This window comes from Arvicola amphibius, chromosome 4 (genome assembly GCF_903992535.2).
Source record: "Arvicola amphibius chromosome 4, mArvAmp1.2, whole genome shotgun sequence".
Classification (NCBI taxonomy): Eukaryota; Metazoa; Chordata; class Mammalia; order Rodentia; family Cricetidae; genus Arvicola; species Arvicola amphibius.
Window position 1 is genome coordinate 102687116 of NC_052050.1, and position 279547 is coordinate 102966662.

A 279547-nucleotide genomic window follows, 5' to 3' on the forward strand; every position below is an offset into this window, starting at 1 on the left:
ATGGTACAAGCATGTGTGAGACAGTCCTAGGGGTCACAGGGTAAGAGAGGAAGACACTGGCGAGAGCCCCAGCTCAGTCTTGAACCCACTCCCCAAGACTTAGCACTAACCAGTTCCTACCAGGGTCGTTTTGCCCCATCACTGTCTTCAGAGGCTCACTCACTTTTAACTTCTTTAGACTAGGGGATTAAGTTTCTAGAGCATGAACTTTCGGGAAACAAGCCATATCCAGACCATAATAATGTCTGTATCCTGACTCTGACTGGCTACTGACTTCCTTTCTCCCTACCCTCACACCCTCTCAGGCTTGCACTTCTCAATTTGTTTCTACTGTACCTTTAAAAAATTAATTGGGTTCATTTATTTAATGTGTTAATATTTTGCCTGCATGCATGTATTTGCACCACCTGTATGTTTGGTGTCTGTGGAAGTCAGAAGAAGCTGAAGTGACAGATGGTTGCAAGCCAGTGTGTGAGCACTAGGAACTGAACCCAGGTCCCTTGCAAGAGCATCATGTGCTCTTAACAACTGAGACATCTCTCTAGTCCCCAAAAAACATTTTAGTTGAAATAGAAGTAAATCATTTTCCCCATCGTTTCCTTCCTCCAGCTCCTCCCATACCTTCCCTCAAACCCTTTCCATATCGCTCTCATGTGGGGTCTCTGTGACCACCAATGCCAGAAGGGTAACAGTCAGAGATGAGACGCCAGTCCAGTTCCGCATGACTCAGTAGTACGTGTTGGTTCAGACTTCAAGAGTCTGACCCCACGTCATTCATAGCACATTATGATTTGGTGAAACTTCCAGGTGATAATTAGCTCAAACCCATGTACACAGTAAAGCTGAAGACATGATCATCAAACTCTCTGTAAAGTGCATGTGGCGCCTTCCTAAACGACTTGGGGTCAGACTCCTGAAGAACTCATAGATTTAGAAAACTGAGTTCATATAAAGGGTCTGAGGAGGATCTGGTGTGTTCTCAGCCACACAGGTAGTGCAAACATCATCAGGCTGTAAGTCACCTCCACTCCCAGCCTTCTCTCCCTTTGTATTTAACATTTCTGGTTCCTCTAGTGCTTGCCTGTGAGCACAAGGACCTCATGCCCCATATACTCCTACATCTGCTGGTGCAGCCGCTCTAATGAGACTTGCAGGAGGCGGCTGGAGACAGCTGAGGGCTTCAGAGGGGGACCCTCTGTGCTTTGGCGGGGGCAGGCTCCTGATCTTGTGGGTAGTGGCCCAGTTCACCAGTTTTGCAAAAGCATGTGGGAGGGGGCAGGACATCTGCCATTCTGCAGCGAGATTACTTTCCTCCATCCCTTTGCCATGCCCAACCCAAGCCCACCAAATTATTTAATTTGGGATTTGTGTGATACAAATCAATTTTTAAAAATAACATGACTCTCTACCAAATGTTTCACTTACATATTATACAAGACAGAACTGGGCCTGGCTACCCTCCTCACAGTCTCAGCACTTGAGAGATAGAGGCAGGAGGGTCAGGAGTTCAAGGCCAGCCTCAGCTACAAAAGGAGTTGGAGGCCAGCCTAGGCTACATGACCACACCCCCTTCCAAAAAAAATTGGGGAAAGTATTTTATTACCTATGTCAAAAGTATTTTTCACACAGTGAAGAGGTTATGAGTGATAATAGAAAATGTGGAATGGGACTGAAGTATCTTCAAACCCTGCCAAGAAAACCCACCTCCCAGGCTTATTCCTGGGGCATTGATTTATTTACTCACTTAGTTACTTATTTATCTTGATTTTAGAGACAGGGTCCATCTATGTAGTCCTTGCTGTCTTGGAACTCACTATGTAGACCAGACTAGCCTCAAATTCTCAGAGATATGCCTGGGTGGGTATATGACCACACCTGACCTGATTCTGGGCCTTCTAAAAGGCTCATGACCACAAAAATGGAACAAAGATGGGGGAAGCTATCTGGGTGACATCTGCACACAGTGTTACGTGGCAACCATCCCAGCTTATCTTCTCTAGAATTGTGCCAGCTGTGTGATCTTGGTTGAGAGAGTGAGAATGAGAATGTGCGCCCTTTTAGGCAGTAAGCATTGCACTTGGCAGTGCTGGGACCAGAGACAGGCTGGCAGGACATTGTCAGCTATGTGTTAGCTTTTGTTGGTGTCACTGTGAGAGACGGGTGAATTTTGGGAGTAGGGATAGAGGGTGTGGAAGGGAAGACAGCATTGGCATTAAGTCTTGGCAGGTGATGGGCCATGGGAGGCTGGGGGAGGCATTGACAGAATGCAAAGCTGCATTACCCAAACTACCACTGTTTAATTGGGTTTATCTCAAAAGACTTAGCACCTTTGATAGATGTCATTGCCCTCCTGGTGTCTCGCTCATAGGATTTGAGATTTTCTACTTGCATTGGAAGCTCTAAGCCTTGTTTGATGGAATCTAGATATGTGTGTCCTATGTCCACCTGCTAGCTTGCTTGCTTTCTTAAAAGATCACATATTGACTGAGATGTGCCATGCAGGAAACAGAAGTCAAGTCCCTTTAAGGAGGGCACATTCTGTTTGGGGAACACAAAAGCTGGGATACCATGAAAGGAAGGGAACTGAACCAGCCTAGGAGCATAGGGAAGGTTCCAGAAGGATGCACTGGACTGTTTTGAAGGCTACACAGGAATTAGTTTGAGAGGCAAAGGTGCTCTGACTTAGGGAAGGTTTGGTCACAGACTGGGAAGATGTGGTCCCACAGCTCACAGGCTTGAACCCAAGCACTCTGGCTAAAGGTGAGACAGAAAAGGACAGGGAATGGAGGAGGTTCTTCTGAGGCAACTGTGGTTATATTTGTCTCCAAAGAAAGGAGTGGCCCATGCAATTAAAAATGTATAACCTTTCAAAGTTATCTAGAAAGAAGCTGGGTGGGTCAGGTAGCCCAATGGGAAAACATTTATCTAGTTTGACCAAGGCCCTGGATTCCATCTCTAATACTATACATGTGTACACACACTATTTATTATTATTATTATTATTATTAGTAGTAGTAGTAGTAGTAGTAGTAGTAATACTACAAATTTAAAAATTAAATAACAAGAACTTATTGTAAAAATGAAAATAAAAAACTACAGAGAAGGGGCTGGGAATGGCTTAGTCAGCAGATTGCTTGCCATGTAACCATGAAATCCTGAGTTCAGTCACCAAGCCACTGTGTGAAAAAGCCAGGTGTAGCATTGCAGGCCTGTAATTCCAGTGCAGGGAAGGTGCAGACGGGGGACTTGGGGGCTTACGGACCAGCCAGTCTAGCCCAATCAGTGAGTTCCGGGTTCAGTGAGAGACCCTTTCTCAAAAACTAACATAGTCCCTCTTCTCCCAGGTCAGGGAACACCTCAGCCTTCAAAAGTGTCATGCTCTCCTGACTGAATCACCTCTCTCGTAAGACAAACACATTTCAATGACTGTTAAATCTTAACACAAGTTGTGGAGGGCACATTTGAAGCTTAGAACTGCTAATAAAGGATTGTCAGTTGGGGAGGGGGAGGGGGGCTCCGTGATTAAGAGCACTGACTGCTCTTCCGGAGAACCCGGTGACACCCACATGGCGGCTCACAACTGTCTGTTACTCCAGTACCAAGGAATCCAATGTCCTCTTTTGGCCTCCATGTGCACCAGGCACACATATGGTAAATATACATACAAGCAGGCACGATGTGAACATTCATACATGTAAAATAAAAGGTAAATTAAATTTAAAGTTCATATGTACCACATACACACAAAAGAATCAAAACTCAGTCTAGAATATTCTTGAACAAAAAAGTAAGTTGTTCTCAAGGGGTTCCAAAATTCCTTTTGGGAATAAGTGTCTCATCCAGGAAAGATCTGGTTACAACCCAGCAGACATCAATGGAGATTGAGATAGAGGTCATTTAAAAACTGATAGCCAGGCCTTCCAGGATGTTCCAGAGGCTTCTCTTTGCTCTCTGTACCTTGCTCCCCAGCATGATGATGGGAACCAGGGCTCTCTGGAGACTTGTGGCACATCCGCACTCCAGGGATAGCACTGATGCTTACACTCTGATGTGCTGGCTAGTTTTTATATCAACTTGACACAAGTTAGAGTTATCTACAAAAGGAACCTCAACTGAGGAAATGTCTCCATCTGACTGACCTATGGGCAAGTCTGTGGGGGCACCTTCCTGTTTGATGATTGATGTGGGAGGGCCCAGATTGCTTCTACATGTCCTGGTTATTGAACCCAGGTTATCAGGTTTGGCTGAAGGTATGCTCAGAGGTTTGTCTCCTAGGTAATTCTAGATCCAGTCAAGTTGACAGTATTAACTATCACAGACCCTAAATGACATTCTATTATCTGAGCACGTGTCTCACATTCTCAGGCTATTGCATTTCTTCAAGCCAAATAGCTGTGATGTATGAATGTGGGCATTTGTTTAGTCTTGCTAGATGTTTAGTTAGGATTTCTATTGCTGTGATAAACCCTGTGGTCAGAAGCAGCTTGGCGGGGAAAGGGTTTGTTTCACCTCACAGTTTTTTTACATTTTTTCAGGTGGTGCTATCTACATGATGAGTTTATGGCCTGAAAGATACTTCCATCATGGAGTCAGCTGTGCTAAGGTCTAGGGAACTACTAAGGTCTGCGGCCCTATTACAAACCAACAGGCAGTAGGCAGTCTGTGTCCTTCTGGCAAGCCCTGGCTCTTTCAAGGTAGCCTGCTAGGATGTTCTAAGCCAAGTCTTGAAAAATTCCTGGCCTGCCTCTGGCATCAAGAGATGTAGACTAAAGCCTAGAATCCCTACCCTGGTCCTGGAATCTTGGATGCTAGGAGTGGGGTGAAAAACACGGACATTTGTGGTCAGTCACTGGTGGGTATAATCGTTACACGTGTTAAAGACCTTGGCAGGAAGAAGCCCAGAGGCCTCACGGTAGTGAGAGATAAATATACCATTCAAAAAAAAGGGGCTGGGATGACGCTTCCGACCAAACTGGTGGTACTGTTGTGGAACGTTCTATGATTTTGAGGATGTGGGGTCTGGCTAGCTGTGAGGGCATGCCAGGTTCCTACCCAAGTGCTTTGTTTCCTGGCCTGGACTGTATAAAAGGAGCTTCCAGACTCACGTGGCTACAGAGCCATCTGGTCCCCTGCCTTCCTTCCAATGGTAGACTGTAGTCCCCAGAACTATTGTCCTAAATAACTATCCCCTCCCCCTAAGTTAATTCTTGGGAGGTACTTTGTCACAGCAAGGAAAAAAGCGATGACTACCCAGACTTATCCAGAAACAGGCTGGTCACCGATCACCCAGGCCTCCTTCAACCAAGTTAAGCAGTCGGCATAGCCCTTGGAAGGGGCACCACTCTCACCAGCCTCCTGGGTTCAAACCAGGATGATGCCAAGGTGTGTTTTGCTGAAGTAACTTATCCTGTGGTGCCCACAGGATGGATGACATTCAGCTCTGCAAGGACATCATGGACCTGAAGCAGGAGTTGCAGAACTTGGTCGCCATCCCAGGTAATGTGAGTGACTGCACCCTTTCATAGCCACTGCCCAGGGCTCCTCACCTGCCCTCTGTATTCATGGGATTGGGAGGAGTAAGGTTGTTGTCTCTTTTCCTAGTAGCGGCTCCATGATTTAAACACAAGTCTATGTAGGGTATGGTAGCACACACTCATAATCTATGCACTTGGGAGGCAGGAGGCAGGAAGATGGACCACTCATTCAAAATCAGCCTGGGCTACTGATTTTGAGACCACACTCAAACAAACAAGGTAAGCATTAGTTTATGTCAGAAAGGGCCACCTTTGGCCTCAGGCAAGCCACTTTTTTCCCCCAAGACTCAATTTTTCTTTCTCTGAATGTGGAAGAGTCATATACCTAACATCAATCTCCTGAGGGACTAAGAGGAACAGTTCAATGGCAGAACAATTTCCTGGTATGTGCAGGGACCAGGTTCTGAACCTCAGCACTTCAAAAATACGATAAAGCTGCTCAAGTCGAATTATCCCCGATGTAAATGTACACTTTGGGGGCTGGAGAGATGGCTCAGTGGTTAAGAGCATTGCCTGCTCTTCCAAAGGTCCTGAGTTCAATTCCCAGCAACCGCATGGTGGCTCATAACCATCTGTAATGAGATCTGGTGCCCTCCTCTGGCCTGCAGGCATACACAGAGACAGAATATTGTATTCATAATAAATAAATATTAAAACAAATAAATAAATAAATGTACACTTTGGCTCAGACTCATCACTGCCATGTTTATAATGTGTGGATACAGGGAGAGTGGAGCGGTCATAGGCTTCACAATGGGGTCAAATCTACATCAGTCTTCAACAGTGTTGATTATCTGATCCCTTGTCCTCCTAAATGACTTACCTCCCCAAAACACTCTGGGTTAGGTGCCCCACGGGCCTTCTACTTCTCAAAGGAATAACCAGTCAAATGCCTGTTATATTAGTCAGGATTCTCTAGAGGAGCAGAACCCATAGGCTGAATATATATTTAAAGGGGACTTTTACATTGGGTTGGCTTATATGATATTCTCTGGTCTCTGCACACTGGAGAGGCTGAGAGGCCAGTTGCTGCTCAGTCTTGCCTCAGTGCTCCCAATATGTCCCTGAGGGTCTGGCAGATTACTGTAGAGTCAGTGATTGTCAAAGAATCTGGTTCTGAGATCTGCAAAGGAATGTAACAGCCAAAGCAGCAGGCAACAGGTAGATGACTTCACAAACACTGATAAATAATAGGCAAAAACCAAAGTTTTCTTTCTCGCAACCTTTATCTGTGCTGCAACGAGGTGCCAACCACATTTGATGTCAGTCTTCCCACTTCCAATAACCTGATTAAGAGAACCCCTCATGGTTGTTTAGACAGCTCTCCTTTCAGTTGATTCTAAGACCAACCACACCTGTTGAATGGATCATGCATCTTTCTCAGTTCATGTCGCTGATAGCATGTGTAGGAGTTTGGCAGCGCTAAGGGAGGATTATTAATAGACACAGCTTCAGTTTCAAGAACTTGACCTTGGCAAGTGTTTTTCTTGATTTATTCTCCTAAAACTTGGAACTGGTTGGCATGGCTGGTGCATATAACAACTGTTTACTGACTGTCTGAACATGTCCCATATTACAGGCAGTCTGGAAGTGATTTAATACATACAAGAGGATATTCAGGGTCATATATAAATAATAATAATGTCAGGACTTAGAAAAGTATCATGAGTATGAGTTCTGCCTATTTCAAACTAACCAAACAAGCAACTTACTCTATGACAATCTATGCCAAAACACTGGATGTTCAAAGTAGTCAAGGAATACACCTAGAGTCACACCTGGGCAGAGAGGGCAAGTAGACCATCCCAGCACAGACAGTAAAGTTCACAGGTGAGACAGAAGCTATGGGCCAGGAAAACCAGTTTAGGGAGGATAGATGGTGGTCCTAGCTGAGGAAATAAAAAGTAGAACAAGTATGTAGGAGCACTAAGGACCAGGGTGTGTGGTACAATAGATGAGGTGGACTTCTTATTGCAAAGTGAATGAAAATAAAGACATAACCATTCCAAGGTATAATTGAGAGAAGGTTTTTGTTGTAGATATGAGAGAAAGAACAGCCAGAGGCATCTGGAAGAGTCCAGGATGAACATGGTCAGCAGAATAGACCAGGCCATGAGAGGAGGGAGATGGGGGAAGAGCAAGAGAGGAAGAGAAAAGAGAGGAGAGAGGGGTCAAGAGGACAGAGAGCCCACAGTAACTAAAGGAGCCAAGAGAGCAGACAAAGCCAAAATGGCAGAGTTATATAGAAAAGGAAAAACTGGGGGAAGAGAAGCAAAACCCATGGGCTAGAGAGGTTTAGGGTAGGGGTGGGGGTGAGAAGTGCTGGGAGGAGCCAGGACTCCGTAACTTGTGATGCTGGGAGAACCCGGCAGCCATCATCTGTTTTAATGCTAACAGACACCTCAGTCAGCCATTTGTCCTGAGTGTCTTGGAGACCTAACATTCCAGCCTTTTGTTGATGATAAGAGGTGACAATCTCTTCTGTAACTACTTTCTGCTGAAATTAAGGCATTGTTGTAGGTCCAGGAAGGCTGGAATGTGTCAAAGGATGGGAAGGGAGAGAGGAGTGTAGGCTGGGGGATATCTGTTTTGCCTGTTGCTCAGGTTCTGTGAGATCACTGGGGGCTAGTGAAGTGCAGGCTGCTTTGGACCCATCTGGGATATAGGTGCCAAGGAACACTGGTGCTGACCCATTACAGGCAGCTTTGGAGCAGTTCATTGGAAATCTGTTGGGATAGATGTAGACTAGGAACTGAAGGTAAAGTTAAGGAGTTTAGGGGAATTTTTTCCAAGACAGGGTTTCTCTATGGGTTCACTTCCCAGACCAGGCTGTCTGCCTCCCAAGTGCTAGAATTAAATATGTGTGCCACCACTGCCCAGCAAGGGAAATTTTTATCTTAGGTGTACATTTAAAATTTCCAGATCTGTATTCTTGGTAATTGGAGCTGGGGGGAGTCCCAAGATATAGAGACAGAGATACAGAGAGAGACAGACAGACAGACACAGAGAGAGAGAGACACACACACAAAGGGGGGGACAGAGAGAGAGAGAGAGAGAGAGAGAGAGAGAGAGAGAGAGAGAGAGAGAGAGAGAGAGAGAGAGAGATCCCATCCTCAGGAATAGGCAAGTGGGGAAACCTGAGCTGTTGATTGACAGAATACTTATCTGGAGTCTGTTTGACCTATGACAGGTAGATCCAAGTCTTATGACTTCCTGAAACTTACAAGAATTTTTTAATTTTACAAAAAGAGGTAACAGTTTTTAGCTATGTTAGCATTACCACTGTTAGTAATCTGTTCTGAAATTCACATGGTAGAAAAAGCAGTTGACTCACACTTTTGAGTCATAGGAAAAGCTTGAGAACCCAAAAAATAATTCTGGATTAAAAGCATGAACACTCTTTCCTCTGTCCAGATGGCTGAATACAGAGATTAGACAGAGATGTTTTCAACACAATGAGAACTTTAGTCAGTGCTTTATCAGAGATCCATTGGTTAGTGTTAAAACTCTGAACTTTTGAAGTCTTAATATAACAATAGCATAATGAGAGAAAAAATCTGAAACATTTCTCATTTTTTACATATCTTAAATCACTTCCTTTACAACTCACATTTACACACCTTCAGAGAACTTTCTTCAAGCCAAATGGTGGTGGTGCAAGCTTTAGTTCCAGCATTTGGGAGGCAGAAGCAGATGGATCTATGTGAGTTCAAGGCAAACCTGATCTACAAAGCAAGTTCCGAAATAGCCATAGCTACACAGAGAAACCCTGTCTTGAAAAACCAACCAACCAAACAAACAAAATTACTTTATTAGACCCCCCCCACACACACACACCACTTAAATAAACATCAAAACTTTTCTTTTCCATTTAGTCAATTACCAGGAGACACAAATGGTTGATTACTCAGAGTAGTCATTGCAAAGCAAGTTACTTTAAATAAAAGAATAGTAAAGATGATGTTGAAACCTGTTTTGTGAATTTATCTCTTTCAGAGTAAAGTCAGTCACCAAGGGAAACTGTTTCTGTGTCTGTCTTTCTTAGCAGGAAACCTCATGGCTCTAGAAAAGTGAGGCCAGATTTTACAAAGGAAACAAACTGACCAGGCAGATGCAGCCATGTAGAGGAGCTGGTACTTGCCGCTGCCAAACTGACAAAGCTCTAGTTAGCCATCAACACCATCAGAGATCTGAAAAGAATAAATTATGGCAGGAGGAAGTATAATCCAAATGGTCTGTGTAGTAATTAAAATGACAGAGACTTACTCACTACCTAGACAATTATTCTGGTCTCCAGTGATCTTGATGACTTCATTAGGAGGCAGAGGTTTTGGTTTTTGGCTGTCACACAGGGCCACATCACATCTTCTTCAGCTGCTGCACAGGGCTGTCAGGACCGCATCACATCCTCAGCTGCTGCACAGGCAGCTTCAGCCTTCCTGTAGACGAGGAACTTGGAAAAGGTGACTTACCTTGATGAGGCAGAGTAGGGCAGTCAATCCAAAAGTGTCTACAGTTTGGGCAGGGCTCTGACAGAAGGTAAGGCATGTGGCTGTTCTTTGCCCAGTGGTTAGCATTACCACAGTCAGGTGGAGTCATCTGTGACCCATATTCTTTGCAAACCTTGCTGATAGGAGCTGCCATTTTTTTCTACCATGGGAAGCTTTTTCCATTAAACACTAAACACCAAATTTAGCAGATCTGAGAAAAGTTTGAGGACTAAGTATACCCGAGTTAAACAAACCTTTACTTGTTTTTAGTTACTTGCTTTAGGCTTGATCTTGAAATATATATACAGGAAGCTAAATAAAACTTGTCACTGTAAATGAATTACATTTGTACTTAGCATGACTATAAGCATAGTTCTGGGCACATAAAGAACTTGACCATTTAAAAAGTGACTGACCATTAACATGCATGTCTGGCCTCTACAGATACTTCAGGCATATGGTGCACACACATATACTGAGGAACACACACATACACATTAAAAAAATCACAAACAAAACCAGGCATGGTGGCACATGCCTTTAATCCCAGCACTTGGGAGGCAGAGGCAGGTGGATCTCTGTGAGTTTGAGGCCATCTTGATCTACTAGTAAGTTCCAGAACAACCAGGACCTTGTCTCTAAAACCAACAGCACCCCTGTAGGCAGAGACTGTGCATTCATTTCTCGGCTGCCCAGACCTGAATAATAACACAGAAACCATATTAATTGTATCATTACTTGGCCTATTAGCTCTGGCTTCTTATTGGCTAGCTCTTACATCTTAACTTAATCCATTCCTATTATTTTGCGTTTTACCACAAGGCTCATGATTTACTGGTAAGGTTCCAGGGCAGACACCTTTCTCCTTCAGTAGCTACATGGCATCTCTCTGACTCTGCTTTCTTTTCTCCTCTATCTTTGCTTGGAATTCCCACCTTGCTCTATTCTGCACTGCCATAGGCCCTGAACAACTTCTTTATTAACCCATGGTAATAAAACATTCACAGCATACAAAGGGGAATCCCACATCACAGCCCCTTGCCCCAAAAGCAAACAAACCAAAAATATTAGAGAGAACCTGAGGAACAACACCTGTCCTGTTAGGATTACTGCTGCTGTGATGAAACACCATGAGCAAAGATGCTTGTGGGGGAAAGAGTTTATACTTTATATCATTGTTCATCAAAAAGAAGTCAGAACAGGAACTCAAACAGGGCAAGAACCTAGAGGCAGGAGCTGATGCTGAGGCCATGGAGGAATTCTGCTTATGGGCTGGATCCTCATGGCTTGCTCAGCCTGCCTTGTTAGAGAACCCAGACCATCAGCCCAGGGCTCGCACCACCCACCATGGGCTTGACCCTTTCCCATCAATTACTAATTAAGAAAATGCCCTCCAGGGTTGCCTACAGCCCAATCTTAGGGAGGAATTTTCTTAACTGAGGTTCTCTCCTCGGTCAAGTTGACATGAAACTATCCAGCACAAACACCCATTGTTGGCCACTAGCTTCCTCCTGCATGTACACATGAGTAAGCACACACTACACATAGACAAACACACGAGCGGTCATACTGCCTCTTCAAGTTCACCAGTGACAAAGCCTCAGAGCCCCAGGTCCAATCCCATCCCCTCGGACTCAGGGCTTCCACTGCTTCCACTCACTGCCTGTTTGTTGTGTCTTGAGACAGGGTCTTACATGTTGTCCCAGGCCAACTTCAAACTCAGCACTCTCCTGCTTCAGCCTCAAGTGTTGGGATTGCAGACAAGCACCATCATAGCTGCCCCACTGTTTTCTTCCTCCCAGAAAAAGAAAAAACCAAGCTGCAGAAGCAGAGAGAGGATGAGCTAATCCAGAAGATTCACAGACTGGTGCAGAAGAGAGACTTCCTGGTGGATGATGCTGAGGTGGAACGGTTAAGGTGGGTCCTAGGCCATCAGATCCCAAGCCTCTGCTCCCTGCACCACCCAGCAAACCCATTGTCTGCTCCTGGGACTTATGGCCTTACCTAACAGGCTTGGCCTCTGCCGTTACTCCCCAGACACCAAACCTTTCTGACCTCAGAACCTAGTTCATATTCAAGAGAAACACCATTTCATCCCTCAAAGTCTAGGCAGGTGGGCAGGGAGAAATTCCATCATGTGTTAGAGGACAAAGTGCGCTACACATCATCTGGCTACATCTAAATTTCTGTCAATGTGGACAAACACCTGCCCCCAGGACAGCTTCTCCCATGTTCCCAGCTTTGTTCTTTGCTTTCCCTCACCCCCATGCTGCTTCCTGTCAATTTGTACCTGCCAGTCTTGGCTTGGAGCCCCCCCTGGCTCTGGAGTTGTACAACTAACTAGAGGTCTGGGTGCAGCTGTGTATTTTTGTCCCAGAACAAAGTGTTTGGAGTCCCTCTCCATGTAGGGGGCCACTTCATCATCTGTGTCCTCTGAGAACTTTCCCAGAGTCAGCCAGGCTACACAAAACCCATTTTATTCTTGGCAGCCTTGAAGGCGAAGGTGACTTTCTCTCGAGATGGGCCTAGAACCTTGTGGGAGTCAGAGTATCTGGGGTAGCCTGAAGGCACAGGGATGCTTCCTAGTTCACTAAACCCCAGCAAGGAACATGTTCTTCATTCTGTCTTGAGGACTCACTCTAGCTCTGGGTCAGCATCTATACAGTAGTGTGTGTCTTCATTAGAGATAGGTTCACCTAACACAGAGTCACACGCCATATGTACATGTTACACAATAATGTTACACGTCACTCACCAAACTCATGCTTGGCCTCTTTCTGGCCATCATTGGCATTTTCCATGCTGACTCTATTTTCCTCTTCTCTTTTCCATGTCCATCTTCCCAGGGAACAGGAAGAAGACAAGGAAATGGCTGATTTCCTGAGGATCAAGTTAAAACCTCTAGACAAAGTAACCAAATCTTCAGCTAGTGAGTGCCTGCATGGTCCCCCTTTCCTATGACAGAGAAGATTTTAAACAAGTGAGGGTAGGGGCATAAGAAACACTTTATAAGATCCACAGCTTAAGCAAGGGATGGAAGCAGGTAGGGCCAGGCTAGTGGGCCTGCAGCTGGTGCAGTTTCCCAGGTCCGTGCCCTGACGCGCTCCATGCTTGGTTTAACGATTTGCTACAATTGTCTTTTTAGTTTTGGTCCCAGAAGCCTTATGCTGTCATTGTCCCCAAGTGTAAGCAGCTGGTCCTGCAATGGCTGTCCTTCCATAGTTCCAATCTGATGTGTTTCATTAAGAATAAGATGGCAACTATGGCCTTCAGGAGCTCCAGCTGCTATTAAGGCTGGAATCTGGAAGAGCCAGAGACACAATTCTCAGAATAATTATTAGCTTTATGAGATACCCAAAGCAGAAAGAGTTTTTAATGAGACTACTTTGGAAATACCTCCTGTCCACCAGATGTTAAGGTGATCATGGCTCCTGGTGTCAATGTCTTTTCTTTTTTGATGTAATGTTTGGCAGATATTTCTAACTGCTACATTAATGAGGTCTCTTTCAGTTGTAAGAAGTGGATATTCTGCCAGGAGATGGTGGTACATGCCTTTAATCCCAGCACTTGGGAGGCAGAGGCAGGTGGATTTCTGTGAGTTTGAGGCCATCTTGATCTACAGAACTAGTTTCCAGGACAGCCAGAGGTGTTATACAGTGAAACCCTGTCTTAAAAAGCCAAAAAGCAAAAATAAAAACACAAAGAAGTGGATATCCTTGGATATTGGTGATGCACATCTTTAATCCCAGCACTCAGAAAGCAAGGACAAGGGGATCCATGTTAGTTCAAGGCCAGCCTGGTCTACATACATTAAGAGTTCCAGACCAGCTAGGGCTACATATTGAGACCCTAGCTCAAAAAAAAGTACATACCTTATTAAATTTAGACTTTGCAGAAACCAGGAAGGAGTTGTTGGAGAAAGAAGAACTCAGCTTCGGGGACACAGACCTGTTAGACCCGTCTCTCTTCCCACAGCTTGTATATGTGAACATGAGCACATTGCCTCTGTGTACTGGACCTGTAAGAACAACTTGAAGGAGTAAAGGTTTATTTGAACTCCTGGTTTCAGAAGTGTCAGCCACCATGATGGAGAAGAACAGCTGACATGTCTAGGAATCAGAGAGAAAAGACCATAGGAAGGGGCCAGAACCAAGTGTACCCCCAAAGGCACATCCCAGTAACCCAGCTCCTCTCGCCTCTACCTTCTTCCACCTTAGTAATCTTATCACATTAAGAAGCCTTTGAGGAAAGGACACCACTGATTGGGCCAGAGCCTCAATTCTAATCTTCTATGGAATACCACCACAGACACACCCAGACTTAAGCTTTACTAAATATATTTTTTCAATCCAATCAATTTGAAAATTCATACTCTAATAAACAGGCCTTCCCCATGGGCTAGACCCTGAGAAACACAGCTTGACAAGTCCAAGGTAATGCCAGACTCTTCCTTTCATTAGGCAGGGTTCTCTAGAGGAACAGAATTTATGGAATATCTCTCTCTCTCTCTCTCTCTCTCTCTCTCTCTCTCTCTCTCTCTCTCTCTCTCTCTCTCTCTCTCTCTCCTAGCCATGTTCCTGTGCATGTATCTGCCCTCTCACCATGCTATTAGGTGGGGTCTTTATATTTCATGTTTGATAAAATATCATATAGACAGGCCTGTGAGGAAAATTACTTTAGTCAAGGCCGTGTGCCTTGTGGTTTTAGTGACCAATGCAAGGGAGCCTTTCTGTATTCCCCACAGTTGACAATTATGTTTTCACAGGTCATTAATGGGTGACACAAAAAAAACTGAACTTGTAGAACTTCCCACAGAGGATGCACACATCTCTCACACAGTCTTCCATAGGTAACAATCTCCAGGAATATTACCTGACCGTAAATTTTTAAAACCCATGAAAAATTGAATCACCATGATAGGAAAAAGCAGTTGTAAAAAAGAAAATGACTTCCCAAGAACCTGATAGAAGAAGACATCAAGATGGCTCAATAGATTAAGGTTGTTACAGAAGCCTGATAGCCTGAGTTTGACCTTCAGCACCTGTGTAAATGTGAAAGGAGAGAACTTCACACAGTTGTCCTCTGTCCTCGACACACATGTACTCCTGCATCACCTGTGTGCACGCCATAAATAATTATAGTTTTTTTAAAAAAAAGATTTTAAAAAATGGTCTTGAAGAAACAGTGCACTAAGTACATTAAAGTTATTAAAGAGACAAGAAACAAAACCCAAGATAAAATAGAACAATACTATGAAAAAAAATGTGAATAGACTTGCAGAAACATTAGCCTCATTAATAAAACTGCCGTGGGAGAAAAACCTTAAAAGGATTGAATAAGAAGACACAGTTGGGGCTGGAGAGATGGCTCAGAGGTTAAGAGCACTGCCTGCTCTTCCAAAGGTCCTGAGTTCAGTTCCCAGCAACCACATGGTGGCTCACAACCATCTGTAATGAGGTCTGGTGCCCTCTTCTGGCCTGCAGGCATACATGCAAACAGAATACCGAGAATACTGTATACATAATAAATAAATAGATTTAAAAAAAAAGACACAGTTGAAAGCATGCTTCACAATAGGAAGGCAGTCCTGAGGAAATTACTCAGGATACAGAATAAAGAGGAAAGCACAACAGCTCCTACAAAGAGAGAGGACAGAATGACAAAATCAATTTACATCTAATAGGCATTCTGAGGGGATAAAATGGAGGATGACCAGGAGAGCATTCTGAAAAGATAAGATGAGCATTTTTTTCTAAACTGAAAGATGTGAACCCTTGAGTTAAAGTGCGTTGAACAAAATTTCCCACTTACCCTGCACTAGACCTGGAAGCTAACATGATGAGAAGAACTGACTAGGAGGTAGGCTCAAGCTGCACTTGGAACCTGAGGAATGAGTGACAAGAAAGTCCACGAATGTTGAACATAGAATGCATAGCCATTCTCCATACTAAGGCCTGGTCATGGATTGGGTTTGGGTTGGACTGCCAGTGGTCAGGGATTTCTTCTCCTTACCTTTCTCTCTTTCCCTCTGCTTTTCCATTCCTGCAGGCTCCCGGGCAGAGAAGAAGGCAGACCCCCCACCTAGCAAGCCAACAGTGGCCAAGACAGGCCTGGCACTCATCAAGGATTGCTGTGGGGCCACCCAGTGTAGCATCATGTAACCCCTACGTGGGGTGCCCCAGAACCACGGGGACCGTCCCTTCCACCTTCTTGTCCTCATAGCCCCCATTTTACAGGGGTCTAAGAGATTTCCAAGGCAGAAGGGGTTGAAGGCAAGCCCATGACTGCTATCACGGGCCATGGGTATGGCAGATGGGCCCAGCCGCTGCTGTGCAGAGTGTAGCAATAGAGAGCCCCTCACTGTCGCATGGCCCTCCCAGAGCATGCCCAACCCAGGAGTCTGTCTCGTCAGTTATCCAACCACCCTTAAAACAGTAAACCCTCATTAACTTACCATGTGAACGAACTGGGAAAGGGGCGTGGCCCCGGTGTGGATAGCTATGAACTTCAATAATCTAGCACCATGTTGGATCCATTACTTATCCACCCTCCCAGCTTTGCTGTCAGATAGAAGTCCCGTTCCCTGTTTGTCCTCTCCCAGTGACTGTAGCCTGGAGGGGTCCACATAGTTCACCCATCTCTTAGGCTCCATTATAATCATTTTCCTAGAGACACTGGCCTGTCTGTGAAGGCTGCACTTGTGTATGGTGTTGGGTTTATGCCTCCTGCTCCCTCCTAATCTGTATCTGGGCATAGTTCATATCAGGTGTGTATCTGCCAGGCTCCAGGCTCTTTCTCAATTTGCCATGTCCAACCCACAGTGGAATGGGGTGAGGAGAAGTGAGTGATCAAGAGCAGATCCGGTACCTGGACCAGTTTGCAAAGAGCTGCAGGTGCCACTGTCATGTGGACAAGAAAGGGATCCAGAACAGATGCCAACCAGCATCCTCTTCATCCACTGAGTGCTGCTGCAGGGAGGAGCAGTGAGAGGTCGCCCGCTAGCCCAACGTCTCAGTAAAGAACAACTGACAGGCAGCAGGAGAGAAAGTGTGACCCAACTGTGTCCCAGCCATCTGGTGGCGTGTTTGAGCCAGTCCCACAATTCCTCCTGTGTAACTTGATGTACATTTGCCATGGCCAGCCTGGCACAGCCTGTGTGACCTCTCTGTGCGTATGTGTGTGTTGTGATTGGCCTAAGTAGTTAGCACCAGTCAAAATTTGCTGATGTGCAAACTATCCATCAGAGAAAATAAAAATGAAAAACACACAGAGCATTTTTAAAGTTCTTCCCTCTTTCTTGATTATGGGCATAACTTGTGTGCATAGGAAGTTATTTTAAAAGTACAGGAAGTATTTTAAATTAACCACGCACAACTTTCCCAGTGACCTCTGATATTTTGGCATATTTCCTTAAAGTCTTCTCATACATTTCTTTCAATTCAATATGATTGACATCATATTGAAACATTTTATGCCCAGCTTTCTTTTCAGTTAATATTATACCACATAGGCTCCTCCTACATCATTAAAAGCTCTTTGTTAACATTAAACACTTTTCATAAATATTTATAATGGCTGCTTAGTACTCTATCCCATGGACATGCTATCACCTGCCTCACCACGGCCTCACTACTCGACATCTAGCCTGCCCACCTTTTCCCACATTATAATAAGGTCATGGTCAACACCCTGAGGAGATAAACCTTCATCTAATTTCTGTCTTTTTTGTTCCTAAGATAAACTAGAAGAAACATTATTGGTCCATTAGTGAGAAGCATTTTCAAAATACTTGTAAATTTGGCTTGGGATGTAGCTTAGGTAAGTGCTTGCCTCACAAGTACAACGCCCCTGGGTTCTCTCCCAACTTGGTTGTAAACTGGGTGCAGTAGGGCACATCTGACTCCTAGCACTGGGGAAAGGGAGGAAGTGGAGGTGAGAGGTTCACAAGTTCAAGGCCATCCTTGGCTACAATGTTGTATTTACAGCTAAATAAGACCTCTATCTCAAGAACAATGTAAATTTGGAGTGGATCTGTAGTGCCCTCACAATGGCTTTGGTTTGACTTCAGCTCCAGCTGGGGGATCTGTGGGGTAGACAGTGAGTGGCACACCCTTCACTCTGTCTCCATGAGTTTCTGCTTCAGCTCACATGCCACATCCTGACATCCTAACAGTGGGGAAGTTCACTAGGGCATTTGTCAGAATACTGGCCTCAGGGAACACCATGTCCTCCTTCAGTACCTTAGTCCACATGTGAAGCCAGGCTGTATGTGTGTCGTAGAACAACCACAAAAAGTCAGCACAAACTGGGAACTCAGCACCACAAAAACCCAGTGTGAAGTCAAGGGGTCCCTAGGACTTTCCCTGCCAAGGCTATATATGGGCAGAGTACCTCTGCTTTGTTCAGTTCCCTGGGCTTTGGTTGGTTCTGATGCTCCCATCCCTATCTTTGAGGCATTCTCCTCCCTCATCATGGAAGACACCAGTGATGAGTGTTGGGCCTCAACTCAGTCTGACTCCATGATCTTAGATCTGGCTGTGTGGCTCAGATTTCATTGCTGTGATGGGATGCCTGATGCATACAGCTTAAGGAGGAAGTCTCTGGGTTCATGGTTTCTGAGGGATCTTATCCATGGTTGTTTAGCTCCACATACTTCAGCAGAACAGAATGGCAGTGTAGCATGTTGGAGGAGCCCCGGACCTCACAGCAGGTAGCAATGCCTACCCTACCTGTCTTCCCTCTTCTATTCCGTTAGGATGCCAAGCCTGTAAGATGGGGTTCTGCCATTCTCTCTGGAAACACCTTCATAGACACACTTACAGGTTCCTTGTTGATTCCCCAGGTGCCTCTTAATCCAATCAGGTTGAAAAGATGAACCATCACAGATAGACATGAAATTGGGGCAGATGTTATTCAATTTATTATAGACTCTTTACCCTCTGACACAAAACACTAAGACAACATGAAGGGTTCTCTGCTGTCCCTTCCTCATGGAAAACATAGCAAGTCAAGGGGCCAAGAAGAGCCAATCCCTCACAAATATCTGCCTCCAGCACTCACCCACTAAGATCCCAGAATCCAGTACCGCACTAGTTCCCAGTATTCAGTAACCCACTAAACTCCCAGCATCCAGTATCCCACTAAGCTCCCAACATCCAGTACCCCACTAAGCTCATAGAAGATCTGTATTATTTCCTGCTATTCCATTATTGGTTTTGAAAATATATATCTAGGACCAGTAAGATGGTTTAGTGGGAAAAAATACTTGTCACACAAACTTGATAACTTAAGTTTCATCCCCAGAACCCACTGTCTTACTTTCCTATTGCTGTGATAAAACACCATAGTCAAGGCAACTTATTTTTAAAAAAGCCTTTAGTTGGCTTATGGTTCTGGAAGGTTAGAGTCCATGATGAAGGATGAAGGACGACATGATGGCAGAAGCAGTTGAGAGTGAACATCTTGATTCACAAGCAGAGAATTAAAGAGTACACTGGGAATGGCAGGGGTCTTTTCTTCCAGCAAGGTCACACATCCCAATCCCTCCCACCCAAACAGCCACCAAATGGGGAATGCACAAGACTTATGGGGCATCTTATTCTAAATAAAAACCAGATGCACTGGCAAGCCTCTGCAAACCCAGCATTCTGGCATGAGACAAGAGGAACAAGACACTCACTCATCCAAAGCTCTTGTATCAGCCTGAGATACACAGCATGGAGAAACAAGAAACCCTTCCTCAAGGGAGAGAGCTGCCCCCTTGAAACTGTCTTTTGACCTCCAGCAGACACCTTTGCACAACACATCCACACTCACAGCATATTTCACACACACAATTATAAAAGTTGTAAAACAAACATTTATTTGTGGTTTAGCAGGACAGGACCAGATGAAATTGAGAGATGATGCTCTCAGACTACCAGGGCTACCACAAAGCTGGGGAACCTTGAAGACCATGGAACCCCCCATACCCAGACTCAATCCCTGTGGATAGCATCGGGGCACCGGTGGCAATAGAAATCCCATTCATTGCACTGAGTAACACACACAAATCCACTTGTTTGTGTGCCATATTGGTCAGTGGGGCAGGTCCTGTTACTACTTCCACTGTGCAGCTGAGGAAATGGCAGTTAGTGGGGATCACCTTTCATTGCTCATGCTCCTATATCCCTGACAGCCCATTCTCTTCTTACTACACTTAGACACATCTCCCATTTAAGCAAAGAACTCTCCCCTGTCATTGCTGTCTTTCTCAGCATCTTCACAGCCGTACATTTTTGAGGTGGCCATAGCCTTGCCATCTTCATTTTACTAGCCTCCTAGGTCTACTTGTTTGTCTTGGGGCTGAGACTTGTATGTGTTAGTGCTCTACCATGGAGCTACTGCCAAACCTCTTGAGTAGATTTAATCTGTTTGTTTTACACGCTCCTCTCACCAGGAATACAGTCATGAGGTTATATCTGGCTGGAGCACACCAGCCAGCCTAAGCTCTATGCCTGTGTGTAGACATATGTTTCCCTCACCGGTGTGGTGCTCAATCTCCAGGGGCTTCCTACCTCCCAGGAGGACCTCTCTCCGGTCCCTTTTATTTTACTTGTTTTTGAACTTTTTATTTATAGGTATGTATGTGTGTATATGTATGTGCATATGTGCATTGCCACGTATGCATGTGCCACATGTGTGCAGGTACCTGTGGAGGCTAGAAGAGGGTGTCAGAGGCCATGGAGCTGGAGTTACATGAGGGTGTGAACTGGGAATTGAACTGTAGTCCTCTACAAAACGATCAACACTCTAAACTGCTGAGCCATCTTTCTGGTCTCTTATTACATGGCGTCATGCTTTGTAGCTCTGGTTAGGTGAACTCAATACCTAGACCAGCTTGGCCACAGGCTGTCTCAGACTTGCAAGCATCCTGTTCATGCCTTTCAAATGCCAAGAGTATTGTCCAATCTCCTAGACTCCTCTAAAACTTCCTGGTTCTCAGGGACCCTCAGCAGTCTGTTCTTTTCTTTCTTCCACTTCTCAAGCATTTTGAATAGTCAACTACACTCAGGAAGCATCTGTCTCCTAAGCTCAGATTCTTCCTGAATCTGCACTGGACTACAACATGTACTCTAACCTAAGACACCCTAAAACAAGGACTGGCAAGCTGCTGCTGAAGGCTGACCTGCCTTGTGTCTTTGTAAATAAAGCTCTAAAAACCTTTATCTTGGCCAGGCGGTGGTGGTGTGTGCCTTTAATCCCAGATCTGGCAGGCAGAGGCAGCCAGATCTCTGTGAGTTCAAGGCCAGCCTGGTTGACAAGAGCTAGTTCCAGGACAGGCTCCAAAGCTACAGAGAAACCCTGTCTCGAAACAAAGATCAAACAAAGAAACAAAAAGACCCACCTTTATCTTGATTTTGTGTTTATGGGTGTTTGGCCTGCATGTATGTTTGTACACCACTGCATGAAGTGCCTACAGAGACCAGAAGAGAGTGTTAGATTTCCTGGGACTCAGGTTGTCACAGCCACGTGTGTGCAGGGAATTGAGTGAGCCCAAGTCCTCTGAAAGAGCAGCCAGTCTCTTAACCATTGAACCACATCTCTTGCCCCTATTTAAAAAAAGTTTATTATAAAAATGTCACTCTCACCTATTCACGGATCATCTTTGGGTGCTTCCGTGCTAAGTGGAGAGCTGCGTGGTAAAGAACACGAGCCACATATTTCCTCTCTGAGCCTTAAGATGAAATTGGTCAACTTCAGGCTGACAGGATGGCTCAGCAGGTAAGGTGCTTGCCACACAAGCCTGATGAGGTAGGTCCTGTGTGGAAGGAGAGAACTGACTCTTAAAAATTCTCCTTAGACCGCCACACGCATATTATCAGTGTGTGGGGCACAGGAGTCTCCCAGCCCCCATCTGTGCCCTACACACTAATAATATATCTTGGAAAAAGCAGTTGAGTTGGTCTAACTTAGTAGTAAGTTTCTTCTAAGTATCTCCATGTTGGGAAGGGTACCTCTGTTCCCATCTGCCTGAGATTATCCCAGGACTTGCTCTCTTGCCTTTGACTTCTCTATTAGGCATTTCTATTCAATTGCTACGTCTTCAGCATCTACTCCATAAGTACTTCTAGAATATGGCCTCTCCTATGGTAGCCACTGTCGTTACTTCATCAATTTTTGTCAACTACAACTACTCATTAACCCTTCATTAACTCTCATTCCACAGCAACCTGCTGATTTTTCCTAAGGCATTTTTATGGTGAAAGAACAAAATGGTGCACTTCCATGCTTACCACCCTTCCTGTACCCCAAGTCTTACCTCCTGGTGCACTTCCTTGCCCTTCCTGTATCCTGTACCCCAAGCCTTACCTCCTGATGCTGAGACCACAGACCACAGAAGTTCCTTGGCTCTTCTTACCACTCTCTCTGTTGGCTTGTCTCCTAGATCTTCACATACTGTCCCCTCTGCCAAGGACATCTCGGGTTCCTCGCCAGTCCCTCTTCCTGCAGCTCTGCCTCCAGATGGGTCACACTGAGCTCTACAGCTAAAGTGATCTGTGCAAAGCATAGCTATAACCAGAGCTGCTGCTTGAGGCCTCCTGGACCTTCCCATAGGCCTTAGAGGGAGGGTCCTGGGCCAGCTTCCTCAGGCCCACACAATCTAATCCTTCTCTCTACCCTCTTCCCAGTCTCTCCAGATCAGTGCCTTGGTACATACTGATTTAAGGGAATGGAAATGGATTGAAAATGAACTGCCGGGAAGAAGGAAGACTGCAGAGTGTGTCCAGGAGGAGGAGGGGATGCTGTACAGCACACAGGAAAGTTCTGGGGTAGAAATCGATGCATCAAACAGGGAAGCCCCTCTCACTGCACCACTGCAGGGCAGTGGGGCCACCATCCCCAGTTGGTAGACAGGGAAAGTGAGGTTCAGAGTGGGGAAGTGTGTACCGGCGGTCGGAGGGGTTTGGAAATAACCAAAGATAGTCCTTGATAATAAATCAGTTTTAATAAAAGGAGAAATAAGGGAACTTACAGAGCCAAGGGTCCAGCGAAGCTGAGGGTAAAGCGGGGGGCAAAAAACAGGGGGGTCCTTCCGGGACCCGGTCCTTTTTAAAGGACCTTACTCCCCTGGGCAGCCACGCCCCTGAACGCAGGGATTGGGCCAGCTGCCCCAACAGAAGTGATAAACTCAACGTCACATAGCTTCTAAGTGAGTGATAGAGTTGGGTTCAGGGACCAGAAGTCTTGAGCTATCTAGGTGGGAGTCTATCAGACCTGGTGTACATTGTATACATGTGATTCCAGCAGCAGCAGCAGCAGCAATGCCCTGGCTGAGATGGACCAAAGGGAATTAACTCACGGTCATGTCAGTAGTCAAGGCTCCATATCCCTGGCCCTCAGGGTATGACTCGGCTCACGCAAAACATTGGAAGCTGTAGCTCCACTTAGTACAGGGTACACCACCAGTCAGGACTCAAGACACCTGTTGTTACTCATAAGACAGCAAGTGAGTATCACAGCTGGGCCCAAAGTGCTGAGGTCAGATGACTTAAAGAACAGACATCAGGCATGTTTCAATTTGTGGATGTGTGAGGTAATTCTATTGGTCAATGTAGTCCTTGACAGGTGTGTGTACCTTGTGCCCTGGTGAGAAAGACAAAGCCAACGGGGAGCTTGGAATTGGTACTAAATCTCCATGAATAGTGGGGCTAGCCAAAGAGACTGAGGCTTCACATGGAGTTATACTGCTTAGAATAAACCCAGTGGCGCTCCCCCAGGGCACTATCTTCACTTCTCTACACTTCCAGCTTGTAATATACAGGAAGGCACAAGAGGACCAGAGGAGCTTAGGCATGTGATAAAGGAAGCTGCCACCAGGAAGCCTGCAGACAGGAAGCTAGAAGTGGGAAGGCTACTGAGCTTTGCTGTGGTTCTCACGAGGAGAGCAGGAGAGATGCTACAAGGGACCACAAATGATACAGCTCTGATGCCAGCCAAGGTCCCATGCCATGCACTTTCCCAAAATTCCTGCACAGCCCCAAGGCAGGTTCCATGATGTTGGGAGCTGCAGACCCCAGGCCCCTTGACTTTCTTTGCCTCAGACGCTTTGCCTGTTGGCGTGAACTGAACAAAACACCTGTGCCTGCAGCTGCTCTGGGCACAAGACCTTGATGGCAGTGGAGTGGGTTCTGATGAGGCCTGCAGCTGAAAAAAATCCCAAGAGCTGGGCATGGCTAAGGATCCCTATATAAAGTTTCCCTGAAGCACAATAAACTTGGCATTCTTGTATCAAGGATGACCCGTGTCTGTGTGTCTCTCTGTCTGTCCCTGTGTTTTTAAGTCTCCAGGCCCAGTTTCCGGCTCGCATACCAACCTGTAGTGGCACGGGCACTACAGACGTAGTATCATAGGGTGGACGTTGTGCTTTACACCATGACAATCTCTGAACCTCAGCATCTGCTGGCGAAGATTTGTCACATATCTAGGTTCCTGTCCCTAGCGTGATCTAACACAGGGTTCACAAAGCAAATCAAATCTTCCAGAATGTATATGAAAGTAGAAGGATTTCTACCATGGCCACCTGTAGTGATGTATCGTATTTTAATAAAAAATTTGCCTGAAGATCAGAATGCAGAACAGCCATACCAGTCAGCCATACAGGCCATTTAATGGTGGCACACACCTTTAATCCCAGAAGCCATACTAGTTAGCCACAGAGGCCAGGTGGTGGTGGTAGTGGTGGTGCACACCTTAAATCCCAGCACTAGAGAGGAATATAAGGCGGGATGAGACAGGAACTTGCCCTCTTTCAGTCTGAAGATTTCATGGAGGCAAGAGCTCTCTAGTGGCTTGGCTGCTTTGCTTTTCTGATCTTCAGGTTGAACCCCAATTTCTGTCTCTGGGTTTTTATTATTCATGCTACATCCTCCTACATGGGAGGAGATTGACCATGAATTAGATTTCCTATCTCCAACAGTTCTGCCACCCTCCATGTCCTCATCAATTTCCTTCCTGCTTAATTCGAACACTCTAGGGCAGTGGTTCTCAACCTTCCCAATGCTGTGACTCTTAATATCCTTCCTCATGCTGTGCTGACCGTCAAGCATGAAATTATTTCCCTGCTACTTCATAACTGTAATCTGACTACTATTATGAATCATAATGTAAATATCTGTGGCCCCCAAAGAGTTGAGACCTACAGGTTGAGAACACCACTCTAGGTCCTCTCCACTCTGACAAACAACTCAAGGCTCCCCCTCATGTTGAGAATTCTCAGGGACAGCCAATCAGTTCCAGTTCCTTCCAGTTCTCACCCAGCAGGTTCTTCAGGGAAGGAGGGTGCAAAGATTTCTCTCTTCCTTCCTCCTTATGGACCATATAGCTGTGCACTGTTTGAAGTATCATGAGTTGTTTTCCTGATCCTGCTGTGGAACTAGAAGGTGCAGAGGTTGCAGGAACGTGGAAGGAGACCTCACAATCTAGAGTTCAGATTTTCTGAAAAAACAATCACAGGAATGAAAAGCTGGGAGTGGGCATTTTGTGTTCTCTCTCTCTCTCTCTCTCTCTCTCTCTCTCTCTCTCTCTCACACACACACACACACACATGCACACGCACACACAGGCCAGAGGCCAAAATTGGGTGTCTAACCACTCTCAACCTTGGGTTTTGAGAGTGTCTCAGTGAGACCTAGGGCTCTGCCTGTGTCAGTACATCAGTGCTGGGATCACAGACAGCTCTGTCTGCCATGCCTAGCGTTCCAGGTGTGTGCCAGGACTGAAATCAGGTTCCCATGCTGTGCAGTCAGCATCAGATTCACCAAGTCATCTCTCCAACTCCCTCAACTTCTGCAAACTTTGCTATGGTGAAAGATGTTTTGAAAGCTCTGCCCAGGATCTTTTGGAGCTTGTAACACTGACTTTCCCAACCACTACACCTACTGAGAAGCAATTTGTCTCTTTCTTCCCAAAGGGGTAGAAGTGGGGATGGGGTAGGGACTCCACAGTTGAACCTGCAAAGGAAGTCCTTCCTTCCCAGACTTATTGGGAAAGCAAACTTCAGGAAGCACAAACCAAACATACAAGAAGTACATATGTCTCCAAGGAAGAACCTAGAATCCATCCTGGCTCTGAGAGGATCTCCTCCATACCAGGAACAGGACGCAGGGCTGGAAAATGCAGATTGTATTCACAAGGGGCCAACAGCTCAGCCACCTGCCTCAGCTGTAGTGTGGAGCAGCAGGCTGTGTTCCTGCCACCCAACTCCCGGCCTCCTGGCTAGCTTATGTCCCAAAATAACAACACACAAACTGTATTCATTTAAACACTGCTTGGTCCATTAGCTCTAGCCTCTTACTGGCTAACTCTCATATTTCGATTAACCCATATTTAGTAATCTGTGTAGCACCACAAGGGGTGGCTTACCGGGAAGATTCCAGCCTGCATCCCTCTCGGAAAGGAGAGTCATGGCGACTGCCTGAGGCATCTGCCTTACTTCCTTCTTCCTGTTCTGTCTTACTCCACCCACCTAAATCCTGCCCTATCAAAAAGCCAAGGCAGTTTATTAACCAATGAGAGTCCTCCATCACTCAGCCTCCAGCATCCCTCACCCCACACACTCCAGACTGGACTACAGTTTGCTCTGCAGCTGACAGACTTTCCTATCCTCTTGCCTCCACCTCCAGAGTGCTAAAATGACAAATGATTTATATGGTGCTAGGAATTTAACCCAGAATTTCATAAACGCTAAGGAAGCATTCTACCAACGGGGACAGCCACATCTCTAGCTTAAACACTTAACATTTCAGGAGGGGTGAAAAGCTAAGGCCACCCAAAATGAGTGGTGACTGGTATAAGCCCCTCAAACCACGTAAGTGTCCAGGCCCCTCCTCTGAGGACCTTCAACTGCTAGGTTCCACCCACAGGACACTTTAAGTGCTGGTCCCAGCCCTCACCCTACAGATTAAAAGCCCAGTATCTGGATGTGATATCTTACCAATCACCCTCTGAGAAAGCTCTACCCTGAAAAGTCCCACCCATCACCCTTCCTGAGAAAGGCTATGTAAGCCCTGTATCCTGTTCAGTATGCTGCTGTTTCTCACCTGAGCAGAGGCAATCACCCTCCTGTTTCTTTTCTCCTCCCAATAAATTTCTTGTGTGAGGTTTGTTGTGTGGTATGACTTTGTGGTACTCCGTGATTCCCAACTGCCAGTATACCTTCCCATCCAAACCATAATGCTTACAACAGGACTGTTTTTCAATTCAGTGCCCCAAAACAAAAGCACTCATTACAGATGCTTGCTCATAAAGTTTATTGACAACTGTTTGGTCCCAACACACAAACAGCACTTGAACCACGGGGGGTGGGGGGTTTCAAACAAAGTAGACGGTGAGGAAAGTATCTTGCCCCCGAAGTCTGATCAAAAGCAAACTGTGCAGGGTGAGAAAGGGGATTTGGGTGATAACTTTTTTCTTCTTAACAGATAAATCTATTCTGGTCCATCTTTCCACCCAGAGTGTCTCGTCATCTCCATACATCACAGCAGCGGCATCTAAGCCTCTGGATAAAGAGATTGTGACTCGACTGGCCACTGTGGGTTGGCACATCAGACTCAATGCTCTTCCATTGAGTTTTCACATCTTTAAGCAGCAGTGGTTCGTTACACTCATCCCAGACGCATGGGCAACTCCAGCAAACGGCAAAGAAACACCCATTTACTGTGCACAATTATTCTCTGTTGCCAACAGAACAAACTGAGATAGCTCCAAGTGACTTTAGTGACACCTGGTGTTTTCAAAGTCCCTAATCCCTTCTACACTTGCAAACCTGAAATTTGAGCAGGCAAGCTTATCCGTAGGATGTCTGTGATTAAGGCAGCCCATGTTCTCGACACTAACTTTATTACATTGCTTAAAAGCCTTAAAGAAATTGCACATGTGCCATTGTACTTCCATGTGCTAGATTGCAGAGGAAGTGCTGCCAGGCCAGGCCTGCACGGGAAGTACCTGAGGCTTTGCACAGAGTGTGGCAAGCCTATAGAGGGCATTTCTAGTGCAGCTCCATCCTGTGCTGAGAACTGAGAATCACTGGCTTCATTTAAAAGATTTTTGGCAACAAAAATCCAATTGGAAAAAAAAAAAAAAAAAAAAAAAAATCTATCTAGAGCTTTTAATTTTGTGACATTTTATCAAACTGCTTATTATGAATCAGAATCCATTTTCTGGCTTTCTAGAAAAAAAAAACAAAATATGAACATTTCCAACCAAAGAAACGATCTAACTAGAGGAAGACTGTGTGCCAACAGGTTCTTTCTGTTCTATGAAAGGATCCGCCTTTTTTGCCCAACAAATACAATCCATTGTAAATGTCAGGTCTCTCCAGCAGGGGTGAGAGGCCACTCATGAGTGGATACCTCAGGCACCCAGAGAGAAGGTCATTCCGCAGGGCGGTGCCCACAAAGGCTGGCTTTTCCCAAATGCCAACATCAGACACCACAAAAAAAAAACAAAAAACAAAAAACAAAACAAAAAAAAAACCCAAACATGCTTCCAATAGCGAGGAGTAACAGTAAACGCAGACACTATTAAAAGACAAGACGAACTAACATGGACACACATCTTCACATGAGAGCTTCCCAGCTTTACAGCTGACTTTAAAATCACAAAAACAAGGTTAGGCTGATCAACCTTGGCCTTCACATTACAGATAGAACTCCAGTCTCTTTCTAGAGGAGATAGTATCAACCCCACTCCTTTTGAAGCACCTCACTACTTGGCTGATTTACAATTTATGCATCTGATGCATAGTTTAAAAAATCAGACTCTTTCCAACACCACCTCTCAACACATAGTAATGTGTGCCGTCATTCAAATGCTGACTTTAAGTGCATGACACCAAGACCATCTCCTTTCCTAAACCTGATCCTTAGCAAACTGGGACAGAAAAGGGAAGCGTGAAACAACTTTCTAGAAAGCTCCTAAATGGAATTCTCAAATGGAAACATTAAAAAAAATTGGGATGAAGCCACACTGGTCAACCACAGACATAGATAAATAAAAACAAGGCACACCAAGAAGTCACCTGGAAACCAGGAATCTTCCTATGTCAGCCTGAAAATGGCTCTCCTACCACTCATTCGTCCCCCAGTGTGCGACCCACAGGCTCATGGACATGCTTGGTTTCTCCAACAACCACAAAGCCAGAAGACAGAGGCTGCTCAGTGGGAGTGGGAGTTAATCCACTTCCTGCTGAGTAATTGCTGCTTACTCCCTCCCTCCCACCACTTTTCACAACAGTTTAGAAACATTTGGTAAATATATTATGGATTCCTTAAATGAAGGCCAGAGTTCTTTCAAATAACTTGGAGAAATAAAGAAAGAAAAAGTGCATCTGAAAGTTCAAAAGGAACATCACCCTACGGACTGTCAATACAAATGGCTTCTGGGGTCAAGACAGAAAATGAGGTTTTTAAGCCCATTTTTGTGTGTAGAGTCAGACAGTTTTTCCCATCCTAACGTAATTCTGTTGTTAATGGGAGTTAAATGGGAGTTAAAGTTTGGTTATACGTGCAAAAGAAAAGTTGGCTGCCAATTTGACTCTATTTTTGGGCTGCTTTTTGGCTGGGCTTTCCACTGTGTCCTTGCTGAACAGTGGCTCATGGGCTTCCAAAGAGGGACTTGGAGGAGTGGGGACAGATGCTGGGCTGCAAGTCAGGCAGGAGTTGCAGGGCGGTAGCCCCCCCTTCTTCACTGGTGCTGGAATCTCAGCTTTTTCTTCTTGGCTTAAAACTACAGTTTCTAAAAAGACAGAAAAGTAAACAGATTTAGTGCTAGGGCTCAGAAGATGTACTGGTTTTCAGTTCCTCTGTATTTAAAACAAAACAAACAAGCTTATAAAACCCTACCAGAACCAGGTGTGGTAGGAAGCTTGTTATTCCAGCCCTCAAGAAGCTGAGGCAGGATTACCACAGGGCTGGCCAGCCTTGGCAACATATCAAGACACTGTCTTAAGCCGGGCGGTGGTGGCGCACGCCTTTAATCCCAGCACTCGGGAGGCAGAGGCAGGCGGATCTCTGTGAGTTCGAGACCAGCCTGGTCTACAAGAGCTAGTTCCAGGACAGGCTCCAAAGCCACAGAGAAACCCTGTCTCGAAAAACCAAAAAAAAAAAAAAAAAAAAAAAACCAAAACAAGGTAGTCATGATGGAGCACACCTTTGATCCCAGCACTCTGGAGGCAGAGGCAGGCAGATCTCTGAGTTTGAGGTCAGCCTGTTCTACAAATCAAGTTCCAGGACAGTCAGGGATACAGAGAAACCCTGTCTCGAGAAAACAAAAAACCAACCAAACAAAACCATCCATCAAAATGTCATACTTATGCTAATTTAGATATGAGCTACACAGTCAATAATATGTCACAAAAGTCTATTACTATAAATGACAGATCACCTCTCTTTGGATTACAAATTTTAGACAGATCATGTTTAGCTCCCTATCAAAGGCTAATTTTTCTTCCTTAGCCTCGTTACTCCTCTGTCTGGTGACCAAAGACTCAGGCCTCATGTGAACTTTCTGAGGCAACAGGGACCTTAGTATGAGTGAGTGCCTGCCTATTCTTACAAAGGCCACATGCTCACCTCACCATAGTGTTGACACCAGGGACAAGGAGAGAGTCACATGGAACCACGGCCACTTTAGAAGGTCACTTGTCTTAGAGCACATGTAACCCACAGATAGTCAAACACTGCCTTAAAAAGACTAGAGCCTAGAGCAGAGAAGAAAGTATGGGCAGAAAAAGGCAGAGTCAGATTAAAGTGACAAAAAGGGAAAGCAAAAGGTCTCTGAAGAGCATCTGGGTCCTCAAAGAAGGCAGAGCTGCAGACTGACAGTCAAGAGGCCTTGGTCACTTAACCTGTGGACTCCACTGCTTGCACAGCCAGAGTTCCACTGGCCAGCACCCCAGCACCCGAGAAAGGTAAGAAAACTGAATGGACCTCACACCAGGTTGGCACTAAGAGGTCAGCTTTCAGCCAGGCAGTGGTGGCACATACCTTTAATCCCAGCACTCAGGAGGCAGAGGCAGGTGGATCTCTGTTGAGTTCAAAGTCAGCCTTGCCTACAAAACAAGTTCCAGGACAGGCAGAGTTACAGCAAGACTCTGTTTTGAAAAAAAAAAAAAAAAATCCAAACAACAACAACAACAATTTTTTGTTCAGTTTTCTTGGCTTTCAGGTCACGGGATATAGAGTTCAGGGCCTCAAACCATAGGTGCTTTGCTCACACCAGCTTCCTAAAGCCCTAGTATCCACTGGACCCAAAGCAAAGGTTGTGCAGCAGGTGACAGGTGTTGCCTAAGGAACAGCTGAGCTTCAGACATGGTGGGAAGGTCAGAAGTACCAGAGGACCTGAGACATGACTCATTACTCAAAGGCTCTTCCACAGCCCAGTGACACTGGCCCTTAACTTCAGATTAGACCTGATCTATAAATCCTACTAGTCAAAACCCAAACAAGGAAAGGAAGAGCCTAAATAATCAGCACACGTATTTTATAACAGTGCCATTTTCCCTTTGTCTACCAGACACCCTCTTCATTGGCATACAAGTGCCCAACATATACAGCGTAACCTACCCAGAGGCTCTTGAGGACGATCCTCAAACTGAATGAGATCAGCAGGCTGCAGGATGACAGGATCTGGTCTTAGCTGAGGGGACGGCAGGCAGGAAGGGACAGGAGCACAGAGGAGGTCAACAGGGGAGCTGTTGGCCAAGTGCAGAAGCTCCTGCTCCATCTGGCTGGGCCCTGCAGAGAAGGCAAGCAACTGCATTCAGCAAGGCACAAATGTCTGCTCCTGAGGCTTTGCTCAGCTCCAGACGTCATCATGTAGGACTCAAGCACTGTGTGTGTGTGTAAAATAAACAGTAACAAAGTCCCTATTGGAAAACAATATACCAAAGGCAACAGTCTGCTGAAGACTTGTGTTCTTAAGAACATTGGTCTCTCAAGAGGCCCAAAAAGGAAAAGGGCCTTTGGAGGAGAAACAAAACTGCTGAAGATTGGGGGCAGTGAAGGTGCCTGGGCAAGGAGCTTTAGCAATGTCAGATGCTGGAAATATCTTTTCTCTAAGCACAAGGCACAGTAATCCTTCTATCTACTCATGATGTATGAGGATCTCTCTCACATTTAATGGTGGAGTTCAAGTCTACAGGATTCTGGAGCGGTGTCTGACAATACAGAGCTAGCTCTACATAAAGCCTGTGACTCAGTTACCTGGAGAGGCACTTTTGTCCACTATGTCACACCCCATGGTGTGCCCTACCCTGAGCCCTTTTCCTCATGAAGCATGTGTGCTGTGTCCTTTCCAAGTTTAGTCTAGAGAGAACCCTGTGACCCACCTCAGCATAGCCCACTTACCTTGGGCTACTCACCCTGACCAGGAGTTAGCAGAATTCTATTAGGCTATCAGTACAAACTCACCTACCCTTCCACCCACCTCTGTGTACCCTTCCTGGAACTGTCCCAGGTCTTCCGGGCTCGGCTCTCTTTCCCTCTACACAACAGTTTTAAACAGTCACTTTAGTAAACATCAAAAAAAAAAAAAAAAAAAAAAAAACCAACACCTGAATTGGGATATTCTTTAAAGATTGTACTTTAGCCAATATTCAATGCTACCTGTAGACCTGTTGTTAACTACACACCAAACTGCATTAGAAAAAAAAAGTGAATATTTAGGCCTGGAGAGATTGTTCATCAGTTAAGAGCACTTGTTGCTCTTGCAAAGGACCTTAATTTAGTTTCTAGCACCCACAAAGTGGCTCACAGCCATCCATAATTCCTGTTCTTCTGACCTCCTCAGTTACCAGGCAGGTGCACACATGGTACAGATGCATGCAGGCAAAATGCTGATACACATAAAAGTGAAATACATCTAATTTTTTAATGAATTCTTAACCTTGATGAAATTGCCCACCATATTCTTTCCTCCAGGTGTTCTTTCCTCCAGGTGTCTCACCCCAATCCTCCTCCTGGAACTTTAAGGCTTTGCCTACTTTGTTGCTTTTCTTCCAGTACCTAGTACCTGTTCTGAGCTGGAGTTCTGATGCTGCACAGGATTCTGGCACCTCCAGGATCTGCATGCTGACTGCAGGCTGATCTTCATGACTGGCAGGGAACAGGCCAACGGAGCTTAGCCGGTCTACAAGAAAAGAGCACTAATCAGAGAGAAATGTCAGTGAGAGAATCTCAATGGAGTCAAGGGAGGGTAATGGGGGCTTACTTACTTTTCATGTCATTTTTTAATACTACAATTCTCTTATGACCATGTCCTTTAATCCAGACCACCTATGCAAAAACATACAGCTGGTTAAGTAGTGGAAATGAAGAGAAAAATACCCTAACATTCAGGAGAGTGGGCTCCTTTGCTGCTTCTCCCACACCAGACTCAGAACTCAGTGAATGCCAACAGGTTTTCTATGTGCTTTCTTTAGCTTCACAAATAGTAGGGTAGAACTCCTGCACTCCCACCAAAGCTGAGCAATCAGAACTCACAAGACAGTATTAAAAGTACTTATAACTTCAATATTGTCTACTGTAGCTTTAGGACTTAAATCTAGAAACTTCCCACTTACTCCCAGGCATTTTGTACCATTTTATCAGAGGCTGAGCACCCTCTGTCTCAAATGCTTTCAATCAGAGGGATTTGGATTTGGGAGTTTTTGCATATACCTAATGAGATAATTTGGGGTCTGGGTGCACTTACTAGAAATTCATCTTATCACATAAGCATTGTATACACATAGCCTGAAGGCATGTTAGATGCATTTTCAAGTGTTTTGACGTAATTCATCAAGGTAGTCAACTGTGGTGTCATGTTGCTTCCAGAAGTTTTGAAATACTGTGGGTTAGAATTTGACTACAAGTGCTCACATGTATTTTTAACTCAGCTCAACTCCTTCACTGACACCTTCTGCGGTCTGGGCAACAGTCAGGGCCCCCCTGCATAAGCTCCCTCCTCCACTTCAATTTCCCTTAGCTCTTCTGGAGACAGCAGGGATGTTTTCCAAAGGTAAAGCTAGGCTTCCCTGCCTTCTCCACAGCAAAGGGAAGCTCTTACCCGGAAGAGCAAGGCCCTCAGAACAGTTCCTACCCTAGCAGAGGCTCTACCATGCTTGCATTTCTTCATTTTTCTTCTTTTGCAGCACTGAGAATCAACTCAAAGCCTTGCCATGCAGCCAGACAAGCGCTCTCAGAGCAAATTCACCTCCTCTCACATTGCATGCCCCTACCGACCAAGGTGGATTATGCGTGCTCCTTGCCACATGGTAACTCATCTGTGATGCTGTCCCTCCAGGATCCCCATGTTCATCAAATGGGCCCTGCCTGGGCCACTGTGCATACTCCATGAGCAGAGAGGAGGGCATGGCTATGCTGCTGTAGCCACACTCTACATAGGACATCTGCTTTAGTGTCCTATCTGGTTAGGAGGCCACTGAGCACATTTCTGGGGGGAAGGCCTGCAATTTACTTACCTGGCACACAGGAATAAAGGTTTAGAAAAGCCACTGAGTAACATTAGCACCATTCATCTTATCTGGCAGCACCTGACGTCTCTGACCATGGGTCAGCGATGGTTCTTCAGGAAGACACCTACCTGTGGGATGGCTCCCAATAGCTCCTCCACACTATTGTAGCCATATGTTTTGGGCTGCAGTGTTTCTCCAACATACTTGGTATAAGCCATGGAAAATTCATGAAGGAAAATCTGCTGGTAGTGATAGGTGTGAAGCAAAGACCGTACATTCTTTGCAAACAAGTATAGGCTTGTGAGCTTCACATACTCTTCTGCCTTATCATTTATAAACACCTGGCCCCAGAAGAAAGAAAGAGAAGGATTAGAAATTTCCTGAGTGATCAGTCCTATCCCCTCGGGCTAAGGGCGTTCTGCCAAGAACACTCTGAAGGCCCCAAATCAACTTGGCTTCTCAAGGAACTTTAGGAGGGGTTCACAAAAGAGTCTCCCAGAGCCCTAGGAGGGGTTCATGCAAGGTCTTCCAGGGAGGTTAAACAACTCAGGGCAACTTGGTCTCTCTGCAGTGTAATCCTGACAGGTTTAAAGAAACTGTGTGAACAAGGAAAGTAAGCAGGGAACCTGCAGTCTCAAAGCAAACACACAGGAAAGGTGGGGCAACCCCGACAGACACACACATTGGCTATGGCCACTAGATCTCATCTCCCAGAAATAATGTGAGGCAGACAGTGGCTATTCCTGCAAACACCCATGTCTTCTAGCACCCAGCTTTTGAAATTGTGTGTGGAGACTATAAAAATCTGGAAGTATAAAAATGTTTCTGAATCCCAACAATCAAAACTTAGTTAGAAAGCCAAACTCCTAATGAACCCAAGGCATTTCTCAACACTATCTCACCTCAGCATTACACGTGTTGTCATGCCATGCTATACCAACAAATGCTGCCTGAATGGCCTCAGATTTGCATCTGCAATATTCTATTAATGCAGCATTTTTACTACTCACACCAATCTGCTGTTATTTGGCTCTGAAAAACATTGAAAATGCTCCAGGTCCTATAGTTTCAATATTCAGCCAAGATTCTTTTACATGAAAACAAAAGTACATCTACCTCATTATGCAAATCTTTGTTCTTCTTTTGTAAATGGTAAAATTGCATCATACCAATTAATCTTTTAAAAACAATTTTTCTTATTGTTTATCATCAGACAAATACTTGCTTTGTACACCTATTGGATATAGTGATATACCCAGGGTTGCATAAGAAGTTACTGGGCAAAAGGAGGATTGAGTTGGGGTTAAACAGTGCTGTTCTACTCCATCAGATGTGCCAGCATCACAAAGAGAAGGGGCATCTCCAGCGTCACCGAGCATGACAAGCTGTTTATCTTGAAGGTCTGACAGCACTACTTAGATTGTAATTAACAGTAAAAACAGTAAAATGCCAGACTCAGGGCTGGGCTGTTAGCTTAGCAGAACACTTATTTAGTGTGAGTGAGGTCCTGAGTTAAGTTCCTAGGACCATAGAAACAAGAACTTGAATTCTTTTCATTATTTGTCCAGCACATGGTCACATGATGATAATTTATCTTTCATTCCCTCCACGGCTGGATTTTATCCATTGACATCTTCTATAGAATCACTTTCTTTTAAAAGGCTACATTAAACCAGGTGTGGTGGCACATGCCTTTAATCCCAGCACTTAGGAAGCAGAGGCAGGTGGGTTAATCGCCGAGTCCAAGGCCAGGCTGGTCTATAAAGCGATTTCCAGGACAGCCAGGGCTACAAAGTGAATCCCTGTCTCGGTAAAATGAGAGGGGAGGGGAGAAGGAGGAGGAGGGAGAGGGAGAGGGAGAGGGAAGGAGGGAGAGGGAGGGAGGGAGGGAGAGAGGGAGGGAGAGAGAGAGAGAGAGAGAGAGAGAGAGAGAGAGAGAGAGAGAGAGAGAGAGAGAGAGAGAGAGGGAGAGGGAGAGAGAGAACACACATTAAGATTAAAATAAAAATAAATGATGTGCTAGGTGCTAGGGTCATACCTCAGTGAGTGGCAAGATGCCTGCTTGGCATGCATGAGGCCTGGGGTATGATTCCCAACACAACAAACCAGCAAAAGCAATTTTAAAAAAAGTAAATTATACCCCTTACCCTTATGCCCTAGAATGTTCTGTTTTTTAAAGCTTAAGTTGGGGGCTGGAGAGATGGTTCAGCGGTTAAGAGCATTGCCTGCTCTTCCAAAGGTCCTGAGTTCAATTCCCAGCAACCACATGGTGGCTCACAACCATCTGAAATGAGGTCTGATGCCCTCTTCTGGCCTGCAGGCAGACACATAGACAGAATATTGTATACATAATAAATAAATATTTTTTTTAAAAAAAGCTTAAGTTGGAGCTGGAAAGATGGTTCAGCAGTAACAGTAACTACTGCTCTTCCAGAAGACCTGGATTTGGATCCCAGCACCTATATGGCAGTTCACAATCATCTGTAACTCCAGTTCCAGAGGACTCAACACCCTCTTCTAGCCTCCAGGGGCAACCAGACGTGCATACAGTGTGCATACATATAAAACACTCAAGATACATAACATTTTTAAAAAATCTTTTTTAAAAAGCGTTAGACAGGAACCAGAAATCTCTGTAGGTCAGAGCATCAGTCTGGGACCTCTGAGGGAGTAGGCCTGAGCCAGGTCTCTGCAGGTCTGGGTGCAGGTGCACCTGAGTTTGGGACTTCCAAGGGAGTAGATCAAAGCCAGAGACCTTTGCAGGACCAACCCCAAGCCATGGCCTGCAGGAGCAGATTCAGACCAGGAACGTTTACAGAAACAGGTCAGAGCTGACAACCTAGACCAGAGCAGGCCTGAGAAAGGAAACTCCATGGGAGTGGAATAAAGCCCGGGAGTGCTGAGCAACCTCCAGGAACACAGAGTGACCAACAGGGTAACTAGAACGATGGCACTGACTGCACCACGAGGAACAACCACCTGAGCATTGGATCCACTGGCACCTAGAAGATTAATCACCAGAGTCACAGACAGCCCCAACCACACCAATTAGAGGTAATCTGAGTAGACAAGGTAAGAACACAAGCGACACCAAAAAGAGCAACATGATACCTGTAAAATCTAAAGATCCTACAACAGCAAGACTTGAACAAACAAATATAGTTGAAGCAGAAGAAAATGACATAAAAAAATAACTTCAGGTGAATGTTTGAAACTCTTAAAGAGGAAATGAAAAATTCCCTCAAAGAAATGGAGGAAAAGACAAAAAAAATTGGAAGACATCAACAAATCCCTTAAAGAAAATCAAGAAAAGCAGTCAAACTTATGAAAGAAACTATTCAAGACTTGAAAACTGAAATAGAGACAATAAAGAAAACACAAGCTGAGGGAATTATAGAAACAGAAATTGTGAGAAAAATGATCAGGAACTATAAGTGCAAGCAGAAACAGCAGAATACAAGAAAGGAAAGAGAGAGAGAACCTCAAGCACTGAGGATACAATAGACGAAATAGACTCATCAGTCAAAGAAAACAATAACTCTCACAAAAGCTTAACAAAATATCCAGGAAATAGGTACAGAAGGAGAAAAAGTTTAACTAAAAAGCACAGAAAATATACTTAAGAAAATCATAGAAGAAAACTTTCCCAACCTAAAGAAAGATAATCATGAAGATACAAGAAGCGTACAGAACACCAAACAGACTGAAAAAAAAAAGTCCCCCTGCCACATAATAACTAACACTAAACATACAGAATAAAGAAAGAATATCAAGAGCAACAAAGAAAAAAGACCTATAATAGCAGACCTATTAGAATTACACCTGACTTCTGATGAGACAATGAAAGCCAGAGGTTGTGGTCAAGCCTTATGCAGACATTAGGAGACCGCAGATGCCAGCACAGAACATTATACCAAGCAAAACTTTTGATCACCATAGACGGACAAAACAAGATATTCCATGACAAAACCAGATTTAACCAATACCTAGCCACCTACCCAGCCCTACACAAAACACTAGAAGGAAAACTCCAACACAAGGAAGTTGCCTGCATCAACAAAAAACACAGACATTTGATGATCTCACAGCAGCAAATCTCAAAGAAGGGCAAAACACACAAATTAGCATCACCAACAATGAAAACTAAATTAACAGGAGATAGCAATCACGGGTTATTAATATCCCTTAATATAAATGGACTCAACTCACATATAAAAAGACACAGGCTAACAGATTGGATATGAAAACAGAATCCATACAAGAAACATACCTCAGCCTCAAAGACAGACATCGTCTCAGAGTAAAGGGTTGGGAAAAATTTTCCAATCAAATGGACCTAAGAAACAAGCTGGTGTAGCTATCTAATATCTAAAAAATAGACTTCAAACTATAATCAATCAAAAGAGACAAAAAAGGACATTTCCTATTAGTCACAGGAAAAATCCATCAGGAGGAAATCTCAATACTGAACATCTTTGCCCCCAAAACAAGGGTACCCTCATATGTAAAAGAAACACTTCTAAAGCTTAAATCATACATTAAACCCCACACATTAGTAGTGGGAGACTTCAACACCCCACTCTCACCACTGGACAGGTCAGTCAAAAAAAAATTAACAGAGAAATAAGGGAACTAACAGATGTTATGACTCAAATGGACTTAACAGACAACTACAGAATATTCCATCCAAACAGAAAAGAATATACATTCTTCTCAGTACCTTATGGAACCTTCTCAAACATTAACCACATAGTTGGTAACAAAACAAACCCCAACAAATACAAAAAAAAAAATTGGGATAGCCCCATGTATCTTATCAGATCACCATGGCTTAAATTAGAATTCAATAGCAATACTAATTCCAGAAAGCCCATAAACACATGGAAATTAAACAATGCTCACTCGTCATCAATGGGTCAAGGAAGAAATAACGGGATAAATTAAAGACTTCCTAAAATTCAATGAAAATGACCACACAACATACCCAAATTTATGGGACACAATGAAAGCAGTGTTAAAAGAAAAGTTCATAGCACTAAATGCCTACATAAATAAGCTGGAAAAATCCCTCACAGTGGATTAACATCTGAAAACTTTAGACCAAAAAGAAGACAACTCACCCAAGAGAACTAGACATCAGGAAATAATCACAAAATAGAAACAAAGAAAACAATAAAAGACTCAATGAGACAAAAAGTTGGTTCTTCGAGAAAAACAACAAAATGGACAAACCTTTATCTAAACTAACCAAAAGGCAGAGAGAGAATATCCAAATTAACAAAATCAGAAATGAAAAGGGGGACATAACAATAGATACGGAGGAAATACAGAGAATCATCAGGTCATATTTCAAAAACCTGTACTCCACAAAATTGGAAAACTTAAAGGAAATGGACAACTTTCTGGATAAATATCACTTACCAAAATTAAATCAAGACCAGATAAATAAATTGAACAGACCTATAACTGCTGAAGAAATAGAAACAGTTATCAAAAGTCTCCCAACCAAAATAAAAAACCCTGAATCAGATGGTTTTAGCTCAGAATTATACAAGACTTTCAAAGAACTCATACCAATACTCCTCAAATTGTTCCACACCATAGAAACAAAAGGAACATTGCCAAACTCTTTATGAGGCTACAACTACCCTAATATCCAAACCACATAAAGACATTACTAAGAAAAAGAATTACAGACCAATCTCACTCATGAACATTGATGCAAAAATACTCAATAAAATACTAGCAAACTGAATCCAAGAATAAATCGGAAAAATTATCCACCATGATCAAGTTGGCTTCATCCCACAGATTCAGGGATGGTTCAGCATATGAAAATCTGTCAACATAATCCACCATATAAACAAACTGAAAAATAAAAACCAAATGATCATCCCATTGGATACCGAAAAAGCTTTCAAGAAAATACAACATCCTGTCATGATTAAAGGCCTTGGAGAGAGCAGGGATACAAGAAAAATACCTAAATATAATAAAGGCAATATAGCAAGCCAACAGCCAACATCAAACTTAAATGGAGAGCAATTCCTAGCAATCCCACTGAAATCAGGAACAAGACAAGGTTGTCCACTCTCTCCATATCTATTCAATATAGTTCTTGAGGTCCTAGCTAGAGCAATAAGACAACAAAAGGAGATTAAGGAGATACAAATAGGAAAAGAAGTCAAACTCTCACTATTTGCTGATGATATGATATTTTACATAAGAGACCAAAAATTCTACCAAGAAACTTCTACAACTCAAACACTTTCAGTAATATAGCAGGATACAAGATTACTCAAAAAAAAAAAAAAAATCAGTAGCCCTCCTTTACACAGATGATAAGTGAGCTGAGAAAGAAACCAGAGAAACATCACCCTTCACAATAGCCACAAATAGCATAAAATATTTCAGAGTAACTCTAACCAAACAAGTGGAAGACTTGTATGACAAGAACTTTAAATCTTTGAAGAAAGAAAATTGAAAAAGACACCAGAAAGTGGAAAGATCTCCCATCCTCTTGGGTAGGTAGAATTAACATAGTAAAAATGGCAATCTTGCCAAAAGCAATCTACAGATTCAATGCAATACCCATCAAAATCCCAGTAAAATTCTTCAATAACCTTGAAAGAACGGTCTCAAATTCATATGGAAAAGCAAAATACCCAGAATAGCCAAAACAATCCTATACAAATAAATAACTTCTAAAGGCATCACAATTCCTGACTTCAAACTCTACTACAGAGCTACAGTACTGAAAACAGCCTGGTATTGGCATAAAAACAGAAAGGAGTACCAATGGAAATGAATAGAAGACCTGGATATTAATCCTCACACTTTCGAACACCGGATGTTTGACAAAGAATCAAAAAATATAAAATGCAAAAGAGAAAGCATATTAACAAATGGTGCTGGCATAACTGGATATCAACATGAAGAAGAATGAAAATAGATCCCTATCTATCGCCATGCATAAAACTCAACTCCAAATGGATCAAAAACCTCAACATAAAGCCAGCCACACTGAACCTCACAGAAGAAAAAGTGGGAAGTACACTTGTTTTTTTTTTTTTTTTTTTTTTTTTTTTTTTTTTTTTTTCGAGACAGGGTTTCTCTGTAGCTTTGAAGCCTATCCTGGAACTAGCTCTTGTAGACCAGGCTGGTCTCGAACTCACAGAGATCAGCCTGCCTCTGTCTCCCGAGTGCTGGGATTAAAGGCGTGCGCCACCACCGCCCGGCTTGGGAAGTACACTTGAATGCATTGGCACAGAGAACCACTTCCTAAATATAACCCCAGTAGCACAGACACTGAGAGAAACAATTAATAAATGGGACCTCCTGAAACTGAGAAGCTTCTGTAAAGTAAAGAACACAGTCAACAAGACCAAATGACAGCCTACAGAATGGGAAAAGATCTTCATTAACCCCACATCAGACAGAGGTCTGATCTCCAAAATATACAAAGAACTCAAGAAATTGGTCATCAAAAGAACACATAATCCAATTTAAAAAAAAAAAAAAAAAAGGAGTACAGACCTAAACAGAGAACTCTCAACAGAGGAATCTAAAATAGCTGAAAGACACTTAAGGAAATGCTCAACATCCTTAGTCATCAGAGAAATGCAAATCAAAACAACTCTGAGATTCTATCTTACACCTATAAAAATGACCAAGATCAAAAACACTGATGACAACTTATGCTGGAGAGGTTGTGGGGAAAAGGGAACACTTCTGCATTGCTGGTGGGAATGCAAGCTGGTATAGACTCTTTGGATGTCAAAATGTCACATTTTGAGAAATGTGGCGATTTCTCAAAAAATTAGAAAACGACCTTTCTCAAGATCTAGCAATACCATTTTTGGGTATATATCCAAAGGATGCTCAATCGTGCCACAAGGACATGTTCATAGCAGCTTTGTTTGTCATAGCCAGAACCTAAAAACAACCTAAATGCCTCTCGACTGAAGAACGGATGAGGAAAATGTGGAACTCTTACACAATGTAGTACTACACAGCAGAAGAAAGTAACATCTTGAATTTTTGCAGGAGAATGGAGCTAGAAAACATTATTTTGAGTGAGGTAACCCAGACCCAGAAAGACAATTATCACATGTACTCACTCATGTAGGTGGTTTTTAAACATAATGCAAAGAAAGCCAGCCTACAAACCACAATCCCAGAGAATAGACAACAATGAGGACACTAAGAGAGACTTACATAGATCTAATCTACATGGGAAGTAGAAAGTACAAAAAGACAAGATCTCCTGAGTAAATTGGGAGCATGGGGACCTTGGGGAGGGTTGAAGGGGGAAGGGGAGAGGCAGGGAGGGGAGCAGAGAAAAATGTAGAGCTCAGTAAATATCAATTAAAAAAAATAAAAAAAGCCTGAGTTATCTGGGTTTTCTGCCCCCAGGGTTAATCGAAAGATTTAACTTTTTTTTTTTAGTTTTTTTACATTGTGTGTGTGTGTGTGTGTGTGTGTGTGTTTGTATATGTACATACAAATGCCTCAGCAAGCATATAACAACAGAGGACAACCATCAGGGGTCGGTCTCTTCTACTGGCAGATCTGAGGGATGGAACTCACATTAATTAGGATTGCTAGAAGGTGCCTTTACCCACTGAGTTATCTGAAGACTGATTGTTAGCCAATTAGGTCTTGACACCTGTTATCAGTAGTGAAGTGTAAACAAGCTTATGGTCTTTTTGTGGTAACTGCTCTAGACTGACTTTCTTTCTTTTTCTTTCTTCAAGACATGGTCTCTCTGTGTAGCCCTGGCTAGCTTCAAACTCACAGAGATCCACCTCCTTTTGCCTCCAGAATGCTGGGATTAAAGGTATGCACCACCACTGCCTACTTTCTTTCTTTTGTTTCTATGTAGCCCTGGCTGTCCTGGAACTCAGAGATACCATCTGCAACTCCCAGTCCTAGAACTAAAGGCATGGCCCCCACGGGCAGCTCCTCTGTTAACTGACTTTTTCTTGGATAAGAGGTCTATCACTTGTCCTGGGTTTTTCTATGTGCTGCAAAGTGGCAGAGTCTTCTCATTTTTTTTTCCAGCAATAAGAGCCATTTCTGAAAACGTGCCTAGAGCTAACCTTCCTTTTTAACTTCCACTGCTGTCACCTGAAACTGTCACATAGGCCAGTGGAGGCATCAGCATTAGACTCGCTTCCTGACTTTCCCACTCATTTTCAGCAGGGTTTCCTCACTTTCTGGGCCTCAGTACCTGAAAATGGCTATCTATCTGAAAAATGGCTATCCAACCACAGATAAAGTATACCTCTCATGCATCATCAAAGAAGCTTCTTTTGCAACAGATGGCAACCATTATAGAAGACCACACCTGATCCAAACGCAGAGAGAAATTGATAATGCAGTGCCTAGCTCCAACAGATCCAACTCCTACACCTAAGACTCAGGGAACATCACAAAAGAGGGGACAGAAAAATTCCAAGAACCACAGGAACTAGAAGTCTGCTGAGATGTGTCTTCTAGAAATGACAGGCAAGGCACACTGTAGTGGGAGTGGCAGGCTGCGTTCCTGCTGCCTGGCTCCCAGCCGCCTGGCTAGCTTATGCCCTGAAATAACAACACACAAATTGTATTCATTTAAACACTGCTTGGCCCATTAGCTCTAGCCTCTTACTGGCTAACTCTCACATCTTGATTAACCCATATTTAGTAATCTGTGTAGCACCACGAGGTGGTAGCTTTCCGGGAAGATTCTAGCCTGCATCCATCTCGGAGAGGAGAGTCATGGCGACTGCCTGAAGTGTCTGCCTCACTGCCTTCTTCCCAGCATTCTGTTCTGTCTACTCCACCCACCTATGTTCTGATCTATCAGGCCAAGCAGTTTCTTTATTAATTAACCAATGAAACAACAGATAGATATAAGACACTCCTACATCAGCACACCCACAAAATTCCATCAACAAGGCTACCTAAACAAGGACAACAAGGGATAAATTTCACAAGGCCCCCAACCCTAAGCAAAGAAGTACAGGCAATTAAGGAAAACTGAAGAGCAGAAGACACAGCCTTTTCCAGGAATCAACCCTGATATCATACACACACAGGTAACATACAGACTGTGCAGGCCGTGTTTAGTTTTAGGAACTCAGACACACCAAACAACACTCACACACACACCCCAAACAAAGAAAAAGTGGCATGGAGAGACATAACACACACACCCCAAACAACACCCCCCACCCCCGAACAACACACACACACACACACACACACACACCCAACAAAGAAAAAATGGCATGGAGAGACACTGCACACACACCAAACAACACCCCCTCAACAATACACACACACACACACACACACACACACGAACAAAGAAAAAGTAGCACGGAGAGACATAGTTCAGCAGTGAAGAACACTTGCTGCTCTTGCAGAAGACCTGGGTTAAATTCCTAGCACCTAAATGATAGGTCACCAACATCTGTAACTCCAGTTCCATGAACTCCAAAGTCTTTTTCTGACTTCTGTTGGCACCAGGCATGCATTTGATGCACATACATAAATGCAAGCAAAACATTCATACACATAAAATAAATTGATCTAACAGTAAATAAGTAAACACAATTTTTTTAAAAAGAAAAGAGGCCATGAATTTGAGAGAGAGCAAAGAGGGGGTGTATGATAGGGAATGGGAGAGGAAATGGAAGGGGGAAATGATATTGATTATATTTAAATTTCAAAAGATAAAAAATTACTAAAAGAAAGAAAGAAAAATAGCCAACCAAGTTCAGGACCTCTGGCGTTCCTGCAGACTACCAGGACTCCAGAAGTGCTAGAGCCTCTCACACATGTACCTCCACTAAGTAAGGCAGGCTCTTCAGGAGCTCAGTCAAGGTCATGAATCCATATTCACAGGGGTTGAGAGGAGTACTGTGGGTGGTTTCGTAATGTCTCCTGAGCTCATCAACAGAAAGATAGGCATCTCCTTCCCAAGACATCAACAACACCAGCAACTGGGCAGTGAGAGACCGCAGAGACTTCCTGTTGATCAGCTGGATCTGTTTGCCAGACTCCAGGTCAGCAACCTAAGGAGAGGAGAATGCAAACCCACTTCAGATCATCTCATTCTGGCTAACGAGACCAACAGAGGCACTTACACACAAACAGAGCGAGTTAGTCTCTTTGTGACAGCAGACCAACACTTGGAACGAGACTGGAGCAGAAACTGTTTTTGCCCTCCCTACAGTTCAGCCCATAAGCCCAAACTCCACCCACTCATCTTTCATGCAGTAAACTGAAGACACTTGTGGTTCTCTCTTTTGTGTTCTTTCTTCCTTGCTGCTTTCCTCAAAGACAGACAGCAGGTGAGCTGACATGCCTTGGCCAAGCTACTGACGAGGTTGCTGATCACAGGGAGAACTACACTTTTCTGAGGCCCTACAACTAATTTTAACCCAATATTTTCATCTGCTATGCATCTAATCGATCATTTCAGATTCTCAAGGAAATAAAGAACTTAAGGAAAGGAACCTATGAAAGCTATATGGCATTGTCTGGACACCAAATACCAAGGCAGAGACAAGAGTTTGCTGATTGAGATCATTCGCCTTGTTCAGGCGCAAGGACATGCCATAAATCTTAACTGCAGGTGGCAGAGCTCTGGGCACTCATACGATCAGCCAGTGGATCCAGTCCTCTTCCTTAGGCTTCTTTCCTGCTGGCTTTGCTTTCTCTGCAAGGACCAAAGGGCTCATTGCCTACAGTTAAGACCTGAGGAATCACATGCTTATCCTCTTTAGGACTCTGGACTCAGCCTAGCATCAGCACATTCTGGACTGAGCTAGGAACACTGGCAGACTCCCACTCCCATTGTGGCAGCAGAGCTCGGGGTCTCGGGAGCTGGAGAAATAGCTCAGCAGTTAAGAGGACTTGGTCCTCTTGCAAAGGATCTGGGTTCAGTTCCCAGCACCCATATAGGGAGGTACAACCACCTATAATTCCAGTTTTAGGTGATCCAATGTCATCATCTGGCCTCCACAGGTACCACACTGACATTAATGTTATACACACACAGAATACAAGCAGGCAAGCACACATACACATAAATAAACATAAATCTGTAAGAAAGAAACAAAAGAGAGAAAGGTGGCACTCAATTAGCCAGGAGACATAAGCCCAGAGGGTTTGAGTCTGTCTTAGAATCCCAGACCATTGGGCCGGGCGGTGGTGGTGCACATCTTTAATTCCAGCACTGGGGAGGTAGATCTCTGTGAGTTCGAGGCCAACCTGATCTACAAGAGCTAGTTCCAGGACAAGCTCCAAAGCTACAGAGAACCCTATCTCAAAAAAAAAAAAAAAAACAAAAAAAAACAAATAAACAAAAAGAATCCCAGACCATTACTACTTTTTAAGAAAATCAAACAAAACTTTGTTTCTTTGATACTGCTGAAACCTCTCTTGATCTCTATCATCTAGGACGTGGTTCAGAAGTAGTAAAGCTTGGAGCACACCCAAGGTTCTTGCAGATAGCTTAGGAAGCCTAGTATTTCCCTCAAGCTCCTTATGAGGATTGCACTGGGTCTCTCACCTTTTCCTGACTTTGCTATTTGAATCAAACCTCCTATTAATCAATCTTTGGCTCTGGCTCAGAGCAATGAGTTTTTGTTATTTTGAGACAGAGTCTCATACAGCCCAGACGGACCTCTGCAGGCAGCCAAGAGCAACCTTGAATTCATGATTCTTCTTGCTTCTACCCACTTCTACATGGAATGGAAGACAAAAGCAATTCCACTGCTTAGCCCTTCTCATCCTTTGTTAAGGAATGGAATCCTCCATCTCTAGGTTAAGAAAAGGGCTGGAGAGATGGTTCCTTAGTTAAGAGCACTGGCTGCTCTTCCAGAGGACCAGGTTTCAGTTCCAGCGTGACAGATCACAGCCATTTGCAACTCCAGTCCCAGGGGACCCACTGCCCTCTTCTGGGCTCCACGGGCACTGCACACATGTGGTGCACAGACATACAAGTAAGCAAAACACCCATATACATAAAAAATAACAAAGAAATGCTCTTTAAAAATAGTTAATTCAGTTGGGCAAGAAAAAGATCTGGCTAAATGATGCATGGGTTCATCATAAGACAATGTACTTTTCCTTCCCAGCATTTCCAACCCCAACCCACAAGCCACCATGAGGCTTGGCTGGGACTGCCCACCTTTCGGAATCTTGACTTGGAAAGCCTAACTATTTCTTCTTCTCTTCTATCTTTCCTTTCAGATACAACCAGAGATTCGGCACATGTTCCCTTGTACGCTGGGCTTCCTTACACTTCTGACCTCTGTGCCAGCTCTTCAAATAGCATGACTTTGCCTCCTCTCTTCTTTACTCTTCTCCTCTAGCTACAGCAAGATTTACAGCCTGCCTGCCTGGGTTTTTTTTTTTCTTTAAAACTCTAGTAAACTGACTTCAAGCTCCATTTTGAGTCTGTTTTTAGATTTTTCACCAATGAGACTAAAAATCCCAAGAAGAAACTCAAATTTCCTATTTTTTGGGTATCAGCACTAGCTCTGCTGGACTCTTCAGGGGTTTCTGGCAATACTCCTTGCCTGCCTTTTAATGACACAACAAAGGAGAAGCTGGACTTCCCCACACTTCTAGACAACATTACTCTCTCCAATTCCCTGTTCTCTCTAAAGTCTGAGTCCTTTTCTCACTTGGTTCTGTTTTCCCCGTCCCCCGTACTGAGGACTGAACTCAGGACTCTGCAAGCTGGACAAGCCCTCTACACTGAGCTGTAACTCCAGTCTTTCTACTTTTCTAAATGTGGAGATGGGGTCTTGCTAAATTTCCCAGGCTGAACCTGAATTTCAAGTCTTCCTGCTTTAGCCTCCTGAGGTCCTGCAACTGCAGGCCAGGTTTCTGCTCCTCATGTTACTGTCCTCTTAGCAACACTGGCATTTGTGTCCATTTCAGTTTTTTACCCCTAAATCATTTCTGCTGTGGTCATCTGGCCAGCTCTTACCATGAGCCCAGCCATCAGCCTCTACCATTCCTGAACATGAGCTCCCCACGTGCACCATGCTGTTCCTCACCCTTGAGGCCACACATCAGACCTTCTCTGAGCTCTTCTACCTTAAGCCCTGACCCCTTCTCTTTAAACAGCTATTGTAACCTAGCATTATTGTCATGGTGACAAATACCAGAATTAACTTTACTAGGGCCAACCCAACAGCCCTCATTGTTGTGTTAAGGCAGTCTGTCCTTCTGGTCCACCTCTTCATTCTACCCCAGAAGCCTTTCTTGTGTTCATTTCCCAGAAGCCCTTCTTGCCTTTGTCTACTCATTTCTCAAGTGATCCTTCTTTGGCACTCCCAGACAAACTCAACTGCAGCACCTGCATATCAGGCCCATTAGTTCTCTTCATCCTGTGTCCAGCTGTGGCCCTCACACACTTCCTCTCACAATCAAGCTAGCCAAAAGCTGTGGCATATCCTTCTACCACTCTCCCTTGACATCCTGACATCACTGAGCCTACTCTAAGTGCTGTTCTCAGGAGCACACCAGTCGCCACCACCCACTGAAGTCTCAGAATGCAACTGGTCACTCCCTTCTTGTTTCTTCTAACCTATCAGTAAACAGTACATAACCAGATTCCCTCTGTGTGATTGATGGTGCCACCACTTCTTGCTTCCCTTTCCATTTCTTCCTCCTGGCAACTGTTCCCTAGTCCTGTGCTACAGATGTTCTAGAAACTCTCCGGCTGCTCTATGTTCCCTAGTCCTGTGCTATAGATGCCCTAGAAACTGTCTAGCTGCTCTATGTTCTAGAAACTGTCCAGCAGCTCTATGTTCCCTAGTCCTGTGCTATAGATGTTCTAGAAACTATCGGGCTGCTCTATCTGTAAGTGGGAGGGTCAGCTCAACATAAGAGGGTAGGGAAGAGGAAGGAATGTGCCTTCTAAAAGGGTTTTTGCAGTCACAAGGGCAATTCTAAGCTAGTGTTTATTCTTAGGATGACTCCTAAATAAGTCAGGATCCATAGAAAATACATGATACCATCCATATCCCAAGAACCTTGGAAACTCTCTAGAAGGATTCAACTTTACCTGAGCACTCATACCCTAGGATAAAAAGTGACCTTATCAGTTCAGAAAGGTCATAAATAAAAATATAAAAGGAAGACCTTGAGTCTAAAGTATCAAATCAAGTCACCTCCTATTACCTAGTAAGATTTCACTGACACACAGCTTTAAAGCAACAGCAATATACACAGGGAACAGAAATGCTGCAATACACACAACACCCACATGGGCCATGCCACAGCTTACTCAGTAGAAGGACATCGGCTTACCTTTACAACATGGCAGAGTTTTTGTGTCAAAGCAGAGACCGAACTGACATCATAGTCTTGCAGACGAAATGTATAACCAAAAGTTTTAGCATATTCTGTGAGCAGATCTGTCATCATAAGGCAGTTATCCTTTTGGGACCGCAGAAGCTTAACAAACTGGGCAGCTAGAGCTTTAAATCGCTCCACTTCGGTCAAAGTCAGGATTTTCTCTTCTCCACATTCCAATACCTTAACAAACACATAGGGAGGAATACACATGATTGTATGTAGAGTTAAATGGCATGAAAACCTACACACTGGTCACTTAAGATGGGAGTGTGGTTATGGAGGCACAGTTCTGCAAGGTCGGAGAGCTCTTCCCTGGGCACGCAAACACATATGTAGGATGTTCCTTTTCCTGGCAGTAAATTCTAGTATGTATATTTCACAACAATAAAAAATTTTAACAACACATCTGGAATCAAAGATCATGTTAATAAAATAATAGAAATCCAACTCCACTTGGAAAAGCTTGGCATGAACTCTTTCACCCCACCTCTAACCAAAGGGATTTGGGAAGCTGGTGCCGCTCAAAAAATAGCCAATTTAACATTTAAACCATCTCACCCTATTTTTAATGATGACCGTAACACAAGTTGAAGATATTTTTGAGGTGGAATCTTGCTGTTTAATCCAGGCTGGCTTTAATCTTAGAATTCCCCAGCCTCTATCTCATAAATTCTGGGATTACGAATAAATCCTCCATTACCTAAAATTACTAACAGGTCAAAATACAGTTTTGCTGATGAGAATATTTCAGACTCATAACTAAAAACAGTAACAACACCTCTCTATACACTGCTCAGAAAAACACTTAAAGAATAAGGTAATCGCTGCACTTACTTGTAAAATCTCAGGAATGGCTTCCAAAAGTTCAAGCAGCTTGGTGAATCCATAGTATGCAAGCTTGCACTGTCGGCCAAAGTGGTGGTGGTAAGAGGGGATGAACTTGTTAAATGGCATCCGGAAGTGGGGCTGGTGGCGCAGCAAGTCCACAACATCCTTGGAGAACTGCTTTGTCCTTTCTATCTCATCCTGAGTTCGTTCTTTAAAAGACAAAGAATATTACACATCAGGCTCCCATTCACTGTGTTTAGTTCCAACCTGCAGGGCGCTGCTGGAGTCACAGAGGTCAGCTCCGTGAGGCTAGACTGTGGGAGGTGAGAGACACATGTGTCATCACCTACAAGACAGGAACAATTTCTATAAATCCTGTCCACTATACCTATGTGAACAAGATAGACAGAGGTCTGGTGCTTCAAGCAATACAGTGTTAGTGCTACAAAATCACACTACAGAACATTCACACTTTTATTTATTTGATCTTCAGTTCAAAATTGCCAGCAGAAAAAGAGTATCAAAATTTCAACTAAATTAAAGAGAAAAGGTACTTAAATACGGATCTTCATTTCTATTAATTTTAAATTGATCGGAAGAGAACTGGGAAAAGACAGACACCACAAATTTTAACTCTGGAAGCCTGTGACCTCAGGGACACAGAGACACTCTCACTGGTAAGGGGAATATGATAATTAACAGGTCTCTCTCCCAGAGTTGACGGTACTGAACTACTAGGACGGGAAAGACAAATGCCACATTTCTATGAGCTTGTTTTCTTCCAATGTATGCATTGTGTAATAGTTCTCAGAGCTGAGACAGAGTCTCCATCAAGTGACAAGGTCATTAGAAATTGCTGCACACAGCTGTGCTACAGTTTCTTCTCATCTTTGAGTATGTTCTTAAAGACCAGTGTGCTTTCTTGCAGATACATGGTTTCCCTTCCTCCAAACAACACAAACAACACAGGTTCTGTGTACCAGGCAATTTTACAAACCATATTTCCAAGGGAACCATTAAGAACCATGGAAAAGGAAGGAAAAGGGCAACCCCCCCAAAACAAACAAACAAACTAAAAACCTATTTCATTTAAAAGTAATCGATATAATAATAATAATAATAATAATAATAGTAATAATAACAATAAAGAAAAAATAAAATAAAAGTAATCGAAAACTAGAATCATGCCCGCAATCCCAAACCAGCCTGGGCTACACAGTGAAGTTGGGCCTCAGAAGTACAAAACAAAACAAAACAAAACAAAACAAAACAAAACAAAACAAAACAAAACACCAAAGGCACTACTGAGGTAGACAACACCCCTCCACATACCTCTTTTACGGATATAAATGACCATGTCATCATCTTGTTGGGACAAGCAGATGGTTGTGTCTGGGATCTCTGATATGATATCAGTCAACTCACATACACCATATTCTGTGATATCCCAGTCCCGTGAGAAACACCTGTTTCAAAATGGGAAAAGGATGAAAAATGAGTAAGACTCATTGCCACAGTAACAAGCTTTACAAAACTCTGCCTAATGGAAATGTGAGAGGACTGTTTGAAACTTGTAGGAAAAAAGAATGTTAATTTTTTTTTTAAAGCTTCCCATCAACTTACCAATGATAAGCCTGTGAGAACTCTCTCACAATGACCTGCTTGCTGGCCTGGGACTTGAGAAGTTTTAGTAAATCCTGAGTAAAGCGCTTCACCTGGGCCCTATGAGTGAGGGTCAGCAGACGTTTGGAGCCCATTCCAAGAATCTGAAAATGAAACGTTCTCATTATTTATACTGAAGAGCTCAAAAGATATGTTGTGTCAACCTCATCTCTATCTTTCTTGCTCTTGTTACTCTCAGACTATCTCCCTCTATGTACAATGTCTGCAATCTGAAATGGACAAAATTCAACATATACCGTTGAAAAGAACAATGGTCCAGCTGTCTGGGGCCAGGTTCATTTGTTTTCAAAGTGCTGTTGTCTCAAATGATCATGAGCACAAAGAGGAAGAGCGTGTGCTCAGTCTGGATGGCTAATTTCAGCTCTAAAAGACAGCTAAAGTAGTCACTGGGTGGTGGTAGCACACGCTTTTAATCCCAGCATTTGGGAGGCAGAGATAGGTGGATCTTTGTGAGTCTGAAACCAGCCCGGTCTACAGGGCGAGTTCCAGGACAGGCTTCAAAGCTACAGAGAAACCCTGTCTTGAAAAGATAGCTGAAGTTTTTCAAGCCTCTTTAACGAGTGGGAAATTATGAAACACTGTCTTCTGGGGAAGTTACAGGCAGCCTAGATAATAATCCAATGCCAAACTCTAGTTCAGTGACTAATGTCCAAATCATGAAGGGTAGAGCCCTCGACTCCCCGGTAGGTATCAACATGTAAGAAAATGATGCTCACAGCAGCCCCCTGTAATGAGCATCCTGGAGAACACTGCAAGAAAGGTGTCAGCCCACAGACACTAGAAGGAAAATGCTCACAGGCCTCTAGGGAATTGTTCCAGGTTGGAAATTTATAGTTCCCTCAACACTTGAGAGGGCAGCTGCATTTTGAAACGAGTTCTAACAGGATGTTTAGCTCAGTATGGCTTTCTGAGAAATAAGGTTCCATTTGTCAGTGTCTTTGGCTGTGGCAGCTGAAGTCATGGAAGAACACTCCTTTCTTTGAACAAATAACCCTCGTACCCTTTACCTGCAACACATGAGGCACTGCTTCTAATAGTTCAATCAGCTTGGAATATCCATAATCTGAAACTCGACACTGCTTTGCAAAATGGTGATGGTATGAAGGGATGAAATTGCTAATTGGTAGTATACAAGACGGTTGGTTCTTCAGTAAATCAATTACTTCTCTGCTGAATTGGATCAGCTGGGGATTACCCACAGGACTTTTAGAACGCAGAAGCCAAGGGTCTAGAGAAGGAAAAAACCACAGAAGACATTAGGCATGATTTCACTGACATAGTAAACATACACAGTGTGTTCACTACATAGCAAGCCACAGTTTCAAGTTTCAGCTTGTACACACGGGAGCCACAGAATCAAACCACCAGGCTATCTTACTATAGGCAGGCAAACCAGTGCCCATAATTCTCAAAAGGTGTCAAAGGAAAGCAAAGAGCACTCTGGGGTTATGGCAGAAGTGAAGATGAACAAGGATTTCCCAGACTACATTGGCAGTATTTCAAAAATCTATCTGTAATTTGGCCATTTGGACAGTATTTCTCCCACAGACACAGTATAGATGGGTCCCAGGCAGATTATCCATGAAAATGCAATTAACCAATAATGGAGCTGAAATATTACCCACAAAGATATAGGAGGCAGTAATTGGAGCAGGATGGAAAACAGACTCAGAAACAGATCTACCTACCTACTTCCTTCCTGAGACAGTCTCACTATGAAGCCTAGCAGGATAGACCAAACTCAAATTAAGCCTCCTCTGTCTCCTACATGCTATGATATAAACAGGTCTGCACCATCAGGGTTAAGCACTATCTCAAGGACTCCCACATCTCATAAAAGCTTTAAACAAAAAACAAACCCAAAAAACAAAAATAAATAACCTAGGCTGAGCTAAAATAATGCCAAGTGCCCTTAATCTCAGTACTGGGGCAAGGCAGGCTGAAGCAAGAGGATCCATGAGTTCAAGATAAGCCTGGGTTAATTAAGTAAGACATTATCTCCAATAACAATACAAAAGTTAAAAATCAAAAAATAAAACCTAAAAACAAAAAACAGACAAAAACCTTTATAGAAGTGGAAGAGATTTGTGAATTCATGGCACAAGACAGAGAGTGAGCCTTGCATGGATCCTGCGCAGCTTGAAACTGAGGGAGAGGACAGGTTCAGGAAGGAGCTTCTCAGAGCTCCCCCAGAGCTGCTGACTCAGGCTCCCAGTTACCCTCTCACCTTTCCTGCACAGGAAACAGAGGTACAAACCTAGGAAGGAAGACACATTAGGGCTAAAGAGAAGGAAGAGAGCGCAAGCATGCACGTGCGTGAGTTTGCGCGTGCACCTGTGCACACACATGGCATGGCACAACTTGTGGAAGCTGGTTCTCTCCTTCCACCATGTGGATCCTGGTGCTCAAACTCAGGTTGTCAGTCTTCATGGTAGGCTCCTTTACTCTCTGAGCCATCTTGCTGGCCCAATGCTGATATCTTCAAAAGTCAGACTCTACCAACCCCTTAGCATCTGGGGAGTCTTAAGATCAGAGGAGACATTGTGATAAAAACAGTGCTGCTGTTTAAAATCAGAGCCACAACTTTCTCCTGGCCTTCTTGTAGCCAGGAGGGAGCTCAGGCCTTAATCCCTGATACCTGCCCACCTACCAGTGTTGGGAGGTGGGGGCTTGTTGTGAATCCACTTCACTACTTTGACACCATTCTGAGCACTGGCAATGTTCACTCCTGGAATGCAGGTGATGAAGTGCTCTAAAGGGACACCCCTGGGGCTGTCTTGCACGATTTCTAGGTCACCAAACTCCGCAGCATAGCAATCTGGAAAGCTGAAGTGGGGGGAGGGGGTTAAATGAAAATAATGAAAAAGGCAGTACAGGCTCAACAGCGGGCTTTAATCTGTATGTGCTGAGAAATAACTGCTATAGTACTGGTCTCTGTGCTGTTCTAACCACTCTAGAAATCCCTGGGCAGTGTTCTCTAGGAAGTTAGATAAAGCACACTGGCTGCCAAGGCCACCGAGTCTGGAGGTGGTCCTGGTCTATGGAACCTGACCACAGATGGAATGATGCACTCTACTGGCTTGTGCAGCTTTCAGTCTGGATGCACCTCTTTCCTGCAGAGAAGAAACTGCCCTCATGTTTATGTTTGTGAAATCAACGTAAGCCCAGTTTCTTGTTGAGTACTGAGTACATGGATCCACTTCTTAAAGCTTCAACCCCAGGACAGAGCTCTATTTCTAATCCTTGGTTCAGTCAGTAGGCAGACTGCAGGAATGACACTCAACACTCTACTCCCAATGGCTAACATTGCTCACCTTAGCAAAGGCACAGTGCCCTCATGGGTCTGGAGAAGACTATGAACTTGAGGCGCAAATGCTTTCAAAGAAAGGACCACAAAAGGGATCTTGTAAGAGTCTGGATCAAACTCATGTTCACTGCAGGAAAGACAGCAAGCAGTGAGCTGGCGCTTCTCAGGAGTGGAAAGCATTCCCTGCTCACACTCTCTAGAGGGTGCCGATGTACCTGAAGTCCTTGTTAGAGCAGTGCTGCCTGCAGACAGGTTCATGATATTCCAACTCTTCAAAAAGAACTGGGCTGCAGTTCGTGGAGGAGCCATCATGTGACTGGGAAGAGCCCAGGGGGCTCTGGCGGGCCTGGCTGCTGGGTAAGAGACACACCAGCCGCCCATTTCCCTGCTCACGGATTGCAATTGTGTCTGTTAATTTATATAAATCAGACACATTTAACTTGTGTCCATACCTAAGAACAGGAAAGAGGTATTGTCTTAGAATATTTTTCTTTTTTTAAAAAAAAAACAATTTATGTATTTATTATGTATACAGTGTTCTGCTTGCATGTATGCCTGAAAACCAAAAGAAGGAACCAGATCTCATTACAGATGGTTGTGAGCCACCATGTGGTTGCAGGGAATTGAACTCAAAACCTCTGGAAGAGTAGTAAGTAGTAAGTGCTGTTAATCTCTGAGCCATCTCCCTAGCCCTAGAATGTTTTTCTTATGTAGAAATACGGGACCTGTCTAAATAAAGCAACATAGAATGGTTTCCCCTTGACTGAACTCATCCAGTCTTGCCGTCATGTGGCTCCTCACATGCGGACTCTACTCAGCCTTTGTAAACTTAAGTAAAGATACTCAACCAATTTAGACCTTAATTTTGCTGTCTTTAAAATGCTGAGGTAACTTGTACCTCATGGTGCTGAATGAGGCTAGTGTGTGCTTAGGCATGAGTGGGGCTTGGCCTGGGTACTGGCAATCCCCTCCAATCTCTTCCCTACATCCATCAGGCTTCCTTCCTACCAACAGCAGTCCGTGGGTCTCCGCACACGGGAGACACACATTACCTCTGTCCTCTCATTCTTAGTCACAAGCTCTCTGATCCTTGAGAGTAAAAATAACTGATCTCTCAGGACTGACATCTGCTCAGGCTCTAACCCTCTTTCCTCCTGGATGTATGTCACCAATTGTCCCTTAACCTCACTCCGCTTCCTCAGCCCAGAAACTCCCCATGTCTGGCATGTTCTTTCTCACATACTTTCCTTACCCCACCACCCTCACCCCTGGGACATTGCTTGTTTCCCTGGTCTTCCATCCAGTTCTACCTCCCCTCCTCCACCTCTTCTGACCCTATCTGCTTCCCTGCCCATCACAATGCCTAGTCAACAAATAGCAGCCATGCCGGGCGGTGGTGGCGCACGCCTTTAATCCCAGCACTCGGGAGGCAGAGGCAGGCGGATCTCTGTGAGTTCGAGACCAGCCTGGTCTACAAGAGCTAGGTCCAGGACAGGCTCTAGAAACCACAGGGAAACCCTGTCTCAAAAAAAAAAAAAAAAAAAAAAAAAAAAAAAAAAAACAAAAAAAAAAAACAAATAGCAGCCAGGACTTTCAGAGCCAACACGTCTCTCACAGAGCCTCCAAAATAGCACTCCAACTCTCTGTCTCAAGACTCCAACAGTGCCCAAGACTTTTATGTCCAAGACCTAACACTTACTGTGATCCCATTCAAACTTCATGCCCGCCATGTTCCCAGGTCAAATGTTTTCTATCCTTAATCTTGCCATCTTGTTTCCTACCTGACATCAGTTATCTGATCCTGATTCATAGGAACTTGAATCTCCTTTTTCTTTCAAAAAAAATTTTATTATTTGATGTGTATACATGTTTTGCCTGTATGTATGTCTGTGCACCACATGTGTGCAATGCCCTTGGAGGTCAGAACATAGCATCATATCCACTAGAGCTAGAGGTACAGGTGGGTGTGAGCCACCCTGCAGGTGCTGGGAATTGAAACTGGGCCCACTGCAAGAACAGCCAGTGCTTCTTCTAAATGCTGAGCTATCTCTCTAGACAGTGGTTCTCAACATTCCTAATTCTGTGAAGCTTTAATACAGTTTCTCATCTTATGGTGTTCAGCATAAGTTATTTTTGTTGCTAATTCATAAATAAAATTTTGCTACTGTTACTAATCATAATGTAAATATCTGATATGCAGGATATCTAATATTTGACCACTGTGAAAGGGTGGTTGTTTGACCTCTAAAGGGATTGCTACCCACAAGTTGATAACCTCTGCTCTAGCCCACCCACCCACCCATTCCTCCATCCATTTATTTAGTTTCTGAAATAGTATCTGTGTCTGGCATTTGCACAGCTAAGTATGTCTTGAACTCCTGATATTCTGACTTGCACTTCCAAATGCTGGAATTATCAATACATGCCACCAGGTCTCAGAGAGACTTAAAATTTCTGTGGCACATAGTCCTTGTAGTCCAATTGCATCAGACAGAATTCGGCCTGGTGCAGAACATTCCCTCTTTTTTCCTGTCCTTGAAGATGGCTCTGACCACCATATTTCTCTGTCCCCCATTCCTCCACTCATGCAATGGTTCATTACTTATGGAGTAACTGCCATACCTCTGTGATGCCTTCCTTTGGATCTCTGAAGCATTCTCTCTTCCATGAACCTCCTTTTCACTGACATTTCTCTTTGATTCATAAAGAATTTGTGAGATTTTCTCTTTCCTTCTTTGGGTACAGAACCACGCCCTTTGCAAATCTGCATTTTCTGCAGTGCCTCAGCTTTTGTAACACCTGCTGTGCATCGCACACTGGACACTGAAAATTCTAGTCCCTGTCTAAAGCCAGCTCACAAATGCCATCCCAAGAGTAATAAAAACTAGTTGGTAAAACAAAATAAAAAAAGCTTAGCTTTCAGAACTGTGGTGGTTTGAGTAAAAATGGTTCCCACAGGCTCATAGGGAGTGGCAGTATCGGGAGATGTGGCCTTGTCTGAGGAAACATGTCACTGCGGGTGGGCTTTAAAGTATCAGAAGCTTAAGCCAGGCCCTGTCTCTCTCTCTCTTCCTGCTGTCTGTGGATCTGAATGTAGAACTCACAAGCTCCTTTTCCAGCACCATGCCTACCTGTGTAACATTATGCTTCCCACCATGAGGATAATGGACTAAACCTCTGAAACAGTAATCCAGACCCAATTAAAGGTTTTCTTTTAGAATAGTTTCCATGGTCATAGCTTCACAGCAATAAAACAGAAACGTGAGTATAATTTTGCTAAAAATAAAAGTTTAGGGCTGGAGAGATGGCTCAGTGGTTAAGAGCACCGACTGCTCTTCAGAGGACCCGGGTTCAATTACCAGCACCCACAATGGCAGCTCACAACTGCCTGTCTGTAATTATGGATCCAGGGCACCTGGCACCTGTGACAAAACATCTATATACACATGAAAATTAAAAAAAAAAAATTAAGAATAAAATGATTTAAAAAAAATTTTAAAAAGTATTAGATTCAAATTTCCAATCTGATCAGAACCTTCTCTGTGAGACGTTCCTTAAGGGTGAGCATAATAAGAAGTCACCAATCACTACTGACTATATCAATAGAACAATAAACAAAACTTACTTCTTTTCATAGATGTCTATAAATTTAAAGAGAGGCAAACAACAGGCAGGAGCATCCTGAAGAATAGAGATTGTTTCTGCACTGTAGACAAAAGCCACAAGTTAGAGAGGGGCCTATTCCTGTATATTACATATTATATATATATATATTTTCTTCTTTTTCTTTTTCCCCTGGATTTTCAAGAGACAGGATTTCTCTGTGCAGCACTGATTGTCCTGGAACTCACTCTGCAGACCAAGCTGGCCTCGAACTCACAGAGATCCACCTGCCTCTTTGCTGGGATTAAAGGTGTGTGCCATCACCACCCAACCAAAGTGTGTTTTTAAAAGGTTTATAAAATTAACAATGTACATGCAGAGTAAGCTTCTGAATTTGATAAAGAGTTTACTTTTCAGAAAAGTTAAAAAGTAAATCAAAAAGATTTTAGGATCAAGCCAAAGAAAGATTATCAAGTCATTCCCTGGGATTCTCTGGGACTCAGTAACAGGACTTCCCACATCAGTGCAGCAGAGGGACATGGGGTCTCCTAAGGACAGGGGGAGAGACACACATTGATTGGGCTTTAAGTCCAAGTGAAGGCAGAATAGCTTGAATTATCTCCTGCCATGTGTGGCTTATGTGTTAGATATATGGGGCAATTCCCGCACGTGGCTGGACATGTAACTGCACACAGTAGCATCTTCATTACTCATTACAAAAGAAGGTACTGGTGCCACAGAAATAGAGGCCCAAACACTGCAAAAACCTGAGTATTATTTTTATTCTAAGAAAAAAAAATAACATGCTCACAACTTCAAATACTGTTTAAGTACAAACCAGAGAAGGTCCTTGATATTCCAATACTCAGAGTGAATCCCATTTCACTAGCTCCCACAGCGGGAGAACCAAAGCAGCATGATCTATGACCTGCTATGAAGAGCCCACACTGACCCAGTCTTCAGGAAGACACCGCACTAGAACTTCAGCCTGGATTTTACCCTTTTCAGGCTTCTGCGTGTTACTGTAGTGGTCCATTAGTTTTAGAACCTGTTCTGGGTAAGCAATATGCTACTTCACTCTCAAAGGGCTGCCAAGTTCAAGCTTTGGCTTTTGATTAATAACTTGAACAAAAGCTAGAGGGCAGATTTCAAACCCTATCGATTCACAATAACCTTTATTATATACAGGAGGATTGGAAATGTGATAAAATCTATTTATTACTTTCCAAACCATCTGTGGCTCAGTTTGCTATGTCCTGAAGTGAATGACTTGGATACTGTATTTTTTTGTTTGTTTTTTTTTTTGTTTTTCTAAACAGGCTTTTTCTGTGTTAACAGTCCTAGCTGTCCTGGAACTAGCTCTCATAGTCCAGGCAGGCCTCAAACTCAGAGATCTGCCTGCCTCTGCATCCCAAGTGCTGTGATTAAAGGCATGCACCACCACAGCCTGGCTTAGATACTATTTTTTACCTTAGCAAAGAAATTGATTTGTTGGCAGCTCCCGTGGAGAGTGAGACCAGAATCTTCTTGCTGCCAATCTTGTGCCTGTGGAGGCTGTTCACTGCACAGATTGCTTCTTGCAGGTTTCCCATCTGCACAATGGCCTTGAGCTGGTAATCGGTATGAGGACTGAGCTCAATACTCTTGACCTACAAAAGGACAAAATGAAACAGAGAACTACCAATATCTACCCAGAGCCTATCATCTTCAAAAACAAGAATGAACTGTAGAAGAATATGCTACTTAGATGTCAGGGCCTGCATGAGGTGACTTGTCTGAATAAGGTACCGCAGGTGACCAGAGTATAGATGATCTTCAGAGAAGCTGGCCTGGCCAGTCTGCCTGTGTGCTCTGGCATATGCCAGTCAGAGGCAGACTCAGAGAACAGGGTTTCTCTGACTCTGCAAAATACCAGGTCTATAAAAGGTGCATTTTTTTTTAAAGCAAACTACACCTAAACACTGGGCTGGGTAAATTAAAATACAGTAAGAAATAGCCACTATTCCTTTAGACTAGTGGTTCTCAACTTGTGGGTCACAACCTCTTTGGGGTCAAGTGATCCTTTCACAGGGGTAGTGTATCAGATATGTACAATTCATAGCAGTAGCAAAATCAGTTATGAAGAAGCAATGAAAGCCATTTTATGGTTGGGCGTCACCACAACATGAGGAACTGTTCTAAAGGGTAGCAGCATTAGGAAGGTTAAGAATCACTGCTTTAGATTTTCTGTATTTCTGGATGTAGTTCTTAGTAAGTTCCTCTATCTATGACAGGCACTTCTCATGACTAGCTTCATTTTCTCTTATGTGTTTTATACTTCTTTTAGCACAGAGAAGGGAAAAGAAGTTCCAATCTGCCCAGTCATACCCATGTCCTAGCTGTGGCTCTGTGTGTCCCCTTAGGCCCTCTGGTATTGAACTCTACCAGGGGTAAAACAAGCAAGGACAGGAGTGAAGGGCGGGGGGCTGGGGGGGTAAAGGTGGAGAACAAATGGCTCAGCAGATAAGAGCCTACATATATTACTCTTTCAGAGGACCAGATTCAGTCAAAGCATCCATGCTGGTAAGCTTAAAACCTACTGTAACTCTAGCTCCAAAAGACCTGACACCTCTGGCACCCACATCCATGTGCACATACCTTCACACAGATACACACATCCATATAACTAATTTAAAATATATCTTTAAAACAATGAAAGACTGAAGCTGAGCATTGTGGCTTATGCTTTTAATCACATCAACCGGGAGGCTGAGGCAGAAGGACTTTCCCATAGTTGAGACTAGCTGAGCTACAGAGTTGAGATCCTGCCTTAAAAATGCCACACATTCCCAAAAACCCAAACCAATTACCCTACTAACAAGAGTGAAGGTACCTGGCCATGCCTGGAAAAGGCCTCCTGGAGGAGCTGCTGCAGCTCCTTCCGGGACAGCCTATAGTCCACATTGCTGACCTGGATGTCAACACCATTTGCAAATGGGTCTGGGCAGTCAGCACTGCTGCTGGGATTGGCAACACTGAAAGCAAGTGGCGAAGCTCTGTTTAATAGGTTTGGAGACATACTCCTGCAGAAAACACACAAGATGTGAACAGTTCTATGTATTGCGTTCCGCCAGTTGAGCTTTGTCTGAAACTATAGATAACAGAGACTTTCCTATTTGGTTTTGCAGTGGATTTACTTTAAGCCTATGCTGATTTAGGCTTATTGTCTGAAGCACTATGAATTGGACTCAATTAAAAAAATCATTCAGTATCAAATGTTATTTCACAGAAATATTTAAAGCAAAACAGAGAAAATATAGGAAGCCTTGCTAAATTAAAATTTCACTCTGGGTACTTAGTTTTACAAACTTGGCCTCTAATACTTATGTAAGGTTTAACCTCCTCTGACTTACAAGGCCTACTATCAAAAATAACAAGGGGTCAACTGTTACATGAAATCGTACATTCCCTTTCTGCGGTGATTTTTTTTTTCAGATTTTTTTTTCTAAGATAAGGTCTCACTACATAGCTCTTGCTGTGCTGAAATTCACTAAGTAGACCAGCTGGACTCAATCTCATAGAAATCTAACCTCCCAAGTGTTGGGATTAAAGGCGTGTGCCACTGGGTTTGGCTTTTTCAGAGTGATTCTTAACCAGCTCTGCACAGCAAATGCGTGTAAAAACAGGCCTTTATGGCAGCCCTGTCTGCCAGGTCTCACAGCAGCCTCCTACAAAGTAACATATTAAGAGCAGCCAATGCTCATCTCATTTTGGCTTCCCTCAACACAAAGAGAGCAAGATGCTGTTTGTCTAGTTGACTGTTTTTATTTAAGGTCTTGCGAAGTTAACATAGGTTGGCCTTGAACTCATTATGTAACCCAGGCTCATGATCCTCCTGCCTCAGATTCCCAAATGCTGGGAACATAGGCATGCACCTGACCATAAGGACATCTTAACATCCTTCCCTGTTGATATGGAATCACCTAGACTTCCAAATGGAGGAAGGAACAATGGAGGAAAGCATTGCCTCTGAATGTCAGCTACGGTAACCTGTAAATAGGGTCTCGCAGGGAAGACGGCAGACCTGCCTCAGTGTGCACAGTCTCAATAACTAATGTAGTGACCTGTAGCCTTCTGGCTGCATAGCCACCCATGGGTAAGCAAGCTGGACTTACCTCGGAGACCAAGACTGAGAGGTGAGCAGAGGGCTGACTTGCCTTGAGGCAATCAGCTTGCTGAATGCAGATGGGTAGCTCACTTGGAAGACAGTTTCCTCTCTCTCCTTCTTCTCTACAGGAGAGCTGGCAGCACTCTGGGAACTGACATTATCTTTTCTAACAGGAAGGAGAATTTGAGAGTAAACGTCACAGGTCTCCCATGATTTCATAGAAGCAGCTACAAGAAAACTGGACATACTTCTGATTGCTTCTATAAAGTGGCTCCATCATGCCTGTGTTCTTCAGGGTGGGCACTGAAGTGCTTAGGCCACCATTAGGCAGTGCTGCCAACCTCCCATGGCCTTGCTGGTGCTCACCATTTCTGCTGCCAGTCTTTGACTCCATTCGGCACAGCTCCTTTAAAGACACAAGTGCAATGGCCTTGAACCCTAACACCTCAGATGAGTTAGATCCTATACAAACTGTAAAGTCACCGAGTCTCAGAAAAAAAACAAAAGGACAGAACAGGAGCTGGCAGGCACAGGACACACAGAAAGAAACCAAACCTACCATAAATGTCAAAAGGCAAGCAATATCAAAGTTACCTGTAAACTTTTAATGCTTGTGTTTTTTGTAGCAGATCCAGAATTTGCCTGCAACCCTTTGCCAGGCATGGCTTTGGCACTGGGTGACTGTTCACTTGTGTCTTTGATGAAGCACAATTTTGAGTTCTTAACTTTTTTGGGAGACTTTGCTTTATCAGCAATTGCATTTGAGTTCTTGGTTTCAAGGAACTCTCTATGTTTTGGAGTAAACGACACAATGATCCTGTTACCAAAGACATCTTCATTTTCCATTCGCTTCTGGGCCCGCTCTGCACTGTCCTGGTTTATGAAGCGGAGAATTGCACTGCAGCCTGAGATACTCAACACTTTGCCACCGCAGTTATCAGACAGGCGCCTAAGCCTGTTGCTGATGCTCTTGCCGTCTTTATTTGCTGGTAGGTTATAAACATAGAGCAGAGTGTGGCACTGCAAACACAGGGGGAAAGGGTTGCTTCAGTCAAAACAAGAATAAGTGCTGTCTTCACTTCAGTTAATTTACTGAAGAGGTAGGGACAGCAACTTTGATGGGAAAAGGTAAACTCATTCAGTGTAACTGAATGTTGTTTCCAATAATCAGCTAGGTACAGATAGACTGAGTGATTCTGTCTCTATTCAACATCCAGAAAAGACCAACCTAGAGTCCAGTGACTAGCTGCCTGGATGAGAAGGGAATCACCACCAACTGGCAGACTTCAAACTGCGAGTGCATCTCAGTAAATAATAAAAACTAATGAGCTGTACGTGTCAGTGAAGAGCCTATGACTTCTAAGGTCAGAAGCCTTCCAGATATCCTGAAATGTGTGTATCAAGAAATAGGGCCAGCTGGTGGCTGTGTAAATCTTTAATCCCAGCACTAAGGAGGCAGAGGCAAGTAGATCTCTGAGTTTGAGGCCAGCCTGGTCTATGAGGTGAGTTCCAAGACAGCCAGGGCTACAGAGAAACCCTGTCTCGAAAAACTAAGATAAATAGGAAGATAGATAGAAAGAAAGAAAGAAAGAAAGAAAGAAAGAAAGAAAGAAAGAAAGAAAGAAAGAAAGAAAAATAGAACAGGGGTTGGGGATTTAGTTTGGTGGTAGAGCGCTTACCTACAAAGTACAAGGCTCTGGGTTTAGTCCTCAGTTCCAAAAAGAAAAAGAAATGGAACTGTGAAAATGCTAGGAAAAGGAAGGTAACTGTGGAGAAGGCTAAATCTGGGGGCCACAGGGAAAATATGCAAAAGAAAAAAAAGAGATTTGTTTAAAAAAAAGTTTAGTAAGAAGGCCAACTATAGACAGCACTTTTTACCTGTCACACTGGCAAACATTTTAAAATACATTCTCATTGATAAGAATAGGAAGAGATGCTTTTCACTGATAAGAGTAGGAATCAATGTCACCTTCTTGGAGGACAACTAAGACCGTGCCAGTGACTTCAGCCCAGAGCTACCATAGCTGAGAATGTACTCTCAAGACACCCTGGGTGAGCTGCTGGAGATGATAAAAATTAGGTAAGAAAACATGTCCAATAACATGCAGACTTCTTAAACAAATCAAAGGCCAGCCACAGACCAGCTGTCAGTTGGCACTCATTTTTGTTTGCTTATTTTTTCTGTTTTGAGAAGGGCTTCTCTGTGTAGCCCTGGCAGTCCTGAACTCACTCTGTAGACCAGGCTGGCATTAGACTCACAGATCTTCCCGCCTCTGCCTCCTGGGATTAAAGGTGTATCCACCTGGCTTGTCAGTTAGCATTCCAATGTATTTTATGTGGGCATGGAAATACACCCAAGTTTTGATACTAAGTTGTTTTTTTTAAAAAAAAAAAAAAAAAAAAAAAAAGTTACTGGCTGGAGAGATGGCTCAGAGGTTAAGAGCACTGACTGCTCTTCCAGAGGTCCCAAGTTCAATTCCCAGCAACCACATGGTGGTTCATAACCATCTGTAATGAGATCTGGTGCCCTCTTCTGGCCTGCAAGTATATAGGCAAGTAGAATACTGTATATGTAATAAATAAATATTTTAAAAAAAGATATGATTTAAATTTTTTATATATATTTTCAACATCTGGAAAACAATGCTAAACTGTAAACACTGGGAATCATCCCTCACATGATTTTGACTAGGACAGACTCTGGGTTTGCTGGCAACTGGGACTAGCAGATGGGCTGGTGGACCTGAGTCCAGCCTCTGCTTTGCTGTGGTTGCCAACCTGCTTCTTTTAAGCACTAATTTCTACCTTCCTCCTGTGAGGATGCTGGATGCCATTCTTTCTCCCTGTTTTTGATAGGGTCTCACTAATGCAGCCCTAGCTGGATAGGAGCTATGCAGCACAGGTTGACCTGGAATTTGTGATATCCCTGCTGCTAACTTTTAAATGCTGAGATTACAGACATATGTCACATGTACTGGGTTGGACAGGGTCATTTATAATATACACTTGCAACTGTGAAATTTTTAAATTATGCATAAAAATCCACTTAATGTATGGGAATGCCACCCTTCTGGAACACCCACCACTGTTAGAAGGTCTTTCAGAGTTACACATGCATTCCCCTAACAGTTCTACGCATGGTTCAGCACTGCGGCAATCATCCTTATCCCAGATCAAGTCTAACAGAAATGCTGTTCCTGGTAATGTGCTCACTCTCCCAGTGTGTATGGCCTACAACATCCAATGTCACACCCATGCATGACAAGAAACACACTGTAAAAAGCACAGCCTCTGCACCGGCTGCAGTTTGGGAAGAAATCATCCAAAATGCATAACTGCTCTGCTTATCTGTAGGCAGACAAACAAGTGCATGTGAGCTCTCACCATGTTCTCTACCCATAACACCTGAGACCAAGACCACTCCAACTCTTCTTCCCTGTCTCATCCATTTGATATACAGTGCCCTTAGCCTTGGGGACAGTATCACGAATCTATCTCTGAGATAAAGTCAACAAGTTGGTTCTCTAGACAAGTTTGAAAAGCATTAAAAGAAAATTCGTATGTATCTATTCAAGACAAGAATTTAAGGTTCCAAAGCTTATTTCAAACTCTGATCAACCTTTTACAAAGAACACCATCCCACACCTGGTGACCCCTGGCTGAGGGCTGTGTCTCAGCTTCTAAAATCTACCAGTAAAAACCAGCAAAGGCAACATAAACCCACTCACAGGGATCTTTAGTGGTAACCTGGGGGGTAAATCAGAAATGAATTCTTCAAATCTGATCAGCTCGTTAGCATGATGCAGCAAGGCTTCAGAGGCTTGGTTTTTATGCACCAAAATGATGTGGAAACCGTGCCTGTGCCTCAGGTCACTGAGTTCCAATGCAAAATTGACATCAGCTGAAAGACAAGACAAATTATTAGAAACATCAACAGAAACAGCCCTGGGCAGCGAGTGACACAAGGAGGCAGGTGGAGGCTCTGCCACTTTCCACTTTTGAACAGGAGCACATTTTCTTGTAAACAATTAACATGACAGGGTAATCATACCTAACACACCTTCTTCTTCAGGTTTCTTTGCTTTGTTTTGTTTTGTTTTTTTCCTTTTTTTCAAGACAGAGTTTCTCTGTAGTTTTGGGAGCCTGTTCTGGAACTTGCTCTGTAGACCCGCCTGCCTCTGCCTCCCAAGTGCTGGGATTAAAGGCGTGCACTACCACTGCCACCTGGCGGCTTCCATCTAGTATTAACAGGGAGCAGGTAGCAACACACTGGGGAGATGTGAATCTGAAAATTTACCTTGCATTTAACTTTAATATTGAGGGAGGGGGAAACCCTACCACCCAAAAAAGATTTTCTTGAATAAACTGACCCTGTAATATCTCATAGAGAACATAGTCAGATGCCTTTTTCTTCTACCTTTCAGACAAGTGCTCACTATGTAGCCCAGGCTGGTGCTGAAGTCATCCTCCTGCCTTAGCCTCCTACACGCTGGGATTAGAGGGGTGAGCCACCACACCTGTAGACTCAGCTGTTTCCCTAAACAGCTGTCAACATCATCACTGCATGCCCTGTTTCACCTCTAGTTCTTTCACTTGCACATTTCTGGTAATTCCCATGCAGTGATTGTGGCTGAAACCAACAGATGCTTTGACACTTACTTGATACAAGAACCACAGTAGCGGGAGCGGTATGCGTATTTGCAAACCTTCGAAGACTCTGACGGAGTTTGTCATCAGCAGCATTCTTTGCAGTAGCGTTTATGTGAGCAACAGTTACCTGTGATTATTTATCAAAAAGATCATTGAACAAGATCTGGGGTTAGAAAACTGCCACACTTGGTCCACTTTAAAAAACAAAACAAAACAAAACAAACAAAAAAAAAAAAACCTAAAAAAACCAAAAAACAAGGTCTTACTGAGTAGCCCAGGCTAGCCTTAAATTCTTGATCCTTCTGCCTCAGCCTCCAGAGTGCTGCAATTAGAGAAATGCACCATACTACCTGGCACCTAGCAGATAACACACAATGAAAAAAATCTCTCCCATTTCTGTTGGGAATAGGGAGGTTACAACCGGATCTCAATAATTTCAGAACTGGTTCTCCATATGAAAAGAGAAAAAATTATTATCCCAAGTCTCATTTCTAATTGCTTTTGCACTTCTTTTATCCCCCTTCTTAAAAAGAGGAGCAAAAGAAAGTAAAATTCAAGCCATCAGGCTTTCCATGATACATTCTGTCCACAATGTGCATGTTGTGCAGTTAAGGCGCAGTGTGGCGTTTACTTTATCACCCATCCATGCCATCCACTGCTGCAGCCTACAGGGTCTGGGGACGCATGGCAGACGGAAGACGAATAACATTCCTAAAAAAGTCAAACACACTGACCACTGTCTCCAAAGCAAAAGTGCCTCAACCACATGTAATTTTCATTTGGATTTAACAGAGAATGTGTGTATATAAATTACATAATATATATCTGTATGTTACACATAAATATATAATTTTAAGCAGAAATATGGAATGTCAATGATACTACTTATCCAAGCAAGAGTCAAAACATTTGGATTCTATCTTTAGATTTACAGCAGACCTTGCGGTCAGACAGCCTTGACTTAAATATTAGTTCACAACACTGTGCATGGTCATGAGACATGAGGTAGGCAGATCTCTGTGAAATTAAGACTAGCCTCATCTACATACCAAGTTTTAGCCAGCCAGGGCTATATGGTGAAACTCTGTCTCTAAATAAATAATTATTTCCTTTATTGGCCTTATAACCATAAGAAAGTAGTTTCCCTTCTTAGAGCCTCAATTTCATCTGTAAATTGAAAATACTACATCCATTCTGTATGGATGTGGGCTGACACAGACAGCACACAGTCACTACAGCGCACCAAGGTACAAACAACTTACTGAAAGATCAAATGTTTAAATTTCAGCATTCTAGGAAAAACTGTTACTTTCTGTCATTTGAAAACAGCATAAAAACAATAGTATCACTAAACCAATCTGAAATTGGAATTTTAAACAAAACACTCCAAGTAATCAGGCCGACTGTGATGACACACACCTTTAATCCCAGCACTCAAGAGGCAAAGGCAGGAGGATCTCTGTGAGTTAAAGCCTGGTCTACAGAGAAAGTTCCAGGCTAACCAGGGCTACACAGATAAACACTGCCTTTAAAAAGGGGAGGGAGGATAGGAGAGATGGCTCAGCAGTTAAGAGTGCTGCCTGCTCTTCCAAAGGTTATGAGCTCAATTCCCAGCAACCACATGATAGCTCACAACCATCTGTAATGAGATCTGGTGCCTTCTTCTGGCCTGCAGGCAAACATGCAAGAAGAGCACTATATATAAAAAAATATATCTTTACAAAAAATTATGTGAGTAGGTGCTTTGCCTACAGGTGTGTCTGTATACCACATATGTGCTTGTCACCTGCAGAGACCAGAAGAGGGGTCAGATGCCTGGAACTGGAGTTACGGATGCTTGTTAGCCACCATGTGGGTTCTGGGAACTGAACTCTAATTTTCTAGAAGAGCAGTTACTGCTTCAGCCCTCAGCAGACTACAAGTCTTCTCTTTTCTCCTCTTCCTCCTCCTTTTTTAGATTATCTTTTATTTTTTTAAGATTTATGTATTTACATATGAGTGCTCTGTCTGCATGTACACCTGCATGCCAGAGGGCACCAGATCTCATTACAGATGGTTGTGAACCACTATGGTTGCCGGGAATTGGACGCAGGACCTCTGGAAAAGCAGTCAGTGCTCTTAAGCAAAGAGCCATCACTCCAAAGATTACAATTCCTAACACACATGCATGCATGCATACATACATACATACATACATACATACATAATTTTACCTGGCAATTATTTAGTTCCTGAATAACTTCCTTGTTTTCTTTACTGATGTCACACACACAGATAAACTCTGCTTCTCTGTGTCCTCTAAAAAATTTCTCACGGATTCTCTGTACAACAGTCGTTGCTGACCGGCCAGAGGGGACTGAGCAATTTTCAATATCCCAGAAAACGCCAATGGGGGGTAGGGTCTCCAGCACCTGTCCAGCGACTGCAACTTCTGGTGACCCTTAAGAAATATTAATAATTCCAGTTATACATAGTGAAAAAGAAAACAGTGAGCTAAAACACAATAGGTAACTACCCATCATTCTAAACAGCAAAAATATCGAGTCAGTGTTGCCATTAAGTTTAAGGATAACAACTTCCTACTGAGCAGCCTAAGAACAACCACAATATCCAGTGACATACTGAGATCATTTCTACTTTTTTTTCTTTCGAGACAGGGTTTCTTTGTGCAGCCTTGGCCGTCCCGGAACTTGATTTTAAACCAGGCTGGCCTCGAACTCAGAGATCAATCAGTCCATCTCTGCCTCCTGAGTGCTGGAATTAGAGGCATGTCTCACCACTGCCTGGCCACTCCTACTTTCAGTAACAACAAAGCTACAAATAAGTGGTGCCAATAGACACTGACAGAAACAATAAATGGGACCTCCTAAAACTAAGAAGTTTCTGTAAAGCAAAGGACACAATCAACAAGACAAGATCTTCCCAGCAGCCAGAACGGAGGGGTAGAGCAGTTCTCGGCGGCCTGGGGGGGCGGGCGGCTGTGCCCAGCCCGGGGCCGCGGAGACACAATGAAAAAAATAAAAAAAAAATAAAAAAAAAAAGACAAGATCTTCACCAACCCCACATCAGACAAAGCAAAATATACAAAGAACTCAAGAAATTGGTTATCAAAAGAACAAATAATCCAATAAAAACAATGGGGTACAAACTTAAACAGAGAAGTCTCAACAGAGGAATCTAAAATAGCTGAAAGACACTTAAGGAAATGCTCAACATCTTTAGTCATCAGAGAAATGCAGATCAAAACAACTCTGAGATTCCTAACACCTGTAAAAATGACCAAGATCAAAAACACTGATGACAACTTATGCTGGAGAGGTTGTGGGGTAAAGGGAACACTCCTCCATTGCTGGTGGGAGTGCAAACTGGTACAGTCCCTTTGGATGTCAGTGTGGCGATTTCTCAGAAAATTAGAAAACAACCTTCCTCAAGACCCAGTAATACCACTTTTGGGTATATACATACCCAAAGGATGCTCAATCGTGCCACAAGGACATGTGCTCAACTATGTTTATAGCAGCATTGTTTGTCATAGCTAGAACCTGGAAACAACCTAAATGCCCCTCGACTGAAGAATGGATAAGGAAAATGTGGTACATTTACACAATGGAGTACTACACAGCAGAAAAAAATAATGACATCTTGAAATTTGTGGGCAAATGGATGGATCTAGAAAACATCATATTGAGTGAGGTAACCCAGACCCAGAAAGACAAATATCATATGTACTCACTCATAAGTGGCTTTTAGATATAAAGCAAAGAAAAACCAGCCCACAAATGACAATCCCAGAGAACCTAGACAACAATGAGGACCCTAAGAGAGACATACATGAATCTAATCTACATGGGACATAGAAAAAGACAAGATCTCCTGAGTAAATTGGGAGCATGGGGACCATGGGAGAGGGTAAAAGGGGAGGGGAAAGAAAGAAAGAAAGGGGAGTGGAGAAAAATATATAGCTCAATAAAAACAATAAAAAAATAATAAAAAAGTGGTGCCAAAACAACTCTATATTAACAGTGCGACTTCACTTCCTGCTGACCCACGATGCTTCTGCAATGATGACCAGAAACTGAGTGGATGCTGAGGACCCTTGACCTGCCTCTACCTCAGCGCAGGCTTGGCTGCCTGCTGTGTATGAAAGAGCATTAAAGAGACCACCAAAGTGAAAATGGCACTGATTCTCACTTTAATCTACTCTGTCATTAACATCTGTTTTAACCTTTCAGAGATGTATTTGGATGATAAAATATCACAGTAACTACTTTTTAAGGAAATAATTTTGATTTCAAACTCTAAGGTTTCAAATACTATTAATAATCAGCTACTACTAAATTTTTCTAAATACTAAATATGTATAGGGATTATTAAGACTCTAAGCTGAGTTCAAGCATGGTGGTGCAAACCTTTAATCCCAGCACTCAGGAGCAGAAGCAGGTGAACCTCTGTGAGTTAGAGGCAAGGATAGTCTATACAGAAGGTTTCAGAACAGTCAGGGCTACATAAAAAGACCATCTCAAAAACATTAAACACACAACCTAAGTGAGTCCAATCTCCTACAGCATTTAATATCTCCAATACATTCCTCTTCCTAAACAGATTCTGGTCTCAAACAGCATCAGTTTAACTTAAAGGCCTATAATCACAAAGATTCTTGCCAAGGGAGGGAAAAGAGGACTCACATACACTTCGAAATGCAAATGCACCCCTAGTATCACAAGGAAATTTTTATAGGCAATTAAATACATTTGTGTCAGATATTGAAAACAACTCAAATGGAAGCTATAGATGGCTCAGCAGTCAAGAACACTTTGCCGCTCTTGCAAAGGACAAGGGTTCATTCAGTTCCTAGCATACACATGATGTAACTCCACTTCCAGGGGGTCCACTGCCCTCTTCCAGCCTCTACAAACACCAGGCACACATAAGTACACTTACATACATGCATACAAAACACTCATACACATAAAATAGAAATAAACGTTGGAAAAAAGACAACTTAAATGCACTCTTTTATGTTACATCATTATTTACCAAATTTTGGAGCAGCTTTGCCTAGATTGGTTGCCAACAGTGAGGTCTCCTTCTCCATCCCTTTTGTTCCACAGCCATTACACAGAGGGACAGCTCCAGGTGCAGACTGAGTACTTGGAGGTGGTATATTCGGCCAGATTTTAGCAGCATCAATTATACTATTTCTTCCTGGCTGTTTTATAAAGGAAGAAGTTTTAGGCACATCAATAAAGAACTCAGATTCATATATAACTGAAAACACCATCCTAACCTTTTTATCCTCCTACCCAATAGCCTCTGATAAATTGTATTTTCAAATAATCTTTATCAGAACTACCAGCTACCAATCCAGTCTCAACTGAAGAAGCAACTTGAAATGATCAGAGCCCTGTTCAAATACTGAGTCCTTTCAGCCTGGACATGCATATGCTATGAAGGAGACCTTGGATGCAGCTCCCATAAATGGGAGAAAAACCTTCCTTTGAACATTTGTGTGAAAGAGACCAAGTTTCACATTCCTCATATTACAAAGAAACAATGTATAGTTACTGTTCTGCCATGAAACGGTGAGTGTATAAGCTGAGTTTAAGGTATAAGAACTTGACCAACTCTGTCCTAGAGAAAAATGAAACAGTTAACAGACTTTGCAAACGAAGCTGTCCTCTAGGACATGGCCTTTCTTGTGACCACAGGTTCTAAAGGCACAAGCTGCACACCTAACTCCACTGTACTTTTCTGGATGGTCTCCCATTTTACCCTTTGCATCTTTCAGTATCAGACAAATGGAACATGATCTACATCATAAGAATCTTCAACCCTATGCACAGTAAAGACATGGCAAGATAAAGCCATTTCCGAATAGAACCTCAAACCTCATTATCTGGCCCCAAGATAAAGAATAAAAGATACATACCTTGTTTAGACAGTCTTCACAGTAAAGTGAGCCCTTTAGACAAACTGGAGGTGCCACATTTAGGTGAAGAGAGTTGGTGCACAAGTGAGGTGTAAGCTCTGACTGGGAAAGGCGATCTTCCAAACGCCCACGAGCCCCACTCGAGAAATCAGAACAGGGGAAATAGCCAGCGGAGGTGCAGCCCTGGAGAGTCGGGAACTGATGCAGCTTGTGTATGTTACTATGACATGACTGAAAATGGAGCTTCCCACAACATGGTAGATGCTTGCAGGAAGGTAGGCTACTCTCTACACACATGCTGGGAAAGTCATTCACAAGGCCCACCAAGTTGTTCCTAGTAGAGGCATTCTGCAGTGAAGACACAGACTGGAAAGCAAACCCTGACCCTACTTGACACGTGACTGTCCTGGTGCTTGGTGAGTCTAAGAGTGAGCCCGTGTGAATCAAGCTCCCAGAACCTCCACTACTGCCACCACCACCACCAAAACGCATGGGCGAAGTGGGGGGTTCATTAGGGCAATGAACACAGCAGCTTACTTTGGGAACAGCTGAGAGCTGTACTTTTGGTTGCTGAAGGGAATGAATATCAGGAAGTGGGACTGCTGGGAAAAGTTTAGAGCCAACATGAAGAGGAGATGGTATATCCTTTAACTCCACAGCAGCTTTCTTGTTCTCCATGTACTCTTTCTGAGGAGAGATCAAAACACAAACAATTTTTGGAGACGACTGTATTTTTTCTCTCATATACTACTGTGTTAAAAAAAAATAGAAAACAATGTTCAACTCTTTTTTGTAATAAAAAAATTCAACATTTTTTTTAAGATTTTATTTTTTATTATGTATAGTGTTCTGCCTGCATGTATGCCTGAGGGCCAGAAGAGGGCGCCAGATCTCATTACAGATGGTTGTGAGCCACCATGTGGTTGCTGGGAATTGAACTCAAGACCTCTAGAAGAGCAGCCAATGCTCTTAACCACTGAGCCATCTCTCCAGCCCTCAACTTTTTTTTTTAAGATTTATTTATTTATTATGTATACAATGTTCCTCCTGCCTGTACACCTGACACCACAAGAGGGCACCAGATCTCATCATAGAGGGTTGTGAGTCACCATGTGGTTACTGGGAATTGAACTCTGGAAGAACAGCCAGTGCTCTTAACCTCTGAACCATCATTCCAAACCCAAATATTTTTACATCACTCAATCATAACTGAACTAATATAACAGCATCCAGCTAAGACCAGGGACAATCTTCAGAGGTCTTGCAGGAAGGGAACACAGAAACATATAACTAAGATTAATGCTATTTCTGTCAAAATCTTCAGATGGCTCAGCAAGCCAGGTTAACCACTCATACCTCAGGGATTATAACTTTCTCTTGCTTCAAAGCACTGTCTAAAGAAAACTGAGATATGCAAAGATGTCACAGCACTCAAGGAAGGGGGCTTATAAACAAGCAGCTTCCTTTATTTATTCCTGTAGGTGGTGAGTAAAGGGTTTTAGTGGGGTTCTCCTTAAAGGAGGAGAGTAATATCCCAAACACCATGAATGAGGTGGCTAACTAGCCCAAAGTGGCCCAGCTGTGCTGCTGATAGCACTAAGGAAACACTGAAGCCTTAATGGAGTCTTTATACTGTGGCCAGTGCAAAGATACAATGATTAGAACTATCCATTCTCAGTTCAAAACCCAGCACCACCAAAAATGAAAAGAAAGAATATACTTAACACCTACAAGAACAAAAGGTATTGTCAATCTTTTCTAATTTACAAGACTTAAAACTAAGAGGGTGAGTCAGCGACAATGGTCACACCTGTCTGTAACTCTGCACTTGGAAAGTCAAGGCAGAAGGATCACAAATTCAAAGCCAACCTTGACTATATAAGAAAAGCTTACCTCCAAGGCCATAGGCCAAATACACTTAAGAAAGCTATAAATACAATTTATTTTAAACTTTTCATTGTTTTTAATATGCAAGCTTTAGAATTTGGGGCTTTAATAAGAAACCAAATTTCCAGCCAGGCGGTGGTGGCGCACACCTTTAACCCCAGCACTCGGGAGGCAGAGGCAGGTGGATCTCTGTGAGTTCTAGGTCAACCTGGTCTACAAGAGCTAGTTCTAGGACAGGCTCCAAAGCTACAAAGAAAATTGCTCTCAAAAAAACAAAAGAAGAAACCAAATTTCTCCCAATTCTAAATGATTAAAACCTCTGTTACCCAGAGAGAAATACAGAGTTGAGCAGGTGATCATAAAAATGTGCAGATATGGTGCATAATAGTGCATAGGTGATACAGGCGGGAGAGAGACTGCCCCGGATCACCTGCACCCATCATCTATTCTGTAATATTCTATAATAGTGCACAGGTGATACAGGCGGGAGAGAGACTGCCCCGGATCACCTATTCACAGCGTGCTGTATCTTGAACATAGTTACCGTTTGGGGATTAAGAGGCAACGTTTGATCAGGACGAGAAAAGCAACCAGAGAATTTCCAAAGCCAAGGCTTAGCATCCTTATCTTGGTGAAGCCATCCAAGTGTTCTGCTGCAAGGGTTCTCAGTTCTGTTCCCTTCCATCACATAGCCAGACAATGTGGTTCAACATTCTTTCATCTTTCTTTTCCGTCATTCTTCCACCCTGTTAAAAAAGTTGTCTTAGTTAGGGTTTCTATTGCTGTGACAAAATACCGTGACCAAAAGTCAAGTTAGGGAGGAAATTTGGTTTCTTATTAAAGCCCCAAATTCTAAAGCTTGCATAGTAAAAGCAATGTTTACACTTCAGCATTGCAGTTAATTGCTGAAATAAATCAGGACAGGAACTTAAACATGGCAGGATTCCAGAGGTAGGAACTGATGTGCAGGCCATAGAGGAGAGCTGCTTACTGGCTTGCTTCCCATGGCTTGCTTAGCCTACCTTCTTATAGAACCCAGGACCCAGTGAAGGAACCACCCACCATGGGCTGGGCCCTCCACCACTGATCACTAAATGAGAAAATGCCTTACAGCTGGATCTCACAGAGGCATTTCCTCAGCTAAGGCTATTTCCTCTGATGACTTTGGCTTGTGTCAAGTTGACACATAAAACCAGGCAGTGCATAAGTCAAAATCTATGTTACTTCTTACACAAGTACACATTTTATAATGTTAATATATGAGATCACTGCTGTATTCATGATACATGGCTCTCACGTTCAGACCTTAACGAACAAAGGCAGCATGGATATCACAGCTCACTACAGGATACTAAAATTTGGTAAGCTTGGTTGATTCTAACTATTTAAATTTGATTTAGAGTGGTGGTGCACACCTTTAATCCCAGCATTCAGGGAGCAGAGGCAGGTGGATCTCTGTGAGTTCAAGGCCAGCCTGAGACATCTACAAAGCTAGTTCCAGGACTGCTAGAGCTGTTACATGGAGAAACATTGTCTCGAAAAACAAACAAAACAAATTGATTTATAAATAAAATCTATGATCTGAGGCTTGGAGATAGCTAAGAAAAGTATTTGCTACACAATGATGTAGACCTGAATTCGGATCTCACTCTTATAAAAGACAGGCATACAACTGTAACTCCAGCACGGGAGAGGCAGAAACAGGCAGATCCCTAGAATTCAATGGCTACTCTGCCCAACAAAAATCAGTCAACTCCAGATTCACTGAGACTACCTCAAAAAATAAGGTAGAGGGGCCAGTGACATGTATCAGTAAAGGTGATTGCCTCCAAACCTGATAATCTTAGTTCCACTCCAACATATCAGAGAGAACTTACTCCCGCAAGCTATCTTCGAACCTCCACATTTATGCTATGGTATGTATGCATATATACATATACACACACAAAATGAATAAATGTAATTTTTAAAAAAATTAAACAAAGGGGGGCTAGAAAGATGGCTCAGCAGTTAAGATCACTGGCTGTTTTTCCAGAGGTTCTGAGTTCAGTTCCCAGCAACCACATGGTGGCTGACAACCATCTATAATGGGATTTGATGCAGGTACATACAAATAAGGCACTCATATATATAAAATACACAAATCATTTTTAAAAAATTAAATAGAGAACAATGAGGAAGATACCCAGCATACAACTCTATACATATATCTACATATGTGCAACTGCATACATTCCTACATGAACATGTACATATATCACACAAACCATTTATTATCTGCCATTCCTCATATTCCAGTTTTTTTCCTGTGTGTGCAAATGAAGGAGGGCAAAGGGGATCCTCTTACATGTGTGTAAGAGGCCAGTCTTGGGTGTTTTCCCTAATCTACTACCTTTTCTTCTTCCTCCCCCCCCCTTTTTTTTTTTTTGGACAGGGGTTCTCATTGGGCCTGGAGCACACCAGTTTGGCTAGACTGACTGTCCAGCGAACACTGAGATCCTCCTGTCTTTCCTCCCCAGCTCTGGGATTACAAGTACATGTTAACACCTCACCCAGCTTTTTTTTAAAAAAATATTTATTTATTATGTATACAATATTCTGTCTGTGTGTATGCCTGCAGGCCAGAGGAGGGCAGCAGACCCCATTACAGATGGTTATGAGCCACCATGTGGTTGCTGGGAATTGAACTCAGGACCTTTGGAAGAGCAGGGAATGCTCTTAACCTCTGAGCCATCTCTCCAGCCCCCTCACCCAGCTTTTAAAAACAGAAGTGCTGAGGCCTGCATGCTTGTGCAACAAGCACTTTACCTACTGAGCCACCTCCTCAGTCACTAGAGCTTCACACATGAAGATGGATTATAGATTTATTTATTTTTAAGACTCAGCCATGCCTGAAGGACAGAGACAAATCATGGCCTCTGCACCTCTCGGTAATAACTCCCCCTCTTCACTCAGCCGAAATAAGCCTCCAGGCTCTAAGCAGACTTTTTCTATAGTTTTTCTCTATTTGTTTTGTTTTTTTCAAGACAATGCTCCTCCATGTAGCACTGATTGTCCCTAAACTATGTAGTTTAGGTTGGACTTGAACTCAAGAGATATATCTGCCTGCCTCTGCCTCCCTAGTATTGGGATTAAGGCGTGGGCCATCATACCTGGCCTAGAGTTTTCTTTAATTTTCCTATCTCCTCCTATAAATTCTGCTTAGGAAAGCAGAGACGTTAACAGTAAGAAGAACCTAATGTAAGTAAAAAGAAAAAACACAGTATTAACTTTCCTATGCCCCTGGTATGAGCAAAGAAAGGACAAGTTAAATGACCTCTGAGGACTTTGAATTCTATTGTACCAGAGAAGCCATCCAATCGATTTCTTGGTTTGTTTATAATGAAAATTCAATGTAACAGACTGGGTTGCCAAACATCCAGCAATTAAGAAAGACTAAACTCACAGATGTACTTGACCCCAACATGACTACACTCAGGGTACACAAAGGCAAAGCTAATGAACACTTATTGGGCAGAGATGAAGCTAGCAATGGTAAGAACACCAAACCTTATTGTAAGTCCTCACCACAGTAGCCATTTTCAGTGATTAGCAGAAATTTCATCTGTGCATGCAGAAAATAATTTCCTTCAGCTGTATCTCTGATAAGATGCTTCTAAGAGATTTTACATCTCTGTGACAGGGTGAGGGGAGAATGGTTCAAAGTGTATGTCAAGTCTGGGTGGACTGATCACACAAAGAACTAAACTGTGGTCTGCCAGCCAAAGCCAGCCTGCTGCATATATGCATGTGTATGTCTGTGTATGTCTACCTAGTGATCCTTGGACAGGATATAATTCTGTAATCTTGAAGTCTGGACTCAAACTTTAACAACTTTTTTTTACCTCAGTCTTTTAAATGCTGAGATTACACACCTGTATTTAAATGTTCTGTGAACTAAAAATATATTTTGGATATTTTAAATTCCTGAGAAAGTGTTCTTAAACACGAAATTCAAACTTTAGTATGCATAAAGTTTTACTAGGACACAGCTATATGCCTTCATTTAAATATTATCTATGGTTGACTTGAACTGTAATTGAGACTTGAGTCTTTGCCACATAATCTAGTTGCAAAGCCCAATATTTTTATATTTACTATTTAGCTAGTGTGCTGAAACTATAAAATTTAAGTTTCTGTTTGTAGGCTGGGGGGTGTGTGGAACTTAGTGGCATATGGAAGGTTCTGGATTCAGTCCCAGACAAAAAGAGGGGGAGGAAGGGAGAAAAGAAGGGAGAGAAAGTAGGAAGAAAGAAGGAGATATTTGTTTCTTTGTCTGTACACTGTCTCTATCTGCCACAGCATTATAGAAAATGAATTAAAAATGCACACACTGCCCATTTTCACCACTGTATCTTGTCGCCAGCCTGAGGCCTATTCTATGGTAATCACAAAATAATTATTTGTTGAATGACAGAATTAGCAGAATTAACCTAGTACACAGTTGAAAATAATTTGGAGTCAAAGTTAACTGCTATCATTGTTTGAATTACAATACGTGTTTTTATTACTAAATCCAGGTTGTGCCAGGCGGTGGCGCACACCTTCAATCCCAGCACTTAGGATGCACACCTTCAATCCCAGCACTCGGGAGGCAGATGCAGGCAGATTTCTCCGAGTTCAATGCCAGACTGGTCTACAGAGTGATCTCCAGGACAGCCAAGGCTACACAGAGAAACCCTATCTGAAAAACCAAAACCAGGGGCTGGAGAGATGGCTCAGAGGTTAAGAGCACTGCCTGCTCTTCCAAAGGTCCTGAGTTCAATTCCCAGCAACCACATGGTGGCTCACAACCATCCGTAATGGGGTCTAGTGCCCTCTTCTGGCATGCAGGCATACACACAGACAGAATATTGTATACATAATAAATAAATAAACAAATATTTAAAAAAAAAAAGAAAAACCAAACCAACCAACCAAACAAACAAACAAAAAACCCAAGTTGTATATCATCCAAAAAGCTCCTCTCTTATTCATAAGAACTTCTGATGCTCATATTGTTCTTAATTTCAGCATGTTCAGACCTTTTCAAAGCCAAGTGAACTACGACTTCTAACAATTCACTGAGAAACAAGAAACTTAATAGTTTCATAGCTAGCTTAAGGTCAAAAGGCTCACCTACCTCTTTTTACTACTACACCAAGGTGCCATCAACACTGCTCAGTCAAAGAACCTGTAGTACGGCACACATCTACAATTCCAACACTCAGGAGGCAGAGACAGGAAGATACCGGCAAGTTGAAGAGCAGCCTGGGCTACATAGACTTTGTCTCAAAAAAAAAAAAGTTTAAAATTTTATATATAGGTGTTGCTGGTACTTTTTTATTATTTATTATGTATACAATAGTCTGTCTGTGTGTATGCCTTCAGGCCAGAAGAGGGCACCAGACCCCATTACAGATGGTTGTGAGCCACCATGTGGTTGCTGGGAATTGAACTCAGGGAGTGCTCTTAACCTCTGAGCCATCTCTCCAGCCCTTATTTATAGTTTTTTTTAACTCTTACTTTGGGGGCTTGCCACCCAGCTCCCAAATAAACACAGGGATTCTTATTCTTTCTTATGAATGTCTGGCCTTAGCCTGACTTATTTCTAGTCCGCTTTTCTTAAAGTATCCAGTCTACCTTTTGACTTTTACCTACCTCTATTTTGTATATCTTTTCTTTACTTCTTACTCTGTGGCTTGCTGTATAGCTGGCCCCTGGAGTCCTCCTCTCCTCTTGCACCTTCAGCCTCCCTCTCCAGATTTCTCTTCCTATTTATTCTGTCTGCCAGCCCCACCTTTCCTTTCTCCTCTCTTCCTATTGGCCATTCAGCTCTCTTTTAGACCAATCAGGTGTTTCAGACAGGCAAAGTAACACAGCTTCACAGAGTTAAACAAATGCAAAATAAAAGAATGCATCATATCTTTGCATCATTAAACAAATGTTCCACAGCATAAACAAATGAAACACATCTTCAACTAATATTCCACAACATAAAAGGATAGATAAAGATTACTCTCAGTACAAATAACTATAAGGAAAAATATTAGTGACCTGTACTCTAAAACTTACCCAGATATTCCTAGTTCCATTAGGCACCTGAGCTAGCCAAAGGAAGCTCTGATGTGAGAGTCTTCCCATCTGCCACTCTCTTTGTCTTTGAGCAACTTAGACACAGGCTGAGAACGCACTGCATGCATACTGGGCCCCAAGGCCACCTCCCCATCTGTGTAGCTATGGGCAACTCATCTTTTTTAACCCAAGGCCCATCTTCAGTAAGTCTGACAATCATGGCAACCCCCTTACTTACAGAGTTATTTGTGGTTTGGTGACGAGATGAATTATTTCTCAAATGACCTCCCCCTGCCACAAACTCCCATACTGTACTAATCCATTTTACCGGTTCTTGTCACAATTTTGTTTTTCTACCTTTTATCTAAAATGACATTATTTATTTGGTGTTTTATTATTTTTCTCCCCCATTAGAATATATATATTCCACGACGATATTGACTGTTATTCTTTTTTTTTTTTTTTTTTTGGTTTTTCGAGACAGGGTTTCTCTGTGGCTTTGGAGCCTGTCCTGGAACTAGCTCTGTAGACCAGGCTGGTCTCGAACTCACAGAGATCCGCCTGCCTGTGCCTCCCGAGTGCTGGGATTAAAGGCGTGCGCCAACACCGCCCGGCGACTGTTATTTTCTTATTCACTGCTGTATCCCCTGAACCTAGCACTCCACTGTGCCTCGCAAGTTATCAACAAATGACCGCTGGACAAATGTAGAGCTCACTAAATGTAAAGGAAGACCATTTAGCTGACCGTTTCCTTGTATACAAAACAGGAGGATCCTGGAAAGTCCAAAAGATACGGCTAGTACAACTAGAAAGCTCTTCGTTATACCAAAAGAGTGTTTGGCAAACAACACGTTCGTGCTAGAATTAACGGGGGGAGTGGCTGATACTGAAGCTGAATCCAAAGAGGCTGCTAAGAGCCAGGCCGCTCTTTGCAGGGCTGCAAAGCACAAAAAACAAACAAGCTAAGGGACGCAACTCCATCACTGTCCCTTTTCTCTCAACTTTCTAACTTTGCACAGCCTGCAAAGGTTGTTGCTGACACCTGAGGGCCCGGGAGCGAGCAGGGAAGCAGGCGCCGGCGGGGAGCCGAACGCCCCGGAAGACATCGGGATGGTTTGGGAGACCGATCTTTTCGCGCGGTTCCTTTGGAGGGTCCCGGACCCCAGCAACATCAGTCTGGGGGAAAAGGGCGCTGTTCCCGGGCCAGCTGCGCTGGTGGCCGAACAACCCGAGCACCGGAGTAGAGTCCCGGAACTGACAGAGGACTCACCTCAGCCGCCAGCTCCTTCTCCGCTCACATTCCGACCCTGCCGCCTTCCCCCCCCCGCCCCCCAGGCCCTTTGTTTTGATTCCCGACTCCGCAGCTCCCGCCGCCGCCGCCAAGCGCACCCTCCACTTCCGCTTCCGCTTCGCCCCTCCTCTGTCGCAAAACCCATACGCTTCTCGATACTAGCCCCGCCCCTTTCTCTGTTCCTCCCCCCCCACCCCCACGCCCCACGTCTTCCAATTACCACATCCTTCCTCTGCTCCGCTCCTATAACCACGCCCCTTCCCCGCCCATTCCCGCCCCGTCTCGGTCTAGTCGTGTTCCTTGCTCCTCTAGTCCCGCCCATTCCCCCTCCCGCTTTTCCATTCCTCGGTTTAGCTCCACCTCTTCCCTCGTCTCGCCCCTTTTCTTCCGCCCCGCCCTCGCCTCGCGTCTTCTTCGCGCGAGGCACGATGGGAACTGGGGGGGGCGGGGCCTCGCGGCCCTGCAGCCTCGTCAGGCTCAGTCCCCTCCCGATAAACCTCTAAAAGGGGTCTTTCCCCATGACGGCCCCAGTTTTTTTGATCACGAACACCCAGTTTAGGAGCCCTCCCCGCTGGCTTAATGGCGCCAGGTCGAATGGAGCCTCTAGGCAAAGAATTGGGGAACTTATGTGATGGAGACGAGAAAAGTCTGCCAAATGGGGTTTGCTAGGGTCCAGCTCTTAAGGTTTTTTTTGGGGGGGAGACGAAGGAGACAAGAGTTCTGTGAAATACAACGTTGTGGTGGCTTTTCTAACGTTCTGACTCGTCACGTGATAGTCTTGTTTTATTTTTACTAGTTAAATTGTGTATGTTGCAGAACACATCTTTTAGTGCAACCTAGTGGCGAGTGGGGGAAAGAACAGTAAAACCTGTCAAATGAGCTCTGGTAAGGTCCTTCCTACCGAGTTTCGGTCCAACTGGTACCGATAAACTACATGTCAAGACTGCCGAATATTGTCACCAACGATAAAGAGTACATGATGACCTACCCATTTTTTTTTTCTTTTTGGAGATAGCATCTCACTTGTATAACCTGGTTGGCCTGGAACTTGCCATTTAGACCAAGCTGGCCTCGATGTCAGGTTCCCTTGCCTTCTCAGTGCTAGGAGTAGAGGCGTTTGTCTCGCTGGGCAAACTTTTCATTTGGATAAACCTGGTGCTTTGTTTCAAATGAACACTTTTTAGGTGACAGGTTGAGAATGAAAAAGAAGACATTAAAGTTATAAAAACTTGGTAAAACCAAATTGTGAACTACCATATGGGTGCTGGGAATATGAACCAGGATCAACTGGAAAGAGCACTAAGTGCTCTTAACCGCTAAGCCATCTCTCCAGCCCCAAAACTTTCTGTTTTAAATGGTTAAACCATGCTCTGTATTGGCTCCTCTTCCCAACTGAGCCTAAATATAAGTTGGAGCTTTTTGTTATTCTTTGCTTTTTGAAACAGGGTTTCTCTGTGTAACACTGGCTGTCCTAGAACTCACTCGGTAGGCCAGGCTGTTATTGAACTCAGAGATCTGCCTGCCTCTGCCTCCCAAGTGCTAACATTAAAGGCGTGAACCACAATGCCTGGTTTGATGATTTCAGGAGGGGGAATTTCTGAAATTACCAGCTGTTTACTATTTCCTGCTGCAAATTAGATTAAAAATTTATTATCTAAATGTAGGCACAGTTTAGAATGTGCTGGCTGAGTAGTAAGTACTTTTAAATAGTTTCTACTTAAAAGTCTGCCAGGGAACCGGGTGTGGTGGCGCATGCCTTTAATCCAGCAACAAATGAAATTTGCTAACTAATTAGGAAGAATAATTGCCAGGAACATTTTCCTTCCTGAGTCTCCAGGTATGTGGTGCTTGCACTGCTCTCCTTGCATGAAGTGGGATGAAGACCATGTGGCTTTCAGTAAACCTGGATCAGGAGAGCGATTTCAGACATGTAACTGAAGAATCCTTTATTTCTATTGGACTCTCCAAGGCACACCTGAGGTGTTTGTTATTGCTAAGAACAACATTGTGTCTGTGTGTAGGCAGAATTTTTCCAAGGGAGAATTAAAACTGATGAAAAAGATTCTAGTTGCTGTTTGTTTTGCTTTATTTATTTATTTATTTGTTTGTTTGTTTATGTTTGAGACAGGGTTTCTCTGTGGCTTTGGAGCCTGTCCTGGAACTAGCTCTTGTAGACCAGGTTGGCCTATGAACTCACAGAGATCCGCCTGCCTCTGCCTCCCGAGTGCTGGGATTAAAGGCATGTGCCACCATTGCCCGCTCACTTTTATTTTCAAAGTCTCAAACAAGTATGTTATTCTTTGTAGGTGTTTCTTTTGCCTCCATTTTATTCTAGCTATTTCTGAATACTGACAATATTAACTAAAAATATAAAAAGAGAAAAAAGTAATTGTGATGTTTAATTTTTGACAAGTTTTAGCCACAAAACATAAAAGAGGGAAGACATTTTCCTTTGACTTTGCTTGACATTTTTTCCTATTTATTTATTTATTTATTTATACAGTATCCTGCCTGTAGGCCAGAAGAGGGCACCAGATCTCATTATAGATGGTTGTGAGCCACCATGTGGTTGCTGGGAATTGAACTCAGGACCTCTGGAAGAGCAATCAGTGCTCTTAACCGCTGCGCCATCTCTACAGCCCCTTGGCACTATTTTCTAGTCAAGAAGTAGGCTATGGCTGGGTGGTGGTGGCGCACGCCTTTAATCCCAGCACTCGGGAGGCAGAGGCAGGCGGATCTCTGTGAGTTCGAGACCAGCCTGGTCTACAAGAGCTAGTTCCAGGACAGGCTCCAAAGCCACAGAGAAACCCTGTCTCGAAAAACCAAAAAAAAAAAAAAAAAAAAAAGAATTAGGCTATGGTCAACAGGTATTGTAAGAAATAAAGTCAGTCAAGTAGACTAAATGAGAGGTCTAAGAAAATGAGAATCATAAGTACTTTTTAAAACACACAATTTGGGGCTGGAGAGGCTCACAAACAAAAAGACTCTACTTTCTCTACAAACTAGGCCAAGGACTGAAAAAATAGCCAATAGCTCTTCTAAAGGATAGGGTATGGTGGTGATGGGGTATTTCATTCTGAGTGTCCAAATGGCTTAGAGTAGTCTGTTGAGTCCAGTCCAGGGTGATCTGACACCATTTTTTTCCTCCCTGGACACTGCACACATATAGCACAAGGAGACCACACCTCTCCGTACATCAAGGGTTCTCTCCCTGACCTCAGCAGATTAAACACAAACCACATCTAAACACCTGTTTTCACAGTGAGGTCCTCTATAGGCAGAAAAACAGAAACAAATGACCTTGCATGTGTGGTTTTTAAGAAGAGAAAAAGGGCAGTCTGTCTTAGAATGGGCTAGGATGCCGTAGTATATTTTGATTGGGCATGTTAATTAGGTGATTCAAAGGGGACTGCTGATTGTTGGACTTTAACACTTTGATAGATGATTGGTATTTGAAAGTTTCCTGAAAAACACTGAGGGAGGGGTGGGAGTCGGGCTACTGGAAAGGTGGCTCAGCTGTTAAGAGCACTGCCTACTCTTCCAGAAGACCCAAGTTCAGTTCCCAGCACCTACACGGAGGCCCATAACCCAGTTTCCATGGAACCCAATGTCCTCCTCTGGTTTCTACAGTCATCAGGCATGCATGTGGTATACATATACACAGGCAGCACATCCACACACAAAAGTTAATAAATAAATGGAAACACACTTCTTCAGTTTGTCTGATATAGGCAGTGGGGTTCCTGTGTGTGCCTCTGAGTTCTTTTAAGGAACTATGGTGGAGTCACAAAAGAATTAAGAGACAGGTCACCCTAATAGGAGACAAGAAGCTTTACTTGTGTAGCCCATGGGCAGAACAACAAAAAAACCAAAAGAACACCACAGTCTGAAGCTCCTTTTGTTAGCTACAAATCAAAACCATTGGCAACTTACTGGATTTCCTGTAGCTTTATTTTCTCATCTTTTAAACAACTACAGGAGGCTGGGATATAGCTCACTGGTACAGTGCTTGCCTAACATGGCCAAGGCTCTAGGTTCAAGACCAGCATTGCCCCAAAATGGAATATCATTATGCTTTTTTGTGACTCACCAGTCTATCAAACAATAAAGTTTGGCATCTGAAATTGTGTATATCTTTACTGTGTTAAGCCTTTGAGATCAGATTTAAAAAAAATAATTTTTTAAAGATTTATTTATTTATTGTGTATATAGTGTTCTGTCTGCATGTATGCCACCAGACCAGAAGAGGGTACCAGATCTGATTATATTTGGTTGTGAGCCACCATGTGGTTGCTGGGAATTGAACTCAGGACCTCTGGAAGAGCAGGCAGCGCTCCTAACCTCTGAGCCATCTCTCCAGCCCTTGAGATCAGATTTTTTGGTTTATTCACCGGGTTGTAAGATTACCTTGTGCCTAATAGTACTCAATAAATATATTAGTGAACAATTAGATTGTTTACTGTCAAGAATTAGGTAGGCTTAAGATCTCTGCAAAAAATAAGGCTGAGGCAAGATGATTAGGAATTCGAAGCCAGCCTAGACTACATATGGAAAAAAAAAAACAACAAAAAACAAACACAAACAAAATCAACAGAGGGCTAAGAAGATTCAGTTGGAACATGCCTGGAACCTTGCTTCCATCGCCAGCACCTCATAAAATCCTCCAGTTGGCACACACCCACACCCATAATTCCAACTCGGGACGTGGGCAAGACTATCTAAAGTTCAAGGTCAGCCATACAAGAAGTTAAAGGCCAGTCTGGACAATATGAGACAGGCTCAAAAGACCAGCGCCAACCTCACCTCCCCACAAAAAACTTAGCATTGTGCCTGAGACGCATGGTCGTTTAAGTAAATAACATATTGTACTTACTATTTACTAAGCACCCCGCAATTGTTTTACAACTTGTTTAGCCATGAGCAAAACCCATTTTATCCACAAGCAATTAAATATCTTGTCCCAATATCACACAGCTAATAAGGGGGAGGGATAGAATTCAAAGATAAGTTCTTCTACACTAAATTAAGCTGTCTCAGAAGAAGTTATTGTTAAAGATTCTATTTAGGGTGTAAAATTGTGGAACGAAGCCGGGCGGTGGTGGCGCGCCTTTAATCCCAGCACTCGGGAGGCAGAGGCAGGTGGATCTTTGTGAGTTCGAGGCCAGCCTGGTCTACAAGAGCTAGTTCCAGGACAGGTTCCAAAGCCACAGAGAAACCCTGTCTCGAAAAACAAAACAAAACAAAGCAAAACAAAAAAAATAATAAAAAAAAAAATAAAAAAAAATAAAAAAAATTGTGGAACGAACAAGGGACCTGTGGGCTGGGCGAAAGTTTGTTGTTTTCTATGCCAGTTTTGTCTCAGTGCTTTCTACAGTAGTATATATAGCATTTCTGGACTTGGGTAGGGCGCTTTCAAGTGTAACCCGATACCAGGTACTCCTAAAGCCCGGGGTTCTACGACCAACTGCATCTTTGTCTCTTCTTGGGCAAGAACAAGGGCGGATAAATGCCACCAGTGTGAAGGACAGGCGTGCGGGTGTTCCTGGGTGCGTGGCACCGCGTGCACGGAACCGCCTGCAAGCCCTCTCCACACCGTCTTCCGGGCCAGCAGCCCGCACCACCCGCGTCCCCTCCCGCCCGGCACCACCGTAGCTCGGCGGCGACGCGCCCGGGCCTAGGGGGAAAAAGTTTCCAAACCTCGCTTTTCGACGCTGATTGGCTGAGCCAGACGCGTCCCGGGTGCGGCAGCCAATGGGAGACGCGGGCAGCAAGGTACGGACGGGGCTGGGACCGCGGTCAGGCCCTGCTGGCCCGCGCCTTGTCTGGATCGTCGTCGCCCGGGCGGGGTAAGTGAAGCCAGGTTGCGGCCGGGGCCTCTCCCGTCCGCAGCATTCTGCGAACGCGTCTCCCAAACCTGACCCCCAGCTTTCCGCCTTCCATCCGTGAGCTCCGCCGCTCGCCCTGGCCAACTCTGTTCCTCTTCTGCCCGCCCCTTCCCTTCCTCAAGCCCGGTACTTCGCCAGCCTCTTCATCCCACAGTCGCCGGGTCCCCAACTGCTGCCGCACGGGTACCAGCCTGTGTCCAACTTCCCCCACAGTGCCTCTTGGGTCTCGGCCCCCGGACGTTTCATATTTCTGTAGACATCACTTTGGATCGATTAAACTTTATCCGATAAAGGGTGAGAGTGTTTACCCCACACCTTGGTTGTTGGCCCAGCTCTCTAACCTCTTTGAGGTCGTGGGATGACTCCGGAGCGACTTTATCTTTTCCAAGTCATTTAGGTTTTGTGCCAGGCTGTGCATGCTCCTGCTTTTTACCCGGAACCTTCCTAAACTTCCCTGATAAAGAAATCTTTTGAGTCAGGGTGGAGGTTTGTAATTTTCGCTGCCTGCTGTTTTGTGTATTGTGTGCTAGGATAACCTCTTTTGAAGTACAGTCTGACACAAACTATTCCCCAAACCTAAGGTTATCTGACCATGCACCACTCCTCCCCCACACACTGGCATTCAAACAGTTTTGAGATTTAAGTAATTCCTTTTACAGCGTTCCATATGGCGTTAAATATCTGTGACCAGACAACCCCCTTGAAGTCGTAGGGGTCTCCGATTTTTATATTTTACCTCGACTTGGCTAATAGTTTGCTTTCTTGATTTATCCTATGTAGATATTATTTTTTCTTCCAAAGTGTATTCTACCGTAGAACTTGTGAGTCTAGTGAAATTATGAACCTCTACAGCCTGCACTAGGGTTGCACCGGAGGATGGAGGAGCTTGGGATATAGCCCAACTCTCTGTGGGTGTTAAAGAAACGTTTGAAAAGACGTGGAGGGGGCCCAGAGCACAGTAGGAAGATTCCACAGCACCTTGATCAGTGGAATAAAATGACCTCCAAACAACAGTTACTCTGTTTTTATTCTTATTCAAATATAAGCTCCACCACCCCTCCCTCCCCAGTAATGGAAGGTGAACCCAAGGCCTTGTGCATTCAGGCAGGGCTCAATTTCTGAGCTACATCCTTAGCCTACCAAATGTAACCCTTTTAAAATTTCAGACACAACCATATTTTCAGCTCAAAACCACAGTTCTCACCTCAATAGAATAATACAGTTTTTCTAGAACCCAGTATAAATGACAGTGGCCCTACAGCACAGATTCGGTTACTCTTGGTTACTTGAGATCTTATTGGTTACAGAACAAATAAAGTAAAAAATAAAGGTGTTTACCAAATTCAGTGTTAGGGTCACAGCAGGGAAACCCCCGTAGATTTGGATTAGTGGAAGCTACTGAAGCTCTACGTAGAACAAGTTTTAGGTTTGATACTTACAAGTCAGATACTGAGAAGGGCAATGAATAGCTTTCAAAGGTGCTGAAAATAGCACACGATAATTCTGCTCTGATCTGCAACATTTAATTTTACATTATTTTGAAGTTCAGTATTTGGTTTGTAGAATCTGTAACAAGGTGCAGCCAGCCTGACTTCCTTCCTTATAGAAACTTGAGTTCACAATGCTTATTGTAAATTGTAATTTTTTTTTTAGTTTCTTTTTACCAAAAAGTCCGTTGTAAAGAAGTGTGTCAGGTACAAGTATGCAAGCGTAGTGCCCGTTCTGGCCGCACTCCGGCACTGTCTATCCCTGTTGCGAGGAGACTGCCCTTCTTCTGCAGTGTATATAGTTCCTATTTAAGGGCACCACCGTTTTCCAGTAGTCTGCTGATAGTTCTCCATGTTAGAGAATGGTGAGGACATGTCCTTGCATGTCTCCATACTTGAGGATGAGGAGCTTGAAGACAAACTAGGTTTACTGACTCTTGGTGTGTTTCACAACAATGACATCTCTTCTGTAAGTGCACACCGTATTTCCATCATCATACAGGTTTATGTGTGAATATTTGGCTCCTTTCTCGTCCCTGCCTCTCCCTTTCAGCATTTCTGTTTGTTTGTTTTGAGACAGGGTATCTCTGTGTATCCTGTATTTCTCTGTGTTGTCCTGGAACTCACTCTGTAGACCAGGCTGGCCTCGAACTCAGAGATCTGCCTCTGCTCCCAAGTGCTGGTATTAAAGCCATGGTCACCCTCCACTTGCTTTTTTTTTTTGACAATTTTATACAATTGTCATACTCACCCTGACACTCTCTCTTGACCATTCCACTTTCATGTCTTGTTTTGCTTTTGCTTTTGCTTTGTGATTTACTAGGGCCAATTGAGTCTCCATGTTGTTTTTTTTTTTTTTTTTTTTTTTTTTTTTTTTTTTTTTGAGACATGGTCTCTCAGTGAATCTGAGCTCACTGATTTGGCTAGACCGACTGGCCAGCATGCTCTGAGGATCCTCCTGTTTCTACCACACAACCCTTCAGCACTGGGGGTGTAGCCTAGCTTTTTGTTTGTTTGTTTGTTTGTTTGTTTGTTTTTGGTTTTTTGAGACAGGGTTTTTCTGCAGCTTTAGAGCCTGTCCTGGAGCTAGCTTTTTTTTTTTTTTTTTTTTTTTGGTTTTTCGAGACAGGGTTTCTCTGCAGCTTTTTTTTTTAGAGCCTGTCCTGGAACTAGCTCTTGTAGACCAGGCTGGCCTCGAACTCACAGAGATCCGCCTATCTCTGCCTCCGGAGTGCTGGGATTAAAGGCGTGCACCACCACCGCCCGGCTTGTAGCCTAGCTTTTTACATGAGGGTTGGGGGTTGAAACATAGGTCCTCATGCCCACTGAGCCCTCTTCCTACCCAGTCCTGACCCTCCCCCTTTTACTAGGTCTCACTGTGTTGCCCAGGTTGATTTCAAACCTCTGACTTGGGCTGCAGACCTCCTTTCTTGGTCTCCCAAATGGCACCACTGCACCAGACTCCTGTTGCTTTCTTAGGATCCCTGGACTCTGTTCTTCTCCCTTCACTTTATTCTGACTTCTTTTTCTATCCACTTTTTCTATCCTTTTCTGGATCATTGTAGAAGATCCCCATTTTACACCTTGGCCCACTGCAGTCAGCCATACCACCAGGCTGAACTTGTGAGTTAAAGAATCCACCTGTCAGTATCCTCAGCGGCTCCATGTGGCAGCCAGGCATTCCTCTGTTTCTCTTCTTTTTCTCCTTTTTTTCTTCCCTCTTTCTGGCGTCTTTCTCTGTGGCCCAGATTAGCTTAGGATCTCTCCATCTTCCTGCCTCAGCTTCTCAGTTGCTGGGATTACAGGAGTCTACCACCACACACAGTGGGCAGTAAATTTGTTAATGGGTTTGAAAAGTCTCCTGTGGGTTTTTATCTGCCCCTGGGTTTTTATCTGCACTTTTCTTTCCCCTTCTCTGCTATCAGCCTCCCTGGACTTCCTCACCTCCCCCTCAAGCCTAGCTACTTCTCTAGTACCTATGTATTCAGTGTCCTTTTTTCTCCTCCACCTACTTTCCTATTCTGGTTTTCTTTGAAACAGAGTCCCAGGCTGGCCTTGAACTTGCAGCCTTCTTGCCTCTGCTTCCTGAATGTTGGGTCAGGAGTACAATGCTCATCACTTTCCCATTTCACATGGTTCTCAGGGGTCAACTTCTTAGGAAACTCAGCCTTGACTTCCAGGTTGGATTTTGCATTCTGAGTTCTCAGATACTGCAGGAATGCATATCATAGTGCTGCTGCTGGCTTCTCGGGGACACACCTGTGTCCAAACTCAGCAGAGTATACTCTGCACACCTACCCTGGGCAGAGCTCTGTCCCTGGGCTCACTGAGGGCTTTGTAGTAATTTACATGTAATTTGCATCTCCTTCCCCCCACAAGTCTCCTCAAGAGGAGCAGGAATCTAGATGATATCTTATTTGGAGCTGAGGGTCTTATACTAGGTAGTAAATGTGGGGACATACACATAAGCCCTGGGCTGTAACTAGAGGTAGGACCTACTTTTTATTTAGCTATAGTTTTTGAGAAAGCAATCCCCCCCATTTGATCTAATATGAAGTTGAGCTTTTAAACTTTATTATTTTTTTTTTATTAAAGACTGTCTGTTTACCCAGAAGTCACTAATGATTGCTAAACTTTTCTCCAGACATCATGTCACAGGAAGAGTGAGCTCTTGCCCTTTTTACCATGGATGACTCGGGAAAGACCTTTGGATCAGAGGAGGAAGAAGCAAACTATTGGAGAGACCTGGCCATGACCTACAAGCAGAGGTCAGTCCTGCAGTGCCCTTTACTAATTCCTCCTGGGAGGATGGTGGCTGCCTCTTCTATAGGTCTATCATGATGCTCTGAAGCCAACATTACTAGCCCATGAAGATACTAGGATCACCTTGCTCTACAGAGGCCCCTGAGCCTTAGGAAAGGCAGTCAGTCTGCCTAAGACAGCAGCTGGGAGAGGCAGAGTTGGGATGTGAACACAAATACCCGAGGAACCCAACCATCCTAACATCTCATTGTGGTTTCTGGATGGGTCTTTATCTATTCCTAGATGTCAGGTCTTTTGTAGGGGAAAAGATTTACCTGTGCCTTGAGATGGCTTAAGGTTAAGAGCACTTGTTCTTGCAGAGGATCTAGGCTTAGTTCCCAGCGCCCACATGGTGCCTCACAACCATCCTTAACTCCAGTTTCAGGGGATCTGATACCATCTTCTGACCTCCTTGAGCACCAGGCATGCAGACAAGACACTCATACACATAAAATATAATTGAAAAGGGTAGGCTCGTTTTAAAATTTGAAGCTGATGTTTCAGTGTACATGTCTAAGGGTGTGTGTGTGTGTGTGTGTGTGTGTGTGTGTGTGTGTGTTGGGTTTAGCACTATGTAGTTCAGGCTAACCTTGAATTCTTGAGCCTCTTGTCTCTGCCTCCTGAATGCTAAAATTACAGTTGTGTGCTTCAGTTTCAGCTCTAATCACCTATCTTCTTGTCCATAAAATGGGAATAACAGTGCCTGAATAAAGTCTTGATCCACACATGCTGCTGCAGCACAAATACACATCATCATTCTGTGATAAATTTATTTGCAATCCTACTACAGGGCCGAGAATACACAGGAGGAGCTCCGAGAATTCCAGGAAGGAAGCCGGGAATATGAAGCTGAATTGGAGACTCAGCTGCAGCAAACTGAGACCAGGAACCGGGACCTCCTGTCAGAGAATAACCGTCTTCGAATGGAGTTGGAGACTGTGAGGGTGAGGAGCACAGGAGACATGTCTACAGATAGGGATGTCTGTTGCATGGCTGAAGAGGCAGTCTTAGAAGGTGAAGTGACTGTAACTAGGCCACTCCCTTCTGGAATCCTGTCAGGTGTATGTGGTTATTGCACATTTTTTTATCACAGTGGGTGGAAGTTGGTGAAAAGCAAGTCACACACATGGCCTACAACCCTTCTTGGTGGTGGTCTGTACTGATTTCACAAGGGACATGGCAAGGAGAACTTATCAAAGGCTACAGTGTCATTAGAATTGCAGGGTCTCTTATTTATTTATTTATTTATTTATTTATTTATTTATTTATTTATTTATTTCGAGACAGGGTTTCTCTGTGGCTTTGGAGCCTGTCCTGGAACTAGTACTTGTAGCTCAGGCTGGTCTTGAACTCACAAAGATCCACCTGCCTCTGCCTCCCAAGTGCTGGGATTAAAAGCGTGTGCCACCACCGCCTGGCTAGAATTGCAGATTCTTGAGACTCATTCAGAAACCCTGTCTTGAAAAAAAAAAATGTGCAGACTGAGCAAGCCTTATGAGGAGCAAGCCAGTAAGCAACACTCCTCCATGATCTCTGCCTCAGCTCCTCCTCCAGGTTCCTGTCCTGTTTTAGTTCCTGTCCTGACCTCTTTTGATGATGAACGGTGATGTGGAAGTGTAAGCCAAACAAACCCTTTCCTCCCCAAGTTGCTTTGGCTGTGGTGTTTCATCACAGCGATAGGACAACTGCTTCTCACCTGAAATTTCAGGTCTGAGGAAAGAAGATTCTGTTGACTGAGTAGGGGAGGTTGGGGGAGGAAGCGGAAAGCAGCCTTGCAGGAGTGGTGTGAAGGATAACTCGGAACTGACAATGAAGGGAGAGATATTCCTTAGTATGTTGGGGTCATGTTGAGGATGTGCCTCAGTTGTAGACTGAGAACCATCACCTATCACACATGAAGCCCTGGGTTTAATCTCCAGCACTGTATAACTGGGCGTGGAAGCTCATGCCTATAGCCCTAGCACTTGGGAGGTGGAGGCAGGAAGATCAGGACAAGACCATCCTTTGCTTCTTGGGTACTTAGCTGGTTTGACCAGTTTGGTACATGCGAGACACTTTCTCAAGGAAAGAAGATAAGATATTGTTGCTAAGGTGGGAGGAGGGGGAAGAACTTATTTTCGGTGCCTGAAGCCATCAAATGTCTTCTGCAGATAGATGGCACTGTCCAGGAGTGCTGTCCCACATTTGCTGTACTGGGTGTAAACATGGTTTGTCAGAGGCTTCAGTCACCGACCTGGTTTCCAATCTGTCCTGCAGGTTGGAGAGATGGCTCAGAGGTTAAGAGCATTGCCTGCTCTTCCAAAGGTCCTGAGTTCAATTCCCAGCAACCACATGGTGGCTCACAACCATCTGTAATGGGGTCTGGTGCCCTCTGCTGGCCTGCAGGCATACACACAGACAGAATATTGTATACATAATAAATAAATAAATATTATATATCCAATCTGTCCTGCAGGAGAAGTTTGAAATGCAACATTCAGAAGGCTACCGGCAGATCTCAGCCTTGGAGGATGATCTGGCTCAGACGAAAGCCATTAAAGATCAATTGCAGAAATATATCCGGGAATTGGAACAAGCCAATGATGACCTGGAGAGAGCCAAACGGTAGGCAGGGTGAGGAGAGGGTTGTGAGGTAACAGACACAGAATTGAGTGTGATGAACTTGGTGGTGAGCAAAACAAAGCCCTAATAGCATGGGCAAGATGGAACATGTTTACTGTTTCTGGTGTCTTCCCACCCTCCTGAAAATGTGAGTTTCTGTCTATTCTCTTCTTCCTCCAGTTTGAAATACTACCCTTGGAGTTTTTTATAGGGTGAGGTAGGACTTTTGCTTACCTGAAAATGTCTTTGTCTTTGCCTCCATTCATGAATGTGTGTGTGCATCCTTGTGTGTCAAAGAACCTTGAGTATTCGAGGTTCTTACCTTCCATCTTAGACTCAGGGTCTCTTTTTGTTTATTTATTTATCTGTTTATTTGAGACAGGGTTTCTCTGTCTGCTCTGTGCTCTGACTGTCCTGGAACTCACTTTGTAGACCAGGCTGGCCTCAGACTCACAGAGATTTGTCTGCCTCTGCCTCCCAAGTGCTGGGATTAAAGGCGTGCGCCACCACCACCCTGCTGCTTTTCACCTTTATTATGCCTACTTATTTCTCCTTATGGTTAGAACACAGTGCCAGTCCAGTTTGGCTTTCTTCAGGTGGATACACACTGTTTATTCGACCTTTCATCCTTTCCCCTAGGGTATTAAACTCAGTTCCATTGCATGTTAATTTCTTATTAATCCTGGCATCCATTTATGGATTTATATTTGGTTCAGTCTATAGTTTGGGGTATATGTCTTAGATAGTTTTATGTCAACTTGACACAAGTGAGAGTCATTTGAGAAGAGGGAACCTCGGTTAAGAAAATACCTCCAAAAAGGCTGTAGGCAGCCGGTAGGGCATTTTCTTAATGGTGGGAGGTCCTAGCCCAATGTGGGTGGTGCCATCTCTGACCTGCTGGTCCTATAAGAAAGCAGGCTGAGCAAGTTGTGGGAAACAAGCCAGTAAACAGATTTCCTCCTTGGCCTCCGCATCAGCTCCTGCCTTCAGGATCCTGCCTTGCTTGAGTTCCTGCCCCAGCTTTCTTTAGGGATGAACAGTGGTGTGGAAATGTGAGCCAAATCGGCCCTTCCTCTCCAAACTGCTTTGGTCATGGCGTTTACACAGTAATAGTAGCCCTAACTAAAACAGTCTGTGAAGCCACATTCTGAAACACACAGACATCCTTGATCAAAAGCAAATCACTTGGTCACACTGAGTATATTCCACCCACAGTGAGGCTTCAGCAGGGGTTTGGGTGAAGGGACAGATGAAAAATTGGGACCAGTAATGCAGTTTCCATGCTGGGTGGTGGTGGCGCACACCTTTAATCCCAGCACTCGAGAGGCAGAGGCAGACAAATCTCTGTGAGTTTGAGGCCAGCCTGGTCTAGTCGAGTTCCAGGATAACCCGGGCTACACAGAGAAACCCTATCTTGAAAAGTTAACCAATCAATCGATCAATAAATAAATAATGCAGTTTTCCACAAGAACTTAGTATATTTGCACAGTTCAAAACTAATATAGGAGGGAGTAGAGAATTCCCAGACTTAGTCTTATTTTTTTTAATTATTTATTTATTGTGCATTGGTGTTTTTTGTCTGTGTAAGGGTGTTAGGTCCCTGGAACTGTAGTTAGAGACAGTTGTGAGCTGCATGTAGGTGCTGGGAATTGAACCCGGGACCTCTGGAAGAAGAGTCAGTGCTCTTAACCACTGAGTCATCTTTCCAGCCCCGTCTTATTATTCTTAATTATGTGTATGTATAAATGCACCTGTGTGTGGTTACCTGCAAAAACCAGAAGAGGCTTCAGATCCCCTGGAGCTGGGGCTCACAGGAAGCCTGCTGTGGGTGCTGGGAACCAAACTCAGTTCTTTGCAAGAACAGCAAGTACTTAAGCACTTTTAACCACTGAATTATCCTCACCAGCCCAAGATAGTTTTTTTTTTTTTGTTTCCTTGTTTTTGTTTTTGTTTTTTTCTTTCTTTTCCTTTTTGTTTTGTTTTCAGGACAGGATTTCTCTGCCTCTGGAGTGCTGGAATTAAAGGCGCGTGCTACCATGCCTGGCTTGTTTCTTTGAATTTTTTTTAAATACTTATTTATTATACAATATTCTGTCTGCATGTATACCTGAAGGGCCAGAAGAGGGCACCAAACCTCATTACACATGGTTGTGAGCCACCATGTGGTTGCTGGGAATTGAACTCAGGACCTTTGGAAGAGCAGCCAGCGCTCTTAACCGCTGAGCCATCTCTCCAGCCCAGTTTCTTTGAATTTTTAAGAGGTTTAAAACTTTTATGTGCACCTTGTTACAGTGCTTATAGAGGCCGGGAGAGGGCATTGATCTCCTAAAATTAGATTTACAGAAATTCTGAGTTGCCATGTGGGTTCTGGGAATTGAACCCTGGTCTTCTGGAAGAGCAAGCAGTGCTTTTAAACACTGAGTGATCTCTACAGACCCTTTAAAAAAGATTTTAATTGTATCTCTGTATAGATATGTATATGTAGGTGTCAATGGATGTCAGAGGTATAGATCCTCTGGAGCTGGACTTTGTTTTTTTTTTTTTTTTCCTCATGGTTTATTTTTTTTATATTTAAAAATTTCCATCTCCTTCCCTCCTCCTCCCCCTTCCCTCCCCTCCTCCTCTCCCTTCCCTCCCCTCCTTCTCCCCCTTCCCTCCCCTCCCCTCCACCCATACCTCCCCTCCCTCCCTCTCAAGGCCAAGGAGCCATCAGGGTTCCCCACTCTATGCTAAGACCAAGGTCCTCCCAACTCCCCCCAGGTCCAGGAAGGTGATCGACCAAGCTGAGAAGGCTCCCACAGAGCCCGTCCATTGGAGCTAGACTTTGTGAGCCACCTGACATGGGTTCTGGGAACTGAATGGGGGTCTTCTGCAAGAGCAGTACGGTATATAGTCTTAACTGCTGAGCTATTTCTAGGAGGTTTTGTTTGTTTATTTGTTTTTAATGGAAATTCAAACAAAAAACAAATACTCTGTCATGAAAGTGGTAGGGGCTCATGAGACCTCTTCGCCTTCCCGAAGATTGACAGGTAGTTAATGGCTACAGCTGAGACTTTCCTTCAGCGAGGCAGCACTCTGCAATATACATGCTCCTGGAAGCAATCCACATTGGCTCATTGGGTCACACATGCTAAAGACGTAAAAACAAATGGAATAACACAGGAGCGAGTGGGGGACAGAATAGGATAATGAGAGGTCATGGCAAACATGATCAAAATGATGTTCATGTATGAAAAGTTATAAAGAAATCTTTAGATATAATTAACATAGGCTAATAGAATAAAACAAAAGGCATTGTTATTCCTCCACCCCCAGTCCCCTATAACAGAACACTCTGTACTCAGAATTGAACATCTTGCTTTCTCACTTAACAATGGGTGCTGAAGATATCTGTCTAGTGAAGGACAACAGAACACCCTTGTTCATCTACTGAGCAGCTGACATTGGCTGACACCATGATGACTAACTTATCCAGGCTCTTGGGGCTGCATGTCTTTACTGATCAGTGCCTCTGTGATAAACAACCTCCTATGATGTGCACCTGAGCAGTGGGATCCTGTCTGAGGACACACGCCTATGTGACTTGTATAGGACCAGTTTATATTCCCAGTGGCTCTTTACCAAATCCTCGTTTTCCAATTTACCTCCTTAACATAGTGATGATGAGGCTTAGAATTCCTGCCAAATAGATGAGAAATGGGCTCACCTCAACTTTGAATTCTAGAAGACCTATAGCTATGGTATTCATTTTCTGAGCTACATTCTCATTCTTTTTCTCTCAGCCTATTTCCCTCCCTTCCTCCCTCTTTTTCTCTCTTCTAATTCAGTATTTGGAATCAAATCCAGAACCAAGGTGGATCTCTGTGAGTTCGAGGCCAGCCTGGTCTACAAGAGCTAGTTCCAGGACAGGCTCCAAAGCTACAGAGAAGCCTGTCTTAAAATGAGACAAAAACAAAAACAAACAAACAAAAATCACACTGGGCAAGTGCTCTACCAACAGCCACATCTCACACTGTTCTACACATTTTGAAGTTAGAGTTTTGGGGACAGTAGGCAGAGTTTCATCTGGCCTAGATGGCCTTGTACTCCGTAGCCAAGGATTAGCATTGAGATTCTGGTCCTTCTGCCTCTACCTCCTAAGTGTTAGAATTCAAAATTTGTCACCCGGGGTGGTGGTGGCGCACGCCTTTAATCCCAGCACTCGGGAGGCAGAGGCAGGCGGATCTCTGTGAGTTCGAGACCAGCCTGGTCTACAAGAGCTAGTTCCAGGACAGGCTCCAAATCTACAGAGAAACCCTGTCTCGAAAAACCAAAAAAAAAAAAAAATAATAATAATAAAATAAATAAAAAAAAAAAACAAAATTTGTCACCCTACCTAGTGTATTGAAACTGGATTTGTGTGGGTATTTTCATTGCTTCTAAGAGACTTTCATCTGTTTGTCTTTGACATGAGTCTGGAGGTTCTTTTGGTTTTGTCTAATGTGTGCTTTAGTTAGTGTGCATGGGTTGTTTGACTTTTGTGTATTCAAGACAGTCACAGTTAGGAGGGCCTTTTGTTTTCTAGTCTTTTAAAACACTTGGCTCGACTTAGGCATGATGGCACTTGCCTTTGATCCCTGCACTCAGGAGGCAGAGAAAGGCAAATACATAAATAAGACACTTGTTGTATGTTTTATTGTTTTTTTTTTTCCTAGTTTGGGAGGGGGCAGGGATTGAGACAAGGTTTCTTTATTTAGTCCAGGCTAGCCTTGAACTTGTAACCTTCATGTGTTAGCTTCCCAAGTGTTAGGATTACAAAGATATATCATTACACCTGACCTGTTTTGTTTAAGACTCCATAGAGAGGTGTGAGCTTCCTACCTGTAATGATTCTTTACCATTGGTCTTTCAAGTCTGTCTCATTCTAACAAACCAACAAAAGAAAATTACACTTGCCAGGAGAGGGCGCCAGGTGCCATCATGCTCACCTGGTATTTATATGGCATCTTGGGATCCCAACTCCAGTCCTTGTACATGTAGCAGTTGCTTTAACTATTGAACCATCTCCTAGCCTAGGCGACCAGCTTCTTTACCTCTTGGGCCTCCTGAGTCCTGAGCACACATTTGTTTTCCCGGAAGCATTCATGTCCCTCCATCTAGATCCCTAGTCTCTAATTGAATGCTTTCCTCTTGTCACTAGATAGGCACCTTAGGTAACTTGAACAAACAGGTGCTAGCATGATGTTTTGTTTTGTTTTATTTTTTAAATTTATTTACTTATTATATATACTCAGTGTTCCTTCTGCCTGTACACCTCCGTACCAGATCTCACTATAGATGGTTGTGAGACACCATGTGGTTGCTGGAAATTGAACTCAGGTCCTCTGGAAGAGCTGCCAGTGCTCTTAACCTCTGAGCCATCTCTCCAGCCCCTCTAACATGATGCTAATAGGGAATGTTGAACGTTAACAAATTCAGCCTTCCACTACAGTTGAAGACCAAAGCTTACATGGAGGACTCTAAACCTGCTTCCTACTGCAGAAAATGCCATTGCACTATAGCTCCCCAGAAGCCTTAATTTAAAGTGCCATCATGAGCCGGGCGGTGGTGGTGCACACCTTTAATCCCAGCACCCAGTGGAGGCAGAGGCAGGTGGATCACTGTGAGTTCAAGTCCAGAGCTCTGGTCTACAGAGCTAATTCCAGGACGGTCTTCAAAGCTACAGAGAAATCCTGTCTTGAAAAACCAAAAAAAAAAAAAAAAAAAAAAAAAAAGTGTCATCATGAGCGTGTTTGGACACTTTACTCCACTTTACTCCCGCTTTGTGTCACAGAGTTGTGCTTACTGCCCCTGCTTTCTGTGTGAGGAGATTCAGAGAAAGTTGCTGGGCCTGAGTTAAACACTGAATGGATTCTTATTGTTGTTGTTTTGAAGTTACAGCCCTTTTGGTGCCTTTACCACCATTTATCACTGTGTTCTAGTGAAATTCCTACCATGTTCACAAAGGAGTGTCTGTTGGGGGGCAGCTGGGTGGGGGACCGAATGCCAGAGCTTTGGAAGCTTCAGTTTTTGTCATCACAAGTGTGTGCACATAGAGGGCAGGGTGGCAGAGGTCAACAGCAGGTATTCTCAGTCACCCATCATATTTTTGAGACAGGATGTCTAGGTGAACCTAGAGCTCCCTATTCTGGATAGGCTGGCTGGCTGGCTGGCTAGAAAACCACCTGATACTGGGATAACAGGCTCAGGCTGTGTACCCAGCTTTTTGTGTGGGTGTTGGGGGATCTTAGCTCATATAGATGCTCAAGCACTTAGTGACAGCCACACCTGCAGCTTTAAAGTCACTAAGGGATTAGTGCTGGAGCTGTGTGTGTGCGTGCGTGTGCGTGTGTGTGTGTGTGTGTGTGTGTGTGTGTGCGCGCGTGTGCGTGTGTGTGTGCGTGTGTGTGTTGGACGGTTCTGAATGCTAATTAGCATTCCTAGACAAGCTAGAGCTGGTTGCTGTCAGTGATGGGGCCGAGCATGTGGTCCTGACGGACAGGGCCTTAGATCATCACTAAATGCCATGTGGAAATCATTAGACCTGCCCCACAAGACAGCTTGTTCTCAGCTCTAATGATCCCATATTTTGTTGGTGAATAACTTGAGGCCCAGGAAGCTGACTTGACCAGGCCTGTGGTATTTAGGACTGCCCAGGCGTGTCTTTTGTCATATTTTCCAGGCCTGCAGATACCAACACATGCTGCCATTGCTATCTTGGATAACTTTGTGTTTCTTTTATTCAGAGCCACAATCATGTCTCTGGAAGACTTTGAGCAGCGCTTGAATCAAGCAATCGAAAGAAATGCCTTCCTGGAGAGTGAGCTGGACGAGAAGGAAAATCTTCTAGAATCTGTGCAGAGGTTGAAGGATGAAGCAAGAGGTCAGAGACTTTCCCTGTCTTCCCCCAGCATGGTACCTCTCCATCCAAGACAATACTGTCCTTGTTTTTGCCTAGCACTGCCTTTCCAGGAAGTCTGGTGCTGTTCTGTACACAAGTGGGCCTCACAGAGCAGAGGAGCAGCTTGCCAGGATGGTTGCTCCAAATTGTCAGCTGCTGACAGGGATTCCTGGGATGACTCAGAAATCTCATGGCTTCAGGAAAAGCCTTGGGATTGACAGATTCAGCTTTGTTCTTGGGTTCTTCCTCCTTGGTTCAGAAATGACCCCCTGGGGAATGATCCCACCTGTACCAGGTAGGCTTGAGGCCTGGCAGAAGCACAAGGGTTTCTAGGGGGATAAAAATGCCATGATAAGCCGGGCGGTGGTGGTGCACGCCTTTAATCCCAGCACTCGGGAGGCAGAGGCAGGCGGATCCCTGAGTTCGAGGCCAGCCTGGTCTACAAGAGCTAGTTCCAGGACAGACTCTAGAAACTACAGGGAAACCCTGTCTCGAAAAACCAAAAAAAAAAAAAAAAAAAAAATGCCATTATATTGCTGGCCAACTTTTGACTGTTGTTCCAGGCATGAAGTTTTCACACTAATGAGACCTTCATTAGTGATCCATCCAAGCTGAGTGCTTAAGAGAGTTTGTTCCAAGTCCTAATTTCTTGTTTATTATTTATTTTTGTTTTTCAAGACAGGGTTTGCTGTGTAATAGCCATGGTTGTCTTGGAACTCCTTTTGTAGACCAGTCTGACTTTGAACTCACAAAAGTCCACCTGCTTCTGGCTCCTGAGTACTGATATTAAAGGTTTGCACCATCATGCCTGTCCATTCTTCCTTTCTTTTTCTTTTCCTCTTTCTTCCTTCCTTCCTTTCTTTCTTTCTTTCTTTCTTTCTTTCTTTCTTTCTCTCTCTCTCTCTCTCTCTCTCTCTTTTTCTTTCTTTCTTTCTTTCTACAAAAATTTGATTTCCAATGGTGTAGTTACTAGATAAGGTATTTATTTATTTATTTATTTATTTATTTATTTATTATGTATACAATATTCTGTCTGTGTATATGCCTACAGGCCAGAAGAGGGCACCAGACCCATTACAGATGGTTGTGAGCCACCATGTGGTTGCTGGGAATTGAACTCAGGACCTTTGGAAGAACAGGCAATGCTCTTAACCTCTGAGCCATCTCTCCAGCCCCTAGATAAGGTTTTAAAAGCAGCAGTCAGGGCTGGAGAGATGGCTCATCAGTTAAGAGCACTGGCTGCTCTTCTAGAGGTCTTGAGTTGAATTCTCAGCAACTGCATGGTGGCTCACAACCATCTATAATGAGATATGGTGCCCTCTTCTGGTCTGTAGGCATACATGCAGGCAAAACACTGTATACATAAAAAAATAAATTAATTTAAAAAAAAAAGAAGAAAAAAGCAACAGTCAAGTTTAAATAGTTTTAGATTTCAGAACATGTTGGATTCCATTAGGAGTACTCAGTGGAGCTGGGCATGTTGATGCATACCTGTGATCCCTGCACTAGGGAGGAGGATCAGTTATTTAAGGTCATCCATGGCTTTATAGCAAATCAAGGCTAGCCTGTCCTTCAGAGACCCTGTCTCAAAAAACAAAGTAAAACAAAACCAAAAACAAACAAACAACAAAGCCTTGGATGGGAAAATTCTCAATTGATTGGTAAAGTCAATCAAATATCACAAAATTTAAAGAGCTCTGAAGTCTGAAGCACATTTGGTTTGGACAGGTGAGCGCCATCATTAATGAGATGCCGATAAACCGTAGGAATTTATTTTGTGGAGTGTGGACATTGGTAGACATGTTGTCATGGGAAAGATGGGCCAGAGCCTTCATGGAGGGGAGGGAATTAGTCACAGGCAGGAAGTGGTATATCCACTGCTAATGCTTCCTAAAAGTCACTTGTATTACATGCAATAGGAGCTCACAGCACATGTGAACTATGCAGAGGAGGTCTGCAAAGGTTGGGTGGACACTCGGAGTCTAGTGCTCATGAGGCTGACACAGGAGGATCAAGTATTTGAGCCCATCCTGGATACTTAGCAAAAAGACAGTCATCTAGTTACGCCCTAATCACAGAAACCAACTAGGAGACCGAGTCCTGTGTGTAAAAGCAAAGAGCTTTTATTCTTACACATGCTTGCAAACTCGGTCTCTCCATGTGTTCAACGTGTTGGAGTGATCGGAGACCCCCCACCCCAAGCTCAGTTGGGGTTAGGTTTTTATAGTAGTAAAGGTGGGGGTGAAGGATTTCTAAGGTTCAGGACCCCTGATTGGGCAGGTGATCCTATCTACTGTGGTCGAACGTTAGGAATTTCCTTTAGATGGTCTGTTCCTGGGTGGTGCGGGGGTGGTCACAGTTTGTGGTCTTTCTTGGAATCAGGTATTGCCTTAGGGTAAACTACTGAGACTTGGGCCTCTGTTGAGCTTGTCAGGGCTGGGTCCTACAGTCTGCTGAACCACCTGCTGCTCTACAGGTTTACCCTACTTTCTGAATTGCTTTCCCTTGCACCTCCTCACTCCCCGCCATTGTTGAGTACACAAGTCCGACTCAAAGATGTGGCTTTCTCTCTTCCTTTTCTCTTAACTTCTTTCTGGTAGCTGCTAAGATTTCAAGCTTGCCTGCTTGGGTTTCTCTTTTAAACTTGAATAAAACTGTTCCCAAGCTTCAAAAAGAAAAGAAAAAACAACAGCACACAGGAAAAAAAAAGGAAAACTTGGTCACACGTTCTAGAGGGAAGGGCCCTGGGGGTTGGAGAGTGGGGTAGTTTCACCTGGGACAATGTGAAGTCTTTCTAAGCATTAGCATGGTGAAGCATGTACCATCGTTTTGTATTTTACTGTATGTCCTGCAGAAAGAAAGTGTATTGTTTTGTATAACTGTTAGGAGGACATGTAGGTATCCCTCTAGTCAGGGTTTCAAGGTTGATTTCTGGGTTGTAGCCCTCCTATTTTGGCTTCATCCTCACCCAGAAGAAAGGGCTCACATTCTGGATCCTTTCCTGGCACAGATCTGCGGCAGGAATTGGCTGTGCAGCAGAAGCAAGACAAGCCCCGGACACCCTTGCCAGGCTCTGGGGAAACCGAGAGGACAGACATGGCTGTGCAGGCTACAGGCTCTATGCCATCCACTCCCATAGCTCACCGAGGACCCAGCTCTGGTTTAAACACACCAGGAATATTCAGACGTGGTAAGGAGATGGGGCAAAGGGAAAAATTTTCCTTGATTCAAAGAGTTTGCCCTAGGCCAGATGTGGTAATGCAGACCTCTAAGCCCAGTATTTGAGAGGCAGAAGCAGGTGGAGATCTGAGTTCAAGGCCAGTCTACATAGTGAGTTCCAGGAAAGCTAGGGCTTTGTAGAGAGACCCTGCTTCAAAATGAATGAGTGAATAAATTAAAGGTTTGTTCTGGTGAGAGCCAGTGTGGGTCCTGGGTGAGGCGGTGTGGGTCTAGCTCAGGCTGGGTGTTGAAGGAGTGGTGGGGCTGTGTCCCGCCACCTGGCTAGCTTTACCCAAAATAATTACACAGAAACTGTATTCATTTAAATACTGCCTGGCCCGTTATCTGTAGCTTCTTATTGGTTGATTCTCATATCTTGCTTTAACCCATATTTAGTAATTTATATAGCACCATGAGGGGTGGCTTACCAGGAGAGGTCTTAACCTGCATCCATCTCAGAGAGGAGAAGCATGGCGACTGCATATGGAGACTGCCTGAAGCATCTCCCCTCTCTTTCCCAGCATTCTGTTCTGTCTACTCCACCTACCTAATTTTCCATTATCTTAAAGGGCCAAGGCAGTTTTCTTTATTAATTAACCAATGAAAGTAACATAGACAGATAACTCTCCTCCATCATTTCCCCTTTTTCTGTTTAAACAAAAAAGAAAGGCTTCAACTTTAACATAGCAAAATTACATATAACAAAACAGTTATTAAGCAAGTATTACAGTTACACTATTTAGATCTATTTTATCTTTTATCATAACTAAGGAAAGCTATAACTATCTATCCTTCAACTCCATCAAAGACTCCAGAAGGATATAATATTACTTAAGTAAACAAGTCATATGCAGCTTTCAAACTCTAGAAATGACAGAGACAGTTCGCTGCCTGGACAGTCACCCAAAGTTCCTCTGTACCGTTGGGGCATCCATCTTCAGCCTACAGGCCCATAAGTATCCAGCAGACATTTCCATAAAGCAGGAAATTGCAAAGACAGTTCAGTCACTTTCTGCTGTGTCCTGCAGACTCTTTAATGAATCAGGAACCCCAAAAGACCATCTCACCTTTAGGCAAGTTCAGCAGTCCTCTTTCTGTGGGTTCCTTGTGTCCAGTTTATGCAACAGTCCAGGCAAGAGCAGTTTCTTGCCCAAATGGCTAACAAACTCCTTAAGTAGCCTCTTCGATGCCCATCTTCCTCTCGAAGTAGATTGGTGCTGCCAGGAGCAGACGTGTCTCATTGTCATGAATAACCCTAAGTTATTAAAACATTAAATGCCATATTCTGCAGTCTTTGAAAGATATGAAGAATGCCTATCTGAAATATATCTATGCACATCTAGAAAATCTAACTAAAATGACTACAAGCTTGACTATTATTGATGATTATCCATTAACAACCTATATTTCCTAATTATACATTACATTCTTAAATGAACTACACAATCACAATACCTTAATCAAGATCAGAAATACATATACATATAACAAATTGACCTTAAAATCATACCAATGCAAATTATTTATCTCTATATCATATCCCCCTTTAAATGTAAAAGAACATTTATGAACAATATTTGGGAATATGGGCGCAGTTTTTTCTCTCCAAACTGTTTCCTGCTGAGTGGGGGCGCTGTTATTTAGGTCTTTCATGGTATATCCTGTCTGCTAGGTTCATCTCAGTCGGCAGTTGAGCAAAGTAATTTTTGAGGGTGTTCACAGCAACCTTTTAGGAGGGCGTGGTCTATCATACCATATTGGGATAGAAGCAATCCACAGAGTCTCGTCCTCTGTGAAAACAAAAGCAGAAACTCTTTTTCCAAAGCATCATGTTCTTAGATCCAAATCCTGAAGTCATACCATTAAGATGTCCATTCTGGTCTAGCCTGGCAGCCCATATAATGAAATGCCTCTCTGTACTTAGCTCCTTTACAGTCAAAAATTTCAAAGAAAACACAATAAAATACATAATCCAGACTCTCTGTGAATTTTTCATTTTTACATGGCTTATTTTTACTCTATCATTTTACTTTATTCTGTCTCTTTAAAGACTTTACCCTTTTTTTAAAGGCATTAACTTTATTTTCTATATTTTTTTTTCTTCTCTCTCTCAAGCCTACGTACATTCATCCAACATTGTGACCCATATTGGGGTCTTCTATGTCTGAATCTGTCCTATTGTGAATCTGTAATTCTTTACTGTCCAGAAACATGTTTGATTTGCGCCTTTAAATCGCTAAGCGCTTAAGATTCTAAGCTGTGACATTCCTAGGTCAAAAACAGGAACTGCAGGTTTGCCCCACCCAATCCAACATGGTGGAGCCACTTGTGCCTCTGAGCTGCAGAGCCGCTGGGCTGCTCTGAATGTTGGCTCCACCTCTCTCCAATTTCAAAATGGAGGATGTACCATTTTGTGCTAGCTCTGGGGCCGCCAGGTAGGAGCCGCACTCAGCATTTTAACTCTGAGACTGATCGTTCAGCACAGAAACTCTTTTCATCCAAGTTACAATAAAATCTGATATGCAGAGCCGGGCGGTGGTGGCGCACGCCTTTAATCCCAGCACTCGGGAGGCAGAGGCAGGCGGATCTCTGTGAGTTCAAGGCCAGCCTGGTCTACAAGAGCTAGTTCCAGGACAGGCTCTAAAAAAGCTGCAGAGAAACCCTGTCTCGAAAAACCAAAAAAAGAAAAAAGAAAAAAAAAATCTGACATGCAGAGCACTGCGCAGTCTGAAAACATCTCTCTGTATGGTGGCAGAAATCCGCCATGCTCTTCTGCCTGCCTAAGCCTGATTCCACCATCTGCCCAGGTGCAGGCAGGGAGCTCTGAGCCATTGGCATGGTCTCAGTGCACTCTCCTTCCTATCCCAAGCGGGAACACAAATATCCAGTCCGTAAAAGTCATTGAAATGCTTTATAGCCAGAGTTTGCACTGGCAGCACAGCACCAGGAAGCCGCGTTTTAAAATGACTCAGCTTTTTCTCTGCCGCTATTGCCGAAACAGGAGATCTCTCTACGGCACATTCAGGCAAACAACAAAAAGCTGTGTTAAACTCTCTCTCTCTCTCCTTTATTTAAAGCCCTCTTAGGTTTTTAAGTGGATTTAGTCACCACGTTGGAGCGCCAGTCTGTTGAATGGAGCAGCGGGGCTGTGTCCCGCCACCCGGCTAGCTTTACCCAAAATAATTACACAGAAACTGTATTCATTTAAATACTGCCTGGCCCGTTATCTGTAGCTTCTTATTGGTTGATTCTCATATCTTGCTTTAACCCATATTTAGTAATTTATATAGCACCATGAGGGGTGGCTTACCAGGAGAGGGCTTAACCTGCATCCATCTCAGAGAGGAGAAGCATGGCGACTGCATATGGCGACTGCCTGAAGCGTCTCCCCACTCCTGCTACCCAGCATTCTGTTCTGTCTACTCCGCCTACCTAATTTTCCATTATCTTAAAGGGCCAAGGCAGTTTTCTTTATTAATTAACCAATGAAAGTAACATAGACAGATAACTCTCCTCCATCATTAGCCTTTTTTGTTGTTTAAACAGAAAAAGGGGAAATGATGTAGGTGTGTCTTCTATCTGATGATTTCACTGGTTAAATAATAAACTGCTTGGCCTCATAGGTTAGAACATAGGTATGTGGAGTAGACAGAACAGGAAGAAGGAAGTGAGGTAGATGGCTCAGAAAAATTGCCCTGCCTCTCCTTTCTGGGCCAGATGCCATGAAGCCAGCCACCAGGCCAGATGTGCTGAATCTTTCCTGGTAAGACACCACTCGTGGTGTTATACAGATTATTAGATATGGGTTAGTCAAGATGTGAGTAAGAGGCTGAAAATAATGGGCCAGGCAGTGTTTAAAAGAATACAGTTTCTGTGTAATTATTTTGGGTAAAGCTAGCCGGTGGCTGGGAGCTGGGCAGGATGAAAAGCAGGCCTTGCCTGCAGCTCCTCACTACAGCTGGGGAGTAGTGTGGGGGATGCAGTGGGCAGGCTGTCATGGTACATGACAGGAGGGTCTCAAGGGACGCAGGCATAGCCGATCCCGTGGTAAAACACTCCGGTCACGTACAAATAAAAGTTAAAAGCATCATGGGTTGGACATGATAGTACATATCTGTAATCTCTGTGTTCTTGGGGCAGAAGCAATAGATTAAACGTTCAAGGCTAGCATGGTCTACATTGTGAGTGACTATCTCATAAATAAATACTTATGAGGGGAAGGAGGAGTTCTGCAATAGATCTACTTGGAAATGGGCCCAAAGTAATTGGTGTGCTTAAAACTGAAAATTTTGAGTTCTGCCCCCAGCCTCTCAATTGAAGAATCAGGCCCCTACAGGCAAATAGACAATTATCAAATGCTCATTATATGGTCTTGTTTACCACACTTCATAGTAGGACCACGCAGAGCCTCCTCGCAGTCTTCAGTACCCGTGGTAGTCCCATCTTTCAGATGTCCCCAACGTCACCTAACAGCTCAGTGGCAGAGTTGAGGTTCACAGCCAGGTAGGCTGGTTCAGGGGTGTAAGCCTCAGTTCACAGTGTGAGCCTTGCTCATGAAGACTGGTGTGGTCTCTGGGGTCCCAGTCCAGAGCAGTTTCCTGTGTTTCAGGGTTCACATGACTCACTTGGTGTCTTTTGGTGAATCGCTGTTCTTTTGCTGCGTAGACACCATGACTAAGGCAATCTTATAAAAGAAAGTACTTAACTGGAGGCTTGCTTACAGTTTTAGAGATTTAGTTCATTTTAATCATGGCAAAGAACATGATGGCAGGCAGGCACTTCCTGGTCCACAAGTAGAGATACTGGGCCTGGCTTGGGCTTTTGAAACCTAGTAAAGCTTCCTCCAACAGAACCACACCTACTCCAACGAGGCCACACCTCCCAGTCCTTAAAATCCATTCAAACAGTTTTACTCCCTGGTGACCAAGCATTCAAATATAGGAGCCTATTGGGGTTCAAACTACTGGGGCTGTTTGGTTCAGGCTCAGCTGGTCTCAGTGGGGCCTACAGCTGTGTTGGGGGAGGGGCTCATAAAAAGAAAAAGAATTTCTTTTTAATTATGAAGGGCTGCCATGGTGGGCATGTGGAAGTTGGGCTCAGCAGCAAGTATTTTTACCCACTGAGCCATCACTGGCCATAAGTGGAGCAGTTTCATGTGGTTCACTCAGCTGGTGGTGGTGATGCATGGCTGCAACCCCAGTGACCACACTGACAGGAGGGACCCTGCCTTTGCTCACCAATTTTTTTCACCATGCATATATCTATCCTAATCATTTTCAGTGTTAACGAGCTCTGTGGAGTTCTTAGGCTGCCTTAACTTGGTTTCAAAAGATTAACCTGTGAAAATAGATGTTTAACATAATCTTACCAAGAACTCAAAAAATAGACTGGTAGATTCTTGGCATGTTGCCCAAATAAGATAGTGACCAGACTCAAAGGGAAGGTGTCAGCTTTCATCCCCACCCCACAGTTGGAGTTTGGTGACATTGGTACATAGACTGTCACACAGTACTGTGTGACTCATGCTTCTTGTACACCCAGGTCTGGACAGCTCTAATAGTGGGACCCCACTCACACCTGCAGCGCGAATATCAGCCCTAAACATCGTTGGGGACCTGCTTCGGAAAGTTGGGGTAAGCTCCAGCCTTTGCGGGGTTTTTTTTTGTTTGAAGGTTTTCTAGACAGAGCCTCTCTTTCCGCTTTCACAGAGACCTGATCTCTGTGATGTGGCTAGACCTTACATCATTAGCTCAAGAGACAAGAGTTTCATTGTAGAGGGATCAGGTACTCTGAATCTAGGCATCTTCCATTTTGGCCCCACACTAGCAGCCTTCTTCCTGCCTCACGGTCCCCCAAATTCTGAGACTGTAGTTGTGGGCTACCATACTAAACTGGAAGTTCTTTCTTAATCTGGAAAAAAAAAAGTCCAAGAGCTATTTAAAAACGGGTCAGTCCGTTTTCCTCATTCTCTCTGTCTGTAGAACATCTTAAGAAGCAGAGCAAAGAAACAGCCTTGGCCTTCCTGGCTTTGTTAGTCACAGGGAGGAGCTTTTGTCCTCAGGCAGCCACATAGAATTCTTGTAGCTGTTCTTTCAGTTTTAGAAACTACGCCTGAAGGCCATTTGATGTCAGCCTGGCCTGAGGCAGAAAGAGAACACACACACACACACACACACACACACACATATGCATGCACGCACGCTCACACACGCATGCTGAAGGTCTGTATCTCTGTGAATTTTTAGGTTTGTTTCCTTCAAGTTCAACACCTCGTTTGACTCTCTTTGCAGGTTTGATGAGGTAAACAAGCAAACGGTTCCAGAAGATGATTATTACTATTCTTAGTATTTGGTGAGGGTAGTTCTTTTTTGTTTGTTTGGTTTCTTGTTGTTTTTTGAGACAGGGTCTTTCTGTGTCACCTAGGCTGGCCTCCTGCCTCAGTCCCTTGAGTGCTAAGATTACAGGTGTACACCACGCCTATCTCATATTTTACTAGGTGGAGTTAATGATTTTCTGGGAAGCTTCTGGATATTTTAGGTGGGTAGTTTTAGTCCTTGTAGACACACTGGGTTCTACTGAGGACCCCTCAGAATCTTGGGAACACAATTTAAGTGGTTTTCTCTTCCCTGGCTCCCACCTTCTACTTGGTTTTTTTGATAGTATCTCTCTGTGACCCTGGCTGTCCTGGAGCTCACTGTGGCCTAGACTGGCAAGGCATCTGAGATCCGCTCTGCCGGGACTCAAGCAGATCTGCCTGCTCCTGTCTCCTGAGGGCAGGGGGTCAGAGGTGTGTGCCGTCATGCCCAGTGGCTCTCAGACTTTTCTGTTCCTGTCTTTTTTGTTTCCTTGAGGGGTGGGGAAGGTTGTGGCTCAGGCTGGCCTCAAATTTGCTAAGTAACTGAAGATAACTTTTAACTTCTGATCCTCCTGTTTCTTCCTCCTGAGTACTGAGATTACAGGTATGCCATACCTTGTTTCTATACTGCTGGGGATCAAACCCTGTGCTTCATGCACACTTGGCAAGCACCCCCTCCCCCAGCTGGCTATTTCTCCAACCTCTGTCTACACCTTGACTGATGAAAGTGTTTCTTCCCAGGCGCTGGAGTCCAAACTAGCATCGTGCAGGAACTTTGTGTGTGATCCGTCCCCAGGCTGGGCGAGTGGACCAGCCTCAGGGCAAGGAACCAAAGGCCGAGATGGTGGTGACAGACGGCCGAGCAGCACCAGTGTCGGAGATAAAGGGTCAGTGCCTTTGATGAACTAAGATCAGACAACAGCCCCAGCCCCACATGGTCTCTAGTTTTAAGGCTATAGGATTATTGCAGAAAACCTTAGTCTCTGCTTCCAGGCTAGCCTTGAATAAGCCCTTTGCTTAAGGCCAAATTAGATAATACCTGAATTTGGGCCAGCAGACAAGGAAAGAGCAGTGTTTATAGTGTGATTTTGTACTGTGAAGAGGGCCTGTCCGGATCCTTTGTGGGGAGTTGCACTGCCACTAAAGCATTCTATGAGTTTGGCTGCACTGTGTACTTGTGTATGCGGAGGCTAGAGGTCAGCTGTAAGTGATGTTCCTCAAGTGCTGTCCACTTGATTTTTGAGACAAGAGTCTAACTGGCATAGAACTCGTCAAGTAGGCTAAAAAGCCCCAGGGATCCACCCGCCTCTGCTTCCTCGGTGCTGAGGTCAAAAGCATGATCCTCATGTCTGGCTTTTTACATAGGTGTTGGGGATCAAATTCAGGTCCTGGTGCTGCAAGGCAGCACTTTTGCCAACTGAGCTGTCGCCCAGCTCTTATTTTTAAATTTGTAGAATCTTCAAGAAACTAAAGGCACTGAATCAGTCCAGCCGGATCAGATTCCTGGAAACAGCCACAGGGATGGGACACAGAACTGAGTGCCAGCACTTCTTTTATTTTCTTGCCTAAGGAAAGCCCTAGATCTTGGAATTCATCAAAAGAAACCTGCATGGCCTTGGAGCCCAGGTGTGAGGCAGCACGTGAGGGAAGTGAATTCATCCACAGCTGCACACTTAGCTTCTGGACCTTTAAATACAGATTTTTTTTAAAGTGTATTTATTTATTTTTGAAACCAGGCTTCACTGTGTACCCTCGACTGGCCTGGGACTTGAAGGGCTGTGCAGACCAAAGAACTGCCTATCTCTGCCTTCTGTGTGCTGGGATTAAAGGCATGCATACCACCATGCCCAGTCAAATTTTCATTTAAAATAAAAATTTTAAATTATTGTGTGTATACATGTGCACAAGTATGTTTTCCATAGTGCATGAGTGAAGGTCAGGGGACAACTGGCAAAAGTCAGTTCTTTCTTCTGTGTGGGTTCTGGATTCAAATTTTTAGGCTACCACCAAACATCTTTACCTGTTGAGCCATCTCGTCAACCTTAATTTTTTATTCATTTATTTATTTATTTATTTACTTATTTATTTATTTATTTATTTATTTATTTATTTATTATGTGAACAGTATTCTCAGTATTCTGTCTGCATGTGTGCCCACACGCCAGAAGAGGGCACCAGATCTCATTACAGATGGTTGCTGGGAATTGAACTCAGGACCTTTAGAAGAGCAGGCAGTGCACTTAACCGCTGAGCCATCTCTCCAGCCCTTAATTTTTTTTTTAATTCAAGGAATCAAATTAAAAATTAAGAAATGTTGCTCAGTAGACATAAGTCTCTGGGTTCAAGTTTAAGCATTCCCCACTCTAAATGAAGTGACCAAGAAGTAGACATTTTTGTGGAATCTTCTGAGATAGGGTGCTTTTTCTGTAGCCTTTGGAATCAGGGAACCAGATAGCCAGTATCCTTTTCTTCATTTCGCAGGAGAGAAAACTGAGACCCTGTGAGACTTGTCACTGCTCTTGACATTCACTCTTAGAACCCTGGGGTCCCTGTGCTAGCCATGGCAAACTCCTGTCACGTCTATTAAATGTGTGTGCTCTGTCTGAAGGTCAGGAAAACGCTTGGAGTTTGGGGAGCCAGCCTCACAGCTCTCGTCACCGGCACCACCGTCCACCCAGGGTGTGGTCAAGCTTTTGCTTTAGGACCAATGGGAGCTGCGCCCTCACCTGTCTTACCCTCTTTATATTTAGCTTTTGGTTGTTGTGCTGTGCAGCCCGAGCTGACTAAGACTGTTGGCTGTCGACACAGCATCATTCCTGTAATGTGGCCCAGCCCCTGGCAGTATGCAACATAGAAACGAGCCGGTTCCCCACCCCACCGCCTTCCAGCTCTAAGGTTTGGATGATGGGGCCACTATGTCATTGGCTACCTAGAGTTTTAATGGCCTCCAGAGGTGTTTTGCATATGCCTAATCTTCAGGGGGAACTAGAGCCCAGCTCAGGAGCTCTCCCGCAGCCTACTTCCAGCTGAAGCTGTCTTTTGGAACATTCTGCCAGTGCTTTACAACATGATTAAATTGTGTCTAGAACTGGGAGATTACATAAGCATGGGGCTGTTTTAAACTATGACCTTTACTTTTTTCTTTTTTGAGATGGGGTTTCTGACTGTCCTGGAACTCACTAAGTAGAGCAGGCTGGCCTTGAACTCAGAGACCTGCCTGCCTCTGCCTCTCAAGTACGCACCACCACTGCCCAGCTCTTTGACACTTCTATCTGCTTCATGAAGATTTTCAGAGGTGTGTCTGACTCCTCTGGTCAGTGGGAGATTATTCTCTGTAGATAAACCCAGCTTCCCATCTCTCCTGAGTCTCTTGCCTTGATGTTGGGGCGACTTCTGCATCATGACCATGAACAACTTGGAGTTGGACTGGGCTTTGTCATGCCATCCCTAAGAAAAGACTTCATCATTCTATGTCTAGAGATAACAAGGGTGACTAAAACATCAGATTGAGATCACTGGTGGTCGTTCCCTTGGGATGTAGATAAATCAGCACAGAACTACAACACCAGAGCCTTGTCTGGTCTGTCTGAGGTGAAGCACCATCTCCTGCTTTGGTCCACAATGAGAAATGCTCACTCATTTCCAGAGCTTAGCACCCTTCACTTTGCTACTAATGCATTTTTTAGTAGATGGGGCAAACCTGGCCTTGAATTGAACTTTCTGAGTGCTGCTGACATTCACAAGGTGGTTTTAAGCTGTGTGGCTATTTGTTCCCCTCAGACATTATAACCTGGGAAAAGATGGTCTTTATTTTTTTATATTAAAAAATAATAAAATCAAAAGAAATGCCTGCTTTACTGCTGTTTGTCCTTCCGTGTTTGCACATGGCCCTAAAGTTCATTTTTTTTGTTTAGCCAAGTAATAAAATAATGGAGGAAAAACTATTTTGTGTGTGGGTATATGTAGTTGCTTGTGTGGATTTGGAGGTGTGTGTGTGCACATGTTTGGGAGTCAGAAGTCAATATCTGTTATCTTCAGTTCCATGGGTGATGTATATAGGTGTGTGGGTGAGTATGTGGGCACATGTGTGCACAGAGGTTGACGTTTGGTGTCTTACTTTTTGAGGTGGGGTCTCTTATTAAACTCCAGTTCATTAGGCTAGGCTGGCCAACAAGCTTCAAGAATGACTTTCTCTGCCCTGCCAGGTGGGGTTACACAAGGGTGCTGAGGGTCTGGACTCAGGGCCTTGAGTTTGCAAAGGACCTTACACACTAGGTCTGTTTTTAAAATTTTTCTATTAAAGTCAACTTTTCAGCAGTGATTTGGGGAAAATGTTTATATGTCATTCCAGTTATATCAGCACTCGTGGGAGGACTGGCTTTTTTAGCATTTTAGTATCCATTTCCTCTCTCTCTCTCTCTCTCTCTCTCTCTCTCTCTTTTTAAAGTCTGTTGAGTTGGGCTTTGGAAAAGTTTGTGTGGACTAGAACTTTTACAATAATTGGGAATTAAAGGTTCCTAGTGTGCTTCTGTAGAGTCTTCATGCTAAGAATGATTTCTTAAATGTTTTTTTTGGGGGTCGGGGTGAGATAGCTTTAGATGCCTTCCAAACCAAGGACTATAGGCATGGGCCACCATGCTTTAGGCGTTTGGGTTTTTATTTTTATTGTTTAAACAGTTTTGCTTGAAGATGAATGTTTTAGAGACAGATGTGGCCTACAAGTCTGAAGTATTTATTTTTAAATCCTTTATCTGTGGGTGAGGGAGTATATGCCACCACACTCACATGGTGTGAGTGCCAAGGATTAATTAAACTCAGGTCATCGTGCTTACACTGCCATGTGGTGAGCACCTACCATAAATATTGTGTCCAGCTTTCTGAGGTATTTTGCTGACCTGCTCTACTGGACAAAAATATTGTAATTTAAAGAGATCAAAAAACCTTGTGCTTAAAATATTGGTTGACTGTGCTGCCCTTGAAAGACTTGGGACCAGAAGTACCTAGGACTTGGTGTCTTTAGGATGTTGTAATATTTGTGCAGCCTGGAGGCAGGACCCAGTTCTAAACACAGAATTCATTGAGCTTCTATGTATGCCTTCTTTTTTTTTTAACTTTATTTTATGTGCATTGGTATGAAGGTGTCACATGCCCTGGAACTGGAGTTACAGACAGTTGGGTGCTTGGAATTGAACCCGGGTCCTCTAGAAGAGCAGCCAGTGCTCTTAACTGCCGAGCCACTCTTCAGTCCCATGTATGTCTTCTACGTGTAGTCTGAAGGTTTTTATTTTATTTTTAAATATTTATTATGTATACAATATTCTGTCTGTATGTATGCCTATAGGCCAGAAGAGGGCACCAGACCTCATTACAGATGGTTGTGAGCTACCATGTGGTTGCTGGGAATTGAACTCAGGACCTTTGGGAGAGCAGGCAATGCTCTTAACCTCTGAGCCATCTCTCCAGCCCCAAAGGTTTTTATTTTTATTTATGTATTTGAGACAGGGTCTCATATAAATCATGCCATCCCAGAACTAGGTAGCCCAGGCTGGCCTCAAGTTTTCAATCATCCTACTTCCCCCTCCTACGTGCTGGGAGTACAGGCATAACACCCTGTGCCTGACGCCTGAAAGTAATTTTTTTTTCCACTTTGTTGAACTAACATGTTTATTGGAGTTATTTACAGAGCATAGGTGAGGGATTGCTGATGGGAGTTGTGTCCCCCAAATGTCCATGTCATTTTATACAGTAATTTTAGTGTGTCTGAGTTTTGGTTATGACCCATTCCATTTGGGATTTTTCAGTGTTGGTGAAAAGGGTCTTCAAAGGTGTTGGGGACATTTGAATTTTCAGACCAGATGCTCAAGCAGGACAGCTGCACAGCTGGTGTATAGCCTTGTAGCTGCTCATGTCCAAATAGAGCCCTCCCTTATGATGTTAATCCCTCCGTGATTGTTTGCCCAATTTATGGACTAACTCAAACGTTTACAGGGTCGCGGATGTCCTGCCCCGCCCTGCATGAGACTACAGCTTGACAGAAGAGCCAACTCCATTTTCGTGACTTATGTTTTATTAGTGAAAGTGTCCATGGGTACAGCCTGGGTGCAAGTAAGACAGTGCCATCTCAGTACTCAGCCCTTGGAGCAGTGACCAAGTCACTTGGTCTTGGTGAATGAACTGTGTGTGTCTGAGGTGTGGCAGCCAGGGAGGGAAAGGAAGTTTTCAAACAAGGGCTTCCTTCCCAAGCTGGAGCAACTGGCTGGTCAGGGAATGATGTGGGAGTGGACTGGGGGCAGTGGCACCCATTAGGTAACTTACTCATTTCATGTAAACAGTTGATGGTGACTGGGGCTGTTTTCCTAAAACCTGTCTGCACATTCCCCACCCCCCCCCCAAACGCAAAGTCTGGCCTGCGTTGTCTTTGATAGCACATCCTAAAACATGAATTCACACCCTTTGTGTGGGCTGTAGGCCGACTGTTGTGAGGGATGAGGTGATGTCTGCGACTTGAGAATGAATGGAGCCGAATGCTAAGCCTAGTCCGCTAGATTCTGCCGTCCTTGTGTTTTGTTTCCCTGCCACGGTGTATATTCTGAATTTATTCACTGGCTTTGGTTCCATTAAAGTCTGACTCCCGAGCGTCCATTTCTTCTTCAGAACCATCTGTGTTTTCAATAACTCTGCGGCCTCCAGCCCTTCTGGAAGGAACAAATGAGGCCTCGTTTCCTCGCCTATGGATTTAAAACAGAAAATACACATCTTTAGTAAGGAAATCTCCCAGGAGATTGGAAAGTGTTTATCAAGGGCTGAGACCAAACACACACTCAGCATGAATGAGTCACAAACAAATTTAGGGTGAGTCCCAGCCAGTCTTAAAAGTCTGAGTGGTTTTATTTATTCAGTTGGCATGAGATTATTGGCTTTAAATATGTTGGTTTGGTCATTTCATGACACTTAGGATTCTGCTGTGCCAGAGCACTGGATTGGAAAGAGAAAAAGGACAAGCCAGGTGGAGAGTCGCACACACAGGCCTGATAAGAAAATGTGCTGTTTTGTCTACAGATTTCTGTCTTGTGGGAATAAAAAGGCAAGGCTTTAGGTTTTCAAAATGACTCTAAAAGCAGAGTGGAGTTACACAGAGGACATTCCTTAGTTGAAGGGGGTGACACAGCACCTCCCCTGATGTGGGACTCCCTGCCCTGAGATCTACCGTGGTGGGGAGATGGTGTCTACCTTGAGTGAGTATTTCCCTCACTTTTGTCCCATCATGCATAACACAAAGTGAAAGCCCAATGAGTATTTGGAAATTGTTATTCTGAGGTGCACGTTTACTCAGGGCAGGGCAGCCTCAGCCTCTGGTCTGCTCCATCCTGGAGAAGGGCTGATTATACAGAGTGAAACTTTGGGTGAGGAGGCAAGTGGGAAAAAGGGGAAAGGTAAGTGTACTCACAGATACCCTTTGCTATTTCACAAGAGGTTATGTGTGGACTTTCAGTGACGTAACATGTGATCTTGTTGGGCCCCCACCAGTACAGCCCTATTTGACCTCAATTTGAAAACAGGTGCTAACCCATTTTTGTACAGTTAAGAGAGCTGATGTTGGGTAATGAAAGCAACTTGCTGGTCATAAGAAGGCTGGAGGGAAAAGCCATGAGGGTGTGTCCACCCAGTGACCCAAAAGGATCAGCTCAGACAGGTGACATGCCATAGGCATAAGCAGGCCCAAAGCTTATTGTCGGCAGGTAGGGGAACTCCCAATGTGAACCTTTTGGGGTTTCCCAAGACAGCAATCAGGAATAAAATCTTCAAAAGTTTTAGCCACTTTCAAAGTAAGACAGACACCCTGGCCAGCTTCAGGGGGCCGCTGTAGAAAGGCCACTTCCTTGTTAGAGGATGAACAGCCTGTGCCCATTTCTTTACAGTGCTGTGGGTGAGAGAGAAGCCTAGAGTGCAGTGTGGAGAAGTGACTGTGGGTGGCCCCTTCTTCACACAGCTTTACTTCAGAACTGGAACCCGCTGGGGCTAGAAATCATGGTTAAGCCTAAATCAAGGCTTTAGTTACTTTGTGTTTTTTTGGAACAGTCTATATTTGCTGACTCAAAAGGTTTGTCCCTTGATCTCAGAAACAAGTCATGCCCTGGGTATCAAACGGGGCATGGTTCCAGAGCAAGGATCACTATTGGAGTGTTTCCAAATCCTAGACAAAAGGTTGATACCAGCCAGGAAGTGGTGGCGCACACCTTTAATCCCAACACTTGGGAGGCAGAGGCAGGTGGATCTCTGAGTTTGAGGCCAGCCTGGTCTACAGAGCGAGAGCTAGTTCCAGGACAGCCAGGGCTACACAGAGAAGCCCTGTCTTGGGGGAAAAACAGAAACAAAAACAGGTTGATACCAATTACCAGTTATAGGAAATAAGGGAACCCTGCCAAAGGTTTTCTTAGAGGGTCTCATCCTGGCGAATTGTGGGTATTTCCAAATACTGGAGTTTAGTCTAGGCACTGTGAGCTCTTTCCCCCTCGTATCCTTGGGGATGCTCTCTGCAAAACCTCAACCAGCTTTAAGTATTTGGCAGCAAGAGCAAAATTAAGTTCTACAAAGAACAGGAAGATACAAGCAAGGGTGTCCTTGGCCTCATTATGAGGGTCTGGGGACTCCATCAAGCCTTTGTTTCCTCCTTACACCAAAACCCCCTCCCCCACACACAAAAAAGTGCTTAAAATCCCAGAGAAGCAAATACCCTATGAACTTTTAAGTCCATTCCCCTGTCCGTGAACATGTGGGAGCAGCCCATGAGACCTCCAGAAAGGCTCCTACAGGTATTGTCCAATTCCCACGCTCATGCACTTAAAATGCAGTAAGGATTGAGCCCTACTTCAAGCCACCTGAAGTCCTGGCATCTTTGCTGTGGCAGGGAGTGCTCATGTCCTTTGGACAGGACAAATTTAACCATGGACTGTGGTTACTGTGGCCCTGTGTTTCTTTTTTCTGAACCGTGACTCAGGCCAGCCAGATGGAAGCCAGGTCCATTCTCTAGGCATTGTGCCAAGGGGAAGGCACTTTACCTATACAAGGAGGGTGCACTGCTGAGCATCCCCACTGCGTGAGCAACCTGAGCAGCATGTAGCTAAGAACAAACAATTCCAGCAAGGCCTAGGGCTGTAGCTCAGTTAGTAAGTGCTTGTCTACTACACATGAAGCCCTGGGTTCCATTCTCATTATCACATAACACAGTGCAGTGGTACATGCCTGTGACTGCAGCACTTGCTTTCTAGCTTTAGGCCACCCTTGACTACATAGTGAGTTCAAGGCCAGACAAGGTTACATGAGACCCTGTCTCAAAACAACAAAAGCAAAAACAAAACAAATGAACAAAACAAAACAAATCATGCAGACTTTTAAAATCTAATAGAGATGTGATCAAGGTGTTTTGCCAGAAGTCATGTTTGACAAAATGCCAGAAGGAAGGGCAGTAACTCCAGAGAGGAGCTCTGCTCCTTACATTCATGGTTCTGAACTAATCCAAGCCTTCAGATTTGGGGGATCTCACAGAAATTTGCAAGGACTTGGAAAAGAGAGGACACAGGGAAGGGGTGCTGGGCACAGAGGAATGGAGATAAAGAAGGGGTGCTGGGCACAGAGGAATGGGGATAAGGAAGGGGTGCTGGGCACAGAGGAATGGAGATAAGGAAGGGGTGCTGGGCACAAAGGAATGGAGATAAGGAAGGGGTGCTGGGCACAGGAATGGGGATAAGGAAGGGGTGCTGGGCACAGAGGAATAGGGACAACATGACACATAGGAGCTGCAAAGCTGGAGGCACAAGATACCTGGTGGCTCACTGCGAAGTTTCCTGTGTGGGGGGCCCTCTGAAACAGAGAGAGTCCCCAGAAGTTACCATCCACGCTTGGGAGGGAGCCAGTTAAGTATGCTAAAGGTACTAGCTTCAGCTGAGTAATGAAAGGTACTTCTAAGTCAACATGAACCAGAGAGCCAGCCTGGAGAAACTGGCACTTTAAACTTCTGTCCTCCTGAGTCACTTGAGCATTGTACAAAGTAAGAACATCTGAAAAGGTCAATCTGAAAGGTCAGTGTTGGACCAGATGTCTGTGCAGGGGTGTACGCCGTGTGTGGATGTCATCTATCTTCATGAACACTGCCTACCTTGTCTTTTCAGAAAGGGTTTCACTAACCCAGAGTTCACCAACTGGGCTAGGCTAGCTGGCTGGAAAGTCCCAGGAATCCTATCTCTACCTCCCTAGAATTAGGATTACAGAATGTGCCACCAGCCCAGCTTCTTTTATGGGATTGAACTTGGTCCTCGTGCTTGAAAAATAAGCACTTTATCAAGTGAGCCACTGCCTGAGCTCTGGTCTCTGTTGGCTTTGGCAGCTAAGTGGAAGGTGACTAGCAGCATGGCAAATGTTTTCAGGTATGTAGAAGGTTATTTATTCGGCTAACTGAAACTTGCTTAGTGATTTCTGATTTCTGTGGGGTTTAACAATCTCTCACAGCTTTAGGGTGTGAGCTCGTGTTTCTGTACACCTAGACTTAGAGAATGTGGTACATACTGGTATAACAAAATAATCTGGTTCTACCTTGGGTCTGTACTACCACAGGTTAAGTAAGTGGGCAGAACCCACAGAGGTGGTCAAATGACCTCAAAGAACCATTAAGCCCAAGAGAGAAGAGACATATCGGTACAGGGACAGATAACTGAGGTGACTGTCCTCTAGGGTAGAGGGCCCAATACCCACTAGGGCACATTCTTTTGGGTCACTGTGGAAACAGCTCTTGTGTACTGAGCCTTCAACACTGGAGCATCTTACACCTCTACTAGATTGGAGAAATGGGGAAGGATGGTTTCTAGCCCGTCAAATAGGAACCATAACACTCTCATCTTAAGGGACTGGAGGCACCTTTCAAAACAGATCACTGAAAGTAGAAAGATGTAAAAGGGACCATGATGGACCAATGCATGGTGGGTTTGTGATGGAGAGAGAAGGGCAATTGGGGGATGACCCCTGTGAGGTCCAGGGGAGAGAGGGTATCCAACAAGAGGTCCTGTGATGGTCACTCTTCCGGGGGCTATTTGTAGTCACAGTGTGGCCTGAAGAAGGCCTTTGGTTGATGCTACCTACATATTGCATGGGAAAGGCGTGGCAGAAAAGCACCCAATGGAATAACTGAAGGAGAGTGAGCTAGCACCCAGGTACATGCTGGGGATGCAAAACTGATAAGGGCCAAGTTTAGCAAGGCTTCGGCTCTGCCACATTAGATCAGCACAAATGGCAGGGCAGGAATAGGGAAAGTTGGTGTGTATTTAACTATCACTTCTGTTTTCCAGTTAAGACAGAAGTGAGGTCATCAATGGACACTGAGAGTGGAGATGAGAAGTGCACTTGTGGAGGAGATAAACGTGGCTGTCAGCATACTCAGAATGGAAGTAGTAGCTGGGGTGTCATATGGTTTGTGTCTTGGCTGTGCGGAAGGTGTTATGCTAGGACTGGGCTGGGCACTAGTCAAATGAAGCCAGCAAAGCAAGAAAGGGTTACAGAGTGATGAGGCATAAAGGTGCAGGTGCATAGTTGACCATGGAAAAGAAGCTGGGGCCACTGGGGGTCATGGAAGAAAAAATGGAGGGAGCAAAGACCACAGAGCTAGATAGGCAGGATGCCTATAGTGCAGTTAGAGCCGCTCATCACATCCCAGAGTACAGCAAGATCTCCTGGGATATTAAAATCACAGAGAACAATGGAGTGAAGAGAGGTTGGAAGGCCAGAATATCCAGAATGACATGGTACAGAGTGGGAGGCAGCCTTGAGCAAGAGAACTGAAACCAGACCCACAATAGTGTGGGCAGGGCATCTTCATGAGGGGACACCTGGCAACTTCTGGAGACATTTGTAGCTGTTAGGGTGCTGGGTAGGTGGACCTGCTAAACACCTTATAGGCATAGCACAGCCCAACCCTACCCAACATGGCAGTGAGCTGAGGGTGAGAACCTGAGATAGAAGGTTCAAGAAAGAAGATAGGAAGTGAGGGTTGATAGTTGTCCACCCTGCAATGAAGGATGGGCTTCAAGAGATGGACTCTTCCTCCACCTCCTCCACACAGCAGGGGGTGGGACATGTGGGTTAAAGAAGAGATGAATTTCTCAGAGGCCATGTCCTGGGCAGCTCTATGTCTGTTTCAGTGCTGGACTAAGTAAAATGGTGGAGGGAGTTGAGGGTGTTGTTGGGTACAGGGATGCAAGGGTGCAAGGGATGCATGGGTGCAGAACAGGCACTTTAGGCTGCAAACCCCTTTCCCACCTACCCTCCCCCCAGCTCCTCACCTGAGCTTGCTCTTGAGGGCATTCACCTCTCGGCCCATGGCCTCATTACTCTCAGTGGCTTCATCTAGCTCCCGCTGCAGCTTCCTGCGGTTGGCATTGATGCGCTGGGACTCCTCCTCTGCCTCTTCTAGCTGCCTCTTCAGCTGCTTGACCTTGGTGTTTCCTTTCTCTGCCTGCCAAGGAAAGGATCGTGAGTAAACAAGGCTGCACATGTGGGGCCCCAAAGCACTGTGAGGCCAGGACACTGAGGAGGGGCCGTAGCTATGGCTACCTGCTCCTTATACTGTTCGGCCATCTTGCGCTCATCCTCCACCTGCAGCAGGACCTCCTTCAGCTTCTTGTCCTTTTGTTTCAGTGACTTGGTAGCTGCCTGTTTCTCTCTGTCATGGGGAGGAAAGGAAAGGTAGTTTCAGACTGAGATGGCATCCTTGTGGCTGGCATGTTAATCAGACATAGCATCCCAGCTTCCTCAAACCCCAAATCAAGAGTCATCCCAAAGATCAGGCAGATGTAGAATAGAGAGAGGTGATGTATCGAGGCATGCTATAGCACAAATGAACCTCTTTTGAAGAAATGAGTCAGTCACAAAGGGTTTCCATTGATGTGAGATGCCCCCACAGGCAAATGTTGGATCCCCAGCAGGACAGGTTGGCAAGGTTGTGGAACATACTTAGTTGTGGGTCAAATAGTTTAGCTAGCAGAATGGGTCAACAGAGGCAGAACTCAAAGGTTCAGCTCAGACTCTCCTATCCACCAAGATGTGAGAAGTAGGGGCATTGGTGGCGCACGCCTTTAATCCCAGCACTCAGGAGGCAGAGGCAGGCAGATCTCTGTGAGTTCGAGGCCAGCCTGGTCTACAGAGCAAGTTCCAGGATAGGCTCCAAAGCTACAGAGAAACCCTATCTCAAAAAAACAAAAATAAATAAATAAAAATAAACTGTTTAAGGCTCAGTGGTCAAGAACACTGACTGCTCTTCTAGAGGACCTGAGTTCAATTCCCAGTACCCACATGGCAGCTCACAACTGTCTGAAGATCCAGTTGTAGGAGATCTGACACCTTCATACCAATGCACATAAAAAATAAAGTTAAATAAACCATAAAAAAGTTTTTAAAAAAAGATGTGAGAAGCAGGAGCTGCAGGTGAGCTGACCCCAAACCAAGATGTTCCATAATGCCTTTCCCACACGATGAACCAAAACAAACCCTTCCTATCTGAAGTTGCTTCTGGCAGGAAGCTTGTCACAACAATGAGAAAAGTAACATATACATTCCACCTAAGCCTTTCCAAAGTAGATGATTAAAGTTGGTGGTGGTGGGAAAGGAAGGACAAAGAATGTTTTTTGTTGTTGGTTTTTTTTTTCTGAGGTGATGCAAATGTTCTAAAATTGTGATTGTTCTATACACCTGCACGTGAACTAAAAACCACAGAAGTATGTGGATCATTCAGAAAGCTGGTATAAGTGGCTCAGAACCCTTAAAACACCAGGCTGGAAGATACTGTGGCTCATAATTAAACAGGGAGCCTTCTTGTATCTGTGGGCTGGTGGCTAGACCTGCCAGGTACCTGGTGGCAGGCAGGCACCCACTAAGGACGCTCATGTCTGGAGGACTATCACCATCCTAATAACGGTACTTTGTGTCTCCATTCTGTCCTCAGTATACCACTGCCGTGTAGCCACCACTGAACCCTATTGTCACACACCGGAAATGAGGCTCTTAGGGTAAACGATTTCCCAGTGTTCCCTTTTGGTCTCCAGAAAGCTGGGACTGGAGCGCCAAGTGTCCCATACCTGGCCTCCTGCTCCAGCTGCTCCTCCAGCTGTGCAATCTTAGCCTCCAGTGCTGCCACGGTAGATTTGAGCTTGGCTTTGACAGTGCCCTCCACCTCCTGCAACTTGCTCCGGAGTTCCTTGTTCTGGCGTTCCAACTGCTGCCGTGCACTCTCATTCTTCTGAGCAGCACTGCGCTCTGTGGCCAGCTCATTGCTCAGTTGCTCAGCCTGGTGAAGAAGAATGCCGTGAGTCAGAAAGCATCGAGCTGGGGTGGGTATCAGAGCAAGTCTACTGCCATGGTGTACCTGCATTCTCTCTCCATCCACTCTATTCCTTGTCGCCCACCAATACTCAGCTCAGAACCGTCCATGTTCCCTAGCCCAGACACTGATGGGCTGCAGGATGGTCCAGGCACCCATCATATAGGGATGCTCAGGAAGCCTCCACTCCATAGAGGCACCAAGGACTCTTGGGACTGGGCAAAGAACAGTGAGGGAAAACAGCAGTGCCGTTCACTGTGGCCATGTAGTGGAGGGAACCAGATATGACCCCACAGGTCTGTTCAGAGTTTTCTGAAGAGAGCAGACAGTGCGGGCATGATACTAGTGGACAAGGAGTGCACTGGCTGGTTTTGTGGGTAAGTTTGACGCAAGTTAGAGTCATCAGAAGAAGGAACCTCAGGTAAGGAAAGCCATGAGATCCAGCTGTAGTGCATTTTTTTCATTTTGTAATCAACTTTGCGCCTGTGTGGGGAATGTGGCCAAGCGGTTTTGCCTCACTGTAGCCCCCAAGTGGTCTGCTATTTTGAGTCTAGTGGCTGAGTGTCCAGTGTATGTGTTTTGTGTAGGGCAGAAGCAGCCATCCAGAACTAAATGGGTAGGGCATCAGACAGGGACAGGTTGCTTACTGAGCCCACTGTGCTAACATAAATGGCCTGAGGAGTTTTCCCTCCCTTTTCACTTAGTATCTCCTACCTGCAAAGTGGCCTTGCGGACCCTGTCATTCATGGCCTCCATGTTGCCCTGTTCTTCCTCCAGCTCCTCCTCCAGCTGCGCAATCCTCGTCTCCAGGCGGCGCTTCTCATCCTGCAGTGTATTCCTGAGGGGAATGCAGCTGCCTTGGGACCCTCCCTGGAAAGGTGCCCTCAGGTGGCCCTCATTCTCTAACTTAAAGCTCAGGGTAGTCTGAAATCCAAGATTACCTTGTGTCATGATTTGAATATGAAATGTCCCTCACAAACTCATGTATCAACTGGTGACCTCAGATAAGTGACTAGATTCTGAGGCTCCGGCTTAATAAATGGGTTAATTCCTTGATGGATTCAGAACATGATGGAATTCCTGGATGGTAAGAAGCTGGAAGTGGAGGCTAGTTGGGAGAAGTTGGTCACAGGGGAATGGGGTAGGTATGTGACCTTAGGGAATCCACGCCCTTTTCCTGTCTGCCACAAGGTGCACAGCCTCTTTAACAGGCTCCAGTGCCATGGTGTTCTTCACTAGTCTGAGTCCAGAATCAGTAGAATGGAAGACCTTGGACTGAATCCTCTGAAACCTGGACCAAAATAAGTCCTTTCTCCTTTAAATGGCCTCTTGAATATTTGAGCCACAGCAGAGCAAAATTAGATGCAACCGGCTAGAAAGTGGTGGGCCAGGATTCACACAATGACCAGCATCAGCAAAGCCAGAACGGGGTAGGAGCAATGTCTATCTTTGTCCCTGACACTACTCACCCAGAATGAATGAAATGCCACATTCCCAAATCCATAGGTGGGAAGACCATCAGGTAGAGCCTTTCCAAGCCCGGGTCTGACCTGTCAGGGCCCTAGTGACCACTGGGTCTTCTGTCGCTGAAGTGAGGGTCCCAAAGCACACTCTCTTACCCCAGGTCCAACTGCCTCCCTGCAGCCTCACCTTCCCGACAGGCTGCTAGCCAGCTCCTCAGCCAGCTCCTCCTTTTCCAGGTCAGCTTGCTTGCGAGCTCTCTCAGCTGCTGCCAGGTCCTGAGGCAGGAGAGAGAGGCTCTAGCTACCTTGCTACGATCATCTGTCCAGCACAGTTGCAGTACAGTTCCCCTTATGAGCCCTTTGTGGGAGGGAAGCCAATGGAAGGAAATCCGGCCCTAGGCCTGGGGGAGCAGTGCAAGGCTGTTACCAGCAGGGGGAGCCTCTACCTCCTGGAGCTGCATGAGGTCGGCCTCCAGGCTCTTGGCTTTCTTCTCGTTCTCCTTTGAGGTGGCAAAGATCTCATCTCTAGAGGCACGGGCATCGTCCAGCTCTCTCTGGAAGTCCTTCATCTGAGCCTGAATGAGTCAACAGGACAAGCAAGATCCACTTTCACTCACCTGGTTCTCACAAGGATGTTTATCTCTGCAAGCCAACCCCTTGGAATTTCCAGTTTATGTTGGCGAATCCCTGATGTGTGGTTGGGCCTCAGGCCTCCAATGGCAGAATCCTCCATGTGAACTGAGGAGAGTGGACAAGAACCAGCAATGGTGCCTCACGCAGAAAAACATTATCTGTGGCTAACTAGTGGCAGAGTCAGTCATTGGCCTGCACCTCAGGTTGCTTCCTGAGGTCTCTTACTGATGCACCGGGCCTGGGGAACCGTCTCTTCCTCCACCTACACCTCCCTCCTCCCCGAACACAGAATCACCCACCTGCAGTTTTCGAAGCTGCTTGATGGCTTCCTCCCTCCCTTTGATGGCTGAGTCAGCCTGGAGCTCCAGGTCTTTCAGGTCCCCTTCCAGCTTCTTCTTGGCTGCTGCTGCCAGAGCCCTCTGCTTCCGCTCGTCTTCCAGTTCTGTTTCGTACTCATGCAGCTGAGCCAGGGAGAGAGGTGCAGGCTACAGGGATGCCCCCCAGAGCCTGGGCTCCCAGGGACTTAGAACAATCCCTGTATGTGGTGTATGTTGCTGGGGGGGGGGGTGTCCACCTACCTCTACCTAGTAGGTTTTAGGGGCTGAATTTAGGTCAGCCTAATCTTGGCCCCAAGTGGGGTGGAGGATGCAGGTGTCCCCAGCCAAAGATGAGAGCTGGCTCACCTGCCGCTGTAGCTGCCTCCGCTTCTCCTCATTCTGTTCATCTCGAGCCTGGAGATCTCGTTCAAACTGGCCTTTGAGGGCCTGCATGTTGACCTCCAGCCGCAACTTGGCATCCTCAGTGGCCTGAAGCTCATCCTCCAGCTCCTCCAGCTGGGTTTTCATCTCTTCCATCTGGGTCTCCAAGGCACGCTTGGACTTCTCTAGTTCATGCACCTGGCAGGCAGAGTGGGCAGGGCATTCGCTTAAATGAAACTTCACCCTCACAGAATGGAGGCTCATGATACCAGAGCGGTGGCCCAGGCCACTAGGGTCTGACATGATTCCTGATGGCCTCGCCTCAGTGGCTGTTCCCTGGTCTCCTGTGCCCACACCAGACTGATACACCTCACTGAGGCGCTAACTGGTGAGATTCTGCACCACTTACGTTCTTGCCCACGTCATCCTTGGAGCTGACAAGGTCTTCCATTTCAGCTTTGAGCATCTTGTTGGTCCTCTCCAGCTCCTCCTTGGCCTCCAGAGCCTCCTCCAGGGCCCGGGCTAGGGACAAAGCCTTTGTTTCCTTCTCCCTGGCCTCCGCTTCAGCTCGGTCCCTCTCATCCGCATACTTGGAAGAGATGTTCTTCTCCTCAGCTAACAACTAAAAGAACACAAAACTCAGAGGCATCCTCAATATACCTGAAGCTCATTGAAGCCCAGATATGAAGAAGCCCTGTCACAATGAATGTGCCCAGTGTAAGTGTAAGCAATTTAGATACATGTGGAAGCCCGTTAAGATAATCTTTCTCACTGCTAGAACTGCCCATTGGGTTAGCACATCCTGCTCCTGGGGACAAACTAACACTGAATGATGTTTTTGTTTTATGACCACAAGTATCTTTCTAGTTACAAAGTTAACTCATGTACCATCCTGAAGGTGTATGGTTATGCATATGCTTGGAGAAAAGTCAAAGATGACTGTGTTCCAACTTAACACAACTCTCATCTGATGGAGGAGAGAGCAGTGTGTTACAGACCGTGACACCAAACCCAGACTTGCAGAATTCAGTAGAGACAGATGATCAGCAGGGACCTCCCGACAGCACGGGTGACACCAAACCCCACAGAATATGGACAGGAAGGCAGTGAAAACTTCTGGCCCTCTAGTGGATAATGAGACTATGGGTACAACTGACAGTCCTGAGCAGAAATGGCTGCTGGGAAAGGAGAAACCAGGGTGTCCTGCACAAGCTTAGCACAATGAGGTCTGTCGGGGGGCAGTGTCCCCTCAACTTCTAGCATTTGGACTCACAGCACAATCTGTAAAAATAACCCCATGTCACATATAAAATCATCTTTTTTTTTCTCTTTTTGTTTTTTCAAGACAGGGTTTCTCTGTAGCTTTGGAGCTTGTCCTGGAACTAGCTCTGTAGACCAGGCTAGACTCGAACTCACTGAGATCTGCCTGCTTCTGCCTCCCGTGAGTGGGGGTTAAAGGCGTGTGCCACCAATGTGCAGCTAAAATCATCTTTAATAAGTATAGGTAATACATATTAGAGCTAGTATTTAGAAGTTTGGGTCCTAACAGGTGCATTTATCAGAACAATGTGACTGCACACTTAAAGAAGGTATGCATTGAAGCATATGTAAATTTACCTAAAGATATAAAATAATAATAATATTAGTGTTTTGAGACAGACTTGCTATGTAGCCTAGCCTGGGCTGATCTTAATCTACAATCCTTCTGCTTCATCTTCCTGAGAGTCAGAATTTCAGGCCTGTGCCACTATGTCTGGCTGCAAAACTATTTTTAAGTGTTCTTTAACATTTATTTACATTTGTTTGTTTATTTGTGTGTGTGTGTGTGTGTGCACACGCGCGTGCAGGCACGCACACTCGTGCCACAGGATAACAAGAGGACAATTTGTGGAAGCTGGTCTCTCCTTCTACCAAGTAGATTTGACTTTAGGGGCTGAATTTAGGTTATGAATCTTGGCAGCAAGTACTTTACAAGTTGAGCCATCTCATCAGCCTGAGCATCTTTTAACATGCAATGTGACATGCTAAGGGAGAAGGGCACAGATATCTGTGATCTGCTTTGAAATGTACCCGAAATATTAAATGTTAGTTTGTTGTGATTAATCTATAAATAACTAGGATAGAGCTAGGCATGGTAGCACACACCTTTAATCTGAGAGCCCTGGAGGCAGAGACAGGCAGATGTCTGTGAGTCTAAGGCCAGCCTGGTCTACACTATGAGTTCCAGGCCAACCAGGGATGCATAGTAAGATCCTCTCCTTTTCTTATCCCCCAAAGGCATGCAGCACGGCATTAATGGATGATCTGGCAGTGACTGCACAATTGCCTTAACTTTCACATAATGAGGCATTTGGGGAAAGTGAGATTGACTAGTATACACTCTGAGGGAAGGGGCTGTGCCTTAGTGGATAGAATGTTTGCCTACCATTCAGGAAGCCCTGGGTTCAGTCCTCAGAACTGTATACAACTGAGTATGGCACACCAGTGACCCCAGAGCTCCAAAGGTAGAGGCAGGAGGATTAGAAGTTCAGAAACTCAAAGTCAAGTATAGCTACATAGTGAGTTCAAGACTAGCCTGGCCAACAGGAGACTGCCTCAAAGAAAGTGGAAATTAAATGATATGCTCTGGAGAAGAGATGCTTAGAAGCAGTGCTTCTGAGTAGTCACTGAGTGTATGGGATAAACGACCCTCATTTTTTTTTATATGTTTTATTTGTTATGCATACAATATTCTGTCTGTGTGTTTGCCTGCAGGCCAGAAGAGGGCACCACACCCCATTACAGATGGTTGTGAGCCACCATGTGGTTGCTGGGAATTGAACTCAGGACCTTTAGAAGAGCAGGCAATGCTCTTAACCTCTGAGCCATCTCTCCAGCCCCGACCCTCATTTTTTAAAGGCTTGTACTAGCCCTATGGCTATGTATGTGGGCAATTTTTACAGTGTTTGTGTTTAGAAGAATCTCAGTGTTAAGCATTCCGATGTGTTCATGCCCTGTTCCTCATATGTCATGGTCACCTAAGATGAGACAAGATAGCCTTCCACTGCTTCCAGCAAAGTCCAGATGAGATTCAGACTTCCAGTGCCACCACAGTGCCACGCAGAAATAACCTCTCCCCACATTCAAGGACAGGGCGGTGAGCTCTTAGACCTACCTGATCAAATTTCTTCTGCTTCTTCTCCAGATTGGATACCAGTTGCCGCTGGTTGTCCAAGTCCACAACCAAGTCATCCAGCTCCTGCTGAAGCCTGTTCTTAGTCTTCTCCAGTTTGTCATAGGCGGCGGCCTTTTCCTCATACTGCTGGTTGAGACCCTCCATCTCCTTCTGCAACCTCTTCTTCCCCTCCTCCATGGCCTCCACAGTGCTTGCGAAGTCCTGCAGCTTCTTCTTAGAGTCTGAGAGCTGGAATGGCCAAAAGTTGAGCTCTGAGAAGGGAACTTTCTTTCTCCTCACCGAGGAAATCCAACAGCAGAGAGAGCTAGTGAGCAAACAAACCACACAGACCCAGAGAAGAGAGGACCTGTGAGGACCCCAGAGAAGAGGAGTCACAGTGGACCCTGGAGGTGAGGAGAAGACCCACTGTGGGCCCCAGAAGAGAGGTGAGGATGCATGGTGGGCCCCAGCATGCTGTCCACACCTGAATGTTCAGGGTGGAGACGTGGCGTTCCAGGTTTTGCTTGGCCTCCGTCTCCTCATCTAGCTGGTCCTGGAGGCTGTTCCTCTCATCTTCCAACTGACGCAGCTTAGTGGACACATTGAGTTTCTGCCGGGTTTCTTCTTGTAGTAGCTCCTACAAGGGAAGGCATGTATGGCGGGTCCAGAGATGCCCCCAAGGAAGTAGGCACTCCAGGTCTCCCAGATGGTACTCACTTGAGTATCCTGAAGCTGGGATCCAAGGGATGCCACATCCTTGGCCAGTTTGATGGCCTTGCCCTCTGCATCATTGAGCATGCTTGTGACACTCTCCACTTCATTCTGAGGGGGTGAGAGACTGGTGAGTTGAAAGTCATATCACAGAACAACAAGAAGAGCCCTTTTTACTCAGAGTATATCACGTACCTTTGTGGGAAGGGAGCATAGAACCTCTTTGGTGATGGCCATAAAGGTAATGGAAGAGCAGTGGGTAGGAGAGAGAGTAGGACCTACAGTTTCCTCCCTAGTGCTAAGGAGTGAACAAATCAGGACTGACTTTCAACACTGGGACTCTCAGATCTGCAGCTCATCTCTGCCAGATTTGGTGGGGATTTGGAATCCAATAAGGTGGATCCTAACTGGACCCAGTCAATACAATGGGGCTCTGGTAGGATCTTAGAACTGTAGAGTTCTAGGGCCAGGAATCCCAATTTGTAGCTGATGGGTTCCAGAAGGAGCCACAGAACATGAGGTTTTGACAAAAAATTCACACAAGAGAATGCAAGGATGCATCTCGAGGAAGCCAACTTGCTGGCAGCCAGAGGGACTTGGGAGGCTGGACAGAGGTCTCTTGCAGTACAGCAGCAGCCTGGGGACGCTGGCCTCACCTGTAGCTTGTGGACCTTGTCACTGAGCTCAGCCCGGGCACGCTCCCCGTCACTGCACTTGGATAGCACCTCCTGCAGCTGCACCTCCAGCTTCTTCTTCTTGTGCTCCACCTCCTGCTTTGCCTGGCCCAGGACACGCAGCTCCCCGGCCAGATCTGTATTCTCTTTCTCCAATGTCTGCTTGTTTTTGTCTAGATTTGCCTTGGCCTGCCGAGGGAAGCAGAGAGAGGTGGACTTGTCCTCTCTGTCCCTCTCTCTAGTCCATCTCATATAAGGGAAGGGGCAAAGGGAGCACAGAACTTCTGTAGTGCTCCTGGGATCCCAGTTTCCTGACCCTAACCCCATCAACTGCTTTCCTATCCTTCAGGCCTGCTCTGTGTGGGTTACCAAATTTTAGGACATTTCCCAGGAAAATATGAATTCCCAGCTCTTTTTTTTTTTTAACAACTTCATGTTCTATCTTGTGACTGTGGGATTCTTTACTCAGATGGCCACACTTGTCAAAATGTGTTGAAAGGTACACTTAAAGTTGGTGAATTTAAACTGCGTGGTGGTGGTGCATGCCTTTAATCCCAGCACTTGAGAGGCAAAGACAGGTTTGTCTTTGTGAGTTCAAGGTCAGCCTGCTCTACAGAGAGAGTTTGAGGACAGTCAAGGCTACCCAGAGAAATCCTGTCTCAAAAAAATAAATAAATAAAAAATAAAAATTGGTGAGTTTAGCCAGGTGTGGTAGCACATACCTGTTAATCCCAGCACTCAGGAGGCAAACCCTGAATGTGAGGCTAGAGTTATCTAAGACCCTGTCTCAAAAAAAGAAACAGAGGGTAGAGAAAGAAAGGAGGGCAGGCCATGGTGGTTTATGCCTGTAATCCCAGCACTCCAACTGAAGCAGGTGGATTATCATGAGTTCCAAGACAGTCTGGGGTATAGAATGAGACCCTATCTAAAAATAAGGGAAGTGTGGGGTGTGGTAAGCCTGTTTACATATTTCAATAATTCTGACTCCCCAAAAGCAAACTAAAGACCTGGTCTTACCTTCCCTCAAGGCAAAAACCAGTCGACATAGCAGTGCCTGCTCTGTCAGTGGGCAGGCCCATTCCACTGACTCTGACTGCCACCACTCCCTTATCTTTCACAGATTGTCTAATTTCCCTGCTATCTCTGTGATAAATTTATTTACCTAGCCAGCTCCTGTACATATGTGGGTCACCTAAGAAAGTGTTAAAAACAGGAAACAGGAGGGGACTTCAGCTAGTGAGGAGGACGCTTTGCAGCTCCTGAGTCCAGGCAAACTACCCGGCTTCTAGATCTCCCACAACATATCTGGGCTACACAATTCCTCTAAATCTGAGAATCACAAATCTCATAGCTTTTTGGGTTGTAGGATATTTGTATCTGTACATAGAGAAGCACCTTGGGGGATGGCTCAGATTGAACGTGATTTGCCTACTTCTCACAGACTATGTCCATGTAGCCTAAAGATCTTTTAAATCAAGTATCTTGGTAGACCTGCATTCTGACTATGACCCATCCCATGAGGTCTAGGGTAGGGTTTTTCACTTGTCGTGCACAGAAACTTCTGGGTTTTAAGAACATTTCAAGATCCAAAGTTCTAGACAAGATAGGTAAAACCAGCCGTCCTGATGTGGCTTCTGGGGTGTTTCCTGAGCACGCACCCTTTTGAGCTGCTCCAGCTGCTCCGTGAGCTCCTCCACAGCCTGTGTGTGCTTCTGCCTCATCTCCTGGACCTGGGCCTCATGCGAACGTGTCTCCTCATCCAGGGCCTTCTTCAGCACTGTCACCTCCTGTTCCCTCTTGGCTCTAGGGGAAAAGAACACAGTGGATGACACTCAGGTTTGCCTGTGACAATGCTGTGCAAGGGGACAAGAGGTCTCCTGGTACCCAGAGCTGAAGTTCTCCTTCACCGTGTGAGCCAGAGTGACTTGCCTAACCTCGCTACCCTGCAGTGTTTCATCAGCCGTGAAGTGGGGAGCTGCTAGTTGCTCCCAGAAACTCTTAAGGCTGGCAAATCAGCATAGAAAATATAAGTAAGAGTATGTCTCTTAAATATTAACACTTCTTGGATTTATCCAGCACTTACTATGCACTTACTGTATGCCAGGCCCTGAGCTAAGATTTTTTTTTCCTTGAAGTAGAATTTCACTCACTACATAGCCTAGGCTGGTCTCAAATTCACAAACCTCCTGCCTCCACTTCTGAGTACTAAGATTATAAGCATGAACCACCAGGCCCAGCTGGACATGATTTTCTAGACACAGCATCTCATTCTCACAGAAACTCTACAAAGCAGTGGTGTCATTTCCCACAGGGTCACAACTACCGTGTGACAGAGCTACAAGATGAAGCCAGCCTGACTTGGAGTTTTAGCCACTTCTCTGGGTTTTTCTGCATCTCTAGCCAGGTGGGAGGGAAATAAAAGGTGGGACTAACCTTTGTACATATATAAAACCCAAAGTGTGGGGAATCCCTACCGTAGGACATGCTTGAAAGGTTTACATGCTCATTAAATGAATAGATGGCCTATGTTCACCAGAGACAGAATATTGTCTGGGATATGGTTTGTTTCCTCTATTTACTTGTAGTGAGTCTTAAATTGGAGACCAATATAATGAATATATTATTTTTAAAATTTAACATAAAACATATATACATGCACACATACAGTGAAAGAAATTACTTAAAAATCCTAACTTCCTTTTGACATCTGTTCTATCATTTTAAAGTTGTTCTTCAATTCTGCACTACCGCTCTCTTGCAGATAAAACTAGACATACTCGTGTTCTAGACGCAAACAGAAAGGCCAATGATTTCAGATTTGCTTGGAGCCCACAGCCTCTGGGGCCCTGCCCCGCACCTGAGCTCCTGTTGTGTAGCTGTGCTGTCCAGTGTGTCCTCCAGCTCCGTCTTCAGGGCTTCCAGCTCCTCCCCCAGGTCTCGCTTCTGCTTCTCAGCCTTGTTCCTGGCAGCCCGCTCTGAGTCCAAGTCCTCCTGTAGGTCTGAGACATGGCCCTCCAGCTCTCGAATCTTCTTTAGGGCATTGTTTTTCTGGGCAATCTCTTCATCAAGCCTGCCCGGGATGGAGAATCCAGATTAAGACCCCACAGCCAAGGCTATCCAATGCCACCAAAAACTGTTCTGGGGTTGGCTCCTGTGTCCCAAACTGTAGGAGGCTCAGCTTAAAGAAAGCAGTGTCAACCCCATGGCCTATTCCCTTCAATGGAAGGAAATGAATGGCGCCTAATCACCTGAAATGCCACAGTGAAAAGTGGTCCATCAACTGGTGATTCTTTGCTCTTCTATTAGGAGTCAGCCTCTACCTGAATTCCCCAATATCCTGAGCATCGTTTAGGCCCTGATCCTGCAGTGAATAGAACCCATCCCTATGAAAGAGACCCCTCGTACTTTACATCCTCCATCAATAAAATCTATCCCTATGCTCATCATAAATCCTTCTGGAGGCCTTGCGCTGAGCTCTGGTCCTGTTGCATGGTGGAGCTAACATCTTTTTATTTCTAAGACAAAAGGCTGCCCATAAAGCTGTGATCCTCCTGCTTCAGTCTCCTGAGTGTTAGGGTTACATGTATATACCATCACATTCAGCTTTGCTGTCCAACTTGACTATGATGAATGGGAAGGCCCAGGATGAGGGTCAGGCAGGTGCTCTGATGTGCTTACAGCCCAGTGGCTTTCAAAGAGATCAGGGTCTTTCTGGGTAGATGCTACTGCTCCAGCACAGACTAATATACTGGAGTGACATTTTTCATTAGTTACCCAAGTTCTGCCATGCACTCCAAGTTAGAAAAGAGATGAGCCAGGAGACTAATCAAAAGGCCTGGGGTTCGAGCCCCAGCTCTGCCTTTCACAAGCAGTGTGGGTGGGTAGTTGTGTCTCCAGAGAAGTGAGTGTAAGTGTGGTACAGTAGTTGTGTCCAAGGGTGCTTCTGGGAATGAACTGAACACACAACACACTACACAGATCATCATTTGCTGCTGCCATATGCGCAGCCTGAAGCCAGTCAAGAACCAGGAAAAGGAAGAGCAGAGGGAATAGGAGGGCAGGCGACTCAGGCTGTGTGGCCAGAAGCTGGGGGAAGCACCTGCACAGAGAGTAGGATGGGGAGGATGAAAGCCTCAGATGACAAATTCTGGGCACCCCAGATGCTGCAATCCCATTGGAGTAGAGGGACTGTTTAGAGGGAAGTCAAATGTGAGGTTTAGGGGTGAGAGCATAGTTGGGAAGGCTTGCAGGAGACCTGGTCTGAGAAACAACATCCATCCCAAGGGCCTGAAGCCACCTCAAAAAGCAGAGGGTCTCTGGATACACACCACACACACACACACACACACACACACACACACACTAGGACTGGGACATAAACATTCATACACTAAGACTGGGACATACACATACACACTAGGACTGGCACACACACACACACGCACACGCACACACGCACACGCACACACACACACACACACACACACCCTGCACCTGGCCAGGGCTGCTTGCAGCTCCTCCTCTTTCTTTGCCAGCTGCATCTTGAGTTCTGCGATCTGTGCCTGCAGGTCTGCGATCTGCTCGTGGTAATCACTGGCCTCACCCTCCAGTTTCCGCTTTAGTTTCTCCAGCTCTTGCCGGCTCTTCTCCTCTTTCTTCAGCCTCACTGCAAGAGAGCCAGGGCTACTTCAGCAGGGGGACGACACCAGGAAGAGGCCTATGCCTTTCTGCCTGGGCTGTGGACATTGCTCATTCCGCCCTGGATCCTTCTCAGGTGAAGGGAGTGCTAAGCCTGGGGAAAGACCTTCCCTCCAGGGTCTCACACAGTGTGGAGCCCAGATAGCATCTCTTTCCCATAATCTATCTTCCTAAAGGTTCCTTTCTGATTTATTAGTTTTTTAAAAAAATATTTATTTTATCTGTGTGTGTATGAGTGTCTGTGTCCATGTGTAGCTCTCTCTGTGTGTATATATGTATGAGTGTTCGTGTTCATGTGTGAATATCTCAGTGTGAGGGTATCTGTGCAAGTGTGTGTGCACCTGTGTGTGAGGCATTTGGAGGGCAGAAGAGGCTGTTGGAACCCATGTAGCTGGAGTTACAGCATCTGTGAGCCACCTACTGTGGGTGCTGGAGCCAAACTCTGTCCTCATGAGTTAGCACTGGAGAGATCCAGGCCATCTCTCCAGCCCTGTGCATTAGTTTTTAAAGTGGCTCTATAGAGTAGTGGATTTTGTGAGGCCATTTCGTAGACACACATGGTGGGACTTTGCTTGTATTTATGTCAATTATTCTCTTGTTCCTCCTCCCCTCTCCTTCTGGTTCCCTTTCTTTATTCAAACAGTTCCTCTTTCTGCTTTTATGGTTTTTCTTTTTTAAAACCTGATTCCATATGAGAGCAAAGACATTTTCCTTTTTTCTCTCCCCATCTCCCTCTCTTGTCCAGCCACCTGCCCTACCTTAATACTCCTTCCTTTCTATAGACCCCCCCCCCCTTAAACTTTCGTGTGCTGTGCCTGTGCACTTATTTAAAATCAAAACTCTACACTGGGGACATAGTTCAGCTGATAGTGCATGCCTTGCATGCACAAGACTTTGGGTTTCATTCCCAGCACTGCATAAGCCCAGCATTGGCACACCAGCATTTGGGAGGTATTAGGAGGATCAGGAGCTCACAGCTAGCTTTGACTACATAGTAAGTTTCAGGATAGCCTAGGCTACATGAGACCCTGCCTCCAAAAATAAAGTAAAATAAGTCCACCTGGATGACTCAGCAGGTAAAGGCATTTGCAGCCAAGTTTAACAACCTAAGTTCATTCCCATTTTCTGTGCAGCAAAAGAGAACCAATTCTACAAAACTGTCTTTGACTTCCATGTGCATGCTGTGACATGCATGACCACACACACTACATACATATAGGACATACATGCATACACACTCAATCAATAAGTAATGAATTTTTAAAGAAAATGGAAAATAAAATAATAAAAACATCAAATAAAATATTAAAATCTAGACAGAATATGTGTCTTTGAGTGCAGTTCATTTGAGTACAGTTTCACTTCGCTTAACATGGCTTCTGGTTCACTATTTGTCCACTCACCCTCTAGTTCTGAGATCATGGACTCATGCTTGCTCTTCAGCTTTGTGAGGTTTTTTGCCTTTTCTTCCTCTTCTGCTAGATTGGTTGTCAAGTCGCTGACCCTCTCTTCTAGGAGTTTTCGTTCCTTTGGGGCCAAGGAGAAAACAATTATTGCTGTGGTTTTCTTATTTTCCCTACATGATCTATGTTTTATTTCTGGAAGCTTTTATATGAACAGTTTAAAAAGAACCCCTTTCCTAATCACAGGCACCAGGAGTTCCAGATGGCAGAAGCTCATTTGGAACTTCCCAGGCTGCTCATTACTTACCTTAGGCCAGTGTGTCCTGTACACTCAGTGTTCAGCTAAGGGTCTTCCCCATTCCTGCCACACAACAGCTTGGCTCTGCCTCAGAACCTTTTCAATGCAGATCAGCCTTCTATTCCTAACTATTTTCCAATCTACATTCATGCCCCCTCCTCCAGAAAGTCTCCTTGGAGATCTTCCTTCATCCCCTAGTGTTCCACTCCTAACAGGGTGAGCATCTTCAGACCCTGGTCACAGTGGTAATAATTACTTCTATCTTGCCAGAGTGTAAGCCCCAGTGTAGGACACTGGCCTCCTGCTCCATGAGTGTCCTGATCCACACAGACCCTAGCCCACAGGGGCCTAGCTGATGCCTAGTTTGAATTAATGAAGTCAGCTAGCTTGAAATTACTAACTGAAGTGACCAGCACTCCCCCATTTTCATTGGGTGCTGGACATGTGTCCCAGGCAAGCCTGGCACATCTAACTCACTTTTGAAAGTTTGTTGTTCTGATCATCCATGACCAAGATGTCATCTTCCAGTTTCTTGATCTTGGCCTCAGCTGTGACCTTCTCAAGTTGTAGTTTCTGTCTGGCAGCCTCCTCCTCCTCCAGTTGCTCCTCCAGGTCCTTGGTTGGGAGAGAGACAAGCATCATAGCCTTGCTGGAAACAAAGTTACTAGAGGAGATCTGGGGCTAGCCAGCGTGAAGGCTGGGCTGAGGATTCCCGCATGCTGCTGTCTCCTCCAGAAAGGAGGAGATGGACACCCATATAGGCTACTCTGCTTTGCTCAGTGTTGGTGACATGTCTTTACTGGGCTGTCAGTACCATACTCCAGCCATTCTTTCTGTCATTCCCTCCAGAGGCAAGCAATTAGGCCCCACGAGTATGTGTATGTGTGCGGGGGCGGCAGGGGTGCTGAGAATTCTCAACACGATTGGAAGGAAGTAATAGATTGTAACCTCAGAAGCCTGGGCCATGGAAAGTATCATGGTTTCCTCCTTCCTTCTTCTGGGGGACAGTCCACAGCCATGACATGAGAAAGCCCAAGCAGCCCCCATGAAGTGGCTAAGGAATTGGTACCTCCTGCTAACAGCTATGAGAATAGGCCACAAAGGAATTGATCTTCTAGCCTGTTTAAACCTTCAGATGACTGGTTGGGATCTTGATTGCTAACCTCATGAGTGGCCATAAGTCAGAATCACTCAACTGAGCCCCTCCCCAGTTGCTGACTACTAAGATAAATATGGACGATTTGAAGCTGCTATGTTCAGGCTGTTCATTACAGTGTTATCCTCACACCAAGTTGCTAACAGGAAGGGGGTCAGTATACAGAATACAAGGCACTAGACAGAGCAGGTTCTGGTGACTTGTGTTCAATCCCTGCCCTAGCTCTGTGGTGTTGGACAGATAACCATTGTTCTCTAAGGGTGTGTGCTTCCATTGTCCAGCATCAGGGCTGTGTGTCATCAGATGCCTTCACAAGGGTCCAGTGAATCTGTTCTCATCATAAGATGCCCCTGCAATGTCTTACCAGCATCTGCTGAGCCATCTTCTTCCTCTCAGCCTGCAGTTGCTGGCCCCGGTCCTCCTCTTCCTCCAGGCGGGCCTCCATCTCATGTAGGATCTCTTCCAATTCCTGCTTTTTGGCTGCCAGCCGGACCCGCATCTCCTCGGCCTCAGCATACAGTTCTGTTTCTGCCTGCAGCTGCTCTTGCAGCAGATTCTTCTCCTCAGCCAGCTGCATGCAGGATTAGGATGCAGGATCAGGAGATGGCCATGAGGTGATCCAAGTCTCACTACGGGCTGAGTCCTTGCTGTGCAGCCCCCACAGCCCACTGTACGCTTGTTTATACCTGTGTGTGCTTCTGCTCCAGCTCCTTTAGCTCAGTCTCTGCCTTCTGCTGCCGCTCCTTGATCTTCTGCATCTCCTCCTCCTTGGCCTGCATCTCCTCCTCCTGCCGTGTCACCTGGAGCAATGGCTTTACCTACATAGATACACAAAGGGAGCCATTTTCATCAAATATTGGATTGGTTCTCAGCTATAGACAATTTTGTCTAGGTGACACTGGGTAATGTCAGGGACATAATCAGCAGTTGAAACAGGGATGGAAGATTCTATTGGCATCAGTAGGTAGAGGCAAGAGGTATGGGTTTACATTTAAGAACAATTTCTAGGAACCTCTCCCACAAGACAGAATTGCTGAGCCTAAATTCAAAGATGAGGGACCTTTCATTGTCTCTTTTTTGTAGTGCTGGGGATTGAACCCAGGGCTGTGTGCTTTATCCACTGGGCCTCTTATTAGATCCATTTATTAGAACAAAATGAAAGAAGAGCCAAGGGAGTTGGACGTAGTTATGCATCTTTGCAAGAAAAAGATCCGGCATTGCTGTTTCCCTGTCACAGTCACTGTCACAGTAGTGCGTGTCTGTCACCTACAAACCAGAGGGGGCACCTTACAGACCTGCATGTGAGGCCTAACTTCAGACCTCCAATTCCAGAGTCACTTTGGGCCACCTCCCATTCCCATCTCTAGAGACCCCAGTAGGGCTTGGGGTTGGGAAACTGAAGGAGGTCAAGTGACATCTGGAAAGGTGCAGACTCAATCACTCACTTTCGTAAAGAGCCTCCACCATTGCCAGTTGCGGAGCTTGAGGTAGGCAGCACAATTCCTCTGGATCACCTTCATGGCTGTCAGCTGTTGCTGCCTCTTTGTGAAGGCCCTGTGGAGAAGAAGGCAGGGAGCCGTGAGGTGCTTCCCTCATGGTTCACGGCATCATTCCCTGTATAGGACACCCCCATTTGCTCCAGCCAATCTTTCTGAGCACCAGAATATAATCAGAATCTTAACCAGCATATTATCTGATCAAGCCACTTAAGCTGCCTCCCAGAGCTTTTCCAGTAGGTAAGGGAAACTTCAGGCTCACAAATGCCTCCGAATCAAGGCTAGAAATGATATCTAAGGAAAATTCCTATGCTCTGCTTCTACAGGAATCCTTTACAACCTAGTTGTGCCCACTGAGTTCTGACAGACTTCTTTATTCCTTGGTAGTATTTCAGAATTCTCAAACCTTAATACCAAACCAGCACTATATTTCTTAAGAGCTTCTGCGTTTGAAAAACTACAGAATGATGACAATAAACCCATTCTGCCATGTTAGGAGCCTCGTGGGCTGTGGGTACATATAAGAACACCGGGACTGGAGAGACGGCTCAGTGGTTAAAAGCATTGCATGCTCTTCCAAAGGTCCTGAGTTCAATTCCCAGCAACCACATGGTGGCTCACAACCATCTGTAAGGAGGTCTGGTGCCCTCTTCTGGTCTGCAGACATGCACACAGACAGAATATTGTATACATAATAAATAAATAAATATTTTTTTAAAAAAGAACACCAATTATTATTAAGAGTACCAATTATTTTGGGAACAGGAACGATGGCAACAGAATTTAATGATAAAATTTAATAAATTAGGGCTGCTGTTGCACCAAGGGCTCCCCAGTATCTGGACGTAGCCATACTGAGTCTCTCTGACACAATCAGGGCTCTGCATATGTGGTTTGGACTATACCTGATAATAGCGCACATTCCAGTCTTCAGCACCTGAAAGATTGCTCTAGGTTGTTTCCTTCCTTCCTTCCTTCCTTCCTTCCTTCCTTCCTTCCTTCCTTCCTTCTTTCCTTTCTTCCTTTTCTTTCTGTCTTTCTGTCTGTCTTTCTTTTTTTTCCTTTCTTTTCAGACATGGTTTCTCTGTGTTGCCCTGGCTGTCCTGGAACTTGCTCTGTAGACGAGTCACTCACAGAGATCAGCCTGCCTCTGCCTCCCAAGTGCTGGGATTGAAGGTCACCATGCCCAGCAGGGAGCATCTTTCCTTGAGGAACTTGAGTTTTCACCTCAACACCAAGCAGAACTGATGAAGCACTGCAACTTCTAGTGTCTCCCTTTGTGAATCCTATTTGAACATGGGGCTAGAGATACAGCCAAAAAATCTTTCCTCTGATATGGTCTCATAGTCTAAGACTTCTGAAATGAACCAGCCACACTTCCAAGGCCTCTCTAATCATCATTTCATTAACTCCTCTTAAACAATTTTATGAGGCAGAAATGATTGCACTCAGGAGAAATCTGAGCACATAAAATGAGAAATTGAGAATGAGAACTCAGGTCTAATCTAAAACTCTCAACCCTATTGACTGTCATTCTGCCCTTTCTGTATCCATAATCCTCATACATACACATTTCAGTTGGTAGCTTCTGCTTCCCCTCAGATAGAAGCTGTTGATTACAGGAGTGTCTTAAAATAGATGGCTTCTTGGAATCAGGGAATCCCAATACAGGGCTGGAAATCCCCTTCTCTGGACTTTAGGTTTCTACTCTGAATTTGGGGGAAGCTTTAGGATACAGGAAATTGTATTTACTTTCTGGCCAGGTAGCCACGACACATCGCCTGGAAGGCCATGATTACATCAGTAATCTTCAGGTCTCGTTCCTCTTCCAGGTGGGCCAGGACTCCCGTTCGGAAGAAGATTTTGCTCTGCCCAATCCTGTACAGGTTGGGGTCAAGTTCCAGGGCTTTGATCTGAGGAGAGAGGAAGAGAAAGGCTGATATTTCCAACTGTTCTGTTTGTTCAGTGGTGTCATGTATTTCAGAACCATTCCACCCAGATCAGCAACTGGAAATAGGACTCAAAGCTGGGAGGTCACAATTGGATGTCTGGGGAGGGTCCAAGGTTAAGCTCACCATGAGAATGCAAGCTTGCTTTCCATCCATAAAGCCTTTGGGGATGGCGTTCGCTGCCAGGATCTCATAGCTTAAAACACAGGACAGAAGTTACTCACTTGTCTCCATCATTCATACTTTCTTTGGGGCTTGCTCCCCACTGCCCCACCACAGCAGGCTTACCGTTGCCGGAACTCTTGGAAGACAATCCTGTTGGGGAAGCCCTGACGGCAGATGCGGATGCCCTCCAACACGCCATTACACCGCAGCTGCTCCAGCACCAGAAATGCATCCAACTTGCCAGACTATGGAAGTGGAAGAGGCCAGTGACCACTCGAGCAGCAAGGCCCAGACCCCAGGGCCAGAAAACTAACCTGAAGTTCACAGGGGTCTTCACAGGATTTAGCTGAGGTACAATGTTCCCTGTTGCCATCTCTGGGTTTCTATATTTTCTTTGGCATTGTCCCATAATCTCCATTGTACTTGGTGGTGCTAGCATCCCTGGCTAGAAACTGGGTCTGTTACCCCTTCACTATCCTTTCCATCACTCCTGGTCATTGCTAATCCATAGCTCTTATCTCCCAAGTCTCTCCCAGTAATTTTCTTTTTTCCTTTTTTAAAATTTTCCATTTTAAAATTGAGTTTACTGAGCTCTTCATTTTTCTCTGCTTCCCTCCCTCCCTTTCACCTCCCCTTCAACACTCTCCCATGGCCCCCATGCTCCCAATTTACTCAGGAGATCTTGTTTCTTTCTACTTCCCATGTAGATTAGGGTCTTCTTTGTTGTCTAGGTTCTCTGGGGTTGTGAATTATAGGCTGTTTTTTTCTTTGATTTATGTCTAAAAGCCACTTATGAGTGAGTCCAGTAAGTTTCTTTAAAAAAAAACCTCAGGAGGCAGAGACAGGCAGATCTCTGTGAGTTAGAGGCCAGCTTGCTCTACAGAGCAAGTTCTAGGACAGGCTTTAAAGCTACACAGAGAAATCCTGTATTGAAGAACCAACCTCCCCCAAAAAAGCAGTTGTAGTGTGCAAGTGTATGTATTAATGTTCTTGCATGTCTATGAGTGCATACATGTGTGGACATGTGTGATGTGTGTGTGTTATGTATGTGTGTATGCGCCTATGTATGTGATATGTATGCATGTTGAAATGTGTATATTCATGTATGTGTATTCATTTGGAGGCCAAAAATTGGTGTCAGAAATCATTATCTTCCATTGTATTCATTGACTCATTCATCCAGACTCAAAGTTCACCAGTCCTGCTAATCTCTTAGCTGAATTGTTTTGGAAAATCCTTGTCTCTGTCTTTGGAGATTGAAATTACAAGCAGGCCACCATACCACCTAGTATTTATGTAGGCTTCTGGGGTTCCAAGTCATACTTGTGTGGCAAGCATTTTAAATGGTTGAGCCATCTCTCCCAACCTACTTTTATATGCCATTGTCTCTGTCTTTTACCCAGACAACTGCAGCACCTTCCAACTTGGTCATCTCCCCTCAGTCTTGCTCATTCCTCCTAGCTCCTCATTTGGTCTAAAACATATTTTTGATCATGACCTACTGTATAAACTCCTTCAGTGGTTTCCTATAGACAGGAGGCCATCACAAAAGGAACTCCATAATCCAGTCCAGTCCCATCCCTACCTCATGCCATCGTGTAGCAATATAAAACAAGGGGGCTGGACGATGACTCACTCCATAAAGTGACCACTCTGTAAGCATGAGACCCTGAGTTCAAATCTTCAGGACCCATGTAAAGCCAAGCATAATGCCATGTGCCTGTAATCCTAGAATTGTAAGAAGGAAGGCAGGGATAGGAGGATTTCAAAAAGCTAGTAGGCCAGCTAAACTGTCCTGTGTGATAAAGCTTCAGACCAATGAGAAAGCTGTCCCACATGGAAGTGGAAGGTGCCTAAGGACCTACACCAGAGCTTGTCTTCTGACCTCTACAGTACACTGTGTATGTGTACCCTATACCCACAGGCATAAACACACACATGCACACAAAACAAAAGCAATACAAAATGAGCTAGTTAGTTTTCTTGCCTAGACTCATTTTCTTACCCTCAGTCCTTGGCCTAAATGCCTCCAAACACACTCATACCTCACTATGCACGTCACCAAAGTGATGCCTACCCATGTCTTTTAAAATGACTATTTATTTATTTATATTTATTTATTTATGGTGTATATGTGTGTATGGGGGATCGGTGTGGGCACAAGTGTGCCATAATGCACATGTGGAGGTCAGAGGAAATCCTGTAGCAGTCAGTTCTTTCCTTCTACTATGTGGGTCCCAGGGATGGAACTCAGGTTATTAGCCTCGATTGACATCAAGAGCCTTTACCCATTGAGCCATCTCCCTAACCCATCCATTCTTAAAGTTCTTGCAGAGGTGGATACTCCAGCTTTTTGTTGTTATCCTAATTTACCATTGTGACTCTAGCCTGTGTGTTAAGGTCCCTGGTCTCCTGATATTTTGGGCCCACTAATTCTCTGTTGTGGGAAAAATGTGGCACATAATGAGATGTCCAGCAGCCTTCCTCGCCTCTCTCTACTAGATGCTGTAGCAATCCCCTTCCACTTGTCACAAGCAAATGTGTACCCAATGATTTCTCCAACACTGCATCCTAAGTGTCAGTCACAAATAGCAGCTTGGCAAGCATTTACTAGAAGAATGGAAGGGTTGGTAGCCTCACACCTCATGCCACTACCTAGCTGAACAGTCTCTGGAAAGAGTTCCTTCCTTCCTTTCTTGATTTCTGTTGCTTTTAAGCATGGGGAGTAGGCCCCAAATCCAGACAACTGTCCACTGTCTTTGAGGTCAGGGACCAAGGTCAGATCTCTTTTTCTGCCCTCCACCTCATTAGTCTGCCTTGTTGCCTCCCAGGTGCCTCTCTGCAGTCCTCCAACACTGCCTCGTGGGCAGGAGCTCCAGGCTGGGGGGTACCTCACCCTCTTCTCATGATTGGGGATGATGCAGCGCACAAAGTTAGGCGTGGTGTTGTGCAACGTCGTCATCAGCTTCCCTAGCTGTTCTTTGTAGAGCTGGCCCACAGTGCGGAACATGCCTTTCTTGGTTTTAGAGGCACTGGGCAGTGAGCTCTCAGTCATCTTGGCCATCTGGTCCAGGCCCACAATGCGGTCCACTGTGGGGTAAATGAAAGATGACATCAGCCTCTGGGCCCCTTCAGGGGTCCCGCACTCTTGCCACAAACCGGAGGACCAGTCTGTGAAGATGGCGGTCAAGGGAGGTGTTCCTAGACCCCATCTGGGGGTACCGTTACCATTTTTCTCTGTGATGGTGAGGTATTTCCACCTCTAGCTGAGGTAAGGGCCTCGAAGTAGTGTCAATTTGGGCATCCTTGAGAGCACCTGAGTGGCAGATGAACCAGTGTCCCCTCGAGGATCACAGAGACCTAAGGAGTCAGTTTCGTTCTTGGTGCTAACTCACTGGGTAGCCTGGCCCTGGGCCATGTTGTGCTTCAGTTCCCTTCTCTGCAATGGCAGCAATAGCAGCATCTAATTCCTAAGGATGGAATATGACCACAAGGCCTAGAAAGCCCTGACCTCCATAGTAACCTTCAATACTTACTGAACCCTAGAGAGTTTGCTGAGAACTGACTATGGATGGGCCGTAAGCACACAACAAAGGCCCTGTCCTCTTCAGCTCATAGGTTACCCATCTCTGACAGGAGGAGGCAAACAATGCAATGTAGCAGGTGGGCAGGTATGCTTAGAAAAGTTAAAGGGAGGGGGAGAGGAAAAGGAGTGAGAAGAGAGAAAGGGGGAGAGGAGAAGAGGATGGGGCAACAAGAGGGAGAGAAGGAGTGACTTCCTGAGACAGGGTGATAGGGAGTGTCTGTCTAAGAAGCTGATCTTTGAGCAGATACAGAACCAAGCAGTGATCACACAGATATGGTGGTCCACCACCTTTCCACAAATGCATAGGTGTCCAATGAAAGAACATTCTTGGTATAAGCTACAAGTGCTCTGAGGAGGACTGGGCAGATGTAAATGCTCAACAGACCAGACACTAGTGGGCAATATTATCACCACAGAGGAGCTTTTGCCTTGGGCAGGTGCTCTGCCCCATAGCCATAGCTTCCCGTTTCTTCTTTAGAATGGAATAAGAAGTGCCCACTGGTACAGCAGGTGCCACCGTCATGGCCAGTTGATGTGGCACTGGATGGATCCAGAGCCTCCTATATGTCCAAGCTCCAGCCGCAGCCTGGGATTTAATAGGGAGACCCTGGTGTAAGGCAGCATACCAGCGATGAGAGCCAACCTCATGCAACTCCTAAAGTAAGCAAGACGTGGTAGAGACCCAGTTTACAAATGAAAACATCCAAGCTTAATAGTTATGCAGTATGTCCAAAGTCACAGCTCATAGACAAGATGTGAAATCCTTCTGACTTCATCATGTAGCTACTTCATCATGTCTAGTTAACCCTCTTTCTGAACCCTGACACAGGACCTTCTTGGTGAATCCAGGAATGGGATGGAGGAGCTCAGTGTCCCTCATTAAAGAAGAAGCTATGAAGTGAATTTTCCAGGGAAAGAAGGGCAGATCTGTGTTAAAGATTCTAAAAGGCTAACAGATTGGAAATTATGGAGAACTGAAATGTTAGAGATCCAGGGTTTAATCATCTTGGGCTATCTTTAGCCCCTAACTGGCCATTTATTGTCTACATCCATGCCTGACCTAATATTTATCTATCACAGACAGGTTAGGGCTGTCTTAACAGACCACCAGTTTCCACTGACCCCAAAGCTAAGAATGTCATCAGGTCCCCACAAGAGTCCTTTAAAGATTACCTTGATTTATGACTTTCTCTTATTCTAGAACATTAAAACCTCATGAAACCATTTCCACATTGAGGTCAGCCATTTGGGGTATCCTGAGCCTGTGATCTCCAGCCACAGCCACTCACACTCAGCTTAGGATAGATTCTTACTTCCTTTAAAGGGAAAAGTGTGTGCTGTGCAGACAAGGCTGTTTCAGTGTGGTATCATTAGCATGTGACAGTCTGCTTCTCTTCCAGGCCCTACACGAGGCCTCCCAGTTTGTGGCACATGTAGGAACTAGGGCAGTAGGTCTGAGGTGTTCAATCTTCTAGATCAAAGCTGCCTCCAGAGCAGGAAGAACTTACCATCCTTCCACAGGTCAGCAACAAACTTGTCAGAGGAGGCATTGAGGAGTGAGGTCACGTTGTCATTTAGCGGGTCCATGTTCTTGGTCAGCCAGGCAGTTGCATTATAGTCCACCTGCCAAAAGCCACCCTGACATCAGGCTGCCTGCCTCTGAAACCCACCACAAGGCCCAAATCCTCCATGTTCTTTTCACACCTCTAGACCTTAAATGGAAATGGTATTTCTTAGGTTGCTATGATGGGTCTCCATTGACATCAAGGAAGAGACAAATAGGACAGAATCTTCAGGGACCCTACACATAGTAGGGCATTCACCAGTGGCAAATCAGTGCCAGAAGAAACTCTTGCTGTTCTGTCCACAGAGCCTCAGAGGAGCTGCCTTTTGCCACAGTCTCACACTAAGCCCGAAAATGTTCGAGGAAGATAATGGTGACAAAAGTTGTCCTAGACACCTCATGTTTCTCTCTATTCCAGTGCAACTTGACAGGACTCCTCAGTATTAAAGTCAGCCAGGGACATCTTTCCCACTGTCTGAGGAATAGAGTTTGTTTTACTGGGCTTCATCATAGTACAGGGGATTGAACCTAGGAAGTCAATCAGGGTAGGTGCCCTAGACTGTTTTCTGTTGCTGAGATAAAATACACTGACCAAAAGCAGCCCGGGGAAGGAAAGGTTTATTGGCTCACAATTCCAAGCTATAGTCCATCACCAAGAACAGTCAGAGCAGGGACTCAAAGTATCACATCCACTGAGAAGGGCACAGAGAGGCAGATATGCCTATGCTGCCTGTTTCTGCACCTAGCTTTCTCCTGTTGCTCATGAGGCGGTGCCACCCACATTCAGGGCAGGTCTTTGCACCTTAATTAACAATCAACACAATTATCCCAGCCCAACATGCCCACAGGCCAACCTAACCTAGGTAATTCTCTTCCGAATGATTCAAGATTTGAGAGTAACCTTCATGTAGGCAAGTGCTCCAGCACTGACTGACAGCCCTAGGCTGCTAGCTTAGAGGTCTTGATACATGGATATATGGAAAAGGACACTGAAGGCTTTTGAAAATCCCTGACTTGCTTAATGTCCAACTTTAACACCTGTGACTACAGCACAGTATGGACCGACAGCACAGCTCTGGTGCGTTGTAATGGGATGTGGTTTCTATGGTGATGTGGTGATGGCTGGCCTGATGTGTGACAAGACTGAAAAACAACCACATAGGAACCTGGGGAAAGTGCTACTGGCAGATGCTTAAAGGAGCACAAGCTTTACTGAGAGTATAAAGTAGGAGGCAAAGAGGCCACAGTACAAATATCTCCAGCTTGCTGGGCTATATAGTCTACCACAATGCTCAACTCTGCCCTTATCAAAGAAACCATAGATCTTATAGAAACAAATGGGTCTGACTGTGTTCCAATCTCAGCCAGCAGCCTAGATTGTCTGAATGGGGCAGTGCCTGTTCCCATGATGCAATGGGGGATACTAGAAGGGTGATGAAACAATTCTATAAGCCAGAAGAAGCTATGGCTTTTCTTTTCTTTTCTTTTCTATTCTAAGTATGGATGCTTTGCCTGTGTGACCCTGTGTGCTGTGTGTGTATAGTGCCAGCAGTGGCTTTTATATGCTATTCAGGACACACTGATATCCAAGATGATGGTGGCGGTGATGGCGACAATGTTGACAACAATGGTAAAGACTTCCACAGATGGAACACAATGGTGATGCCAGGGATTCTTGTGAACTAGAGAAGATCCACTGGTCCCTCACTTCAGGGGCCTTGCTTATGGGGTTTGCCATGGAGCAAGCAGTACTTGAAGTCTTCCCAGGGAAGACTATCCTGGTGAGGACAGTTGACATGCTTCAGAGATGCTCACTCTCACTACTGACAGAGGCTTAGACAATGAGCCTCTAGCTGGGAACTGACTTGCTATACGTCTCTGGAAGGTACAGCCATTGTCAAAGCACCTTTGTGTAAATGCCCACCCTCAGGACAGAGCATCCCTCAAGAACCTTGACCAGTACCTTCCCAGCATAGTGGATGATGGAGAATTCAGTTTTGTCCTTTAACTGCTTGGGCTTCTGAAATTTGGGGTGGTTGCCCTGCTCCGAGCACAGCTTCTCCACAAAAGACTTGTCCGTGGCTTTGGGGAACCAGCACTCTTCATCCAGTAAGGCCAGCACACCTGGAGGGTTGTTCTGGAACAGAGGAGGGTAGGATCACCACCAGGCTGGGTCACCACCAGGCAGGGTCACTACCAGGCTCACTGGAAAGGGGCAACCATCCAGATGCCACACACACAGCCAGGTGTGGTGGCATAGGACTGGAATCCTGGCAAAAGTGTGAAAACAAGTTCAAGACCAGGCTTGAACTTGAACTACATTGGACACTATCTCAAAAAATTATTTCCCTCTCAAAAAAGAGAGAGGTCGCACAGAGGAGAGACACTGCTACTTCATTTTGCTTATGTCAAAGGTCAATCCATGTCCTCTTTCCTCCACCCTCAATCTATCAAACCATTACCTTCCATTCAGTAGACAATTTGAGGGATTAAGAGCAAAAACTACCAGAACACAATGCTTGCTGCTGCTTATGCTGGCAATACACAAATACCACAAAAATTGCATTCCCCTCTCCCACTTTGAGTGGGGATAGAACTCAGAGCTAAAGCCTGCTGGGCAAGACCCCATCGCTGAGATATATTCCCAGCCATATTGGTTTGGTTTGGTTTGAGACACAGCATCCTAGGTTCTCAGACAGTTTGAGACACTATAACCCAGGCTGCTATAATCAGTCAACACTTGATGTGGGATTCCCCTCTGTAGGCTATGAAAATGTTTTATTGCTATTGGTTAATAAAGAAGCTGTTTTAACAGAGTAAAGCCAGGGGAAAATCCAAGCAGAGATGTAGAGAGAGAGTAGGTAAAGGCAAAGAGAAGCCATGGAGCCCCAGAAGGAGAAAGACACCTGCCACTGACGGCCAAACTTTGCTGGTAGGCCATAATCTCATGGTGATGCACAGATTAATAGAGATGGGCTAATTTAAGATGTAAGAGCTAGCTAGAAATATGCAATAGCTAATAGGCCAAGCAGTGTTTTAATTAATATAGTTTCTGTGTGATTATTTTGGGTCTGGGTGGCTGGGAAACAAACAGTCTCTGCCTACAAACACTAGACTCAAACCTCCAGCACTCTTCCTGCCTCAGCCTCTTGAGTGCTGGGATTAGGTGTGAGCCAGTACACCCAGTTAATATTACACAAGAATTTCAAAAGAATCTGTTGCTTTACTTCTTTATAAATTTACCCAGGATCCCTTTCAGCAAAGTTTTTCCTATGTCTGAGAAGGCCTAAATAAAGGTGTTGTTCTGTACCGTTCACCCTGGGAGAACTGTCTCCACATTGTTGATGATTCCAGCTCACATAACTATTTCCTGATTGCCCTCCATAGTGCCTTGGTGAAGTGTTGGTTTGGTTTCACCACTGGCTCTTCCAGGAGGTGAGGGTCTATACCTATCTTGTTCATAGTTATAATCCCAATCCTTAAAGAAGAGGCTCAGCCTGCAGTAACTGTTTGCCTGCTATGACTCTAGAAGTTTGGGATACAGTAGTAGACAAATCACAGACTCTGGGAATGACTGAGCCAAAGAGAGGAAGAGAAAGACTGAGGGAATTGCATTCTGGTGGTGTATGCTCTAGTCCTAGCACAGGAAGCCTGAGACAGAAGAATTGTTATAATTCGACCAGGTGTGGCAGTGCATGCTTGAAATTCCAGCACCTGGGACTTAGAGGCAGAAGATCACAGGTTCAAGCTCATCCTTAATGACAAAGTGAGTTTGAGGCCAGCTGGGGCTACAGTAAGACCTTGTCTCAAAAAACTTATATATGCTAATAAAAATATCTTTAAATTTTAAAGCAATAGAGTACTTGCCTAGCATGGGCAAGGTCCTTAGCTGCAACTGCAAAATTGCTAAAATAATTATTTTGTTGAGGATCAGTGTGACTAATCTCATGACTCTTGGTGCTGAGGCAGGAAGACTCTTAGGTTTGAGGCTAGCCTGGTCTACAAACGAAGTTCCAAGTGAGTTGGCTCAAAACAGGGGAGGGGTAGAATAAAACAAAGCAACTTTGATTGTAAACATAGACAGCATAGCCTAGTTCCCCAAAACTTCATTTACAGCCTTCCAGGACTTGCCCAGAGACACCACACATGGGAAACAAGCTCAGACTAGGTGTGTACAAATGGGCTTGCAGGCACAATGCCAGCCCCTCACCGGCCGCTCAATCAGCTCAATACAGGGCTGCAGGTCCAGGCCAAAGTCAATGAAGTTCCACTCAATGCCCTCTCGTTGGTACTCTTCCTGCTCCAGGATGAACATGGTGTGGTTGAACAGCTGCTGCAGTTTCTCATTGGTGTAGTTGATGCACAGCTGCTCAAAGGAGTTTACCTACACATATACACAGAGAGGGAGGGCAGCTGAGCTGGGTGAGATCATAGGGCAGGGAGTTCAGGTTGCAGGAAGCCCGGTGGCCTGGACCTGGCTTCCTGAAGAGCTCTTCCTGCCACCTGGCACCCAGAGAGGTACAAGACTCAAATAAGACTGTGTAAAGCCCAGGATGGCTGGCAAAAGTGGTCCACACCCCTATCACAGAGCACTTATCTCATATGATCAATATATAGATGAACTAACCATATAAGGCATGTTCTCCTCACCAATTTACAAACAGGGAAACTGAGGCTCAAAGACAGGATGATCCCACAAGAGCTCTTTGATAGCTCTGTCACCCTCTACAGCTTCTTTTTCTTTGAGAAATTCCCTCCAACTCATGAGAGTGGGACCCAGGCACTCTGCATATACTATATGAAATATAGGAAGAACGTGAGCTCAGTGATTGGTTGGGAGTTAACCCACTGACTCAACTCAAGTGAGCAGGAACCATTGTGACTTATACGTCAAAATTGGGTTGAAGCTCTTAGAAATGAGATCCTCTTTTTTTTTCAGATTACTAAGTGGCAATCTAGATCTCTGGCGCTATCTTGGTACCATGAGAGGAGAGTTATTGGAGGTGAAGCCAATGTGGTAGAAAGCAGAGCAGGTAGATCCTGCCTATTGCAACCAGCTTGACTGCCAGCTAATTTATACAAACCAATACATAAAGAGTAGATTTATGTCTCTTACACACACTCAAGTATAATCTTAACCAGATAGTTTTCTACCTATAGTGCCTATCTGTATACCTTTCTACAAAATAAGTGTTTCAAAGCCCACCCCAGAGGACCAAGACCATTGATATACCTCAAAGATCTCAAACCCAGCAATATCCAGAATGCCCAGGAAGGAAGCCCCCTGCCGATGGGTCTTGTCCAAAGCTTTGTTCACACGGCTGAGGATCCACCGGAAAAGGCGTTCATAGGTGGCCTTGGCTAAAGCCTCAATGGCAAAGTCAGCCTGCAGGACAGTGAAGGAAACACAGGTATTGCCAACAGGAAAGTGGCAGAAAGAGTGGTTAAGACTTAAGGAATGGCTGGATGGGTAATGGAATACCACCCATGAGAAAGCCTGCAGAGCCTGTCCCCACCCAGGATCAATTAGAGACTACTAGCCCTGCTTGAAAATATTTCCACAGGTCAGGTCTCTAAGAATCACTGATGTGTGAGGGACTCAGCTCTCAGTCCACAGTATCCTCAAAGTTGGCATATGACTGAAAATATTTTAGTATTGGATAAATGAAAGATGTAGGGGTGAATGGATGAATAGAGGAACAGATGGATAGGTAGAGGAATGGGAGATGACTCGCTGGTGGATGAGTGGATTGGTAGAAGGGTTAATGGGTAAAATAAATGGATGGAAAGGTGGGTGGGTGGGCAGGTGAGTGGATGATGGATGGTTGAGCTAATGTGTAAATGGGTGGGTGGGTGATGGATGAATAGATAGCTGGTGATTGGGTGGATAGATGAACATGTTGGTAGATAAATGGATGCCTGGTGGGTGGATGAGTGGATGACATGAATATGGAAAGATAGGTGCCTGGATGGGTAAATAACTGCATGTCTGCAGCATAAACAGCATCATTACCTGTTCTTTGGTTTGAGCTTTCTGTACCACATCCCGTCCAACTTTGATACGTGGGGTCAGGATGGCTCTGGTAAAATCTGTCACATTAATTCCCACAAGGTGGCAAACTTTCTGAGCAGCTGTGTGAGGAAAGAAGCATCTTAGCTAAGCCACCAAAGAGAATAGGTAGGTGCCAATGGGACCAGAGGGAGATGTCACTGTCATCTACACTGTTTATTTCCCTTTAAAGAAAAAGAAATGCTAGTCACTACCTATATGGAGGTGCACATCTGCCATCCCAACTCTTGGGAGATGGAGACAGGAGCATCAGAAGTGCAAGCATCTCTGCCCACACAGTGAGTTTGAGCCTTGCATGGGCTATGTGCGACCCTGACTCAAAAATAAAAGCCAAACAAATAAAAACAACTGCAAAAGAAAGAAAAAGGAAACTATAATGCATTTATAAATGTCTATTCTGGTCATAAGCTTGTGGCTTGTCATATTACTGTGTATATTTTTGCATTTAAAAACTTACTTTCAAAACCACACAGGTGCTTCCTATACACAAAGCTTTGTCTATCCCTTGGAGGGGGAGGGAGTGTGCCCATGTGTGTGTACACATGCCCAGCAAAGAGTCATAAGTTTAGGATTCCTCCACTGTTTCATAAGCTCTCTGCTCAAGTCTTTTTCAGTGAACCCTTCTGGGGAATTGGATCCTGTTCATGCGCTACATTTGGAGAGTACTCCACAATACATGTCCAATAGGGTGGCCTCTGTGGGATGTAAAGCAATACAATACATAGTCTGTGGTGGCCCCAGAACTGGAAGCCTTATGCTCAGCTACCACCAAAAGTGGTGGGAGTCAGGGGATCTTCTCAAAAGCACAAAATGTTGAGTATTTTCAAAAAGGTTGCCAGAATCAGTGGAGAAAACCAGAGAAGAGGGACCAGGGTTCTGAGTTAACTATGATTTCCAAATAAACAAAACTTTGTAGTAGAACCTCTTTTTAAAGGTTTTGTTTTTATTTATGTATGTGTGTGGGTACTGGAAAGGGTGATGGGTACCTAGAGCTGAAGTAACAGGCAGTTGTGAGACAGCTGACTCGGGTGCTGAGAATCACATTGGGATCCTCTGGAAGAGCAGCAAGTGCTCTTAACCTCTCAGCCATCTCTGCAACCCCAAGGAACATTCTTGTGATGGAAAGTGTTGCAGCTTATCTGAAACTTGGATTCAACTGTGCCACCTGTATTTTATCTGCCATCCCTCATTTGCAGGGAACATGAGGCCTGTCTCCTCAGCAAGACTATGTACCATAGGAAGGGCTGAGTTAACTTTTTCTGCCTGGCAGAGTGTAAGTGCTTAGGAAATGCTTATTCAATAAATCATCCCTTGGAGGGTTCAAAAGAGATGACCATGAGGACCTGTCTGGCCTGAAACACTGAACTTCTGGCTTTGTGCTGTGTGATCTGCCAGCTATGAAACACTTGAAGGAAGAGCCAGTGACAGCAAAAAGCCCCCACAGCCATGGGCCACATGCTCAAGACCCGAGACAGCAGATGGTGCCGGCTCTGGGCATGCTAGTGCCTTCCTATGCCAACACACCTCTAATAAAGTTTAACTTACACAGAAGGCACCCTAACAAGCTAATAACAGTGGTTAGTAGTAAGTCAGGCAGTCAGCGTGGTGGTGCACACCTGCCCTTCCAGCACTTGGAGGCTGAGGCAGGAGAACTGGGAATTCCAGGCCAGCATGGGCTACAATAAAAGTGACAATAACATTGAATGATATAATTATAACAGTGTATTATAATAAAAGTCACATGTAGGTGGCCTTTCTCAAACTCCCTCCCTGTGGTGTCTCTTTTAGATGACATCTGACTGCCATGTGCACTCATAGATAAGAGGACATCTATATCACCAAGGCCTGAGTGGGACCTGCCCTCCCATGCCTAAAACTATTATCACTGGGTCAAGTAACAAGTACCTGTATTGTCGGGCATAGATGCCTGGTCTGTGTTTCGTTCCTTCTTGAAGACGATGTTTCCCAGCTGAAGGACAGAGGATACCACCTTCAACATAGCTGAAAAAGGGAGAGAACAGTGGATCAGACAGTAACAACCCAAAATACTCTGAAGGTTGGCAATCTGATCATCACCCAGAGTCAACCAGTGTCATCAAGTTCTGAGTTATTGCAGCTTGACAAGAGTCAAATTGGCTTGCAGGGGAAGATGTCTGAATGTGGGAGCTGAGTATTGCCAGCGAGTTGCTGAAAACCTTATATCGCATGGGGTTTCTCTATGCTGATGGGACTTTTGCAAGCTCCAGCCATGGACCAAATGTGTTCACTGACTCTCATGAATGAATGGATGGGTGGAGGAAGGATGCATGAATGGATGGAATGTAGATGATTAGACAGATGAAGGATGCATGGAGACGTGTAGGAAAAGAATGACTGGGTGAGTGCAGGGTGTGTCACTGATCAGTGCCAGCAGAGGGCCTAACTGAACTGTGCAATTAGTTACCAAGAAGTTACCATGTCCCAAGAACAAAACCTAGAAATCCTAACTTCCTTTGATCTCCAGGTTAAACCATGGACTTTGGCTCCTTCACAGCAGTTGTTCTCACACCATAAGGGCCAGACCCTTCAGGAGGACGAAGATACAGTTGCTAACTGACAACTCACCCACACACCCACTCCTCCCCACTGCAAAGTTGCTATGAACAGGGCATTGCTAAGGGTGTTCTCTTTTATGACAATACCTACAAAAAGAACTTTGCAAACTAGGACATGCTGGCTTCATGATTCTCAAAAGAACCAGTCTAACCCAGTATTGACCTAAAGAGTGAGGGCGAGCCATCCAACTTCAGCTCAGCCTTGCTGAACTCAGGGCAGAAATTCTTGGGCAGAAGGTAGTCCGGTGCATCCATGGGATAGTTAGCAGCACCCCATCACTTACTAATAGATTGCAGTAATACTCTCCTCTAGAGCTAGGGCAGCCAAAAAAGTCTCTAGACCTTGCTAACTGTCCCCTGAAATGAAGGGGGAGTCAAGCCTCCCTTCCTTGAAAATCTTCAGTCACAGTGATTGTGATAGACTGAATGAGTCAGTAGGACTCATGGGGACAAGAACTCCACTTACAGTAGCAATAGATACTCTATCATCTTTTTACCAAGGGAAAGGTGCCCAGAGTTATCTGGACTGATTTTTCCTAGTATGGTAGAAACCAAAACATTTATTTATTTATTTATTTGTTTGTTTGTTTATTTATTATTTATTATGTATATAATATTCTGTCTACATGTATGCCTGCAGGCCAGAAGAGGGCACCAGACCTCATTACAGATGGTTGTGAGCCACCATGTGGTTGCTGGGAATTGAACTCAGACCTTTGGAAGAGCAGCCAGTGCTTATAAGCACTGAGTCATCTCTCCAGTCCCCTAGAAACCAAAATTTAAACATGAAATCCACCCACATTGGGAGCCAATTTTAAAAACCAAGTTTAGGATCATACAGATGACTCAGAAGATGAAGCCTGATGGCCTGATTGTCCTCAGACCTCTATACACACGTTATGGCATGGCCCACCCCAGCCAAGAAGTGGTTAAAGTGATTTTTGTATTAGCTTTTCACTGGGTGTGCTGGTACACCCCTAAAATCCTAGCACTGGAGGCTCAAGCAGGAACACTGTGAGCTCCAGGACTGCATGGACAACTTTGCAAGGTACTGCTTAAGAAATTCAACTAGATAATATGTTATAAAGATAGCCTCTTCCTTGCTAGGTAGTCATTCTAATTTATTAAAACCAATATAATCCGGGCATAAGATTGGTGTTTTGATAGACTGTTGCTTGTGACAAAGATCACTACAAATATGGCTGTCGAGTTCTATCCCCACACATTAAAATATTCAGGCAGCATTGGTGCTGATGGGATGCAGAGTGGCATCAGTTGCAAATGGCTTAAGTCGGATCACAATTCTTTATAATCCCTGGAAGGACGTGCACAGTGATGCTAGAACCAAATTAAGGGCTCCCATCTATCCCTATTCTCAGCAGTTGTATGGCCTCAAATGAGACATTAGTCTCTCTGGGCCTGTGTTTTGCCAATTAAAGAGTGACAAAAGCATCTGTCCTATAGGGTTGATTGTCACAGGGTTCAGTAGCACAGAGCCTAATACAGTCAGAACGCCCCACACTATTTTAGACTTTATTACATCTCATGTTACTTACTGGCTTGCTTGCTTGATTGGTTTGTTTGTTTGTTTGTTTTTGCTTTTTATAAACAGGATCTTACTGTGCAGTCCCGACTGGCCTAGAACTCACAGAGATTCTTCTGGCTCTGTCTCTCTAGTACTGGGATTAAAGGTGTGTCCTCCATGCCTGCTTGGTTTGCTTGTTTGATTTTGTCTCTGAAACAGGGCCTCAGTCTGTAGTCCTGTCTGCTTGAGCTCACTATGTAGCCCAGGCTGTCCTCAAAGTCAAAATGACCCTCCTGACTCAGCCTCCCAAGTACTGAGATTATAGGTACATGTCACCATGCCTTGCTGGAACATGTAGTTAGAATTAAGAATTCACTTAGCCTGTCTTTTTACCTAGTCCCTCATATGAATTATTCAAGAAATTTAAGGGCCCAAACCTCTATTCCTGTAGGCAAAGGTAGGGTCCTGAGTGTGAACCCTAGCAGCAATTCACTATGCCTTCTTGGCAATTCACTTTTGCTTCTCTGTCTCAGTTTCTGCATCTACAAACAAGCTAATCACAGCTACCCCATGGGGTGCTTATGAAATTAAATAATGTACCTAAAACCCAGACATCATGTTTGTCTGACACATGCAAGACTTAGGCTCCATCCCACAGAGTGCAGGGGACATGGCCATTAGTAGTGAGCTCGCCTAGCTTGCAGGAAGCCCTGGGTTTGATCCCCAGCACCATATAAAACAGATGTGATGGCACATGCCTGTCATCCTGGCACTCAGGAGGGAGAGGCAGGAAAACAGATGTTCAAGCCATCTTCAGCACCACAGGGAATTCTGGGCTAGCCTGTGCTATTTGAGACCTTGTCTCAAAGAGTTAAAAGTCTTGTTTTGTTCTCTACTAGCTTCTCTTAATCTCTTGTGAGTATTTATACAGAGGTCATTGTTTTTCCAGAACACAATTTAAATGGCTCCATCTGTCTCCATTTACAGGACAGACAATAATAACTTTTGTCAATCACCATTTCAGTCTATCCCTGCTTTTTTTCACTAATTGAAATAAAATGCACTGAACATATTGGTGTCTTAGGGGGAAAATAAGAAGCATACAACTGGAACATATTCAGTGTGTTTTCTCAATCTCTCTTTGTGTCTTTGGTTTTTTGTTTGTTTATTTGTTTTTTCAAGACAGGTTTTCTCTGTAGCTTTGGAACCTGTCCTGGCTGTAGACCAGGCTGTCCTAGAATTCACAGAGATCTGGCTACCTCTGTCTCCCAAGTGCTGGGATTAAAGGCATGCACTGCCACTGCCTGGCTCTTTGTGTCTTCTTAAAACTGGATTATGAGCTAGGACCTTTGTTCCCAAGAAGATGCATTAGATGTAGGGAGTTCATGGCCTTGGATGCTGATGTGGGGCTATTGTCAAGAGCTACAGACACTACCCATCTGCCAACTCTGTCTGTGGACCCTCTTTTTCTGGACTGCAGGTTATCCTAAAGGCACCAACTCATCCTGTGAGCCTTACTGTAGCAACTGGATAGTCTGGGACCCCAAAGCATGCAGGAAGGGAGGCCAATTTATCACAGTCCTGCCTTGGTGAACTCTGAATCCTAGAGCCCATTTAAATCTGAAGGGAAAGTCATTCTGGAGTTACAGCACTGAAGCCAGCAGGGGCCATATGGGCTTACAGCCAAGTGTGGAATGATGTTGGGCAACATCAGTCCATCAACAGAGCCGAAATCCCAGGAAGAGCCTATGTCTCCATTGCCTCCTTCCCATCGTACCTTATTCAGAGCTGGTATGTCTATGTTCAGCCCTAAGAGCCTTCTCTTAGCACCTTTACCACCCTATCCCATGACCCTAACATCATAGGCAGTCAGGGAACATACACACTCACTTAGGCCCACCAACCCAAGGTAGTGAGATGGCACTGTTTGGGGCTATGACAGAGAGTCCCTCTACACTTTGGCCACAGACTTAAAGGCTGTAAAAGCTGGAATACCACTGCATTGTTGTCAAGAAAACTATAGCCTATATAGGGACCACAGTGTTGAAAAATGAAGGACCTGAAACTAGCTTTTAGAGAAATTGTTGAGTCCCTAGAGCCTATTGACCTGCAACCAGCATGAGTGAGTTTTCCAGTATGGAGTTACTATGGTTATCTTCCCAGCTCTTGGTGCCCAGCTAATGGTACTATTCTGAAAGCCAAGAGGCAGGACCTAGACTGTGGAAGTAGGCTAATGGGGCACTTTCTTCCCATCCTGCTTCCTACCTGCTGTGATTTAAGGAGCTCTGCCACCCATTCCCACTGCCATGGTCTGAACAGTTCTACCACGCCTCCCCTCTGTGATGGGTGGAGACCCTCTGAGATCATGAGCCAAGATAAATTCCCCATCTTAAGTTGCCCCGTAGGGTGTCAGCACTGAAGCAGAAGTAACTAACACAGTGAATCATTTTTGATGAAGTCACTGCAACTTAAGAAGCTTTACTTCAGTCACTTGCCTAATAAGCCACGTACAGCAAGATTCACTTTTCTTCTCTTTGTTTCCTTTCTCTCCCACTCTCCCTCCTTTCAGGAGGTAGGGAATTCAAGAGAGTAGCCATCTATCCTGACCAGATGAGGTCCAGTAGGGAAATCCCTCAGCACCACAGATACAAATCCAGTCTCCTAGGCCAAGGCATGAAACTCACCCAGCTGCTCCTCTTCATTGAAGCCCATGATGGACATGGCCTCCAGCGTCTCCTGGAACATCTCATCGTCCTGAGCAGCTGGGATGGGCACAAAGCCATTGGATAAAAACGTATAGCTGTTGAAGCTCTCCAAAAGCAGGTCACCTCAAAGAAAGGAAGAGAGTGGAGTGAACGAGGAGACATGACACAGGGTCCCAAGAACAGTCTGGGCCATCACCATTTTTCTTGCTTTCTCAAAGTTTGGGCAGTTAAAACCCTTCTTATATGCCTTCATGTACAGTCCTCACCAGCCGGTGCTGGTTTGTTGGGCCAAAATTATCGCAGGTCCTGTACCTTGAAGTCTGTAGGACAGAGAAAAGCCTGGCTTGAGTTTGAAGGATAGTCTCAAAGTTACTGAGTGGGGATGAGACAGCAAAATCTAGGTAGACGCCCCTCCAGCCAGAGGGAAGGCTTGGTCATCTCTCATTGGCTGGAAGTACCCCCACATCACATGATGTCACTTAACCTATATAAGCTGATGTTCACAGTAATAAACTGAGTTTCTGCTTTGACTTGACTCCTTAATATGTCTGATTGTCCTGCATCATGGGGCTGCTGAACGGGCAGATAGTGTACTCACCTTTCCCTGAGGAATAAGGCTAAGGAGGCCTGGCACTGGTTTTATAAGATTGTGTAGGTTATATACTGTGCCGGGATACCAGACAGCTAAAATCAGCCTGATATTCACTGCTCAACCACAGTCCTTAACATGGGGTTGCTTCTACTCGGGGAGGAATGTGTCTGCTCTGAATTTCCCAAAGCCTTTTTTACTTCAGGAACAAGGTTAAAGAGTTAGATGATCTTGTCTTACTTACTTTGCATGTATGTATGCATGTACATATACACACAATACATGCACACACATGCACACACATGCACATAAACACAAACATGAACACACATGCACACATATACATACACTCATATACCCTCACATATACACACATATGCACACACATACACACACATACAGACTTTTTTTGTTGTTTTGAAACAGGTTCTTACTATGTAACCCAGGCTGGTATTGACTGCCTTCTCAGTGCTGGGATCATAGACATGCACTACCATGCCCATCTCACCTGTATGTTATGTTTATATCGAAAGTCACATGAGTACATACATTTTAAAAATAAATTACTACATAAAGCAATAGAGTAAACTAAAGCAATAACAGATTAATATATCCTAAATAGTATATTATGTACTGCCCTCTGTATAACAAGCTATTTCAGGGCATCAAAATTAGGTCTTGTATGCTGAATTCCTGCTCTGGTTACATAAAGGTTTAGCTCTCACCCTTCCTCATTTTTTTTTCAATTATTTCTAATTGAATCAGTAGACAAGTCTTTTACCAGAGGTTAACAAATCTGGCCCACTGATTGCCTTTGCAAATAAAGTTTTATTGAAACAAGTGTGCCTCAATTTCCTTGTGAACTCTCCCCACTGTAATAATAAGCAGCTGTAACAGAAACACTATGGTCCTCAAAGCTTAGGATGATTATTATCTTGTCCTTTAGTGAACCTATTTTACAATCCCTTGTTTATATTATTACATCTTAAAAAAACTTGTTTATGCCAACCAGGCTTGCTGGTACATGACTGTCTGTACAAGCCTACAGGCCCAGTATTTTGAAGGTCAAGACAGGGAATCTCAAGTTCAAGGTCAGTCTAAGACTGTTAGGAATGAGCATCCTCTGAACCATACTATAGTACATAGGCCAGGGAAGACTAAGAGAGAGGAGCTGTTACCCTGTTGATGAAGGCTTTCCAGGGGTGGCCTGGAGCACCCACACCCCTATCTGTGACTCCTTTCCTCCCTTGAGGAGGTAAAAAAGCCTAGAGAAATCATTGTTTCCCCAGTGTGAACTTTGGTGGAATCGTGCGTCTGTAGCTGGGAGGTTAGGAGAAGGGATGGATATTGCTGTGTATTCCCTAGGAAGAAAGTTTAGCAACAGTGCCAAAGAAAAGAAAGGCTTCTCTCTCTCTCCCTCTCTCTCTCTCTGCATGTTTACAGTGTATACATGTGTCCTCATATGTATGGATGTGAGTGTGTGTGCTTGTAGAGTGTGCATGTAGAGGCCTAATTTTGACATCAAGTCTTTCTCACCCCTCCCCCACACCTCTTATTGAGCCTAGAGCTCACAAACTCAGCTAGACTAACTAGTCTGGGGATCCTGTCTCCACCCTGTGAGTGCTGGGATTACAGGTAACTGCCAAACACTCTCAACCTTTACATGGGTTCAACAGATCTGGAACTCGGGTCTTGATGCATATACAAATGCTTTACCTAGTGCACCATCTCTCTGACCCCAGTTACACTCAGCTGCTCTGTTTCCTTTGCTCTTGCTCGGTTTTCATCCTGCCCATTTTTAGCTTCTCTCTCTCTCTCTCTCTCTCTCTCTCTCTCTCTCTCTCTCTCCCCCTCTTCCTCTCCCTCTCCCTCTCCCTCCCTCTCCCTCTCTCTCTCTCCTTCTTCCTTCCTTCCTTTCTTCTTCTTTTCTCATTGTTACCCTTCCATCATGTCTGTTCCTTGCCAAGACAATTAAAGATACTTGGAGTAAAATCAGGGAGATGCTCTCTTTTTAAGCCAAAGTCTTTTATGGGTCAGGTCACCTTGAAGTCACTTGATGAGCCCAAAGTTGAATGTACTCAAGACCAAGGTAACTCAAGTTTCTGGGTTCAGAGAAACACGGGACTGGTCACAAGGACTTGGGTCTTAGCCAACACCATTATCCATGGTTTGGAGAGATTCATAGACATTTCAACTTCTTAAACTTTCCTTCTCCCCAGCTCTGCCATCAAGAATACAAACCAGCTGGGTGTGATAGGCATGACTATAATCTCAGTACTTTAGAGGCATAGCAGGGGGTTGCTATGAGCTTCAGCCTAGCCTGGGATACTTAGTAAGATCCTGACTCAAAGAAAGTATAACAAACAAACAAAAATGCAGTTGGCCCTAGACTGTCCCCTGTTCTCTGGCCCAGCTGCACCTGGCTCAGCTGTCCCTGCCCCAGCTGTGGGAAAGCCTGTGGCAGGGCATGGAGCAAAGCACAGCTGGGATCCAGAAGGAAGAAGGGTAAACAACTTGGGCAAGCTTCCCACGAAGGGCTCCCACCATTCGCTGGTGTGCCACCCACCAACACCAGGTGCTCCAGAAGGCCAAACTTCACAAACAAGGGAATGAGGGCAGCATCGCCTATTGCAGGGCTGTGCAAACGCCCATCATGGCTGAAACCCTTTCACAATTTCCTTTCCTTTCTCCTCTCATTTTCTTTTCCCTTCTCTTATCTTCCTTTCCTTCTTCTTTTTCTCTTTCCTTCATCTCTCTTCCCTCCCTTGGCCTAGCTATCCTGCTCCCACCTCCCAGTGCTGAAATGACAGACATGTCACACCCCAGTCCTTTTGCTAATCTTAACCAAAATAACTAAGGGACAAAAACATGATGGAAAACAAGTTTGTGTTGTTGCCATCAGTTTTCTAACCTAATCCTAATCCCAATCATAGAATGTGGATTCCACTAGCCACATGTACTCACAACGTGTCCCTTTTCTGGCTATACTTTTGATGTTTCTTTAAGAATTTGATTTCTCAACTTTGAGGCTTCTGTGATAACCACCCTACTCCACCCCCCCCCCCAAAAGAAAAGAAACAGTCTAGACAGGAAGCCCTTAGGAACCTGTGATGGGAATTCTGAAGTGTAGCTCTTCACAGTTGATGACTTTTGGTAGGGGGCAGGAGTGGGGAAAGACTTAGTTTTCTTTAAGTGGGTGGTCACTGGGAATTTGACCATGCTCCAATGAGTATATGGGCAGCATACATTGAACTTGGCATCTTTCTCTTTCTTTTCTTTTTTTCCTAAAAATTAATTTACAATAGAAGTTGGCAAATTTAAGTATGTTTCCTATGCTTTTTTAAAATATTTATTTATTTACTTATTTACTTATTTATTTATTTATTATGTATACAATATTCTGTCTGTGTGTATGTCTGCAGGCCAGAAGAGGACACCAGACTTCATTACAGATGCTTGTGAGCCACCATGTGGTTGCCAGGAATTGAACTCAGGACCTTTGGAAGAGCAGGCAATGCTCTTAACCGCTGAGCCATCTCTCCGGCCCCATGTTTCCTATTCTTGTAAATATAAAGTTTTTATTGAAACATATTTACTCTGCTGGTTTATGCATTGTGTTTAACTCTGTGGAATGGCAGAGTTAAACAGAATGCATATTCTATTTGACCTTTTAAAGAAAAAGAAAAAGTCTGTTTATTTGGGGTGAAGCTCAACTTACAGAACTTGCCTGGTATGTGTAAAGCCTGGGGCTCCATCCCCAGAGTCAAAAGAAAGGATGAGGAAGGAGGGAGTGGAGGAGGTTGTGTGTGCAGGTAATCACAACACTTGTGGGGTGGGCCAGGAAGATCAGTTCAAGGTTAACCTTGGCTATGCAGTGAGTTTGAGGCTAGCCTGGGCCACATAAGACCCTGTCTCAAAACAGAACAAGACCTGTATAATGAAAAGCCCTGAATTCACCGACCCCTCAAATTCCTTCTAAACTCAAAATACAATGCTAGGCTTTGGGGCCCATGCCCATAAACTCAGAACTTGAGAAGTTGAGGCAGAAGGATTACAAATTTAAGACTAAATTGGAATTTAATTAATTTAGCAATTTCTGGGTTATCTGGACTACAAAGTAAGAACTGATCTCAAAACCAAACCAAACTAAAGACAACAACTAAATATAATTGAAGTTTTTTTGTGGTTTTGTTTTTTTAAAGGCAGGGTCTCATTATGTAGACTGGGTTGGCTTCAAACCCATAAAATTCTCCTGGCCTCTGCCTCTTGAGTGTTAGGATTAAAGGAATATGTCACCCTACCAGGCACCTGGCAAGTTTTCTAAATGGGCATCAAAGTCATTGTCATCTACTTCCTTTAAAGTCACAAATTGTAACTGGACCTCAACAGTTAATGGTCTAATGTGTCACTGATAGCTTAACTATCTCCCACTTTATATAGTTGGTGAGGATAACTAAATACACCAAAGGACCCTGAATCCACCACAGGGGTAAACACTTACTCTTCATCTTTTCCTTGGCTCCAGCAATCAGATAGTAAAAGATATGGAATGTTCTCTCATCCCTGGCCTGACGAATTGCCCGGGACTTTTCCAAAAGATCTGGTTGGGGAGGAGTTAAGGGCTCTGGGGCCAGCCAGGGTGTAAGCTTCCAAAACCTAACCACTAACCCACCCTGCCAAGTCAGCTGCTGCAGGTGTCCCCAGGACCAAAGAGGCTCCCTGGAAAGTTATAAGAGACCAAAGAGCTGTCAGAGTTGGCCGCTATTTCTGATTCATGAGCCTGTGTAGGGCAGCTGTTCTCAGATAAACCCTTTAAGGACAAAGGGTTTGGCCGTGGGAAAGCAAAGAGGTGATGAAGGCTGGTAACAGCTGATGCCAAGCTGGTCCTAGTCTGTCCTAGCTCAAAACATGACGAATATACTCTGTTTTAATTCTGTTCTCTAGACATCATCTCCATCTCATCCACAAGGTTCATAGAACTGAGTAACCAGGCCTGGGAAGGAGAGATCAGTCAAGAGTACAACACAGGCCATTGAGGTTTACATGTAACCCTATCCCACAACACCTCCTGATAAACACAAGAAGGATTGTTCCAGAAGGCAATCAAGAGTCTGTAGAGAGGGAGGGGATTTTGTGTTTTTCGTGGGCCCCCTCACCCTCTTGAGGTCCCAGCTCAGCAAAGGATACATGTTTCGATGTTGGCACCCACGATGTAACCAGTAACGTCAAAGTTGATGCGGATGAACTTACCCTGCGGAGAAGAGAACAAGTTGATGGAGTGGCCAGACTCAGTACAGACCTCACACCACAGGCAGGTGGGGAGGTGTCAGGGGGCCATTGGGGGCCGGAGAGACTCTCAAAAATACTTAGAGCTCCACAGTCCTGCTGGGCCACAGCAAGCAGCACCCCCAGGCCAATCAAATCCATGCAAGGAACATCATTTATTCATGAAACAAGTAAGTCCCTCATGGCTGTCCTCAAGGGGGAAGAGAAACTGAGACTGATATAGGTTAAATGGCCTGGAATAACATTGTTTTCAGAGGTGGCTGTCAGTCACAGGCTTTTCTACACTAAGTGGGCTAGGCTGAAATGCTTTTTGTTTATACGTGTGTGGGGCGGGGGGATTGGATGCACATGCCAGGGGACAACACTAAGTGTTATATTTCTCAGTTACTGTCCATCTTGTTTGCTCAGACAGAGTGTCTCACTAGCCTGGAACTCTTCAAGCAGGCTAGGATGGCTGCTCAGCCAGTCCTAGGGACTCTCTGCCTCCCCACTGTTGGGACTACGAGCATACGGCACCATGTCTTGATTTTTCTTGTGGGTTCAGGTCCTAGTGTTTGCAGGGCAAGTACTTTACTAACTGGGCTATCTGAGCTCCTGCTAATGCTGTGAGTGGAAGCCCTGGCCTCACAGATGCTAAGCCAGAGCCCTCCCTGAGTAACTCCTCCTGGCTCCCCACTTGTATTATGAACAAGTCAGGGTCTTGCTAGGTAGCCCAGGTTAATGTCCCTTGTGCTGAGATTATAGACATGTACCACCATGCCTGGCTCTGGATGCCTTCTTCTTCCTCCTTCATATTAGAGGGAGGACATCAAGATGTTTTATATGAACCTGAGACAGTAAGAGTGTTACTTGGCATTGCATGAGCAGCTGCAATGCAAATGGGGCACAGTGAGGTTCATGGGGAGCTTCTGGGTGGGCAGGGAAATGTCTCCAAGGACCTACATGTGAAGTGTGTGTGGGTGCTCATGGGCACTTGAAGAGGACATCGTATCCCCTGGGGCTAGAGTTACTGGCAGTTGTGAGCTGCCATGTGAGCTCTGGGAACTGGAACTCTGGTCCTCTGCAAGAACATGAAGTGTTTGTAACCACTGGGTCTTCTCTAGAGGTCCCTTCAGGGACCTTTCCATGGGTCCCTGTCCCAGAGAGTTACAGGTCTAAGAGGTACCTCTATCACTCTGTTTGACAGGCACATCCTCCATTCCCCTCACTAAGAAAACTGCCTAATGGAGGCCCAGCTTCTTTATTCATTAGGACATTTCTGGTTTGTTGTGGCTTTTACCATACTTCCTCTTCATCCTTCAACCCATTAGTCTTGAGCAAGGAAGTGTACACGAGACAGTGACATCTCCCACATCACTGAATGCTGGTCCCCTGTGTCTGGAGTCACACCAAGAATATTCACTGTGATTCTTGGTGCCTAGGTCAGTGCCAGATATATATACTATGTGCTTAATAAAATCAACTCAACAAATGGAAAGGGGGAGCATGGTCTATATAAAAGTGTACACAGAATGATTGTATGCAATAAGTGCTCAGTCAGTATTTGATAAAGGACAGATGTATGTTATAAGGTAGGTGTCCAATTCATACTTTGTTGAATGAATGAATTAGTATTTCATGTATCTAATATGAAGTAGGTACTCAGTAAATGTTAGCTAGATAAATCACAGATGTTAAATTAATGCCTAACTGAGAATGGATGCTCGGTGATTATTGAGTGAATGAGTAGGGACAGGAGCCCTTGGGACAGAAAGATGGGGAACAGATGTGGTTATCCTCTACTGCCTCTAGTCCTTTAGTTCCAGAAGGCCCTTGAACTCTTACAGTCTGTGTTCTTGGGGGATATGTGACATTAGGGTACCCATATCAGCCCCAGGAAATCCCATTATAGCTCTGCTACTTACAAAACGAGAGGAGTTGTCATTCTTGACGGTTTTTGCATTGCCGAAAGCCTCCAGGATTGGGTTCGCCTGTAGAAGCTGCTTTTCCAGCTCCCCCTAAAATTCATTTACATCTAGTTAGGGGGGAACACAACCTAGGCCTGACATAAATCTCTGCCCTTTGTTCACAGGCTCTGTCTTGTTCTCGGCCCCTCCTAGGCCCCAAATGTCTCTTCCAGATGTACAGGATCTGTTCAGAAGAGTTTTCTGACAGAGAACATGTCTGCTCCCCAGAGACAAAAGTCATATCATACAGTGCTGGGATATTTACAACCCCATGAACGGCACCCCTAGGAGCATGCAGTGTGCAACCTGCCTGCTGTCCAGGTAATACCACAGTTTAGGCTTGCCTTCTGCAAGCTAAGCTACTACAACCTTCCCAACTGCTTAAGCCCAACTTTTAAAAGTTGCAGCATTACACCTGGCAGGCCTGGACTTCTGATGTTTCCTATGGAAGATACTTTGGAAGGCTCAAAACCCACCAGAAATCCTTTTAAGCAACTGCAGAATGAAGCCTTGAAGCTACACGAGCTCTGTCTAGCAGATTAAATGCAGCAGAGACTGAGCGCAGCCTGCCAGGCCCCTCTGCAAGACTCCAGTGTGCAAATGCAGTCATGTGATTAATGGAGGTAAGGAAAGGGCCGACAAAGTAAGCCATGCCAGGAAAGCAAAGAGATGCCAAGCCACAGAAGGCAGTGGCTGCTGCTGCTGCCTGACCATCACCCCGCAATGCAGCCTGCAAAATAAGATGTAGAAGGTCTGATATCCATGGAAACCCCAGCACCAAGTGGACCTGGCCCATTGGAGAAACTGACAAGAAAAGTCATCTACTTTCTTTGGCTAGGAGGAAGAAACTTGGAGTAATTGCATCTACTTATGCAGACTTGGGATACAAAGGTTCTACACAAAGCTCCCTCTTCTGCAAAGAGGTTTCTAGTTCTCCAAGGAGAGCTTCGAACATAGAGACCTCATCCAATTGATGATGAGACTGTGGCCTAGAACCGTTAGGTGACTTGGCAAAGGTTACACAGCCTATGTCAAATAGCAACCAACTTCTTGTCTGAGACAAAGTACTGTGTGGCTCAGCATCTACCTGTAACAGACTAGGTAATATGGAACATCCTGGAGATTCTTTTCTAGGCTGAGACCCATTGCCAGAACCACAAGCTCTGCATCAAAGTCCAGTTCACATACGCAGAGGTCCATGCAGGGCCAGGTTGTGTGTGGCACAGCTGGGGCCTTACCGAGCCACCAAAGCTGGTGCATCACAAACCCAAGATGGTTTCAAATGTCTTGGGTGAGGCAACTGGCATGCAGGAGAAGAGACACGCACGGCACACACATGCACAAATACACACAGGTGCAGGAAAGTAGGGAAGGTAGCTTTGCCCTGGCTGGGTTTCCCACTGACCAAGCTAGGGTCACTCTGGAACCTGACAGTCAGATCCTCAACAGATGGGATAGGTCATTCCAGTGTGTTAGGAGACTGATGGCGGGCAAATTGTGGGGAAGAGATGAGGTTTATTCTGAACTGGGGCAATCCATCCAGGCTGGAGTATAGCCCTGGGGATTCTGGCAGGAGCCCTGGGCAGTTAACATGCCCCACTCTGCACTCTGGCATCACCCCCACCCCTACCCATGCACTCCATGATATTTTGGTGCCTCTACTAGTCTGGGGTTGGGAACTCAGGGGTTTGTCCTGCTCCTACATCCACTAGGGGGCCCGTGGGTGCAACAGATGCATGCAGATCTTAATCCACTCGGTGCCTCCCATCACACCAGGAAAACTCTTGTTACTCACGTAGGCAAAAGATGGGCCTTGCTGCAGTGGGACAGCACAGTATGAAACAGACGTCAGTGCTTCTGCCTTCACATCCAAGCCCACCCCACAATGGGAGCCCTGAACTGGGTTCCTTCTTGTTACCAGCCCTAGTCAACAGTGATCAGCTCCTTCACTTTGACTGTGCTCTATCCTCTCTCTCCTTCTCTCCTTTCTCCCACCCTTGTCCCTTGGTACTTTTCAGACACTGTATAGCCAGGTTAATTTTGAACTCAAGATCCTCTGTCGAGTTCTGGGATCACAGAGTCATACATACCACACCATCACAACTGCCAGACATCATTTCCTAACTGCTGGGACCTCAGTGGATGTCTTTCTTCCCCCTCCCTCCCTCCGTCCGTCCTTCCCTCCCTTTCTTCCTCCCTCCCTCCTTCCCTCCCTCCCTTCCTCTCTCTATCTCTCTCTCCTCCCTTTGATTGACAGGGTATCATGTATTCCAGGCTGGTGTTAAACTTATTAGATAGCTGAAGATGAACTTGGACTTCTGGTTCTCCTGCATTCACCTCTCAAGTGGATAATAGTGTGCACTACCACATCTGGTTTATGAGACCAAGCACTGGCCTCTGATCTGATGGGGGAAGGTATGTGTCTGCATATACAGGGAGAGTGTGTCCAGTCCTCATAAAGCTGGATCATCCTAACTATTATGTCTTGTTTTTATTATATAGAAAAAAGCTAGGTGGGGGAGAAGGGGGTTCTCTCTATTACACAAGTTTGGGTCAGTGTTCCCTACACATAACCCTAACAGGCTATAGTCCTGTGCTTGTTTAAGGAGAAAAGGTTCCCAGGCTATAGCCAGCACCCAGCCCAGGTCTCTGAGAGCTCCAGGTTCACTGGCCACTGTACAGTCTGTTACCCCCTAAGAACAGGAAGCAAGATGCAGAGTGGTAGAAGCCTTTCCCATCATCTCCCTGTCCATACAGAGGTACTGATAGGACCCAGGGTCCCATAGGGGACAGATGAGGAATGCAAATGGAAGAGAGGAAGGGAAGCAAGGGAAAACTCCCTCTGCCTTTCTTTGTAAACCTTTTTCCTTCCTACTTGGGGGCTTTGTATTTTGTTGTTGTTGGTTTTTCATTTTGTTTTGTTTTGATTTGGTTTGGTTTGGTTCTGCCCCCTTCAGTGTAACCACATGTCCTTGCAGGACCTCATCCTTGTGGTGTGTGGCTCACAGCAAGAGGCTCAGCCAATAATGGACAAGGGACCCATGCTGACAAACCCCAGCATTCTTGTCATCTGGGGGTGGGACATGGGTTGTTCTAATTTGAGACCGAGTCCTGTCCCCTAGGGACAGTATATAGGGCATATTTGCCGACTTCAACTATGCTGTGGAATATAGGGACAAAGGCCAGGGACTAGGAACACTGGAGTTTGTAGGATAGTCCCAACAAAAGCATGGTCACTGCTAAGAAGTATTCATGGAAGATCTTAGTGGAGGAGGCTCAATCCCAAGACTGCTGGGACCATGTAGCCATGGCAAGGGGAGGGTTCCCAGAACAAGCTTGCTCCACCCAGGAGGACCAACCCTGGGGGTACAGGCTGAGTTCTCACTCCAGTGTTATGTTCACCTAAGTCAGCTAAGGTGCAGCCTTGAAGCACTTGCCACTCACCGTGATGCTACTGTCTTTCTTGCCCTTGTGGGAAGATGCCACCACAGCCAGGTACTGGATTACTTTCTTCGTGTTCTCTGTTTTCCCAGCTCCAGACTCACCTCTGAAAAAGAAGAGTATGCTGACCCTACAAGCCAGGCAGGACCCTCGTGGTCATCACCGCCACTCCCAGAGTGGGAAAACTGAGGCTCCTCCTGGAAGGGGCAGTTTGTGTGTGCAAGTGCTCATATATTTTGGGTGAAAGTTTACACACATATGTACAGAGGCCAAAGGTCAACCTCAGTTACCAAGCACCTTTAAAAAAGAAAAGAAAAGAAAAACAAAAAACAGGTCTCCCCCCGAATGGAACTCCCCAGTTAGGCTGGGCAGTGAACCCCAAGGTTCCACCTATCTGTCTCCCCATTGTGAGCTTACAGGCTCATTTACTCTGCTTAAATGTTTTTAACATGGGTCCTGGGAATGAGAGCGTGGGTCCTCGAGTTTGCACAGCAAACACTTACCCACTGAGCCACCTCTCCAGCCTTGAGCTTGGGTTTTTCACCTGAGCCAATGAACCCAGGTAGACCCAGGCCTACAAACCAATGTGCTCCTCTAGAAATTCTGCAAGGAAGAGCCCAGAAGAAGAGGAAGGAACCTTAGCTCTGCTACAAAGGGTCAAACTCTGGTCTGTTTAGCCCTGTCCTAAGAGACATTGTTAGTGCATTGGACCCAGAAGACCTGAACAAGAAAGAGGCTTCTGAGGAAGAAAGAGAATACCTTCCAGCCTATGGCAGAAACTCTAGAAAAAGGAATGCCTTATCCAGTGAGTCACTGAGCCAAAGCAAGGCCCTCCGTGCTCAGCAGAATCCTTTGAATACCAGGCAGCTTGCTGGTAATCTCAGGCAAGTACCAAAGGGAATAATTGGTTGGAATAATTTACACTAACATGTATATAGCTGATAACTTCCCACTGTTGAGTAGGGTACTGTTAGCCTAGGGAAGACTCTTTACAGTGTAAGGGGCTGCCATCTTGAGCCACCAGATTACTGCAGAGTGACTTCTCCATCCACAAACTCCAGTACCCTGTCTAGCTCCCCATGTCTGCTGAGAAGAAAGAACCGGTCTCTGTTCACTTTTCTTCCACATCATCTCCCATCCATATTTTTTATTTTTCCTTTCTTTGCTTAAATGCTCCCATTTTCTGAGCTCACTTCATATTTCATGATATAAGAGAGACCTTTTTTTTTTAAGTCTGGAAAAAAAAATTCACCCATGCAAAAGTCAGCTTGGGGGTTGGTTCTCTGGGCAGAACCAATGACCCGGATGAGCACAGTTCTGCTCTTCTCCCTAAATAGAAGGAAAGAAATTAATTTTCTCTGCTAAGGGATCCTCAGTGGCTTCACTCAGGCTGGAGAGAAGAGAACAGAAAGAGCCACCACTTGCTCTGAGCATCTGGCCTGGCTCCACAGAGTCTGCTGTCCAGAAATGATGTCTCATGTCAGCTTCCTGTTGTCCCCTGAACTGGGCACAGTTTGAATGAGAACTGTTATGCACTGGTAGTGTGTCTGAGTGTGGTCCCTAACAGGTGGAGGCGGGTCTGTGGAGGCGGGCCTTTGACAATCACAGCCTACTAGCTTGCAGCTCAAGCTCTCTACACCCTGTTGGCCGCAGACAAGAAATGACTGGTGCAGGTTCTCCTGCCAAGGATTGACCCAGTGTAGCTGACAAGATGAACTGCATGGTTATAGTAGTGTGAGTTCCGTGCTGCCCTCTCCTTTCCCAAAGGACAAACTAGGCGAGGGTCCTGGATGGTGTACAAAGAACAAGAGAGCCTTCCTGACCTTGGGTGCCACTTGAACAAACGGCTCACACTCCACGTCACCACACCACAAAGGCCAGAGCCTCACGCTGGGGCCTTGGCAAACCCTTGCATCAGTGAGTTTCTTTTACCACCTATTTTGTCTCAGGAAGGATAGAAGAGAACTAATACTTCGGTGCCAGACAAGGGGCAGCCAGGGCCCTGTGTGTACTAAGCGCCTGCTCTGGGCTCACTTGGACCTGCACTTCAGGGCCTTTAATCCTCCCAGCCATCTACTAAGGAACTTCCTGATTATTCTCATCTTCTTGGGGAAACTGAGGCTTAGAGACTTTGAAATAAAGTACTCTAGTTCTAGGTACCCTTATGAACAGAAAATAGAAAAGGAATACAATTTGAACTCGGGTCTAAATAATAAGACAACCCATATTCTCCCACCTCCACTCTTTTATTTTGATAAACGAGAAAGGGAAAGATAGAGGGACATTCCAGCCTTGGACTCTGAAACTGAAGTCATGGATCAAAGAACTAAACCACTCAGTTATGTCCACCATAGTACAAATTACTTCAGTGGAGCTAATGTCAAAATAGTGGATGAATTTCCCTTTCAACTGAAGGGATCTTGGTCAGGGCTGGGAGGGAAAATTCTGAGACCTGAACACAGATCTCGCGATTCTGTCCCAGGTCCATGTCCTACCACCCTATGCCTCCCCATCTGGCCTTCATTCTCTCCTTTTGACATCAGGAGGGTATCAGCTGCACACACTCTGGGAACCTGTCCCTTCCTGTGGTCCTCGAGGCTCAGCTATTTCCAAGTTTCTCTGATAAAAATAAATTCTTAGATGGCTTTGCCAAAGAATACACCCAAGTCCCAGGCTCCAGGCATCTGAAGTTGGCAGGCTCTGGGTGGCTCCAGAAACATGCCTGTCTCTGCTTTGGTGACCCTGGAACTCTGGGTGACAATGCTATCCCCCATCTAAGCCCCTGCCCTGGTTCTGGAGGCCCCTGGCTTAGCCTGATAGAACTGGGTTTGTCATGACCCACAGCTGCATTTACTCCCTTGGTGTGTGTGTCCTGCAGAAGCTCATGGGGACTGCTTTAAAAAAAAATCCCTATGCTGACAGAATGTTCTGGAAATTCTTAGTGACTTCTCATCATGGAACCGTACATTCTCATTTACATAATTTTAACACTACAGGGCAGTCATGTCTCTCTGAGTTATCACAGGTTATTACTGACCTCAACAAGGACCCAAACTGACTGTATACTCACACTCCTCCTACGATCCACCCCTAATGCAAGCTGGCTGTGTGCTCTGGTATTCATGTTCAGCTCCCACACAACCTGTAAAGCCCAGTTAGACAGTACCCATTTAAATATTGTCTGGACTCAAAGTATTTTCCCCCTATAGCCCTCATTAGCTAAATGGCACAGGAGCTCCTGGGTCAGACAGTCTGAGATCAAATACCCACTCAACCAGTCATCTGCATGGCCTATGGTAAGTCACTTAACCTCCTGTACCTCTGCTTCTTTACCTACAACATGGGTATAAGTCAAGCACTCTATATGACCACTGTGAAGGTTAAACAAGAGGACACAACACACAGAATGGTGACTGTCACACAGTCATAGCTGTTTTTCCTCCATGGCCGCTTCCTCCCTTGTCCTTGCATGCTCTATCTGTACCACGATCTCCATCACTGGTTCTCACACTAACCCACAAGCCCTGCCACCTTTCTCCCCATTTAGGTGTGGAGTAGGCAAGTCACTTCTGTACAGGGCTAGATAGCAGTCATTTCTGGCTTTGTGGGCATCCTGGTTGGTTTCTGTCAATTTGACACAAATCTAGACATATCTGGGTAGAGGGACTCTTGACTGAGAAAAAATATCTTCTTAATTCTTGCCTTAAGTGGTGACTGATGTGGGAAGGTCCAGTCCATTGTGGGTGGTGCCATGGTGGGACAGGTGGTCCTGGTGTTGTAAGAAAGCAGTCAAGCAAGCCATGAGGTGTGCTAGGTTATGGTCTCTGCCTGCAGCAGTCCCTGTCGTAGGTTCCTGCCCTGATTTTCTCTGGTGATGGACTATGATGTGGAGTGTGATATAAACTACCCCCCCCCCCCATTTCGCTCATGTTGCTTTTGGCATGGTGTTTTATCACAGCACTAGAAAGCAAGTTAAGATAGCCTATGGTGCCTCATTATCCCTGCTTGGCATGGCTGCTCCAATGTGGAAGCAGCTGTGGAAGCAAGTGGATTGCAGATGTACTTCAATAAAACTTAATTTACAAAATACAAGTGTCCATTTTTTGTCCGGCAATCTTGTCTACTTCCAGTATCCAGGAGGATAACTATATGTTTTTCTTTGGGTTCACCTTCTTATATAGCTTCTCTAGGATTTTTTTTACGAATTATAGGCTCGATGTCCTTTATTTATGGCTAGAAACCAATTATGAGTGAGTACATCCCATGTTCATCTTTTTGGGCCTGGGTTACCTCACTCAGGATGGTGTTTTCTATTTGCATCCATTTGCATGCAAAATTCAAGATGTCATTGTTTTTTACCGCCGAGTAATGGGGGGAGGAGGGATGGGGAGAGAAAAGTGTGAAGTGGAGGATGGGAAGAGCTTGGGGGAATAGGATGGTTGGGATATAGGAAAAGTGGATATGAGAACAAGGAATTATATATCTTAATTAAGGGAGCCATTCTAGGGTTGGCAGAGACTTGACTCTAGAGGGGTTCCCAGGTGTCCAGGAAGACGCCCCCAGCTAGGTCCTTGGGCAGCTGAGGAGAGGGTGCCAGAAATGTCCAGATCCTATTGCCATACTCATGAATATCTTGCATATCACCATAGAACCTTCACCTGGCATTGGATGGAGAAAATGACAGAGCCCCACATAGGAGCACCGGACTGAGATCCCAAGGTCCCGATGAGGAGCAAAAGGAGGGAGATCATGAGCAAGGAAGTCAGGACCGTGAGGAGTGCGTTTACCCATTGAGACGGTGGGACAGATCTAACGGGAGACAACCAAGTCCAGATGGAATGGGACTGATGGAACAGGGGACCAAACCGGACTCTCTGAATGTGGCTGACGGTGGAGGAGGACTGAGAAACCAAGGACAATGGCAATGAACATGAACTCTAAAGCATGGACGGGCTCACTGTGAGCCTTGTCAGTTTGGTTGCTCACCTTCCTGGACTTAGGGGGAGCTGGGAGGACCTTGGACTTAACATAATGAAGGGAACCTTGATGGCTCTTTGTCTTGGAGAGGGGTGGAGTGGGGGTATGGGTGGAAGGGAGGGGAGGGAAGGGGGAGGAGATGGAAATCTTTAATAAAAAAAAAGTATATAAAAAATACAAAGTGTCTATTGATTTCACAGTGTGAGCTTCCTATGTCCTCATCCCTCAGAAAGAGGTCCTTAGTCCTGACACCTTTCTCTCTTGTTCTCTCTAAGGTCTCTTGTTCTCTTTCTCACACACACATACACACACCACTTATACAAATAAATGTCACAAAATAAGACAAGTGAAGAACCTCCCACACCCTCGAACCACTATGATGTTCTGCCCTTAGCACTTGGGGTTGAATGGCTATGAGCAAAACCCTCTGGAACCATAACACATAAAAAAATCTTTCCTGTTTCCAGTTGGTTATGAGATGTTAAGTCCCGGTGCTAGTAAAAGTAACTATTACTCAGGCTGGTGAGCTGGCCCAGCAGGTAAAGGCACCTGCCATCAACCCTGATACCTTGCATCCCATCCCCAGGACCCACATGGTTGGACAGAAATGACTCCTGCAAGCTGTCCTTTGACTTCTACCTGTACTGTAACACTTATGCACCCCCACATACACAATAACTAAATAAACTATAATTAAAAATAGAACGACTCCAGGCACCCTTAAGCATTCAAGTGTACTTGTTTCCAGCACGTGTGCCCTGTGACAGGGGTAGAACTGGGTTGTTCAGCTGTGACCATCAAAGGCCCCACACTGGTGATCTTTGTCTTCAGTAAACAACAAAGGAAGAACAGCCTCACTTACGTGCACAGAATGGACTGATCTTCACGATCTGCAAATAGAGAGAAAACAGTGTGAATTAGATTGAGCCCTGGATCTAAGGTCTGGACCTGGCTCAAGCTCCCCCACACTGGCCAGACTGGAGGAGGCCAGAGGCCAGCTATACTGGATCCTCAGAACACAAGGGCCAAAGTGAACCCATGAGGACAGCCACAGTCCCTGAAGTGACCCTTGAAAGAATCTTGAGTCTTGAGCCTGATGCACCTAGGAGGCCACAGGACCACCCCCCCCCCCAGTCACACCAACTCTGGGAGACCCAGAGCCTCCCCTGCCCTTATTAGGTTATAGACTGGGCACACTTTGGGTTCATGCTGACCAGGTGCCCTTGTGGCCACAGGTCTTTTTGCTGCGAGGCCTGGGGTATGTGTCTGAGCTTGCTGTATCAGCTGCATTAGCTGGGATGTGTTGTGGAAGACAGACCTGGATTGTAAGTACCAGAGCTCATCTCTCTTTTTCTGGAGGTGGGGGGCATCTGTCTTCATGTCACCCCTGCCATCCTAGAAAGCTACGCTAGCTGTTTTTATGTCAACTCAACACAAGCTGGACTCATCGGAAAGGAGGGAACCTCACTTGAGGAAATGCCTCTAAGATTTGGCTGTAAGACATTTTTTTTAACTAATGATTGATGTGGGAGGGTCCAGCCCATTCTGGGTGGTGCCATATCCAGGCTGATGGTCCTGGGTTCTATATAAGAGAGCAACCTGAGCAAGCTATGAGGAGTGACCCAGCAAGTAGCACCCCCCATGGTCTCTGTATCAGCTCCTGCCTCCAGATTCCTGCCCTGACTTCCTTTAGTGATGTGGAAGCATAAGCAGATAAATACGTTCCTCTCCATGTTGTTTCTGTCAGAATGTGTCATCATAGCAACAGCAACCCTAATAAGACAGAAGCCTTGGGGTGCCTCCCTTTGTGCTAAGGGAGGATTTAAGACTGCACCCAGAGGTGTACTGACTGGATCACCTGACTTAGAGTTTCTACTTGGTTAGGGCGAGGGTAGCACAGAGGCCTCCCTTGCTTCCCTCTAAGCCCTGATTTCTGTCCTTCTGCTTCCCCCATGTGTCTGCAAGCTCCTGTGTAGGCTCTGTTCTCTGGAAGTTGAAGGTCAGTGCCTGGTGTGTAGTACCAGAGACCCCCGCCCTCTGATATAGAGGACATCATGAGACCAAAGATCAAGCAGGCATGGTTGACAGCTTCTACTCAGAAAGTGTCCCAGAGAGCCAGCCAAGGCCTGGCTGTCCCTACCTATGAGGGACATGGGAACAGCAACCAACACTCTAACCAGCAGCCAAGAGCAGAGACATCCAAGTGCCACACCTGATCGCAATGCCAGAAGCAACATCTCTCACATCTCTTCCTTGCACCGTGGCCCTCAGCCTCAGTTTACCGCAGAGCTGCTGCTCTATGGACAACCTGCCTCCATTGCCAGCAAGATTGTTGATGTCCTGTTATATTTTTTGAATGAATCATAGGATATATGTACAGATCAGAGGACAGATAAGAAGATGGATAGATGGATAACGGGAGCAGGAAATTGGGAATTTAAGACCATCTTTGGCTACATAGTGAGTACCAGGCCAGGCCAGTTAGGGCTACATAGTGAGACCTATCTGAAAGAAAGAGGGGGAGGAAAAAAGGGAGGAAAAGAAAGATATAATAAAGGAAGGGAGGGAAGGAGGGAGGGAGGAAAAAGAAAGAAGCCCAATACATTCTGATTGAGGTGAGGGCTAGAGGAACCAGAGCCCTGTGACTAGAACCCAGACAGCAAGAATGTCTTTGCAACCTGATGACCTGACAGGGTCTCATATAACCCAGGTCAGCCTCAAATTCATAATGTAGCTAGGATGACTTTGAATATCGGATTCCTTGTCTCTACCTCCTCAGTTCTGTGATTGCAGGTGCCCAGCACTCACTGCTTATGCAGCACTGGGGATGGGGCCTCAAACACATTAGGCAGCTACTTTGTTCTCAGAGCTGTGGCCCAGCCAGTCCTGACCTCCATTATTTTTAGCAAGCAATGGCAGACCAGGGCTCTCTTCTTCCATATGACCTGAGGAGGGAGTCAGGCTTTCTCAGCAACCTGGCAAGAGCTAGGCCCTGAGCAGGAGAGATTTATAGGTCAGAGGCTCCTAGGCCTTCCAGGAGGAGGAGCAGTCTTAGTGCTGTGGGCCGCTGGCAGCTCTCTGGCCCAGGATGTTCCCATAGGAAACAAAAGCATGGGAAGCACAGCTCTGGCAAAAGAAGTGCTCCTTTGGGTCAGCTGTGAATCTGACCCAGGGAGGTTGCCTGAACTTTCCATGGCTGGGGCTTTCTGTTTCCTCCCTAAGCCCAGTCTTTGAGAGAGCCAGGGAGTGGGTGGTGGGATGGTTCAGAGGTGAAGGTGCCTGTGGTCAAACCTGAAGACCTAAGTAACCTTCCGACTCCCACAAGTTGTTCTTTGAAATCAATAAATGTAATTTATAAATTTTTAGAGGGAGAGCAAGGCCTTTTGCCCCACCACACACCTCCTTGTCCACTCGGGTCCTTGTTATTCACAGCTGTGAAATTCACAGGACATTAACTCAAAGCAAGTAACTTTTGGTACTTAGGATATTCACATCATACCACCTCTATAAAGTTCCAGAACATTCTGTCATTCCCCAATAAAACCCTCTGCCCATCAGGCCATCACCAACCATCAGCCATTCCCACTCTTTCCTGGTATCCATGTGCTCAGTCTATATCTGTGTGCACATACATGTTGACCTACTCTGGGTATTTCACACAGGTAGAGACACACAGCACCTCTTCTCATGCCTGGCTTCTTTCATGTTTGGGAGGGTTATCTGATTTGTACATTATATTGCAACTTTATTCTGTTCACAGCCAAGTAATACTCCCTTGTATAATAGACTACATTTTCTTTATCCACAGATGGAAGTGTGGATCATTCCTACCTTTGGGATGCTACTCTGGACTTTAATATACAAGTTTTTACTTGAGTACTTGCTTTCAGCTTTTCAAATCTTATCTGAGAGTCAGCACCTTCATGATACCATCTCTGCCTCCACACCTCTCTATGCTGGGACAGTGTGTCACCTCACCTGCAGGGCTGCCCTGGACAGTGGTACAAGTTTCACATTGTCTGACTACAGGGGAAATTGGTTGGACATTTGTATGTTCATGAAAACAAATAGTTTGCAGATTGAAGAAAAGCATTTTGAGAAAGAAGTGTTTCTTCCTAATTCTACAAAGTCTCCATGTTCTCCCTGGCTCCCTAATGTAGCAACTAACCTCCCCATCGTCATTATTTAACCTGTTAGTTTTTCAGTAAATTTTCGGAAAAACGTATATGACACACAGTGTTGTCCTTTTTTTTTTTCCAAGTTGGTAAAAAGAAAATACAAAGGCCTATGTAGCATTATATTCACATTCACTTCAAAGAGGAGGCAAAGGAGATATCCATTGTCTGATAGATGGATTTGAAAATGTGGTACATCCATTCAATGAGCTGGTATCCAGCTGTGAAAAGGGAAAGTGTGACACATGTTCCAGCAGGCGTGTATCTTGAAACAACTACACCAAGGGAAAGAAGCTGGTCTCAGAAGGTGACTCATTCATGGTTTTTTTTTCACCTTACTTGTCCATAACAGGCAAACTTGACTGCTTGCCTCGGACTGGGTGAGAATGTGGAGTGACCTCAATGAGCATAAGATTTGGGGGGAGAAGGATAACAAATTCTAACTAAGTTACACTGACAGTTCCATATTCTGCAAACAACTCACTAATGACCTGTGACTTGCATATTTATTTATCTACTTTGGTTTTTCAAGACAGGGTTTCTCTGTGCATATTCCTGGCTGTCTTAGAACTCTATCTGTAGACCAGGCTCACAGAGATCCACTTGCCTCTGCCTCCCAAGTGCTGGGATTAAAGGTGTGTGCCACCTTCCCCCTTCCCAGAATAAAGCTTTTAAAAAACACAATTAACTTTGTACTCCTTCCTTTTTGTTTGTTTTATTTTCAGTCTTTGACAGGGTCCTCTTGGTGCTGATGAAGTGAGAACAGGGTACTTGTGATGACACAAGCCAGCTCCACACCTCCTGAGGCCTGAGACTCATCAGGTTAGAGTCAAATCTTATCTGCCTTTCACACCTCCCCTACTTCAGCCCAGGGACCCTTGGTGACCACCCACAGGGTCCTATCAGAAGACTTAGTGTACCCTTCTCACATTTCACCTGTAATTTGCTGAGTCTAACTCTGGGCTCCCAAGTGTTCAGCCTTCAACACTGAGATAAGAAACAAGACCCACAGGGACAAAAGGCCTTTTCTGAGCTGGGGCCAAGCACAGCTCAGTTCCACTGTTGGATTAGGCAAGCTCTAGGGGTCCTAGACATCACAGGCGCCAGGCTGACACTATCTGTTATTTGGAAAGTTCTTCACTTCTCTGAATCTCAAGCTGCATCTCTAAAAGGGGGTTGACGATAGTGCCTGCCCCTTGCATGTATGATCAGGGGACACTTGTGCAAGCACACACACACACATATACACATTCATGCACACACACACACACACACACACACACACACACACACACGAGGTAAAATTTGTTGTTTCCTCAAGGCCAACAAGGTACATGTCCTTTTAAATTTAAATTTCGTTTTTATTTAGCATAAAATTATGGTATATACACCATAAAATTTCAGGACTGATTTTTAAAGCTAAGTGAGTCCTGTCTGCCCCAGGTTTCTGATAAAAGATTGAGAACACACCTTGCATATAAAAAGCAGGAAGCAACCATCCCCATGGAGCTAGGATGTGGCTCAGTTACAGAGTACTAGGCTAGCATGCATAAGATACAGGTTCAAAGCCCAGCACTGGAAGGGGAAAAAGCCCACAGCAACAATAACAAATGTTAGGATCCAGGCCAGACAGCTGCCTAAGCCACAACACAGCCTTCATGTATGACTGTCTAGCTACCAGAATTCAGATGCCTGGATTTTTCATTCTGGAGATGAGTTTGCAATGTCAAGACATACCAAAGGACATGGTAGCTAGCTTCTTTACTCAATTCCCTGCTCAAGTTATAAAATCTCCCCCTTCACCTTCTCCATAGACCTATAAGAAGGCACATCTCCAGAACTCCTGCCATGCTACCGTCTCTAGTGGTGAGGTTTAAGTTTCCTCAGAGCCCTTGTCATGCTGCTGTCTGTCTGTTTGTCCATGTGCTAATATATCTTTAAGTAAACTTCCTACATCCAACAATCCATTTCAGTGTCCCTCTTGAAGCCCTTAAAGACCCTAAAGAAAACAACAAGAGCTAGATGGTGGTGGCGCGCGCCTTTAATCCCAGCACTAGGGAGGAAGAGGCAGGTAGATCTCTGTGGTTTGAGGTCAGCCTGGTCTGAGTTTTTTCCAGGGTTTAGGGAGGTTCATGAAGCATGTTTTCTTTGGCTAACAGAATAAATAAAAATTAACTGGTAGAGGAGACTTGGGTATTGATGGAGGGAAACCTTGTTACAGTACTTTCCAGTTTTAAAAAGTCTTTCAAGTGGGGCCTGAAAAATTGTTCATCAGTTGTGCACATGCAGCTCTTGCTGAGGACCCAAGCTCAGTTCTTATCACCACATCACACAGCTCCCAACCACTTCTAACTCCGGCCTCCATGGAAACCTGCACTCATGTGCACAAACCACACAAATAAACACATAAATTAAAAATTTAAATTATAAATCTTTAAGGTGCTGGTCCTGGTGACACAGGCCTGTAATCTCAGTTACTTAGAAGGCTAAGGCAGGAAGTTAAGTTCAGAGCCTGTCTAGGATACAAAATATTTAAGGTCAGTTGGGCAACTTGGAGAGGCTCTATCTCAAAGGAAAGGTGAGAAGACGGCTGGGGGTGTAGCTCGGGGCTAAGAGTACTGGCCCGACATAGCGGAGGCCCTGGGTTTGATACTCAGCACCACACCCCCAAAACAAAATAATTCTTTGAAAAAAAAATCCCTACCACTGTAGAACCACATAGCTTGATGACTGTGCACACGGGAATACCATTGTCCCCTCCTGACCACATAGCATGATGTCTCTGCACACAGGAATCCCATTGTCCCCTCCTGATTACACCAAGACCAGGAAGGCCAAAGATTTACTAACTGGGCACACGTGACCCCAAGGATGAAAAGCATACAGTCCAGATCCAGAACCTGAGGCCATTAATGGCAAGATTCATTTAATAAATATAGAGAGATCAGAATGATACAGTATATGAGAGTAGTACCTTCCTTTTTGGGAACATATGAGGGGAACAGGCCCATATAGTGAGATCAAGACACAAAGGGATGCAATTAGGAAACAGTGCAGTGCTGATTATGCTATGTGGCACAAACCCTGCATTATGCTCCTTGAGGAATGAAAATTACTCTTAAATGTAGTGAAGTGGGCAGGCATGGTGGCACAGGCCTTTAATCCTAGTACTCTGAATGCAGAGATAGGTGGATCTTCATGAGTTCGAGGCCAGATCAGCCAAGGATACACATCAGAGAAACCGTGTCTCAACACCCCCACCTCCAAAAAAAAATTGTAGTGGTGTCTGGTCCCCAAGGAAGTCCTTTTCCCAAGGTCAGGCATTTGGATAAGGGCCTCAGTTCCCTCAGGGGCTTAAGGAAAGTTTCTGATTCAAACAGCCATGAGACCATTGAACTGCAGCTTATTATTATGTGATGCATAAACTGCTATGGCTAAGCCACTCGATTAGTTGAGTTACTTTCAACCAAAATCATGCCCAATAATATGAACACCAGATCTCGGCACAGTTCACCAAAGAGGCTTTTGAGCTGCTTTCCAAATACACTTTCATCCAGGGGACCACAAACGCAATAATACAACACAGACTGAATTCTAACTCCAAGACCTAGTGGGATTTTCCTACTTTGGATAGCACCATCCTTTGCAGGGCTCCCTCTGCTGGTCCTTGGGGGAATAGCAGGCTCATGTCTGGACATGAAGTTCCTATTACACCTGAGGTCTGGCAAACTGTTGGTAGCCTGGGGTGCTTCCACCTGGTAACTCCATCTTCTAGGCACACTCGGATTCCTGCCCTCAAGTACTGCCGACAGAGCTCTTCTCAATCCTCAGTTCAGACCTGTGTCCCTTTGAGTTGACAGTCCCTGTGGAAGAACTGGGTGTGCCTGTTCCACGAGGCCCTACCTGGTTGCTGCACCTGCTTGTGTAAACTGTGGTATCATAGCTATTAGCCTGCACAAGTGTTCTCCATATTGTCCTCCTGTCCATGAATCACTCCTAGTACTATACATATGAAAGGCTTAGGACAGTGTGTTCAGATTTGAGAATATTTGCAAATTCATAATGAGGTAGCATGAAGCTGGAAGCCAAGTTTCACATGTCTTCTAGATACTATCTGAATTTTTAAAGATTTTATTTCTTAGGAAGTCAGAACCGCGAGGGGTTGGTCCACCCACTGAGACAGTGTGCCTGATCTAATGGGAACTCACCAAAGCCAGCTGGACTGACTGAACAAACATGTGATCAAACTAGACCTCTGAATGTGGCTGACAATTGGGGCTGATTGAGAAGCCAATAATAATGGCACTGGGATTTGTCTCTACTGCATGTACTGGCTTTTTTGGGATCCTCGTCTATTTGGATGCACAGCTTCCTAAGCCTGGATGGAGTGGGGAGGGCCTTGGACTTCCCACAGGGCAGGGCACCCAGCCCTCTCTTAGGTACCCTCTGGAGGGGGTCGGGGGAGGGTGAGTGGGGGGGCAGGAGGGAAATGGGAGGAGGGGAGGAAGTGGAAATTTTGAATGGTATTATTTATAAAGCAATAAAAAAGAAAACCTAAATACTAAAAAAAAAATTATTTCTTTAATTGTGTATGGGGGGCGGGGAGTCGGTGTCCACATGAATGTAGATGCCCATGGAGACCAGAAGGATTGTTGAATCCCTTGGAGCTAGAGTTACAAGACTGTGTGAGCTGCCTGACCTAGGTGCTGGGAACCAAACTCAAGTTCTCTCTGTTAGGAATTTTCCTAATGCGAGCTCTCTGCCGACGCAAAAATCCCAATCAAGCCAAATCACAACAAACCAGACTAAAAAATATCCAGGTAAATGGTATTCCTGCGTTCTCAGGTGGCCCCAAGGGTGACCACCGGGGTGGGGGTGGGGTGAGATGGGGGGTGGTACACACAGGACCACATGATTCTCCTTTGAGAGCTATCTTAAATACCCTGTGAGAGAGGTCTGGCATGCTGGGATTTGGAGTCTCTCAGGCCTGGGGGCTAGGGGCTGGGGGCTACACTACCAATTTAACATTCTGGAAGAGCAGGAAGTGTTCCTAATAACTGCTAAGTCATGTCTCCAGCCCTCAAAGCTCATTTCACATGATGTTTGTTTGTTTGTAGACAGGATTTCTCTATGTCGTCCTGGATGTCCTGCAGCTCTTCATGTTTATCAGACTGGGCTGGAAGTCACAGAACTCTGCCTGCCTCTGCCTCCCCAGAGCTGTAATGGTGATCCCACACACCATTACACCTGACCCATGCAATATTTCAAATAACTTTGCTCATTAACAAAGTTTCACAGCCTAGAATTTGCACTTCCTAGAATTTGCAATAAAATTATCCCAGATCTTGGAGCATTTTAGATTGTGGGTTTCAGAACTGGAGATGTTCCATCTGTACTGCCTTATGTTCAGAAAGGATTTTGTTGATCAAACACCAGACTTGTTTTGATGTAGGATGTAATAGTTCATTTAATTCTCATGTCAGCACTAGTAGACAAGTCACAGACTTCTTGGTTTGGATGGATGCATTAGACAGGATCTCATTTTGTAGCCCTGGCTGGCCACAGACTCACTTGTGTAACCTAAGACAGTCTCAAACTTGCAGTCATTCTGCTTCCATCTCCTGACCCATCACGGTCAGAACCTACTTATGGATCCCTTTTTACAGAGAAGAAACAGAGGTACAGGACATTTACCAGTTTGGCACACAGCATGACACCCCCTTGTTAGGCACATGCAAGTAGAGGCAGTTCTGCCCTGGAATGCATGCTGTAATTAACATGTTGTTCTGCCTCTTCTGAGGAGGTGGGGGTGGGGAGAAGTTCCTCCTGAAAATGCTAATAAAAGTCAGTGTGTCATTCACTAAAGGTCAAGGCTGTGCTGATGGTGACAGAAAGTAGAATAGCACTGTAATTAGAATTAGCAAGGGTGTACTCTGAAGAGGTGTTGGCAGGGAAAAGGCATGAGGAATTTTCTAGAATACTTTATTCACATCTTTACCTTGATGGTAACTATTTTACTGTAGTCAGGTATAAAAATTAACTTCGCTGGGACTCTTCAATTAACACTTCCCCATTCTTCTGTTGCCAATCTACCACTTTGTCCCAGTAGAAATGTAGGAGCCAGCCATGATAAGCTAAATATGAACAGATCACCCAAAGGAAGTTCTTTTCTTCCAACCATTATCACCTGCCAGAGTAGGACTCAGCCATAGATAAGTTTAATGAAGGCCTGAGTCTCAGAGTTTACCCTGAAGCAATACCTGGTTGCATGAAGGACCACAAACTGAGATTACCTGAGCACCACCCAAGAGCAGGCCATCCAAAGGAAATGCCTGACGTTCCAACCGCTGTAGACAGGATCACCTGCCAGCACACCTCACCAGGACATCCCTAGACAAATGTCAGCCAACCAGGAGTCCTGAACCTCAGAAATCCCTCACCCCCACATTTACCCAACTCTAATTGAGCTCAGGGTTCTCCATTTATTCCAGTATGTTGGACACATGGAGAGACCAAGTTTGCAAACTTGAATAAAATAAAGGCTCTTTGCTTTTACATATGGGACTCAGTCTCCTTGTTGGCTTTTGGGGGACTTCGTACATTTGGACATAACAGAAACACTCATTCAAAAGTGTCAACTGGGTTGAGAATTCCAGACCCCAAAGCCCCAAATCTGAAACTTCTTTAGTCCATACATAAAGTCACAAAGGGAAATTCCATTTGACAAAATGTTGCTTAAAATTATTTAAAATGTCAAAAATTACCTTGAAACTATATAAAGTAGAAATGAAACATGAATGTTGTTTTTAGAGTTGAATTCCAGTCCCACAAATTCTCATCATACATATTATGAAAATATTCCTAAATCGGGGGAGGGGCAAGGTTCCAAATCGACGGCAGCTCTGGTCCGGAACATTTCAGATAAAGGAGTCACAAGCTGCCACACCTGAACTTGGAGTGTGTGTACAAAGGCCCTCCATTGGTAAAGCCAGCAGAACAAGGCTCACAGAACTGCCACAGAGACTCTTAGCCCCTTTCACATACAAGGAAGTTGGGACTGTGGAGAAGACATCTGACTACGACCCCAGGGATAGAGACTGGTAGGTGGCAACCCAGGTCCACAGCTTATCCACAGCCTGTCCCCAGCTTCTTCCTCTCTGGCAGCTGGCTAGGCCAGGGCCATGGAACAGTCACAGGGATGGCAGAAGTCAGAGAGGGCAATGCCCGTATTTGCTCAAGCCCTGCATTCCCGCCCCTCCTTGCTACAGACTGATGTTCCTTTTGTTTTTGCCCTTTTTTAGTCATGGCCCTGACTGCCAAACTCCACATTCCTGATGGGGACTCAGGCAGGTGGGGGTGGGGACTGAGGCTGAGCCCTGAGGTGGTTCTCAGGCCTGGCAGGCTCACCTTGTAGCATGCTTCTGTAGGCTGTGTCAGCAATGGCGTAGATGTGGGGCGGCATCTCATGCCTTTTCTTGCCCTTGTACATGTCCACGATCTTTTCTGAGTAGATGGGTAGGTGCTTGTAGGGGTTGATCACCACACAGAAGAGGCCGGAGTAGGTCTGCAAAAGAGAGCCAGGCTCAGTTCTGGACTTTTGGATGGGTGGGAGAACTCCCACACCCCAGCCAGCAGCCTCATACCACAGTGGGGGAAACTGAGGCTACTCAGAAACTCAGCAGGAGTATTATGGAGAAGGAAGATAAAAGCAAGATTGAGCCGGGTGGTGGTGGCGCACGCCTTTAATCCCAACACTCGGGAGGCAGAGGCAGACGGATCTCTGTGAGTTCAAGGCCAGCCTGGTCTACAAGAGCTAGTTCTAGGACAGGCTTCAAAGCCACAAAGAAACTCTGTCTCGAAAAACCAAAACCAACCAACCAACCAACCAACCAAACAAACAAACAAACAACCCCCCCCCCCCAAAAAAAAAGCAAGATTGAGTTGTTTCCCGGCCACGTGTGGTAGAGTTAAACCAGTTTAAGGCTCCCAAACCTACCACTGTCCTCTGTCTCACTAAGCCTCGGGATCTTAACTTGTATGTCTGTCTGCACATGCTCATGTGTGGGGTACACATGTACATGTGTGCAGGCATGTGGAGGCCACAAGTCAACATGGGGCATCTTCTCCAATTCCCTCCTCTTTAATGTTTAAGATGGGATCTCTCACCGGTTTGATTAGGCTGGCTAACAATAAGCTCCAAGGATTCTGTCTCTGCCCTCCTAGCATCAGGTGACAGGAGTGTGGTCACTACATCCAACTTTTCTCCATGGGTGCTGGGAACTCAACTCAGGTCCTCATAAATGAATAGCAAGCACTTTACCAACTGAGCCATCTTCCCAGCAATCCCAAAATTCCTTTTTTTATCTATCTCATTTTTATTTTTTATTTGATTAAAATATAGACTACTACTTACAGAGTACCAGTGGGCAATGGCAGCACACACCTTTAATCCCAGGAGCAGAGGCAGGTGGATCTCTGAGTTCAAGGCCAGCCTGGTCTACAGAGTGAGTTCCAGGACAGCCAGGGCTAAACAGAGAAACCCTGTCTCAAACAATAAAACAAAACAAAATGAAAAATAATGACAATGTGGTTTTTAATTTATAACATAAAGAGTCAGTGATGAAAAAGCTAACCACAAAAGCCTGAGGAGAAGGGAGTAACGTGTAGGCAGTAGGACTGTCCTAATCTTATATAAAAAGGGGACAATGTGACTGAATGATGCTATTATTTATTGAAGAAGTCTTAGAAGTAATTTAATAATTTAGAAATTTAAATAATGACAAGTGAGAAGCACATATCTCAAACCAGAGGAGCCACTGAAAATAGTAGCAATGAGTGCTAACCCACAATAGGGAGGATGCATCTTACTATATATAGCATGTTCAATGGTGAAAGGGAACAAAGGCTGGGGGTGTGGCAGTGGGTAGAGTGTTTGCCTAGAATGCTCAAAGCCCTGAGTTTTATCCCCAGCACCACATAAAGTATCTGGAATCCCGGTACTCAGAGCATCAGAAGTTCAAATTCATCCTCAACTAAAAAGCAATTTTGAGGTCAACCAGGGCTACATGAAATCCTGTCTTTAAAAAAGAAAAGGTGGTGGTAAAATGACAAGGAATAAATGTGAGAAATAACAACAAAAATCAAAAGCAAATTACATGTGCTGCTCTTCACAGTTGCACAATTGGTGAGGAGAAGGGAAGGACTAATGGGGCTACAGTGGCCTCAAAGGCCCAAGTCCTTCCTGGTCAGGAGAGAATACAGCAGTGACAGGAGACATGTACCGACCAAGAGGAGTGCTGGGGTGACCATGGAGATTCCTGGGGTGCTGAAGGATCAGGGGATTGAAGGCTCAGAGCAGATAGGGAGGCAACAAGCAGCACGTGGGCTGTAGCTGGAACAGTCAGAGGGAGGAGGCATCTTTGGAGGTTAGCAGGGGTCAGGACAGCCTCCAGCTTTCAGTGGGAGATCTGCCCAGTGGCTCCCAGGTCAGGGCATTTTCTGACCTGAAAAGGCCAGCTGCAGTCACCTCTACACACCTGTTCTGTCCTCTTCGGCCCCAACCTAAGACTTGGCAGGTAGTAGGTACTAATTAAATGCTTACTAAATGACTGCCAAGGTTAAGTTGAAGCCTCCCCAAGGGTAGATGCAGCTTGCCTTTGCTGTATGTCCTAGAGACCTTGAACTGCACACAGTAGGTGTTCAATGGACCCTCTGTGTCACAACTGTTCCTTCCTATCTCCGACATACCCAGGCTCTCAAAGAGTAGTGTCAGTAATTAATCATCTAAATGAAAATCATCAGCCAGGCTCTACCTGTTTCAGGTCTCAATCCTGGCCCCCAGAATGATGTCATTTATGTATAGGACACTACCACCATCTCCTACCCCAGTCTAAACCCCAGGCATAAATGACATCATTCTGACTGCTCCTAGGTATGATTGAGGTAGTTTATTGTAGGTACAAGGGAGAAAACAGAGAAATCTGGGAGGGTCCAGACTGAACTGGGCTGTGAGAGGGTAGTGGGGAGCAAGAGAGAGGAACAAGGAGCCAAGAAGCCAGGAGACCTTGAGGCAAAAAGGACTTGGAGTCAAAATGTCTAGGTCATTGGGAAAGAGCAGGCGGGGGAAGGGCAGCAAAGTTCAGGGGCTAGAGAGTTTAGGGTAGTGGAGGCATGCCAGCCAGGATGACCCTTTAGCAGGAGATACTGGGAGAGCCCAGGGACAGTGGCTGCCTTGATATGTTAAATACTCACCTTGGCTAGCCAGTTGTCCTGAGTCTGAGACCTAACAATTTCCTGCTTGCCTCTCCTTTGGAGCCCAACTACACAGCAAGCACTTAATCCACACTTGAGGCAAATGTGAGTCTGCTCAGCTGGCAAATCCTCTAGCGCAAACCAGGGTCTCATGTCCAGGATAGTCCCTCTCCTGATGTTTGTTTGAGTTCAGAGGTCCCAACATAACCTCCCTTCCTGTGTCCCAGTCAGGCATCTCAAAGCTCAATGCCACCAGCAGGTCCCAGCTGGAGAAGGATCTCCTTTTTGTGACCGTATTAGGAAGCAGGCCTGGCTGCTCCTCATGCTTTATATGGTCAGCCGCAGAGCACGGAGCAGGAGCTGCTCCCAAGGCCTTGGCCTCAGGAAAAGAGGATTGGGAGTGATGGGGAAGAAGCTGAGGGACAGACATATGCCAGGGGAAAATCTCGGCTTTGCCTCATAACCCACTAGATGTGTGCATGGCCTAACCGTGAACCTCCACTTCTCTCCAGAGACTAATTGGAACCCTGCATTTTCTACAGGGCTCTCTGTGGCATCCGCACTTTCTGAGTAGCTATGCTGAAGACAGACACTTCATCGAGAATGTACTTCTACTGTGGCTGGAGCCAATGACAGCTGGGCAGTCTGTTGTAGGGGTAGTCTTGCTGGGCAGTCTTTTGTACGGGTAGTGTTGCTGGGCAGTCTGTTAGTAGGGGTAGTCTTGCTGGGTGGGCATCTGTTAGTGGGGGTAGTCTTGCTGGGCAGTCTGTCAGTGGGGGTAATCTTGCTGGGCATCTGTTAGTGGGAGTAGTCTTGCTGGGCAGTCTGTTAGTGGGGGTAGTCTTGCTGGGCAGTCTGTCAGTGGGGGTAGTCTTGCTGGGCAACTGTTGTAAGGGTAGTCTTGCTGGGCAGTCTGTTGTAGGGTGTTTTTCTGGGCAGTCTGTTGTAGGGTAGTCTTGCTGGACAGTCTGTTAGTGGGGGTAGTCTTGCTGGACAGTCTGTTAGTAGGGGTAGTCTTGCTGGACAGTCTCTTAGTGGGGGTAGTCTTGCTGGACAGTCTGTTAGTGGGGGTAGTCTTGCTGGGCAATCTATTGTAGGGTAGTCTTGCTGGGCAGTCTATTGTAGGGTAGTCTTGCTGGGCATCTGTTGTAGGGTAGTCTTGCTGGGCATCTGTTGTAGGGTAGTCTTGCTGGGCACCTGTTGTAGGGTAGTCTTGCTGGGCATCTGTTGTAGGGTAGTCTTGCTGGTACAGTTCATGGCCACACAGCAGATCATACTCTGCTACGAAGAGTACACATGCAGATACAAGGATATGCAGAATGTGGCCTGTGCTGCCACTTTGAGGGAACAGAATGTGTTCTGCATTTATCTAAAATGTTTAAAATAGTGTCCAGGACTTGTTAAAACAACAACAACAACAAAACAACCAGGAGTTAAAAATAGTGGGATCACATCTATAATCCCAGAGCTGGGAAAACTGAGATGGTGAGATGGAAGGATATCAAATTTGAGGCTAGCCTGAGCTAAGTAGTAAGATCCTGTCTCCAAGCAAATGGTGGGCCAGTTTCTCTAAGGGTGGGGGTGAAGGATTAGAAGCTGGAATGAAAGGGAAGGCTCTCTGTTCCCTCCCAGAGCTTATTTATTAGCTGTGGACCTCAGCTATTAGTAGGCCTAGATCTGACTAGATAGGTCCTGACAGAGGTAGAAGACCACAGTGCAGCCAGGCAAAATGGGCAAGATGCGTAAGGTTCAAGGAGTGGTACTGTTGTTGGTTTGTTAGACTCTCAATCTGCACAGATAACCCTGTCAATCACATATGTCCCCAAGATAAAGGATTGGGAGTTGAAAGTGGGGAAAGACTCTTGTTTTTTGAAACATATGCCTTTCTTTTGGGGTTGTATGCAACATATGTGTATGAGTGCATGTTGTGACTCACTGGCAGGAACCTGGTGAGGTCCTGGGATCCACCTGTCTCTACCCAGTCAGTGCTAGGGTTGTAGAGGTACACCACCATACCTGGCCTCTTATGTGGGCACTGAGGATCCGAACTCAAGTTCTCATTCTTGCATGGCAAGCACTTTTCCCACTAAGCTACCTGCCCAGCCTCAACATACATGTTTTCAATAAAGTTTTGAGTGGATAGCCTTGTATCATCTTTAAAGCCATAAGGTTGTAAGAATTAATTCATGAAGCTCCCCAAGAGGTGGCCTGCAGTTGTCATATTTTTCTATGCTCTGGGGCACTATGGAGTGACTTCTTTCAGCATTCCTACTCAGGAAAGTCCCTGGCACATGATAGGCCCACAGTTGAGCTCCCTCCTCTCCTGTAGCCCCCTCCCGCATATCCCCCAGTGCCATGCCTGGAACAGAGCTGACTATGTCCTCTGTGAGAAATTACAGAGAGGTCTCGGTCAATGACAATGTACAGAAGAGCCAGGGTGCCTGAGATAGACCAGTAGGCAGAGCTATGTAGAGGTAGGCTCTACACTCTGCAGCGCAGCAGTCGTGCAAGAAACCCATGTCAGAAGAGGCAGGCTGGCCCTCAGAACCTCCTAGATGCCTTCTGAAAGGCCCCTTGTTTAGGATGAAACCAGTAGACGGACTCTATCATTAAGGAAAAAAATCAGACAGCCTCCTGAGCACACCCGGTCAGCAGGAGTCCGGTCACTCCTGGCTCTCAGACCCATACTGTTTTTATTTTATCCTGGGCAGAAGTTTCTATGAAGTGGTTCATTTGAGCAGAATGATACGCGGCAGCAGTATCATTCTTCGGCCAAGAGGACTGAATCTAATCCTCCCAGAGAAGCGTGACAGGGTTCTAAAGCATCCAGTCAGTTTTAATCTGTTTCTAAGGCGCTCTCTTGGGAATTTCCCAAGGCCCCTTGCCTCCCGATTTCCACCATGTCAGAAAATTGTGAGGTGAAGGAAGCATGCAGGCCCATCTCTGTCCCCATATAGTGGTGACACATCTTGAGGGGAGTCTGGAGTCCGAGAGCCCAGTGCTCTATTCAGCAAGTACTCCTAATTTTCCTAATTTGGAAAAAAGAATGTAGAGTATTTTACAGTCCACAGGGAGCTTTTTGTCATTTCAAGAAGCAAACAGTAGTAGGTATGTCTAACTTGCAGTCCATGAGCTGTGTGAGTTCCAGAATAGATATGAACTTGGCCCAACATATCTGTAGGCGACAATATTTTGCCACATTGTGAAAGGTTGGATGCCTTGAAGGGTGAAATGAGATGTTGAGGTCATGGGAGTATCTTTTTTCAGAGGATGTGAAAAGGACCCAACAAATGACCAGTAACTGCCAGTTACAGCAGATACAAAAGCAAGAACAAGACTGCTGGCATCTGCCATTAAGTATCCATGATCTCTTTCTAGAAAGAGCCTCAGTACAGACTTTCATGATCCCTCACAGTTCAGAGAAGAAAAGAAACAGGGAATTCAGAAGGATTTACCAGCACCTTCAGAGATGAAGGTGAACAAAAGCGTCTTTGCCTGCCAGGCAGTAACTATGGGAACATCTGTGTCCTTTGTGTCCTGAAGCGCTGGTCCAGTCCACAAGGAACCTGGGTCCTCCGGGTACCACCCCCATTAGGTAGTTAAGGCTGAGCATCAGAACGTGATAGTGAGAATATTTTAGAATTATGCCATCTGGTAGAACAGCTGTTAAACTCATGACATGTGGCCAAGATATAGCAGAAAAAATAATCTCATAAATATTCATGTTTAAAATGAATCCCATCACTTGGGAGGCAGATGTAGGTGGATCTCTGAGTTTAAGGCCAGCCTAGTCAACTGGACAAGTTCCAGGACAGCCTGGGATACAAAAAAAAAAACCCAAAACAAAACCCTGTCTCAAAAAAAAAAAAATCAATGAGCCAATTAATTAATTAACTCACATTTCAATATAGTTAAGAGGTAAGTACCCAGAGACAGCCATATTGGAGAGTGTAACTACAAGTGGATCCTTATAGTCTTAAGTCCCATGTGACACGGAGGCCTCTGTAAAACCTGTTTAGATCCTCATGTGCCCCTACCTAGTTCTCAGGGCAGGAAGGCACCAGTCTTTCTAAGGAGTTTTTCCTAATTCCAAGATGGAAAAAGGGTCAGGAATGACACCCCCAACACCCGTGGTGTGCTGCCATGTGCCTTAGCACTCTGAGCATGTGACCACATGGACTCTTGGGAAGGTGATAGTTCCCATGTTAAAGACGAGAAAACGAGGCTTCCAGAATACAACAGTCTGTTCTTTACCTTGAACCAGGCAGGGAAGACAAGAGATGTGAACAGGTCTGAGAGACCCCACTTTGTAGTGTGACCCTCGCTTGTAGTCAAATATGTAGAATTTTGACCTACATCCTAAGTACAACTTTTGTGTTTATGTGGTGCACATGTGTGTAAATGTTCATTTAGAGGTTAATGATGGGTGGCTTCCTCACTTGTTCTCTGCCCTTTTTTTTTAAGATTTTATTTATTTAGTATACACACACCAGAAGAGGGCACCAGATCTCATCATAGATGGTTATGAGCCACCATGTGGTTGCTGGGAATTGAACTCAGGACCTCTGGAAGAGCTGCAGCCAGTGTTCTTAACCTCCAGCCCTTTTGCCTTATTTTTCCATTAAATGACCTTATCAATTCAGCTAGCCTGACTGCCTGGCAACCCTAGTGTCTGTACCTCCCAGCACTGGGGTTACAGGCAAGTGCTGTCAAGCCCAACTTCATGGGTGGTGGGGATCCAAACTCAGATCCTCATACACACATAACAAACACTGTTGCCTGACTATATAGCCCAGGCTGGCCTTGAACTCCCAGTCTTCCACATCAACCTCCCAGATGCTATGATTACGATGTGCACTACATCCAGCTCTCACAAACACGTTTTTAACTCCCTTCCTTTCACAAACCCCGAGATACTCACGTAGATTAGGCCTGAGAAGTATCGCTCCCTCAAGTTGTGCAGCACAGAGGCCTCATTGAGGCACGTCAGCTCTGCCATGTCTTCTACCTTGGAGAACTTGGGTGGATTCATTTTTTGGATGTCATCTTTGCCCACTGTGATCTTCTTTCCATTTTCCACCAGCTCCACAATCACCTCATCACCCTTCTCCTCCTTGACGCTGGCTGCTTCAAAGCCCTGCTTCTCTGAAGGGACCCATACCAGCTTCTTGGCCACCCAGTCGGCCTGGGCCATTGGGCTGTTAATGAAGTTTTTGTCCACAAAGAGGAACTTCTCATCGTCGCTGAGTTGTCCTTTCTGTGCCATGGTGCCTGATGGTCCCCTGTAGAGTGGAGAGATGGGGTCAGAGTAAAGCCTAGAGACAAGAAGGCCCTCACCTCACCCATCTAGGGATGAAGGATGTGGAAATACCTCACAAAATATTAAGAATCCTCCCTGTAGTATTGGTTATATTATTAAAGAGGGTGATAAGCCCAAGGCTCTTCAGTGAAGGAATGACCTGAGAATCTCAAATGTCCACCTGTGTGGGACTAGATATGTAAACCAGAGCATTTTTTTCACAGTGAACTACTTCTTGGTGCTTAAGAAGTTTGTATGACCACTTTCTAAATATAACCCCCACAGCACAGACACTGAAAGAAACAATGAATAAATGGGACCGCCTGAAACTGAGAAGCTTCTGTAAAGCAAAGGATACAGTCAACAAGACAAAACAACAGCCTACAGAATGGGAAAAGATCTTCACTAACATCAGACAGAGGCCTGATCTCCAAAATATACAAAGGACTCAAGAAATTGGACACCAAAAGATCACATAATCCAATAAAAAAATGGAGTACAGACCTAAACAGAGAACTCTCAACAGAGGAATCTAAAATGACTGAAAAACACTTAAGGAAATGCTCAACATCCTTAGCCATTAGAGAAATGCAAATCAAAACAACTCTGAGATTCCATCTTATACCTGTAAAAATGGCCAAGATCAAAAACACTGATGATAACTTATGCTAGAGAGGTCATGTGGTAAAGGTAACACTCCTCCATTGCTGGTGGAAATGCAAACTGCTACAGCCCCTTTGGATATCAGTGCTGCGATTTCTCAGAAAAATAGGAAACAACCTTCCTCAAGACCCAGCAATACCACTTTTGGGTATATACATACTCAAACGATGCTCAATCGTACCACAAGGACATGTGCTCTACTATGTTTATAGCAGCTTTGTTTGTCATAGCCAGAACCTGGAAACAACCTAAATGTCCCTCAACCAAAAAATGGATAAGGAAAATGTGGTACATTTACACAGTGGAGTACTACACAGCAGAAAAAAAATTACATCTTGAAATTTGCAGGCAAATGGATGGATCTAGAAAACATCATATTGAGTGAAGTAACCCAGACCCAGAAAGACAAATATCATATGTACTCACTCATAAGTGGCTTTTAGATATAAAGCAAAGAAAAACCAGCCCACAAATCACAATCCCAGAGAACCTAGACAACAATGAGAACCCTAAGAGAGACATACATGGATCTAATCTACATGGGAAGTAGAAAAGACAAGACCTCCTGAGTAAATTGGGAGCATGGGGACCATGGGAGAGGGTAGAAGGGGAGGGGAGAGGAATGGAGAGGAGCAGAGAAAAATGTATAGCTCAATAAATCAATAAGAAAAAAATTAAAAAAGAAAAAAAAGTTTGTCTGAAAGTGCTGGCATGGGAAGATACGTAAACTTTTTGTTTCGCTTTGTTTTTTGAGGTAGGGTTTGTGCAGCCCTGGCTCTGTACACCAGGCTGGCTTTGAACTCAGATCCACCTGCTTCTGTCTCACAAGTGCTGGGATAAAATATGTGCACCACCACCACCTTGCTAGAGGGCAACTAAATCTTAACTGCCTGCTACAAAATAAAAGGCAGGTCCTCTGATAATTAAACACAGAACTACCATATGATCCAGGAATTTCATTTGTAAGATAAATGAATGTATCAATGCATCTAAGAATGTGGTCCTAAATGCTCCTAACAGGTTTATAACAGCCCCATAGTAGGAATACCACAATGCCTAAGAACTGACGGAAGAATAAATAAAATGTGGTAGCTTTATACAGTGGAATAGGCCATAAAAAGGAACAGAATGTCGCACCTGCTACAGTGTGGCTGAATTTGAAGACAACGCTAAAAGAAAGAACACATTTATCAGAAATGTCCAGAATAGGCAAATCCATGAAAACAAAGTCATCCTCAGCTATTTGAGAAGTTCAAAGCCATCCTTGGCTACATGAGATCTCTTTGCTGTTGTTTTGTGGTTTTTTTAAATAAAAAAAGTAATAAAACATTTAAGGGAGGATGGTATTGAGAGATGGTTCATGGAGTAAAAGTGATTGCCACAAAACCTGATGACCTGAGTTTACTCCTCAGGGTTCACATGGTGAAAAGAGCAAACCTGGGCTGGAGAGATGGCTCAGCCATTAAGAGCATTGCCTGCTTTTCCAAAGGTCCTGAGTTCAATTCCCAGCAACCACATGGTGACTCACAACCACCTGTACTGAGGTCTGGTGCCCTCTTCTGGCCTGCAGGCATACACGCAGACAGAATATTGTATATGTAATATATATATATTACATTATCATATATATATGATATATATATTATCATATATATATGAGCAAACCAACTCATGCAAGCTGTCCTGGCTTCTACACATGCACCACGGCATGTGTGAGCCCATACACATATACACCCGTGAAATAAATGTTCATTGTTAATTTTAAAAAAGGAGAATAAAATAAAACAAAACTTACATTAAGCACATAGCTCAACAGTGTATTTCACATTTTCTATAATAGATGAGGACCCTTTTTAAAGAGGCTCCAGTCACTCAATAGTGTGCAGGAGTAGGGTGTCATTCTTCCTCAACTGCAGCAAGCTCTTTTTAAATTGCAACAAAGTTAAAAAATCACAAAACATTCAACAGAAAAATGAAAAGACATGGAGATATCATCTAAACCAGGGCTCAGAAGCACAAACAATATTAACTGCAAAGATTGAGTCTCTGGCCAAAAAAGGAGAGAGGGCAGCTGGCTGCTCCCTGAGGCTTTGTTGCCCTTGCCAGTGTGAAGCTCAAGACTGCTTTGATCCAAACCAGGGATGCTGAAATTCTGCTTTCTAGACTGGGTGCTTGGAACCCTGATGCCCAGGGATATTTGGTGTTGGAGGAGGGGCCAGAACAGGATCAAGGATGCTTTTCAAACACAGCAGTAATGACGAAGCTAGTAGGCAGGGCACTGTTGACAACAGCACTCAGACCTGAGTTTGAATCTCCCTAACTGACATGAAAAGCAAGGCTTGCCATGTGTGATTGTGACCCTAGTACCTGAGGGAGTGGGAGACATGCAAGTCCAGACAGCTTGACGACAGAAACAGGGAGCTTCCAGTTCAGTCAGAGCCTGTTCCAGGACTGAAGTGTACATACTCACACACCCACCTGTATGCACCCCCCCCCAACACACACACACACACACACACACACATACAGAGAGAGAGAGAGAGAGAGAGAGAGAGAGAGCGCAGGTATGTGCCACAAATTCCTTGCCCTTCACTAAAAGATTCAGAGCCTAGAGAGGACATCACAGCTCATGGCAGATTTTATAATCAGAAAACTTGTGGGGAGAGAGACTCCCAGATCAACACTGGACAGGTACTTGCCTTGGAAAGAGTTCACTAAGCCCCCAGTGATCCAGTAATATCTGCGAACCATATGGAGTGATAGTTACTCTCTCATTTAATCCCATAAGTAAGTAAATGAATAAATAACAGAACCCTAGGATATGGCTAGGATATAGCCTAGAGGCAGAGTGCCTGCCTGGTCTGCTCCAGGCCCTGGGTTCCCATCACCAGCATCTAAAACACAATGCAAAAAACACATTTAAGGTGAGAGAGGACAATTTAAAGGCAGAACACTTGCCTAATATGCCCTAGACCCTAGGTTTTATCCCCAGCATCAGAAACACTTGTTTACAAATGAGGAAACTGAGGCGCAGAGGCAAAGTTGGTTGTTCGTCCTTTTAGTTGGTTGTTGTGGCCTCTGAAGAAAAAGCTTTTGTTTGGTGTGTGTGTGTGTGTGTGTGTGTGTGTGTGTGTGTTTAGAAATTTGAGGAGGTAGGCAGAGAACCTGAAGGCAGAAAGAATTCCAAGCATGCAGACAACATATCCTGCCTCTGTTCTTATTGTCAGAAGGACTTGCCAGCCAGGCACAGAGGCACACACCTGTAGTTCCATGATGGAGGAGGTAGATTTGAGGGAAGCCTGGGCTACCAAGAGAAACTGTCTCAAAACAAACAAACAGACTGAGATGTGGCACAGTGATGGATGGGATGTGGTACAGTGGTGAAGGATGGGATGTGGCACAGTGATGGATGGGATGTGGCACAGTGATGGATGGGATGTGGTACAGTGATGGATGGGATGTGGTACAGTGATGGATGGGATGTGGTACAGTGGTAAAGGATGGGATGTGGCACAGTGATGGATGGGATGTGGCACAGTGATGGATGGGATGTGGCACAGTGATGAAGGATGGGATGTGGCACAGTGATGGAACACTTGCTTAGCATGCTCCAGGCCCTAGCTCAAATCCCAGTACCAAGATGACAGCTGGGACCAGGGAGCACAATGGCAGCAGAGACCCCACAAGAGGGACTGAAGTGACATTTGACCTGTCCCTGCTCTGACTACTGATTTAGAATGAGTTTTCTCAGCCTCTATGCTATTGGCCTTGGCACTGACCAGTTCTCTGGCCCTGTACAGAGAGTTCAGCAGGGCCCACTCTATGTCGGTATCCACCCTTTCCCAGGTATGACATCAAAAGGAGGTTCAGATATTGCCAGTTATCAGTCCCAGAGGAGAAACTGTCCCCAGTTTGAAACAAAAATATTCTTATGGAGACAAGATCTCATGTAGCCCAGGCTGATCTCATCATTATGTAGCTGAGAATAACTTTAGAATTTTCCTGCGTACAGGTTACAGGTGTGTGCTATCAAACTCAGGTTCTGGTGTGCTGGGGATTAAACTTGGGGGTTTGTGCATGCTAGGCAAGCACTCTACCAACTAAGCTATGTTCCAGTTATTACAATTATTCTTTTTAGTTGGTGGATGCTTGAGATGCTGGATATCAAACTCAGAACTCGCACATGCTCAGTAAGTGCTTTACCATCGAGCTATATCCACTCTGGCCTAGGCTGGTCTCAAAGTAACTATCCTCCTGCTTCAGCCTCCCAAATGCTGGGAGTATCGGTGTAACCACTATGCCTGCCCCATCCCACATATTGCCTGGATTTAAATACCACAGAGATAAGAAATAAGTTCGTGGAGTCTGAACAACAGCTCCAGTAAGCCAGTCAGTAGTGTCAGTTCTAGTTCAAAGCCACATTTGGGCCCAGAAAATCACTCAATGAGCAAGAGAGGGGAGATAATCCTCTGCACACTCGTTCTTCCAGCCTGTGCTGTCTCAGGAGGCCTTTGGGGCTGCAGTCTATAATCATCACTACTTAGCCCTCTCATCCTTTTCTTGAGATAGTGTCCCATGTAGCCCAGGCTAACCTCAAACTCATATAATCCAAGATGGCCTTCAACTCTTGATCCTACCACTGAATGATGGGGGTCACAGGTGTTTCCATGTCTGGTTCATGTGGTTCTGAGGATGGAATGCAGAGCTTCGGACATGCTAGACAAGCACACTACCTACTGAATTACATTACATCTCCTGCCCAGCAGACCAGGAGTGTTCCACATCCATCTCTTGGATATCTTATGAAGGTTCTGTGAAGTGGACATCACCTATATCCCCATTTTCCTGTTACCACAACCAAGGTCATAAAGGGTTAAAAAAAGGATTGACCCCAAATCTAGCCATCCTTCTTTCTCTCTCCCTGGTCCCAGTGCCACCCAGTTCCCACCACCCTCAGCCCCCCAGGGAAAAAGAGAATAAGGACCTGTCCCTTCACAGAGGCTTGGGACACTACCAACTCCTGGAAATCCAAATTGCTTTTCAACCTGCTTCAGAAAGAAGCTCTTTCCAATAGCGAAGGGGAAATGAACCTATCTCTTCCTCCAGAAAGCTTAGTGACTGAGGGAAGGAAAGGGAAGAAAAGTCTGGGGAGAGAGCAAAGTGCTTGCTGTGTAGACAAGAAAACTTAACTCAGAGCTCTAGAAACCATGCTTTAAAAGAAAGAAAAGGCTATATGTGGTAGTATGTGCTCATAATCTAGCCTGTGGGGTGGAGGGGAAAAACAGATCCTGGGGGTTCAGGGACCAGCCAGTCTAGCCTACTTGGCAAATTCCAGGCTGGTGAGGGCCTCTGTTTCCAAAAGTCAGGTGGATGGTACACGAGCCCGCGTGCGCGCACACTCTCTCTCTACACACACACACACACACACACACACACACACACACACACACCATGAACTACTATCTCCTCCCTCTCCCTCCCTCTTTCCCTCCCTCCCTCCCTTCTTTCCTGTTTCCCCTCAACACACACACAACTGAGGTCACTCCTATTCAGGGCCTTTAGGCCCGCAGAGTCCTGCTATGCTTTGCATCTCACAACTTAAGTAGAAAAATGCTTAAAATAGATGCTGAGACACAGGCCTAACTGGTCCAGGCAGACATCTGCAGTCCCTTTCCAGGACCATTTAGAGACTGCTGTTGATTCCCAGTGTGCTGTCTATTCACGTCTTTGCTGGAAACTCATGTGATTATCCAGAAAGAGAGGGTATAAGCCAAGAATATAACCCCAAAGATTCCAAAGCTCAGAGCTTTTTTAGGGTTAATATTATATAATTTGGAAAGTTCACATTTGACTTCATTTAAAAGGTCACAATTAAAATGTAGAATTAAAGACATCACATATGACCTGGGCAGTTGTGGCACACGCCTTTAATCCCAGCACTCAGAAGGCAGAGGCAGGACGATCTCTGAGTTTGAGGCCAGCCTGGTCTACAAAGAGAGTTCCAGGACAACCAGAGCTGTTACACAGAGAAACTCAGTCTCAAAATACAAAAAAAAAACAAAGCAACAACAACAAAATCCCATTGCATACAATGACTGTCCAGTCATCTGCATAAAACAAAGACAAAACATCAAGATTTGTGCTCACAACTGGATGTAGTGGCGCACACCTTCAATCTTAGCACGTGGGAGGCAGAAGCAGGAGGATCTCTGCGAGTTCAAAGGCAGCTTGATCTACAGAGAGTTCTAGGAAAGTCAGGACTACATAGAAAGAACTTGCCTAAAAAACAAGAACAAAAAACCCAAAACAAAAATAAAAAGATTAGTACTCAGAGTTGGGTCTCATTTCCAGAATATTTCATTATGCATATGTAAATATCCAAAATAAAAAATAAAAATCTGGAACATTCTGGTTCTAGGCTTTTCTGATAAGCAACAGCCAACCCATACATGGATTTATACATGGTGGAATGGAGCCAGCATATTTTAGTAAGAGTATATACTTGGTAAGATATTCTTCCATATAACAGAATACTATGCAGCAGATAAAAAGCATACAATGATATAGGGATAGAAAAGATAGTGAAGATTTGTGATAAGGTGAAAAATGTTTTGTAGAATTCCAGGATTTGAACAAAAAGGGAAAAGTGAGTTAGAATAATTTTAGAATGCCATGTAAGACTGTTTCTTTGGGGTGCATGTAGAGATAGGCAGAATGGAGGGTGGTATAGAGGGTATAAAGATGCTTATCTGGAGTCAGAGGAATGGCTAGGATGCCCGTTGGTGGTCTCAGACACTTCTGAGGTTCTCTATCATTGACTGCATGCTGCTCCAGGGGCAGCAGGAAGGTACAGCTATCCTTTGGTCCATTTAAGAACTTCCTTGGATACTACAATTCACAGATGCAGAAGTCTCCGCCGTAGAAAGCTGTAGTGTTTGCACAGTACTTTGAGCAACCTCCCTCCCAGGTGTCTTCCAGAGAGATAAAATAGTCCTTGTGCTGCATGACTTAGGAATAGTGACAGGAAAGAAGGCCTGCATGTGTTTCGTACGGATGCTGCTAAAAACAAACATCCAGTTCACAGTGTCCTGGATTCATCTGTAGGGACTCATAGCACAGAGGGTAAATTCAAGTGGGCACGAGTGGAACAGGCCAAGCCCCTACCCTCTGTCAGCCATTCTGATGAAGCTGGGTCTCTGAAGCTCCAGTAAGCCACAGCGGGGTGACTTCCCCCTGCTAGAATACTGGTTGGTTTCCTCTGTGGTTTGACAGAGACAGAAATGCCTTCAAATTCTTGCTTGCTCACAGGCAGTGGTGGCACACGCCTTTAATCCCAGTACTTGGGAGGCAGAGGCAGGCAGATCTTTGTGAGTTCGAGGTCAGTCTGGTCTACAGAGTGAGTTCTTGGACTGACTCCATAGCTACTAAGAAACCCTGTCTCAAAAAACTAAAAACTAAAAACAACAACAACAACAAAAATTCTTGCCTGCCTTTCTTTAACTCTGTGCTCCCTGGTCCTTGAGGCCTTGTAGGTCAATGTGACTAAATGTCACGGTGACAGAAAGAGAATCAGGAAGCAAAGGGGCCACTGTGAGAGCTAGGCAGCCTTCTCCTGGGTATGGAAATCCAAGGAGACTCTAAAGGTGTAGAGCGATCATAGATGAGCTAGTAGAAGTGGTCAGGAGTGTGCTGGTGACCACACAGGTTCCCAGTCACTGCTTAGAGATCAACGAGGAACTGGGTTTGCAAAAGATTTACACAAAGGGAGATTATAGGTGAGTTTCTGCTTTAGGGACAGACCACAGGACTTTCTGGTTTATTGATACCAACTGTGTCACACAGAGCACACTCCTGATCTCTCTAGTCATAAATGACCATCTGCTTAAATTTACAAGAGTCAGCCTTGAGTTAAACCCTTCAAATGAGGCATCTATCAATGCTCCCAAAAGGGCAACCCTTAGGGTCTGGAGTCTCAAGAATCTTGGTTTGTAGGCTCCCATCTTTTATAGATAGAGCAAGGTTTTCAAAGCCCACATTTATAAAACGACATGAAGAGTATTAGTATTTGTTCCAACGGGCTACTGTGAAGACTCAAAATTTGTTTTTTTCTTTCTCTTTTGTTGCAGCCCTGGAGACTGAACCCAGGTCCTTGTGTATGCTAGCAAAATGATCTTCTACTTCTGTGAGGATCAGGCAAGTGCTACAAAGGATTAACGTACTGTAACACACACTGGCTATTCTCACCAGTCCCACTCTGCAGATGGGAAAACAATCAGGAAGAACATGAGCAACAAAATTTTTTTAGATAAGATCTCCAGGTAGCTCAGGCTGGCTTTGAGCTGGCTTTGAGCTGGCTATGTAGGTGAGGATGACCTTGAACTTCTGATCCTCCTGTCTTACCTCCCAGATGTTGGGATCACAATTATGCACCATTTAGGCTGGATTTTATTCTTTTCTCCTTTTTCTGATACAGTGTTTCCCAGTGTAGTCCAGGATGGCCTGAACCTACTATGTAGCCCAGGCTAGCCTCAAATTCTCTTTAGTTCTCTTGCCTCAGCCTTCCAAGTGCTAGTATTAGAGACATGAGCCACCATACCGGGCAGAATAATGTGCTCGGTACCTTCTGACTTTGATTATTTGACATGGGACATAGTTTTCTAAAAGTATAATCTATATCCTGTTTCAAAATTACTTTGTGATTCATCAAGTTTCTGCTTAGATGCATGGAAGAAAGGAGATAATTTCTACCAGAAAATTAAAGTTCCACATAAGAAGGGATAGGGAAAAAAAACCCTCAGTGCCTTCCAAGTGTCCCCCATTCCCTGCAGGGGAAAGGCAGAGAAGTCCCCAGAGCCCAAGCTAGCCAGGCTGCAAGGCTGAGCAACGGCCAGGGGGGCTGGCGATGGCCTCATGGAAAACACTACCATACATGGGCATGTCTGCCTCCAGCCCAGCCTCCACAGAAAAGCAATGATAAATCCATAGTGACTACCTTGTACGGAAGAGAGGCTCTATTTCAGATATGATGTTTATGAAACAAACCCACAGGTTTCTCCAGGGTGGCTCAGCACAGGCATATGTTTAGGGATCTTGGAATGGAAGCACCCCCAGCCTTAGGGACTCCCACCACAGCCTTATCCCACTCGGGAGCAGTCTTTAAATTTGTAAAAGGTCATTTTAAGTCTTCTTCGAAGAGTGCTAAGTGTTTCTTTTGCTTGAAGTAATGGATCCACCAGAAACATGAAACCAACAAATTTTGGTTTCAGTAAAGAGAAAAGATGCCAGGGTCAAGGTATGAACTTGGCATCAGACAAACTGGGAAATGGGCTCACAAGTACTGACTGGTTGTGTGACCCTTAGGAAATTACTTAACCTCACTGAGTTTCAGCTGTGTTATATACTAAACAAGCACACAGCGTCTTTGTGATGAGGCACATGTAATGACTAAAAGAACTCAGTTCCATTTAAATGCTGTTAGAAGTACCTGACTTGTGCGTGTGTCATCAGCAATAGCACAGAACAGAAAGTGTTCCCTGCCGCCTGCATGGACTTTCAGACCTGCATGGTCAAGCTCTTTTTCTTTAAGCCAAGTCTAAAATAGCATCTTGAAGTAAATAAAAGAAGAACCTTCACCAAAGGAAACAGAGCGAGGCAGAGCCAGAGCAGCCGTTCACCTAAACACAGCCCACCTTCCCTTCTTTCCCAACAAGCACAGAGGCAACTCTCAGTTCTTAGTGGCAGAACCAAAGCAGCCTAGTGCTGGCTTTCTAAACCTTCTCTTGCTATCTGATAGGCATAGCTTTGAAGGGTGCTTTCCACACATGGCAAGACCCTCCAATTCTGAACCTGAACAGCTGAAATTTCTCCTGCTAGTTCCTCCACCTTCCCATTGAGAAGCCCCAAACCCCAGTGCCTGCTCACTTGGCGCACCTGTGGGTGGCGGCTGTGAATGGAGCCTCAGCACACACCTGGGCAACTGGGGCCCTAACATCAACCTGGAAGAGCTCCTTTATTAATTCCTAGGGTCTGGGTTCTGGAAGGGATCAGAGCTGAAAGAAATGAACCTTAACTTATAAGAAGCTGCCTTGTCTAGCCACAGACTACCATCAGCCACCAACCTAAGTGGATGGAAAACACTTTGCATACAGCCTGCTCCCAAGGCTATCAACACTCTCACCAATATTTCTGGGTTACTTTGTACAATGGTCAGCGGGTTATCCATCTCATCTAGTCAGAATAACATGGGGTCTGCTCCCTGCCCCCAATATGGGATTTGAACCCAGGAACCACAGAGCTCTATCACCACTGGTGCTAAAGTAGGCTATTTTATTTTTTAGACTCTAGCATACCTGGAATTGGGCCTAGCCACCAGACCTTTAATTGGTACCCCCACTTGCCCATGTGGTACCGCTCATCAGCAGCCTTGGGGATGCTGGTTTCCGAGAGAAATCATGGAAAGTCTAGGATGACCCGGCGCCTTGCTTCTTCCCACTTCCCATTCCCACTCCCAGGAGGATGTTCTAGAGGCCACTCAAGACCACCACCCAAACTTGCCCCCTATGGGACCAGCCCTACTTACAGATCTGTTACTGGGGGCTACCGGTAGGACAGGATGGAGAGCTCGGATCTGGCGCTGGTCCCAGGCTGGGGCGGTCCAAATCTCCCTGTGTGCCTCTGACGCCGGGCTTTATAGAGCCGGCTCTCCCTGAGGGTGAAAAGGGGAGGCGGCCGCCGGGAGGGGTGGGAGAGTCCTCTGCCCTTCGCGGCGCCCCCTGCAGGTGAGGAACAGAGCCGCCGGGAACCACCTGGCAGGGGTGCAGTGGCGCTGCCAGCGCACTGGCCTGCAGCCTCAACCCTCGCTCCCTGCAGTCACCCAGATCCTGGGTCCCTAGAGAAAAGGGATCGGGTACGCAGAGTCTGTAGGGAAATTTGAGAATTTCTCCACTAGGTCCATTCCAGCTGTACTTTAACCTCTTCCTGATCATGCTGGGAACCTGACACTTCCCTCTCTCCCTTATCCCCACTTTTTTCGCCCGCCACTGGGCCGGCAGGGAAAGGGGACTTTTTGAACTCCCCGAAGTGCAAGGCACACCCTCTTGTGACTGTTAGGAATGTGTGGAAAGGGGAAACTTTTGCTTTTCCAAACTTGTTCTCTGCAGCTCCATTCACGCTATAACCAAAATTAAATATAACCCCGGGGTACTTGGAACCGACAACGTCCTTGTGTCCGTTGCCGAAAAGTGGGGTGCTGCTGGGGAAGGGTGAATAATGGCATTTGGAGGAGTTGTGTTAAGATCCTATAGAGAATGGGGGGAACTTTCTGGATCCTGCAAGTTCCCAACTGTCCCCCCTTCACCAAGGGATCTTTGTCCACTCAGATGTCACAATCTTTCTCCCTTGGTCCTGTGTGAATCTAGGCCCTTGTCTCTTTTGTCTGACCAGGCACTCTCTTCTTTCCACTCTCTCTAGCTTTGACGAGTTTTTCTTCTGTCTCTTGTATGTCCCTAAACCCTAAACCCTAATCTCTCTCCTCTCTCTCTCTCTCTCTCTCTCTCTCCTCTCTCTCGCTCTCTCTCTCCCTCTCGCTCCCTCTCTCTCTCTCTCTCTCTCTCTCTCTCTCTCTCTCTCTCTCTCTCTCCTCTCTCGCCACACGCACAGACTCTCAGGCCATAAAAGGAAGTCGAGGCAGGACTGGCCCCACTCCAAACTAGGGACGCCTAGCTCCCTGCGTGCGGACCCTCTAGGTCCCAGGCCGGTCCTCCCTCCGGGGCCGGGCTGGACGGACAACCCAAAAAGGGAAGGCGCGATTCTCGCGCAGGAATTCCCAGCGCGGCATACCAGTGGGGCTCTGGCTCCCCCTGACTAAATATGGTCCAGTAAAGCTGCCTGCTGAGCCCGCAGGGCGCTGGGGAACCCCAGTTCTCAGACAATGAACTTCAGGCCCGCGTGCAGTCGGTGCTTCGAACCAGAGGATGACCCTTGCCAAACCTACCCAAGTCCCGCGGTGCTCAGTGGCCCCATTTTGCAGGCCAGAAGACTGAGTCCCCTGAGGGTCCACAGCATGCTCAGGACCTTTTAATATCAATGTCCACTTTGGGTAACAATCAGGGAACTGGCCACAAGGCCGAGAGAGGCCTCTGGGCAGCGTTGTTTTCATGGAAGTCTGCTGAGCCTCTTAACAGCAGCAGGACCAAGGGTACCTGCTCTGCCTCAGTGTTCCTGTCTGTAAAAAGGGGGAGAATGCCAGTTCCTTCCTATTTCTCATAAGCAGTCCTTGAAACAGTGTGAAATTAACACACTGCAACTTTGTGGGCCTAGGAAGCCCAGCAAAGTAGCAGCGAGCTGGCTGTGGGATGCGGAAGGCCAGGCAGCCTCCCATTGGCTTTGCACACAGTGATCTGTGTCTCAGTCCCTCTAGACCCCTTCTGCATACCTTCAACACCAGTCCATCTGCTTCTCGTCCTTGAAAACATCTGGATCCTGGTCTTCCCCATCCCCACCGCTATCCCCCTGCCCCATAGGGCGACATAGAACAGAGCCAAGGACAGCTGCTTGGCTGGCCCTCTGTGGAGGTGGGGGAGGAGCCCTCGGGATGATGGACGAGGCTGCTTCCCCAAAGCCTCTTTACAGCTGCTGTAAAAGGAATGGAAACCGTCCCTGCGCTGAGCTCAGGAGGAATGGAAGGGAAAGCCCAGGGCCCACATGCACCTACCCACTCTGGAACCAGTCCAGAACTGGCCGTTCTGCAGCAGGCCCCAACAGTCACTTCCAAGGGGCACTGCTGATTTTTAAAGGACTGTGCCAATTTTGAGATGAAAATGATTTCACTATTAAGGAGAGACTGGGCCAATAAAATGGCTGTATGGGTAAAGTATTTGCTGCCTAAGCCTGATCACTTGAGTTCCAGCCTTAGGACCCACATGGTGGGAGGAGAGAACCAACTGACTGGGACACAATATTCTTTCATGTGTAGCAGTGGCACAACTCCACCCCTGATAAGTTAGTACATGTAATAAAAAAAAGGTTTTAAAACTGCAGACTGTGTTGTGTATGTAGTATGTGTGCACAACTCAATTACAGATGTCAGTTCTCTGGAGCCATCCACCACAGGGTCTATGTAGATCTGGTTGATCCGGCAGCAAACTCACAGAAATCAGCCTACCTTACAAGTGTTGGGATTCAGTGTGTGCACCACCACCTCTGACATTGCTTTTGCTGTTGTTTTTACTGTGTTTCTGAGACACAGGCTTGGCTGCTCAGGTGCAGCTTGCTGTGACAATGCACCCAGGGCACCCCTTGTCTCTTTCCATCAGTGCTAGAGATGGAATTCAGGCCCTCATTCTTGTCTCACCACCTCTGCCAAAGGAGGTGGAAATTTTACTGTCTTCTTCACACCTAATGACCAGAATGATGGCATGAAGTAGGCTTCTCAGCATCTGCTGCTGAGGATATAGGTTTGAGAAAGGTAAGTCATCTGGCCAATGTAGCAAAGTTAATGGAAGAGCTGGAATTCCCATCTGGGCTGGCTGAGTCCATTCATAGCAAGAAGTGGTGGTGGCGGTGCCTGTCTGTGTAAACACATGTTCTTGTGTGTGGAGGCTGAAAGTCAACAATGGGTGTTTTCACCAGTCACATCATTTTATTTTTTGAGCCGGCGTCTCTCATTGAGCTTGGAGCGTGTTGATTCTGCTACACTGCTAGGCCAGAGAGCCAGCAAGCCCATGGATTCTCCTTTCTCTGCCTCGAGTGCTGGGATTATGGGTGTGCACTGCCATATTCAGCTTTTTATATGGGTGCTGGAGATTAGGTCCTCATACTTGAGTGGCAAGTACTTTATTGACTGAGCCATCTCTCCAGCTCCATTTATGCCTTTCCCGCAGGGGTGGAGTTTAAATCCCAAGTCTTGCCCACACTAGGCAAGCACTCTGCCACTGAGGCCCAGAAGCCTGATCTCAGCTCTGCTAAGTACTAACCAAGAACCTCGGGGGTGACCCACGTCCTTACATTCCATTGTCTCAGGAAAGGCAAACATCAGGCTCTCGCCATCTCTATCCTGCTGGGTTGTTAATGACAGTGCTGGCCTTGTATAAACCATCCATGCCCTCCTGGCAGGCTTGAGCAGTACCCAGGGACAGTATGTTCATTTAATAGTCACTCAATAAATATCTGTCCACTGTGAGAAGTTCAGATATCTGAAGTTTTTAGAAGGACCCTGTTCTAGGAGTAACTGTAGAGGCTTCTGTTTTGTTTCTTGTGGTTGAAAAGGTCACTTATTTTAAGAAGATGAGAAAAATCACTTTACAAAATGCTCCTTTGACTGGGTGATATCAAATAAATTGTAAGTTTCTCTGTGAAGGGCAGTTTAATGGGAGTTTCCATAAACTCACAAGACAAGATAACAGAGGGAAGTTTCTCTTTGGAGTCTTTTTTTTTTTTTTTTCCTTGACAGGGTCTCCCTGTGTAGCCCTGGCTGGTCTGGAACTCACTACATGCTGGCCTCAAACTAATACAGACCCACTTGCCTCTGCCTCATGAGTGTTGGGATTAGTTTTAAATAGCTACTGGCTTCTAAAAGCCTCTGGCTTTAAGAATTATATGCAAGCATGGCTGACTCCTGTATGTGCTTCAAGACTTAATTATTTAAAAGTACAGCAGCAGCAGGGCTGAGGAGATGGCTCACTGCACAAGTATGAGGACCAGAGTTTGAGTCCTCAGCATTCATGGAAAAAGGCTGGGCATGGCCACACATACCCATAACATCTGTGCTGTCTCCAGATGAAGACAGGAGACTCACTGGGGCTTGCTTGCTACCAGCCTACCTCCAGCAAGTTCAAGGGAATAAAGCAGTGACAGGACACCCGATATCTCCTCTGGCCTCAAATGCACAGTGAGCAGGCATGCATGCATACACGTGTGCACACAGACACGCACACAAATAGATCAATGTGACATAAGATGTGTCTCCTCATGAAGAACCATCTTTACTCACAAGCACAGAACAGTGGGAACCGTCACACGCACAAGTCCTGGTCCTCCTCAAGATGACCCACTGAGTCTCCAGAGAGAAGACCGCACCTACTGTGCCGCTCCCTCTTACTCATGTCCAGTCCTGGTCTTCCTGTAACTATAGATGTCTCTATTGGGAAGAGCTCATAATTCTCAGTAGTTTTAGTATTTTTATAAAACTAAAGATATTCTGTATGGTGATTTGAATAAGAATGCCCCCATAGGCTTGGTTCCCAGATGGTAGAACTAGGAAGCTTTAGGAGCTGTGGCCTTGTTGAAGGACATGTGTCACTGGGTAGGCTTTGAGGTTTCTGCAGCTCAGGCCATTTCTAATCAGTACTCTTTGCTTCATGCTTGTGATTTCAATTACTGCTCCAGCACCACGCCTGCCTGCATGTTACTATGCTCCCCAACATGAGTTATGGATTCTAGCTAGCACTCTACAACTGTAAGGCCCCATAAGTTCTTTATTATTTTATGTTAGTAATATCTTAGTAATGATATTTTGTCACAGCAATAAAAAAGTAACTAAGACACTCATCAGCAAATTCTTCTTGGGAATTTGCCCAAAGGAGATGAACTTACCTCCACACAATCCTATACATGGCATTTCCAGCGCATTTTGTTATTGTGCTTTTGAGACAGGGTCTCACCAAGTAGCCCACACCTTTAAAACTGATCATGTATCAGGTTCAGCAGCTTTATTAACTGCAAGCACCAGGAAGCAAAGGTCACTTTCTAATAGGTAGACAAGTAACTACAGAAGAGGCAGGATTCTGCATTATAAAGAGCTAACAAGACAGAAAGATGTGGGAGAAACTTCACGGCACATTGCCAATCCTATAAGGTGCAAATGACTCAAGCCATGTGGTGCCCAGGGAAAGGACGGGGCAGGTGTCAGGGCACAGCAGCTGCTCTCCTGTACTGCTACGGCAAACTAGCATCGCCATGCTTTGCTGGGTGCCAGAGCAGGCTCTTCCTCTTTTAACAATTGCAGCTCCAATACAGACTCAGACAGTGGGGTGCTTAGTGTGTCCCATTTCATTTAGCCAGGCACTTGAAAGTTGTACATAACATTTTTTTTTTTTTTTTTTTTGAGACAAGGTTTCACTACTAGCCCTGACTGGCCTAGAAGTTGCTATGCAGAGCAGGCTGGGCTCAAACTCAGGTATCTGCCTGTCTCTAACCTCCAGAGTGCTAGGACAAAAGTATATGCTACCATACCCAGAATTTCACTTTTTGAGACAGGGTCCCTCACTGAACCCAGAGCTCACCTAATTGGCCTATGAGGCTCATGTTTGTTTCCACCTCTACATCTTTGTGATAGCAGGAACCTGCAGCTGTGTCCAGTTCTTTATGTAGATGCTGGGTATCTGGGAACCTGAACTCCGGGTCTTCATGCTTGCATAGGAAGCACTTTCCTTGACTGAGCCATCTCCAGGAAGTTTGGTCTCACTTTATTTGAAGCATTTCATGCACAGGATGGTTGCCAGAAACATCAAATGACAAGTGTCTGGGAAGCAGTCTTCCAGATGCCTTTAAAGGCACATTCTCAACTGTCAGAACTCTAGACACTTGGCTTTTTCCTAAAGGAACTATGGAGTTTACATAATCAGCCAGACATGCAAGTCATATACAAACGTGTTCTTGCACATAATTATAAAGCTATCTGTTTACTCTACACAAACATACACATTAGGCTTAAATTTACAATCTTCAGAAGCCAGCCCTGGACTTGATAGGTACTTTTGTTCGCCCAAATTTTGGATAACCAAGTCTCCTATAGCTATCTGGTTCTGTTACCATTCAATTTTTGTGTGAATTCAAATTTTCCCAAAAACCTCTCTTGTATTTCTAGAAGGTAACTTCTCCCAACCCCAGGTGAGGTGTCACTACTGTTTCTGAGGGCAGCCTGATGGGTCTTATGGGCTTGTGATTTATTCTTCAACACACTTGCTTTTCCTTTTTTGGGAGTTTTAAATGTCCCAGTTTAGCCAGGCACTCTGGAAGGCAGAGGCACATCCAAGAGTTCTAGGCAAGCCTGGTCTACATGGTGACACCCTGTCTTGAAATGTTTCAGCCTGCAAAATATATTAAAAAGCCACAGAAGTAATCAGCTGACAGTGTTCATAAATCCCACGTAAAGAGACGGCAACAGTAGATTGTCTTCAGTTCTTCGTTTTGTTGCTTGTTGCTGTTTGTTTGCTTTAGAGATCATTAGAGTTTTATTTTCAATTATATGCATGTATGGGTAGGAGTCTGTGAGTGCAGGTGCTCAGAGAGGTCAGAGGAGGGCATCAGATTCTCTAAAGGATCAAAAAGTGCTAAGCACTTAGCCATCTCTCTAGCCCCTTGATTCTTTTGGACACAGGGTCTGGCTACACAGCCAGGGCTGGCCTAGAATTACCAATCTTCCTGTGTGGGCCACCAAGTACTTGGCTGGATTGAGCAGAGGCTGCTTGTCTGTAGTAGGAGGCCACTTGCTTGTTCCCGGCTGCTCATACCACAAAATAATCACTCAGAAACTATATTATTTAAAACACTGCTTGGCCAATCACTTAAGCATATTGCTAGCTAGCTCTTATAGCTTTAGTTAACCCATTTCTATTATATTTTACCACGAGGCTCATAGCCTACCGGCAAGGTTCCAGCTGTCAGTTCATGTCTTTCTCCTCTGGTGGCTCCATGGCGTCTGACTCTGCCTTCTTTCTCCCAGCATTCAGTTTAGTTTTCCCCACCTACCTCTATTTTGCCCTGCCAGGCCCAAGACAGATTCTTTATTAACCAATGGTATTCACAGCACACAGAGGGGAATCCCACATCATACAGGTATACCCCACCACGACCTGGCTCTTCCTTAGCTTTTAAGAACCTGGTTAGGTGGTGGTGGTGCATGCCTTTACTCCTAGCACTTGGGAGGCAGAAGCAAGCGGATTTCTGTGAGTTTGAGGCCAGCCTGGTCTACAAGAGGTAGTTTCAGGACAGGCTCCAAAGCTACAGAGAAACCCTGTCTTGGAAAAAAAAAAAAAAGAATATAAATTCTGGGGCTGAAAAGATGGCTTAATGGTTAAGAGCACTGGCTACTCTTCCAGAGGTCCTGAGTTCAATTCCCAGCAACCAGATGGTGGTTCACAACTATCTATAGTGAAATCTGATTCCCTCTTCTGGCATAAAGTCGATAGAGCACTTATATACATAATAAAGGGAATACAAAATATTTATTTGGATAATTAAAAAACAAAAATGTTAATACATTTTAAGTATAGATGGAAAACAAAAAAATTAAAACTTGACAGTTTTCCTTTTTTTCAAACATATCAGGTCCTCCAGGCTGTGACACTGACCCCCCAGAGTGACATACCAAGTGCACACATATGCCAGTCCTGCCTTTAGTTCCCAGCTGCCCAGTGAGCCAGCTCCAGTCATCCTTGTTTCAGGGTCCCTCTGGATGACAAGATGGTGACATGAAGCCTCTACAAAGCTAAGCTGATTCTTATTAAGCAGTCACTGAGATTAAAACATTGCCTTGGCATAGACAGGTTGGAATAAAACATAGGAATGCATGCGACAATTCTGTTTATCTTCCATTTTGATAATTTTACATCAATATCCAAAATTATAAACACCAAAATTTTCCCTTAGTCTGGCCCTACATAACTGCAATTCCTGAGGCAGTACAGCATCCATAGCTGACACCTCTGAACATTAACCAAGTCCTCTGGGAGCATCTGGTATTAACATTTGCACACAGAACATAATGAAATTCTTAACTATAGTCAGTGCAGATTTAGAAGTGGAAATGAGGGTGTGTGCAACTTCAGGCACTGGTGGCCTAAGTGAGCTTGCAGTGCTTCTAGCTGAGAAAGATGCACTCTGAACATAGGTTGTGATGAACACCCTGAGTTCAGAGACCTGCACCTGCTCCCATGTGGAAAGTACAGCCCACACTTTCTGAGAGCAAAGATAACAAAGACTGCTAAGAGGAGAAACAGTGTGCATACAAACAGGAAAAACAGCTATCCAGAGGTCAGAGTGACGACACTTGAAGACCAGATCCAAAGAGGGAAAATAGTTCTAAAACACAAAACCAAAACTGCCGATAAAGAAAATGCAGAGGAGCCTGGTGTTCTGACACAGGGTTTTCTCCTAGCACATGGGAGGCAGGAGCAGAAGGATCTCTGTGAGTTTGAGGCCAGTCTGATCTACAAAGTGGGTTCCAGGACAACCAGAGCCAACAGAGACATCCTATCCAGAGAAAGTCAGAGAGACAGAGATAGCCAAAGACAGAGAGGGAAGAAAATACTGAGGGATTGGAAAGAAAGTTCAGGATTGGTTGCTGCTCACAACTACCTGTGCCTCAAGCTCCAGGGGAACCCAGCAATGCTGCACCTACACACATGCATACACATGCCTACCTACATACATGAAAACCTACACACACCACACCACCCCCCACACACAAGTATACACACATGCACACCTAAAAAGTATTTTTAAAAGAAATATCAAAAATCCTTGTCAGATGGTGGTGGTGCATGCCTTTAGTTCCCTGCACTCGGGAGGCAGAGGCAGGCAGGCGGATCTCTGTGAGTTCGAGGTCATCCTGGTCTACAAGAGCTCCAAAGGACAGGTTCCAAAGCTACAGAGAAACCCCGACTCAAAAAACCTTAAAAAAAATAACCTATAAAAAGCAAAAATAACACAACCCATATTTCTGTAAAATCTTCTAATAAATTAACCAATTTAGAAATAACTTTGAGGATGACAGATTGCAGTCCCTACCAATTAAATATGATTTCCAAAGTCAGATACAATGTTTAACCTCTCCTCTGAGAGTAACAGAGACAAGTAAGTGACTGCAGGAAGACCAAGAAGCCCATGCAGCTTTGGTCACGGCTACATTGTTGGGTCTAAGATTAATTCATTCAGAAAGTCTCTGTAAGCCAGAGACAGAACTCTGCAATAAATAAAGTTCTTCTACTATCTCCAAAACTGCAAAGCCTTGATCTGTATAAACAGCAGAAGGTTTACAGACTCAGCTATGACCTTGACTACCACAACAATCACCATAGTAACATGCACACGCCCAGAAATAAGGCCTCCACAGAACCCCTGGCAGTTCTACCACTGGAAATACCCAGCCTGATTAGTAAGGGCTGCCCCAAGAACTATAAGAACCTGGTCTGACCTGCTAACAAAAGCTACAGATGCCAAAACACTTGTTAATATTCTATCTGTCTTGCCCATACTGAATTAACCACAAGTCCTGTTGAAAACATTCTCTAAGAAGGCTGTGCTTGCAAGACTCAGCCTATGGAAGAAATGGTACACACAAGCACATATTCTAACAGTGAAGTGTAAAGGAAGAGTTAATTTTGGGGCTGGAGAGATGGCTCAGAGGTTAAGAAAACTGGATGCTCTTGCACAGGACTTGGGTTCAGTTCCCAGCACCCACATGGTGGCTCACAACTTCCTGTTTTTACAGTTCCAGGGGATATGACACCCTCTTCTGGCCTCTGATGGCACTGTATGCACATGGTACACAGATATACAAGCAGAAAAAAATCCATTTACATAAAAATAAAATCTTAAAAAGAGAAAAACAGTGAATTTGTGAGAAATACTAGAGGTGATTCATGCAACCAAGGAAAATCTCCAAGTTAACACTGCAATAATTATCTTCTGGGAAAACCAAAACTGCAGAACAGGCACCATAGAAATGGCATTTCAAGGCTGCAAAATTGACAAAGACAACAAAACAGAAGACCCAGCCATTATAAGCCCTGATTCAGCCAATTCAACAGAATGTATATTCTATACCATGCTGGCAAAGTATGAAAAAGAATATGGACATAACACACTCCAATTTAAAGGGCTCTAATTTTTAACACCAGATATTTCATGCATTTTAGATTTCAACTGTCAGTATATTAAATGACCACTGGAAGTCAGTTTTTGGTGACGGTGCCTACTCTGCCACTCTAAAACAGAACTGTGCCCCATGTTCTCTGATAAAACAGGAAAGAAACAAAGCCCTCATCAGGAATGGGGGTCAGCATTAGTCTTGGGCTGCTGTTTGCATGGCTCTGTACCGCCTCTAGATCTGGAGGGGTCCAGGTAAAGATCCCTTTTTGATACACACATTAAAGGAGCAGGTACCTTTTATGTGCCAGCAATCTACCCTTAGCTTGTCAATGTTAACAGGCTGTTCTTCCTTTTACTGTGCTTACAAGTACAATATCAGCTTATTCTCCCTGCTCAAAGTACAGTAAGAATGATCAACAGGAAATGTGTTTTAAATACATTTCTATTTTTACATTGAAAAGAAAAAATGGAAATGGGTTCTTGTAAAACTGCATTTATGGGTCCCTTTTATCCAATGGTTTCTAAGGACTTTAGAGTTGTGAAGACCATTTAAAGGGGTTTCCTTCATCATGTTCTGCATTAACAGGAATGTTATCAATCCATCTTTGAGCAGTGGATGACTAGTATCACCAAATACAACTCAAACTGGTAACATTCCAAGTCACCAATGCCACTGACAGTAACCCTCAGCTCTCTTCCTGTGGCACATACTTGGCTATGCATTGTTAAGTTCTGTCCCCCATGCTGGTTTATCTGTAATAAAACTGTGCAACTCTTATGCTGTGTGACTCTTGACAGTAAGGAACCATTGATGCAACAGCTGTGTTCCATGAAATAAAACTGTAGCTACCTACACTAGAAAAATCTCCTTGATAAACAGCAAAGTAGCATTCAGAGGCAGAACAGTAGCAGCTCTTATGATTTTCCTATCCTAGGAATCAAAACTCCTGTTTACTAAGTCAAGTCTCTCAAGAGTCCATGTAAGCAAAAGATGGCAGCTCTACAGCCGTCACTGTGTGCAGGGGGGAGTTGCACAGGGAGCTCTGGTAAAACCTCCATTAAAGTTCCTACATGGCACTTCTCCCAAAGCCTTGTCCTTACATTCTTTATATAATAAAATAAACCCTGTTTCACTAAAACAAAATTAAAAGAATTATTTCCCCTGTTACCTTTTCATTAAATTCCCTGGTAGAAGCCACACTGTTGTTGGGAAAAGAACATTGTTATTTAGTTTAAAGGATCAACATTAGAGTGTCTCAGGGTTTTCATTAATATTGTAAAGACCAGGACCATAAGCAACTTGGGAAGGAGAGGGTTTATTTCAGCATATAGTTCCATATCACAAGCTACCACTGAAAGAAGTCAGGGTAGAACACCACACTACATATTGACTTGCACAACAAGGCCTGCTCGGCCTTTCTTACTGAACCCACAATGGGCTGGACCCTCTCACATCAATCATTGATAAAATGTACTACAGGCTTGCCCATAAGCCAATCTGATGGAGGAACATTTCTCAACTGAGAGTTCCTCTTCCCAAATGACTCTAACTTGTGTCAAGCTGAGATAAAACTAGCCGGGGCAGACAGTGATTCAAGTATTTCTTAAATATTAAACTTTAAAGAAATAAATTTTGGTTTTATGCCCTGTAAACATTTTTTTCAAAACATGAATGAGTTTTTCCACAGGCCTATATAATTCTAGCTGAAGGAAGTTTAATGAACAGAGCATACAGTGTGAGGACTAAACTCAGGACCTCACACATGCGAGGCAAGTGCTTTCCTGGAAGCACATCCACAGCCCTTGGTGATAGCCTTTTAAAAAGGGAAAAGGTACAAAGAATAAAGTACAAAGTACTTTTCAGTTTTCACAAACTTAAGAACTTTAAAAAATACATCCTGGCCTGGCAGGATGCTGCTTTAATTCCAGCACTCGGCAGGCAGATCTCTGTGAGTTTGAGGCCAGCCTGGGCTACAATGTGAGTTCTAGGACACCCAAGGCTATACCAAAACACCTATCTCAAAAAACCAAAAAAGTAAAAAACAAAACAAAACAAAAAACAATCCTGAAAACAATACATATTTTTCTCTGGTGCTTTTAGCACGGATTAGCTTTTCACCGATACAGTAAAATTTGAGGCTGAATGTTTGTAGAAGCTCAAACATTTACAAACATGGTGGTCTAATTAATGGTATTGGGAATAATAAGTTAACTACTCCACATACACAGCTGAGATCAGAGAGTCATCTACTGACTGCTTGTGCAGCAGCATGCAGCTCTTCAGTTGTGGTGCTTGGGACCGTGTCCTTCCTCAGGTAGTCATCTAGAGAGAATACATAGGTGTTAATACTCCAAAACAGGCAGACAAGCAGACACACCTCTATCTATTTTGGGGCAATATATTAGTATTTTATGCATTTTTCTTATAACATATATTGACTGTGGAGGTGAGGACTGGCAGGCATGTGTGTGGAGGTCAGAGGACAACTTGAGGGATGCAGTTCTCTCCTTCCACCACGTGGGTCCCAGCGACTGAACAAAGCTACTATGACTGCCTGCTAGCTAAGCCCTCATGTGGCAACAAAAAAGGAGTACAGTTTATATCTTTGTATCAACACTGTAACACTACTCAGGAAATTATGGAAAGTGCTTTTAAAGCCTGCAAGATGGCTCAGTGGATAAAGATGCTTGCCACAAGGTCTGATCTCCAACTTTGATCCCTGAAATTTACAGAACTGACTCCTATAAGTTGCTCTGACTTGCACATATGTACTATAGTCCATGTGTGCACAAACATACATGTAAGTGTAATAAATGATAACTAAATAAAATAAAATCCAAAGATAAACTAGGTATAGGGAGACACACCTTGGGAGGCTGGGGTAGAAGGATAAATACAAGTCAGGGCCACTCTGATCAACATGGAGATCTGTCTGTCTCTGCTCCACAAAGACTGGAGCTACAGGCACACAAGCCAAGTTAGAGAGATGGTTCAGTAGTTAACAGCAATTACTGCTCTTGTAGAGGAACCAGGTTCAGTTTCTAGCACCCACATGGCAGCTCACAGTGAACTGGTCTGTAAGTCTAATTCAAGGAAATCTGATGTCCTCTTCTGGCCTCCTTGGGTACCAGGCATGTACATGGTACATAGACACACAGCAGGCAAAAACCCATACACACAAAAAACAAATATAAAACTTTATTTAAAAAAAAAAATCTGAGTCATGTGTAGTGGCATATGCCTATAATCCCAGCTGAGGCAAGAGGATTGTCACCTGTAGGAGGCCAGCCTGGCTACATGGAAAAACACCATCTTTAAAGAAATAGGCAAACACAGATAAAATTAAATTTAAATTAAAAAATAAAGGGCCTTTAAAAATTAAATTTCTTTCTTGTCTGTGTGTGTGGTGCGTGCAATATGCATATATGTGAGTGTGTACACACAGGCCACAGCAGGTATACGTGGAAATCAAAAGACAACTTTTTTTTTTTGGCTTTTGGAGACGGGCTTCTCTGTGTAACAGTCTTGGTTGTCCTGGAACTCACTCTGTAGACAGGCTGGACTCCAAACTCACAGAGAGCTGCCTGCCTCTGCCTCCCGAGTGCTGAGACTAAAGGCGTGCACCACCAGTGCTGGCTTCAATGGACAACTTTTAGAAGTTGGTTCCTTTTTTCTGTTGTGAGGGCCTGAAGCTGTCAGGTTGTTGGGTTTGACAGTAAATGTCTCCCACCTACTAAGCCACCTCCTTGGTCCAAACTATGTTATTTTTGCACTTTAAAGTACACTGACAATGTACATTAAAGCAGAACTGAGATGGTTTTTCCATCATAAAAACTTTCAACTTTTATTTAGAAACGAAACCTACTCCTGCTTCAAAGATTCACATCTACTCACCCACAGGACTAGGTGACGGACTCTGCTTCTGAGGGTGGGTACCTATGTGATCCTCGACAGCATCTTACCTTCCATTTAAGCAAGATGAGCTGTCAAGTGCAGTCAGGTTGGACTTAGAGAGCAACCATGTTACTTGAGATGGCTGAGGGCTCGTCTCAAGGCATTGCACACAAAGGTCAATGTGTTAAGAAAATAATTTGCAAGCCAGAAATGGTGATACAAGTCTTTAATACTAGCACTTTGGAGGCAGGGCCAGGTGGATTTCTGAGTTCGAGGCCAGCCTGGTCTACAGAGCTAGTTCCAGGCCAGCTTGGGTTACACTGAGAACCCATCTCAAAAAATAATCAACAACAACAACAAAAAAAAAAAAAAAAAAGAAAAAAGAAAGAAATTATAAAAATCACTGTCCCTGTAGCTCTGTAGCTCCCCTCACTCATGAGCTTCCTCTGGAGCCTTCTACAGAGCAGGTGCCCAAAGCTACTTTACTGACTGTACGTACACTATTATACATCAAAGCACGTCTCGATTCCCAGTTTGCCTGCCTCCTCCCTCCCTCCCAGCAGAGGAAGGTGACCAGAAGAATTGATCCTGGCTAATGACTACTCTCCTCACTTTCAACTCTCTACTATCATTAACATTAATATTAAGGAGATTCTAACACATTACAAACCAGAAGTTACTTCTCAAAACATTGTTTTTCTTCAAGAGACTAATTCAGCATCTTGTGGTTATTGTGTTAACAAGTATTAATGTGTCATCAGCAACCACCAGGGACAAAAACTGAGTACTGTCATGCATTCTTTAATTGTGAAAACTAATAAAGCCTTTGCAGGGGACTAAATAATATGGATTATATGTTTAATACACCCATGTTCTCTGTGAACCAGGAATTCTGCTTTAGGAACTTCCACAGGAGAGATACTTGTATGTATGGACAAAGACACAACCTTACACGATTTAAAAACAAAACCTTAGCCCCAGTACATCAGTAAAAATACATCTGTGGCAATACCACACTACAGAGACTCAACCCCCATTCCATAAGCACACTGCAAGGTAACACACATGCAGATTCTTAAGCACACAGAATTAGTCCCTAGAGACTAATAAAAGGTCAACAGGACCATCTTCCATGGAAGAGAGGGAATCTGGGAAGTTAGGATGGGCAGGGTAGAGAGACTGTTAAAGGGAAATGGAGATTTTCAGAGGTTTCTACATGTACTGACATGGTTAGTGGCTTACTTTGCATTCTAAGTATTTGTAAATAATATTCTGCCCTATGTCTGAGCCTTAGCAATGTCTCGTGCTCTGGCTGTGCCTGGATGGTAGCCTTGTGTTGAACCTTGGCCTGCACTGAGTAACTATTCTCCCAGCCTTGAGTCTCTGGAAGTTGTTGTCCAACCCAGTCAGCTCTGTTTCACAACAGAGAGAACTAGTCAAATCACAATAACCTTATTCCGATTCACAAGTATGTCACTTTCAGAAGCTAAGAGGCAGCAAGTCACTCGCATGGCAGTGCTGGTCATAGAGGCTTAGAAAAGCTTCACAGGAGAGCAAGCAAGATGTGACTGCCTCGCCGAAAAAAGTCCAAAGATATGTTACTTTGGAGAAAAGGTTTTGTTTTTGTTTCCACAGAAAATGAGAGCTTAAAGATTTATTCTGGGCTAAGAAAAATAAGGTTTGATCAAGGACGACCCCCTGAGAAATCTCTAATAGGAGCAGATGGCCCAGATGTCTGAGTCCTACACCCAGAACAGTCTCAAGACTGCTGAGAGGAGTCAGACTGCTGGCTGAAATGACTAAGCCTCACAGGATACTCCAGTCACGACTTGACCATAATTCTAAATTTTCTTTAGGTCCCCATAAGATTATCAGCACCCCAATTCAGCAGGGAGTAGCCTGAAAAACTACGATCACATTCCCAAAAAATGGACTTTGGATATTTTCTTTTGTTTAGAATGTTGGTTACAAGTTGTTATGGATAATGATCAGGAAAAAAGCTAAACAAAGGAAAAGAAAAAAGAAAAACTTCACAGAGCAATTTGCATCCTGGGCACTACTTATGAATTTATTTCAACTCTCATGTAATGGCCTAAACCCCACTTGTAACCACTACCCTTTGAGAAAGAGTGTCAATTCTACCACATGGGAAAACACCCAGTTACAATGCACTCAGTTCAAACAACCAACTCAGAACCGCTGCCAATGTGATCAAATCAACCAAAAATTCATTTCGCTTTATTATTCCTATCTTCTTTATTTACTTATTTGTTTTACTTTTAGAGACAGGGTCTTGCTATGTAGTCCATGCTGGCCTTGAATTCAATATCTTCACTGCCTAGATTACAAGCCTGAATTACATGCTTTACTCCGAAAGCTCATTTTAAAGGTGAGCATTCTGAGCAAGGTATGGAGGCTTTTGCACTTAATCCTGGTATTAAGAGGTTAAAGAAAAAGACTGATGTAAGCTCAGGGACAGCCAGAACTAGAGTGAGAGCCTGTCCCAAAAGTATTCTGAAAAAGAATCTGTTATCTGTAGGTAACTGTTATCTACCACAGAAAGTCCCTGAAAATGTAGTAATGGCACACACAGACATGGCTTCTCTGTCTGTACAGTAGTAATCTTGCCTTGTATTTTTTTGTCTGGGAAAGGTGGGAGGTGGGGGAGACTTCTTGATTTCAAAGAAAACTATACAGTGTTCCAGGCAGTTCCAAAGACCCCACTGATGTGAAAGTCTGGGTTTCTTTCAAGACCTTGGCTTTGAAATTATATCACTTTGCCCAGTCAAGATTTTCTTTCCCCAAAGCAGGTAGCTCTCTGGAGGTTAAGTATTACAGGCGAACACTGGACTAGACATAAGCGTAATTAAGCTAGGACTCAAAAGCTCCAGAGGAAAACAAAGTCAATGAAGTTAAAGGAGAACGTTGGAAACACCTACCCTTTGGTTTTCTGCTGGGCTTCCAGCTGGGATGTCTGTTTGAAGGCTGGAGTGTCGACTCTGTCAGAAGCACATTCTGGATGCCATCTGGAGGACCACGCAAGAAATGGGCTAAAATTCCATATAACAGAGGACTATTTCAGGAAGAAGGCAAAACCAAAATCAATTCATTTCCCATAAGTAGAAAAAGCTTAAGACATTTGCTTTAAAGGTAACTCTGACAATGAAGCTGCCCTTTAACTCACTAGATCGCAAAAGACACAGGATTATTATCCAAGTGGCAAGTGGTCACTCGCAGTTTAAAACTACCAATTAACTTGAGAAGTTTTTGTTTTCGAGATGGAGTTTCTCTGGATACCCTGGAACTCTTAGACCAGGTTGGCCCTGAATTTAAGAGGTTGCCTCTGCCTCCCGAGTGCTGAGATTAAAGGTGTGCACCGCCTCGGCAACTGCAGGGCTCTTGAGAATTTTTTAACCCCTCAGAAAACACATTAATACATTATTTAATTAATACATTAATTAAAATCATCTAAATTGAAATAAAATTACAATCAACCACTGGAATTCACCTTGTCAACTCCAAGCCCAGCCTAAAACCTTCCTAGAACCTAATATTGGTTTCCTGCTTTGCCAACAGCCAGCTGCAGACCTTGGAAGATCTTAGTTTCCTGAAGCTCACAGATGTTTCTCTCCCTTAAAGGGTCTGAGCAGTCCCTTTGGTACTCTATGAATGAGTTCACAATATCAAGCTTCTAGCTGTGCACCTTGCACACAGTAAAAGGCACATTAATTTTGGTTACGGGAGAGCTGCATAGTAACTAATATCTAAAAGGTTGCTTTGTGGTTTCCTCTTACCCATCACTATACTACAACTTATTAATGAGAAAACCAGGCCTCAGTAATGTGCTAGTGTCTCTCAGGGGTAATGACATTTACACACATAACCAACTCCTATGTGCTTTTCCTATGTGTCACCTAGTGTCCTGTTAATCAGTCCCTTGTCACTGAAGGCTGGTCTGCTGACAGCACAGAAGTCAAAGTCCCTTTGCTTCCAATCTCACCCCTGAAAATAGAAGTAAATACATTTACTTTTGAGATATCCATCTCCTGCCCAGTTGGTATAATGGTTAAAAGTATGGTATGCCTATTGAAAACAGAGTCTAAACCCCTTATAGTTTACTGAGCCTCACTTACTTCTATCAATGGGACAACGTGGTAAGGACAAGGACCTATTACTTGCTTTCTTTTATCACTTTCTGTGGGAGGCACAGCCTAAGAAAGTTCAGGCAGTCCCACAGACAGGCACATGTGGGAGGTGCTGAGACAGTCTGAAGCAGATCCCATGCCTCAGTTAAGGCTCTAAAAGCCTGAAATCTCAAGAAATCTGGGTCTACACTCAGGTGAGTACAGTTCCCAATACCCCTGATACAGTGAGTTCTGGAGTGATGTGTGGGACAGGAGCACATGACTGTTTCAGCAGCTCCTCCAGGCCAGGGAGCAGCACAGGCTCAGTGGAGCGCCGTAGGAAATCATATCAGGATACAGTTCATGCCTCTGCCCCTTACAGTCGACTTGTTTGAGAGACTGCTAAAGGCTTTACTTCTAACTTAGATGGAATCTGCTTGAGATTTAGGAAATTTTAAGTGTCAGATATCTTAAACTGCTTTAGATAATACATAATTAGCACATTTAGCCTACATAGACATACATAGCCTTTCATAGACAGTAAAGTGTCTTTGCAAAAATAAGCTTTAAAAGGTCATATACAGAAAAGTATAGCAAGGGTTGTTGCCCAGTGGGAAAGCACTCACCTATCATGTGCAAAGCCCCAAGTTTGATCTTCAGCACGTATACCCCCCAATTCCCAAAGAGCAGCAAGATGCTCCTTTCTGGAAATAAAGCTGGTCACTAGTTTCCTCTTTAACTAGCTCATCTGAGGCAACTGTCTCAGAGGCTACTAAAAGGCTAGGAAAAAATCTAAGAGCTCCCAACACTTGCTAACTGCAAACAATGCCTTCTGCTTGAATGACCTCATACCCAACTGCTCACCACCCTTTGCTATTGTGGTAGTCTAAAAAGGAATAGCCCCCATAGGCTCATATATTTGAATGTTCGGTAATTAGGGGTGGTGATACATGAGAGACATTAGGAGGTATGGCCATGTTGGAGGAAGTATGTCGCTGGGGATAGGCTTTGGGGTTCCAAAAACCAAGCCAGTTCCAGTGTCTCCTCACTTCCTGCTGCCTGCAGATCCAGATGTAGAACTCTCAGCTACCCTCCAGTGCCATGTCTGCCTGTGTGCTGCCATGCTTCCCACCATGATGAAAATGGCCTAAACCTCTGGATGGTAAGTCAGCCCCAATTAAATGCTTTCCTTTGTAAGAGTTGCTGTGGTCATAATGCCTCTTCACAGCAATAGAACACTGACTAAGCTACTCTTAGAGACTTTTTTCACACATTTCAAAAACTGTCCAAATGTATAAAGCATTGGCCACGGTTTTGCTTAACACTCAAATACAGTGATTATTGCACCCATGGCCACTATCTCTGCAAAAAGGAGGACTGTGCCCCTTTAAAGATTTCTTCACCCAATAATTCTGATTACCAAGTTAGATGACAAAGGCTCTTTCTGTGGCAGGATTTCTTGGGGCACATGCTTTGTTTATGTACATCAAGAATGACCAAGAGGGAATGCAGTTCAATGGTCTTTTGTGAGCATCTGGGAACACTTCAGAAAACAGTGTGCCGCCACATTTCCAGCAGTATCCCACATGATAGCAGGTGTCAGATGGTTTTGGCAGAATAGTAAAATGCTGGAAAATACCTCATGGATACAGGAATCCACAGTGACCCAAGAACATGAGAGTTGTTTATAATAAAAGGGGAAGACATGGTAAGAAAAGGAAGCAGAGAGAGACAGCCTTCAATAGACACCTTCATATTCTGTGTAGATAACAACAACAAACCTGAAACAAAATACCCCCCAAATAAGAAGAATGCAAGTGTTTGAAAAAGAGATGTATATATACAATACAATTCCCTCACTATGTGGAAGAAAGTACACACAGTTGTGCTTTAAGTGGTGAGCTTGTATCCGAATAATGAAAGGGAAAAATGTTCACTGGGTCACCTTTGGGGAGTGAGAGGTGTCAGTGGGCAGATGGAGACAACATTACAGTTTTCTCTGCCATCTACATGTTTTGTAGCAAAACACCAATACTTTCACCATGACCACCTTAAAAGAGGTTTCACCTCACTCAGGCCATTGTTCCTCTCTAAGGGCTCATGCCACTTGATATTAACACACAAAGTATACACAGGCAGTCAGCTTGACCTGGTGCCTTAAAGCTTTCCCTTCAAGGCCGGGTGGTGGTGGCACACACCTTTAATCCGAGCAATCGGGAGGCAGAGGCAGGCAGATCTCTGTGAGTTCGAGGCCAGCCTGGTCTACAAGAGCTAGTTCCAGGACAGGCTCCAAAGCCATAGAGAAACCCTGACTCGAAAAACCAAAAAAAAAAAAAAAAAAAAAGCTATCCCTTCAGAAAGAGCTCTTCACCTGTCCAGCACAAAGCACATCAAAGTGCAACTGGAGGTTTCTAAATATACAATATTACAGGAACAGTCCACTATAGTAATACTCTGCACTTACTTGAATCATTTATTTAACATGTAGTATAACAACCATTATATTCCTTTGTAGTTTGTTTAAGATTGCTGTTAAAACCCTTTGTAGTCATATCATATCAGCACAAAGACAAGTATAAAGAGAAGAAAACATGAAATTGTGGAACTATGAAATGCTTTCTTTTCTCCTTCTCCAGGTCACCTTGATTTTATGCAGATAATCAGTTTTCTTAGTAACTGAAATCCATTGCAATGAGAAAAAAATATAGTCAAAAACATGTGGGTAACTTCTTTCTCCTTCCCAACTCCTGTGGGAGCATCTAAACAGGGCCAAGAAGATGAAAGGTGATCCCACAGAAATTGAGGAAGAAGAGAGATCTCCAGCTTCCAGAAGAGGGAACAATTGCTGCAAAGGCAAAGAACCATGAAGCTGCAATGAGCTGTGTGCCAGTGAGGCAGGTAAAGCCACTAGAGCTGGAGGCCATGCTAAGGGCTGTGACTTGCTCATGTATATAATGGACGTTTATTGTCTTTAAATGATGCAGTAGCTGCCTTAGAAAGATAGAGGGCAGGATAAAATCAGCTTGAAAAAGAGCAACTGGTGATAAACTAGTCAGGTGGCTCCTTAACAATGTGAACAGCATGGCACAGGGCAGGGAGAACAGATACCCAGAGGCAGAATCAATAGTATGGGTGAAGGACTGGCCAGAGAAAGAGTTCCCTTTAAACTGCCTGTGGACTCTTCCTTTAAAATCTGAGCAGCAGCCAGGCACTCAGAAGTCAGTGAGTTCAAGGGCAGACTGGTCTACAAGACAAGTTCCAGAACAGCCAGGGCTGTTACACAGAGAAAAAGAAAAAAGAAAACAAAAACAAAAACCCAACAAAACCTGAGCAGCTCATGAGCAGCTTATGACGAAGGTGTGAGAAACACAAAGAGTGCCCTTGTCTTCTGGACACCACATGAGCCCCAACTCAGGATAATTAGCACATTTGCCCCATACAGACCTCCCTAGAGACAGTTTATGGTAAAACATAATTATACCATAAAAACAAATGAAAAAATTCAACAAGCTTTTAGAAAGAAAACACGAGTTTTCAAAGAAATTCCCAGCTAGTAAAGCTGCATTGAGCTATGTACTCTGGCACTAGGTACAAACTAATAAGCCAGCTAGGGACTCTATGGAAAAATGTAAGAAGTATTAAACACAGGGAAAGAACTAAGAAATGATGAGTATAAATGAGGAGAAGGAGCACTGAGATAGCAGAAGAGAGAGGGAGGGTAACATGAACGCAGAGGGCAGACCTAGCAATTAAAGAATATAAAGCAGTAGTAGGGTGAGAGGAAGTTGATGGGAAGGCTTTTTCTTCTTTTTTTTCATTTTTAGAGAAGAGATCTGTGTCTGTTTCTACATTGTAGTGAAAAAAGCAATGAGGAAGAGTTAAATATGAAGAAAGCAACTTAAAGAACAAAGCCTTAGAAAGAAGAAAAAAGATCCAGAAGCCAAGAAAAATCATCCTTAGAAAGAAGAAGGCCAAAGGGGGAGCTGGAGAGGTGGCGCTTAGCAATTACGAGCACTGGCTGTTCTTCTGGAGGACCAGTCTCAACGCCCAGCACTCAGTTGGTGGCTTACAGCCACCTGTAACTCCAGCTCCAAGGGCGCATGTATGTGGTGAGCAGCATGCATGCAGACAAAACACCCATCCACATAAACACATTTTTTTTTTTTTAAAGTTTAAAAAAGAAAATAGAGGGCTGGGCCAAGGAGACTGCTCAGGGTACAGGGTGTGTTGCACCACGAGCAGTTACGGCTCTGGTTCAATTACTACCACTGAAAGAAACAAATTGAGGGAAAAGCCCTCAAGAAAGAAAGAAAGAAAAAGAGAAAGAAGGGAGGAAAGGGGGGGGGGCAAGCATGTGGTTGGCTAGGTATTCAGTTCTCTGAAGACACAACAAGCTCAGCTGCAGCAGAGACCTCAGGTAACTGACCTGCTGCCATTCTGCTTGGACCTCATATAGTGTGTAACTTACAGTAAACCCCAATAAGTTCCTGCTGGATTAAAATAAATCATAGGCAGCACTGAATGCAACATCTGCAAACCTCTTTTAAAAACTTCTTACATTGAGTTATCCTTTGATTCTTCAAAGGCATTCAGTTCACGGATGAGAAACTGTTTGTCCAATGGAACTACAGGTTGACCAGATTCTGGAGGGAAAAATTCAGGAAAACACTGAGTCTATTAATCTAAAAGGCAAACTTAATTTTGATAATAACCATATCTCCTAGGTACACACGTTTCTCAGACTTTGGTAGAATGCTGACAGCACATACCAACACAGATCAAACTGCATATGACTTTATGTCAACAAACTCCAATGCAATGAAATATAGAACTTAATTACAGCTTAACACATACTCACTTTTTATACCCCCAATTTGTGATTGGTAATATGGTTTCTGAATCTAAAATTACAATGCTGGACTTCAGTAAGTTTCTAAGATGCCTATACATTAAACACATGATAATAGTAAATAGCTCATTAAAATATATATCCATTTAGGGACAGTAATTCTAAAATTAAAATTATAAATTATTAGACTGAGTCTTACTCTAGCACAGACTGGTCTCAAATTCACTATGGGACTTAGACTGGCCTTAATTCTTCTGCCCTTGCTTCCTGATCGCTGGAGTTACATGTGAGCCACCACTTCCCTGATGAGACAGTGAAACAATAGTCACTCAAAAGCAGTGGCAGTTATTACCTGAAAGGAAGCATTCACTTCCCAGACAATATGACAATTTCATCAATAGTTATTTATTTACAAAAAAATGAAGGTCACACAAAAACTTCATATAAATGTTTTTGAGGATTTGATTCACTGCTGTCAGAAAGTATAAACAACCAAACTGTTTATGAGAGCAGAAAAAATGGCACAGCCACAGCATTGCTCCATTCACAGGGTAGACGTCAACACAACTGAACCTCTACTGTTGTACCAGGTGATGTGAGGCAGCATCAGAAGGCAAGTCCTGTAGGCAGGCCTTCACTTATACGGCATGATGGAAAAGGCAAACCTGATGAACAGAAACTCAGTCTCTCTTCTCTTCTTTCCTCCCCACCTTCCCCGGTGCTGGGAATTAGCCTCTGGCCTCTCTAACACTGAGCTACAGCCCCAGTGATTTTCTGGTTTTCATTCTGAAGCAGTGTCCTCCAGCTTTAGCTCCTTGAGTTTCTGCGATTATAGGCATTAGCAACAATACCAATCTAAAACACTTGATATGAAAGACAGCACTGTTACTATTTCATCCTAGGGATGATACACACCTAGGTGATTGCATTTTCAAAAAAAAAATTTCCCCTCTGAAGTGTTGATGGTATTATACAGCCAGCTATGATAATCTGAGAGAAATAGATATGGATACTAAATCTTTAGAGAACCTTCAACATATCAAAATCATATCCTTTATGAGTATTTGTGCATATTATATGGAGAACCTGCAGTAGAAGGTCCTAGCTCTTACTTTCCCTGACAACATAAAGCTCACCAAAACTTGTTCATGCTATGACAAGAGACCATAGGATGCTATGTGTTCAGTCACTTGCATGACAGAGTAATAAAAGTACATATTCAGGCTGCTTTCTAAGAATTAGAAAAAGGATAAAGCAGAGGTTTTCTTCAGAGATGAATAACCACTTACCTGCTATGAGGACAGAGGCTGTGTACTTATATTTGTTGAATTCCAAATACTCCCTAATTAATTCATTAATTAGAAGGTTTTCATGAGACAATGATGGTCGGGGTTCATGATCATCATCCAGGGCACTGAAAACTTCAGCACGGATCCTTGCTTTTAAATGTCCTAACACTCCCCTTTTTTCCAAGGTGTCCTTTAAAACTGTTAAATGGAAAATATAAATGGTTCTGTTATAGACTAACTGTTGAAAGTTCAGGTATGTGTTAAAGAATAAAAAGGACAGAAATATAGCTCTTAGTTTAAACAATTTCAATATCATAAGCTCTATGTGTAAAAATTAAAGTCCTCATAGTATAATCCACTCTCAATGTATTTGTGCAAATTCAAGTTTATCCATGATGCATCTTTAGTTAGGGACTGAGTTTGATGGGGGGAAAGGGTGAACAGAATAAAGTTTGTTTACCCCTGAGTCTCCCACAGATGTTCAAGTGTTTGTCTATGTATAGGGGATGCAGACACTACTATGACCTTTAGTCTGGAAAGATGATTATGGAAAACAACTATCCTCCAGAAAAAGAAGTAATATATCATTATTGTTGACAGAGAAAAACTTCTGACATCCATAGCTGACTTGGTTTTGTTTTTCAAGATAGGGTCTCTCTATGCAGCCCTGGCTGGCCTGGAACTAACAGAGATCCGCCTGCCTTTCTCGAGTATGCCACCACATATCCAACTGACTAAAATCCATAACTGACTTTTTGTTTGTTTGTTTCCAGACATGGTTTTTCTATAGCCTTGGCTGTCTTAGAACCACAGCTGATTCTTAATTAAAAAAAAAAAAAGTGTTGTGGGTTTTGGTTCTGTTCTGCTTTAAGGAACTAGAACTGGGAATGTTGCACATTCCTGTAATTCTAGTACTTGGGAGGCTGGGAAGTCAGACCAACTTGGGCCTTGATGTAGGTGTGTCTGCTATCTATATGATGATTTCATTGGTTAGTTAATAAAGAAACTCCCTTGGCTCATTTAATGGGCCAGCCCTTAGGTGGGTGGAGTAGACAGAACAGGAAGAAGGAAGTGAGGTAGATGGCTCAGTCAGATGCCACACCTCTCCTAAGTGAGACAGATGCCATGCCTCTCCTCTCTGAGTCAGACGCGATGAAGCTCCGGCCCAAGATGGACGTTTGCTAGAATCTTCCCGGTAAGGCACCACTTTGTGGTGCTACACAGATTATTAGATATGGGTTAATCAAGATGTGAGTAAGAGGCTGGAACTAATGGGCCAGGCAGTGTTTAAATGAATGCAGTTTGTGTGCTGTTATTTCTGGGGCTAAGCTAGTCAGGAGGCCAGGAATGGGAGACGGGCGGGAATGCAGCCCGCAGCTCCTCACTACAGGGCCTCATACATAGACTATAACCCAAGCTAACTTTAAACTTCAGATGTAGGCTGAACATGACCCTAAACTTCTGATCCTCGTGTAGGCTGTGCTGGGATTACAGATGTACACGACCAGCCCCAACGTATGTGTCACTGGGGATCGTACCCAGGGCCTCATGCATGACTGGGAACCAACATCCCTAGCCTAACAGTAGGATTTTAAAATTTCAAGTCTGGTTAGAAATGTAATACAAGGTGCTGAAGAGATGGCTTAGTAGTTAAGAATGCATATCGTTCTTGCAGAGGACTTCGGTTTACTTCCTGGTATCCATATGAGTACCCACAACCATCTATAACTCCAGAGGAATTGATGCCATCTTCTGCTGGCTTCCACAGCCAACTGCACTCCTGTACACACGTACGTACGTACACACACACACACACACAGAGAGAGAGAGAGAGAGAGAGAGAGAGAGAGAGAGAGAGAGACAGAGACAGAGACAGACACACAAAAATAAATTTTAAAAAATGAAATGTAATGAGACTCTAATAAGGGACTATACCACTGTTAACTTAAAGAGTCAGAAGTATGCATGCCTCAACCTTGCTACCACCCAGCCCAGAACCAGGGCTATGAGATGGCCTAACCCAACATCCACCTCATCTATGAACTGCTGGAGCATGTGAAGGGGCCGGACCTGCAGATTCAAAGCTGCAGGATCTCCACAACATAGGACAACAACAGGATATTAAAGAGGAGTCCAGTGAGGGTCCAGTATCAAAAGTAGCCAAACCAGGGGCTTAGAACCAGACCAATGATTCACTGCAATGAACACTTACAAGTAAAGATGTATGCCAAGACTTTTTTTTTTTTTTTTTGGTATTATTAGCTTGTTTTTCTTTTAAATATTATGTTGGGGGAGGGGAAGGTTGCAGTGGCAGAGGGTGGATGTGAAAGGATGTGGAGATGAATGGGATCAGGATGCATGATGTGAAACCACAAAGAATCAATTTAAAAAAAAAGTTACCATTCATATACTTCCCTTTTCAAACAGTCTTTTGTGATTACATGGCAATTCTGAAGAATCAATATAATACCTAGACTATAACAAGAGCTCACTAAATGTTACAAATTTATAATATCTATAATGCCTTACACTATTGGTGAAAAAAAAAAGTAGTTCGTTTTCTGTTTTATTTTATGAGATATGGCTTCTCTGTGTAGCCCTGGCTGTCCTAGAATTCCCTTTGTAGACCAAGCTGGCCTCCAACTCACAGAGATCTGCCTGCCTCTGCCTCCTAAAGTGCTGGGATTATAGGTGTGTGTCATCACCACCCAGCTAAAAAGTGTATAAAAAGTGCAGTTTAACAGAACACTGTGCTCTGCCAGTGGCAAAAGCATTATTAATATATCACAACAATAAAAATTCATAAGACAGCTTATCCATTTAGGTACAAGTAAAGTTCCTAAGCTCTGGTAAATAACAACATCCTTGGTCATGTGATTAAAGATACACTGATAGACTTCCCATCTTCCTTCTCCTTTGTTTTTAATGCATTCATTCCTTCAGCCTTTCTGCAGGTGCACTAACTGCAGTTATCAACAAATTTACTTTGTAACAGGCCCATAAAAGGAAAGCTTTATCATACTCTTAAATCATGAGACAACCCCTGTTCTCTAGTTCCATCTTTGGAAATTAAATGGAGAGATTCTTTTCTACTGGCAAGCATCCTGTTCCAATTACTATGAAGAACACACAGTACAGCCTCATACTCAGCAGAAAATAAAAAGTAATGAAGCTGGCACTGGAAAACTTAGCATGTCCTTCATGACTTGGGGCAGATTCCTAACTCATGCCTTGGTTGCCTTCTTGGCAGTAATGAACTCTACCTCTCAGAAAGAAGATCTGGGTGAGATGGAAGAGTGCTTTACATGAGTAAAAGGCCCATAAAATATAAGATCATCGATTAGGGACCAAGTTTTCATTACATTTCTCTTGGACACAAAGCATATCAAGAGCCTGAGAATACAGAAAAACATACATGAAGAAGAAACCCCAAGTCTATAGAGGCCACCATCCTGGAACTAGTTCTTGTAGACCAGGCTGGCCTTGAACTCAGAGAGCTGTTTGCCTCTGCCTCCCAAGTGGTGGGATTAAAGGCGTGCACCACCACTGCTCGGATGCCCGTCTTTTTTTTTTTTTAAGATTATTTATTATGTATTCAGTGTTCTGCCTGCATGTATCCCTGCAGGCTAGAAGAGGGCACCAGATCAGATGGTTTTGAGCCACCATGTGGTTGCTGGGAATTGAACTCGGAGCTCTGGAAGAACAGCCAGTGCTCTAAACCTCTGAGCCACCTCTCCAGTTGGGAGCCGGTCTTAATCTGACTTATTCCCCACAGAATTATCTTCAAGTCCTTTGAGAAGTTTATACAGTATCACACGTGTTCATGTGAAGTCCCTCCTGGGGACTGAGGTATGTCTGGTTTTGAAGTGCTTACCAGCACAATGCCCCCAACACATATTTTGCCAATGGTTACTAAATTATAGTCTCCAAGTACTGCTTGGTTTCTCTCCAAATTTCCACTATCATTGGCTTAGTCTCTGAATTCTTTGAAACTTAGAACTGGTTTTATTCATTGTGAAGCAGAATGGCTCGGTGATTAAGACTCTACTGCACCTTATGGGAGTTCCACACCAGTCTTTCTACCTAAATTATCTTGGATGAAATATTCTACCTCTCGGCACCTCAACTTCCCAATGTAGATAGAGAACGGGGTTTGTTAGATGGGATCAACATGGATGGAGTTGTGTCTGAGAGAATCACACCCTAAGCCTTAGCTACAATTACAACGCAAACATTAACTATAATTACCAGAGCTGATAGGATACACGTGTTATTGATGGTTACTCTTTGTTTTTTGCAGTCCAGTCCTGGGGATGGAACCCAGGGTCCTGCACATAACCATTTTGCAAAAACTTCCGAAAAATCCCGAAGAACCGTCAGGATGGGCAACTCTGCCTCAGGTTTATCTCAAAGGACCAGGAGGACCTATCTGCAGATCATTAAGAACTGTGTTACCAATCGTGGCTGTGGTGTTGTCAATGGTCAGCCCTGAACACAAGGCCTTGACTTGGCGCTGTCGGCTCAGCGGGGTTCAGATGGATGTCCAGACATCCGTAGGACCTGCCGCCCTCTCAGGGACTAAAGAAAGGTTCCAGTTCCTTCCACCAGGTCGTCTGGCCCTCCCACAGCACGTGCGCAGCGGTCGATTCCGCCTCCCCGCCCCCCCGGCGGGCCCTGCCACCTCGGAACGATCCCGGAAAGGCCGAGCCGGTGTCCTGCGCGCTCTCCTTCCGTCCCATCCCTATCACAGACGGAAGGCGCGACGCTTCCCGCTGGCAAGCGTCCCCTCGGCGCACTCACCAGCTTTCAGTTCAGTAACACTCGCCATTTTTCAACTGCTACCGGCGTCCCGCGTCTGCCGTGCTTACGTCCGGCGCGGCGGCGTGTTTTCTAACCAATAGGAGCACTGCTCTCTTCAGGCGCAACCTCAACTGTTTCTGTCTGAGGTCGGGTTATTGGCGAATCGCCACCAGAGACTTCACCAATCAACGAGCGTATGAGGCGGGCCCTGCAAAGGGAAAGAGGGCGGAACCAGGGTCGATTCAGTTACCGAACGTTGCCGGTGGGAGTTGCTGCAGTCCTGCCAGGTGCTGGCTTTTCTGCTCCCGTCAGAGTTACCTGGAAGTAGTGTTAGAACAGATTGCTCTGACCCTCTCTTGGGTCTTTCTGAGTCGAGGACCGAAAGTTGGTTTTTCTATCATGTTCCCGGATGCTATGATTTGCTGCTGGTAGTCTAAGGAATAACACCTCAAGAATCATCTTCCAGGGCACTCTTTGCACGCCTCAGGTGCCCATTTTACAGAGGAGGAAACTTGAGTTTTCAATGGTGAACAAGCTTTCGTTAAGATCACTTGCAGATGGTGGAGGTGATACCTAAACCCAGGCCGTGTCTCTTCAAAGCCTGCTCTCTACACTGGCATTAATACAAGTACATTTGGAGTCCCCGAGCTATTCGTGGAAATAACTGATATGGAATAACATGTAGCGTTACAAGAAGAAAAAAGAACATGGGAATAATACATTCAAAACGGTGTGAGGTAATATGGCTGCAGCTGGCTCTCCAGGAAGGCCAAAGACACTGTTAAATAAGAAGCAATCTTGACCTAGATTCTAAAACTGGACCCTTAAAATTATGGACAATTCAATAGCGTAAGTCTAAAATGTAATAAGAAGTATAGATTTTATTAAAAAGAAGTCATTGGGTTTTTTTTTTCAGCCTCTGTGTAGCCCAGGCTAGCATTGACCTAGCAGTCTTCCTTCCTCTGTCTCAGAGTACTGGGATTTTACCAATGAGTGCTACCATACCGGTCGAATTCTGTTTTGTTTTCTATTAGATGTGTCTAAAGGAAGATACATGTATGTTCTTCCTAAGGTTGGCTTTGTTCCTTTTTTAAGGTTTCTCTGTAGGACACAGGGTGACTTTGAATTAGTGTTCCTTTCTTTAACCTCGTAAGTGCTGGGGTGACAGTTGTGCATCACCGTAAATGCTCTCCAGATATTTCTTAAGTGAGTAGCAGTTTCGAAGGTTTGAAATCAACGTAGAGGAATGGCTCAAAAGTAAAGTGCTTGCTGCAGATGTCTGAAGAGCTGAGTTTAGAATCCTCATTACCCATGTAAATGCTGGTTTGGGCTTTCCTTAATCTTAACACTTGGCTAGCAAAGACAGAGGATCCCTGGGGCAATGTGTCTAACTAGACTAGCCAAATCAACAAGCTCTGAGTTCAAGTGAGAAACTTTGCCACAATATAGAAGGTAGAAAACAATGGAGGAAGACACTTAGAATCAAAACTTTAGAGGAGTCTATTCTCATCTGAGTATGTTGGGTAGATCTGTTCTGTAACCTTGGAAAGGTCCCTTTCAGTCAGGCCTTTCTATTCTGTGAATCCATGGTGCCTGAATGCCTGGTTAGCAACTCTGAACACTAGAGGACTATCTACATTCTGAAGGTGAGAACAACACTCCTGAGTGTACTAGTGAGGAATCCAGAGCAAAGCAGAATAGACGGATTGTAACTATCATGCATTAATTGACATCTGTCACTATGCTCACCAAAAATAGATACAGCTCAAATTTTCTGCATTTTGTTGAATGTGGTAGCATGTCTGTAGTTCCAACTACTCTGTATGTAATCATATGCTGTAAGTAATCAGGTAATCCTGAGCCAGGAGCCCAGAGTCATCCAGGACAATCATAGTGTGACTGTTTCCTGTGGGTATGTCATGATTATCACCATCATGAAGCAGGGCCCTATTACAGAAGACTGCAGCCATGGCAACAAAAGAAACAGTTATATCTTCTCCTGCTACAGTGAATCTTGAAACTGCTAAAATATATCAAAGGTTAAAAAAAATGACAGAGGGGTGGGACTTTGCAGCTATGCAGCTGCCTTGAGTCAGCCATGCTCCTGTGATTAATCCTAGTAAACTCAATTGCTCACCAAACTTTGGTTAAATCCTTCTTTGGTCTGCCTTCTTTAGTCTTTGGGCTGAATAGACATTTCTTTTACATCTCCTTACACTTTAAATAATAAGAACTTAAACATAGACAGGTAAAGCATTCGTTCACATTGAGCACTGTTGGTGAGGATGTGGAAGTCAGGCAATGCCAAAGCTAACTGGCAGGAGAGCAAACTGGCACCACCACCCAGGGACTGTTAGATGAGAGCAAATAAACCTTCCTCGCCCTTTAATTTACTTGCTCTTGTTCTCAGTATATGTTATAGAGCTGTTAGTAGCTAATACAAAAGGATTTATTTATGAAGATGTTTCTTGTGGCTTTGTTTGCACTAGACAAAAACTGCACAGGATCAGAAATACTCAAATAAAAGCAACTGATGAGATGGCTCAATGTGTAATGGCACTGGGCACCAAGCCTGAGAACCTGAGTTTGGACTCTAGATCCCATCCATATGGTAGAAAGAGAGAACAAATCCTCAGATATTATCCTCTGATGTCAATCTGCACACTGTGACGTGGGCACATGCCTCCTCTAAGAATAAATAAATGTCGAAGAGGAAAAGCCAACAATCCTAAGTGTTGTCAAGGATACTGTGTGAGCGGGCCACTGTGTGGCATGGTAGGGCTGCTTTGGAACACAGCTCTGCAATGCTTATTCAGTCACATATTTATGTTTCTGGTGTTGTCATCCCAGTCCTAGGAGTTTGTCCAAGACAAGTGAAAAACCTGTGTGCAGCGGTGGATATTTAGCGACAATTTTCCTAACTTGGAAGCAGCCTAATGTTTGGATGAATGGATAAACGAACAATGGTGTCTCTTCCCACAGGGTATTGAAAAGGAGCTGAGATTTTGAGACATGTCACACGTCTGACTCTCAAACATGTATGTTCAGTCAAAGAAACTAGGTTCAGGCTGACCTGAAACTTACCATGTAGCTAAGGATGACCCTGAACTTCTGTCTCTGCCTCAATTCCCTGGTGTTGAGTTGATTTATGTTTTTTTAAATTAGTATTTGTGTATGTGCACAAGATATGGATGTATGCCAGTGGTTCCCAACCTTCCTAATACTGTAACCTTTTAATATAGTTCCATGTTTTGGTGAACCCCAACCATAAACTTATTTTGTTGCTACTTCATAGCTATAACTTTGCTACTGTTAATTGTAATGTAAATATCTGCTATACAGGATATTGCTATGCAGCCCACAGATAGAGAACTGCTGGTACACCATGGTGAACATGTGGAGAGCAGAGGACAACTTTGTGGAGTCCATTGTCTCCGTCCTCTTTTATATGGGTTGTAGGGATCTAACTCAGTTCTTTAGGATTATGCACTGTGGTGGTTTGAAAGAAAATGGCCCCCAATGGAAGTGGCACTGTTAGGAGGTGTGGCCTTGATAGAGGAAATGTGTCACTGTGAGAGCGGGCTTTCAGGTCTCTTTTTCTTAAACTTCCCCCAGTGTGACTTTTAGACCATTTCCTGTTGCCTGCAAGATGCAGGACTCTCAGCCACTTCTCCAGCATCATGTTTCCCGCATGCCTTTATGCTCACTACTATGATGATAAAGGACCAAACCTCTGAAACTGTAAGCGAGCCCCCAATTAAGTCTTTTCTTTATAGTTCCCATGGTCATGGTGTCTCTTCATAGCAATGGAAACCCGAAATAAGACAGGTATCAAGTGTTTTTCCCTTCTGAGCCATGATTGACATAAAAAACAGTTTTAAATGATCCATTTATTTTTATTTTATGTGCATTGATGTTTTGCCTGCATGTGTGTCCATGTAAGGGTGTCACATTCCCTGGAACTGGAGTTATACACAGTTGTGAGCTGCCATGTGGGTGCTGGGAATTGAACTCTGGTCCTCTGGAAGAGCAGCCAGTGCTTTAAACTGTTGAGCCATCTCTTCAGCCCATGACTAACATTTTTAACTAAGCATCTGTGCTGCTGTGAATGGGGAGCTAGGAGGAAGTACCACGAAACAATGCTTTTCATATTGCCAGGGACATCTCTTACTCCCTGTCATTGGGTCCATGAAGATCTTTGTAGGAGTCATCTCAGCTATGTGCACACCCACTTCTGGAAATGGGAATGTTTTAGTCCTTGGCCAGTGAGTAGTGGGAGCAGTGGATTACCCATGTCTGCTGTGGACACACTGAAGGCATATTCTGTTCTGCATAGTTCCCAGGACACTCCGCTGAGACCCAGTCCTAGCTGTCCAAGGTGTGGTATCATAGCTTCCATAAGTTTGCCAATGTATTCATTCTCCCTCCATAGTCCCCTGACTCTAGTTTCCTGGAACTGTTCTTTAGGTCAGACTAAGCTGGGACAGTTATATTAGTATATAGTGTCCCTCTTCATCTATCTGGTGGGTCCTTACATAACAGTGTCCAAGGACACTAAAAGTGTCTTATGTGTAAACCATAAAAAAGCATTTATGTAAAGCCTACCCACATCCTCAGATACTTTTCAAGGGTACCCAGCTTTGTGGGGGCAGAGGTACATATTCGTTTTTTTTTTTTTTAAAGATTTATTTATTTATTATGTATACAGTATTTTCAGTACTCTGCCTGCAGGCCAGAAGAGGGCACCAGACCTCAATACAGATGGTTGTGAGCCACCATGTGGTTGCTGGGAATTGAACTCAGGACCTTTGGAAGAGCAGGTGGTGTTCTTAACCACTGAGCCATCTCTCCAGCCCAGTACATATTCTTGTATGCAGAAGTTCGCCTGTATTTATTTGGAGGACTGAGATCAACCTCAGGTGTTGTTCCTCAGGAAACATCCAGTTGTTTTTTGAGACAGAGTCTCTCACTGGTTTGGAACTTACCATGTAGACTAGGCCAACTGGTCAACAAACCCAGGGTCCAACTGTCTCATCCTCCCCAGTGCTGAGCACCTCCTACCACATCTGGCTTTTTACATGGTGCTGGGGCTGGAACTCCAGTCCTCATGCTTATGAAGCAAACACTCTACCCCTGAGCCATCTCTGAAGCCCTGTCTAATCTTTTGACATTGCTGTATGTCACTACTATGCACAGAGTGTCAGGCAACAGTCATAGCTATCCTGGTTTGCATGAGGCTGGTGGACTCTACGTAGGACAATGCCTACTTAAGCCATCTCTACATAACTTCTAATGTCAAAATGGTTGATGACATGTAAATGGCACCCCCACCCCTGAGCATGCACCTGAATGTGGGTGCCCATGGAGGAACTGGAGTTACAGGTGGTTGTTAACAACTTGATATGGGTGCTAGGAGCCAAACTCAAGCCATTGCAAGAGCAGTGTGAGCTCTTAACCATGGAGCCATCTATCCAGTCCCATAAACAGTTATATTATATTGTCTAGGGAATAAGTCTTTGCATATTGAGTTTAGATGTGACTATATTTTCCAATATTTTCCATAATTGTTTGAATCCATGAATGTTAGTTGCATATGTGAAGCATCAACTGTATGAACAAATGCTTTCACAGTACAACAGCTTTATTCCAACTAAGGCAGGACAGAGATGGTGTTGAAATAAAGTCAAACTGCTGTGTGATTCCTTAACACTGGAATTATGATCTTCAGACACCACTAGAAGATCATGGCCATTGATAATTTCAGGTGGAAGAAATGACAGTGAATTTCATGGAACCTGAGTCCGTGAGCTATTTGAGAATTTTAGGATTGATCCCTTATCTTTTGCTTTATTGTCATGCAATAGCCTAAATCATCCAGCTATATACTTATGGGTATAAAACTGTGTGTACCAGAACACTCCAAGCAAGGGAAAGGAAGTCCCATTTACGTGGGACCTGATGTGTCTATGGGTATGACAGCTTATTTCAGTGTCAATGGATGTCATTGACACCCATATCTGGAAATAGAGCCAAATCAAGGGTTGAGAGGCTCCACCAAAATTCAGACACATGAGGTGCTTTGTCCTGCACTTTAAAGTGTTTGCTGATGCCTACCTTCTGGTTATATGGTTTTTCTAGGAAAAATACATACAATAATTGCTCAACGATTATTATTTTTTTCTAGCCAATAAGACAAAAGTAATAAAAAAAGCAGCAAGATATGTGGATTGAGGCCCTCTTGTGTGCACATCTTCCTGATCCATAACACAGCTGAGTTATGGCCAGCCATGAAGAAAGAAGAGTGAGCCTGGAGGTGTGAGGCACTGGGAACAATTGACTGAGCCAGTGCCTGACTCCAAAGCCACTGTCCACACCTAGAAACCCTGAACCCTCTCCCCCCTCTCTCCCCTCTTCCTCTCTTCTAATCCCCATCTCTTTTTCTCTAGCTCTCCTTTTCCTCTCTTCATTTTCTCTCTTCATCTCTTCCTTTCTCCCTCCCTCATCCCTCTTTCCCTTCCCTCTCCCCTCCCTCCCTTCTTTTCTTCTCTCCTCTTCCCTCTCCCAAATTTTCTTCTTTGTCTACCCCTTCCACATCACATTCCCTCTCTTTCACTTCCTTCCCCTTCTTGGTGCAGTCCCTTGTCTGGACAATTTCTTTAGGGCTAGTTCATGGCCACTTCATCATTTCTTCTTAAACCTTCTGGGGTCAGATTGGACTTCTCCTCTATCTTGGGAAAGTTAAGAAGGGGGAAAGAGAGCTTCCAAACAAAGATACATCATCCTGGTCCACCCCTAAGGCCAATGTCATATCAGTTTCTTAGGGACAACTCCTCTTGGTGCCTGGTTCCTCTTGGAGTTAGCTGGCACCTGGGTCAGTTATATAGGATTCCCTTAACATGGAACTTCCCAGGGATGGTGAAGGCTCTGTTGAGGCTTCTTAGAAGTCCATCTTCCTCCTTTCCTGCAGTGTTGATTCCAACAGTCCTTTCTCAAGCCTCTTGCACATACAAGTACTCTCTGGAGCTTCTCAAGGAATCTGGGACTCTCTCCCAGGGACCAGGGACCTCTGATCCCATCCTGTTCCACTCTCTGAGGTGTGCCAAGTGATTAGTCATGGCCACCACATGGATTAGTCATGTCACCACAGAGGAAGGCTGGTATTATACTTGGCACCAAGAAAGGCTGAGCTCACCTGCACCATGCCATGTGGGACTGCTTGGTAGTACTACCTGGGAACTCTTTACTCCCCATCCAGAATAGAGAACATTTAAACATCAAGAAGGAAGTTTTAGAGTGCACTTGGATTTTGTTCTGTTTAGGTGTTTGGTTTTATTTATTTTTAAGGTAGAATTTATTTTTAAGGTAGATATTTATACTAATCCTTTAGAGGAAACAAATGGGTCCTCCAGGTAAAATGATCTCCTGTGACTTTTCCTCTAACCATTTTTAGCTAGATGAGCAGGAAACTCATTTAAAGCCTTACTTATCAAGTGAATTAGAGATTAAGGAATCCTTGTGGTAACTCTTGCTGAAGTGCTAGCTGTTAGAGGAGAACAGCCCAGCAGGACTGTGGGCTGGGCTCAGAGGAGGTTAATGTCCTCCAGCTCAGTGGTTTCCTTTCCGGGACAGGCTTGAGAACGGGTAAAATCCTCCTGTAGGTGGAAATTTACAAGGATGGGCAGCAGCTTTTGGAAGTAGCAACTTTTCTGAGGACATGTGCAACTTTTGCAAAGGTGGCACAGTGCAGGGTCAGGGGAGGGAGGACTCTGTGGGTAAAGTGATTGCTGATTCAAAGGGATTAGCCAGAATCCTGAGACTTTCACATTCTTCCTAAACTTACTAAGGAAGAAAATAGCCACCGACGTTATTGGTCATGCTGGAAAAGGAGTGGCTATTAGTTTTGAAGATGGCTCATAGGAAGCATTTCATGGAGATAATTCCATTTGGTCCTCACAATAGCCCAGGATACTGATGGGAAAGAAAAGGACAACAAGCTTCAGGAGGGGAGGATGGCCTGCCCAAGGCCACACAACTGGATCCAGACAGTGTGATGATGCCAGCTAGACTACGCAATCTATGCCCTATGTGTTAGACTGCAGACTCTGACCACCTATCTCCCTTCCCAGAAATCAGGCCAGGCCCTCTGCAGCCTCTTTTTCTGGACAGAGTTGATAAAGTAAGCTGTGGTCTCATGAGTCTTACAAAAGGGTTCAGTTCGTACCCTCCTGCTGGCAGCTGTGAACTTTCCAGCCTCCCTGATGTCTAGAACAAGGACAGCCTTGAACTACAACTTCACTTATCTAATGCCTTCCTGCCTTGTGATTCCTAGCACATAGGGCCAGGCTAGATAGATCACACAGTGCAAAGCTTGTCCTTGTGTCCCTCAAAAACTGTAAGACTCAGAAACTCCCTTTGTCCTCTGGAATTGAAGGGAAGGTACACTCTCTTCAAAGCCCCAATCAGTGTGGTAGCCAGTGGCTATGATATGATATCTCTCCTGATATTTTGGGAATTAAAAGGTCTGTTCTCTTCAGAACCTCCCGTGATGCTGTACATGGAGCTATGTCTCCTAACACTAGTCTACTCTGAGATCTTAGTCAAGGCTGCTTATAACTCTCCTTAAAGTTCTGGGAAGGGTAATTCCCTATTGATTCCTTTCTACATGCCTCTATTAACTTCTAACAGTGTAGTGGTTGGAATGAACTCCCAGATTCACAGAATAAGGACTTTTCCATGTTGGGTAAAGTTGATTTACCCTTCTTCTTCAAAATTTCTACAAGCTTTCCTAACCTGTTACCCAGTAAGAGTTTTTCTTCCTTGTGCTGGGGGTAAGGTAGGTGGGGAAAAAGCTTCTGTAGCCTACCAGAAGCCCTGGGTTTGATCCTCAACACTCTCTAAAAATGTGATGGTGGAGATATATACAGACCTGTGATCTTCTACTTCAGAAGTGGAAGCTGGAGGACCAGGACTTCAGGCTCTTGCTTGTTCTCACCTGGGTGGGCTGCCTGAAAGCCTGTCTCTGAACAGCAAAAGAACTTCCCTTTTTTGTTCCTGGGTCAGTTATACTTGTGAGATAGATAGAATACACACACACACACACACACACACACACACACACACACACACACACACACGGTGCATCAGAGGCTCAGAAGGACTTAGTCAAGGGGTTACACAGTTTTTTGTGGCAATACCAACCTTGAACCCAGCAGTGGCTGGGTCCCTGCCTGGAACCTCACTGCAGCACTGGCTTTCTAGAATGCTCTTTTGTCTTAAGAAAAAAATATTTTGAATTGTGTGTGTGTGTGTGTGTGTGTGTGTGTACACACACACGTGTGCATAGGTGCACATGAGTGTAGGTGTCCTCAGAATTGAGGGATGTTCTCAGAATTGAGGAGTATCAGAACCCCTGGAACTGAAGTTAAAGACAGTTGTAGGTTGCCTGATGCAAGTGCTATCTCTCTAGCTCTGTACAGTATTTTTACAAACACATTTCTGAACCCCTGGAGCTCTGGATTCCCACTAGACCCCACAGGTGGAGCCCCCCTTTCTCTGTATAAACTCTGTAATCACACAATGCTGAGTGAGAATCCTGATCATTCTGTGGTTTTTGGCAAATGGTCTTTCCACTGAACTTTGATATTCAAAGACAAAGTCAGGAATGAAGTGTATTCCTTTAATCCTAATGCTGGAGAGGCTTAATATACTTAATTGTTTATCTCTTGGGATAATGACATGGTATCAAGTTGGTCAGTGCATGAACAACACTTAGCTTGGTACCCAGGACACACACTGAGTGACAGCAAGTCCCTGCCCCCCGATCCTTCTCTCCTCTACTGTCCCTGTCTCTCTCTCTGGGACCAGCCTTCCTGGATTAGCAGTGTTTTTAGACAATAAGAATACCGGAGTAAAAACAGTCAGGGTCTCTACTCACATAGAGCTCATAGACTGGCTGAGTTAGGGTTTCTACTGTTGTTGTAAAGATCATAACCAAAAGCTATAACCTCTTAGGTAGGAGAGGGTTTGTTTCATCCTACACTTCCAGGTAACCTGGAGTCAAGAACTGATGCAATCAGTAGCTATGGGGGAATAAAAGAATAAGGCTTACTAGCTTGCCATGCATGGCTTACTCAGTATGCATTCTTATACTGTTGTAATTTTAAAAAAGCAGTATGAGAGAGAAAGACACCATGTGACAGAGCTCATGTGGAGGTTTTTTTGTTTTTGTTTTTGTTTTTTTTAAGGAAAAGGGAATGGAAAAGGGTGGGGGTGGGAGGGGGCTTGGCCTCTGGGGACAGGAGAGGCAGAAGAGAAGAAAAAGGCAGGAGGGAAGAGGGAGAGAGTGAAAAACAGAGAGAGAGAGAGAGAGAGAGAGAGAGAGAGAGAGAGAGAGAGAGAGAGAGAGAGAGAGAGAGAGGTGGGCAAGGCCCACCTTTTAAAAAGAAACATAGCAAATGTCAGGATCCCTAAGGCAGATCAGTACAGATGCCTGAATACCAATATTCCTCCCTTTTGTTTATTATATAACTGTTGATCTAGAAAGAAGTAACAGGTGAGGCAGAGATGAGGATGCTGTGTTCTTGAGACTACTTCCTGCAGACCTGGGTGTTGTTGTTCATCTTTGGGGGACCTGAGAGAGCTGGAGTGATGGCCACATTCTGGATAGTTTGCCATTTCATTTTACTGTCCAGGCTCTGGGTCAGGTGCTGCTTGCACATGGCAAATGCTCTGGGGTGCTGCTGATTCTCACCACCCGGACGTTTGGTAGTCCTGCGCCTCCAGCTCTATGGCTAACAGTTGGTAGTCCTGTAACAATAACTAATTAGTTGCTTGATCAGAGATTTTTTAATGCATCATTGGAGAAACATAGAAAAGAAATGGATGAAGCAGGGAGTGGTTGTTAAAGATAGGAGAACAAGGAGCGGGGTCAGGAAGGAAAGTGCCCACTTCCATAGGGGTTCCCAATCCAGTAGAAAGCAGATTTTGAAGCAATGAAAAAGAAAGAAAGTGGAGAATTCTTTCTCTGTTCCCCAACTGTCTGGTTCAAAGAATACCGAGGCCAGATTTGATTTAAAAGGAGTGGTCAGTGGGTCTCCAAAAGGCATCCCAATGGGATCGAGGAGGTATATGATACAGCTCCCAAGGATGAGGCAGAGGAGGATCAATGAGTGAGGTAGAGAAAGGAAATCCATAGGCCTGAATACACTGGCATCCCAGGGGTCCAGGGAGGGTCAGACTGAGTGGTCATGTAAGAACAGGGACCAAGGGCTGAGCCCTAGAGAGACACAGTCACCTGGTACCAGGACTTCAAGACAAGCCAGAAAGTGAGGAAAGGACTGTGCTAGAGAAAGGAAGTCTAGCATCCAGGTGGATAGCCCCGCCAGAGCTGCCAGTGAACGAGAAAGCAGATTTGTTGTGGGTGGAAGAGAGCAGATCAAAAAATAATATGTAAGGGATATTTGGGTCAGATCTTACTACAAAGGCAGATGAGTTTAGAAGCCCTTAAGTTGGGCACTGAGTGCAAAAGTTGGAGGTATAGATGGTGCCAAAGTTTCCATGAGTGAGGCAGATAAGTGAGACCCAAAGGTCTGTAATTCGTAGTGTCCCCGGAATTCAGAGAGTTATGTGGGATGTCCTTCTGTATATGTGTTGCTTTTATTGGTTGATGAATAAAGCTGTTTGGGCCAATGGCTTAGTAGAGTAAAGCCAGGGAAGAGATATATAGAGAGAGTAGGTGAAGGAGAAAGACACCAAAAACCCTTACCAGTAGGCCACAGAATTGTGGCAATACACAGATTAAAAGAAATGGGTTAATTTAAGATGTAAGAGTTAGTTAATAAGAAGCCTGAGCTAATAGGACAGACAGTGTAGTAATTAATATAGTTTCTGTGGGATTATTCGGGTCTAGGCAGTCGGGGAACAAGCATGCTATCTCTGTTTACAAGAGAGGGTCAATTTTGAGAAGGCGCAGGCTGCTTTGTGTTTTCTTCGTCAAACTTACAGATCAGGGGCCAAAAGGTGAGAAACCACATTGGAGAGACGAGTCCTCACTCATGAAAAATGGCCAGAGGTGGAGAAAAGGGGGGCTCACCAGTCATGCCAGTGTTAGATCCAGTTGGAGAAGCAAGGCTGTCTTATGTGGACCAGGTTCCAGGGTCCTGGTGTGCCTCAAACTACCGGCTGGTGGGAAGAAGTGCCAGGAGAGTCTCTCCTGGTCAGGAAACCAATGTTGTATACCAAAAAGCAGCACGAGAGAGAAATATGTGGAGGCTTTTCCTTTTTCTTTTTTTTTTTAATATTAAGGGAAAGGTCATGGAAAATGTTGGGAGGGGAGAGGAGAGACTGGCATCTGGGGACAGGAATGGCATAGAGTGAGAAAGAGGAAAAGAGGGAGAAACAGAGAGACAGGCAGAGAAGGTGCAGGGAGAGATAAAGAAAGAAACGCAAGGTGGGCAAGGCCCATCTATTAAAAGGGAACATGGTGAATGTGCAGAGAAGGTGCTCTTAGTGGCTGCAGCTGAGGACATATCCTGTCAGGCCCCAAGAGCAGGCCAGTGCAAATGCCTGAATACTAACATACACCACACAGGGACGCCTGTCTAGGGGTACACAATGAGCTGGTCCTGTCACAGCCTCCACAGGCTGGCCAAATTGGTGTGGAAACTTTCTCAATTGAGTTTTTTCCTCCCCAAGTGACTATAACTTGTGTCAAGTTGGCATAAAAGGCCAGCATATAGTCCATTGTGGGAGGGAGGTAGTAATATATCCAAGACATCAGCTCAAACTGATGTGCTAATAAACTTTGCTGAGGTATTGGAAATGTAGCTCAGAGGCAGAGCAGTTTCCTTAAATGCAATGTCCTGGGTTCCTTAATGGAGACTATAAACAAAGAAACAAAATAAATACATAAATAAATAAATTGGAGCTGAGAAGATGGGCCTGTGGTTAAGAACAGTCTGTCCTCTTGCAGAAAACCATCATTCAGTGCTGTACCTCAGGGCAGCTCACAAATAACGAAACAAAAACAACAATAACAAAAGCCACAGAAACAAAACCAAGTTCCTTTCTAGATTTCACTTAACAGAGGCAAAAGGAGAATGGAATGCTGGAGGCCTTTGAGGCCTTGGCTTGTGACTAAAGTCACCTCTGCCACCAGACATGTTAGAGACAGGAAACAAAATAGGTTGATTTGAATTTCTGTATCTTGCACTCAAGATTCCTTCCCCCCGCCCCTGGTTTTCTGTGTCGCTCTGGCTGTCATGGAACTCACTCTGTAGACGAGGCTATCCTTGAACTTAGATAGTCCCCCTGCCTCTGCCTCCCCAGTGCAGGGATTAAAGAACAGCACCCAAAATTCTTAACATCTGTTGCCATTTGGATGCCTACATCTCTGGGCCTCTCTCTGTTTTCCCTCCCTCCCTGTACCTATATGTGTTCAATATTGTCTGCTTATTGCTTCTCTTGAACAGATGTTAAATAAATTTGAGGCTCAAGTATAAACAGCACATTTATAAGAACTAGCCGTTCCCCGGGCAAAAATGACACACACAAACATGGGTTCTAATGATGAACTAAAATGGATAGAAAATAAGTGACAGTTTATGGAAAGATTTGAGTTTGATCTTTGATCCTGGCACCCACCTGGTAGAAGAGAATTGTCTCCAGAAAATTGTCCTCTGACTTCCATACACAGGCTAAGGCATGTGCAACACAATTAAATTTTAAATGTTTTATAAGTCTGAATATTATATTCTTAAGTAATTCATCCAAACCAAAGGTCTTCTTCAATGCCTTACAGAGGATGAATGGAGCTTGGACATATCTGGGCAGAATGATCATGCCAAATCTGCACTTATTTGTCTGATTTATCTTCATTTCTTTTTTTCTCCTGATCCTCCTGCCTCCAACTTCTAAGTGCTGGAATTAGAGGCGTGTACCACCATGCCCACCTCATTCCATTCTTTATTCCTCTACCAAAATAAAGCAAAACTTTGGTTAGATCAGCTGACCAGTGCTTCCTTCCTCCTTCCTTCCTTCCTTCCTTCCTTCCTTCCTTCCTTCCTTCTTTCCTTCCTTCCTTCTGCCTTTGCTTTCTTTCTTCCTTTTTCTCTATATAACAGTCTTTCTGTTAAAAACCTTGGTTATCATTGGGTGTCCAAATATTTGGTGGACTCAAGGCTCAATGTCTTGCCTGTGCCCACAGTTCTCTCCTTTTACACTTTCATAGCTTGCCCCAGCTTGTCTCTATGGGAACAGTGAGCAGAGCAGAGAAACAGGTCCCCCCAGACATTCAATTTTAAATAAACATCTCCCTTCCTGAGAAGATACTCCCAGTGCCCCGGCAGATAGGAGGAGCTTCAGTCACTTACTTCCTATCCAATGGAGCATTTACTCAAGGCACTAACTGCATGTAAATATCCATTTATATCTTGCTGGCTGGAAAGATGAGCACCACTTTTTTAAAAATTGGAGCTATGATTATCAGGTTTTATTTACCTGTTTGTATATTGTGTATAGTGTCTTACATAGTCCAGATTTTATCAGATTTTATTGACCTGTTTGTATATTGTGTATAGTGTCTCACAGAGTCCAGATTTTATCAGATTTTATTTACCTGTTTGTATACCGTATATAGTGTCTCACAGAGTCCAGACTGATCTCAAACTCACCATAGTCAAGGACTGCCTCAAATGCTTGATCCTCCTGCCTTAGCTTCCCAAGTGCTGAGATCACAGTCATGTGCCACCATGACCATGCTATCAATAATTTGTAAATATTTCCTCCCATTCTATGGTTTATTATGTTGCTCTCTTGATAGTGTGCAAATGGAGACTGTACTTTTGCTTTCTGGCCACCCAGACTCAAATAATCGTAAAAACTATATTAACTACAATAATGATCAGCCAACAGGTCAGGCATATTTCTAGCTAACTCTTAAATCTAAAAGTAACCATTTATATTATGTTATATTTTACCATGAGGCTTATGGTTTGTTACCTCACATCTTGGTTCTTAGGTGACTACATGGTATCTGCCTGACTCCGCCTTCTTTCTCCCTGCATTCAGTTTAGGTTTCCCACTTAGCTATATTCTGCCCTGCAATAGGCCAAAGCAGTTTCTTTACTAACCAATGGTAATAAACCATATTCACAGCATACAGAGGAGAATTCCATATCATCTCCCCTTTTCTGTCTAAATAAAAAGGAAGGTTTTAACATTAACATAGTAAAATTACATATAACAAAACAGGAATCAATCAAGAATTACAGTTACAGTATTTAGTCTTATTTGTATCTGACAAAATTAAGGAAATAGTCTATCATCTATTTTATCTTTGTGAGTCTAAAGTTTCATATCTAATTTATCTTTTATCATAACTAAGGAAAAATATAACTATCTTTAACTCCATCAACGACCCCAGAAGGATATATTACTTAAGTAAACAGGAAGTTCGTTGTAAGCAACTTCCAAAACTCTAGAATTGACAGAAACATCTCGCTGCCTGTACAGTCACCCATAGTTTTTCTGCACTGTTGGGGCACCCATCTTCAGCCTACAGGCCCAGAGTATCTGGCAAAATTTTCCATGAAGGAGGAAATTTGAAAGATTGTTTTGCCTCTATTGGCAGTTTGTCAGTCACTTTCTTCTGTGTCCTGTAGAATAAGACTCATGAAGCAAGAATCCTTCTTTTGACAGGTTCAGCAGTCATTTTTCTGTGGGTCCTGCATGTCCAGTTTATACAGCATACCATCAAACATCAAGGCAAGCGCAGTTTCTCATTCGAATGACTAGCCTTGTTACATTGAAGACAAATTCCATAATGAGTTTCTTCAATGTCCATCAACCTCTCTAAAGTATTTGATGCTGCCAGAAGCAGACATGTCTTACTGCCAAGAAAAGTCTAAGTTCTTAAAACCTTTAAAATGCCATATTCTGTAGGTCTTTGAAGTATTGAAGTATATCTCTGTTTATCTAGAAATGCTAACTAAAATAACTACAGTAAGTTTGACAATTATGACTATTAATTTGTAATTTTAATTATACATTACATTTTAAATGAGCTGTATAAACATAATACCTTAAACAAGAGTAGAAATATACATATAACAAAATTGACCTTAAATTTTTATCCAGAAACCAAGATCCATACTAATGTAAAATATTCATTTTTATATCATATTTATCCCCACATTTTAAAGAAAGACATTAACTGTGGTCATTAATCATTTATACCCAATCCCTTTTAAATGAAAGAAAATTTATAAACAATCATTTTGGGAATTTGGGCATAGTTTTGTTCCAACTGCTTTCTGCTGTTTTTTGGGTAAAGTATTTTAGGGTTCAAGAAGACCTTTTAGGGGATCTTGTTCCATTAAACCACATTAGTCTGGAAGGAATCCACAGGTTCCCATCCTCTGTGAAAACAAAAACATAACTTCTTTTCCAAAGTAACATATCCTTAGACTCAAATTATGAAGTCAAGATACCTTTAAAATATATATATTTTTTAGCTTAGCAGCCCCCAGAATCAAATATTTTTCAGGAGTTAACCCATTAACAGTCAAAAAATCCAAGAAAACACAATAATACACATAATCCAGACTCTGTATATTTTCCATTTTTATGTGACTTATCTTTTTTACTCTATTAATTTTTAATATTTATTTTATTATCTTTATTCCTTTAATCTATGTGGAAGGACACTTAAAAGAAATCCCACACTAGCTCAGAATTGAGAAATAATGGCTAATTATTTAGGGGTAAACTCACAAATCAGAATCCTCTGCTTGAATGGAGAACAGAAACCGAATCCAGCAACTGGAAAGAGAGCAGATGCATGCTCTACATCAGCTTATATAGTATATGAGGCCATGCCCCAGTGGGTGGTTAACCACTGGCTGTAGGACTTCCTATAGCACCTCCTCCTTTTGTTTAAATAAGATAGTTCTAAGCCTAATACAAAATTATATACAATAAGAACAAACATATTCAATAATTATCCTATCCTAACTAGTTTAAGTTTTGTATAAATAAATAACTTCACTAAGTCATGAGAGGAAAGTAACTACAACTATCTAGTCTTCAACCCCATCAAAGATCTGAGAAGGTAAATAATATTACCTGGGTGAGTAGGAAGTGCAATCAAGCAACTTCCCAAATATGCAACAAATGACAGAGACAACTGGCTACCTGGGCAATCACCCAAAGACTCATTTGCAACATTGAAGCCACCAACTTCAGCTAAGGCCTAGAATAACTGACAGACCATTTTCAGAGGCAGGAAATTTTTCAAAACCATCTTACCCTGTCTTGGCAAGATTTAACTGTCCTGCTTATACAGTTCTGGATACTATCTATCTTGTCAGTGGTTGAGGCATGAGCAGTTCTTTGCCCAAAAGCCAGTTTTGCCAAGAAGAAAACAAGCTCCAAGTAGAGTGAGTGTCTTTGGTGCTCAACATTCCCTCGGGAATAGATTGGGGCTGCCAGGAGCAATCGTGTCTCACTTCAACAGAACCCTAAGTTAAATGCCATATTCTACAGCTCTTTGAAGTAGTTGAAGATTACCTATCTATGCAGAATTAAATCTCTGTGTATCTAAATAACCTGATTAGTCTAACTTTAAATATGACAAACATAGATGACTATTGATATATAATTCTTAATACCTATATAACATAAAGACTAGGACTTCATCTTAGAATAGTATACAATAAACAAATGTGCAACAAGTGAGAATAATGATCTCATACTGCAAACAATGTATAAGTATATTGGTCAGAGGTAGAAATGTACATTGCAATATAATAAATATGTATTAATATATAAAAATGTTTTAAGCAGAGGTAGAAGCATGCATGCTTACAATATTCAATGTAATTTAACTTTGCATCAATATACAAAAATTTATACCAATATTATTGCCTATAAATAACTCACAAGTATTCACTCTATTACTCACTATTATTATTATTAGTGTAAGTTCATACTAATCTATTACCCCATCCAATTCCCCCCTTTTTTTTCAAAGAGATTACTGAGCCTATAAAATTTCCCTCCCAACCTGCAACCCTATACAATTATAATCAACCCCTAAGTGATATCCCTAACCCTGAGGACAAACTTTGTTGGGAGAGGAGACGTTGTCTTCTAGAATTATTTCCAGTTCTCATGGGGGTGATGTTATTTCTATGCGATCCTGTGAAAGTAAAATTATGGTTAAGTTGCAAGATTAGTCTGGTATATAGCTCAGTAGGTAGAACATGAGACTCTTAATCTTCAGATTGTAGGTTCGAGCTCCACGTTGGGTGCCAAATGTGGAAGGATGCTTAAAAGAAATCCCACACTAGCTCAACATTGAGAAATAGATGGTTATTTATTTAGGGGTAAACTCACAAATCAGAATCCTATGCTTGAATGGAGAATAGAAACTGAATCCAGCAACTGGAAAGAGAGCGGACACATGCTCTACATTGGCTTATATAGTATATGAGGCCACACCCCAGTGGGCAGATAATCACTGGCTGTAAGACTTCCTACAGCAAATCTATGACCGTCTGTACTCTTTCTTCTCTCTCTCCTAAGCTCATGTACATTTATCCAACACTGTGACCCATTCAAATGTCTTTTTTATCTGAATCTGTCTTATTGTGTATCTATAATCATTTTCTGACCAGGAGATTCTTTTTAATGCTAAGCATAGGACTAATTCTGTGGCTTTGCCTGTTGGCTCCAACATGATGGAGGTATGTTCACTACCTCTATGAGCCATACTCACTGCTCCAGCTCCAGGGATGCAGCAGGTCTGTGTCACCATTAAGCAACTTGTAGGACTCTGCTCACAAACCCCATTTAAGTGCTCTGTAGTAGGACCTTGTTGGAGCAGGCTTTTCTTTGTCCCAGCTGCTCAGAACCAAAATAATCACACAGAAACTGTATCCATTAAACCACTGCTTGGCCCATTAGCTCTAGCTTCTTATTGGCTAACTCTTACATCTTAATTTAACCCATTTCTATTAATCTGTATATTACCACATAGCGGTGGCTTACTGGCAAGGATTCGGCATGTCTGACTCTGGAGGCTCCATGGCATCTCCCTGACCCCACCCTTCTTTTTCCCAGCATTCAGTCCAGACCTCCCCACCTACGTAAGTTCTGCCCTATCAACAAGCCAAGGCAGTTTCTTTATTCATTAATGGTAATCACAGCACACAGAGGGGACTCCAACATCACCAAGGAACCAGAGCCATCTATGTCATCACTATGAACCAGGAAGCTATCTCTTAAAAACCCACACCTCTGCTTGTGGCCAACTAAAAGAGCCTATTTGAAAAATGCAGTTACCAAGAACCTCCAACTGACTCCCATTTTTGTGTGTCTAGAAACCCTTTCTTTTAAAAGCTTTCTTAGGCTTTCTGTGGATGTACCGAATGTTGGGTGCTGAACCTCGGGCACCATTATGTAAACAGAGATTGTGCTTTTTTTTCTGACCACCCAGACCCAAATAATCACACGAAACTATATTAATTACAACACTGTTTGGCCAATGGCTTAGGCGTATTCCTAATTAATTCTATTTTACCATGAGGTTTGTGGTTTGTTACCTCATATCTTGGTTCTTGGGTGACTACATGGCATCTGTCTGACTCTGCCTTCTTTCTCCCTGCATTCAGTTTATTTTCCCACCTAGCTATATTCTGCTCTGCCATGGGCCAAAGCAGCTTCTTTGTTAACCAATGGTGTTAAAACATATTCATAGCATACAGAGTATCAAAGGCTTTTCATTTTGATGAGGTCCAACCTATTTGCCAATACTTTGCCAAGCATGGTGAAGCATACCTGCAGACCCAGCGCTTGTGAGGTTAAAGCAGGTTCATCTTGCTGAGGCAGCATCTCTCTTGTTTTTGCTGCTGTGATGACATCAATAAGAGGCTGGTGACACAGTCTGGGAATGACTTATCTACACTCAGTGATCACAGCATTCGGCTCTATGTCACACACAGATGTAACATTTTCCTCAAATCATTACATTTAATCTTTATAACAATCCAGTGCAACAATTACTGTTATCATTTCTCCATTGCACCTAGAAAAACTAGAACAATGAGAAGTTGAACAACTTGTCCAGGCAGAACATGGTTAGTAAGAAATACTTGAGGTACATATCTTTAATCCTAGCACTTGGGAGGCAGAGGAAGACAAATCTCTATGAGTTCAAGGCCAGTCTGCTCTACAGAGTTAGTTTCAGGACAATAGTCATGTTACACAGAGAAACTCTGTTTCAAAAAACCAAAAGAAAGTTAAAAAAAGAAGAAAGAAAGAAAAGAGGGAAGGAAGGAAAGAAGGAAAGAAGGAAGAAAAGGAACTGAGAGTTAAGCCTTGACTAGCTGAGCAGAATCTTTGTTACCATATTGCTATGTTGCCCAGAAAGTGAACATCAGTAACTGAGGAGACGGCTTGGTGTGCACAGCGCTAGCTGCACAAGTATGAGGATCTGATTTGGGGTTCCCAACACCCCTGTTAAAAAGCTGGACATAACGGCATGTGCCTCTAATCCCCGTACTGGGGGGAGGAAACAGAAAGATTGTTGGCCAGCAAATCTAGTGGAATCAGTGAGTTCCAGATTCAGCAAGAGATCATGTCTCAAAAAATAAGGTGCGAACTGGCTCAGTGGTTAAGAGCATCTGCAGAGCACCAGAGTTTTTTCCCCAGCACTTACATTAGGTGGTTCATAACTGTCTGTAACTCTAGTTACAGAAGGTCTGATGGCCTCTTCTGGCCTCACATACATGCACATACACATAAAAAGCAGAGCAAATATTAAAACAAAATGGTGAACAATATAGGATAACAGCTAATATCGACCTCTGGCTTTGGCACATACACCTGCATACACACATGTGCATACAAGTATATAAATATTAGGATCATAAAGAGCCATGGATGCAGGAGCTGTGATGCAGATATGTCCTCTGAGGCTGGGCTCCCAACGATCTGTTGATTTTCGCATTGTGCCCAGTTGTGGTTGTCTGTCATGGTCTCCATTTGCTCCAAAGAGAGGCTTGTTTGATGCAGGGTGAAAATTACACTTCCTCTAGTAAGTGAGATGATGACAAGGCCCTTTATGAGGTGCAGATGTTCAGATTCGCAGACACAAAAGGAATGCCAATAAGATAAAAGCACAGGCCAGAAGGGTCCATGGAGTTCTCATTCTGTAGGTTACTATGAGAAAGGGGCGCTGGCAAGGTTGCATAAGCTGTGGGGGTAAGTGAAGTTCCCTTGATGTTTTAATGCTTAGCTGTCTCATCTGATGTTTGGGTGGAAATTCTTGTCTCCAAGGCAGTGCAAAATAGAAACTAGGACCCAGGGGCTCTTCTCCCCACACTCCATAACTTCTTCCTAACATTTTATTCTGCCTGCTTATTGCATTGGTTTACTGTAGTGATGTGGATATAATGGACAGTTTAGCATCTTAACCAATTCAAACGTCTCTGAGTAAATTCATGTGGTCACCATATGCTGTGCCACTTTTCCTGGCAGGATGTAACCCACATCTACTCCTACCTGACTGGACACCAACGACAAACCAAAGAAACCATTTCACAGACGTCTAGCTTAGTGAGCCAGTGAAAGTGTTGGGGTTACTTACAGGAGCACGAGCAGCTATGGCACTGACAAGGCTCTCTCTTCCAGCAACCATCAATGACCTGTGTATGACAGGGAAGGGCAGAGCCTCTTCAGACCCTCCCCACTCCACAACTGTAACTGCTTATAGGTCCTGGGAAAGGGTGAGGCCTCATGCCTACATCTCTCACCTACTGAACCCTGTCTCATTCTATGAGGGTATCAGTGTGCTCAGTCTGAATGTCCTGTGTGGTAGTCACAGCTGGAGCTCACAGGTCTGCCTGTTGTCAAATGGACAACAGCCATACCATGCCCAGAGGACAGAATTCCTCACCCTCACCTAGCTCTATATTTTTTTTCACCACTTCTACTATGACTTTGTTCCTATTAACGATTGCAGTGTGTGGTAGTGACCCCAGCTTTGTCTCTGAATGTTTCTGATCTAGGAACCACATACATGTGGACTCAGGGAATACCTTTCTTTTATGACTATTTTTAACCAAACTATTACCATGATTGCCCTAATTTTTTATATCATGTATACTCATTGTATGAAATAATATTTCTTTTCAAATGTTTAGTTATTCATTTCATTATTTTGTATGTATGTGTGAGTTAGTGTAGGTGCACAGAAGCCACTGATGCATGTGGAAGTCGGAGGACTTTCAGGAGTCTGTTCCTCCCCTTCGCCTTGCTGAGAAGGATCTTCTTCTTGTTGTTGTGCTACATACCCCAGGCTAGAGAGGGCTTCCAGCTGATTCTCCTAGTTCAGCCTTCTGTTTCACCTTTAGGTTACTGGGATTACAGAGCTATCTGACATGGGTGCTGGGAACCAAACTCAGTCACTCTGCAAGAGTAGGATGCCTTCTTAACTTACCACATTACCCTTTCTGGTCTCTCCCTCCTTTCTTTTGCTGGTACCTCTCCTCTTTCCACCCACCACCCACCTTCTACATTTATGTCATATATAGTTTTTTAAAACTAGACTTCACACAGAAGACAAGACATGCAGCATGTGTCCTTCTGGGTCTGGGTTATTTTATTCAGTGTGATGTACTCTGTTCCATCCATTTTTCTGAAGACATGACTGGCTGATTTTGATTGTCATAATTCTTCAGGGATCATCCATGTCATAGCATAGCATAGTCAGTATTCCCTTCCTTTTGTGGTGAAGGTTCCATTGTACATAGATGCTACATTTTGTTGTCCATTTCCCATCTATAGTCAGGTTGGCTTCCCTCTTTGGCTCTGGAGTGTGCACACCTGCTCACATTCTCACTTCTGGGTGTGTTCCTGCAATTGAGATTGCTGAGTCATTTCCACATTTGTTTTTCTTCAAAGGATTGGGAGGTCATGGTGACTTGATGCTTTCCTGCCTTTACAGGATCTCCCTAGCTGCCATAAAGGGCTCAGGTTGTGGTGGGGAGATGGGGGAACTGGTAGACTTGAGAGAAGGCAGGTGCAGAGGTTCAGTTAAGAGACAGAAGATGCTTGAAGCACAAAGTTTGCCATCTGACTTGGGAGGCTACAGAGAGCAAAGAAAGGAACAAATAATTCCAAGTATGGAAAAGTACTACAGAAGAAGAGAAACAGAGTGCTATGATCACAGGAAAACAAGAGAATACTTTCTCTGCCTTCCTTCCTCTTCCTCCTTCCCTTCTCCTCTTTTTTCTTTCCCTTCTTCCTTATCTCACCTTCCTTTCTTTCTCTTTCTTTCTTTTGCATACTTTGTAAAATTTTTTAAAAAATTTGTGTGAATTCATGTTTTGCTTGCATGTATACCTGTGCGATGGGATCAGATCCTCTAGAAATGGAGTTACAGACAGTTGTGAGCTACCATGTGGGACTTAAACCTGGGACCCCTGCAAGAACACTCAGTGTTCTTAACTGCTAAGCCATCTTTCCAGCCCCTAACTTGCCATTCTTTTTCTTCCTTCTCATCCCCTCTTGCCTCTTCCTCTTCTTCCTTCACTGTATAGCCTAAGCTGGCCTGAAATACCCTATCCTCCTCCCACCCCCACTGCCTCCCAAGTTCTGAGATTACATGAAGCCGCAAACCCTACTCAGCTTTAGGGCACTGAGCTAGGCACTCTCTTCCAGAGTTTCCCTGGGACAGTGAGGATGGAGTTAAAGCAAGACCCAGGAGAGTTCTCCACCATTAGTCAGGGACAGCGGTGGTGCAGAGGGTATTATTTTCTGTGACATTTTATAAACTCCTCAGCCACATGTGGGCAACTTTCCAATTTCTCTTTGCCTCTGTTTCCTTACCTGTAGCATCAGGGTACACCTTTTCCTGGGATTGCTGTGTTGAGCAGGATGAACATTGTGTGACGGCAGGCACAGCATTCAGGAAACACTAGCTACACTGATGTTTATTCTGTACTGATTAAAGAACTGCCTAGAGTAGCTGGAATAAACCCCTGAAACTCTCAAAATGGATTTCAATGTAACTTTTAACTGTTCCTTTATTTAAGGGAATTCATGCTACAATGACTGCCTTCAGTAATCAGTCACCTGTGTCTTCTGGTAAATGATTATATAGAAAAAAATGTAAAGTTTAAACTTTAAGTTGTGAAGATCTAAGAAAATGTTTTAGGGTCTAAGAAGGTTTTTTCAGGTATGTAAATGCAAGTTATAAAGGTCTGAGAATGTGAAACCTTAAATGGTGATAAGAAAGTAATCTAAGGTATAAAAAGAATAAAAAATGTTTCAGATTTCTTTCCCTGCCGGGCGGTGGTGGCGCATGCCTTTAATCCCAGCACTCGGGAGGCAGAGGCAGGCGGATCTCTGAGTTCGAGGCCAGCCTGGTCTACAAGAGCTAGCTCCAGGACAGGCTCCAGAAACTACAGGGAAACCCTGTCTCGAAAAACAAAAAAAAAACAAAAAAAACCCCCAAAAAACAAAAACAACAACAAAAAAAACAGATTTCTTTCCCTCACTATGCTACTGCTATATTAAGACTCCAAAAATTCATAGTCTTAACATTAAACAACGGAATTCTGATAAATTATTAATCTATCTCTGGAAAAGAACCATTACTACTATCATAGTCATAAGCTCAAGATTTTAAATCTCCTTTGGTTGTTTTCTAGGTGTAAATTTAAAAGTGTTTCTTACTGTGCTAAGAACATCTGCCTAATCTATATACACCCAGTCTTCTGAGAAAAAGAAAGAGTGTTCATGTTTTTAACCAGAATCAATTTGGGTCCCCATGACTTAAAGGCGTGAGTCTACTGCCTTTTCTACAATGCAGATTTCAGTACAGATTACAGTGAGAATGCTAATGTGTCTGAAACTTTATCTCCTGCTCTGCCAGAATCCTGCCAGATACCCTCAGCATCTGCATCCTGGACAGCTTGAAAATGGTTACCCCCAAGTGGTCCAACCTCACAGACTGCTTCAACCAGGTCTGCACTTTCATAGTGCCAATGGTTCCACAGAGCCTGGACAACAAAGCCGGCTATTCCAGCACTTGCCAGCATTCTAGCTTTCTCAGGTCCCCCAAAGATGTTGACACTCCCAGACAACAGGAAACAGTCCAGAGAACACAGCACCTCCATTCCCACCTACCAGCTAGCCCTCGCCATTTTTTAAATTTTATTTATTTATTATATATATATAGTATTCTCAGTATTCTGTCTGAATGTATGCCTGCAGGCCAGAAGAGGGCACCAGATCTCATTACAGATGGTTGTGAGCCACCATGTGGTAGCTGGGAATTGAACTCAGGACTTTTGGAAGAGCAAGCAGTGCTCTTAACCACTGAGCCATCTCTCCTGCCCCCTAGCCCTCACCATTTTATAGTAAACAAAAGGGGTGAATGTGAGTTTTTGATGTTCAGGTGCCTTTCTTCCAGCACTATGTGACACGTGCACCCCTTAAAAGTGCTCAGCAGGCACAGCTCACTCTCTTGTCCCTCTTTTTTCTCTTGGCTCTTGCTCCTTTATTTCCTCTTTTCTTCCTCTTGTTTCTTCCCTATCTGTCTGTCTGTCTGCCTGCCTGCCTCTCTCATGTCCCCACTCCCACAAGGCCTTCCACTCTTTCACCCTCTTCCTCCACCCTCCCCCAATAAACTTCTCACGCTAACTGTTGTTTAGTGGCAGACTGTGGAAGGGCCCACTGAAAAGTACCCACTTCACCTTTACTGTTTTTGTTCTTTCAACAGGACCATCTTATTGTGGACTCCCAGTTTCCAAAAGTATGAACTTAATAATTCTCCCTCCCAGTGTGTTTTGTTTGTGTTTGTATGTACATTGTATGCACAAGGTGTGCCCATGCATGTTGATGCATGCATCTTGAGGTGTCTTTGGCAATAATTTCTTCTTATTACTTTTTAATAGATTGCTCTTTAATTATGTATATGCTTGTTTGGGGGATTATTGCATGTGAGCTCACATCTCTCAGAGGCCAGAGGACTTGCCCTGGAGCTGGAGTTACAGATGGTTGTGAACTGCTTATTGTTGGTGCCAGAACCAACTGTGGTAAGATCAGGAATGGTTCTGTACTGTTTAGCCCTTCTCCAGAACTGCCACCTTTCTTTAATTATTATTGTTATTGTTTTATTTTATTTTTTGACTCACAGTTTCCTGTAGCTTTGGAGCCTGTCCTGGAACTAACTCTTGTAGCCCAGGCTGGCTTTGAACTCACAGATCCACCTGCCTCTGCCTCCTGAGTGCTGGGATTAAAGGCGTGCGCCACCACTGCCCAGCACACCTTATTCTTGAGACAGGGTCTTTTACTGAAACTAGAGCTTGCCAGATCAGCTAGACTCCTAGCTAGCAAGCTTCAGGAGTCTTCTTTTCTTGTCTCTCCCTGGCCCCGGGACTGGGATTACAAACACTTACTGCAATGCTCAGCTTTTTATGTGGGTGTTGGGAACTCAGATTTTCATGCTTACCCTTTTCCAACTGGGGTCTTCCTAGCTCCTACCCTTTCTTCCTTCCTTCCTTCCTTCCTTCCTTCCTTCCTTCCTTCCTTCCTTCCTTCTTTCCTTCCTTCCTTTATCCCTTCCTCCCTCCCTCCCTCCCTCCCTCCCTCCCTCCCTCCCTCCCTCCCTCCCTCCCTCCCTTCTTTCCTTTTGAGTGTCTGTGTAGCTCTGGCTGTCCTTGAATTCTCTCTGTTAGAGCAGACTAGCTTCATACTCAGAGATTGGCCTACCTCTGCCTCCTGAGTGCTGGGATTAAATGTGTGTACCATCACTGCCTAACTCCCTCCCTTTTCTTTATGTTTTACTCAGCCGTAATAATCTGATGTCAGCCGTGGTGACACAAGCCTTTTATCCCAGCACTTGGGAGTCAGGGGCAGGTGAATCTATGAGTTTGAGACTGGGATGGTGTCAGGACACAACAGATGTGAGCCTGTTTTACATTGTCTGGAGGTCAGAGATTTTTAGCTTATTTTTGCACTTTCAAAGTTGTTGACAATAGGCATGGCTACAAAACAAGATATCCTGACCTAAGGTGTGGTTACTGGACATTAAGATGGCCTATAGAAGTGGATCTGCTCCACTCTGACAAAAGATCAGAGAATTCAAGCTTACTTCTGCTCCTTTATTTAAAATAGGAGGTTTTGGGGTTGGAGAGATGGCATAGTGGTTAAGAGCACTAACTGCTCTTCCAGAGGATCTGGGTTCATTTCTTAGCATCCACATGGCAGTTCACAACTGTCTGTATCTCCAATACCTGACACCCTCACACAGACAACCATGCAGGCAAAACACCAATGCACATAAAATAAAAATAATTTAAAAAATAGGAGGTTTGACGTAGGGACTGGCTGCCTACAGGATACTTGGTCTAGGGTGTGTTTCACTGGATATTCCTGCCCCAAACATCAAATAGTTTACTCAGGAAATAATGGCTTGAGCTCTCAAGTATTGAAGCAAGTGACTGTTCTGGTTGTTCTTTGTGTCACGTTAAAGCAGTCTTTTGCCTTCTTCCCTCCTTTTGTATTGGGTTATAAAAGTGTATGGAAAATAAATGCGGATGAATTCAATATTCAGTATTCACTGAGTTGCCCTCCTGGTACTATTCTATGTCTCGGTGTTTCTTTCTTATCTCTGTTCTTCCTATCTAACATTTCTTGTCTGTGTCAGCCATATGGTACCTTTTATCAGCAAGGCATTCCCATCTTGCTTCCTCTGTGTTTTGGTGACAACTTCAGACTGACCCTTTCCTCTTCCCAGAATTCTCCTATTCTGGTTGTCCCATGTATACTTCCTGCCTAGCTACTGGCCAATCAGCATTTTATTAAACCAGTACAAGTAACAAAACCCACAGCACTCCCTACTGTATCTAGGCTGAGCAAGGTATCTATTCACAGAGAATAGGTCCCAAAGAGCCAGTATAAGCAGTAAGGACAAATCCTGATGCCACTGTCAGTGGCCCTGCAGTCTACCCCATCCATACAATGGTCACTCACATTTAGAGGGACTAGTTTGGTCCTATGCTGGTTCCTTCCCTGTCTGGCTAGAGTTGGTGAGTTCCCATTAGCTCAGGCAGACTGTTTCAGTGGGTGTATCCATCATGGTCTTGACCTCCTTGCTCATATTCGTACTCCTCCCACTCTTCAACTGGACTTTGGGAGCTCAGTCCAGTGCTCTGATGTGAGTCTCTGACTGTTTCCATAAGTTGCTGGGTGAAGGTTCTATGGTGATATTTATGATATCCATCAGCCCCAGATAAGTCTTATTGACCATTTGATGTAAACTTGGTGCTAATCAGCAGAGAAAGGTAGCCATATATTCTTAAGTTTTATTGCTAGTACAGACATTCTTGAGAGGCCACACTACATACTAATAATAGTAGATATTTGAAGAGAGGAATCTGATGGGAGAGACTTTTCACCAATTTGTTTTGTTGGTTTTTATAATCCCGTGTGTATATATGTTTTTTTTGATGTATGATCATGGTAAAATATATTATGCATTCAGCAAATGTATACTATATGCATAGCATTTTCTGATTATAAATGAAGCTGAATGACTTTTCCTATTTTTATCTGCTATATGGATTTTTCTTCCTTTTGAAAGGGAGTATTCAATGGTATGGCACTTGCCTAATGCTTGTGAGGCCCCAAGTAAAAAGGAAAGAAGGAAGTGAGAGAGTGAGGGAAGAAAGAGAGGCATGTTACAATATCTTGTTCTTTTTTTTTCCTGGTACTGGGGATTGAACCCAGGGCATTGTAAATGCCAGGAAAATGCCTTACTACTGAGCTGCATCCCCAACCTAGCCCTCTTGTCATTTTTATATATTGTCTGGCTTTATTTTATTGATTTCAAACACCTCTTTACTTGGCCCAGTGTGAAAGGCTTTGCCAAACATACCTTGCAAATATCATCTACTTTCTTTTGATGGGAGTTTCTAAATGTAGTTGAACTTAACATCCCACTTCCTTTTTGTATATTATGTAAGTCCATAATGCCAGTGCAGTAGAAGAAAACTTAACATTAAGGGGATACTATTTTCTTATACTCAGGAGAGTGAAATCTTTGGCCAGGGAGGAGACCTACCATTCCAGGTGGGCAGATCAATGGCCTTACTAAGGGACCAGCCCTTGGGACCTCAGGACTACCTGCAGGAAAGTGGCCTTGCCTTAAAACATTCAAAAAGATAGGCAGAATAACTTTCTTAAATGAGATACTGTACTTTTCCTTCCCAGGCTTTTTTCCCCAATGAACCTCTGTGAAGTTCAGTAGGATTTGCTGGCCCCTCTGACTCAGAAAGGGAATTTTCCTTTTTCTTTCAAAATGTGGCTAGTCTTCCTCTGGTCCTGAGAGCTTTCTCACTTTCTCTAAAGCTCATTTCCTGCATGTGGCTGGCCTGCAGGCCTACCTGCCAGCTTTTCCCTTCTCCTCTCCATTTTCCTCCAGGCAGCTGCCTTGTTTCATTTTCCCTCACTTAAAAGTTCTTGGCTATTTGATTCTTTCCACTATTGCATGTAACCTAGGCTGGTGGAGTCTACTCTTTGTCTATTTGTGTTGTGCAGAGGATCAAGCCCAGAGCTCTGTGTGTGCCAGGCAAGCACTCATCCCCAACCCTTCCATCAGGTTGTTTTTAGTTGCTCTTTGAGGGCATATGAAAGGAACTGTGAATAGTGACTATGTGCATTTTTAACAGGATAGAAGAGGTGGGGCTACTTTGGCAGGAGTCAAAGGTGAGGATGTTGTCTAGGCAGGTGCTGGCTAAGTTTCAAGAAGAAATGAAGGTCCAGCCCTAAATCTGTCAGACACTTTGGCTTCTTTGGGTATACTGGCTCAGGAGACCTGAATGTGAGACTCTAGCACATAAAACTTCCAAAAGCAAGACTGCATCTAGAAAGCAAATTAAACCATCAAATAATAGCTTCCTTTCTACCTTCTGGCTTCTGCTTGCTTGGGCTTGGTCCTACCTGGAGGCACCTAGAGGGGAAGAACAGAATTGAAGAACAAAGTAGTTAAAAATGCACCAGGCATGATTGAGGCATGTGGTTAGTAGCTGTCATTTGCCATGTGGTTAGTGGCTGCCATCAACCATACCCTCAGCAGTCATACCCAGGAACTTGGGGAAACTTGGGATCATGGAGAGGGTATAAGAGGGGTGGTCTTAATTTAGTTCAAATTTGACCCTCACATTCACCATCTACAGACTCTGGCTACTAGCTCCCCTTTTCCTTTTGGTCATCATGTGACTCGAGCTTTGTACCTATCTGTGTGTGTCACATTCCTGCTTTTGCTTCTTTTAGGTGTCCCCTTAACCATGAGGACTTTTTTTCTACCCCAAGTATGACATGAAGTCACTGGATTCAACACAGGGTATGGCATTCTTACATTAGTAGGATCCTTCTGGTTGCTGGGAGGGACTCCCATTGCTTTAAGACTCAGATGGAGAACTGAGGTTTAAGAAAAGACAGGGGCAGCCGGGCAGTGAGGTGCACGCCTTTAATAACAGCATTCGGGAGGCAGAAGCAGGCGGATCTCTGAGTTCAAGGCCAGCCTGGTCTATAAGAGCTAGTTCCAGGACAGGCTCTAGAAACTACAGGGAAACCCTGTCTCGAAAAACCAAAAAAAAAAAAAAAAAAAAAAAAAGAAAGAAAGAAAGAAAGAAAAGACAGGGGCAAGGGATCTAGGTGAGAGATGGCAGCAGCTTAAAACAGGTTTCTACCCTAAGTATACACTCTCATGGTGACAAACAATAATACAGGAGAGATGTCTGAGGGATTCTATCTTGGGGACCTGAGTTTGGCTCCCAGGACTCATGTTAGGTGTCCTCCTCTTCTCTCCCAGCCCCCTTCCCCAACACAAATGGGTGGACTGGAGAGACGGCGAAGAGCTTATGATCACTTGCTGTTATTACAGAGGATCCAGGTTCAGTTCCTAGCCTTCTACAAGGTAGCTCACAAATGTTTGTAACTCCATTCCTGGGGATCTGACTTCTGACCTCCGACGGCATTACAAGCATGTGGTGAAAATACATACATTCAGGCAAACATGCACCTGAAATAAAAATAATTTTTTTCAGTTTTCCAAGACAGGGTTTCTCTGTGTAGCCCTGGCTGTCCTAGAACTTGCTCTGTAGACCAGACTGACCTCAAACATCCACCTGTTTCTGCCTCCTGAGTGCTGGAACTAAAGGCGTGCACCACCAACACCCAGTACAAATAAATAAATATTAATCAAAGAAAACTGAAGGTTTCTGGGTGGTAGTGGTGATGCCTTTAATCCCAGCACTCAAGAGACAAAGGCAGGAAGATCTCTATAAGTTCGAGGCTGGCCAGGTCTACAGAGCAAGTTCCAGGACAGCCAGGGCAGGACTGTTATATAGAGAAACCTTGTCTCAGAAAGCCAAAAAGAAAAAAGAAAAACAAAAAGAAAAAAAAAGTAAACTGAAGGTTGCTGTCTGTCTGAGGAGGCTACAGGGTTCCCTTCTTTCCTCCTTGGGACATGGAGAAACCCCCCCTCCCCCCTGCCTCCCTCTAGAGCTGGGGATGGAATCCAGGGCCTTTTGGATGCTGTGCTCTACCACCAAGCTTAGTCCTACCTCCATCCACTTCCCTCATTATAGGGAAAGACTTGTATTTTGATCACTACCATGGCCCAGAACCCAACACCATCTCTTTATAGGTCCTCAAGAATTATGTTTATCCTACTCCTTTATTTTTATTTAGAAAATAATTTTGAGGGGCTGGGGATGTAGGTCAGTTGGGAGAATGCTTGCCTAGTATGCATGAAGCCCTGAGTTTGATCTTAATCTATAACCGGACATTTCTCTCACGCCTGCCAGTTCCCGAGGCTTAATATTAATATTAATTCCAAACTGTTTGGTCTATTTTTGAAGGCTTATTATTAACTAGTTATTACATTTAAATGGGTTAATTTCTATTAGTTTATATTCTACCATGAGGCTCGTGGCTTGTGACCTCACTTTGTGTTTCCCTGGCAGCTGCTGGTGTCTCCCTGATTCTGTCTTCTTTTTCTCTGTATCTCTGCTTGGATTTCCCACCTAGCTATATTCTACCCAACCGTAGGCCAAAGTAGCTTCTTTATTACCTAATGGTAATAAAACACATTCACAGCATACAGAGGGGTATCCTACATTATCTCTCCCCTTTCCATTTAATTAAAGGAAGGTTTTAACTTTAACGTAGTAAAATTACATATAACCAAATAGTTATCAAGCAAGAATTACAGAAATTAAAGGAAATACTCTATCATCTATCCTACCTTTGTGAGTATAAAATTTCATATCTAATTTATCTTTTATCATAACTAAAGAAAGCTATAATTATAACTATCTAGTTTTCAATCCCATCAAAGATGCCAGAAGGCATATTTTTAATATTACTTAATATTATTTAATTATTTAATATTACTTAAGTAAACAGGAAGTGCATTGTAAGCAACCTCCAAAACTCTAGAAATGACAGAGACATCTGACTGTCTGGACAGTCACTCAAAGTTCTTCTATAATGTTGGGGCATCCATCTTTAGCCTACAGGCCATAGTGTCTGGCAGACTTTTCAATGAAGCAGAAAATTTGAAAGACTGTCCCCTCTATATTGGCAGCTCATCTGTCACTTTTCTCTGTGTCCTACAGAATGTCTGGCAGTTTCCTCTGTGAAGCAAGAACCCTGAAGGACCATCCCATCTTGTTTTGAGTAAGTTTATTAGTCATTTTCCTGTGGGTCCTGCATGCCAAGTTTATACAGCATACAGTCAAGTAGTCCAGGCAAGAGCAGCTTCTTGCCCAAATGGTTAGCCTTGCCACATTAAAAGCAAATTCCATAAGGAGCTTCTTTGATGCCCATCATCTTCTTGAATTGGTGTTGCCAGGAGCAGATGTGTCTCAACTGTTGAGAAAAATCCAATTTCTTAAAACATTTTGAATGCCATATTCTGTAGGTCTTTGAAGTGTTTTAAGATTACCTATTTATCTGAAATATATTTCTGTATATCTAAAAAACCTATGACCATGACTGTATGTTTGATTATTATAGCTGACTATTAATTTGTATTTTAACTATACATTTTTAAATGATCTGCATAAACATAATATCTTAAAAAGGGTAGAAATATACATATAGTATAACAAAATTATTATTAAATTTATATCAATAAACCAAAATCTTTACCAATGTAAAGTATTTTGAGGTTAACAGTTGTTTTCTGTATCAAAGTAGATTTAATAATCTACCTTTTTTATTATTTCTATATTGTATTCCGCTTTTTTATTTAGAAAGAGATTGCCTATGACCATTAATCATTTATAACCAACCCCCTTTAAATGAAAACAGACATTAACAAACAATATTTTAGGAATTTGGGCATAGTTTTCTATACTACTTCCTGCTGATTGGGGAATGCTGGTACTCTTATGAGGAGCCTGAGAAAATTTAGAATTATGGTTAAGTCTTGGCTGTAGAAGTCTGTGAGGCTGCATCATCTCGGCAAATTGTCTTGAAGCTGTTTTGGATGTTGGATCATCTGGGTCATTGCTCCAATTGGAGACCTCTCAGGGGGGGGGGTCTTACTTGATCACACCATACTACCCTGGAAGGAATCCATCCATAGCTTTTCATCTTCTGTAGAAACAAAAGCAGAACCGCTTCTCCCAAACAGTGCATCTCTTAAGTTCCATTTCACAAATATATTTTGACTTCTGTTTTAAAGCTAAGGCATTCATAAACATTTAGGTTGTTACATTTTATCAGTGTCTCTTTCAATCCCGTGTCTCTCAGCAGCTGTTTCTTATCCATCAGCCATCATAAAAATTCACAAGCAACACAATACTATACAGGATCCAGACTCCCTGTGTATTTTCCATCTTTACATGGTTTTTTCTTTCATATCATTTTTACTGTCTCCTTAAAGACTTTGCTTAATTTTGAAAAACTATTTATTTTTTTTGTAATTGTCTATACTCTTTCTCTCTCTTCCAAGAGATGTATGTTTTTTTTTTGTCTGAATCTGTCTTTATTGCGTGTCTGTGATCATTTTTTTGATCACTGCTTTAAATTGCTAAATGGGCATGGTTAGGACCAGAGTGGCCACATAGGTTTTGGTTTCACACTACTAGGCTTTTCAACATGGTGGAGGTAGCAACAAACATCACACTTAACCACCATCCTCAATGTTATCACCAGATAGAGTGCAGCCAACCCACAAACCCTTTTTGTCTGTATGAGTAAAAGCCAAATCTGCTACACAGCACACAGCTGAGTAGCCTCTCTGTACTGAGGCCTGTGTGAGACTGGAAACTTGTCACACTGCTTAAGTCATAGTGGCTGGTGGCTGGTTCTATCTTGTAGGCAGCTGTTGGGAGATTCATGTCTGTGCTGCTGCTGGCATGAGACTGAGACTAGGAAGCCCGGTGCAGTTCCGTTTCTGTGCATTAGAACCTTTTTTTTTTTTTTTTTTTTTTTGGTTTTTCGAGACAGGGTTTCCCTGTAGTTTCTAGAGCCTGTCCTGGAACTAGCTCTTGTAGACCAGGCTGGCCTCGAACTCAGAGATCCGCCTGCCTCTGCCTCCCGAGTGCTGGGATTAAAGGTGTGCGCCACCGCCACCCGGCTAGAACCTTTTTTTTTTTTAAAAGCTTTCTCAGGCCCTATGGAAATTCAAGAGCCTCATATTGTTACAGCATTTGTATCCAGACGTTTCTCTTCTATCTGCCAGTTCCTGAGGCTTAATATTAATTACAAACGATTTAGTCTATTAGCTCAGGCTTATTATTAACTAGCTCTTACATTTAAATCAACCCATTTTTATTAGTTTATATTTTTACCACGAGGCTCATGGCTTGTTACTTCATATCTTGCTTCTCCAGTGGCTGCTGGAGTCTTCCTGACTTTGCCTTCCTTTTCCTTGTATCTCTGCTTGGCTTTCCTACCTAGCTAAACTCTGCCCTGCCATAGTCCAAGGCAGGTTCTTTATTAGCCAGTGGTAATAAAACATATTCACAGCAGACAGAGGGGTCTCCCACATGACTAATCATTACATTATCCAGTTGTCACACACTTGTGATCTAATCAGCTGGGAGGTAGAGGATTGTGAGTATAAGGTAATCCTCAAAATCATAGCAAATTTGAGGCAAGCTGGGCTATGTGAGAGCTCCTTTCAAAAAACAAAGGATCTGGCAGTACTGTTGCCCAGGCTGACCCTGAGTTTACTGTGTAGGCTGGTCTCAAACTTTTAATCTTTCAGACTCTGCTCTCTGAATGCTGGGTTTACATGTGTGTACCATCATGCCTGACTAATTTTAAAATTCCTAATCATGGTTTAAGTTTTATACAGTAAAGTAAGCTCAATGAATTTAAAAACACATAAGTGGATGCATACACACACATACACACGAACACACTGCTATCAAGCTACTCAATCCTACAGGTCATTTCCCGATCTCTAGCAGGTTCTTATTCACTTCTATCCTAGTTGATGTATAATTCACAACACAAACCAGGTTGGTCTCAAACTTGCATTCATCTTCTTACTTCTGCCTTACTGAGTAGAGGGACTGCATGTGATGTAAAGCTTGTATATTAATTTTGCCTCCTTTTAGTTCTCAATACTGAGGGCCAAGCCCAGGGCCTTATGTACAATGGGAGCCAGCTCATACTCCACCACAGAGCTACAATTTTATTCTCTTCTTCTTTTTGAAACAGGGTCCCAGCTTGCTAAATTGCCTAGGCTGACTTTGAACTACCCCAGGTGGGTCTTTATCTTCCTATCTCAGCCTCCTGGGTAACTGAAATGACAAGCTAGAACCACCAGGTCTTATTTACTTTTTCCTATTCTCAAAAATATTTATTTTTGTGTGTGCATAATATATATGTATGGGCACATATGGTACATTACACATGTGGCATTTCACAGAACAATTTCAGGGGTTCTGTTCTCTTCACCTTTCTTTATGTAGTTTCCAGAGATGAAACTCAAGTTTTTAGGCTTGGCAGCAAGTGCTCATACCTGCGGAACTGTACCTCCAGTCCCATTTCTCCCTATTCTCCAACATCAGATAAATAAGACTGAAGAGACGCTAGTCTGCTTCTGCCTTCTGATGTTCCTTATGGAGGTTAATCTATACTGTGGTACAATCATAGTGGTAGAGGTTATGGTTGGAATCAGTGCTTCTCTTGTACAGAACTGAGATGCTCAGCTTAGGAGAAACCACCAAACCCTCTTTCCCAGAACATGCATGCACATCACCTATGACTCATGCTGTCAGCACCCTTTCACAGACTTGCCAAGTGAAAAGGATCAGAGCTTTGTTGAAAGAAAAAGTGAGTAAAGTGGCTAAGAATGAGAAGAAATCATGCTTAATCTTGTGCCCTACCTAAATTCCATCAGTGGTTCTTCACAGTCCCTTGACCAGCATAATCCTATATTCTCTCCATCCTAATCCCAAGCTGGTTCCTCTAAGGTCTTTCTCTCTTTCATGGTTGTTCATTTTCTTGTGTGTGTGTCTGTTGGGGGAGGTGCACGTGTATACATGCATACATTGTATCGTTGGATGTCTTCAAGATTCATTTGCTGTACACCATATATATGTATGTACGTATGTATGTATGTATGTATTTAGAGACTGTCTTACTATGTAAACCTGGTTGACCCGGAACTTACAGAGATCTGCCCGCCTTTGCGTTCTGAGTATTGGAGTTAAAGGTGAGTGCCACCCTGCCCAAAGTACTACCTTATTTTTCTTTCTTTCTTTTTATTTTTTTTGCTTTTGTTTTTTGAGGCAGGGTTTCTCTGTGTAGCTTTGGAGCCTGTCCTGGAACTTGCTCTGTAGACCAGGCTGGTCTCATACTCACCTGGCCTGTCTCTGCCTCCTGTGTGCTGGAACTAAAGGTGTACAACACCACAGCCCTTATTTTTCAAATTAAGTTAAATTTATTTTGTGAGCCAGGTGGTGGTGGCACACAGCTTTAATTCCAGCACTCAGGAGGGAGAGGCAGGCTGATGTCTGTGAGTTTGAGGCCAGCCTGCTCTACAAAGAGAGTTCCAGGACAGGCTCCAAAACTACACAAAGAAACCCTGTCTCAAAAAACCAAATATATGTGTGTGTGTGTGTGTGTGTGTGTGTGTGCGTGTGTGTGTGTGTGAGTGAGTGAAGGTGCTGATGTGCCCTGGAGCACTTGTGGTAGTTAGAGAACTACAAGAGTCAATTCTCTCCTGCTACCTTGTGGGACTGGGATATGGAACTCAGGTTGTTAGGTCTGCATGCAAGTGCCTTTGCTGAATGAGCTCTCTTACTGGCCTTCTCCAGTTTATTTTTGAGACGGCATCTCTCACTGGATTTCATAACTAGGCTGGATGGCTGGTGAGCTCTAGGGATCTACCTGTCCCCATCTTCGCAGGACTAGGGTTACAGACGTGTGCTGACACATGGGTGCTTTTTGACATGGATGTTGGAGATCAGAACCCGGTTCTCATGCTTGTGTAGCACTACCTGTGAGTTAAATTCAAGCTCTTCCCTCCTCAGTCTCCCCAGCACTGAGGTCATGGGCACCCACCACCAGTCTTGGCTGCTTGATGGTTTTCTTATAGACTTTCTTCAGCTCAGGACACAGTTCATATTGAAATCCCAAATCTGCTTGTGTTTAGCTCAAAAGCTGTCTTCCAGCAAGTCTTCTTGACTTTTACCTGAGCAAGCCTGGCCCCTTTAGACCCTCTTTTTAAAAAAGATTTATTTATTTATTATGTATACAACATTCTGCCTTGATGTATGCCCGCACGCCAGAGGCAGGCGCCAGAACTCAGTACAGATGGTTGTGAGCCACCATGATGTTGCTGGGAATTGAACTCAGGACCTCTGGAAGAGCAGCCAGTGCTCTTAACCTCTGAGCCATCTCTCCAGCCCCCTTTAGACTCTCTTTATCCCCTTTTGTTTCTGAAATTTGCAACAGTTGTAAACACACTTTCTGTTATGAAATTATGTGATTAATATCTGCTGCCTTATCATTAAAACACTTGAGAATACAGCTCCACTCTAAGGTCTATCAGATTTGAACATGCCTAGCTGCTAGTGCTAGGGCATGACCCCTGGTACACAGCAGATGGGTAACAGTGCATTGAGAATTGTCAACTGGCAGTAATTATCCTTTAAAAGCTCACTCATAGAGATGGCTCTACAGGTAAAGGCACTTACTGCCAAACATGATGCCTTGAGTTAGATCCCTAGAACCCTGCTTCCAAGAGAAACAACTCTCCCAGACTGTTCTCTGACCTCCACAAGTAGACATTTATACGCATACCCCCACACAAACACACAAAGAGATAAAAAAGTAATGTTACTATAATAACAACAAACAAACAAATCCTCACTCATATTGGGGGGGGGGCCTGGATTAGGCAAAGAATCACAGAAAAATCCTGTGTCCTTCCTTCTTCCCTTACCAAGAACTTTGCGTCTGTGGGATCTCATGTTTATAGTCAGCTCTTTTTTAAATTTGCTCTAGCTGTTTGTGTGCATGCTAATGGGAACTGTACATCAGGCGGACACCTAAGAAGAGGAGGAGAGAGGACAGGCATTGCTGGCGTCATTGGAAAGCTTAGGCTCCGGCTCTCAGTCTCTGTATCTTAAGTAGTACTGAGGCAGCATCACACAGAGTGACCCCCAGCAGGACGGCCTTACTGCAAAGCTGGGCTCAGTTAGTCACCGTTAATGATCTTTGACAAGTTGCTTTTGCTTTCGGTTTTGGTCTCTAACCTGAAAAATAGGAAGAATATTATGTACTTCATGGGTTAATGCTTGAGTTTTAGTTTAATTTGTGTATACTGTTAAGCATCGAACCTTGAGTAACTCTCTAACCATGAATGTGAAGTAGTCTTATGTGTCTAAGCTTCAGTGTCCTTGTCTCTGAGATGCTGGGTTGTTGCCAGCCCTACTTCATGGGGTGGGAGTAGGAGCCTGTTTTGTTCATGGCTGTTTCCAGTACCTAACACATTCTCTGGTTTTTGGTAGATCCTCATAAATCATGTCTATCTTACTCATTTACCTTTATTATTGGTTTTTAAAATTAAAATATTTTCAAGGGGCTGGAGTGGTATAGCTTAGTTGGTAGAGTGCTTGCTTTGCTGGCATGGAAGAAGCCCAGGGCTCTATTTTCAGCATCATATTAACTCAGTAGGCTATGTTATCTAGAAGCAGAGGCATGGCCGGGCCTGGTGGAGCATACCTTTAAACACGGCACTTGGGAGGCAAATGGATTTCTGAATTTAGGCCAGTCTAGCCTACAAATAGAGTTCCAGGACAGCCAGGGACTACACAGAGAAAACTTTTTCAAAATAATAAACAAATAAAAACCAAAGTGGAGGCAGGAGGATTAGAAGTTCAAGGCCATCTTCTACTAAGTAGTGTGTTAGAGGCCAGACTTAATTATATGAGACTCTGTCTCCAAATCCCCCAAATCCCTACCAAGAAACAACATGAAAGGACTTATTTCCTGGCTGCACTCAGAGTGGGAGAATTCCCAGGGTGCTTTGCAGAGAGGAGGGGTGGCAAACAAGAGTTTAGGATGG

General features: G+C 44.4%; 5 protein-coding genes across 13 annotated transcripts in view; 2 read left to right on the forward strand and 3 right to left on the reverse strand.

Annotated features, from left to right (window-relative positions):
• Positions 1-16185, forward strand: part of Bmerb1 (bMERB domain containing 1) — a 103586-nt gene extending 87401 nt beyond the window's left edge. Inside the window, exons 3-6 of the mRNA XM_038328247.1 lie at positions 5423-5496; positions 11827-11941; positions 12871-12953; positions 16073-16185. Coding sequence (XP_038184175.1) covers positions 5423-5496; positions 11827-11941; positions 12871-12953; positions 16073-16185 — 385 coding nt within the window. The remainder of the gene's footprint in view (positions 1-5422; positions 5497-11826; positions 11942-12870; positions 12954-16072) is intronic.
• Positions 16186-27298: 11113 nt separating this feature from the next.
• Marf1 (meiosis regulator and mRNA stability factor 1) lies at positions 27299-83417 on the reverse strand. 3 transcript variants are annotated; one of them, XM_038326147.2, is made up of 27 exons: positions 83287-83417; positions 76468-76669; positions 74037-74723; positions 73145-73316; positions 70321-70547; positions 68117-68234; positions 67186-67358; positions 64052-64477; positions 63706-63863; positions 63465-63623; positions 62183-62324; positions 60781-60959; positions 59333-59413; positions 55923-56159; positions 55715-55834; positions 55051-55226; positions 53408-53628; positions 52341-52483; positions 52050-52183; positions 50724-50926; positions 49842-50069; positions 45353-45583; positions 34649-34861; positions 33279-33339; positions 33077-33193; positions 31630-31800; positions 27299-29800 (listed from the first exon to the last, which is right to left on the reverse strand). In XM_038326147.2, exons 2-27 carry the CDS (start codon positions 76606-76608, stop codon positions 29553-29555), a joined length of 5166 nt encoding a protein of 1721 aa, XP_038182075.1. In that variant the 5' UTR covers positions 76609-76669; positions 83287-83417; the 3' UTR covers positions 27299-29552. The 3 variants fall into 3 exon arrangements, with proteins under 3 accessions (XP_038182075.1, XP_038182076.1, XP_038182074.1); XM_038326148.2 differs by having other exon boundaries at positions 62261-62372; XM_038326146.2 differs by having other exon boundaries at positions 62183-62372.
• Positions 83418-89060: 5643 nt separating this feature from the next.
• On the forward strand, positions 89061-116432 carry Nde1 (nudE neurodevelopment protein 1). Of its 4 annotated transcripts, none has more exons than XM_038326266.1 (9): positions 89061-89153; positions 93324-93447; positions 94272-94425; positions 95937-96085; positions 102847-102983; positions 106012-106191; positions 111762-111853; positions 113317-113462; positions 115057-116432. In XM_038326266.1, the coding sequence occupies exons 2-9, from the start codon at positions 93365-93367 to the stop codon at positions 115067-115069; spliced, it is 954 nt and encodes a 317-aa protein (XP_038182194.1). In that variant the 5' UTR covers positions 89061-89153; positions 93324-93364; the 3' UTR covers positions 115070-116432. The 4 variants fall into 4 exon arrangements, with proteins under 4 accessions (XP_038182194.1, XP_038182192.1, XP_038182193.1 ...); XM_038326264.1 differs by having other exon boundaries at positions 115184-116432; XM_038326265.1 differs by lacking the exon at positions 115057-116432 and adding an exon at positions 114312-114469.
• Positions 116433-118624: 2192 nt separating this feature from the next.
• On the reverse strand, positions 118625-210752 carry Myh11 (myosin heavy chain 11). Of its 3 annotated transcripts, none has more exons than XM_042054849.1 (42): positions 210686-210752; positions 199066-199426; positions 191301-191457; positions 180581-180608; positions 174745-174847; positions 173096-173116; positions 171259-171351; positions 169256-169319; positions 168570-168668; positions 163459-163602; positions 158561-158656; positions 156599-156717; positions 155819-155971; positions 154796-154969; positions 152549-152722; positions 150530-150644; positions 148332-148525; positions 145559-145680; positions 145397-145466; positions 145074-145234; positions 143271-143379; positions 142512-142643; positions 142190-142396; positions 141147-141284; positions 140372-140495; positions 138765-138936; positions 137128-137340; positions 135929-136073; positions 134253-134459; positions 133603-133707; positions 133370-133522; positions 132886-133134; positions 130141-130353; positions 129717-129929; positions 129333-129494; positions 128847-128975; positions 128588-128676; positions 127652-127775; positions 126696-126904; positions 125176-125284; positions 124905-125077; positions 118625-119303 (listed from the first exon to the last, which is right to left on the reverse strand). In XM_042054849.1, the coding sequence occupies exons 2-42, from the start codon at positions 199408-199410 to the stop codon at positions 119171-119173; spliced, it is 5940 nt and encodes a 1979-aa protein (XP_041910783.1). In that variant the 5' UTR covers positions 199411-199426; positions 210686-210752; the 3' UTR covers positions 118625-119170. The 3 variants fall into 3 exon arrangements, with proteins under 3 accessions (XP_041910783.1, XP_038181169.1, XP_038181171.1); XM_038325243.1 differs by lacking the exon at positions 173096-173116 and adding an exon at positions 122398-122436 and having other exon boundaries at positions 119178-119303; XM_038325241.1 differs by lacking the exon at positions 173096-173116.
• Positions 210753-222223: 11471 nt separating this feature from the next.
• Cep20 (centrosomal protein 20) lies at positions 222224-240073 on the reverse strand. Of its 2 annotated transcripts, none has more exons than XM_038328919.1 (5): positions 239935-240073; positions 235135-235332; positions 233555-233639; positions 227812-227922; positions 222224-223300 (listed from the first exon to the last, which is right to left on the reverse strand). In XM_038328919.1, the coding sequence occupies exons 1-5, from the start codon at positions 239960-239962 to the stop codon at positions 223297-223299; spliced, it is 426 nt and encodes a 141-aa protein (XP_038184847.1). In that variant the 5' UTR covers positions 239963-240073; the 3' UTR covers positions 222224-223296. The 2 variants fall into 2 exon arrangements, with proteins under 2 accessions (XP_038184847.1, XP_038184846.1); XM_038328918.1 differs by having other exon boundaries at positions 227812-227945.
• Between the last annotated feature and the right edge of the window lie 39474 nt (positions 240074-279547).

Coding starts and splice junctions, on each gene's coding strand:
- Nde1 (XM_038326263.1), top strand. CDS start 93,365: ATGGATGACTCGGGAAAGACCTTTGGATCAGAGGAGGAAGAAGCAAAC. Junction 102,984..106,011: donor GTTGAAGGATGAAGCAAGAG/GTCAGAGACTTT, acceptor TTCCTGGCACAG/ATCTGCGGCAGGAATTGGCT. Junction 113,463..114,029: donor ACCAGTGTCGGAGATAAAGG/GTCAGTGCCTTT, acceptor TTAAATTTGTAG/AATCTTCAAGAAACTAAAGG.
- Myh11 (XM_042054849.1), bottom strand. CDS start 199,410: ATGGCACAGAAAGGACAACTCAGCGACGATGAGAAGTTCCTCTTTGTG. Junction 154,970..155,818: donor CTGGGTTTGAGATCTTTGAG/GTATATCAATGG, acceptor GTATATGTGTAG/GTAAACTCCTTTGAGCAGCT. Junction 129,930..130,140: donor AGGATGACGTGGGCAAGAAC/GTAAGTGGTGCA, acceptor TCTGCCTGCCAG/GTGCATGAACTAGAGAAGTC.
- Cep20 (XM_038328918.1), bottom strand. CDS start 239,962: ATGGCGAGTGTTACTGAACTGAAAGCTG. Junction 235,333..239,934: donor TGTTACTGAACTGAAAGCTG/GTGAGTGCGCCG, acceptor TCCATTTAACAG/TTTTAAAGGACACCTTGGAA. Junction 233,640..235,134: donor AGCCTCTGTCCTCATAGCAG/GTAAGTGGTTAT, acceptor TTTTCCCTCCAG/AATCTGGTCAACCTGTAGTT.
- Marf1 (XM_038326146.2), bottom strand. CDS start 76,608: ATGGAAGGGAACAGAACTGAGAACCCTTGCAGCAGAACACTTGGATGG. Junction 62,373..63,464: donor TCTCAGTCTTGGTCTCCGAG/GTAAGTCCAGCT, acceptor TGTTTTCTGCAG/GAGTATGTCTCCAAACCTAT. Junction 31,801..33,076: donor AGAACTCCAGCTCAGAACAG/GTACTAGGTACT, acceptor CCTTCTCTGCAG/GGCCCAGCCAGATGGAGCAG.